Source organism: Dermacentor albipictus, chromosome 1 (genome assembly GCF_038994185.2).
Source record: "Dermacentor albipictus isolate Rhodes 1998 colony chromosome 1, USDA_Dalb.pri_finalv2, whole genome shotgun sequence".
NCBI lineage: Eukaryota > Metazoa > Arthropoda > Arachnida > Ixodida > Ixodidae > Dermacentor > Dermacentor albipictus.
The window spans coordinates 66647652-66936009 of record NC_091821.1 but is presented as its reverse complement, the minus strand read 5'-3'; the positions used below and the strand labels follow the sequence as shown (position 1 = coordinate 66936009).

Genomic DNA, 288358 nt, shown 5'->3' with positions numbered 1-288358 from the left:
AACGCGTCGACCGGGTGATACGGCAGGCACATCCGACTTTTTCGGCCTACCTGCGAGGCAGTCGGTTCCGTGATTTAGAGGAACTGGCCGCCGAGGCGAAGCGCATACAGGGGGACATTCTCTCCACTCGTGCGTACCGCCCGCCACCGCCGGTCAGCGAGGCCCTTGAGCCGCGCTGTGCGTGGGGTGGAGCCATGCTCTTTGCCCCCCGGCGCCCCGCTGAGGCTGCCTGTGCAGCAACAAGCGGGACGAACAACTGGGAGCTGAGCGAACGAGCTCTGGACCCGTTCTCCTATGAGAGGCGCGTGGCTTTGACTACGCCGTCGCTCGAAACGCGCGTAAAGGGACGTCATCCGTCTTATCGCGCTGGGGAGCCTCAAAACAGAGAGCCCCGCGGCAATCCGTCGAACCAACCCGGGAGGAGAGCAGCTGATCCAGCCCGTGATCGAGATCGGGCTGGAATGCGCTGTTTCCGCTGTTCGCAGCGGGGTCACATGGCAAGGGAGTGCACCGTTGACAGGCCTCCGGCGAGGCAGGGAAACGGAAACCGCGGTCGCTCGTGAGCGCACGATCGGCCGAAACCTTGTCAGCTCCCTGTGCGTACCGGGCAAGCTGTAATGCTGGTGCGCACGCGCCGTTTATTCCGATCACCATTGCTGGTCGTGAATTTGCGGCGCTACTGGACACGGGCGCTAGCGCCTCGTTGTTCGGGGATGAGGCTTTCTCCCATATGAGCAAGCACGCAGTGCGCTTGAGAGACAGCCGAACGACTTTCAACCTTGCGAAAGGCGTGGCCCATTCGGCAGGCGCCGCAAGGCTGACCGTCAGATGGGGGAACGACTGAGACGCACGCGTTTCATTCACCTCCCAGGGCTCAGTGTTCCTGTGATTCTCGGACGGGACTTTCTCCTGAAAACCGGGATCGTAGTGGACATTGCTAATGGTGGCTATCGCGACGGACCTTTTTCCTCGCTTAAGCCGTTCATCAGCCCGCCGGCGCCGACTCTTGCCCGTGCAGAAGAGGCGTTCGGACCGTGCCGCGCGCAAAGTTCGGGGGCAAGCCCCTGCGCTATGCGCTCGCCTGCTCCTAGCCCCCATTGGCATAAAGCGGCACGGCACGTTAAGGCACTACACCCGTTGGTCGCCAGTGCGGTTCACTTGGGTGGTGCACAGAAGGCTCGGTTGTCGTCACTATTACGCCAATACGATGAGCTATTCACCGATCTACCTGGCTGTACCGATCTAGTGAGCCACAAGATCGAAACCGGTGATGCGCTTCCACTGAAGTGCAACCCTAGGCCTGTCAGTCTGGCCAAGAGGCAGGTGATTGACGGTTTGCTGGATGAGATGCTAGCGACGGACATTATCCGACGCTCTTCCAGTGCCTGGGCGTCTCCAATTGTGTTGGTGCCTAAGAAAGATGGCAGTCAGCGCCTTTGCGTAGACTACCGCCGTCTGAACGGAGTTACTCGAAAGGATGCCTACCCGCTCCCGACGATTAGCTCCATTGTAGGAAACCTGGGCAGTGCGAGGTACTTTACTACGCTAGATGCCTCCAAAGGTTACCTACAGGTCCGGATGGATGATCGTGACCGGTGCAAGACCGCGTTCACGTGCCACAGAGGGTTGTTCGAGTTTACTCGTATGCCCTTTGGCCTCTGTAATGGTCCGGCGACCTTTCAAAGGCTGATGGACCGCGTTCTCGGGGAAGCCAAGTGGTCACACTGCTTATGCTACCTCGACGACATCGTGATCTATTCACGAACCTTCGAAGAGCACTTGACCCATGTTGCCGATGTGCTCGAGAGGGTGTGGGCTGCCGGGATGACTTTGAACCCGGCGAAAGCCCAAATCGCGCAAACTCGAGTTCAATTACTCGGGTTTACGCTGGGCAGCGGGTCCATTGAGCCGGACGGGGAGAAACTTCGAGCCATACTCGATTTCCCCGTGCCAAAGGACGTACGCGGCCTGCGCCGCTTTCTGGGAATGGCCAACTACTACAGGTCGTTCATTCCGTCCTGTGCCCGAGTGCAGGCACCCTTGACCAAGCTATTGGGAAAGTCTGTCGAGTGGCATTGGGGACCTGAGCAGCAAGAGGCGTTTCGCCGTCTTTCTAGCGCCATTGCGGAGACAGCGCAGCTCCGGCTCCCCGACCTGACCAGAGAGTTCGTTGTCCAGACTGACGCGAGCGATTTGGGATTAGGAGCCGTCCTCCTACAGGTATTTGATGGCGTGTTGCAACCGCTGGCCTTTGCCAGCCGCTCCTTAACACCCTCGGAGAGGAATTATTCCGTGACCGAGAAGGAATGCCTCGCCATCGTGTTTGCACTACGTAAGTTCGATGTCTACCTTGACGGGACGAAATTTGTCGTGCAAACAGACCACAGTGCGCTAAGCTGGCTGATGCGGCTCCGCGAGCCTGCGGGCCGGCTCGCGCGCTGGGCCCTCCTGATACAGCATTATGACTTGTCAGTGCAATATCGAAAGGGGAGCACCAACGTGGTAGCTGACGCGCTATCTCGTGCTCCATTGTCCACCGGGAGCCTTCCTCTAGGTGCGACAGTCGATGGCGGCGCCTTTGCGCCAGCAAGTATCAGGGGCGAAACGGTGGCCGAGCCGCCGAGCGGTGAGAAGGGAGAGCCCGCAAACGGGCACACCCGTGCCGCTATCCAGGCAAGCAGCGTGCCGCAAAGCAGGCGAGAGGGGGAGCTTCTTGAAAGCGAACCCACGACGCCGACGCGGGCGGTAGGGATGGCTGCAGTCCTGAGTGGGGACGAGACCAGGCCCGCCTGCGTGGGTACTGGAATCGCATTCAGCCGGAAAGAGCTACTGACGGCCCAGCAAAATGACCCGTTTTGTCGCGTTTTGAGCGACGGTCTCCGGGAGACAGAGCGCCGAGACGCTGCTTGTACTGCAGCGGGCGCGGTGGAGGCGAAGCCAGCGTGTGTCGCTGTGGCCTCTGGGGATTCATATTTGCTGGATCATGATGGGCTCGTGCTGAAGTACATAGCCACCGATGATGAGTCCGTAGACGCCTTTAAGGTGGTTATCCCCAAGAGTCTGAGAGGCGCACTGTTGCGATTCTCTCACGACGAACCCTTGGCCGGTCATATGGGTGGCTCCAAAGTTTTTGCAAAACTGAGCCAAACTGTGACCTGGCCGGGCATGAGGCGGGATATACTCCGTTATTGCCGTTCCTGTCATGTCTGTCAAATGGTGAAATCACGAGGAGGCAAGCCACCTGGATTGATGAAACCAATTGACAGTGTGCGTCCGTGGCAGATAGCCACCTGCGATCTAATGGGGCCTTTCCCCAGGAGTAAGCAGGGGTATAGCTACTTGTTGGTAGTTGCTGATCATTTTTCGAAATGGGTTGAACTGTTTCCTCTTCGGAAAGTGACAGCACGGGCGGTGCTAGGAAAGATCCTAGAAGTGTTCAATCGGTTCGGCTACCCGGAAAGGCTGATCACGGACAATGCGTCCTATTTCACCGCTCGGGTGTTTGGTGCGACGTGCCGTTCCTTTGGAATTGATCACCGCACTACTTCGCCCTACCATCCCCAGTCCAACCTGACAGAGCGAATGAACAGAACGCTCAAACCCATGCTCTGTGCCTTTGCCGAGCGCCAGAAGGATTGGGCTGACCACTTGAACGAGCTCGCGTTCGCCATCCGAACCTCTGAAAATCGTTCAACTGGTTTCTCTCCTGCCTTCCTCAATTTTGGAAGGGAGCTGGCGAATCCTATGACCAGGATAATTCGCCGCCAGCACGAGGATGAGAAGGCGCAGGCAGACCGCTCTGCTTACGCATCGAAGCTACGGGACCGTCTTTGTCAGGCTCTCAGCAGAGCAAGGCAGAGCTTGACGAAGGCCAGAGCCCAGCAAAAGGCTCAGTACGATCGCAAGCACCGCCACCTTTCATTTAAGGCGGGTGATCTGGTCCTGAAGCGGAACCACGCGCTTAGCGATGCTAGTAAGGGGTTCTCAGCCTCGCTGGCACCTAAGTGGCTTGGTCCGTACCGAGTGCAGAGAGTTTGCTCTCCGCTCGTGTACTTGTTGAAGGGTCCCCCTTCGGGGAAACTAAGTCGTGCCCATGTCGCAGACCTGAAAGCCTATGTCGCTCGGGCTGGCGATGTCACGCCCGAGCCCGTTCGCACAAGGCGCCAGCGACAGGGCACACCCGTAGTGGCCAACCACAAACGGTACAGTCTGAGGAAGCGATCACCTGTGTGATATCGCGCCGGAAGGCGGACCCTCTCCGCCACCGAAGGCCCTCAGGCAACGCGCAGCCTCAGTAAGCAAACTTCTTTCTCGACGGGCGTTCCCCGAAAAGAGGTCTTGCCGCAGCCCATGCTAAGTAATTTTGCTCTAAGTGCATGCTCATTTCAGTGTGTATATGCTATTGCGTGTTGCCCCTGCGTAAATACTTATTTTTGTTGCATGTGAGTGCTCTTAATTTCAAAAGCATGTGTGCGTCCTTGTTTTGCTTTGTTGTAAATAGCGGCGAACCGCAGTTTTCCGCGTAGTTAACTGGCCGCCAGTGCTGTGTCGCGGGTTTTCTTCGCTGGCCCATTCGGGGCGGTAGCCGTCGCGGGAACGCGGCGGGGACTCGCGGTTTTTGTTTTGTATGTGTTTTTTTGGGGGGGAGGCCAGTTTGCACGTCGGCTACAGCTTCCCCTCGAGAGGGAAGCTGCGGTCGCCTGGCTGTTGCTTCCGGATGTGCGCATGCGGGAGGACAGTCGTAACGGTGTTGCGGGGTTGTGGGGACGACTGCCGAAGGGGCGCGCAAGACGCTTGTTGTTCTTTTGTCGGGCTCTGTGACTTGGCCGCAGCCGCTTTGTGTACGCGCGTCTGGCGGCATTCCTGTGAACATGTTGCGTGGGGGTGGTGTGTGCGTGTGTGAGTGCGCCCGTGCCCGGGGCGAGTGTGCGTGCGCGCTTCTTTGGACGCCCTAGGTCGCCAGTGGCATCCCCGACCTTGTGCCCCTACTCGCACCTCCCCGAGGAAGGGCGAGCGAAAACCACTGCCGCCCGCGACGCGAGACCCACCTCGCTTCCCCCGGCTGACGGAGGGGATGTTTTATGGCATAGAGTAACGGGATAGGGTTGCGCCGGCGGTCCTGGCCCACTTCCTGGAGCGCAACTTTGAACCGCCGTTTTTGTGTGTGTATGTGCATTGGTGGCCGCCTCGGTGGGGGTCGAGACGGACGGGCGAATGGGGAGGCTTCCCGCGTTTTTCCGGGTGCCACCGGAACTCTTGCGCGTTGTGCGCGGGCACTTGTCTCCCTGACCTCAAGGCGCAAGGTGACCATCGATGGCTGCGCAGTCCTCCACAAACGGCGACCGTCGCGGCGACTCCGAGCTGCAGCATCCAGGGCCATTCGCAAAAGAAAGGCTTGGCTCCCAACGGGACCTGGTTGAGGCTGGCCCGGCCCCTCAGCGGAGCCGGACATCCAATAGGAACCGCCGGCCGCGTCAGACGAGTGCTCGGCGGCAGGACCGGGCTGCGAGGAGTGTGGCCACCTGGACGTGCCAGCAGGATGGGGCGCCGCCCCTGACCTTCTGCAGCAGCGCCCCATGGAAAGCGCAGAGGCGGGTTCGCCGAGATAGGCAGGTGAGCCTGGCGCCCCATCCATTCCGCGGGCACACGGTGGCCGAAACGAGCGGCTCGGCCGCAGCGCAGTTCCCTCTTCCGGACGGCGTCCGCTGTTGCCGGCTATGTGCCACGCCGGTCTACTCGCAGACCCATTTCCGAGGGTCTCTGCACCGGGCTCGAGAACGGGCCCTTTTCGAGGCTGGTGCTGGCGACCGCAATCCGGCACCAAGCGGCCCGAAGATTGCGGACTCGGATTTGGCGGCCCTGTGCCAGCAACGCCTGCGAGACAACCCCGGCTTCGCGGCAGTGGTCGGTGCGGTGACCCCGACGGCGGCTATCGAGAATACGGCACCGGGCGTCGAGACCAAGGTGACCGGCGGCGGAGCTTCCCCCACACCCCCGCGTCATACTGACGAACTGATCCACGAACTGGGGGGGCTTTCGTGGCCGTGACCGGGCGTTGCGCAGGGGAGCGTGGGCACGAACATAGCGCTGTGGGACTCCCCGTGAGTGCCAGTTTCCTTGTTCGGGCCGCCATTATTATTATCATTTTGTTTTGTTATGTTATCATTTCGTCTTTTGTACAATATACTACTTTTACTTTTACTTTACTTTTACTTTTAATATACTTTTAATACTTTTTTTTGCTTAATACTTTTTTACTTAATATACTTTTACTACAATATACGCGTTTCTTTGTGTAACTGTCAATAATCTTCGTTGGGTGGAACATTATTTTCGTTTCTTCCCCCCCGCTCCTGTATTGCTGTTTTTGTTTTGTTTTTGTTTGTTTATTTGCGTGTGTGTGTTGCCTTTTGTATATGCCGTGACTTATAATGATATTATACTGGTTTTTCTTTTGTAGCTATAAGTAATTATTTTTTTTATTTCATGGTTATTTTTGTGTAGTCATGCATGGCACTGGTTAAGAGCAATTATAGAAATTTGTTTGGGCTGAGCTGAGGTTTGCGCGCGCCCCGCTAGTCTGACCACGTCAGACCGGTGGGAGGGCGATTTAGGAGGGGAGAGTGTGGGGACTGCGTAGCCCATTTCGTTGCAGCGCCATAGCACAGCGCGTTTTGGGCATAGGAACCGAGCGCGGCGAGCTCGCTTTTGAACTTCGCGCGCGCGGTCCACCGCTTTCCCCTCTCTTATTCCTCCGAGGGCGCCGAACGGCACTTGTTGCCGTCCGCCCCCGAACGGTCCAGGGGCTCACCCGATTGGTCTGTTTGGGCGGGAACCCGCGTTCCCTCTCTCCTGGCGACTCAAGTCGACCGAGGAGCGGCAACGCGGGGAGAAGCTCTCGGACAGCGAAACGGTGCGTACTGACTTCCCATTCTCCCGGTCATCCCTTTGGTTGGCCGGTCTCGCCGAAGGTCCTCGACCCGAGGCGGTTGCGTACCTATTCGCTGCTCCTGTTCTGAAGGCTACGCCAAAGAGACGCGGCTCACTTGACGTGCGCGGTCGTACTGCGCCGAGTCGCCCTCGGAGGCTACCCCGAGCTGAAAGAACGTTGCCCTGGTAGCACGGTCGTTGGGAACCATCCTCCCGTATAGCGGCGTGCTACCGCGTTTTGAGATAGCTGAGTGTCACCCCTTGACTTGCGGGAGCTTCGGCTCATGAGCCCCGCGCCGAAACGGGTGTGTACAGATATCCTGAACGCCAAGGTGGTCGTACAATAAACGCCTTCCTTGTACTCTGGGCCTTCTCCTTGCGGCGCTCTATTTCGCTCCCATAGGAGACCGAACGAGCGTCCGCTTCGGGCACACGCTACACACGCGGCTGAGCTGATCGTCCTCCTGAGGGGCTCGGATCCTCGGACCTGCGCGGTGGTCTAGGTGACTCCCGGCGGAGCACCGCTATATAGGCGGAGACCACAAACTCTACGAGTGGGTACAACTACTATTACCGGGCCGTCTAGCGGGCGGGTCTTTTCTCGCTGTGGTGCTCACCCTATGCAGATACTGACCATCTTAATCGTCACATCTTCGGAAGTAGCGGCCGGTGCCAAGGGTAAACATTCTCGGCGGTCAAACAACTGTGGTGAAGCAAATATCTGTCTAAACATTTGGCACAGACGACACTTCCTCAAAAGCCCTTATACGGAACACATGCACAATATTTAATCGCAGGAAATGTCTTCAAGTTGCGCTGACTCTACTGCGGCACTTGTTTAATCCGTCAGTGAACGGCAGCCTATGGCCTCTTCATCAGCTTTAATTGGCAACAGGTCATTGACTGAGAACGAGCGGCTGGACCCTTGGTCTACCAACAAAGCGAGCCACATTCTTGCAATCCTTGAATTTCGGAGTAACGCTTGCTTATATTCAAGACTATGAATGGCCCTCCAGACACCAGTGTGCACAGCTGCATGTTTTCATCAACCCTTCGAATACACGTTCTTTCATCCTCTACCCCCTCCCACATAGTATATAAAGTGTAGCAGGGCAACCTCTCTTTGCTATTCTAATAAATTTATCTGTCTCTTAACTCTCTAAGGGGCGAAAACGCTGAATATTAGTACTACACTTAGAACCGTCACCGCGTTTCTTTAGCGTAGTCTGTAGAGCTCTTATACGTTCCGTTGTTCTTGTTTACGCCACCGCAAACGCACACATCTGGCATGAGTGCTCAGCGGCCAAAGGTTGCGGCGGTAAGAGAAGCAATGATGAGCCTCGACGAAGCTTCGAAGTACGAGCAAGTATACCTGCACGCTGAATCAGCCACAGCGCTTCGAGAGTGAACGATGGGTAGAAACGCGAATGACGGCCAAAATGAAACGCGCCCCTAAGCGTCGTATAATGGGGTTTCTGCGGCGAACGCGCACATATATATATAAATATATATACACACACACACATGCCACTACCACTGCTCCGGAGCGAAGGCCAGAACGCCCGACTCTCTTCGTGTTTATCTTTCCCATTGCCCAACTGGAATTCCTCTGCGCGACAGGCGCGCGGAGGCACGCGCCCCGGACTACTCTCGCGGGGCGTAATTGCGCGTATACGTGTACATGGCGCGCGCAGCTCACTAGGGACCCACCCCCACTTCGCCCCGTCTCCTCTCTTACTCCCGTAAGTGTGCGCGCTGGGGCTGCGAGTCTGGCCGATGGTGCCACTTAATTTGGCCAGCGGGAGTCCCTAACACGATTTGCCGTTTCTCTTCCTTCCACTGACGAGCCACACGAACAAATATACTTCGTGTTACTCTTAAAAGAAAACGCGAATTGGGCCATCTTTTTATTCCTGCGTTTGACTTTTTCTTGTTGCATCGTGGCTAATGATCACGGAGTCAAGTAATGGAAGGCTAGGCTTAATGAAATGGCGCGAGCCGAGGACGCTGCAGTGTTTGGCGGGAAATTGCGCTGTGCGGGAAGGCGAAAGTAGTTTCTGCAAGTTAACCTGACCTCATTACAACGACCAGCACAAGTGCTTGCATTGTTTTCATCGTCTGTGTTTTTTTTTGTTACTTTTTGTTTTTTGATACTACACAATTTGGTGAGGTTAATACGGCGACGTTAGTCTTGCGCTGTGAGTCAGTGTCCTTCCTACTTGGTAGATACGAACAAAACCAATAGAGTCAACCTGATTTTGGTTTTTGATTCCATTACCAAGTCACCAGTAACGGCACTCGTTATCTTTTCAAGCAATGCTTGTAGTGATAGACAACCAGCAAAATGCTTAATTCGCAAGTAATTTCTTTTGTTTCTATATTTCTCTCGTCTTCTTTTCTTCTTTTTTTTTTCGTGTTTCTGTATACGCATGGCTGGCGCCTTCCCTTTCATGGAACCTCAGTTATTCTCTTTTGAAGTCGTAGACCCTTATGTTTCTATACTATCTCGTGCGGCACTGTGAGCGGCGCCATTTTTGGAGCCATCTTTTAGTCTGCGAGTAACTCATATTAAGGCATACGTACCAATGCTAAAGAATCCTAACTCGTTGAAACAACGCTTTATAGAGAGCAATTAAGCGACGTCCGCTCCTTCCTACATTCCTACACGTGCACATGCGCATGTCGAGAAAAAAAGGAAAAAGAGAAACGAGCAGCCAACCTTCGCTCTAGAAGCCGAACATCTAAACAATACAGTAGATATTAACTTCGTTTTTTGTTTCTTACCTATGGTTACTTTCATAAAAGATCGAAGGATAGATAGATTTCAATGCGGCTATCAGTTATGGAAATGGCTGTGCGCTATTATGCGGCAACCGAAGTCGACATAGACGACAGATGCCCCCGTAACACAAACAAGCCTACAGCGCGCGCTTTCGCTCTCGCACGCATCCCGCCGCCTTAACTTGCTGTAAAAACCGGCGAGGTGGTATAGTGCCATCGGATAACATCTAAATGGACGTTCCACTACTGGCTGCAAAAACGTACGCTTCCTTCGGGCACCATCGATCGTCGTGGACGCGAGAAACTACGCGCTCTGTACCATCGGACTATACTGAGCCGCGTCCACCACAATCTTTCCGTAAGGCGACAGGATGTTGGACCTCGTCTGATAACAGGTTCGTCCCGTTCTTTTATACGCTGCCCTGCAATCAGCAGGAAGGGAAGGCGTATAGAAACCAGGTATGCAGCTAAGACTCGTGGCCCTGCCTCTTTACCGGCAGCCGCGAAGCTGTGGCGAGTCACGTCCAAGATGGAAGTAAATGGAGCGCCACTGTGCAGGCCAATAGCAAACCCATCTAAGGTAGGGTAACAAGGCTCGGTGCCGCTGTAGAGATGCGCGCCTTGCTTTTTGACATCGCTCTGAAGACAAAGACGTGTGTCTCTGTCTAGTGACCACGTATTGACCTATATATAAACATATACTTGACTCTGGTAAGTCAGGCCGGCGTGCAATACTCTCACTGATATGGGGTCGCAGTAAGATTTTGAAACAAGGTAAATATTGTTCATTGGGCCACTCGCCATCCTGATCAAGATGCATGAAGTTGTTTCATTCTGGTGCTTCACCGCAAAGATCCACAGTTTGTAACAGTAATTGCGAATGTGGGCGAGCTAAAGATGGTGAGCCCCTAAAAAGCCGTGCGAAAGGGTGAGCGTATATAGTATTGCCGGAAGTTTGCAGAAGGCTGACGCCCACTGTCATGAGTATATAAGATGTGAGTATGCCCACTGTCATGAGTATATATAAGAGAAACCAACGATAAATTTTGCTAGAGGGAACGAGAAATCCAGTATACGAGATGTGAATACTACACATACCTACTATAAACAAGCGGAGAAACGGTTATCATGGTGGTATACCTAGGTAGCTTGCTTCCTCGAAAAAGAAAATGAAATAGGAAACACAGAATAAAGGGGTCTCACCCATTTTCGAGAGAATGGAACCTCCATCCTCCGGCGAGAAAAATTTTCCTTGGTGTGGGTCATCATAACAAGCGTTGCAACGCCTAGAACAGGACGAGAGTTCGCCTGCGCCGGTTCCCTTTCCTGATCGGGCACCCCGAGAAATGGCCCTTATCGTGCGACCGTTTCGGTCTGAGGCGTGCATTTGTATGCCAAGTGCAATTATCGCCTGCCCACTGCCGCTCCGGTTAAAAACAAACGTGGCGCGCATCATCTGGAGAACAGGAGTGATGCAGCGAACACACAGTGCCCATCGTTTTGATTAGCAAGATAAAGAGGTGAAACACCCTACCGCTCCAATATTCATGGCATCGCTCCAGCTGTGTAGGACTGGCAGCACCTCGTTCGAAAGCGGCAATGGCGAGGTGTCGACCGCGCACTCGCGATAATTTTGAGAGCCTGCCTCAGCGCCCTATCGTTCGCGTGCGCGACGGTAAAGCGCGCCGCACGGCGCCCGCTCTGCGGAAAGTATGCGCGTATCACAGACGCCAGCCTAGGCACAGCATGGCAGAGGACGAGCGAGCTGCACACAACCACCGCACGCCAAGGGTCGCGCTTACTTGTCTTTGTTGTATTAGCCTTAATATCATTACTCGGGAAATTCCATTCCACTCAGAATGTCCCGCAGCCAGAAAACGAAACGTCGCGTCTCTGGTAACGAAGGCCACCGAGCAGGCCAGTGGCGGAGCGAGAAAGCCTTCGCAGGCACCATTTTGCTGCTGCTTACAAGCGACGTACCATTGCAAATAACTGCATTCAGAATAGAGTGACCTCTCCGAGCTGTTGAATAACATGAAATGTTAGGTAAGAGACTAGAGTGAAAACCGCAAAACGATACTCGGTGAGTCATCGGTTGTAGCTCCTCCTCAGACGAAGTGTATACTATTAGTCGTCGCATGAAAACTGCGCGGCTGGCAGACGCCGCTACCGAGAGGCATTAAATTAAGTGAGAGAGCGTTGGTTTCATAATTCGCCGACTTCGAAGCGGACTGTAATCAATGCCGTTGCTCAATTATAAAGCGCCGCTCAAGGCACGCTGATTGCCTCCGCGAACATTTTGCTTTCGTTTGCTGTTCGCGTCCCCCATATATAATTACACATGCGACGTAACTCGGCCCTTTAGCAACGCTCAGGCGCGGTTTTTTACGTACGTACACGTGATATTTTGTCAATCCCAACGCCTCAGCATGCGGTAACGCCGGGGGGGTGTAGCCCAGCACGCAGCGCGCCAGCCTGGCAAGAGAGCGGCAGGAGAGGTAAAAATAAATAAAAAATAAAGCAGAGTACGGGCGTGCTTCAAGGCCAAGGTCAAGCTACACGCAGCGCGCCCCACAGACGTACGCGTGGGCGGTCGCGTGGAACGGTCGGTTTATTTTGCGTATGCGCGCTTCCTGCATGCCATCTGAACTGGCAGCGATAGCGGCTGCTGTCCGCGTCGTCAAACGAAGGGGACAAACTCTATATAAGTACACCCGGAGTAAAATATCACGCGTCGGGCGCCCTGCAGTGCCTAAAACGATACCCAAAACGTTCGCGTTATGGGACAGCGTGCTACGAGCGAATGAGGAGCGGCACATTTTACGCCCTGTTTGCGAAACTCGGCGCAGACTAGGTGCCGCACGGGACTATATAGGAGGGGCATCAACACGGCTCGCGCGCTCGAAATGTGCCGCTGAACAGGATGCACAGTGCGTGCGAACTTCCCGAGACCGCGCGCCCTGAACCGGAGTGGAAACCGAATAGGCGAGAGTGAATTACCGCGCTTGCGGCTATATAGAAGCTGTTCGGATGACATCTGAAGGGATAGGAAGTCGACACACGGTCCCGAGACAAGGGAACGGGGAACAGCGTAGTGCGGGCCCTACGGCCTAACGGGCTGTCTGTCTCACGTGGCGAACTTCGGTCGCCTTCTGGATTTCGGAAGCTAGTCAGCGACCAACTTTAGAGGACGAAAAAAAAAAAAAACAGCTTCTAAACAAAGCTGCCTCCATGGAGAAATGGAACAGGGAGTGAGCAGCGTCCTTTCTCGGTGGCATCGCTATACGGTGACGAACTTCCGGGTGAATATACAGCTGTACTTGTTCGGGAGCTGCGGAGGCAGTTTGCCTCTGCGGTATAACATGGACAGTCTTAACTGAGCAAAGGTAACGTGCGTGGCCGCGTGCAGGTGGGCCTTTAGCTGCATCTAAATTAAGCGTGCGCGCGTGCAGTGCGTGTTTCTGCTTTTCGACCACGTCAACTCCGGGAACCGTTGATCTTGCGATGTGTGTAAGCCTTCAATGCGAGTGCATACAGCGCTTCGAAGGCGTACTTTCTCTTCGAAAAACTCAGCCGCAGGAATCCCGGCAGTCCAAGGAACAAGAGGTAAAAGAAAGATAGATGTGTTTCGAAGGACGCCGCCCTATACACAATATTAATCTCAAAATGAATCACAGGGCACAGGAAGCACTATTGTCGAGACACTCCAAATGAAAACTCACCTTGACCTCAGTCTAGGGGAGTTTCATCTGGACCGCCTCTACAAAGCTATAGTACCATTCAAGACGCGATGATATTCGGTTTCACGGTGAGCACACAATGTTCAAGAGGAGCTCGTATGTTCCGACACGCCAAGAACTTACATTTCTTCCAGGTCAAGTAGCTCCTGCCAGGGATGGGATGCCTGGGTTTCGGGGAAAACGCCGTGTCACTACGCGTTCCATCGACAAGTGCTGCCTTTAGTGCACAGCAAAAGGCAGCGTTCATGAGTATAGAGCTGTGCATCGATTAGCATCATTATTCGGTTGACTGGTACGCCTCGCTGAATTCGCTAAAGCGAGTGGTGAAAAATCAATTAGAATTGAAGCACAAAATCATCGGGTGGATGTATTGTTAAATGAATACCCGTTAAAATAAAATGAAATACACATTATTTACGCCATCATGGCGCCATACGATATATTACTTTGCCAAATTTATGTTCACTTGGCGTGCATATTGATGGACGCCTTGAGGTGAAGGATTCAGTGGGAAAACTGAGGGCAAGAAGATTTGTGACCTCACCGCGCAGTGACGATTATATGACCAGGTAATTTTTTTGTTTTACTTGAACTGTGTCAGTCCACGCGCCACTCTAATTTATCTCGTTCAGGTCCACGGCAATCGTCTTGCGCGAAATGCTAATGCTATTCTGCACAGCACGAGACTCCACAGTTTTCGTAGCCTGCAGAAACATGGTTAGGAGCAGACGTCGAAATAATAGCCTCTGAGGTAATCGCAATGTTTAAGAAAGTTTGTATGTTCAAGTGCCTCTTATCCACTGCTATTAAATGCCGAAAATCAAAGGGAAAAAAAAAGAAAGACGTGGTACGCTGAAAAATGAGGTTAGCCCACTGATTCCACTTCAGTATCTGAAAGCAATAAGGACTCATGGTGTGGTACGTTGAACAATGGCCACCTGGTCGCGACTATACTTTTAATCCTTCCATCCTCTTATCCCAGTACAGCGTAGCCAACCGGAATCCGTTAAACCCTCCACGCTTTTTCTTAACTTCCGCATCCTCAGGCGTAAACTCTAATTTCGGGCAGATTAAGCGATTAACAAGTCAAAGTCCGCTGAATAGATTAGTCCAACTGATCGGTAGCTTAACCGAATCGGTCCCCTATTTGAGAGCAGCTTCGCCTGAAAATGTTGAACAAATTATGCAAACTGCGCACAGCCCGAACATGTATTGCGAGCAACGCATATTACAACCTCCATAATCTCGTGAACATGTGACTTCGCGTGGAGTCAAAACACAGCCATCTCTGTGAGTGAGGGTCCTGTTAGCATAGAGGACCGATAACGAAAAAGCTGCGTTGCAGTTTCTCCACGGAATGTGTCGCATATTAGAGCGGTAAATAATCGCTGGTACTACGAAGCATCTTTATTTTGATCCGGGTGGTCAACAATGTATAGTAAGAGGTACGAGAAAAGCAGCAACAAAAAATATGGAAGGCTCTTCTCGCTAGGGGTTCAGTGCGTGACGTGTACCGCTGTGTTCAGCTCAGTTCCCGTAGTGTGGAGTGGCTTTGTGGCTTCTGGACACGGCGCCGTTGCCTGCTGTCTGACTGGCTTATACACGATCGTTATGTGAACTGTAACGAAATAAAAGAACGAGAAAGAAGGAGAAAAGAAAATCAACATGAAAAAGGAACCAGGACTACGCTCTGGCAGTAAAACACCGTAGGAGGCGTTTATAACTTATTTACATTTTCGTTGCTATAGTATCTACTCGATATTTCTTTTTTTGAATTCCTGATAATTCCAACGAAATTCAATATTTACCAGGTACTCCAATCTAGCGCTATGGTTTTACAGCAACTTCTTTTATCTTCATCCCTCTCCCTTTTCATTATTCTTATAGGGCTTTTTCACGCAGCGTTTTCTGCCCAAACGTTCTGCCGATGAAGTCTCATCGGTGAAATCGGATTGAAGAGAGTCCAAATGCCCCACAATATGCTCAGCGAAGTGTTGCTATGACATAAATCTGTCCGGTAGCGACTGTGGCCTTATAGACCAGGTAAGCTGACTTGCTGAGAAAAAAGAAATAAAAAGCAGATAAGTCACGAATTGAACCCTAAAGTGTTACAACCACCCCTCGCCCCCCCCCCCCCCCCCAAAAAAAAAAACGTATGTATTGTCTCTGCCATGACAGCGCGATCACAATCTTTTCGCGCGGCGTACAGCCAGGGACACATCGACACCCACGAGAACCCATAATGAGTGTCTGTGATATATATATATATATATATATATATATATATATAAAGTAAGTTAAGTTCAGTCACACTGTAAAAGTAAGAACCACAGTAACCTCGCGGGCATGTCTGTGCATGCTTTTCAGTTTCGTGTCCTTGCGGCCGGTCGCGTCAACAAGTTTCGCTTTGATCGACGCTCTGCTACGGGCTACGCGTGCTTCGGTCCTCGACTGAGGAGCCACGAACAACATTTCGTCAGACACTGCCCCGAGTGAGACACTGCACGGAGCGAAACTTGCGCACGAATGGTCGACGCTCGTCTCGTTGCGAGCCAATGTCCTTCGAAAGACGACTCGCCTTGAGTGCACGCCCATTTCTCAGCCACCGACATTAAAAAAAGAGGAAAAATATGGGATAGAGCATTGCGCAAGATAACTGAAGCCAATAAAAGGCGGCCCACCGAGTGATTATGTCGCGGTAAGTGTTTCAGTGTCTTCCAGCGGCCGTCAGTGCACACTATTCCGAAAAGATAACGGGTGCAAGAGAAACGCACGGCTGCCCCACTCGCACGTCGCAGCGAAGACGATAAGCGTATACAAGGTGTCCCAACTAACTTTAACCAGACTTTAAAAATATGCAAATGCCACCTAGCTGGACAGAACAAAGGTAATACTGTATGTCGTCGCTTGGAGATACACCAATTATTTTTTGCATTCTGACTAATTACATAATCAGTATTAATTATTTAATAAACTTCTCAAATATTATAGTTAGATGAAAAGTGTCAATGAGAAGATTGTAGAGCGACGTGGAAAACTCCCGATACAGCTTTCCGTTGCTCAACACGTGCTGCATAAACGTGTTTTTCTGAGCAGCCCGCGAATACACGCAAAGCGCCTCGAGCGGCCAGTCGCGCGGCAATTTTGCGTGTATTCGGGGGCTTCTTTCACGCTCGGAAAAAAACACGTTTATGTAACACGTATTGAGCAACGGAAAGCTGTATCGGGAGTTTTTCACGTCGCTCTACAATCTTGTCATTGACACTTCTCATCTAACTACAATATTTGAGAAGTTGACTAATTAATTAAGGCTGATTATGTAATTAGTCAGAATGCAAAAAAATAATTGGAGTATCTCCAAGCGACGGCATACAGCATTACCTTTGTTCTGTCCAGCTAGGTGGCATTTGCATACTATTAAAGTCTGGCTAAAGTTAGCTGGGACACCCTGTATACGTTGCCATAAACGAGCTAAGCTGCACAAGCGCATCGGGAGATTATGTGCGCAGATCGGTTGGCAAAGCACCCGAACCAGTGTGCGTCGACTAAAACCTACCGGGAACCAAGTACAACGGGCTCAGTCCGCAGAGCGCAGGGTAACGCGTTGGACGGACCTTTCGAGACGAAAGGCGAAGGGGTGGCTTCACGGAGAGTTGGCTGGCTAAGGCTGGCTGCATGACGTAATGCCCAGACCTAGTTTGTTTTCTTCCTTCATGAGCCTGGCGCGCGTCCGGTTATATTTGACGAAAGGAGGTCTGTCGAAGCCAGATAGGTAAGATTCACGAGAGAGAGAAAGAGAGAGAGAGAGAGAGAGGAGCATCCTTCCAGACTGCAGCACGATGCCTTTCTGGTGCACACCAACCTACTCCCTTTTCGCTCCGGGTATAGGACACGCGACGGATCGACTCCCTAAGTACGCGGGTCGATCCCCGGTCAGGTCTGGCGTTTGCGTGCGGCGGCTACACGACAAGGATCGATCTTCCCTTCGCAGACAGACATGAGGGAGCACTGCACCCAATGGCGCTGCGGAATCGAACAATAATGCTAATCTCGTCCGTTTGAAACAACTGCACGTGACGGCAGGCGTTAAAAAAAGAAAGAGAGAAGTACGCGCAGCAAAAGACATATCTCGGCTCCGGCGTTACACGGTAAGGACACAATGCTAGAATTTCGAGCACCACCTATACGGCGTTCAAGTAAATGGTGCAGCCATATATAATGCATCTATAGCGAGAGAGCGCGTTACAGCTTAGACGGATTCGCGAGCGGGTGGCGCAGCTGCCTCAAACGAGGGCGGAAAAGAAAAGGCGCGTTGCCGAATATTTTGCTACCAGTCGTCGCTGCCTTAGCGGGGCTATGACCATGGCATCTATGTCACTGCGACATTAAAAGAATAGTGATGTCAACAGACACGTTATCGAGCGCTTACACGCGTCTTAATGAGCCTATACTAGGTGACTTGCAGTGACGTCATCCTAAGCACAATATTAGAGAACCATTACGGTGAGAAGATGCGTCCAGTGACGTCACGTTCAAGCTATATATACGTGTTTCTCGCTGCGTCTTCCAACGGCGATAGAGGGCATATACGCTTTAGCCAGAAATACGGGCTCACCACTTACAGTAGACAGGTTATTGGCGTACACGCTTTATAATGATATGACGTGCAGAAGTGTGTGCTGAGTGGTAAGTACCGCATCGTGTCGTAGGTTAGCTGACTGAAACAAACCTCTTACGTGATGCGAGTAAAGTTACGATCTTGCTCCAGAAGCTTCGATATTGATGCTAATAATAACAATGAAATACCAAGAAAGAAAGAAAGAAGGAAGGAAAGAAAGAAAGAAAGAAAGAAAGAAAGAAAGAAAGAAAGAAAGAAAGAACACTGCGTTCAATTATAAACACCGGTGACCTTAGCACTAAACAAAGGACGGACCATTGCGTTTACCAAGCGCTGCTGTACGGATGTCATTGGACTCAGAAGCGTCGCACATGCATCCTGTTTAGTGTGACAGGCGAGTGACGGAATTGACTGCTTTAGTGGAGCACGGAGAGGCGAGCCTTACTAGAAGGGCTTGCAAGTTTGAATGGGGATGACTAAAATGAAAGCATAAAAAAAAAGCAAGAGGTAGTACTTTTTTTGAGCAACATAGGGTACCCACCATACACGCGCCTTTAAAAAGCTAAATATGTTATGCATTAGTTCTGAACAACATAAAGGGCACAACAACAGCACCTGGAACGGTTATTCGCCCGGCAGCATCACAAAGCACAAAAGGCATTCCGAGCCGTATTGTAAACTTTTGAAAATTGACCCCCCCTCCAGCTGCCGGCGCGAACACGACTGACTCATCCCAAAGTATACGGACGTTGAGCTTTGTGGGCTCAAAGATGCTGTGGCGTGAAGTTGGAATGGGATTTGCAGGATCTACGCTTTGTTTGCTCCTCTTTTGTTCCCGACGCCGCACTCTCGGCGAAAGTGCGCGCGCCAGCTGATGCAATTATTATAAAAGACGAAAGGTTCACGCGCCTGGCTGCGTGCTCTTCAGGCATTCCATGCAAGCGCGCGGGCGAGCGACGAACTAGTTCCCGCCAGCTGGGCGAACGTACAGCGAACTCCACGCATTTTCGGCAAGCGTACGCAGCACGCGGGCGGCAAGCGCCAGTGAGCGCCCGAACAAATGCGAAGCCTGGCGTCGCGACACGGCGGCGCCTGCTGGCATCGCGGCGCCGCGCAACCTAGACTCCGCTCTCCCCTCTCCTTAAAGCTTAAACGCCTTACAAGAGCCCTTCGCCCACACGCCTCCCTTCTTTCTTCCCTTGCGCGAGGTTCGGTGCGGTAGACGCTCGGTTCGTCTGGAGCGCGAGGGTTTCGCGCAACTGGAGACACTTTGGCAAGGCGCATCCGGAGTGTTTTCTTATTCATTTGCTTTCTCCTTTCGTAAAAGCAAAAGTGAGCTTTGGCGTCACCGGTGCTTCGACGCCCAGCGGCGTTTCCTTCTCCGCAGTTTCTTTCTTTCTTTTTTTTTTCTCTCTCCTCGAAGTACGTTGGCGGTGTCAGAGACCGACAGCTGGCTGATGGACGACGCGAAGCACTAAAGCCGAAAGCGCTGTGGTCGCGGGCAGACAGACTCCAGCTTGGCGTGCGCACCACGCGCGCAGCGCCCAGTGCATGCGATACCGACCACGGGCTTGTTTGTACTGCTTGCGTTCTGCTCCGTCAGCCACTGCGTTTTCCAACCGCTTCATGACTATGCCCCAGAGCCGCATCAACTTTTCGACAGTGCGCTAGTGGAAGCCAGGGGTCGCAAAGCCCCATGCGTTGCGTGATTCTGCTCGTTCGAGAGGACATAAACGGAAAGTAACAGTTTGTTTACAGCTAAACAATAATTGCCAAAATAAACCTGAAATATAGAGTAACGAAACAGCATCGAAAATAGCAAAAAAGGTTATTTCTCTTTTGAATTTGCGAAATAAATGAAAATGAGAAAGGAAGGTCACTGAGTGATGTCAACGCTGCCTACATCTTAATTCACTTAGAGGCACGGAGAACATTATCATATCATTCAGCTCAGTTCCGGTTTAGATTCTGGGGGAAATGGTGGATATTAAAATTGGAGTGCGGTGTTTCCATCGGCGTTCGACACCCCACTATGGGCAGGTTGCAAGTGCATAGGCGGCGCCCTGTCTTTCCGACCCCTAGAGCCATCTGACGAATAGTTGCGCGAATGTGGTAGGATAACTCACGGCGTCAGCAGCCCGCGCTGCGTGTTTGGCGTCTTGCCAAACGGTAGCGATGGCGCTAAACAGCGTGCCGATATTAATTTTAACCGGGTTTCGGGAATTACAAGATCTTCATAGCTTTTTTCGTGAAAAGAATTTAGAGAAAGGAAGTCGTCTATTTGAAGTGGGGCACGTCTACGACGTGAGGGAAGTGTTGAACTCGCACTAATCGGAAGTGACTGCTATAGGTTTATTCCGCAAACGAAAAATAATGCACCAGCAAGATGCGTGAAGCTCAGCGTAAGTTACTTCGTTATCTACGGTGTGGACGCATGAAATTATAGGCGACATTGATTCTTGAAGATCGGCGACAGCAGACAAATCTTAGCGGGGAGCTGCGATTGCCGTGCTGGCATCGCAGGGAAGTGCAAGGACGCCGCGGTAGTTTCCCTGTACATACAGGACGGCAAATACGAATCCAAAACATCTCATCCAGGAACGTGGAGCGTACGAACGACTCGTAAGACCTACCAGAGGTATTCTAACGTTGCTCTCCCCAAACACAGAAAAAAGGGGATGAACTTACCAGTTGTGTTAGACTACGCTGGGAAAATATTTTCGCCCAAGTTACTGGAAGTGCGATACTCTTATGTTGCGATTTTTTTAGTGCGTGCGAAGGGTGTTCCAATAAACCACGTTGTCAAAAATTTTGGTTATCTCAACTGCCCCTTCGTTGATAATATGCTGGGCGCAGAAGGGCGTATGCCAGCTCAGCCGGCTGCAACCCCTCCTCAAATCTCTCAGCAAGCCCTAGCGCTGTTTGAATGGGAGAGGATTGGGAAAGAGTTCCACAGCTTTACTGCAGTACAGTGTGGGAACAAACTACTTTGTTTGCTGCATATCCTGGTACGCACTGCAGGCAGTGGCGTAGCAACGGGGGGGGGGGGGGAGGGGGCGTGGGCCCCGTGTCCAAGGGGCCTGTGTGGGGGTGTCATATACGTCTGGAGACACACGGAAATTGTTGATAACCTCACCTTCCTCGAATAAACCCGGGGGAGGGGGGGAGGGGACCGAAGACCTATGGGCCCCGGGTGTCAGACGACCTAGCTACGCCACTGACTGCAGGTGTCCCGTTGCTGCCATCATTGCTGTAAAAGCAAAGAATTCAGCGTTATAACGCACTTGACATAACGCCGGAACATAAAACAGCTTATGCCGTCTGACGAGCGCTATCCAGTGTTGACGCCGTTCTGCTTCATACGGTCGGCTTGGAAACCTGTAAAACTTTGTTCCTCGTGAGTTGGTGTACGTGCTGTTGCAGCCCACTACTACTCAACAGCTCGGGTTGCACTTCGGCATTGCTCAGAAAAGGCAACAGCTACGCCCGAAACAGTCCACATACAGGCTTTCCGAACGCAAGCGGGCCGGTCGTATCCTGCCGGTTCCGCGCTCGCCGCCGCGAGGGGCGCCCTAGTAGGCGCGGGAACTACGTTCGCAACCTGCCTATGGGCCGTCCACACCCGCCTCGATAGCTTTCCAATTTCTCTCGGCAAAGGCGCTCTTCGCGTGCAAACGGCAGGTCGATCGGCAGAGCTATTTTGGGGCTGCACGTTGTTTTAGCCGCGGCATGGATCCGACGAGGCGGCGAGACAAGCCACGCTGGCGCAGCAGTTGACACCATGGGGCCCGCCCGGAAAGGAGTCCCAGAGTTGTATGTAAGGGATCATTTAAAAAAATGAAAAAAAGGGACAGATTGTAAATAAATCTTTAAAAAAACGTATCATGCAAAAACGGAGGCTCCACTGTGCGCTCCTAGTAACGAGAACACTGTATACGATATGCGCATACGATATGCGTATATTTCTCAGAGCCTCGCGTTAACTGCGCAGGGGTAACACGTTGGCGAACAGAACGCTTTTGGAGAAGCGCAATGTGCTGACCCGATCGAATAATGGCAAGCGGCATGCGACAACTGCGTGCGGGCCTGCACCTTCGACCATTCCTAGGCGCAGTGCATCACGGAACGCACCAGTAGACCTATTCTCGGACGACCACTTTCGGAGATATCACTTTGCGGGCGCGCTGATTGGCGGGTTGAGCAAGACCGCTCGAATCATCCAGCCCAACGTGTATTAGAGGTCACGCGAAAGTGATATTGTCGCCGAAAGTGATCGTCCAACAATACCGGCCCAGTTGCATCAAGTTTTCATCATCAAGATCATCATCACTCGCCACGGCATGGAATGCAGCAATTATACTGCCTCATCAGCTCACCAGACTATTCACGCACTACTATATACAGTGTGTCCCAGCTAAATTTAGCCAGAGTTTAAACATATGCGAATGCTATGTAGCTGGACAGAACCAAGGTAATGTTTGCCGTCGTTTGGAGATACTCAGATAAACTTTTTGTCAGTCCACCTAATTAGACAATTAGACCTAATCGATTAATCAACTTTTCAAATATTATATTTAGATGAAGTGTGGCAATGAGAAAACTGTCGTAGAGCAACATGAAAAACTCCCGATACAGATAGATAGATAGAATAAACTTTAATGTCCAACGGAAAAAAGGTGATCTACCCACCCCCCGACGCACAGGTCAGGGGGCGAGTGCCGCCGCCTCAGATGCAGGCTGGGAGGTCTTGGGTCCCAGCAGCCTCTTCGGCCAGTTGGACGAGCCGGAGCTGGAGCTCAGGGTCCGAGCTGCGCAGCAGGGTCTCCCAGGTGTCTCTACTATCTATTTTGTGCGTTCCCCCGGGAGAGTACGGACATTCCCATATTATGTGGTCGAGGGTCCCTCTCGCCCCACAAAGATTACATTTATCGCTCCTGGCCTCGGGGAACATGCGGTTCGCCATAACCGGGTGCGGATATGTATAAGTTTGTAGTCGTCTCCACGCGACTGCTTGTCTGTTGTTTAATTTTGGGTCTGGCGGGGATACCAGTCTACGAGCCAATCTATAATGCTGCGTGATCTCCCCATATTTTAGCATGCGCTCTCCGCTCCCTCGGTCATCGAGGGGCCCCGTAGCGGCTCGGCGGTAGAGATCTCGAGCCAGCTCGTGGGCCGCTTCGTTGCCGGGGACGGCTTCATGCGCCGGAGTCCAAATTATTTGAATTTTTCTATCTAGCTTTCTCTGGCCTAGGATTCTGGCCGCTAAGGGCGAGATCCTTCCCTTGCTAAAATTTTGTATGGCAGTTTTGCTGTCACTGATCACAAATTTCGCGTCCGTTCCAGCGCAAGCTAATGCGATCGCAATTTCCTCGGCAACTTCCATGTTGCGCCCGCGCAGAGTGACAGCAGTCACGGGAATACCCCGGCCGCTGACGGCCGTTGCCACCGTAAAACTGCCGCTACCTCCCGCCGCGTCTACATAGGCCACCTCATGCTCCGAGATACAACTTTCTCTTGCTGAATACGTGCTACATAAAAGCGTTTTTCCGAGCGTGAAAACCAGCGAATAATTGCAAAGTGCCTAGAGAGGCCAGTCGCGCGGCAATTTTGCGTGTATTCGGGGGCTTCTCTCACGCTCGGAAAAACATTTTTATGTAGCACGTATTGAGCAACACAGAGCTGTACCGGGACTTTTTCATGTTGATCTACAATTTTCTCATTGAAACTTTTCATCTTATTATAATATTTGAGAAGTTCATTAACTAATTAAGAATAATGATCTAATTAGGCGGGATGAAAAAATATTTCAGTACCTCCAAGCGACGGCAAACAACACTACCTTGGTTCTGTCCAGCTACGTGGCATTCGCATATTTTTAAAACTCTGGCTAAAGTTAGCTGGGACACCCTGTGTAGTACAATCACCCAATAACGAGCACTGAGGAAGGCGGCGAGTTGAAGCTGGCGATTACGACACCGTACTCTTCGTCGTTCTTGAACGCAAGCCAACCAACCCAAATTTGCACTCTCGTCAAGTCTCATCGTTCATAAAGAAATCACCGGAAAAGGCGATCGCCGCTTAAATGTGCGTGCACAGGTTCCGCGAGTAAACGCCGCAACATACGTTAGGGAGCGATTCACCACGTGCCACACAGGCGCGCAGCACGGCCAGAAGTGGCGCGCGCCTGTGCAGTAAGTGGAGCCGACAAAACCTTGGCCGCGGCAGATCCGCGCGCCCGTCTCCCACTGCTCACTCAGGGCAACCACACGGAGCGCATTACCCAAGTACTTCGGGCGCGCAGTGACGTCACCCGGCGTCATGTTGCGCTGCGCGCACGTAAATACACGCGGTTAGCTTCTTCGCGCTGCAATCGTAAACTGCGCGGGAATTACTTTGGCTGGCACTATAACCTCGTCGCGCAGCGCGAAGCGGGCGCTCCGACAAGGCGCCGTAATACGACGGATATGCGTCTCATGTAGTTGCCACATGTCACGCGGTGATTGGCGAACATTCATTTTCGTGACACTATAGAGGTCTCTGCTAGTGTAGGCGCGGCCCCGCGCGCACTGGCACACACTGTGCTGGGCGCGTCGAGAGGGCGAGGCTGCTATGCACCGAGCTAGCTCACTGTGCCAACGTTCGTCGACTTTGCCGACCGATCGTTAAACTGGTAAATGCAGGCTTTGCCGCACTAACGCCGGCCACGAGTTCTAGCACTAGTTGGGCTACTTGGTAATTCATTACGTAAGTGCAGTATAGCGCAACTGCTGCACGAATGACGGATAGAAAGCGGCGAAGGACACAGCGCGTGCGTCACCTTCGTCACAATTACGTCCGCCAAGCGTGCTGGCCTATACTTCACTCGTTCTGCGCCGAACGTGCCGGACCCAAGGATGGAGAAATTATGCCATTTAGTTCGCTACATGCAACATGTAATTCTGGGAGTCCAAGGTACTGATTCGTTATAATTTTATCGGGCATGTGGGAGTTTCCTAAACAAGTGATCGTAAAAATAAAAATAAATAAGAAATACAAATCACAGACGAATGTGTCGAAAACGCCACACCATTTGTACTACAGTTACATATACTAGAAAGAAGACAACACAACAATCACAGAACAACATTTGGCATCAAAGGACTAGATGGCCGTCAGCTCTCGCAGAAACACATTCTGCATTCACGGCTTCAACAATTTTCCGTGCCCAGCAGAAAACAACACCGCACCGTCACGGGTTACACCATACTCTGCGGATATCACTGAGTGTACCGTGGGACGTGCATCACCTCGAAGGTAATGACTCTTTCTGTACTTCCTCCCTATTTTCTTTTTGAACGATAGCAAACAGGAGATACCCAAGGCGTCACTGTCGGCTTCCACTTAGTCGGAATCAAAAGAAGATTACACATATAAGTCGAGCGGGCGTAGAAAAAGTGCGAACGGATGCGTGTGCAGCAAGTTCTCTTTTGTCACACGACTTCACGACAACAAAGAGAGCATCTTACGCGAACAACTGACGCAGCGGGCCAGAACGTCCGGCATCTGACCTTCTGCCCCACTGAGCCCTTTATTTTATTCATCCATTTTCTCGTACACAGTGCAGCTCACATGGCGCTGTCGTAGAAGTATACCGAAGGAGCGGCTAAAATACAGAAAGGTAAAGGCGGGAGCAGCAACAACAGATCGTCGATGCAGCAATCGGAGATGACACGGAAATACTACAAGCACAAAACAACGCACAACCACAGGGAACAACAAAACGTATAGGCAAGAGAACAAATCTAGAAAGGAGCAGAAAACGAAAACAGAGAAAGATAATGTTAACGCAAATGCACAGCAGGGCGCGATGTTCGGCTGCTTACTGAAACAAGCGTCCAGTACGAGAAGGCGGTCGAATAAAGAGAGCTTGAGAAGAGGGACACGAAAGTGCTTTAAGCCAAGGCAAGAACTCCTGAATCTATAACAGAATTACTAAGCAGACGCGTTTTCTCTGAAAGTGTCCTAGCAAATATTAAAAGATATTTTCGATCGGGTGAACGACACGGTGCGCGAGCTCCAACTAACCGACGAGTAAACACACAGAAAACAAAGTTAGGTTCGAAGGAACGAAGGCACAAAATACATCGTGCTTTGTGGTCATAGCAAGTGACAAAATAAACAGGCCACGTTTATTTCCGTATAGTTATGTGAACCTGCACGGGTTGTCAGCATTTCGAGGGCATAGTTACAAGTCGTGGCCTCGTATATATGCATATTTTAACGGCACAATAATAAAAGCATCCTCGGGGCGCTTGTGCGTCTTTCGGCTCTAGTTCAAGGAATAATGAACATTTGTAGTGCTATAAATTTTATGTCGCGTGACAAGCCGAATGTATTAGGTAGCTGTGCCTTCCAACTCGATGCTTTGTAAGTGTTCGAGGATGTGGACATATTGAATAACGAATAGTAGTAATAGTTGGTTCGACGTGAGGTTTCTTTGAGACTCGCACGAAAAAAAAAACGAGAAAAAAGAAAAGGAGAGGCGACAGTGAAAAGGCGAAGTACGGAAAGCGAGAGACGGAACAAGATTTTAGCGAGACCAGCACCAGAAAACAGGAAACAAATGGGAAATATGGCTTTTATTCATTATTTAAAATAAACAACTGCGGGTATACACGTGAGCAACACTATACTAGGCAAGTTCTCTCTTGCTTCTCTTTCTCTCTCACTTTTTTTTTCTCGCGACAACGTCTTTCATTCTCTATTTTTTTGTTCACTCGCGAAACACGTTGTATATATATGTATAGGTAACTTACGCAGCACATACGTAGAATAGGCCACCAACGTCAACCAGACACACCAGCAGCAGTATACACAACACGACCATTCCTTTTGGCTACACACACGGTGCCCATATAGCGTGACTTCGTATTGCTTTCGGCGTGGCCAGTGATTAGAACTCGTGCACCTTTATAAACAAACGAATCGCGTATTTCGTTTAGTTATGCAGACGCCAATTACCATCACGTGGCACCAATCGTTGCGACCTCTGATGGCGACTCCACACAAAAGCGCCTTCTGTCTGCTCATTCAACGCGTAGTACAAATACGCTGAAACGGATCTGTGGCCACGCCGAAAGCTATAGCCAGCACACACACATACACACACTACGCTAATAACAGCATCGGGTGCGGCCGAAACGAATAGCGTCATTTACAGGAACATACAGACACAACAGCCAGAAGATAGAAACGGCAAACAAAAACAAAACATCAACAACATGACGGAACAGCTCGTTAACAGCAGACAACAGGAGAAGGTCGAGTCACTGTCCTTAGCCCACATCGTCTCATTCCCTTCTCCTGCCGTCAGCCGCCAAGTCGCAGCAGGATCAGCACTTCGCAGAAATGTGAACAGTAACGAGAAAACGAGAACGACGAAACAGAAAGAGAGAAAAAAAAAGAAAGAATGAAACGTACAACGCGGTCGCAACACAAACAGCAGAAAAGCGCGCGAGTGCTAAGTGCTCGCCGCCCGTTCTTTTTTTTTTTTTCACCTGCATCAATCGTCGCCTGTTCAAGTGGATGGTCCGCTTGAACAGACAACGGCTATAATTCGTCCGTTCGCTGCTTCTGCGAAGCCATGCAATAGCCCTTGTGGTCACAGAGCTAACGTAAACACGACGCGGACGACGACGAAGATACGACGTCTGCGGCGGGGCAGAAAAGGAAATAAGAGCCAGCGTAGGATGGGCGAGCGCAGACGAAATACGAATAAGTAGTAGTACAAGGGAGAAGCCCCTTCCCACCATTAATGCGCCGCCAACGCAGACGTCTTAAGCATGCAACGCACGCAAGTGTATACAAGGCGATAATGGCGTCGAGAGTGTTTGTCTTCGGTACGGGAGGAGGTTCGCGTGGAATACGTCATCCTTACCCTACTTACTTCTTGTTCCTTTATGAAAAAAAAAAATCTTGTTCCTGCAAGGAAGAGCGGAGTAGCTAAACGGAGGGGCATAAGGCTGAATAGGCTTCGCAAGAACTAAGTCAATAATTGCGACACGGTCGAAGGTTGACTTCCGGTAACATTTCCGGAGATAAAGCACCTTGATAAAAAGCACGCGTGTTCAGACGTATCCGATATAGACGGCTTGTCTATGCAAATATATGTATAAACAGCATATGCATGTACAAATGTATAAACAGGCTGCCTCTTTCAGAACAGTAAGAAAACGACCTGACTCGCCTTTACGAATTTTTTTTAATGTCGTACACAGATGGATAGAACCTAACGGCGTCAGAAAAAGCCGCGCGAGTTCATGACACTCGCAAAAAAGATGAGAAAAGAAAAAAAAAAGGAAAAAGAAAGAAAGGAAGAAGAAAGACCCAAGCCACTCCGTGTAATGAAAACGCAATCTCGAAACGCAATCTTAGGCTTGCCGAAGCCCAGTTACGACAGCAAGGACAAAAGAACGAAAAGATACATCAAGATCGTGATAAGAGGTGATAATGAGTAAAAACTCCGCAAGAAAAGCACGCGAGGCGCAGACATAAGTTACAGGCAATGAGTTCTCTCAGTGCCCCAAATGCAGTTAGTTGCATTTTGCGCATCTGACGACAATACAAGAAAGAAGGGAATGAAAGCTAATCACGTTACGAGAAACAATAAGACTCAATTTCGAACTTACGTAAGCAATCATGGCCGCAGGTTTAAGGAACGCAAAAAAAAGCAGCGCAGAACGCAACGCCGCACAATGCACTTTATTATATACATATATATGCATGTATAAAGAAGGAAGCTTTTTTTTTGAGGTTTGCCTTTTAAGATCCACAAAAATAAACGTCCTCGTTCGCGTTTACACTCCCTTTCTTTAGCCTCAAGTGCCTCGTAGCGTTCGCACGCACAAACCGTTAATGGTAGGAGCGCATCCTTGCAGTGCACTGCAGGCTATCGAAAGGAACAACGTTCTAAAAGGCAACGATTATCGACGTTGGCCAGAAGCCGGCATCATATAACGTAACATCAATAAGAAATGCTTACAGCTGTACTTTTGGTGTTTGCGCCTTGCAGAAAAAGGCGCCCGCTGTCTTGCGCCCGCCCGGTTCAGCCAGGAACACCGCCTAACTCAGTGACACCCCCCACCAACACCAGTAAGAGTGTTGCGTCTTGGGGTCGAGGTGGGGAGAGGGAGGATGAGAGCGGGGGAGGGGGACCATCTCGCTTATATGTAAAACGACCGCACAGCGTAATACGCATCCCATCAGGGTGTCACGTTCAATACAGTGAGACTGCCTTAGAGCGGGCCTTCCAAAAAGTAGCGGTAGGACAAGCTACGGGGAAAGTCTTCAATCAACGCCGTTGCTCATTTAAGGCTCCAAGACGGGGAGTGGCTACGCTAGTGGTTCGACGCTACTTAGCCAAAATGGAGCCACACGCGATGAACGAGCGTGACCATCAATCAGTAGTCGTTGGTCTCAAAAGTTACTACACCACGGCAAATTGCGAAGAGGCGTCCGCGACGCTGTTGTGCTGCGGCTGACACGCTGGTCAAGCCTACGACGCAGGAAGCATGCATGATGTGAGTGAGGGCAGACATCGAGAAGGAAAAACGGGAAGAAGAAGCGCGGAGTGGGTAAAGTGTTATGTAAGGCAAAAGAGGCAGCCGCTTCCAATGGCGTCCACTGTCACGTGAATGACCTCGAGTGCTCCTCACCACTGGGTGAACTATAACCTTCATAAAACACGCGTATCGAAACACAGCAGTAACTGTTTTGATTACGTCCCGAAACCTGTCACTGCGGTTCGTCCTCAACCTGTGCCTCGAATTACGGCGTAAAAGGGCGGCCTTACTAATTATACTTTCATCTTCCCTGTTTAAAAAAAAATATATATGCAAGAGCATGAGGCAGTTGGGGTGGAGAAAGGCCTGGAGTGGATGCTTGTGTTTCACGCCGTCGGCAATCGTCCGGCGAAGGGCGAGAGAACGAAGGGCGAAGTATGCGGCCTTATATATATATATGCGACCCTGGAATTCCTGGGGGTTGTAAAGACGCGAGATAAAGTTGTAGAAAAAAAGTAGATGCGCCGTACAAACACGAAGCTGTTCTACTACTACTGCTACTACTGCCCCGGAAAATTCACGAGAACAATGAAGGCAATGTGGCAGGGGAAAAAAAAAAAAAACGCTACATTCAGCACGGCAAAGGAGGAGCGCTGCTGAAACATCAGTGGTGACGGCCATGACGCTATTGTATACTGTATATGCGTCTATATGTATCTACATATACCTGTTTTGCGTGGAACAAAACGGTTGTGTCTTGGCTCTTTCTTATATGGAACAATCTCTCACTGCGTATACGTGAAAAAACACGTTCAACAAACGTATAGAGTACAGGTAGCTATATAACTTGTCTAAGCGTCTAAAGTAAACTTTCCTGCATCTTACTTTACCGTACTTTACCTTATACACTAGGAACAGAAGCAGAATACGAAAAAAAAAAACATAAAGAAGAGGTGGCACAGGCAGGCTGATAGGTGAAGGCGATCCGTACGCTTCAATAAATTATGCGTTATAGGCAGAAGCAGGACAGCTGTGTTCAGTATGTACACGAAAGTACGGGGGACAAAAGCCATAACTGAGATTCTTTGGCAGGCGCGAAACAGCGACAGTGCGTTATATAGGAGACATGGCAGCCACCCAGATCTGAGACAAGGTAGCAATGACAGGTGGCAGTACAGGAAAAAAAAAAAAGGAAGTTTATATATAAAACGATTGGCGCGAGAAGTAGCGCGCCAGAACGCAGAGCCGCCCCTGAATATTGGGAGTAACGCTACATTATGGCGGCTTCTTTCCTCGTTCAGGAGAAACGCCTAAACAATGCTCATTCACTTTCACCTCCGTCGTTTCTTCGCTCTGCGTTCACTCGCTTTGAAACTACCGAAACATTTCGTTCCGCGGCGTTTCCGGTGGCGCCATGCCCCTATGTAGCTATTAACAGCAATAATGTATACTCCCATGCAGCAAGGTGTACTTAAGGTCCTGTCGCAGATGCGCGAAAGCCATTTACGTAGCCTATACACGCTACGTTCGCGGTGGTCTGACCGAACTCTTCAGTTGCAGAATGGGAGCGCCTTATCAGAAATGTGTCAATACGGCGAATGATACCACCAGACGTTAGAAGGGCAACTGGAGGGACGCTTATATGGGCTTGCGGACCTCCACGAACCGATACACATTTCTTACATTGCGAACAGGCACAGGTTGAGACGTCAGAGGAACAATTGCACCCTTTGCTCAGCGGCGAAACGAAGAACAAGCGACGGCCGGTAGAAGATAGCGCAGCATTCGCAATCCCTCGCGCAAGCGCGCCGCTCTGCCTGGCATCGGCGTTCGGAAGCTTACCGAGCGTTGATATTGGAAGTAGGGCAGCCCTGATCAGAGGTTTCGCGGCTAGAAAGGTCGCCGCCACTATCGTCGCGCTCCGCAGATGAGTCACGCCGGGATTGTAGCAACAGGTGTCACACTATGAGAGCACGTCGTTGCCGAAAGAACGCGACGGTTTTGCGGCAAGCCTTGCACCCGATAGGCGTTCGCGAGCCTTATAATCGTTTCACAGTCTGCTGCCCATTACTTGTGCACATTTAAACCATGGCCTAAATACTACGCAGTGTGCACGGGCAGCAGTCACATGCAGATTATGAGATTTATTTAACTGAAATAAACACTGCACTTTAGCATACTTTCACAGGGTACAGATAGAACCTCACATAGCACAACTGTACAGTCGTCAATGACAAAGACGCCATAATGCGACAACGTGACCTTCCAGCACAGGCTGCGGCGCGGTGAAACGTATGCCTGATTCTAGAGACCATAAGGAAACACCGCAGTTGCACACTGCCTGATCCCACTTGTCACATTAAAGCTCTCCAGCCCACCAAATGGTGGGCGCAGAATATACTGAAGGTCGCGCGCTCGCATTGTTGCGCCCCATTCTTTGATGAGCTGTAGTACATTTTTTTCTCCCAATTACGGTCAAAATCATCGAACATGGCATCAAACATGGCTCTCAGAATGTAACACCCAGCAGAAGCGTGAAACCCCTTCAAGCCGGACACTCTCAGCTGGATAGTGGCGCCGGAATGATCAGTTATACTGCAAGTCAACAAAACTGTTGTATGGCAGATGTCCAGCTGCAACACATGATGGCACGGATCCAGTAACACCTGCGGAGGAGTTCAGACCCCTCTACAGACGGTTCTGCATCGAACCATCATTTTGCTTTCGGGAAAAAATTTTTGTCGACGCTGCGCCACTTGGAGCAAACCACGAATGGTCGCATGAAAGAAGCGATATCTCACTCAAAGTGAAAGAAAGACCTAGGTAAAAATTTTGAAACAAGCAATCAAACGGTGTGAGAGGTACGGCTTTAAGAGGTTTCGTCAGCGCGCTATTCCGGCGGAATGCGAAGCCCAATGCAGATACAAGCTGCGTGCTGGGATTGGAAATAGTCTCGGGCAAATTTCAATACAAACTCAACGGCCAAAAAGCATCATAAACCCGATAAATCTGCATACTCTATGACAATTTCGATAGTGACGGCGAGTGTGTGTAACCGTCGCACCATGCCATACGAGCGTCTCACGAGGCCCGGATAGCATAGCGCGCGGGAGAGGACACGAGAGCCCGGGGCGTGGCGTCGCCGCTCACAGCGTGATGCCGACACTGCGACCGTACTCACCGAGCGCGGGCGCGGCGGGTGACTGAGCGGCCACCACAGAAGATGTCGACACCGGTTTGGAGCCCACGAAAGAAGACTCCATCCACACGGCGGGCCTGGCGGCACCGTTCGAAGACGCGGACGTAGACGGCACACCGATGTCACTGATCACCGAAGGGCAGACGGCCTCCGAATCGTCCTCGCGTTCCACGTTCCAACCACCACCGTCCCCGTAGATGCCTTGAACGTATGAGTAGCGGTCCCGAGGAATGCACGGTGACGCTGACTGCTGCTGCTGTTGCTGCTGTCGGTGCTCTTGCTGTTCTTGCAGCTGTTGATGGTAGTGCTGTTGCTGGTGATGTTGCTGTTGCTGCTGGTTGTAATCGAAAGCCGACGGCGTAGTCCAACCGCCTCCAGGAGACACGGGTCGGCTGCCCGCGGAAGACAAAGGAGTCGTGGTACCGGTGCTGGGAGCGGCACGCCAGCCGAGGTACGGCTGCCGCATGGATCTGTAGGACCAGGCTGCTGCAGGGGCACTGCTGACGCTGCCCCAGCGGCTGAGCGAACCGCCTCCGTCGTGCGATCCGGGGCTGGACGTGAGGGACTCGCGCGACGCATGCCAGCATCGCCAGTCTGGCGCTGTCACTCGTTTGGGGATGACCAGGTTGCGGCTGTCTGGAGTGTTGGCGGCCAGGCTCGCGGTCGAAGGCGTGCGGCTGCCTAGCCCTTGCCAGCCGGATCGGCCGGTGGACGAGACGGAGTCGCGCCGCGCCCGCAGGATGCCCGTCTCGGCCGGCTTGCCGCGCCGCGTGTACCATTCGGGCAGCTCGAGCTTCTGGAGCGATCGCTCGATGCGGAGCTCGTGTTCGGATTTGGTTCGCTGTTCGTCGCCCAGCAGCGGGCAGCCCACGGTGCCGTCCTCGAGGAATCGGTCCATGCTGCGGGTGCGGTTCAAGTAAGCGTCGTCTGCTTCGTCGCTGTTCTGGGCGGTGTCTTCTTCAGCACCTTCGGCAGCGGAAATGGAAGCTTTCACCTGGCGACAACACAGCGTGTCCACGTCGGTCTCGAGGTAGCCCAGGCTCCTGCTACGGCGGCGTTCATCGTGCGCGGGCTGTCCGCAGCGACGTCGTGCGTAGCGGCTGCGCGTCTGTTCGACGAGCCGGTTGAACTTGTCTGGATGCACGGCCGGCGCCGGGCTCCGGGGCGGCAGCACTGCGGCGGTGCCGATCGGTTCGGTTCCTGTAGCCTGCTGCTGCCGCGGTGCATGCTGCGGCTCCGTCGAAGGAGGCGGCCATCGATCGTGCAGCCTGCGGCTGCGCCAAGCATCCGCCTCGAGCGCCGCCAGATCCGGCGAGCTCTTGGCCAGACTCTCGCGCGCCGCCTGCGCGCTAGCGCGGAATCCAAGCAGCCGCTCCGCCGACTCTTCGGCTGTTGTGCCTGGAGCAGCGGATGCGTCGTTCGGGCGCTTCTGCTGCTCCTGCTGCCGCTGAAGGTTCTCGAAGAACCTACGCCGCGACGATACAAGGCGGCCGGTAGCTGGCGACATGTGCGGTTCGGGCAGTTGGACTTGCGGTTTGGGTAGCGTCTGAGCCAGCCGCCGCGCGGTCGCGTAGCCCGTGATGCGTTCGAGATGCTCGGCTGGATCGAGTGGAGACCGGGATCGGGGCGGGGGCACTGGCTTGGGCGGCCGGAGAAGAAGCGGCTGCGATGCTTGCTGCTGCTGTTTTTGCTGCTGAGGGACAGGCGGCGGCTTGCGATGGCAGACTGGTCCCGTTCCTCCGTTGACGGGAAGAGTAGCTGGCCTTTTGTTGCTGCAATGTCCATTGCTGACTTTCGGTGTGCTTGTGATGGGCGGGCCATCGCAGTCGTCAGAGTCGGGAATGTTGTCTACGATGACAGCGTTGCTCTTGACAGGAGTTTGTAGCACACGAACACGATCTTCAAGAAGCACAGGAGACGGCGTCGAACTTGTCGGGGGCGAAGTGTCCGCTCGTGTTGGCAAAACGTCCGAGTGAACATGAAAAGAACGTTGCTCGCAAGGCAGCGGCTCACGTTCCAAGAAAGGTGACACGTCGCCTTCTTTGTGATGACCGTTCACGTGTTCCCTGCTGCCGCCGGATTTCTTGAGGTGCAGCGACGAAAACTCTTTGTAGCGCAGGGGAGTGGGCAGCCGGACGTCGGAGCGGGCCGATGAGGAACTGGCTTTGTACACCGGTGACGACGAGACGGAGACGATGTCATCCGCAGGCTGACTTCGCGCGTGCCTGGCCCGGTCGACGGCATCTTCTGAGCCGCCGACCGAGCAGGCCGTGCGCACTACGACGTCCAGATCTGGTGGCGGAGCGAACTGCTTGCACCCAGCGTAGATTTCGCGCGACGCCTCAGCACTCGCCGTGGTTGCTGCTTTTGCTGTGGCGACGGCCAGCGCGAGGAACGGATCGCGCGACTGCGCCCGCACCGATGCCAGGGCGGACGCGCGGCTGGGCTCTGTCGTGCTGCCCCCGCGGGATCGCGCGACGGCGCGCGATGTTGCTGTCGCGCTCACTGTTCCCGCTCTCTGTTTGTGGTGGCGCGCGGCCGGCGGGCTTTCCAAGTGAAAACTCACATCTTCCTCCTCGAAAAGTTGACTTTCAGCGCTGTCTTCCTCTTCGTCGTCTTCCAAGTCGCAGGAGGTGCCTTCGTCGTCGTACGCGGCAACGGGATGCTGCGGCGTCTTCTGCTGCCTCCAGCGATGATACTCGCGCTGCTGACAGGCGTCGTTGGCCGCACTGGAGACGACGGCTGCTTTCACGCTGCCGCCGACATTCCTTACTCCACCGCCGCCGGCGCTCTCTTTCTTCTGCTTCCCACTTTCCCGCGTTGCCGATTGGCGCCTCTGAGTCCCCACTTCCGGTTGACGCTTACGCGCTCCATCCACAGAGGGCAGCACCCGACGCGTTGGCTGGGGCGGAGTGCTTGTCTTGGCTGCATCATCGGCTTGGCTACACCGCGGTTTCGGCTGCGGTGTCGTCTGCTCTCGAAACACAGTCTTCTCGACATCGGTGCGCTTCCCTAGGGGCGTGCATCGCTCCGTAGTTTCGGTGCTACTCGTTTCACTCCAAGAGGTCTGATTGACGTTGTTGAGCTTAGCAATGCGCGTTCCGTTCCGGTAGTACTCGTAGCTGTCCTCGCGTCTCACGCTCTGTGACACGCAAATCTCTGTCTGCACAAAGCTCAACGTCGAGTTATCGTCGCTGTCGCGGTGCATGCCGTTCATGCTTTTGGTCCGGCGCTCTTCAGCCACTCCTGCGCGGCTTTCACATCGAGGCCCGGGAGGTGAATGCGTGCCGTTTTTGTCGCCACCACCGCCGCTGTCGACGAAGCATTGCTGGTCCGCCGAGCGGCCGTGGCTCTTGCGCGAGCTCGAGCTATCGATCGCCGACTCCCAGCTCAGACTGCTGGGGGGCGAGATGTCGCTCGAACTCGAAGTGCTGTCCCCGTCCAAGTAACCAGAGTCATCCAGGTCAGCCTCGACGTTCTGTTGATCGTCCCCATGGTAACTTGCCGAGTTTCGATTTCGGCCCTGCCCGCTCGAGTAGTCATCGTCGTCGCTACCAGATGACGCTGAGAGGTCTTTGAATGTGACATGCCGCACAATAGATGGCGCGCTGTGTCGAGTCTCTGTCGCGAGCGCGCTTTTGCGGATCGCGGCGGCTCGGCCGCTGTTTACGACCTTGCCCGCCGGTTTCGGAAGCGCGTGGCTGCCGGTGTTCACCTGGTTGTTGCAGTGGTCAGCTGTTGGCGATCCTTCGCCACCGGGGAAGGAGGCGCGTTGCGCCGGCGGTTCAAACGGCTGATATTCGGTGTTCGCTCCATGCTCGGCGCTTCCGTGATTATTGACGTCGTAATCCTGCGCGTTGTCGTCACTCACACTTCGCGAACGTCCATTGACACACCGTGATTTGACAGGCCGATCTGGTGACGGAGGCAAAATCACTGCACCTCCGTGAGGATTACCTCCGGGACCTTTTCTGCTGGCGTCGCTGTAGATGACCGCAGTTGCAACAACGGCGTCAACGGGAATCGCCGATGAAGTGGCAAAATATTTCGAAAGCGTCGTCGGTGAGCAGTTGCTAGGTGGCAGTTCAGAATGATCGTGGTGCTTGTTGCCGGCGAAACCGCTGGTGACTCCAGCCACGGCTCTGTTGAGCTCGACCACAGAGCCACACTCAGACGGGTAAGACCACCAGCTTCCCGAGTCGGAGTCCTCTTCGCCGATGGAAGAGGCCGACTCCAGCCTGGTGGTGTCGCTGCTGCAACTGCCGCCTGCGCTGCCGCCGCTGTACTCTTCCTCCAGCGCTGGTGCAGCAATGCCGACGGCGCCGGGGGCGCACAGAACGTGCGACTCCCAGCGCGGTACGTCCTGCTGCGTCATGACGTCGCTGTTGACGACGCCGCGCACCGGAGCATCACGGGAGAACTGCCGTTTCGGTGAGCGGCAGCTGCTGCAGTGTCGTCGCGCGTGCTGATCCGGCCTTCACCTTGTTTTTTCGCGACACTTGGGCGACGACGAACGACGGCGGCCCAGCCGGCCGCGCAGCTGCGTTGTTGGTAGAGGCTCCGACGCAGGCGAACGCACGCGCGAGCCACGCGCGCGCCGGCGCTTCTGCGCCGCAACTGCTGCACTGCTGCGTGCCGCCGTCCCCTCTCAGCCGGTGGGAAGAACCGGCAGCGGCAAGCCGAGAGGAGCGACCGTCCGCTACCAACGCCGGCCTGCGTCGCTCTGTCCGTGCGGGAGAACAGCCGGGCGGCGAGTCGCCGACTCATGCGGCGAAGCCGGCTTCCGGAAAGGGTCTGCTGCTCCGCTTTTCTTCTCAGTGGCTGGCTAGCCGCTGCTTCCCGCTCGCCTCATTGTGCGTTGTTCTTGTACGCGCTCGCCCCCCTCGCCCCGCTGCCAGCTGCCCCTTTCGGCGCCCTCTCGGCCAGGCCCGACGGCTGCTAGTCGATTCGAACCCCGAGCCGTCCTTTTCTGTGTGTGTACGTGCTTTTTATACATTCTATTTGTCCTTCGCTTTCCGAACACCCAACCCGATTTTTCTGCGAGGGAAAGGACTCCAACTCCGATGAATTGGAGCTGGGGTTCTCACCCCGAGCCAGCTGGGAGGTGGGCTGAAACCACTGCCAAGGCTGAAGCGTGTCCCACGACTTGACAATCTCCCCCAACCACCTTTTGGTGTTTGTTTGGTCGTATATTATCGTCTGCTGCCGCGTGCCGCGATGTCAGGCGGATGTAGGGATGGGGAAGCTTTTGTGCCTGTGTCCTGGCCACAGAAACCCTCGTAACTCGTGATGCTTCTTTCGCCGAAGGCCCCGTTCTCTTGTTTTTCGCATTTTCACAGCGACCCCTGTTCGGCCGCTGCGAGACGTGCATGCAAACCACTATATAACTTGTACGAGTGCATTTCAGTAGCGAGAGCTGGCTTTTCCGCGCGAGCACAAGCCTTTCTCGTTGTAAACGTCCTCGTCTAAACCTCGGTGTGATGAACCCAAGTGGACAGCGGCGTGTACTGTCGCGTCTGTGTTTCCGAGCTAGAACAACGGTCTGCGAATTAACGGTGGCCGTCCACCGGTCCACCGAGGCATGGCTGCCGACGATGCCTGCACCGAAGTTCACGCGATTCCCGAGCTCATTCTTCCCATTCCCTAACTCTGTTATTTTTCACTTAGCCGCTGTTCAGGGGTGTTCGAATGGTGAAATATACGAATGGAATCCAATGCGAGTATTCGAGAAAAGCGATCTTCGATTATGTAATGGAATACCGGATATTTTCTCGTTTCAAAACGAAGAAATATAAAAGCTTGTGCGGAGTCTGTTAAAAAGAAGAGAGAGATAGCGAGAGAAAAAAGAAAGAAAAAGGGCTTATTTACATTATTTGATGCGCCCATGTAATGTCGTTCGCAACTTGAATATTTGGTAAACTGAGGCGTTTGTAAATTATAAACTTGTTTCAGTTGTCTGATACACCATGAAAGTGAGAGTAATCGAAAAAGATAACTGAATGTACCACATACACACAGTGTGTTGTGTTCGTTGAAGTAGCCAAATATACAACAGTACTATTACATGGCACGTCAGTTTAACGAGATGCAAACGGGATGAGATTGGCCAGGTAAAGTATTACTGTGCCTAAATCAGGACAACTTCATAGATTCTCTAAAGGTGAAGCATACTTATTGAATGAGTGTTATTTATTGCACACAAGTCGGCTGCTGAATGCCTTCGCTGAGGAGCTGGAACCTCTCTGCAGCATTCAGGAGAGTCATTCGGAACAATCCCCGGCGCTTGGGTCAGTTGTTCTTCCTGGGACACCAAGAGGTTTTATCCCTTATACTCGAAGCTATGCATATCGATATAACTCCGAACAGATGAATACCAGTTCGAGTGCGGATTCTAACCAAGCCGAGATGTCATAGAACTACTTGGCAAAGCTCCTAAAAGAATGAAAGACAAAATAAATAACCAGAGAAATACCAGCTGGTCGGTTTGAGTGCCAAATAGACACCTGTGAAAGTATGATTTCTTTCGAAACGCGTATCAAGTACGTCTGCAGTTCGCTTCGTACCACGATTATATTACATAGCCGCTGCGGTGTGCAACTAAGGAGTAGAACGCTCTAAATTCAGCTTTAATCTTCCTCAGCTATGAACTTTGGTGCAGCTGCTCACTCCCTGACTCCCCCTTTTTTTTAATGTGAAGCATTCATTGCCTCACAAGACGCGCTTTGTGGTATAGGTAGGTAGGTAGTTCCTCTCTCGCCTCGTTTCTGGCCTCTTCAATAATAATAATAATAATAATAATAATAATAATAATAATAATAATAATAATAATAATAATAATAATAATAATAATAATAATAATAATACACTTGTCAGATGCTGGGATCACAACAGGGTTTCCCCCACTTGAAGAGCCCGGTGCTCTACCCATTAGGCTACAGATGCCTTTTCTTTCTTTCGGCTTCTTAACATGCTACAAACATCAGTTAAACATTCTTGTTACCTTAGAACAAAAATAGAAAGCAGAGTAAAGGCCCACCCCATGACTGACCTCGTCATTTTTTTTTTTTATTTCCTTCAGGTCCATACCAGGGGCTCCAGCCTAGGCGGCTAATCAGGAACACACTCTCGCCTTTTAAGTACTCCCATGTAACATTGCCTGGTATTAGGCTAGGCACCTGACACGTGCTCGATAGATGCCTGCAGAAAATAGCGCCTCTTCCTCACCAAATTACTCTCTCTCTCTAATGGTAGCGTATACAGACGCATAGATACTTCATTCGTGCCAACTGTCGCTTTGAGATGATTGGCGCGCGCGTCACGTCGCATGTAGCAACGATTCGTTTTAAACAGCAAGAACACGTTCGCGCGCGGTGTGCAGACACAGGAATGGGACGCGCGAATAATTGTGCGCGCGTCATGTCGCATATTGTACCGCGTTCGGGACCGGTCCAGATCGTAAAGGAACATGCTCTAATGTTTCTTCGCGAGGGTACAATGAATGACACGTCATGCCGTCGGCATCACCGTTGTACTATCGCCGTCACGTGGCTGTTGGTCCATCTGGTAATGCTTTGCAGGACCGCACAACGATGACCGATAGCTGGCCACCATCAAAATGCTTCCCATAACACCAGTTCTTGCAGTGCAGGAGATGCGCATAATTTCTTCTTTCTTACTTTCTTTCTTTCTGCTTTTTTTGTTTTTGTTTTTACTCACGTTCTTGTTCCAGTTTTTAAGTTGTCATCTACTGTAGAGAACATCTATACACTCGCAAGTCGTTATGGTCGTCACTGCTCTTTTTCACCTTTAATGTTATGGACCCAGGTTTGCGTATGTACTCAGCAGCGCAGCGAGAAATTCATTTTGGGAAAACTGGAGAGCTCAAACATACCCCACTCTTCGCTTTCGTTGAACGGTGTAAGGGACTTGGAACTCTTTCTGTGACTGGCTGACTACGCGTATTGATTGATGAGGAAGGACACGGTCTAGCTCCTCGAGAAAAAGACGCTGAGGTGTGCCGGTCACTCGAGAGAATCACGTGCAGTTTCCCATTTATTCTGGTTGCATAGATTAGGTGCAGAGTAGCAGGTTATAAGGCACACAAGCTCGGTAGCCGACCTCTGCGCCTTTCTATACATACATTATACTGCTACTTATTGAAATCCCGGTTTCCGGACGGCTGATTCCTCGTTCGCTCAGTTGGCAGCTCTGCCTCGGCGAGGCGGTGGTGCAAGGGGTTCGATTCGCCCGACCGGGGCAATTTTTTTTCCCGCTCAGCTGTAAGGTTTTCTTTATGAGGAACGCCAACTATATGCATAGCTCCGTGCTATATATACTCTCATGTGGACAGAAATGTCTTTCCTTTCATCAAGCTTCCTGCACATAGCTTATTTCAGCGGGATTTGTTTCATTAGTCTGTTTTATGCGTAGTATAGGGCGGTGGGTGTAATTGCGCCTATAAAGAAAACAAAAAAGCCATTATTATTATTATTATTATTATTATTATTATTATTAGTAGTAGTAGTAGTAGTAGTAGTAGTAGTAGTAGTAGTAGTAGTACTCTGTTTGCAGTTCTCTAGCCGCATTCGTGCCACTTGATATTCTAAGCACAGTCGCATTCGACGCATTGAACCGTAGTTTCTCTCTTCGAACACGAAGGGCCATGCCCTATTAGACAATTTACCCGAAGTTACCCCTCTCTTCACATTAAAAGCTCCAAGACGCCGTCGCATAGCGCGCGTCATGGACTTCACGATAGCTTCGCGGCAGCGAGCTGTGCACGCCCGCTCCCGCGGTGGTGGGAAACACACCCGTACGTCTAGACCGTGGTTGAGACAGCTGGTGGTCAGCAGCCACGTTGCTCAGTGGCGTTCTAATGTCCCAGAGCCGTGGAAGATCGCATACTCGATTACACCCTCACGTGTCGGGCGCACTTCGTGCGATAGAACGAAGTCTTTCTGGCGCAAGAGTTGCTAGTCGTTCCACGCGGCAGATTTCTATCAGAACCATAAGGGCCAGCTATAAGCCAGCTGTAAGCCAGCTCCGGCATATTCCCATTTTACAGGGCTGTAGTGTTGCCGACACTGCTGGTTTCAGAGTGTGGATATCTTCGGGCCTTTCTAATGTCCTGCGTATACAGTAAGTCACCTCGTATCCAGCCAGCGCAGCGTTTTCACGGGGCCTAACGTCCGGTCGGTGTGCAAGTGCGTTGTATGATTCACAATTTTCGCGATATATGGTACGTATAAAAGGCTAGTTAGTGAGAAGGCTTTTCCAAGAATGACAAGGTAGTTTACTTCAATCGAAAGAATTGCAAATACGCAGGACGTAATCTAGACAGCATTTTGAAAGCATTTTCGTCATTGTTGACCCCTCTTTCACGATTACTATCGCGCCCCCTCTTTCTCTCCCTTCCCGCTGAAACGTCTCTCACTTCTGCCTTTTCATTTTTTTTTCTTTTTGCCCTGGCTAAGAAATAAATACGTGCGGAGGCCTCTTTATGAGGAGGAGGTAAGGGGCGATGGGGACAAAGCTTTCCTGCACTTCCATCCTCGTCCCAGCGCACACACCAAATTGTCGCTCTTTCTCGCGTCGTGGAACCGTATGGCGTTCTTGTCGCGTTTCGCCGATGGCGAACGAGCGCGCCCACGGCGAGCCGCCCGCTTTCTCTCGAACGGCCGCCGTCGGTATGCGCGGTGGAGGAGAGCACCGGAGCCGGCATCCAACCGGACGTGCGGTATACGCGATGCGGGTGCACATCGGCGCCGTGCGTTACGGCGACGATAGCGCGCGCGCGCGCGCGCGGCGCAAATAGAACGCGTCCTGCGGTGCGGCGGCACGCGGATTCGCGTTACGCCCCGCCGGGCGCGCTTCCTATATGCGCCCACGAAGCACGCGTCGCATCTCCGCACCGAGAGCGCTTCAAGGGTGCCTATCGCCGCCGGCACGGCGGACGCGGCAGCCTTGTTACATACGCTTACGACGCGCGGCAGAGCCGGTGCGAGCGCCGCATGGACGTCACCGCCGAAGCTATTGCGAGAGCGATGGCTGGGAACGCAGAGAACGATGCGTGCCACTGGGCGATGTTGATTCCCCGTATGCTTCCGAAGATTCAAAGTATAGGCCCTTTTTTCTCCGCGTTGCGACAGCCAGAGTGCCTGTGTACCCAGAAAACTTCCGGTCGCATGTTGTTGGCACCCAACTTTGCCATGTTGGCGAAAGCACTTGGTCACGTAGTCGACTGTATGTATTTGTTCTCGATGCGTTCGAAAATATAAGCGCGCCTTGCGCGTCGAGCTCATAAAGCGTATGTAGCTTTCTTGTTCACGTCAAAGGAAAATTCGGTTATCAATATGCGTTTTATCTGTTTAGCGAAATTGGTGCCAGCTTGAGGGTCCCATATATTTGCAGGCTGTCATGCAGTCGACTATAGGCACTTGCTTCTAGAAGCGATCAAATATAAGAAACACGCCTCGTGCTTCGAGCCCATGTATTATAGTGTACGTAGCTGTCTAGTGCCATTCCAATGTGAAATTCCTTTATCAATCTGAGTTTTATATGTTTAGCAAAATCGGTGCCAGATTGCGGGTCCCATTTATTTGCAGGATTTTGCAACTTGGTATGCTTTTAAAGAAAAGCATGATATTTAGTGGGCTGTTGCAAAGGGTACGTGTGTAAACATTAAAGGGGTTTATATATACACATATATAGTCGAGACAGTGCCTGAATCGTAGTTGATATCCAGTGATGTGTCGTCATGGAATTCAACGGGAAAAACGCTGAGTGCGCTGTATTCAACATGTGAGGAGCATAGTAATACGTAACGCTACACGACGTCAGCACCTACTGTACATGATGTTGAGACATCTTGTGTGCCGTTAGGTCCATCTGACGGATATCATTATTATTGGATACCAACACCATTCTTCCTTTCTGATAGCCTGCAATATTTGATAAGGGCACTAAATTGTGGAAGCTCTAGCTGTTAATTGTGGAAGCTGTAGCATCACAAGCGACGCACTAAGATAGAACCCACAGAAATCAGAAGAGAGCAATTTGTAGTACCTGCATCGACTGCATCGCCCTTCCACGCACCTCGACTTCTGCACGCCAGTGACTGTTTCACCGAAAGTTATGGCGGCCTTACTTCCACGTACTCACCGAGGCTCTTCGATACACTGCTGTGTAGGTGTTAGTTTGTGAATTAGCTGTTGTAAGTTCACGCTCAAGTCGTGTTTGATACTGAGCACAGTGTGCGACTATCTCTGAAGAAATGAGCAGCCAATGTGGGTTCATATGTAGCGGCATCGTGGCACCTGCACAGAACATATTGGACGTGCGACAGTGACTGTTTCGCTTCGATGAGCTCTCGCTGGCGACGTTCTTGTTAGCTTCCCATTGCGCCACGTGAAGCAAATAACCCCCTATATGAAGGTGAGATTCTTTAGCCGGCTTCAGAGATAGTATTCCTATTGCTTTCGTATTTTTTGTTATCGGCGGTGGTTGCGACGAAGCGTCTCCGTGGCGCGTAAATAATGTCCGCAGATGCAATGCTGCACGTATGAAGCGAGTAATTAGATATCCTCTGCTTTTAAAATCCCTCTACCACGTTGATAGACACCGCAGCCTTAGTTTCAACCTCATTATAAAAGCGACAAAAACGTGAGTTCATTGAACAGTCTTTTTTTCCTTCGTGTTCCTTTTAAGATACCCGCAACGACGCAAACGATGACGCACATAGCATACGACCATCCGAAGAAAGCTGCCACCAGCCCAGAGCTTGAGCTCTCGCAGTCGAGCGCAAACAAAGGCTACACGACTGACTCATTCCCTGTGCGGCTGGATTGAGAGGCCAAGGAACGACGCCGTCGGGTCATCGTCCGCGGTATAGCACTTATAGCGCTGTACAGTTCTCAACGTCAGCTCGTGCGTCAATTCGATTTCATCATTTTGGAGCTCAAAGAAAAGGAACGTTTTGAGGAAAAAGGTGCGGCTTGATGCGAGTACGGAGAACGCTGCCGAGCAGCTCAGCTGCCTCGGCCAGCGACAAGTGCAACACGTGTGCGCAGCTGTGCATGAAACGGAGTCCTTGGGCGTGCCGCAGCACATGAGGCCAACTCTGTCTGCAGCCAAGCAAGCACAGCTGCAGCGCGTCCGCGCGCGTTCACCATATGCTGCTTCCTGCCGCGGCTACGATGTGGAAAGGCTTTCGAAAAGTGTGCACCGCGCAACCCCTAAAAGATGGGTGCGAATCTAAAACCGCTATCGACTACAACGCACACCGGTGGGACTTAATTAAAGACGGTGCCGTATCGCGTTTATAACGTGCTGCGTGTAGTATAATTATTGTGCACGAGCCGTGTGCATGAGCTTTGTGCATGAGTTTTGTTGCTGTTTCCTTTAAAAATGGCACGTACATCCGCGAGCGGGGATGGACCACGTTTTGAGGCTTTGTTTTTTCCGCATTGTGTACTCTCTACTTGTTTTTTTCTCGCGTCCTCTAAATGCACACAGCCTTTCCTCGACACATACTTATCGGGGCCCGATGCACCGCATCCCACGCACGCGAAAGGCAAGTTATTAATTACCCTTCGATATAAAAGAGGAACCAGGACGCCGTTGTCTTCAGAAATTCTACATTCACCCGTGCAAGGAAGTGACGTGATAAACGATTTCGACCTTATGTTATGTAAGTCCAGCAATTAGAGTTATAAATGAGCCTCACATAACAGGTTATAGGAACGCGGCAAGCGTGCCCACATTTTTCTGCGACCGTTTAGATTATTTTCACTCTCCTCTTTAAAGCGCTGTGTTGTTGTTAAGGTAGAGGCTGTGAACTCTGCGAACATTACAAATTGGCCTTTGTTTTACTAGGAAACAATATACAACGAATGATCCGAGCTCTCTTGTATCGTAGCAGGCGGTTTCATCCGCGATGCATGCTGCTGCCGCTAGACGGGCTAAATGAAGCAAAGACTCAACCTAGGAAGTTTTGTAAACTTCTTCTGTAAACTGTTGTACATCGGACGCCAAAACGGCGTCCGATGTACAACAAAATCTTATAATCGTGTCGTAAGAATGTTTTCATTTATACAGCCGCTAAAATGTTACGCTGCGCTCATACTGGTTTCGCAAAAAGATATTTCTAGAAGTCAAACGAGCCTGTAGTATACGATGGGAAAACGATGCGGGATTTTCTAGGTAAGCCAAGAAGGTAAACCAAGAGGTAAATCAGTACGTTAAAAATAAGTAAATAAAACGGTACAAGTACTGCGCAATAATCGAAAGATATGAGAGTATCTATCTCGCTGAAAGTGCTGACTCATACTACCTTCGGCATTTCTCTTCTTTTGCAGCCATTGGCGTCGAAGCGCTTTGTTCCTTTTGTTCCACTACTCATGTTGCGTGACACTCGGGGAAAGCAACAGCCGCGCACTGCAGGATTGCAGTCGCTGTACCGCTCGCTCTCATCTAGCACTATGGGTGTTTCCGCCGCAACTGGACCTCGGCGGAAAACACTTTGGCCGCAGAGGCGCCAGCTAGGCGCAAGACGGCGGCCACATCAGCGCAGCCATTTCAAGTGGTCGAGGATATCCGAGAATGTGGATTTCACGGCCCGCATCTCGTGGGAACAGTAAATAACGGCGCGCCGAAATGGCAGATATACTATGTGCACTTCTATACCGTGTTTGCCAGCAAACAACAACAACAACTATAATAAAAGAACCACGACCCTTTTAGAGCAGTTGAAACCACCTGTATGTTAGAATGCAACCTCCGAAAGAAGTTTAGTGTTCTTTGTCTTCTTATAACTTGTGGTATTGAACGCGCGAAGGCACCTATACAGATCCGCACGTATTTATAGTGATTATACTTCATAATTATTAACTTTAGGGCCATAGTGTTAATAAAGTATTGTGCAGATCCCACACACTGTGCAACTCGACGTTATGTGAAGCATTCTGCACACAGCTGGCTATGCAGCATTTTGGGGGGTTCCGAAAAACGTTACCAGATTGACCACTGTATTTGTGTAAACCCAGTATTTGCGCGTGGCACAAGAGTATACAGTGAACTAGAGTTAACGCCAGAATGCGTGTGCATGGCAACCGCAGCAAGACAACGATGACGGTAACGACGATTTCATGATTTCTACGAACAATCGAATTGATGTGAACGAGCGGCACAGAGGTGCGAGATGGAAAAGAAGCGCAGATACTAAGTGCTCACTGACCGCACTACGTGGTATCCCTTGGAGGACACGAACAGGTGACTTGACGGCGAAACCGTAGCCTAACCTGGAGCCCGTGTCCTTTTATAGCCATTCGCAAGAGTGGCGTGGTGCAGCTGCCCGCCTTGGCCTAGCCGTGATGACGCTGCCATGGTGGAATTCGATGCAGCGTTGTCGTATACTCGGTCTTGTGAAAGTCCGGCACGAGTTTTGGGAGGAACAAGGAGGCTGCGCGTTACTGTCCGGCGCTCGGAAATGAACGCTCGTGGGAAACTTGCTTTTCAGTCGCTGTTTGAACAGGTGCAGCCACCATCAGCTGTCGAGAGATGCCGGGATCTTCTTACGCGTGCCACCTGGCTCGAGCGCAGACGGCGCGCGGAAATCAGCGGCGAGAGTCCGATTACGAAGCTGGAATGACGATGCAACTGCACCATCACGGCATCACGAACACGTTGGTTGACATGTGAGTTGACAACTTCGTCCCCTCCATTGACAAAAGTTCTTTTCGTGGTAATGTCACGCCTTGCACGCGTGCATGTCATGAATGCGTCTCATTCTTGTGACGTATCTCATGACATTCGTGGGAATCATGTCATGGCTTCACAGACGGACCACGCCATTTATTCCAATCAATTTGCGAGATACATGGCATGACGTGTCATTAACGTCACACATGCACCTCCTGACATGCATATACGGAATATATCTTCTTGAAGAAATGCATGAGATGTCATTCAATCCATTATAGCCATTTCACTTGTGACATTCATGTCATTTCCATTTTCTAAAGGAAAGTTGTATACAAGGATATCCATGACATAAATGAAATGACATGTCATGACGTGATTGTCATGAATGACATGTGACACGAGGTGATTGGCGTCGCGGTCATTTCTTTAACTGGATACGTATCATGATATGTGTGGCGAGAAACACGTGCATGGCATGGCAAGAATGACACGGAATGACATGGAATGACCTCCTCATGCGTATCTTGTCATTAATGTCATGTCCTTCACGTCAGGTACACATTGTACCGTTCGGATGCGGGCCATCTTTCTGGAGCTTGCGTGGCTTCGTGTTAAATTTGGGCAAATAAGTATGGCTGGAGAAAAAAAAAAAAAAGCCCTCGTGTATGGAGATGCGAAGACGAAGAGCGTTTATTCTAGTTTTCTACCGTCACAAAATGTGATGCATCACGTTTAGAGCGCACGACGCTCGACAACCAGAGCGCGCAGCGTGTCACGAACGATGCAGTATGATTGTGATGCGTGGCCTCAGCAAACAGTCCGTTCTCTGGGGGGCGAGCACGCAGTGCTGGAATCGCGCATATAGTGCCACGCCTCCATCATATCCGCAGGTTTCAACTCGTGCGCCGTGATCAGCGTCTTGTATTCGCACGGATTCCGGACCATGCGGCAACACACGAAGCACTCGGAGTGGATCTTATCAACGCCGACCTGATATAAAAAGAGAGATAAAAAAAAAAAGAGAACAGGGGTTTACAGTGCTGATCCGTACAAACAAATTTCCTGCCCGTAAGAAAAAGAAAATATGGGATTTAACAGCCCAAATCGACGCAAAAGGAAATCAACACAATTTAGATCATCCGGGGCTTCTTAAACGTGATCCGAAGCACGGTACACAAGTGTTTCTTTCTTTCTTTTCTTATCTTTCTTCTTTTTTTTTTTTGCATTCCGCGAACATGGGAACGCGACCACCACGGCCCCAAATGAAACTCGCGGCCGTGCGCTTAGGAGGAGAACCTTCATAGCCGTCGCCTCGGCGCGTCATCAGAAAAACGCACACTTGCATAAAAGTTTTTAATGTAGCTGGCGGATGCATTTATTCTTCGCTTCTTTCCGGGTTATCTAGAAGTCTTTGACACAAAGTGCACCTCCAGCAACTTGGCGACAAATATAAATGTTGCCCGTTGTTGATCGAGGAATCTCGGGTCGGTAGGATTTGTCTTTATCACACCACTATCAATCACACCCACCACTCCACGAGTCGGCGTCAGTCAGCAGGGCCAGCCATTTCTTTCGGCTATACGGCCTAATTAACAGCGTCGCCATCACAACTTTCTGACGTCACACGTTTGAGCTTGCACGCAGACATATAGGAGATCGTGACCTCACGGGAATGCGAGCTAGGGAGAAAGGCAAGAAGACAGATGTTTTCTTAAGATCGCTTGGTAATCGCACCGTCCGCGCAGCAGCCATGCCTCCTGGATCAGAAAGTACGAGAGAGTACATTTTCACACAGTTAACAGAAATAATATCTATAGGCATTTATCACTGAGTTGGCGGATACTTGAAGTGGCTATAAGCAGCCACCATTTTCGTGGGTCTTTACTACCGCATAGTTCCAGAAATCGCAGCACACCGTAAACAAATATTTGCCGCCAATAGGGAAGGACAAGATAGCTTTATATTAGTAATTCGACTTTGAAGCTTCCAATATTCCCTTAGTCCAACGATTAGAGTTTTCTTTTTCTCGGCTAAAGGAAGTGCAGCACAGTTGGCAGACGCAAACTAGAAATAATCTGCCAACGAGACAAACGGTTGGCGTACAGCCCTGTATGGCCTGTTGGGCCTTCTCTGTGCGCAGTGGCACGCCATAGTTCCATACGTATAGCCGCGCTTTTGCTAATAAACGCGAAGGACGCCTCTAGACGTGACCTTCATTTCTCTCGGTGCCGCCGTCAGGGCCACTACAATGCGGAAGCTCCAACACTAGTTGTACAGTCTAACGTGTGCAAAATATTGTGACGACCAATCTGCTCTGCATGCAACACACAGGCGTCGCGTAAGTGAATGGGTGCTTTAGTTGGGAGACGTCACCTCGAGTAACAGCGAAAAGTGTTCACATCATGTTCTCGGTGTGATCGGAATATGGCAGTGCTCGGTGAAACACACGTCAGCACTGTCTGCCTATTTCGTCATAATTTCATCGTTTTACATGATGTGTAAGCAAATAACAAACAAGATTTCCCGTTCGCTTATGAATCCCAATAGTTTAATAAAGGCGATTTGCACCACGTTTGCTGCTAACATTTTTTGTTTCTTTCTAACGCTCTCACTAATTACGGAAAATTTAGCACAACCTTCGGAACGATCAAATTGTGGAATAGCGTTCCGTCAACTTTAGAGACTATTTCTTTATTAACATTATACAAAAATTGTCTGAAAAACGTATTATTAAATTCATAAGTTCATGCCTCCGTATTGTTATATTATCGTATCGATGTACTGTCGGCTTGATTAATTCGCCTCTTCTTATATGAATATATTTTCACGTTGCTTGCGCTTTAGCAACTTTACCGTCTTGGTTGCTGTATTGCTACTTAAATTATTATTATTCTGTTACTTTCATCGATGGTCCCCGTACAGTCATTGAATATGGGTCGCTCCTCTGTTTATATGTATGTACGAATTTTCCTTGAAACGTAATAATAAACGTTCATTTATTGATTGATTCGTCGCAGACAACGAAGCCCGCACCCGCCGTGGTTGCTCAGTGGCTATGGTGTTGGGCTGCTGAGCACGAGGTCGCGGGATCGAATCCCGGCCACGGCGGCCGCATTTCGATGGGGGCGAAATGCGAAAACACCCGTGTGCTTAGATTTAGGTGCACGTTAAAGAACCCCAGGTAGTCAAAATTTCCGGAGTCGTCCACTACGGCGTGCCTCATAATCAGAAAGTGGTTTTGGCACGTAAAACCCCAAATATTATTATTATTAACGAAGCCCGAATAAAAGAAAAGTATACCGCCGCTCGACTGCTTGTCATTTCTTGCGGATACCGTTTTCGTTTCCCTTCTACGTTCATCATTGTTTTTCTCCATCATTCAATTCTGCCGAAAGAAGTTACGAGAACATAAACGTTATAATTATTATATGAACGATGTAGAAGGGGATTACGACACACTGGCACGTAGGTGCTGCTAACGTATCCACCACACCACATCACACCAATCGCGCGAGCATGTCCAAGCTTTGACATCACTTTCGAAATATGTCTTTGATCGGTGGTAAGAGTTCTCACAGTTAATCTTCTCTATTGCCTCGGGATGGGATGACCAGTTCCCCTTACTACAAACAGATTTGTACCGGTCGGTTTCGAAGAGTAGCTCGTGAAATTCTTAAGTCGCTTTACTGGTTTGTTTATTTTTAACTTTGTTTCTTTTATGAACTTGTTTGCCTACGAGATTTTTTTTTTCACTTATTTTTTTTTCTCTTTTAAAGCCCAGCTGCATGGTATACTTATGTGTAGTTCAACACCAGTGAGTCATTTATGATGGCCATATCTTCGGTCAGCTTGGACTGGCTCATTCGCTGAGATCCGTAATCTTTATCGGAGTCGAGGAGACAAACCCAAAATTATGATCGTTGGTTATTTCCGTTGCTTCATGCGAAGAAATGCTGGGACGAAAGATGAGCGCTCCGCTTTTTGATTGTTCTCAATAAATGAGTCCTTCTAAGACACGCACAGAAATATGTGATAGAGTTTGTAAATGAAATGAGCCACATTAAAACATGTTTTAAAATGAAATGTTCAAGTTGTTTCGGGCTATGTGCACCCTGCAATATTTCTACATCCCTCGGAAGTTGTCTTGTCCCCCAAAAATAGCCGCCATCTGTATTGCGTGCACTTCTTTTACTTAGCACGAAGTTCATGACCTGAAAGTACCAGAAACCCGAAACATTAAAAGGAAGAAAAAAAAAGATAATAAAAGGAATATGCACTCAACCTAGACGACGATTATTCTGGGAACAAGGTAAGCCCCATAGGGTGCAAATTTCTCTGAGAATGTATTTTTTTTTTTTTTTGGCCGAGGAGCGCCGCTTATTCTGATTTGATTTCATAGGAATGTCCGCTTGTTTGTTTGTTCGGTCTTCAAGCTTCTAAACAACACCGCCTGGAAACATTGAAGTCAGAAGCGGAGGCACTAGTCATAGTGTTTAATATTTAGTCTACAGGGCCTGCACTCTAGCTCTTTAGTGTCTATACGGGAGCTGCAACTATGGCGGTCAAGCCAGCATTGGATTAATGAGAATAGTACGTGGATTTGCCTAAACGCTGCCATTTCTGGCTTGAAACTGCTTTGTGGATTTGCAGATTTATCGTTTTTGGCACAATATTGCGTTATAGATGCAGCGATTCGTGATTATGGCGCATGTGTGCAGAGACTATAGTACAGTTACCCTGTTGTGTTTAAAATATGCTTACAAGATGAACGCTTGTGAATGAAAAAAAAAGATAAAGCGTAGTGATGAAAGCCTCAAGAACATCTGAAATCCGTCTTCTAACCATAGTTCCCATGGTAGCTGAACGATTGTAGCGCGCAGTGTAGTAGTTTTCGCTGGAAACGCTGAGTCACTAGTGATATTTGTCTCGTGAGACATGCGGCTCGCTTAGCTCCGAGCAAATTTCATACCGTGCGCGCGCTGAATCGCGTGGACATAATTTTGCCACGTGTACGGCTCCTCTTTATTGCAACTCCCCCCCTCGCGTCTCGCGGTCACGAATGTAGATTTCCGGAACTACGTGGAAGTGAAGAACGACAAAGCCACCCGCGGTGACGTTCATGCGCCAGTTCGTACAAGGAGCAAACCCTTGCCACGTGCGTACAAGCTAAGGGTTGTATTATCGCATGCATGGAATGAAGAATACTATAATTAGTTAAAATAGTAGGGTTTAATGTCCTGGAATTGAAAAGTGGGTTATCAAGGAGGCTGTACGGGGGGGGATCTCCGGTATAATTTTGACCACCTGAAGTTCGTTAACGTGCGCCCAGTGCACAGAACACGAGCGTTTTTGCATTCCACCCGATCGGAATGCGACCTCGAGCTCAGCAGCGCAGCGCCATAACCACTAGGCTACGAAGCACACTTTGCTATTATAACGAGCTTAATATACGGATGCACTAGGCCGGCGAAAACCGTATAGAAAAGCTGCAGTTGCGTAACTGAAGGTGCGAGGTGATGTCTGAAAATTTTCGTGGTAGGACATTATTAAAAAAAATTAAAAATAAAGGAAGAAAAAAACTAACTCCCGGCAGTGCAGGAGCCACAGATAATGAAGAAAAAAAGAAGCTTAGGGGAAATTAACCAATTTTATATATAATTTAAATGTAGATGATAATTTAATCTCCTGCATTATTATTTGTACAGTTCAACTAAAGAAACAACTAATTTTTATTGAACTATTTCCCTGCCTCCGTTGTGTGTTGGCTTCATATGGTCGTGTATGAAAAATTGAGCCCCTCGGTTTCACTGATTATTCGCTTTCACGCCATGCTATAGTATGTATCGCTTAAATATTTGTCATATATCCTAAGACTTACGCCAGCGTCTCCAAATTTTCTAGCGTTACCCTCTGCAGCGTCTCACGCCAAAAGGCAGGCGCGATAATGGCGCAGGTGAATGGCGTTGACTTCTGTTCACAAGCTTTTCTTTTTTGTTCTTGACACGAGTTAGAAAAGTGCAACAAAAACGCAGAATAAGCTAGTTGGTTCGCACAATGGTGCGCCGATTACACCTGCAATTAGAAAAGCGTCTGGTGCGGCGACGCTGTAGGAAACATTCTTCGACTGACGCATGCGCGGTCGCGCCTGGGCGCACTACCTTTTGGGCCACGAGTCCAGTGATGAAGACGTCTTCGATGTAGAGGAACGGCGTCACCAGGGCCTCCGTGAAGAGGGGTCGCACGGCGTCGCACGACATGACGTAGGCGGTGCCGGAAGCGTACAGAGGCAGGTTGTCGTTGGCGAACACCGACTGGGGCAGGTAGTTCTTGTGCGCCAAGTCGCGTTCGGCGGTTCTGTTCCGTCTCATGTAACTGACCACGAAGGGCCTGCGGAACGTGTCCGGCGGCGCGTTTAGGGCCGATTTACGCTCGAGCCGTCCATCGCCGCAAGCCGCACCGCACGCGTGCGGTCGCGCGAAAGATTGCACGTATCAAACACTTGTGCACAAATTTCCGTTTACAATGTGTGAGGTACACATTGTGCACACAGTGTAAATAGCAATTTGCGCACAAGTGCTGGATACGTGAAACTTCTCGCGCGACCGCACGCGTGCGGTGCGGCTTGCGGCGATGGATGGCTCGAGCGTAAATCGGCCCTTAGACGCCGTGAAAGCCGCAGTGCGGAATCGCTATAGCTGCATGCGCCGACACCAAGCAACGCCTGTTTGTTGCTCCGAGAAAAGCTATTTCGAAGCTGAGGTCCGATCCGGATAAATCAGGTTACGGTATTATGCAGATCACCCATAACGCCCCAGTCGAACTTGGTTTAACTCCGTTTTTCCTAGTCGGCTTCCCGCTGAGTCTCTCAAGTTCGTTTGGCACAGCCGAACTGTCGTTTGGCACAACCGCTATCGTGCGCTGTCGAAATAACGCCCTCTCACTTTGAACCCGCTGGTGTCGGAGCTGATTTCGCTGTGTGGAATCAGCTCAGAAATTGTGTTCAGTGAACAAAAGAAGTCCAAAGGGCCTCTTGTAACGGATTCGACGCGCACTCAGATTGCGAAGAGTGAGAACGTAAAGTCGAGAAAGACAAACCTGTTGCAGTTGCCATTATTCCCAAATATGCATGACCTAACCCCTACAGTCTCTGGACATTTCGATGAAACGGGCGCCTGAGATCAATGTTCGAAACAACTGGGAAGCCTGAATGCAAGAAAGCGGTGCATACATTCACGTATAAGAGAGGGATGCCTAGAGGGCATATCACAAACGGATGTTCGCGAGTCGGGGTGAATGACTTGTGGTACGCCGACCCACCGTTATAAGCTGCTGCCAACGACTTCACGAATGCCGCACTACAATCTACTTCTTCAGAGAATGCCCGGTAGTGACTGTGATCAAGACATCGACCAACAGTTTGTCGACATGTCTTGACTCATTTTTCTTGAGGGAGCCTCGACGAAAATTGATTTTGACGAGTTCGCGCAGTTATCTCAATGAAATTTATATACAGGGTGTTTCAGGGAACACGTTAAAAAAGTTCTTAAAGGTTGCCTGTGACAGATAGCACAATTCTAGTTCATGAGCTGGTCTACTCGAAGAGGCGGACACTACTTGCACAAAAAATTCTTATGCATAATCAACTAATTACGAGAAATTCACTAATTAAGTTTTTAACCAATGACCTTATGGTCCATATTGAAATTTATAAATTATAGCCGTGGAGTTCGCAAGGCGGATCCACTTGGGATGAATTCTCAGGATGACACCATTGACGAGAAATGCGCCGTCAAACTTGCGGTAAAAATGCACTGCCATTGAACTTTCTTAACAAAACGTCGTTTTATGCATTGAAACACAAAACTAACTGGAACGCCAATGCATTTCTTCGCAAAATTCGGGAATTAATCTCTCGAAACTGGTGTCGTCCTGAGAATTCGTTCCAAGTGGATCCGCCTTGCGAATTGTACAGGGCTAGAATTTGTAAATTGCAATATGAGCCATAACTTAATTAGTTAAGAACTTAATTAGTAATATTTGATAATTAGTTAGTTATGCATTTAAATTTTTTTGCAAGTAATGTCCACCTCTTCGAGTAGACCAGCTCATGAACTAGGATTGTGCTATCTGTCACAGGCAACCTTTAAAAAAAATTCAGTGTTCGCTGAAACGCCCGTTATAGCTAGTAAAGCGCCTGCAAAAATAGTGTTTACGGACAATTTTCTTTTTTCGCTTACTGACTCTTTACTGCGGGCCGACTATCAAAAAGACAACAACAACAACAACAACAACAACAACATATTTCCGCCCGAAAGTCCGTCTGGCGCCATTTGCAAATACTTAACAATATAAAAAGAGAACAAGAGAAGCCTTGGTTACCCTAACCTTGGAGGGGGAAAATCAGCCCCGCAGAACTTACACAGTATGCGTGCTATGATCAATCAATCCAGTGCGACATTTGTTCTTTTCGCAGTTTACTTACACCGTTCGACTTTAAAGCGAGCCACGCAGTCATTTAAGGCAAGCTTGCGACTTCGTAGTGTATACGCGCATATGACAACGTAGACAGCAGTTGTGAACTGCGGACAGCTCAGTTTTGCAAGCCAAGACCTAATCGCAAGCGCATCTCGCAGTATTATACGCGAGGAAATTGTGGAGAGAACGAGCGCTGCTTGCCCTGTTCGGCGCTTTCCGTTTCGCAGTGCCAGTAGGAAGCGCACGAGGTTGTCCACGTTGACGAACACGTCGTCGTCAGCCTTCAAGAGGAATTGAGCCCGCGAGCAGTACATGAAGGCCCACTTCAGCAGGAACATGGACTTGAGCGTCAGGTTCCGGTACGTGTCGCGAAAGTTCGCTTGAATGATGTCACCGTAGCGGGCACTCTCGTTGGCCACGCGCTCTTGCAGGATCATTCCGCTGGGCTGCGCGGGTGCTGCCATGAGTGTCGAATGGTGGTCGTATAAGCGTACGAGAATATACGCACGGAGGTTGTTATTTGCTCACGGCGTTTTTCGTCAATTCCTTCGAATTAGTGCCAAATTTTAGCAAACCCTTAGACAATGTTGAAATTAGTGTTCACCATAGCGAGCCGTTAATCGCAAACCGTAAGAGCGTGCATTTAAAAAAAAAAAAAAAGAAGAGAGAGAGAGAGAGAGAGAGAGAGAGAGAGAGAGAGAGAGAGAGAGAGAGAGAGAGAGAGAGAGAGAGAGAGAGAGAGAGATGAGTTCACCCTGGAGCAGCGTTCGAAGCTTTAGTGCGTCGATATCTTTTTTTTTCAGGTAATATCTTTTTCATCATTTCAGGTAATATCTTTTTTTTTTCATCAGGTAACCAGACGCAATGTGATCGTAGCCGAGCTCCCAGCGCTTCTGTCAATCGATCGTAAGAACTGTTTGCCATTGGTTAAGCCGACAGGTTCTGCGAAAATGCACGAGGTCTTTCATGAAAGGAAAAAGTAATCAACTCGGAAGCAGAGCACGAATCCTCTATAAAGGAAATCCATACAAGTTGCTCAGAAAGAAAGGTTTGTATTTGAAGAAAAATTCTTCCTTCTCGGGGATAATGAACCTGATGTTAAATAATAATAAGTCCGCGGATTTCGCGAAGGAACTAGATCATTTTCTTTTCCATTCGTAGTCCTTGTATTCAAGTGATGACATTGTTGTACCATTTTTGTGTGTGTAATCACTGTCCTGCTTGGATTCCATTATTTTGTACTGTAGCCCCTTCTGCATGGGCCTGCTTGGCCTGCAGTATTCCCTAAATAAGTAAATAATAATAATAATAATAATAATAATAATAATAATAATAATAATAATAATAATAATAATAATAATAATAATAATAATAATAGAGCCCTACAATGTTACATGAACAAAGGTTATTTCATTTTTTTATGCAGGCCTCCCTGCTGTACCCGATTAGTGCTCGCTATGATGGACACTAATTTCAACATGAGAGAACTTCAATATATATTATGAAGAAAGAAGGAAGTCCGGAAATTCTCATTATTCGCTTTCTTTTCTCTTTGAGGCGAACAATGTGCAGAGTTGTAAAACCAAAATTCGTGCCTGAAAGCGTTGTTGTAGGCACGAAGATTACAGCTAATTGTACATGCTATAAGCACGTCTTCGCCTGAAATTACTCCCATGCATGTCTGGCAACCACTAATCATTTAACCCATAAGACCTAGCGGAGTAGTCGTTATACTCAAACCTGAATTAATATTATGCAATCTATCTCCTAAATATGCGATATCAGCTAAATGTTGCCAAACGGAAACGTTTGGATGTGGTCTTATTTAGAGAGGCAGAGAGAGTGCCGTATTGATTCGTCATCTAGAAGACTGCAGGCTGACCGGGCACTCACAGCGAATCCTCAATGGCGACCTTGGTTTGAAAGCAAACAATATGGCAGTTTACAGACGCTAAAGATGGGAACCTGCCGGAGAACTTAAGTTAAGGTGGTCGATTATTACCACAAAAACTGTTAAATGCTGTTAGTAGTAGCTTTATAGGAGACGAGAGCCTCGCGATGGGAAGAACTCAAGCTGCTCTATGCGACGATACACTTTAAGGGAAAAGACGGGGAATGCGGGAGATGGAAATTCAAGACGATGAGCAAAACGTGAACAAGGTGAATGCAGGAGCCAACGTTTCGACAAGTGGACTTGTCTTCTTCAAGGTCTTGAAGAAGACAAGTCCACTTGTCGAAACGTTGGCTCCTGCATTCACCTTGTTCACGTTTTGCTCATACACTTTAAGGTGACTTAGCGTACCTGTGCGCTCACTTCACGTTCCTACGTCATCGAGAAACTTGAAAGTTCGAGCGCAACTGTGACCCGGAATGTGGGGCTCATTTTCAATGTTCAGGAGAGGTTGGCCACCGTCGTAATTGGACCTGTTGCTGGTGGAGTTCATCTGAAACTTCAATCTGTCTCGGGCGAAAATCACGGGCTTCCGGTGCTGAAAGAACTGTCAAAGGCTCTGATCGGCGAATACCTTGCAAATGTAGAGAGCATTGGATCATCGAGTTAACTTTTCGAAATATGCGCCACTAATTTCAGCCGATGTTAAGCTTTCCTTTTCTGCATACAAACTGAGCGTATAAAGGTGCGCCATGATACCCGAAAATCTTGAAATATTGCTCGTTTGTCAGTGCTTTAAGAACTTTTGCCGCAATGTCTAGTCGCTCCAGATTTCAGACAAATCTTGTCACATACGCAACTTGTGTCGTTCCATGTTATTGAGAAAATAAAATGAATTTCACAATACAGGTACTCAGTAGGCTGTGTTCCTTAAAAAAATTATAATTGATCCTCTAATTCACAGCCAAAGCTGTTTTTAATTGAGCCTATATAGATGCCTAACGGGAAGTACTTGGTGCCTATATACAGGGTGTTTTACGTACCTTGAGCCAAACATTAAAGATATGCGAATGCCACGCGTAGCTGAACATAAACTAAGGTAATGCTGTTTGCCGTCTCTTGGAGGTACTCACATTATCGCTCCTATATCATTGACACATGCGCTGCAACGAATACAAGGACGCGCATCGTGGTACACTGTGTTATAGTCGCGGCAGATAACTTTCCATGGCAATGAAAGGTAAGCTATAGTACGGAGGCAAACCACATGCAAGTAAGAGCTCTATTAAAAAAAAAGTCCTCCCGTGCTCATCCGCATCAGCTTAAGCTGCAGAAAAAAAGAAGAACGAAACAATTTATTTACATCAAGAAAATAAAACAAAATACACCATCGAGTGTTAATTGTGATTCATATTTTCTGCTTTTCCCTACCGCGTATGGGCAAATGCGAAACCATCACGCGTAGAAGCTACGATGATTCAGTATCATTTCAAAGAAACCAAAAGCAGTGCGAAGTGCGGCCGCTATACTTGGCGCAGTAAGACATATGTGCCCACGTTGTACCGCTGTAGCTTTCCCTTCATCACCACAGGAAGTTGTCCGTGGCTTTATATCCTTCACCTCCTAAAACGAGGCGAGGTTACCGTTGTTAAGTTTTACGGAAATCTTAAAAATTGCCTGCGGCAGGTCGCATAATTCTTGTCCTTGAGCTGTAACATTCGAAGAGGCGGACATTATACTAGCACGAGAAATCGAAACACATATTCAACTAATTAATGAAATCTCGCTCATTATAACCTCCTAATTGTTACTTTACGGCACATATTGCTATTTACGAATCGTAGCCGGTGAGTTTGCAAGGCGTATCCACTTGGAAGGAATTTCCAGAATGACATCAGTTTCGAGATATCATTTCCCCAAGTTTGGGAGGAGATACGTGGGCGTTCCAGTTGATTTCGTGCTTCAATGCATAAAAGAGCGTTTCCTCAAAAAAAGTAAGTGTACCAACAGTTACTATTTAAAGCTAGTGTGATGGCGAATATCTCCAAACTGGTGCCATTCTGCAAATTCATTCCAAGCGGCTACTCGTTGCAAACTCACCGGCTACAATTCCTAAATTGCTATGCCTGCCGTAAAATGAATAATCAAGAAGTTAATTAGTGAATATATGTTAATTAGTTGACCAAGTGTTTCGATTTCTTGTGCAAGTAATAATCCAGCTCAAGGACTAGAATTATGTTATGTGCAATAAGAAAGTTTAGAAAATTCCATAAAACTTAAAAATGATCACGCCTGGAAAGAGGGCGCGACCGACGAAGATGGATCCTGCTATATAGCATTGGCGCTGCTACAGGTTCTCCCTCGGTCTCTTCAGTGTGATTAATCACCGGTCTCCTCACTCCTCCTCCGAGCGCATGCACGTACACACATTCCACCTCAATGCAAACGCTCTTAAGCTCAGTTGTTTGCTCCGGAATCAAGGAACACTGCCAAACAGGCTGCCTAGCGCGGTCGGAGACAGGGCGAGTGCACCGACCGTGTTGTCGTCAAAGCCGATGATGAAGAAGACGCTCGACCCCCTGGCCGCGGCATCGCGGGCCCACGTGTCACGCACAGCGGCGCGCTGCTCGAAGTGATCTACGGCGCTGCACACGACGATGGCCAGGAAGTCGGGACAGCCGGGGCGCGGCAGCGCGGAAAACCGGCCGGGCCCCACCACGATGCGCGTCTCGTCGCGCTGCATGGCGTGCCAGCGCATGTCGCTCACGCAATATCGCACCAGCGCGTAGTTCGCCACGCATACGGCCAGCAGGAACCAAACGGAGGCGACGGTGCGCCTGACGAACCGTTGTACGGGTCGCGACACGGCGCAGGTCATCTGCGCGGACAGCGTCACAGATGTAAGGGTCCCGGAAAAGGAAAACCTTGTTAAGCCCTCGGGCGCCCGCACGTGCAACTTTCCGCTGTTTCTATACTGTAGAGTCATACCTGCGTTTTTGGTTGAGACTATACCGCAAGCGAGTAAAGAACCGGCGCACTGCGGCCCTTCTTGCGCTTTCGAGCGTTCTCACTGGCCAGCGCACGGTTTGGCGACGCTCAGAGCGCGACTCCAGTGAGAGGTTTGTAGCCTTAGCAATTAATACCGGGCACCTTAGGCAGCGCTTCTCAAGGGCCGAATGCACAAATTCATTCATACGAAGGAGGTAGATAGATTCGAACATTGCATTTTGCCCTTGCTGTTAACAGTCGAGATAGTTGACGAAGTCCAACCAGTAAAATTTTTCTCACGTGGCGACAAATTTGTCGCAATGACAGCGTTTACCGTGAGATACATTAAAGGATCTCGCGATAGGCCATATACGATGTGGTAGACGATATGCTTTGCGTTGCTCGGAAAGATGGCATCAAAGGGAGTGTGATGGAGCTCTTGCTCACAGCACTTGGTCGCGCACTTAACAGATGCACTCACTGAAGAAAATAATCTGACATGTATGCAACTGAAGCTAGGTAACCCCCAATAAAAGCCAGGCAAAGGAAAAAACGCAGTCTACTACACCTTACCGCCGGGTGTACCGTCGTCTTTCTCTTCTTCTCACGAGCTTGCCGCTACTTCTTGAGTGACTGCGTTCACATGAGTGGCTCCATATCACCGGGTAGAAGCCCAGCTTCGAGGTTCCTTTTAAGTAGTTGGCGAAAATAATAATAATAAAGAAAGCGAAATATGCTAGGAAACTCGGAGGAGAGAGTTAAAAAGTATCGGCTACCAGGAGCCAGTCTACACGCGCATTCGTGAAGTCGTTCATCATCAACCCAGAAAGCTACACGCTCTCTAATGGTTTTCTAAAATCAACGTGCCTAAAAAGACGCTTACAGACGTCTACTAAGCTCTGCGCGGTGTAGGGGTTGAATGACGGACTTCGGGATGAAAACCAAACTTGGGAGGGTTTATTTTACATTATATACAGGGAGGTGAGACGTCAGGTAACAGTTGTACAGTCATTACGGGCCGGCAGCAACTCGGACGCTGCGGCCCGCGGCAAGAAGTTCGAGAGAGGTCAATCAGGGAATCAGGGAATGCTCCGGTCTCTCTGGAATCCTTCTTTTAAACCCTTCAAGGACTGGAAGTCGCGTCATGTTTGGCCAATGGGAGAGTCCGCTCAGATGACGCCATTTTCAGCCAATGGTAGGCGCCCGTGCGATGGTGTCATACCCGGCGAAGAGAGTCGGCGCTTGGTCCTCCTCTCCTGATCACTTGATCCCCCTGCGATCTTGCTCGCAGACTGGCAATGCGCTTCTTCCAAGGAGGAGAAGGGGAGGGGGGTGCTCATGCTCCATTGTCCTAGGACCCACCTGCTCCCGGTGCTACGGCCGCGCAGCGGTAGCAAATGTCTTCTTCAAAGGCGAAGGGGGACGATTGGGCTCTATTGTCCGAGGACCCCTTCTAATCCCGGCGGCGTACGACCTTGTTGGCACGTGAACTTGTTGGCTCGTGCGCTCCTCTGGAATGTGCTTTCCTGCTTCTGCACTGTGCTGCGATTCGAAGTGGTTTGGGGAACTTGAAGTAGCCTCAGGAAATGGCGCCATATCTAACAGCGGGTGCTCTCTCTCTCCTTTTGCCTTCTCCTTCTATTAATCTCTCATGCCCTCTCTGGTCTGGTTAACACCCGTGTCTTTACTTGCATCTCTTTCGCTCTCTCAGTGAAGTTGTATATAGGCAGTAAGTGAGACAGCGAGGCTCCTTAGTTGGCAAGCTCAGGGCAGCCAGGTATGTATAAAGTTTAAACTTACATGCTTGAAACGAAAGGGCACCCTGGACGAACGCAGTAAAACCTCTCTTGCTGACATAGCGCCTTGCATATCGCTGAAGAGTATAAGCAACCACACTTTATCCGCTATTCGTGTAGAAGATGCAACTTTCATTTCATGCTTTCATGCTTTCAGTCGTCTTGTCTTGGCTAGACAAGGCGGCTAGGTCTTGCCAAACTTGCAATACACAAAAGCGTGATCTTCAAAGTCGGCTTCTGATACCCAAGGGATCAGTTTCCAGGTTGCCAATTTATTTCGTCGCCACTCAGTATTGCCAGGCGGCTCTACGGTTCAACTGCGATATAAAAAAAAAATGCCTGTTTGCTTTGGGACGTGTGCTGCGCAAGATGCAATGCGTAATTCAAGCTCTAAAATTTGGTGACATGACCCCTTTAAGGTTCGAGTAATGAGGTCAAGCTTTTTATGCCCATTTGTTCTCCTTCCATACCTTGACAGCTTGACTTTACCTATTCCAGAGTATACGGAGGGAGATGATGATGGTGGTATGCATATACAGTATGTAGCACTTTTACTGCTTCAGGGCATTTGGTTTGGGAGAGAATTGTGAACCCCTTCCCATCTTTCCTTGCCCTGTGCTTGCGAAGAGCCAGGCGAGCTACAGGAGGCACTGCGGCATGCAAAGTTTGGAAGAAGACGACGAGAACATGGTTGTCTGGCGACTCAAGTCCGAGTCGTCCCCGCCTGTGGAGGTGGAGCTCAGCGGCACGGTCTGGAGACATACGATGTCTCTCGACGTAGTACGTCAGCTCTTGATACTTACTGCACATGGAAACTGGTTTATTGCAATATCACGATAATGGCCGAGCAGAATCGTTCATTGTGAAAAGGTTTCAATCTTTATTTGGGAAAGCTATATATATATATATATATATATATATATATATATATATATATATATATATATATATATATATATATATATATATATATATATATATATATATATATATATATATATATATATATATATATATATATATATATATATATATATATATATATATATATACACACACACTGCAATGCGGCCCTTGGAGGCGCCGAGGAAAATGGCATGCATAAAATGAATGAAGCTGTAAGAAGAAAAAAAGAATGCAACGGTGCGTTACCACGGTGCGTTACGGTGCGTGTCTGTTCGGGCCTCACTGACATCTGACTTGATAGCCCAGAGTCAGCCAAAGTGCCCGTTGCCAAGTGGCGCGACTGACAGCTGCTTCTCTCGATTTCATTGTGTTCAGAAACAGCAGTGCGTTGAAATATAGGTGATCGGATATACGAGATTCGGGATGCCTTCCAGTGTCAACTGATGGGAACGTAGCAAACATTTTCCCCTCATTTTATGGCATTCTAAGAGAAAAGAGAGCACGCCTGTGAGTTGCCGCTCACCCTTTCATTCTCTGCTCCGTTCATACACACGCTTCCTTTCTCCACCTAACGGACGGCAGCTATAGACGTCGGTTAAAGTCACTAATGCGGTGCCGTAATAGCGACTCGAGAAACGCGTTTTCCTTCTGAAAGCGCGTGTAGGAGCACGCCACCAAGCTATCGTCAGCTGGTGGACACTGGTCGTCGGCGTCGTGAACGATCTGCCACGCGAGCCGCAGGTTATCGAGTTCCGGCTCGTGGGTCGAGATGAAATTCCGATAGTCGCAAGGATGCCTGGCAGCGTAGGGGATGAAGCAGCGCGAGTTTGTCAGCTCGATGCCCACCTGCACAGCGGAGAAAGCCATCGCAAAGGGAGACCATATAATTAACGACGTCAAGCACCGAAGCCGTCAGCATGCACGCGAGCGTTGTCTCACAGGTATTGGGGAAAAAAAATACTGCTAGAGGTGTATGCCAGTCCGCACGACAACTTATACATCAAAGACAGCGAAGCTGCATATGCGAATTCTCACAAACTTTGGAAATATTAGGGGTCTGTTTGCTGTCTGACAGCCTCGCTGGAACGCTGTTATACGTTCGAGCGCGGTCATGGCTGGCTGTTCGGCTAGCAGAACCACGTGCTCAGTTTTCGCCGCCAGAGCCGTACGAGAGCGGATCCCCAACGTGGAGCCAGTCAAACTGGAGGTGAAAAACAACAATTACAAACTACTAGTTAAAAAAAACTAAAACTGCCGAATAATATGTCGTTATTTCGAATGATATATACACCAGGTAACGTTAATTTGATATTCACTTGCTGCGTTTATGTCGCAGCTTTTTTCCCGCATTCCACACCACACATTGTATTTTTGCCTCATGTATGATCATGTAAAAATTGAATCATTGTGGTGAAATAAACTCCAACTCCAACTCCAACTCCAACTTATAAATACGTTTCAAAGCAAGAATATTGGACTACAGTTGTTCTCTAAAAAAGCTGTGGAACATCTTTTAACAGCTAAGTTGCAAAACGACGCGGGACAGCAAGATGTGGATTAACCTTCTTTTTCTATGCGTCATGCTTGCTCTGCATACCCCTATAGCAATCAACATAGCCGTCAACGTTATAGCGCCGTCCGCGATGAAAGGGACGACCAGCTTGGTGCGCCCCCCTCTACCCTCCCAGCAATGGACGCAACTGGAAAAATGAAAAAGAAAGAAAGAAAAGAAAGTTGTTGGCCTGGGATTGTGCTTAAGAGTCAGCCAATTATGTTGCTCGGCATATTAGTAGCGAAAGTGACCAGCCAATGGCAAACAGCCCTTTCGAATGAAAAACTTTGCGAATTCGCGGTCCATGGTGCGTAAAAAACATGTAAAAAAATGAGGCCGAAACTTCCATTACGGGTATTGTCGTGACGAGATGCATTACATAACGGCTCCTTATTTGCTGGTTTGCGATCTAGCCGTTCTTGCTTCTTATCTTCCGTTGAATTAGGGTAGCGCTGCCGATCCCTGGCTGTTCTGGCGCATGAAGTAGAAGCGCGCGCAACTTCTTTGGTCGAGTCATGTTTGCTGTCCTAACAAGAACAGAAGCAGCAGAAGCTCACAATGAAGATGGTTTACTAGCATCCCTTCGAAACGGGGCGGTGACAAATAGTCACCTAGCCTGCTTGAGCTAATCAGGTATGCTATCACGCTTTTTTTTTTATCACGCATTTGCATCACGCATACTATCACGCATTTTTGTATGCATCTCCTTAATACGTTTTCTCTTCCTCGAAACTACCCCGTACCGTTGCCTATGCCTGTAACGGGCCCGGTCATATAAACCTCTTCCCTGCTTTTTTTCCAGCAATATTCTAAAGGTCTTTTACTTATATCGACTGCGGACCGGTTGATGCTTCCGCCCACTTTAAATCCTAGCACTCCTGGAAGGTGTACGTTACGTATAGGTCTCACTAGATGAATTCCTTCGCGTTCCATTAGGATGTTCTGAGTTGTCTGCGGACTTTTGCTGCAGCAGACACATATTTGCAGGCATACTTGCTCCGGTATGTTCTTGTGCTTGAGCAGCCAGCTGGAGCCTCAGATGGCGAGACACTGCTTTTTGCGTTATGCAGAGTTGTGGAGAGTGGCGAGCGGCGCCCGCTGTTCAATCGTTGCCCCGATGAGCGCGCGCCTCCGCGCCAGACAGTTACTGCGCTGCACTTCATCCCATCATTTCATCCCCCTTCTATAAGAATCTCCTCGCGTCAGGTGTGCGCCAGTTGAGCGGTAGCTGAGCGCTTTAAGGGGACGCGGAGCTTCAGACTTAGTTGCGGGTGATGTGGCCTACGTGCCCATACGACCCAGGTCCTCCACTTTATCCTATGGTCACGCTTCTCACCTTCAGCGAGATCTTACTACACAGATAGATAATTATATTGCCTATTTTCAGACTCCTGAGTTAGCTCATCACTTTACACTCCTTTAAAAAAATGGAAGAAATTGAGGATTATTTTAAATTTAACTAATTACCTACTGCACATATCATCAGTGTTACTGCAGTATCGTCAGTAATACTGCAGTTTTTGAGTGTTATAGACGTTATTATGTCTGGTTTAAGATTATAGCTTTATTCTGCTGGATTTGTATAAACGGAATTATTTTTTTTAAAGTGAACTGAGAAACTGAAAATTACCTTGCGTGACGCTGATGTGATACCTATATAATGCTTTGCATTAAAAAAAAAAGAAAGGGTGTAAATGCGTGTGTACGAGCACATGACACCAGTAGCAAGGCGCACCAAAAACTCAGTGCGCATGAATGCAGCACAACGCAAGCCCACCGCCTTGACACTGCCTCTTCTTGTGCTCTCACCTCGTGCACTGATACGAAAAACAAATGGGGAACATTGGTTCAAGTGCTCGGAGGATCTTCTAGGTGCAAACACAGACGACTTCCAAAGCGTGGCAATCGCTCATGCCAAGTGCAACTTAGACGTTCATATTACTGTCAGAACATGGTGACTTTATGAAAGTGGCTCGAAATCATACGAATGTACCGTTATTCTTGAGGCAGCCGGTGGTTGCACAGTAAGACCAAGCGCATTCAGTATATTTCGCTAATGTCGATGACGCCAGCATATTTCAGTGGTCAAGTAATTCTTAAGAGCAGTACGGTACAAACAAACAAGTTGATCTTCCGGCAGTATATTATTTGGTCCTGCAGACAAAGATAAATTGCGTGATAATCGTTTGTTGCATCATTAATTTACCTTAATATTCGCCGACGAACTTTTCAGCCAATCACATTCAATCGCATCACTTGCGGAATTCAATGCAGTCGATGCTCAAGACATTTGCAAGGCATTTTGGTACTATAGTACATGTGTTTTTATATTTCGCCACCGATTCCTGCCAGCAAACATAGACGTTACACATGGTTTCGTCCTGCCACGTGTCACATGAGAAGCTTTTTTCTTTCTTCTTTTAAATAAATCCCAGCTTCGGTGGCCGCATATTTATGGGGGCGAAATGCAAAAACGCTCGTGTACCGTGCATTAGGTGCACGTTGAAGAACCACAGGTGGTCAAAATTAGTCCGGAGTCCCCCACTACGGCATGCCTCGTAATCATATCATGGTTTTGGCACCTAAGACCCCAAAATGTTTTTTTTTTCGGAAAACGCATACACGAAATGGCATTGACATCGCAATATTGCTTAGGGACGGTTATCTCAGAACTGGTCTCGGGATGCCTAGCAAATGGAAATGTGCTGATCGGCTTCTATTCCGCAATTGCAATTACCCTACTGAAATTGAACGAAACATTTCTGAATATTTGATAATTCGTTTATTCACCAGTGATGGTTACAAATTTTTCATGTTTGCCGGTGCGAGTAATGTGTTGCATAAAGAAAAAAAAGCTGAACTTTTGTGTTTTGTTAATTATTGGAGGGGTTTCACGTGATAAGACCACGATCTGATTATGAGGAACGCCGTATAGTGGGGGACAACTTATTAACGTTTACCGCCTGGGGTTCTTTAACGTGCACCTCAGTCTAAGCACCCGAGCGTTTTAATGCGATTCGCATTCGTTGGGAAGTTGCTCTAGTATGCCTCTATTAATATGTATGTCCATGCCTAACGTCTTTTGCCATCTTGGGTCACTGGGTAGTCCATGGCGAAATGGCTAGATCAACGGGATGCAGCTCTCAGGGACCCGGGTTCAAAACCAACCGTCGAATCAACTTGGATCACTTGGTATCTAATACTAGGTATGCAACGTTGTTCAATGAACCTCTTTGACGCCAACTTGGGCCACTGGGTATGTGTCACTGCGCAGGTGCCGCTTTTCATAATAATCATCACATAAATTTTATAAACAATTACGACCCAATCCTAAGATAGTTTGCTAATCACATTAAATTCTTCAGTCGTCTCTCAAGGATGGATGAATGGCGAATTTTTCGCCTTTCGCCCTATCGAATTGCAGCCGCCGCAGCAGGGAATGAACCCGTGAACTCGGGCTCAGCAGAGCACCGCCATATAGCCATTGGGCCACCACGGTGGGGGTAGTGCCAAAGGGACGCACACTAAAGAGGAATGACGCGGAAAAATTTGACATCCACCCGACAAGAGCAAGAAGATACAAAGGAAACCCATACGGGTTTGTCGGAAAGAAGACGTGGAGTTGAAGAAAAATTCGTCCTGACCCGGAGACGAATTTTTCGTCTTTCGTCATTTCTAGGCGGTCGCTCTACCATCTCAGAGGGTACCGTCAAGGTCATTGGTATAAAATGACAAATGGTAGAGCGACCGCCTAGGAAAGCTGTTCGTTTGGGGGTTGATTCCCGGAACCCGCCTTTTCTCTTTTTTAGACAGCTTTTGAATAATGTACGAAAACAAACGCAAATGCCTAACGCACGGAAAGGAAGGAATTTCGCGGCGCAAGCTCCGTATGCTAGTTTCTGCGACATGCGCATGAGGGCGTTCGTAATCATGGGGGAATTACGTGACCCCTTCTTCCTTCTTTCAATCTCTATCGCTCTCTATTTTTGACGCTAACGTTACCGTACGTTAAACTAATGGCATCTTCGGATGGTCGCTGCGATCCTCCGGATACGAGCTGACAGATCCCGGAGGCATTCTGTGTTCAAGTAAGAGATAACTTGCTTGATGGAACATGGCTATAACGGCGCGTTTTGAGGACAGGACACTGAAAGAATGCACATAAGTCAGTCGTCGAAATTTAACTCAGGTTTACTGCGCAAAAATTACATGCGCAGCAGTTGCTGCACAGAAACATTATCAACAAGATTGCCACAACGCACTTTGTCGGCACAAAAGCAGTTCATCATGTCTCACTTCACTTCTGAAAGTCCTGATCTGCGCAAGATTAAAGACACATTTCTTACCACGCTATAACACCTTCTACGATCTTCATATCTGCGGACTTCGATATTTATTGCTCAAATATATCGCTTCTTTTCTTGATAGATTGATTGAGAAGAAGAAGGTGTTTTTTTATACAAAATGCCTCAAACAATTCCCTCTCTTTCTGAGCCTTGACATTTCCGAGTATACGCCATTATGACCATGTTCCATCAAGCCAGCAACCAACTAGCCCATGTAAGTCTGTTAACAAATAACTTGCACCGAAAAGTCGACTGCTCTTCAGAGCGTTGGAGGAAGGGGGAGGGGGAAAACGGTAGCTAAGGGGTGCTTACGATAACGCTGCCAGTGCCGCAATCGCATACCGACTGCGTTTGGATGTGAAACATGGCGGCGATGGCAGTAGAGTGGCAAGTTGGGCTAGTTGGTGGAATTTTATCTTGTGACACTGGGGTTACTGCGCTAAGGCACACGGACAACAGAAGTAGAAAACGTACGCTGGCGATGGCAGCCAGCGTACGTAGATGACAATAGTCGTTGCTGTGAAAGTCGATGCGCAACCATGAGAATGAGTGGGGTCGCGTGACCAGAAATCGACCATATTTCTTGGCTGCTCCGACAGCGATACTGGGAGCGCCTCTCCACGGCTCTGATTCGGAGTCGGACGATCGGAAAGGAGCATAGAAATATAGCCGGCGGGCCCATTTTCGACCATCCAAACAAGTTTCGGGAGCGCTTGAAAGCGCTCGAAAACGACCATTCGAATGTTTCATAAAATACATCAAGTCACCGCGCACCATTACGTCCCACAAACTGTTCGCGTTTAACGCAGGCAAGGCCCAGTTCACAATCCCAAAACATTCTTGTTTCCCGCCAAATGAATGCAAATATGCTTTTGAGTGAACGCGCTTTTCTTCTTTTTTGCAAGTATACATTGAGTTTAAGCGTTCCTTTGAAGAATTACTGGGAGAGCCTTGCTCTAACAGTCGCTTTAGTGTTTCCCATGGCACCCGCCGTGATCCGTTATCCCCTGGCATGCGCGACGCGTTAATGCTAGATGCACCCCATCGCGTCTCTGTTTTGCCGTGGCACTCTCTCTTCTTCGCGCATGCGTACTTCCTGCACTCAATTTGTCTGTCACTGCGTAAGATGGCACTGTTACAAAACAATATGTCAAAATTACAGCTCCAAGGCCGGAACGATTTCGCGCTACATGTAGAAGATAATTCAGGTGCTTTCTCGCCCTACTCGTCTATATACCTTGCTTGTTGCGATCGGATAGTTGTAACTTCGAACAGAGGAGCCCTGCATGGAAGTGGTCCTCGACAAAATCGCAACATCACAGTGAACCGCGATTGCAATCCAATCATGTATTTTACGGGGACAACCTGTCGCTGCGTTAGGCTATTGCGCGAAGAAATTGATTTTAGAACAGTTCTGACACAAGCAGAACGCGAAATGCACGTGGCTGAACGCGCTTGAAAAGAGTTTACCATCTAGGCCCAATGGTAAAGGAGTTGCGTTTTATCCACATCTTTCTAATCCTCGCATAATATTTCTTCGGATTCGTTTTGTTTGCTCCTTCAAGACAAGATTTCATTAAATTGTGCACTTGCTAAAAAGGCAGCAAAATACCTTGCTACGCAAAAGAAAAACAAACTGAACACGCTCTAGCTTTAGGAAGTTGCGAGTCACATGCATGATTGAGCGGACAGCATGGGGAGTTTCTCGAGTGAATTATAATCCCTGTGCTTCAGTGACTGGCTTTGGCAATAGTTGAGCTAGAAATTCGTAATCAGACACCTTCATCGCCCACCGAAGGACTCTGCAGTGGAGGGGTGTTTCTCGAGCCACACATTAATAGGAGTATGCGTACTCGCCCAGGAGCGCGCTATCTAAGCGCAGCGACCGCTCCAGGCGGAGGGCGGAGCGGCTAGAGCGTTTGTGAATATAATACTCTGCGGGAGTCAGCTTGCGTTGTGGAAGCTGAGCATATACGGAACGCACGCCAGCACGCGGCGCCTTCCGATTTCCTTTGCGACACGGCGGTGCCGATGCCCATCGCTTGAGGGCGGCAAAAACGTGTCGAAAGTAAGCCCCGTGAATAGTCGACCGTTACTGGAACGGAGAGTCGAACGATATTCGGGGCACGAAGAACAAGATCGCTTAGCGTGGTGCTCACGCGGGTCCGTTGTAATGTACGCGGGTGTTCACATATATAGGAAAGGTAAGTGCGGATCAAGGCCCGAGTTCGCAAAGCTTTTCACTCGTAAGTGCTGTTTGCCATTGGCTGGCTCCTCACGCTAATGAAATGTCCAGCATCAGGATTTTCTGGAATTTTTCTTCACGAATGATTCTAGCGCAAGATATTGTTGCGAATATGGGCCCAGGGCCTGCATTAAAACAATAATTATAGTGAAGACATCTTAAGCCATGAATCTTTGTAAGACGAGCTGCCTTTAAATAGTGATGTTGGACATATAATTAGCAAAGGTGATTAGCCAATGGCAAAGAGCACTTACGAACAAAACACACACGAAAAAAAAAGAGCCTTTCGAATTCGGCCCCGCATTAATTTGTTGCGCAGGGGCCCTATAAAGTTAAGCTATTCCAATCCGACTTTGTTCCAATCTCCTGAGGTCAAACTTATGTAACCGCCCACGTATGCATCGGGTGGTGACCTGCAGCGTTGTCTGAACCACCCAATCAAACGCTCTCCTTGTTTAGGGTAGGTTGACTTTCCTTTCAAAGCGAATAGCATTGCCTTCCTTGACGGTTTTTGGCTGAAATGAGGCGAGGAGCGCGCAGCAGTGGAGAGAGATTCGGTGGGGCCGAACTAGGGCAGTAAAAGTAGAGAACTGGATGAGGCTGGTGGTACCAGAACCTGCGACTGGCCCCCTTCCCTTTGCTTAGCTTGCGGTAGCTAGTCAGAAATCGCGGCCGTCTGCAACGGAAGGTTAAAAATACCACCAAGACGGATTCTCAGCGAAGAAGAGTTGCCAGAGCGAAACGTTTGGGCTCCACAAAGCTCTCGCACGACAGCACGTGCTTCTGAAAGGTATGGTCAGCTTCCAGCGACGAACGGCGCCCCGCAGTTTTACAGCGTAGTTGTGCAAGAGCTTGTGCGCCCTTCGTATCGGCAGGGAAATTCTGAGGCGCCAAACATGTGAATGAAAACCTAATATAATCAAACGGTGGAATGCGCAGACTCGACAAACTGCAGCTCCTTACTCGTTAGCGAAACAGACGGAGTGCTAACCGCTATGAGTTCGTCCCTCTTCTTGTCGGCAGTCTATACTATCAGCCGTGCGGTTGTAGCATTGTGTGTGACTTTTAAGGGAAGGAAGTTGAAGAGAAACATGGAGTGCTGTATTTGTCTCTCGCTGTGAAGACACCTGATACAGCACTGCACAGGGGAGAGGTGAGGCGAATAAAAGAAGAGACGAGAAAGGAGGCCTCCCCAGTCGAGCGGAAAGGACGACCGCCCGAAGAGGACCCAGACGTGCAGGCAAGTCCGGGTCGAGATACAACACCACGGTATTATCGAAGTATGGACGGCATTCGCATTTGGCAGTGAGCCGCCAAATTACCATCTGCACATTCCATAAACAGTGTATGCCTCGCAATAAAACTTCCGTTAAAAGCAGCGCCTGTCTTGTATCCCTTGTTCCGTCCTCTAATGCGATATCCGAAGCCGCGTATATTGCAACTAGCCACATCAGGGTTGGAGAAAGTTAAAAATAATGGGATTTTATGTGCCAAAACCACGATTTGATTGTGAGGAACGCCGCAGTGGGGGACTCCGGAATAATTTGGTCCAAATGGGGTTCTTTAACGTGCACCTAAATCTAAGTACACGGGTGTTTTCGTATTTCGCCCCTATAGAAATGCGGCCGCCGTGGCCGTGTCCTCGTGCCTAGCAGCCCGACCTGCCCAACACCATAGCCACGTACACCTAAACCACGGCATTTTCACCATGTGTAGATGGCAAGCAAATCTGGTATGCTGTATAGTATAGAGCTACAGTCTATAGCTCGCAGCTTTCACAAGTTTTTCTTTGCAGGTGATTACAAATTTACAAATGAATTTTGTGGCACCTTATATATAAAATTGTTATTGTTTATGCTTGAGCGATGGTACGGATTTCTTTCTTTTGATATCACAAAAGAGGCGTTTCGTACATTGAGCCAACCTGAAACATGCTTGTTTCTTTGGCGTAGTAATATTTTTGGGGGGAATCGGACACCAGAAGGAAGTCTAGAAATAAATATGGCAAATTTAAATGCCTGCAAAATCAAATTTCGCACTTCTTTGATTGGCCTCATTAAAGATGTTTAGTTAGAAGTACCCATTGCAAGCAAAATTACTTAATATTGCTATTAGTGCTGCACGGTTTCGTTGGTTTGTTGAAGAGATAGTCAATCGAATCTCGGCCAACATCCTTGAGCCACCATGGTAGTTTTGTATGTCGCAGTTAGTGCTACTATAGCGCGGTCGTGATGACACCAATAGTGTTAATCTGACATCTTACTGTGTCTGTTTCAAAGGTTTTGGCAAGTTAGTAGCGAAGCTCGCAAAGAAATCTTTTCAAAGCGATTGGAAAATAAAGTAAAAAAGAAGGATTTGGCAGTGACACATAAGACTGCTTACGTGTGGGAATGCGAAAGCATTGTAGTCGTTTTGGGGATATGTTTTCACTTTGTATTCATCTATACGAATGTCGTTGTGCACGTTGTAAAGTTGCACGGCATTACTTTTCGTGTTTCCTTGCTTCGTCTTCTACGGCGTGCTTCCTTGGGCGACCACGTTTCACAGGTCCCACTGAGGTAGACGCTTCGGAGCTCATCCCAGTAAACACAGCGCCGATGAAACCCGAAGAGTAAGTGACGCGCGGGAGGCAGCCACGTGACGTGTGCAATGACGCATGCACTAGGCACACCTCGTTTTGTGCGCTCGTGATTTGGCGTCGAGGGTGCATCGCAGTCGACAGTAGACACAACTTTAGTCAGCCATAACCGTGGAGCCATCGTGGCGTCGGGGCACCGTGCGCATCTCGCACTCACCCAGGCCAAAATGTACCAAATTTGCCAAATGTACCAAATCTGCCTGACAAATTTGACGCCAATCCGAGCATTTTAGACGTGTTTTTACTTGTCGCAATGTCGGCCATTTTCGGTACCATCTTTCGGTCCCGCCGCCGACGACATCGCCGGATTTTGCCGGATCTCCGAAGTATGTCTCACTCTACGCATTCATTTCGTTCTATGTAGTTAAATACATTACTTAAGCAAAATTAAATGTTTATAATAAATGACGGGATGTGAATGTACTCGACCGAAATATCAAAGCAATCAAAACAAGCAGTTTTGCCAAATATGTTTCAAATTTTGCGACACAGGTACGTTTTCAAGCCGTATTTTATAGATAAAATTGAACCTTTAAAGAATGCGCTGCAATGTCGCCTAAGATGATGTTTTGAATATTGTAATAAAAGAATAAAAATGAATATTTTAGTATGGTAACAAAGGACTGGACCCAAAGGAGATTTCTTAGCACATGATTCGTCAACGCAATAACGAACATGAACAGACAATGAAAGCGAAACTATCTGTTTTATTTCTTTTGAAAACATGACCAAGTGTCCGTTCAGTACATTTCCTTTCGATGTAGTTCATTATATCCTTCTTCGACGTGCATATTTACACAGTTTCCGGCTAGTCGCTGCTAAGGCTTATTTTATTGCGAGCACGGTGTTCAGGTTTTTAACTCCAATTGTACTGGGCTTGTTTGTTTTGACATCAGCCATACTAGAGCAGATCTTTTCAGTATCTGCGTAAGCGCATGGCAAAGATAATGTGAGCTGAGTCAATTCCGATATATGCTCGAATTCTTGGGTGCCCTGATATGTTTTTCTCTCCCATTTCTGGCCCAGAATGACGCGATAGACCTTTTTTCTAGGCTGTCTTTCACGTGGCAAATAAAGTAGGAAGGGAGAGTTTTCTACTCCTGTTCAATTCTTCCAGGGTCAGGCAGAAAATTAGCATAAAGCTTCTGTAGTCCATACAGCATTTGCATCTCCACTCTGCATGGCCTCCGCACTGAAAATATAGGCTGGCGGTGTGAACTTGACCGCGTTAAAGAAAATGGGCCAGAGACCGGAAGTTTTTTCTGGACCTCGCGGAGAGTTATCTGATAAAACTTCTGCGAGTGAACTTGAATGTCGTTTGCTTGCCTGCTTCAACGCCGCGTAACTATGCAGCACTTGTAGTCTTTGCTGACTTCTAACGGCAGCAAAATTTGTGGGTTCATGTGGATGATATCGCTGATTTCTATTGTGTTGGTTGGACCATGTTCTGCAAGAAGACACTCGCTTTCTGTTCGGAGCTCTGCTACGAGATTCTCACGGTGCTGTATAACATGAATCTTAAATAGGCTTCAGCGAAGCAGTTCATGTCAGTCAGGATTTTCTCGTCCTCTCTCTCTCTATCGCGCACGCACGCACGCACGCACGCACGCACGCACGCACGCACGCACACCTGAGACTGAGTGGCAGTTCAGATCGGATAACTGTGAGTCGTTGGGTCGCGCTAAGCGTTGTCTTGCGACATCTTGCAATTGTCTCCCGATTCCACAGTGGCAATGAATGCAGACTTCCAGATACAACGGCTTTTCCTGACGTGGCGGCATTTGGTCCACTTCAGGCCGACCTCGTAGCCGTTCCTAACCCGTTTGCACCCTTTAGGGTGTGTGAACATGTTGCAAACTTTCGCTACGCTTCATCTCACCTCGGCAGCAAGTGCAGCCGTTATTTCGGTGCTCTTCTCCAAATTCGTTTTCTATATCTAATGGTGAATACCTAATTTACGACCACACACAGGGAGCTTGCGACGTCACTACAGAAGACCGGAGGTGCCATCTGTCACCGCTAAGAAAAAAAAAAGGAAAGAAAAAGAAACACGGTGAGACACACCGGGGTGTGTGCCTCTGTTCAGTTGCCGAAAAACAGCTCTACTTTGAGTCGACAGGCACTAGCCGTTGCCTTTGGTTGACGTTACATCAGACAGCGTACGCCAGCATACATGCTAACCTAGCGCCTGAATCAACGCTCGGACGCGTCAAACCAGTTTTATAAAGATTTAACGAATCCTTACCACATCACATACATGCCTGAGCTTCTCGTGGCTAAACTTTCTGCTTCAGTGACGTGTGCGACAACCCTGCATGCCTCCGTCAGGAGTCATGGCGGCATCGACGGCAAGGAATTCAACAGAGCGCTCTAGGCTGCACCACTAGAGAAAGGGACGATGGCCATCAAAACGAGAAAGGGACGATGGGGCCCGGCTAATTGCTGAAGCGATTTAGATTTAGTAAACATATTTAAAGCGCTAACACACATTTCATTGCTCAACGACCATAGTGGGTGCTGACAGATAATTTTATACATTGTCTTCTTTTCTCCTCGTCTTTTCTGCCCTCACTCTATCACCCTGTGCAGAGTAGCCAACAGGACAATTAATCTGGTTAACCTCTCTCTCTTTCACCTCTTGTTCTCTCTCTCTCTTTACATGCAAGTTTATTTGTGACTGCTTGTACTGTTCCTGTGGCACTGAGCAGTCGCAGCTACTGCGGTAACCTACTTTGGTTCAGAAAAGAAAGTAGTCCTAAATTTTTTCAACAGCCATCTTCCTAGATTTTCTTACTACCCAGATGGCAGAGTCCAGCGCCTTGATGGTGATCTAAATAAATAAATAAATAAATAAATAAATAAATAAATAAATAAACAAACAAACAAACAAAGAAACAAACAAATAAATAAATAAATAAATAAATAAATAAATAAATAAATAAATAAATAAATAAATAAATAAATAAATAAATAAAATAAATAAATAAATAAATAAATAAATAAATAAATAAATAAATAAATAAATAAATAAATAAATGTCGAGTAATAGTTTCTCAAAAAGACGCAAAACTTTCTTTTCTCCGTTGGAGCTGTAATACCTGAAAATCGGTCAGCTGAGCGCGTCGCTTGCTGCTATGGCTGAAGTAACCGGCAAGTAACCCCTGCACCCATACATAGCCGCTCAGCTGGATAAAAGCACAATTATAATCTCCAAAGTCGAAAAACAAAGGAACAAGGAATAAAAAGCCATATATCGTACAACCACCACACCCTATAAACCGCGGTATTATCCTTTCGGATTCGAAAAAAAGCCCATCTTATTATATCAGATTATTGGTTGTGGGAGTTACATGAGGCAGGTGGGTTTTCCTAATCTGGTAGTGCAAGTTATTTTCTTGTCTTCTAGATTGTTTTCTTGTCGTAGAATTAAGCGCGCAAAAGCTACCAGGAACGCACGTACCGAAGCGCTGCCCGTGTGTTTCCTTTCTAGCGCGCGTTTCTGAGCGCTGAATTTCTCGAGAAAATGAATGCGCATAGCAACTCGCCCAACTTTCCATTTTACAGAGATTTTAGGAAAAGTACTCCGCAGAGGGTTGGTGTCCGAATAAAGCCCGTTGGAGTATACTGTCAACTTCAATAACCGGCACTAATCGGGGAAACAGCCACGTCTGCAGGGTGCCAAGCGTGCACAGCGTGCAGCGCCATGGTCCGAGAAATGACCCGTCATGATGAGCGAAAGCTCTGGCGTTCGCCAGCTGCGTGATAGCCACAGGAACTTCACAGCCTCAAGGGCATTCGTGTGGCGCACACTGTCACAGCCCAGAACGCGACGCTTGCACCAGCGAGCAATCTCGCGCACCTTCTGCGCCACGATGCCCGTGAGGAAGACGTCCTCCACGTAGAGGAAGGGCGTCGACAGCGCCTCGGTGAAGAGGGGCCGCACTGCCTCGCGCGACATGACGTAGCCGCTGCCGTAGACGTACGAGGGCAGCCAGTCCGGCTCGTACACGGACAGCGGTAGGTACCACTTGGACCCGGCTTGGCGCACCGTCTTCCGGCCCTGCAGCACGTGGCCTGCCAGGAAGGGCCTGCGGGCGTCGTGCGCCGCGACGCCTAATGGTCAGACGAGGCATCAGACCAGCCGCATGAGTGCTATCGGTGCGACGAGGCAGCACGATCAAGGAGCCACACGAGTGCCTATCTCCGCGTGCGTAGGATAACTACTTCCCCGGAACCACGGCGTTATGCTTCCGCCGTAGGTGGAAGGGCGCGACGTTACAACACTTACGAGCTAGTGGAGTGGCATTCTAGTGGCCCAGCGGTTGTGGCACCGTGTTGTTGAACGTGATATCGGGGGTTCAATTCTCAGCCACGGCGGCCGCATTTCGGTGGGGACAGAATGCAAAAAGCTTGGAAGGCCTTCAAGCTTTGCATTTAAGAGTGGAACGTGATAGCGTTATCGGGAACCCGTTGACGCCGACACTAAATATTCCGCGACATGGGGCCCGATAGTCAGCAATGGTGGGCCGAATCCGGCGGCAGTGCAGGGCAGAGCTCATATCCCCGTAAGGCAGACGCTACAAGTAGACGCCCGTAAGCAAGAAAACAGGGGCTTGTGTTTGAGTTTCCGTGTAACAGAATTATGTTTTCTCATATATTCAAATTATTTCTCGTATATTCAAATTACAGTACGACGCTCTCATGTCTGTAGGTTGTGTGTAAGCCGGACTTAACAAATTTTCTGACTCATTTTAGTTTGAGGAATTCAATTAGGTCACTAGCGCCTCTGCGTCACGCCGAGGGCCTGTGTCGTTGTGGTTCGGGCAGATTTTCTTTCTTTTTCGGGGGGTATGGACAACGCCGCCGACACCGGATTTTCTGCAACGCGAGGCCCTTAACGCTGTAGCGTTAAATGTACTGCTCTATTTGTGAGATACGCGGCATAAGCGCATGTGACCAAAATTAGTGCTGAGCCTTCTACTACGGAACTTATACTTCGCTGCTTTGGCAGGTTAATCAATCAATCGAAAAATTATGATTCCACGCGCACAACTTTACGGGGCTCTGGACAGTGTTCTTGATAATATTGGTTCATTCACTGGAACTTAGTTCTACCTATCTATTGTTGTGTGAATTTAGAAAGTAATATGTCGAAACATATGGAACACCGTTTCTTAAAGTTTGTGATCGTATCTGAAACGCGGTTCCATTACAGTAAATGTAAAATATTTCCAAAACTTTTCCTCCTCATACTATTTCTGGCACATAGGCGGAACGAGATTAAGAGTGCACGAATTGGTGGCGGGCAGTCGTGACAGTGGGTGAGATGATATCAAAAGCTTCGAAGAAGCACATATTCCGAAAGAAAAAAGGCCTGCGAATCCAACGCCGAAGTGCTCGATCTCTATGTGTAACGTCTGTAGATTGCAATGCCCGTTACCGCGCCCGGTTTCCGCCGTACGCCTTGAGGAAGCTTAGCAGCCTTTCCACGTTCACGAACATGTCGTCGTCCGCCTTCAGCACGAATCGGGTGCTCGAGCAGTTCACGTAGGCCCATTTAAGCAGGAACAGGGTCTTGAGGGTCAGGTTGCGGTATGTGTCGCGGAAGTCCGCCTGGATGATGTCATTGTGGCGGGCACTCTCGTTAATCAACCTGTTCTGGATGCCTTGACCTCTAGGCTGCAATAAAACAGGGAGAAAGAGAGAGCGGTAATTCGGCTAATGTATGGTCCTGTATAAATTGGAATGGTATGCACAAGAACAGAACCATGTTCAAAAGCCAAGGCGCCTTCCCGTGCTTCTGAGTTCCGCACTTCGACTGCCAAAAGGGAGACGGAGCACCTTTTGTATATCGCCACCGCCATGACGACCATCGTCGAAGTAACTGTTAGCAAATTTATTACCAAAGAAATGTGATCATCGGATGATCGTTAGGGAGGTCAACTAAGTATTTAGGACTGCGTCAATGTTAATTGTTGTTTAAAACTTGTATAACTGATTGATTCCTGCCGTTTCCCTTTGTAACGAAAATTACCGGTGATAAATAAACAGAAAAAGATGGAGGAATGCATCGCATATATTATTATTATTATTATTATTTTTATTATTATTATTATTATTATTATTATTATTATTATTATTATTATTATTATTATTATTATTATTATTATTATTATTATTATTATTATTATTATTATTATTATTATTATTATTATTATTATTTCTCAAGCGGAGATTACGTGGGTCTTTACCACTATCTTAATATTGCCGACGGGTCTTCAGTAGTAGAACTAAGACATGGTAATGACCAAGTCACGGCATTCACAAATGTTATTCACGATGGAATGAAGAATTTTGTACCACTAAAAGGTGCTAAACACTCCAAACTTCCCCAGTGGTTTTCCGTTGAACTGAAAACAGCTTTAAAGCTGTTTCCAGACCGTGCTCACAGGAATGCACAGCGTACAAATCATGAACACTGGCATATATATTTTAAAATGTACAGGGCACTCAATAAATGTCTTTGCAAGCGTGATGATTCCATCTATATAGCACATCGGGAAGCTACTACTTCTAAAAATTCAGACTTTTTCGAGACACGTTGGTGAACAGTCGTCCAACTATACGAAGCAAGATATCTCTCTACATATATCGGCGACAGCCAACATGTTCCAGATGTCGCGGGCACCTTCGCCCTACACTTCGGGTCTGTGTACGGTGAAGGGTGTAGTGACGGAGTTAGTGAGCTTTCCAATCACCCTTCCCTGGATTCAAGTCTATCGCTTTCAGAAGAACTTGTCTTTAAAAGCATCAAACGCTTAAAACCGTCTTTTTCGTGTGGTCCTCATGACATTCCACCTGCTTTGATTAAGACGTATACGGGCCCTTGCTTGTTCCAGTGCTTACTTGCATTTTTAATTCTGCTTTAAAGACGAACACATTAGCAAAGGCTTGGAAAACAGTGCGGGTCGTTCCTGTCTTTAAGTCAGGGGTACACACTGCTGCGAGTAACTACAGGCGTATTTCTCTCTTATGCGCAGCATCTAAATTATTCGAGTCAACTCTGCACGCAATAATTTCATCCTCTATTCAAAATACTATCATTCCTCAGCAGCATGGATTCAAATGGGACGCTCCACAACTACCAACATCGCTCGCTTCATGGTGCATGCCTCTCAAGCAGTGTGTAAGAAAGAACAGCTGGATGTCATTTATTCTGACCTCAGTAAGGCGTTTGAATACTCCTTCAAAAGTTGACAAAACTTGATTTGCACCACTCTCTTAAAATGTTGATAAGAAGCTACCTAAGCAACCGGTAGTGCTACGTTAGCGTAAATGGTCAGTCGTCAGAACATTATGCGGTTACGAGTGGAGTTCCTCAAGGGTCTGTCCTGAGCCCTCTTCTTTTCTCGCTGTTTATTAACGACGTTTCGGCAGTCATTCAAAACTCTTCAATCTTATTTTATGCTGATGACGTGAACCATTTCAAAGAGCTAAAAAATGTTAATGATTGCGTGGCTCTTCAGAAGGACATTACGAATTTTGCGTCATGGTGCGATAGAAAGAAGCTCGTCATAAATGCATCAAAAACGAAAGTTGTAATCTTCACGCGGAAGACTAACAGGACTTCATTTCCATATAGCGTTAAAGATGTTCTCCTGCCAAGAGCTTAGGGAACGAAGGACCTTGGAGTGTATGCACTTCGATAGCTCTCTGAATTTCTCGCCTCACGCTAAACAGACGAAGCAAAGTGCACTTCGAACGCTCGGCACAGTATTTCGGGTGACGGGAGACTTCAAACAACCTGGGCCATTAGTAACTTTATATAAGAGCGACTGCCTTCCATTTCTTGAGTACGCCTCCGTGGCGTAGGGTTGCACTTGTAGGTCAAATTGTGAACTTCTCGAAAATGAGCAAAAAAACATTTACATCTATATTTAAACAGGGATTCTCTCGAAAGCCTTTCATCTCCATAAAGCTAACACAGACACTCACGTTACCTACCCTCACCTGTAGACACAACAAATCGGATGTGCTCTTCTCCACAACTTAATACATGGAAAAACCTGCTGCTCGCCCTTGCTTTCTAATGTGCGCTTTTACATTCCGCATAAAGGCACAAGGAAAAAGCACGCCTTTCAGCCTTCGTATTTTTGTGGCCCTCTGTCTAGAGTGCAGGCGACATATAACGCCCATTCCGAGTGCGTGGATATCGTCATGCCTAATTTTAATATTTTCCTGAAAGGAGTTGCACAGGAATTTCAATAACTGAACAAAAACTCTGATATCTGTTATGTGTTCCGTCATTCTGTAATCCTTTTTCTGTTTGGATAGAAGTGGACAAACATTAATAAAGGTCCTGCAGGACGCACGTCAGCGCGCCGTGGGCGTCTCCCACGCCCATTGTTTCACCACTTTTGTTTTCTATCCCCTTCGCGTACGCATTTTATGCTGTTAAAATCTGTATTCGCGAAATTATTATTGTTTTTTATGTGCGCGCGCGTGTGCATGTGTGTGTGGGCGTCCACTGTTTTTTTCTGTGCACTGTTTTGTCGAGTGCACCAGCACCAAGACCTTGGAGGTTGTTCCTGGGCATTTAATAAACACATTTGATTGATTGATTGATTGATTGATTGATTGATTGATTGATTGATTGATTGATTGATTGATTGATTGATAGTGGTGCACCGTTGCTGTATGGCATGTGTACTCTTTGTTCTTATTCGTTGGTGTGTATGTCCACCTTTTTACTTGTGAAGGTTACCGCGTGCTTGTTGACCAGACATCTAGAAATCTTGGTAGATTGATTTTTGTCTATGTTATGTGCTACGTTTTATTGTGTAATGCTATCTTGCGCATCTTATGTTCTGTTGTGCTGTATTGTGTGTCATTACGTATTTGTTATATTGGAAACCGCATTTGTATGTAAATTAAGCTTCCTGTTCATGTTGATATATATATATATATATATATATATATATATATATATATATATATATATATATATATATATATATATATATATCTGTGTGCCTTTGTTATACCATTTCTCACGCGCGCCAGTACCAAGGCCACCGGTTTGTTCCCGGGCACCTTAATAAAATTGATTAATTATGTGTACTGCTATGTCGCTCTTCAGATCCTGTTTTCTGTAATTATCCTTGTAACCTGATTGAACTCGTTTTTTATCATCATCATCCGCCCGCGCTCAGTGGCCGATTTGGCTATAGAGTGGAATCGTTTTCCTGCGAGCCAATGACGAAGTGGAAGTAGAATAAAATGAAAATAATCTTTACAAAACACGACCGAAAGGCTCCAAATAATGCAGAAGTTCACAGGAAAGTGAAATCTGAAATTATTAACAGTGATGGAAGAAAAAATGCTGCTGAAGCTAACTGCATTTTTTGTTGGACCAATGTTGATCCCAAGGGCTGTGTTTTAATGGGACTTGCGTAAAACACGCATAACGAGATGTGAATCCTGTTCGCCTGCCACTGGCAGCTGGTTTGACTGTAGTGAATGCCGGCGCACATCTAGACTTTGAGTACGTGCGTCCAATGTATGTATTTCGAACGGAAGGGAATCGCGAGGAGTGCGGTGCCTTTAGATTTGGTGACGAATTACATGCAGGCACACCTGCACATGAACAAGCGCGCTGCCATTTGTGTACATTCACGAAACACGTCACCGAACGGTCGGTACGACGCGCAATGACGCAGCTATGGACCCTCGAAGCATGACGCTGTCCATTCGACGCCTTCAATGTTGTGCGTAAGAAGTGTACGCGCTCCGACTGCAAAATGCCTATCGAGCAGTTATCGCGTTCAGACAGAGGATATACAAAGCGGAGTGCCACTTCATCGCGAACACTTTTCTGGCAACTAGCGATCGCAGCTAGTACAGTCGTACCTGTCGTAATGTGCATCATATTGTTTCGTGATATCCTTCTGTGCCGGCGCGTACAAGCGAACGCCGGCGGCGCTGAACAGCGGCGACTAGCTGATTACGCTATCTGCGTTTCGCAAGCTCTGCTCGCGTGCTTTCCGTTTATGGAGCTAAACAGCGCGCCAAGGCGGCGAGCCACTGCAATTTCCTGTTTATCTTCTCCTGTGGCTGGATTGCACGGCTATGCGTGCCTCCCGAAAAATAAACCTTAGTCCTGTATGAATCACACACTGTGGTTTATATTTGCCGAAATGCAAGCGAGTAAACTTCGTAGAGTTCATCAGGCCCGCGTTTGACTTTAAAGAGAGGGACATAGACGTTTAATCATGCTGAAGAAATAAACAAAAGGCGATCCGTGAGAAGCTTAAGTGGGATGTACCGATTAAGTTGATTATTTAGCTCGTATACGCAGGTATAGCAGCAAGCTGTCGTAGGTAGTTTTTCGATGGAGCTCGGTGGACATCGGCATATCGACGGCAGGGCCAGATGTGAATGTGCTGCGGACAGCAGGCCTGTATAACTTTCACTGCTTCGGCTGTGAACCACACTAGTGGCTTTATAATATAAAGCTATTACTATCTATTTCCTATTCCACTTTGGTCACTAGCCCTCTACAAGTGCTAAAAATATTTTCAGTCCACCACCGCTGCGCCTGTCTGCAACGCGATATCGCGAAAAATGCGAAAACGTCTCCCATGGCGTGTGCACACTGATTATGCATGATTAAGCCGAACAAAAGAAAAAATAATCGGTTTCGATTCTACGCCGTTTTAGCTATTACCTTGCCGCTATCTGTCAAAAATTTTCAGGCCGCGCCCACTTTCCTTGTCTGTCACACAACATCACAAAACCACGAAAACTCACCACGTCAAAGTGACGTGTACGTTCTGAAGATGGATTAATATGCCGAACAAACCCAAAATTTGTTTTGGATGGCCCGAGACTGGGGGGCCCCATTCCAAAAGAAATAAAGGTTGGCTGCCCGCCGATCGCTCTGGCACTTGCTAGTTGTAGCTGCAAGGGAAAATGAATTTCTCTGCGTATAATTTTTGCATGGGAATATAACGTTTTCTAGGTAAATCGGCCCGTATACGGCATCACTCTGACAACTCTTGTTCGCTGAGAATCGGTTTTAGTAACTTATTTAGCCTTGCATTGCACGCCACAGTGATTTTCGACCAGCCACCGCAAGCTAAGCAAAAGGGAAGCCCAGCAATTGCGTACGCAGGCCCCGCCCTCCTCATCCGGTTACCCATACATTCAATGCGCTAGGTCGGACCCATCGAACCCCTCTCCACTTCGGCGAGCTCCTCGCCTCTAGTCAGCCAAATACGAGGGTGAATCAAAAAAACTTTGCTCCCATTTTTTATTAGCCAAAATAAGGTACATACACGTAATTACAGATTTGCGTACTATTCCACCTACCTTACACTATTTTTCCACCTAGTCCCCACACCACTTAAGTTATTGGTCACATCGCAGCACTAAATTTGAGATGCCTCTGTGCCTTGTCGTCGTCAGTCAGCGACGCACGCGGCCTCCCCAAACGCTCATTGTCATGCAAGTCTTCACGGCCTTTTGCGAACTCACAGCACCACCATCTCACACTACTCAAAGCTGGGCGCCTGTCCCCACACGTGGGCTGCATTTCCCTGTATATTTCGATGGGCGTTCATCCCTTGCTCCACAGAAAACGAATCTCCCTTCGTTGCTCAAATGCCGTGGAGGTGTTGAAGCACAACCGCCATCTTCAGCAACTGACACCAGCGCCATGTCGCGGAGCTCCCGGCAGGTAAGGCCGCGCCAGTCCAAGAAATGTACACCGCTGGGAATGGATATGTTGATTTCGCAGTTACAGCCGTAACTTAGCGAAAAATAGGGTGCAGAAACTTTCTGATTCCCCCTCGTTGATCTGAAAAATCTATCATGCTAGGTAATGCAATTCGTCAAAAAAAAAAGAAAAAGAAAAAAAGGACCTCCTATAAACGCGTAGAGCGTTTGATTGGGCTGGTAAAACAACGCTACGCGTCACCGCTCGATGATTGTTTCGGCGGTTGCGTAAATTTGACGTCAGGAGATTGGAATAAAACCCACAGGAACAGTTTTATGTTATATGGCCCTTGAACCCGTACTTCTCATCATTTTTGCCTCTACGTCATCAGATCGTATATGAGGCCACGCCTCCGCTGTCTCAGCAATAGGCCACTGGCCGCGACAAACGACAACAAATACGCGGCCCATGGATAAAATACACATAAGACGCGTGTACGTGTGTATGCGTGACAGTATACAGCGTGGCGCATTCATAATAAGTATTTTCTAGTTCGCGATCGCTCATTCAAAGAGGGATAATTCGTGTTGAAGGCGCACCAAAACGGATTAATGTACCACACGGTGGTGTACAACTTTCGGAGCAAAAGCCGCTTGGGGCGAGTTCATGTGAAGGGAGCTTACACGAGCTCGTGTTTCGCGTAAGTATAGATCGAAGCGCCTACAGTATTTCGTGAGGCCTGGTGCGCCGCATACGGCGGATCGAATTTATGGAATGCCTGCGCTAGAAAGCGCAGTACGTTATTCTCACATGCACGCAACCCTTACAAAAATGACTTTAGACTGTCTATAGAAAGTCTATAGACATCTTATAGACGACCTTTCCTTTCTATAGATTTGGCCTTTTGTTGATACAAAATCTGTAGACTGTCTATAGACGAAAGTCGATAAAGTTTCTATTTCTTTTTGTCTATACGCAGTCTATAGACGGTCTATAGAAAAAAGTCGATAAGGTGTTTGCTCTTTTTTGCCTACTTCCCCTCTATGGACTACCTATAGACAAAAGTCGATACAGCTTCTATCTATTTTTGTCCATACTTTGTCTATAGACTTTCTATAGACGAAAGTCGATAAGGCTTCTATTTCTTTTGTCTACTCGCAGTCTATAGACAGTTTATAGAAAAAAGTCGATAAGGAGTATGTTTCTTTATTGTATCCTTCCCCTCTATGGACTACCTATAGACAAAAGTGGATTACGGTCTCTATCTATTTTTGTCCATATTCTGTCTATAGACTCTCTATATTAGACAGTTAATAATAATAGTCGGCTAAGGTTTCTATTTCTTTTTCTCTCCTGGTGTATTGAATGTCTATATAAGAAAGTCGATAATATGTAATGCCGAGTTCCCATACTCCCCGCCCTCTGCGAAGGCGATGATATGGCACTGGTTCATGCGCGACCGGCACCGCGTGCAACCCCGGCGCGGCGGGCAAACCGTGCAGACTGCTAGTCGTCATTCAGTGCAGCTGCACCGAACGAGGATCGCGGCGGAACAGGCAACGTCCGAGTCACAAAGGTCTTCCAGGCACCCGAAGGCCCTAATCCTGGCTGCTTCCCGGACGTACACTTCGCGAGACCAGCTGGTGAAGGTCAGATGGTGATGATGTGGCAAAGGTGGTGAATAAGTCGCGAAAGCCGGCAGACCAGGTGGTGAATTCACCACCTGGTCTGCCTCTGAGTTGTCGTGGTATTGCATGTCTATAGATTAACAATAGACAAACATCGTTAATCTGGGCCCAACCCGTGTACGCTGTAACCAAGCGCAGGTACCGGTGGATAATACGTAGCTGCGTTTGATATAAGCTACTGAAGTTGTATACTGCTGAGATTGCTGTAGAGCCTATTTGTAGACATTAGTATACACATAGTGTATACCTCCGCATTTGTTGACCACATGATATGATCTACGTAGTCGGTCTCGGCAATCCCAAGACAGTCTTCACAGTTGTCGCATCACTTTTGCGGCAGTAGAATAAAGCAAGCAAAACGCCGATCCAATTGTTATAATAGTAGTTATGAACGCCAGCTTCAGCTACAAGTGGATTCCAAACAGGCATCGAGCTAATAGCAAGGACACTCGTAATGTTTGTAGCTGACAACGCGGACTTTGTGAATGTGCGATGAACCGATGTCGCGCATGTGGTGTTCGCGTTGTGTGTCGTCCGATTCTCGGATACTTTTCACATTTTCTTCATACCTCGGCTGCGTCACTAACATAGGGCGGTTTTTTGTTGACTGATATCCTGCACTATAAACCCATCAAAGTTTCTCATTTACTTAAAATAGGTGCCAAATTATCAGAGCCCACCCAGTATTTCGCCGGCGGTATGCCTGGGCAGCCACGCATATGAGTACCTCAATGCTGTACTGATTGCTTTGACCTATCACCAGAACAGAAAATTAGCACTAACATACGTGCGGGCATCACATTTGGTGGTACGCTGGAAGATATGCTACAAGTACGCTGTATTACTAATCGACGCTGGCAATAATGCGTCTGAAACGTTTGAAGGGCCCTGTAATGGCTTTTACAAACAGCGCATTCAAGTTAGCGTTCCAGTCTCATACGATAGCCCACAGCGTTTGTCGTACAACCTGCCAGCGCATTTCCTTCGTCCACGAAAAAAGATGAATAATGGTGATAAAGATGAATAAGCCACCCGTTCCGGCGCGCATGGCGCGCCGAGAGAGAGCGAAAAAAAAAAAATGAAGGAGGAAAAGGCGCTCGCACTCCTCCGAGCGCGCGCGCTCGCGCGCGCGGAGCTCCTGCGCATGCGCGGAGATCTTGCGCATGCGCGGCGGTGCGCCATCTCAACGAGTGCGCCAGGCACGTATACGGTTGTACCGGTGTGCGGTGTCCGCCTGAGCGTTGGTGTCTGTGTATGCGTGTCATCTTTGTGGCATCACACGTCAACTACACTGAACGGTAAGCTTTAGCAAAGATGTTTTGCGTCAATAGCTCATGATTATGTGAGCGCATTTCGTAGCGCGAAGCGGCTGCATGTAGCGCAGGCGACTCGGGTATAGTGTCGGTTTGTCGTTGACATAGTTTCATAACGCGCTCTTGTTCTCGCTTCTACTATACGGAATGTTTTACGGCGAGCGATCGCTCGGGCTTGTTGATTTTCGCATAATAGCTTAGGTGCGTAAAGAAGGAAGCTACACCATGTATTAACTTGATATTGAGCTACCACTAAGCGGATTGTGTATGTTGGGCAGCCAGTGTGGTAGATCTCATTTCGTGGCGCTTGATCCGGCCGCGATGAATGCTGCGCCGCATGTGTAGTGAAATTCTCGTGACACGCTTTACGTATATATCTCGAAATTGTGTTAGCATCGAGAATGTTCTGACAGACACGTATAGTTAAATAACTGCTAACGTACTCGGATGAAAGGCCGTGTTTGCGGGGCATGCATCAGCAGTGTGTGCACTGCCGTTTTCGCATTGTTTTTAAGGTAGCAGTATTTTTAAGGTTTCTGGCAACCAATCTAAATAATTTTGGGAAGTTACAGCAAGCAAAACACGAGACTTGAAGAAATGTCGAGCGAAAATCTCTAGATTCACCCAATCTATTTATATGCAACCACAAACTCTTTTCGAGCATGAAACCTGCGATAAGCTCAGTCACTCGCAGCTTCGCAACTTAGCCGAAAAAATTGGAGCACAATAAATTAGTCGCTCCGGGAAGCACCTTTACACGTTTCAGACTGAAGGCATTGCGTTTGACGGTAGTTGGAAGATTTGTTTTTTGTCTCTTTTTTAAACAGTTTAGCAGCAGAAGTTATCTTTCGAGCTATATGAAAAGCGTTAAGCGCCTTTCGATGCTTCGGGGTTATGCAGTTTACGTGCTCTTAATCTCTAGGCAGCTGCTGGTGCAGATTCGCATTGTGCCAGTCGTGCACGGTATGAAGCCCTTGTCGTGCGCAATAAGTGTTCCGGTTTTCATTACTGTTGCATGTAGTGCCGTCATCTTGGACAGACTGCATACTATATGCGCTGTACAAAAGAATAAAGAGCCAGATTATCAATTTGGTGGTCTTTTCTTAGTAGATAACGCACAGATTATTCAAATAATTCAGTGGACATTGCATTTGTTCTACCCTTATTAACACACCTAAGAGATCGTAACATGTTTTAGTTGATAAGTGACCTGATCAGTACGCCCCCATTCATGCGCATTCTACTGAAAGTGTGGCAAATGTATTCATCTCGAAGTATGAGAAAAGAGACAATGCAGACTGTTCTAAGCGGAAATAAATTGCAAATGTTAACGTGATTGTTCAAAACTGCAGTCAGTATGCTGAGCATGTTCGATCGGCACGGGCACATTGCTTTAACACCTGAAAAATGTGCACAGTCCAGCAGGGTATCTTTGTTTCAACAATTATTATTATAGGAATCGTTTGGGATTCTCACATTTCTTTCATTTTTATGAGTACACTGTGTGTCACATGAACCTGTCTTGAAACGAAGCGTACCGTTGCTAACACCGGCTACCATTATGGTTGTCTAACTGCTTATCATACTATAATATAACGAAACATCATAATGGTACTGATTAATATTGCCATGTAGTCTTTAGTCATAGGTAAACAAAGTTAACTAGAGGCATAAGTGGTGAGAGCAAATTATATAGAAAACTACTATTGAACCGTAAAAATAACTCATTGTATAAGTTTTCCCTCAAATTGTTGCATTTGTTTTACGCGTGTCTCTGTGTCTTCCGTGCGGTACTCGTGTGGCCATCAATTACGAACTTGCCGAAGCCCTTGTCAGCTTTATTAAACAAGGGATTCAAGTCAGTTGCATCTAATACTACATGTTAAGTGACTGACGTGTTATTCGTTTTATCTAAATATTATGGACTGGCACTACTTGGCAAGCATTAAACCATAGTATTTTTTATTGCACTTAAGCTGCAGGCGTCATAGATTGCCAGAAAATTTTCATGAAAACAGCCAGGAAAGGCTTGGAAAAAGATCGGGAAACTTTAAATTGGCCACATAGGTATGCTGTCTTGTTACATGTCAATGTTTCCAGAAAGTCTCTGTGTTAAATATATTTTTAAAACGTTTCACTTCATAAAAATTGAAGGAAATTGGTTCTATTTATTGAAGAAAAAGAAAGTTAAGCAGACTGAAAAGGCATTTCTTACTCAATACGTTTTTTTTTGCGTTAACTAAACGTCCTGAACCTCGATAGCCTAGAAAAAATTTTCATCTTTCAAAGCACCTTAAATAATTTACTGTGATAGAATTCATTCGAACTATACTATCAGTTCTGTTTCCTAGGAGGTGCATATCTGTCGTGCCATGACACAAAGTGCTCGTGTGGTATTTCGGGTGCTCATGTGGTATACCTAACTTGGAAACCTGTTAGCATGCCCAAGAGGCCTCATTACCTGCAAGAAATTAAGGTACCATATCAATACAATCAACCCATCCGCCATCTGTTGAAGTTATGGCCAATGACCCATTCATTTAAAAGTATGAGAAATACATTTCAATGTGTACTAAGCAAAATAAATTACAATCTTAGGCATGACACTGGGAATATTCCAGTCACGTCTCCTGAAAACATCCCTCTGCACGGGCATACTTAACTACCAGCCAAAAAAACTGTACAGACAGCCCAACTGGGTAACGTTTCCGCAATAAATATAGGGACCATTTGGGATAAGTACATTAATGCATCATATATGAACTTGTCATAAAAGGGAACATACTGTTGCTGACACGAGCAGCAGTTGTGACTGTTTAATTGTTCCCCATACCATGCAATAGAACATTGCATAAAGGTACTGATTTGTATTGACAAGCAGCCATTAGTCATAGTTAAACCGCATTAAGTATTGGCTTAGATGGTTTGAGTAAATATATTCAGCTGCTTAATGAACACACAAAGAATACACATCTGTTATTTTTGCCTCATATTGCTGCATGTACTTATTTGCAGCATACACCTGCAGCACCTTTGGGACTAATGACACAAAGGTCAAGGCCAGCCTGGCGACCATGCTTGCCAAGGAGTAGTGTAAATATTTAATCTGTTTCCATAATAGCATAAGACAAGAATTTAAGGAATTCATGTATTATATCGAGCAATAAAAACGGTTAATGTATTGCCGGTGCATTTGTTTTATTTTTTGCACTGCATGATTCAGCACTATATAAATTCTTTCTGTTTATGCAACATATATGAAAGTACAGCTGGTTCAGGAGCTTTATTAATCTACTAACGGTAATGCATAAGTGCAGATGAAAAGGAACAGGTGCACATGCATAATATCTGCATTCTATGCATTTCATATCTATAAAATGAAATGAAATGCATTCAATACGTTTTGCTACCGCATGTAATGAAAAATGTAAACTAACTTGTAGATAGCCGCTATGGAGTTATGGCCTTATACACTCTTTGTAGACTTGTCTATAAAATGTCTGTGTCTAGAGTGTCTATAAATTAATGAAAATGCATGTTTGTTGGCAAGTGTATGCAGAATGTCATAGAAAAAAGTGTATCGGATTATAAAGTTCTGTTTTTGTAGACTGAAGTCTATAGAATGTCTATAGTATATATACATTTGTCTGTAGACATTCCATAGACTTCAGTCTACAAAAGTAGAACTGTAAGCCTATACACTTGCCCATAGACATTATGCAGACAACTGTCTACAAACATGAATTTTAATTAATCCATTGCTTAAATGATATTGCGCGACATAAAAAACGACACGGACGTGAAAGAAGACGACACACCAAGCGCAAACTTTCAACTAAGTTTATTGTGCCACTGCGTCATTTTATACATGGCATGCACGTAAGTCGCGCATGCGCTTACACGGAAATGAAGTGCGAAATCATGTAACATGGTTACGTGTCGTGTGATGCCGCGTCCAAGTAACGTAATTCTTTTTCTGTGAGAGCTAGAGACGGGAAGCTGACGCACGCATCACCCAATTTCGCGATCATCTGTGCTTCAGATATCTCACGGATGAGCTGCGTGCTGCCACGGGAAACAATCGTACATTGATCCTCAAGAGGTTTGCACCCATGATCGCGACAGTGGATCGCAAAGAACTCAGAATCTGTGATTGAATTTTTGAAGTCACATTCTGACCGTGGTCTTCAGGCGTTTTCCATTGATGTAAAGGATCTTTATTATTCCTTGCCGCATAGAAGCGTACTGTCCTGTGTTGAGCAATGTATAGATAAGTATGGTGCTGTTTCCTTCCAGAATGAGGCCGGCATGTCTTGCAGTCAATTTTTAGAACTTTTACAGATTTATCTTAATTCCACCTTTATCACTTGGGATAACCAATGTTTTTTGCAGAAGAGCGGAGTTTGTATTGGCTCTTGCATTGCTCCCATTCTTAGTGACTTGTTTTTATCCTGTTTAGACCATGACATTTCTTTACAAGTGCAAGGCACTGCAGTTTTTAAAACATTTAGATACGTTGATGACTTTTTAATTTTCATTGACTGCTCTTCTGATGCCTTCATTCTGGAAGCTAAGAAAGCGTTAGAAACGTTTCAGAAGTGCTTAGCCCCCCTTCAAACTACTCATGAGATGCCGGCAGATAGGTCTCTTCGTTTTCTTGATCTTCGCCTGAATTTTCAGGACTGCCACACGTGTTGGTCGTACGAGCCGCGAGCCAACAAACCACTTCTGCCGTATACGTCCGCACATTCTAAGCTTGTTAAGCGGGCCATTGTCAGTTTGTGCTTCAAGAATGCCCTTAGCAAGTCTTGCTGCCATGTTGTGGACGTAAGCTTAGAAGCGCAAACTTTACGGTTGTCCTTGGCTGGATATCCCAGGGTGGTGCTAGTGTCTGTCGCGGAACGCATCTTAAGAGAAGCGCGATCCAGTACGCAAAAGTCAGTTGCCAATGCCCCTCCTGGCACACGCCCTAAAGTTAGTGTCATACCTTACATGCACGGGATTTCCCACAACTTGAAAAAGATTGCCCAAAGAGCGAATGTAAGAGTTGTTTTTTCTGCTCCCGACAAGCTCGGCAGGCTTTGCAGGCTGAAGGATCCAAATGCCGTCCCTTCCGATAAATGCAGAAAGCATCACCGAAAAAAGTTTGTCGAGTGTGTACACCGGGTGGTGTACAGCTTTCCGCTTTCTTGTGGCAAGAAATACATAGGACAAACTGGGCGTTGCCTCAATGATAGGGTCCGTGAGCACAGCAACAATGTTAAAAACGGCTCTGGCGGTTTCTTGGCGATCCACTGTCGCGATCATGGGTGCAAACCTCTTGAGGATCAATGTACGATTGTTTCCCGTGGCAGCACGCAGCTCATCCGTGAGATATCTGAAGCACAGATGATCGCGAAATTGGGTGATGCGTGTGTCAGCTTCCCGTCTCTAGCTCTCACAGAAAAAGAATTACGTTACTTGGACGCGGCATCACACGACACGTAACCATGTTACATGATTTCGCACTTCATTTCCGTGTAAGCGCATGCGCGATTTACGTGCATGCCATGTATAAAATGACGCAGTGGCACAATAAACTTAGTTGAAAGTTTGCGCTTGGTGTGTCGTCTTCTTTCACGTCCGTGTCGTTTTTTATGTCGCGCAATATCATTTAAGCAATGGATTACCAACTTGCCCGGAATGCTGCTCTCATTAATTAATCCATAGACACTCTAGACTCAGACTTTTTATAGACTAGTCCATAAAAAGTGTATGGCCATAAGTCTATAGGCAGTCTATAGACAGTCTATAGACTTAGACTTTTTATAGACTAGTCTATAAAAAGTGTGCGGCCATAAGTCTATAGACTGTCTATAGACTAGTCTAAAGTAATGTCTATAGACAGTCTATAAACTCAGACTTTTTATAGACCAGTCTATAAAAAGTGTGCGGCCATAAATCTATAGACTGTCTATAGACCAGTCTAAAGAAATGACTATAGGCAGTCTATAGACTTCTTAGACAAATGTCTATGGACTGTCGATGGACTTTGTATAAAAATTTTTGTAAGGGAACACGCCTAATAACAGGCGCGACCGTTTTGTTCGAACTCTCCTGACGTCAAGCCCGAACCCGGATCGGTCACACACACTCACGTGTTAGACAGAGTGCCAGAAGAGTTTCTGCAGAGTCGCTAAATGTCTATGCCCAACTGAAGATAGAGCCATTCTCTCCTTTGTGTTTGGTTCTCTTTCTAAGCCGTCGCTAAGCCTATAAGGTCTGTACTGTAGACTAATCACTGCGGTACCCTAAACTAACTATCGATCAGCTTTGGAAAGACAGGGGGGAAGCGGAGAACGCTCGGCAATGTGAAAAAGGCCGCGGCAGCACGAAAGAACGGCTCCTTGGACTTCCCTTGAACTGCCGGCCGATAAGGCCGTGCATGAATTCGCAACACCGGCACAATGCGGAAGTGCAGTGCCGCAGTTTTTCTGTAATCTTCGGGTGGTGAGAGCGAGCAAACAAGCCTGCTCGAGATCTATAGCGCGCACACTCCAGTGCAGGGCAAGATGCAAAACAGTCTCGTCAATCCATTGCAATATTTAGCAAAGCTGCACTGCAGAAATTAGTGGTGTCGGATCAGCATACTATTTTGGTGCGGTGGCAAAAAAGAAAATGAAAAGAAATAGCATATACAGTGTACATATAGAAATCTATGTGGGCGAAACTTTCATGAAGCGTGTAATTAAGTGATATATCCGACTGCTATATCTTCTGCCCACGTCTGGCAGGAAAGCGATGACCTTCCTGCGAGACAAGACGGCCGGACGCGAAGAGCGTACACCTTGCGACCTGCGTGACACCGGATTACACTGTCTTCGGGATTGGATACTTTGCTAAGACAATGAGGCTCCGACTGGGGCTAGTTTCTTTCACCTGTTTATTGTTTGCAGGCGCACGTCAAATGTAGAGTGTTCTTTTAGCTGCAATAAAAATGCAAAAAATTGCATGTTGCATATAGCACAATTCTAACCCATGAACTCGATAAGGCAGCCGAGAAATCGAAATGCTTAATTGAATATTTAACATAATTTCACTAATTAACGTTTTAAATAATTAAGTTACAGCACATATTTCAATGTACCAATCATAGCTATAGTTAGTTTGCAAGGCATATAGTCTTGGAACGAATTCTGAGGATGACACCGGTTTGAGATTTGCGCCGTCAAACTTGCGGTAAAATTTCACTATTGTTACGCTTATTTTTCTGAGTAAACACTGTTTTATGCATTTAACTTTATAAATCGGAATCCCAAATAGCTTGCTTACCTGGCTTGAACACTTCTTAAAAGGGCGCACACAGTTTACCTCTGCAAATAACCATAATTCATCTCTTAGCAGCGGAACATCGGGTGTGCCACAGGGCACTGGTTTATCGCCTCGAGACGACGAAGTGTGGCGACGGGTCGGATGGGCTCCACATCTGCTCCGCACAGAAGCTACATTTTCGGCGAAATCACCTCCGCATCCAGATTCTACGTAATCATCGTGTGCCTGAAGTCAGCCCGAGCACGTCAACACCAAACTTGAGGGTGTAAGTGCTATATTTTGCATTTTACGGCCACATCAAGTTTCGAAGCGGGGCCGCCCCGCTAAACCTACTTCGCTAGTGGCGAGGCCTAGCAAAGGCTTCGGCCGCCGCACCGCTGCAGATGGCGAACGCGCTGCTCAATGCCGACGCCGACAAAGCCCACCAATCGTCTACCGGGGCCCCGGAGGACGAGGACATGGAAATTCGCGAATCCCAAGGACTTCTTCCGGCCGCTGAGGAGAACAAAGAAGACAATGAGCCTTGGATCAATGTTACCAGTCGTGCCCGTCGCCGTCGGCTGCAGACACGCTCGACCACGCCCCAACTTTCCCGAACGCCACCGAAGCCCGTTCTCCGCCACAGCCGACCGGCGATGCGCAAGCCCCGACAACCCCCCCTTCCTGCCGATGATTACAAGTTGGCGGTTCGTCCACGGAACGGCCTGCAGCTCAACAAGGTGAGCCCAGGGAAGTTGGTGGACGCCATCACAAATGCCGCAAAGCTACAAATCGGCTCCACCGGATTCAAAGTACGCATCGACGAAGACCAAAACATCCTTGTTCTTAGCACTGCCTCAGAAGCTACGGCCTCGGCACTAAGCAAGATGCAAAAAATTACAATTGATGCAATAACATATGATATTGCATCATACGGACTTTCCCCCGATAACTCTTGCAAAGGGGTAATACACAACATCGATCACGACACCACGCCCGAAATGTTACTTAAACGGATTGAATCTCCCGGATACGAGGCGCTAACATGTAGAAGACTGGGAAACACAACCACCATGGTGATCACATTCTTGGGAAAAACAGTGCCATATTACATCGAATTTTCCGGCCTTTTTCTGCGGTGCTACCTCTACAAGAGAACCGTGCCACATTGCCGAACCTGCAACGAGACAGGCCACAGAGAGGACGTCTGCCCGCGGCCCCCCGCCACACCCAAGTGCAGAGAGTGCGGCACTTCGCTAGCAACGGAGCAGCACGAGTGCCACCCTCGATGCTCTCTGTGCGGCGGGGATCACCCGACAGCAGCGAAAGCCTGCCCCAACAGGTTCCTGCCGCCCGTCAACCGCCGGAAACCGCAGCAGACCCCGAGAGCAGGCTCCTCGTCTCCGAGGCCGCGTGGCGAGCACTCAGCATCCCGCAAGTCGCGGTCCCCGAAACGACGCGGAGCTGTCCAGGGGAGGAGCAGTTCCAGGCCGCGTTCCGGTTCCAGGCGTAGGAGCTCATCGCGACGACGGACGCCATCCCATGGCAGGACCTCGAGCCGTGGTCGTTCCGCAAGCGGCAGGAGGGGAAGCAAGGGAGCAGCGCAGGTCACGCAGCAGGTGAGCTGGGCACAGGTTGTTTCTCCCAAAGCTCGTCCCCCCCCTGTTGACACAGAGCTGGCACAGGCACATGCCCAGATTAGGCGTCTCACTGAAGAAAACGCAAAACTCAAATCAGAAATCACTAGCGTACACGCAGAATTCGTAGCACTTAAAGATGAATTACTTGGAAGAAATAGCACTACCCACACACAAAACACTTCAACCCCACCCCCGGAGAAGCGGAAACGGGAAGAACAGCCAGCTCACAAAGTCACTTCAAACCCGACACCGCAACGAGCAACCGCGCAGCCCACTGCACCGCAGGGAGTCATACCCGTCCAATATGCCACTCTCCAGAAGGTAGAAGAGGTAGTAGCAAAAGCTATTCAGAGCCTTCAGACATCCCTACAAGCTACCATGCAGCAACAACTCACAGCTATACAACAGTCAGCGGCACAACAACAACAATACGCAACTCAACAACAACACTCTAACACTCAGTTGGCGGAACGCATCATGAGGCTAGAGGAACGCATACTAGCACTGGAAGCTCGTCAGAGCCGGCGCCCCAAGAAAACAGCTCATCAGACCCTACCAGAATTGCCAGATTCTCTGGGCTCCCCAGAACCCCATCTTGTGCACGCATCACCACCCCTTGATATCCAAGATGGCTCCGCCTCAACATATATGCAGTAAGCGCGGGGGCTCCTCAGGCGAAACCACGGTGTGGCAGTGGAATTGCCGGGGCTACAAGAACAAGTATGGATCACTGATACAATACATCGCTACATCAACAAGACCACCCGAAATCATCGCACTGCAAGAAACGAACACACACGTCCGCCTACCCGGATACGTCACTTATGGCACCGATACAGGCAGCAGCCTTCACACCCTGGTCAGTAAGAAGCTAGTGGCCGTTCAACACCATCTCCAGCAATCCGACCCGCTTGCCATTCTGCTCGAAATTATCCCACAGGCAACAAAGAAGAAGAGTCCCATGTTTGTTCTAAACGTCTACTGTCGGCCGAAAAGCGCGCCATCGGTCCTCAAACTGGTTTTGGAGCAAGCCACGCACGCAGCACGCAACCATCCGCTTCTAATTGTGGGCGACTTCAATGCAGCCCACCCCCTCTGGGGTTATACGTACACCAACCCCAGGGGAAACATGCTTCACAAAGTTATTGAGGACATGGATCTCACACTCGTCACCGATCCAAAGAATAGCACGAGGCTCGGCACAAGTGTTCAAAGAGACACGAACCCCGACTTAACCCTCACCAGAAATATCCCCCAAGCTTGCTGGACCAATCTGGAGGAGTACCTAGGCAGCGACCACGCGCTGCTAGCCACCACTCTCCATGGGCTCGAATACAAAGCCAGGATAGGCACGGCTCGCCTCACGGATTGGACCTAGCTGCGGGAGATAAGAGAAGAAAGAGCTGCGAACGAACAGAGCCAACAGCTTCAGTCAATTAAGGACTGGATCACTCAGCTTCAGAAGGATGTGAAGGCGCACACCAAAATGCTTGAAACATCCACCACCACTCCAAGCATCGACGCTCGCTTGCTCCACATGTGGGAAGCCCGGCGTAGCCTGCTGAAGCGTTGGAAAAGGCAAAGATTAAATCGCAAGCTCAAGAGGCGAATAGCACTACTCACACAAGAGGCTGCGGAATACGCTACCACACTATGCCGAGAGAACTGGCTATCCCTCTGCGACAGCTTGAGAGGAAGACTGAGTACTTCCAAGACGTGGAAGTTATTGAGGTATTTAATCAACCCGGCCAGCAGCAAAACGGAATCCCACCACAATATGGCCCGAGTAATTCACCAATTTCCTGGAAATGAGGCGGACCTCCTTTTGGCTCTCAAAGCCCAGTACTTCCCCACACAGCCATCGGAGCCTCTGCCACCCTACACCGGCACCCCTAACGAGCTCCTAGATGAGGACATTCATCTACATGAGGTAACAGCGGCGATAATGGGCTTGAGACGCCACACAGCCCCGGGAATGGACCAAATTACCAATAAGGCACTCGTAAATCTTGACAGCCCCTCGCTACTAGAGCTTACCGCTCATCTTAATGAAGTATGGAGGAAAGGAAACCTTCCCGAGGACTGGAAAATAGCCGAGGTTCGTCTGATACCGAAGCCAGGCAAGCCACCAGCCATTGAGAACCTACGACCGATCTCCCTCACTTCGTGTGTAGGAAAGCTCCTAGAGCACATCGTTCTCAATCGGTTACAACCATTCCTGGAGGACTCGGGGAAACTTCCAACAACGATGATAGGATTCCGTCCACACCTCTCAACTCAAGACATCCTACTTCAGCTGAAAGAGGAGGTGATTGTACCAGCGACACGCAACTCCCCCACGGCTATCCTCGCCTTAGATCTTAAAGGGGCGTTCGATAACGTCAAGCACACAGCAATCTTACAGAGGCTAAACGCGCTGGGCTGTGGGGCCAGGACGTACTCCTATATCAGAGATTTCCTCTCAGATAGAAAAGCCATCCTAAAGGTCGGGGACAAAGCCACAAACCCCTTCCTACTGGGCGGGCGCGGCACACCACAGGGCGCAGTGTTATCCCCTCTCCTTTTCAATATCGCCCTAATAGGCCTACCGCCGCTCCTCGATAACATCCCAGGGATCCGGCATGGCCTATATGCTGACGACATTACCATCTGGTCGTCCACAGGGTCCATCGGGGAAATGGAGAACCGCTTGCAGGAAGCTGCAGACGTGGTGAGCGACTATGCTAAGTCATGCGGGCTCAGCTGCGCCCCCCAAAAGTCGGAGCTACTCCTGGTCTCACCGCGAAAGAAGCACAGATGCGACTCGCCCACTATCAACATACAGCTGGAGGGACACACCATCATTCCGTCTCGGAGCGTAAAAATATTGGGAATGGTTTTCCAGTCGGATCGCACCAATACAATATTAATTCAAAAGCTTAAGACTACAACAGCCCAAGTTACGCACATGATCCGGCGAATAACAACCAAGACAAGAGGCATGGGGGAGGCGGACACGCTTCGGCTTGTCCAAGCCTTCGTCGTGTCTCGAATAACTTACGCTATTCCGTACGCACTACTCAACGAGACGGAACTCAAGAAAATCAACACAATGATCAGAAAGGCATATAAGCAGGCGATGGGTCTGCCAATCAGTACGTCCACAGAACGCCTACTACGACTAGGTGTGCACAACACGGCCGAGGAGCTGATCGAGGCACATTTATCCAGTCAGCGAACAAGGCTGGCGATTACGGAAGCAGGGAGGTCCATTCTCTTACGCCTGGGGCTCTCTGCCCCTATGAGCCATCCGCCGCCTCAGACTGTGAGCTTACCCCATGCCATCCGGAGAAAAATCACCGTACGTCCTCTGCCTCGCAACATGCACCCAGTGCACCACGCAGAGCGAAGGGAGGCCCGCGCCCTGGCCATACACAAGCGATACGGAACTTTACCCTCTACAGCCTACACTGACGCGGCTTCTTACTCCAGACGCGCAGCCACAACAGCCACCGTAGTCGTCAACACAGAACATCGGAGCAGCATTTCGCTCACACGAAACAATCCCCTCCAAGCCGAGGAAGCGGCCATAGCCCTCGCTCTCTCCCAAACAGAGGTTGAAGTCATAGTGACCGACTCCCAACAGGCGTGCCGCAACTTTGCTAGCGGCAGAATTCATGCCACTACACTCCGGATCATCAATCAAAAGCCGCCAACGAGATCAGTCATGATCATCTGGGCGCCAGCTCATCAAGGCATTCCTGGCAACGAGGTCGCCAACCACGTGGCTCGAGATCTGACCCACCGAGCCGACGCCGAGGAATCTGAACCCGAGCGCATGCACCCTCTAGTCTCTTACCAAGACATCACACAACACTACAAGCTAACCCGCAGAACATATGCACCCCCACACAAGTCACTACCTAGAGAGCAGGAGCGATTCCTCCGGGCTCTACAGGTCAATACATTCCCCCACCCAACCAGAAATCACCTCATAGACCCTACAAAATTCTCTCCGCAATGCCGCTTCTGCGCAGAGCCCGGGTCCCTCAGGCACATAGTAGGAGGTTGCAGAGCGGCACCATTAAATCATCCGAACCCTTACCCCACTAACGAGCTTTGGGAGAGAGCCTTGGCCAGCTCCGACCTCGAGGATCAGCAACGGCTGATTGCGAGGGCCCAGGACGCGGCCCGAGCTCAAGGCATTCTGGACTGAGGACGCCTCTCCCTAGCTGCTTCACCTAATAAAAATGTTTATTCTCTCTCTATCGCCTCTACTTTTCCTCGTCTACATCAATGACTTACCTGGGGCCCTATAACGTAAAACTATTCCAATATGTTTCTATTCCAATCTCCTGACGTCAAATTTGCGTAACCACCGACGCAAGCACCGGGCGGTCACCTGCAGGGTTGTCTGAACAGACCAATCAAACGCTCTCCTCGTTCATAGGCGGTCACTTTTGTTTGCTTGAAAAACGAATGACATTGCCTACACTGAGCGGCTTGTCGTATATAATTGGCTAACAAGAGGCGAGGAGAACGCTGAAGTGGAGAGGAATTCACTGGGGCAGAGCCAGTGCACTGAAAATCGATAACCGGATGAAGAGGGTGGTGCCGGCGTCTGCGATTGGTCGGCTTTCCCTTACTTAGCTTGTGGTGGCTGGTCGAAAATCACGGCGGCATGCAACGGAAGCTTAAGAATGACGCTAAAACTGACCTTCAGCAAAGAAGAGTTGGCAGAATGAGGTGGTAAACGTGTCGAAAGGGCTCGAAAACGTTACACGGCCACGCAAAAAGCTTTATTATACGCAAATACACCCATGCTCTCCGGCAGGTGCGAGTAGCCAGCGTCTCAGCGATCGGCGGCAGCCATCTTTTGTTACTTTCGGAACGGGGCAGCCTGCGGCTATTCCGAAGAAAATTCAGTTTTGTTCGGCATATTAATGCCTCTTTATCGCGTACACGTCACTTTGACGCGGTGAGTTTGTGCGGTTTTGTGACGTAGCGTGACAGGCAGGTGAAGTGGCTGCAACCTGAAAACTTTTTACCAATAGCCGAGGGCTAATGGCGAAAAGGGGTCAAATCAGAAATAGGTTTTTTTTCTTTTTTCTGTCAAATCATGCATAATCAGTGTGTACACATCATATCAGATGGGGAGGTATTGCGGTTTTCGTGACGACGCGTGACAGACAGTTGAAGTGGGCGTGGTCGAAAAAAGTTTTTGACCAATCGTGGAGGGCTGATAGCAGAATTGGAATAGAAAAGCTTGGAATAGTTTTACGTTATAGCGCCCCTGCTAACATTAAGAATAAATTACGTCTTTTCGCGGATGACTGTGTCTTATATTTCCCAATTAAAGGCTCGAATGAAATCACCGCACTACAACAGGATCTCGATTCCATCGCAGTATGGTGCGAGAAATGGTACATGCCGCTTAACCTTACTAAATGCAAAGCTTTGTCTTTCACCCGCAAACCACAGCTTAACCAGTCACACCTACACAATAAATTCAGCTCCTATCAATCATGCCCCGTCTTACAAATATCTCGGCGTTCACATGACATCGACACTATCATGGGCAACTCATATTGACACCATCTGTTCTAATGCTTCACGCACCCTTGGATATTTAAAACGCAACCTGAAAGCCGCATCACCAGAAATAAAAAAGCTAGCATATCTAACATTCGTACGTCCGCAGTTAGAATATGCGTCATCTATCTGGCACCCTTCCCCATCATATCTAACCTATGACATAGAAGCAATACAAAATCGCGCTGCTCGGTTTATAACTTCCAATTACTCTCGTGATACCAGCATAACCGCACTAAAACGTACACTTGAACTACCATCACTTGCTTCCCGCCGGATCATCTCTCGTCTCTGCTTGCTTCACACCTTTTATTACAATCCACACTCCAGGCATTCCCTGTTAAATCCACCCTTACGTACATCCTCTCTCTTAAGCCACAGTCGTCCCATAGCAAACATTAACACCCGATCATCTGCCATGAACACTTCACTCTTCCCCGACGCTATAACCCATTGGAACGATCTCCCAGAAGATATCGTGTCATGCACTGACCGTAAAACTTTCCGCGAAATGTTAAATAACCACGCTGCTTAATTACCGATCCGACCTACCCTTACTCTAACACGATGTTCCTTTTTTTTCGCAATTGTCCCTGGCTTGTATTTGTGTATTGTTATTTCTTTACTGTTCTGTACATTTGTTTTAACATTGTTACAAGGATTAAAGCCCTCCCTTATGTAATGCCTCCGGGCCTTTAAGGTGAAAATAAATGAAAAAAAATGAAATTAGAATTACAATGCATGCATTTCGACGGACACTTCGACAATTGATATCTGGAAATCGGTGTAGTACTGAGAATTCGTTTCAAGTGTATATGTCCTGCAAACTCATTGGATACAATTCGTAGAATAACATATGTGGAAAATATAATTAATACGAATGTTAATTAGAGTAATTATGTTAATTATTAAAATATGCAGTTTGATTTCTAGTAGAAGTAATGGCCGCCTCATCGAGCAATTTAGCTGAAGAGTTAGAATTGTGCTACATCTGCCACAGGCGTTTAATAAATATGTGATGCAGCTTCACACACCTGGTGTATACAGCAAGACATGGTGACAGAAAGTGAACATAGAACATGAAATGAAAGATGAAAATGAAAGTCGGTTAAGCACATCTGATTTCACAACAATATGAACAGCTTCATCTAGTGCTCGTCCATGAATTCAGAAGCTGTTTCTCCCAGTGCCACAGAAGGCGTGCTGACGTGATTTACAGAGTCATTTTTAACACAAAATAACTTTCCGGTATATCACGGGCTGTTTTGGAGCTGCAGCAAGCCAAAACCTTGGTTTCGTTGAAGATAGGCTTGCAGCCGCACGGTGTGCTATGACATTGTGGTCTCCAGGGTGGAAGCCCACTTTACAGTTGCATTATCGCGAGGATTGGCCCACTTTATTCGGCGGAAAGCCGACTATGCAGACACACCGATCTCTGGGAAAGAAGGCGTAGAAATCTCCGCGTTAATAAAGAAGTTATGCATTCGAAGGCGATATTTGTTGCACTAAAGATATTTTGACGCTGTTTCTTGTTTTGCTGCGTGATTTCGCAGAGAACAGAGGCCGGCACAGGAGTAGTATACAGAGAAGGGGCTAGACATACGCCGATTCGTTATACAAGTGCTGTCGAGTGTGTAAGCTATTCGGCAAGACGGCGATGACAGCAGCAGCAGCAGCACCAGTAGTTAGCAATGTCTGGGAGGCTTCGTTAAGAAAGCTTCACTTAAATAAGTGATGGTGTGTCAGCCGCGGGCAAAAGACTCGTATAGTTATCACAGTTTTTTTTTTATTGCGATAGCAATTTCATGGACACTCCAGGCGCAATTCCAACGTCTCCGTGATGTTCTGTATAACGTGTCCGTGCGCCGTGTGCTGTGTGTGCGAGTGAAAGCGTGTGAGGGTGAGCCGAGGACGGAGGTTCCATCTCGCGCGTGCAAGGCAGGAAGATGGGTATGATGGGTAGATGTGTACGCCAGGCGCACCTTCCCACAGGGCCAGGCACGGCTGTGAAAATCCGGAACATGATGGGGGAGGGAAGACGGCGCGTCTTCCCTCACGAGCAAGGCTTCGGGGAGGGCACTCTGCTAAAGCCGAGACCACACGTACGCTTACAGACGCGCGCAAGCTCACGTCTCAGCGCATAGCGCCTGCCGCGCCTCGCGAGGAATGGCGATTTGCATCCACAAAGATGCGCGACAGCACGCGCTTATACTGGGCTCACTCACAGACGCCTTGGCAGGCGCCGCTTCGTACTTTGTTATCGACAGTGTTTCAAAATGCTTCAATATTTGTCAACATAATCGTTATATTTAATAATATAACTGTTATAATATAATATAATATATTATATTAATAATATAATAATATAATTGTTATAGCTGTTAGATCAGCGCAAAAAGAAAAGAAGATGTAATTTCTTGCATGATACAAATCTGCTTCACTGAGAGTTGAATGTTCCACGCCGTAGCTGTGTAGCCAGGAGGGCATCTAGACGCGAGGCAGCCTGGGCAGCCCAAGCGCCGATAATAGAGAGGAGCTGTTCCCCGAGATCGCGCCGCGTGTTGACGCGTACGAGCCATACCGCACCGTCTGCGCATGCGTGGTCGCGCGGACCCGAGCTTGCGCGTGTCCGCAAGCGTACGTGCGGTCTGGGCTTAATGCGGCGGCTGCATATGGCGCGGTTGAGCACGGCCGCGCGGGCTCCATCTTGAAAGCGATCTACGATAGGGACCGCGTCTAGGTGTGCCGAGGGTTGACAGCTTCGTGTGCGCTGTGTTCTCGCCGCTTAGTTCGCGTCGAAGCGAAAGGCAGCACGAAGGTCAATTCGCTCGCTGCTGCTGCCGCGCTTCCTCACGCCAGCGTTTTGACAGTGAGTGTCCGCGGTCATCGAATGAGATGTGTTCATCTTTGCCTCTGCGAGAGTGACACCATGCATGCTTGTTAATTTTGTCAATAATAATAATATTTGGGGGTTTTACGTGCCAAAACCACTTTCTGGTTGTGAGGCACGCCGTAGTGGAGAACTCCGGAAATTTTGACCGCCTGGGGTTCTTTAACGTGCACGCAAATCTAAGCACACGGGTGTTTTCGCATTTCGCCCCCATCGAAATGCGGCCGCCGTGGCCGGTATTCGATCCCGCGACCTCGTGCTCAGCAGCCCAACACCATAGCCACTGAGCAACCACAGCGGGTAATTTTGTCAATAAGCGAATGTTTACTAGTATATCAGGCCGATGAAAGTGCTGTCCTTATTTCGTATAGCTGTCTAATAATGTGCTGTCGGAATCGATGCTTCGGCTTTCGGGCGAAACTGCGAATTCTTTTAATGGCACCGGATGACCTGGCTCACAGATCTCGCCAAAAGCAACAAGGTGGGAAGCTTGCAAGGTGCGTCGTGCTCGTATTGATGGAAAGAAAGTAAACGCGCTTGGCGCCGCATACCGTGGCATCGGGCTTGCCGACGAGGAAGAACACGCCGGTACCCTTGTCGTCGCCTACGTCGCGGCCCCATGAGGTGCGTATCGCGGCCCGGTGTTCGAACCTGTCCACGGCGCTGCAAACCACGACAGCCAGGTATCGCGGGCAGGCGACGCCCGGCAGCACGGGGAACCCGCGGGTGCCCACCACACGCGGGATGATGTCAAGCTGCCGAGCGTGCCAACGCATGTCGCTGACACACATTCGCAGAAAGGCGTAGTTGAGAGTGAACAGGAGCGCCAGGGTCCACATGCCGAACACAGCAAACTTGAGGCGAACCATCATGTGCCTCCCTTCCCACAGGGCCAGGCACGGCTGTGAAAATCCGGAAACGGTCGCGTGCGACATTCAGTGCGAAATAAACACATGAACCGCAACACACAATCAAATCAAGCGAAGCATAGGGGATGTTAACTTGTTTCTAAAATTGAAATGTGGAATAACGAAAACGCAAATGAAAGTGGACGATAACGTGCCGCCAGTAGGAGCCGTGTCCAGGGAAGTGGACGAGGGAACAAGACCACCGCATATTTGCAGGATATACGTATATTATGCGCAGGTTGTATGTTCAGCTTGCACCGATGCCACGTTTTCTTTTCGTTCGCCTTTCATTATATATGCTCTGTCTTATTAATTTTACATTTATATGAGCTAAAAACTATTTTCCCGTGTGCTTTGCTTGGCTTTGTTGGCTTCATTTATGATTCTTGCTAAAAAAAAAAAAAAAAACCCGAGTCCCTTGGTTTTGATTATTCAGTGCGAAAGTCGGCATGCTCGGCGTGTGCGTCACTGAGGCGCATCCCTTGTTCTCAAAGTTTAATCCTTGGACCGCGGCGCTGATCTTGCGGTCAAATATACACAACATTAAGGCGGATCGTGAGGTGTCATTGAAATGAAACATTCGCGCCGACTTGTCATGGTGTGGTTTCTTTTCTTCATGCAGTGAAGCTTTCACGTCTTAATCTATGGTTTCAGTGGATAAGAAGGGAGAAAACCCTGTCAGCATTTTGGCTGTCGCCCAAGAGATCTGAAATGCTATAGCGTTTAACGGTGTCCCTTTTCTCAGGTATGCACTCGATCTCTTTAGCAACTCCCCTTCCCCCATCCCCCTATACCCTCACCTTTCGCCAAAGGTGCCGTTGTGTGTAGCCCATGTATTCGGGAAAGACACGGTTGCCGCTAAATGAACACACGCAGAAAAAAAAAGAAAACAACACACGTACACACACGCACACACTAAAAGAACACAGTAATTTGCCATAGGCGAAGTGTCTAGAAGTTTTCAACTTTCATTCAGCTAACCAGCTAGACCATTCGCGGAACACTTAGTCCACTGCCAAGAATTGAGATGAAAATTTCGCGCTACACATTAGAACGGTCAATATCGCGCGGGCGTTCAACGTGCCCCTCGACGATGCCACACAGTCAAAGGGGGCACTGGTGTTTCATGGTGCCAGCCATTTCCTCCCATTAAAGACGACGCATCTGGCTCAACAGGTTGTGGAAACGATGAGACTAATGAACACGTCGACACCAAGGTAATGTATCCAGAAAAGACACGCAAGGAGGAGATCGGAGTGAGCGAAAATTTCGCTGGGAAAGAACTATGTTACCTTAACTTCTATGTGTGTCTCTGTGGGTGCAGTCGTATCCATCAACTAGAGAAAATAGACGAGTAGCAAGTTCCCTTGAACAGCACGTATACGAGTGGCTACATACGGCGTTTATACGAGTGAATCGAAAGTTTCGCCGATATATAGGTTAAGTTCAGTCGTACGGCCTACACAATATGTCTCCATTTCGTTAGTCTATTCATACTTCTTATACTTATGACTAAGTTGATTCTTACCTCAGTAAAAGTTTTTAAGAGTCCAATTTCCTTTTCTTTATTCTTTTAACTTCTTGAACTTGTTGACGGACCCTTTCACATGCCTTTTACTCTCCTTTTCCAGATAGGACTGAAAATGTCAACGTAACACTGCTCGTTATCATTTGGGCTGCCTGCCCGTCCGAAATGTTGGCGGTATGCCCGCTGTGCTGACGTCATGACTTGCGTTCCCAACGGCGCGAGTAATTCACTCAGTGCGCTGCATACATTTGTGACGGAAATGAGAAATATATGGTATGCGTCCTTCGTATGTACATTTCAGGGCGCTCAGACCCATTTGCGTGTGTGTGTGTGTGCGCGTGTGTGTGTGTGTGTGTGCGTGTGTGTGTGCGTGTGTATGTGTGTGTGCGTGTGTGCGTGTGTGCGTGTGTGCATGTGTGCGTGTGTGTGCGTGTGTGTGTGTGTGTGTGTGTGTGTGTGTGTGTGTGTGTGTGTGTGTGTGTGTGCGTGTGTGTGTGTGTGTGTGTGTCAAACCTCTATATACAGTACGCGGAGGTTGGACGACGAAACATGCTCTACGCACGATAAAGACACCGAAGCATGTGTGCAGTGCGAGCCGAAATGAACGTCTTACAGGAGGAACCACGGATGCGTCGCGTGAGACTATCAGCCTAATAGCCCTTACTCACGTGCTGCATTGCGTTATCGCCCAGCAGATGCGCAAAACACATACCTCGAGATAAGGCTGCCGGAGAAGTCTCCTGCCCGCCATGTTATTGTTCTTTTTCTTTTCTTCTACTGAAAGGTGTTCGATTCTGACGCGGTCTGGCGAAGATGATGATTCCACGCACATGCTCACAAAGGACGATCGGTAAAGAAGCAAGTGGTAGAACGATAAGAAAAGATAGAGGGAAATGGTAGTAGCAGTAATAATAAGCATACAAAACCTAACAAAATGTAAAAAAGAGAACAGCCTGGGAAAAAAAAGCGAAGACACAAGAAAGAAACACACACCCCACCACTGTGCTCGTGGTGTGGTGTGTGTTTCTTTCTTGTGTCCTCGTTTTCTTTCTTTCGCGCAGTCAAAAGAAACATTTAAAGCTATGAACCAACTAGCCCGCCAAGACTTCCTATTAAAGTAGATTTCTTCTTCTCTGGGCTCTTTTTTATGTGCGCAACCTAAGCAAGAAGCAGCAATTTCATGTGTGAGCCTCATCGCAGTGTCCACTTGCCAGTCCCGCGTCCTGACTTTTTGCCTACTGCGCTCGTGGTGTGGTGTGGTGTGCCTCTTGTGTCCTCTTTTATTTTCTCGCAGTTAAAATAATTGAGCAAATAAGATCAACCCTTTTCAAAGCGGTCTTCTACGCACTACCCAGTAGGCTAATTATTTCATGAATCAATCACGTGAATTCTCCACGTTGAAATAAAAATAACCGACACCAAAATGGGTCAACTAACTGCAACGTCGTATACCTTTTTTTCTATAGAAAGCAATATCGGTGCGCTTAGAAAACTTGCTTAATGCTATGTTATTCGTCATTCCAGGGAGCTGTCCGAAAAAAAAAAGTGGTTTTACGTGCCAAAACGAAGATCTGATTATGCTAATTTTGATCACCTGGTGTCGTTTAGCGTGCGCCCAATGCACGGTGCACTAGCGTTTTTGCATGATCGCCCCCATCGAAATGCGGCCGCTACGACCTCGTGCTTAGCAGCGCAACGCCAAAGTTACTTTAAGCGACCACTACAGGTAGAGCAGCAGGATACCTGCTCAAAGGTGTGTGCAGCACTTTAAGATGCGTTGTCTACAATTATGCGTTAGGGAAAACACCTGTTATTTCAGAATCATACAATTAGTTGAGAGTGTCATTGAGAGTGTCAGGAGAGTGTCATTACACAGCGTGAAGACTGAGGATGACAACACCTGCTGCTTGAGCTAATTTAACATTCACGTCAAATGATGGTCGCTTGTGCTGTCGGTATAATGTGAGCAATTGACGCGAACAGAACGAAAGTATAGTCGCTAACATTTTACGAGATTTTTTTTTCTTATGTGTTTCCCATCTGCTCGCGGCAAACCGCCGTGAACTATAGTTTCGCAGTGTGTGTGTGTGTCTGTAAGCCATTTTGTAATACTAGACTAGCGCTAACAAAACAAGGACACGAGTAGATACACGACAAGAACACCGTGTCTTTGTGTTCGTACGCTCTTCTCCCCGCCTCGTCCTTGTTAGCGCTGCACTGGTATTCCAAGGTAGCAAAATACCGACACCACGACGAGCGTGCGATACGTGCAAAATGGCCCGGACCATCCAACTTTTAAATTGTTTTCGCTTAGCCCTGAAAAACAAGAAAGGAAAAGAGAACGCCGTTTGCCATAGACCTACAAATACGTAGCCGCTACGACCCTCCGCAGACATGTACAGAAACACCGTCACATATCGTCATTTTCTATTGTCGTATAGCGCAGCAGCACGAAGGCAGCAATTGCGCGCGTGGGCCATCAGCAGTGGCGGTCGGTGCCGTTGAGCGGCGTGCAGGCCCCGGCCGTCTGACCACGCGCCAGCGCCCACGCGGTGCGCAGGGTGTCGGGCTTGGCGACTGTGGCGGCCAGCAGCCCGCGGTAAGCGCACGGGTCTGCCAGCTCGTCGCAGCAGGCGAAGCAGGGCGAGTTGAACAGCCTCAGGTGCAGCTTGGACGCGACGATTCCCGTGAGGAAGACGTTCTCGTGGTGCAGGGCGGGCGTCTCCAGCGCCTTCCGCAGCATCGGACCCACGATGGCCCCCGACATCACGTACGCAGCACCGGACAAGTAGACAGGCACCCATGAGCCGGCCGGGCTTCCGTAGTGCCTGTAAGCGCGCGGGAATAGGTGACTAGTGTATTTCGCAGTTGCGGGAGAGCTTTCTTATTTGTTTGTTTAAACGCGAATCCTTCTTTGTCCCAATCCTGCTCTTTACGGAAGTGCTAGTGCACTCAACACAAGTTACAAAGCGCGAGCGCTTTGCCACATGCTTCCGCGTTGAAGCTGAATGGAACGCGAAATCGACTTTTATTGTGTGCAATGGTTCGACGCACGTTTGATGCTTAGTGAAGAACATCACAATGCTTTTAGAGTTGGAGAAATTATTCGTGGGGCACAATGTGAGTGCTTTTGACTTCCTTTTGCGCCGTTAGCAAGCAGAAGACGCCGTGCCACGTTCAGGTGTGCAAGCAACATCAACGTATGGCTCAGCACAGTACGGCTCAGCACAAACAGTCCTTGCTCATCGTTCAGAAGAATTGTTGACCTCACCTGCTTCTCAAAAAGCAGAAAACTGAGCGCAATGTGAAATGCTGGCTTCTTTCTTTGCTACAGTCTAGAAGTGTGAAGTTGTATTTCATGTAAAACTATGCCGATTCGCACTGTCTTCGACACCATAAATCACATGTCACAATTCCTCCACCCCAGTCCTGTGGTAGAAACCTGAAGCAAAACAAAAATTAACTGATTCTGCTGCTGTCAAAGCAACGAGTGTGGAAGCTACGCAGACCTTACGCTGACGGAGGGATTCTCGTTAATTGCCTCTGTCTTCAATATGTATGCATGAAAATTCCCCCGTATCTGTGTAATTAATTCGTCAATTTCAGCCTCCTCTTGATTAAACATGCACATGCACCATACGGACAAGTCGATAGTACTTTGCAGCATATCGCCTTGGGGTAGGACAAAATGGACTGCGCCGAACCGCTTTGCGAACCGGTTCAGGGTTAGGTTTTTATAATTTTTTAATAAATAATAATTTTTATACCCCGAACCGAAACCCAACCGGAAAGAAATCAGAGCTCGTTGAACCCGAACCCGAAACAAATCGTTTTTTTTTCTATTCGACACCCTGCCTTTAGGGCTGATCGTTTTGCTGCCTGCATGTGTTCATGCTTCACCGTCAACGACTTAATGGCGAAAGATGGCGTGACAAGCAATAGGTTAGATACACACCAGGCCACTTGTGGGGGAATACGAAACTATAGAACAAATAGAATAGCGTGAAAAGAACGACAACAGCAATATATATATATATATATATATATATATATATATATATATATATATATATATATATATATATATATATATATATATATATATATACAGGGTGTTTCAGCTAACTTTAGCCTGAGTTTAAAAATATTCCGGTACATTCCAAGACGACGCGAACAAAAGCATGTTGCTCAGTTTTGTATGTAGTGTGTCCCGCTATCTGTTTAATTTTGCCTAATTAGAAAATTAATCGAGATTATTTAACCAACTTCTGAAGCAACGTAGTCGGGCAAAAAATTCCAATTAGAAAGTTGTAGAGCGCTTTGCAAAACGTCCGATCAGACAGCTTATAACTTTCTGTCTGTTAAGTATTAGTGTTTTTCAGCTTACTGCGGATGCCCGTGAAATGCAAAACAAAAATACCACGTGATATACCCGCCTGCGCGCCGTGATTGCAGCGCTCCCAAACTGTCCACGTCCAAACGAACATAGCATCTAGCAGGGCGAGCTGCCGCTTAAAATGCGACAGTGCAGTGACGACGGCGTTGGCTGTGCGATTTACGCCAGCGATTAGCAGACACAGCGACAGCACACGCGGCTAAATGCTATCTTCGGTTGTGCGCGGAACGCTTGGAAGTAGTGCAATCACGATGCGCAAGCGGGCATGTCACGTGGTGTTTTTTGTATTTCGCGGGCATCCGCAGTAAGCTGGAAAACACTAATACTTAATAGAGAGAGAGACAGAAACTGTTTATTTGGACGTTTTGCAAACCGCTCTGCAATGTTCTAATTGGAATTTTCCCCCTAGCCTCGTTGCTTCAGAAGTTGGTTAATGAATGTTGACTAATTATCTAATTAAGCAAAATACGAAAACAGCGTAACACACCACATACAAATGTGAGCAACATGCATTTGGTCGCGTCGTCTTAGAGGGTACCGGAATGTTTTAAAACTCTGGCTAAAGTTAGCTGAAACACCCCGTATAGAGTACTGCATAGTACTAAATAAATAAATAAATAAATAAATAAATAAATAAATAAATGTAAACGAGAAGAAAGGGGGTTAACCGAGGTGCCCGATTTTTATTGGTCATATTATAGGAAGCCAACAAACACTGACACTAAGGACAAAAACATAGGGGAATTACTTGTGCTTAATAAATGAAAAAGAAACGACAAATTAATGGAAATCAAAGTGGATGAAAAAACTAATTGCCGCAGGTGGGGAACGATCCCACAACCTTCGCATGCGAAGCTTGTAGGATTTTTACTTTTGACTAAATTTGTACTTTATGCGCAGCAGACTACATCATTGTCATAGTAAAATCTTTCGTCAGCATTTATAAATAACCTTTTTTTTTAACTGTAAGTGTGGTAGCTAGTGAGACCTACGAATCTGCCGAAAATACCACCTTGTGAGCCACCAATACGTGTTCCTGAGATATCAGTGATTAAGAGAGGAATCACAGCGCTTAAGCATACGGGACAGAAGGCAGGCAGAGACGAGGATGTGCTAATTTGTACTCGCTACCACAACTGTAAGATCACACAAGCCATTGCCCAAGGACGCCAACAATACCTCTAATCAGTTGATTGTTTTGACGCCGTACTCCATTATATCTGATCATCATTTCGAACGCAAACAACATTGAGGGATGACGTGTCTTCATGAGGGTACGAACAGTAACAGGCGAATACATGTACTGCGTCTGTTAATGAAGCTCCCTGAAAACCCGGGCTTAATGTACATGCTACATGCTAGAGAAAGCCTAAGCTATAGCTGTAGCACGACTGCTGCCGCCACACACACCTTCGGCGCTTGCGACCGATCGGCCTGCTCTCGTGTCGCTTGCCGAGCAGGAAGCCAGCGCTGTTGCCGCGCCGCGTGTCGTTCTCGAAGGCGGCCTTCTTCGCCTCCAGTAGCCCGACCAAGCCCGGCAGGTCCACGTAAGCGTCGTCGTCCGCCTTGAGGACGAAGCTGACGCGCGGACAGAACGTGTGCGCCCACTGGAGAAGGAGCAGTGACTTGAGCGTCTGGTTCCTAATGGTATCCTCGAAGTCGGCGCGGATCACGTCTCCGAACACCGAGCTTTCGGGGAGAACCGACGAGTCATCGCTCTGTACCGAGCTGATCGACCTGCATTTAGTTGTTGCCCGAAAAACTAAGCTAACGATACTGTGTGCTCGGGATTTTTTTTCACCTCTGCTGCGCCGCAAGCTCTCTCACGCTTCGTATCTGCTATCAGTGCTTTACTTTCAACTCTTGAGCAAGATGCGGTTGCAACATCAGATTGTTTTGACGTCGCAAGCTTCGTACCTCCTCCTGTGACGGGTCACACAAGGATCGCATGTGTCGCGCAAGGCTCCTTGTGTGAAGGAACCTTGTGTGACACACACACACACACACACACACACACACACACACACACACACACACACACACACACACACACACACACACACACATACACACACACACACGCACGCACGCACGCACAGACACACACACAGACACACATACACACACACGCGCGCACACACACACACACACACGCACACACACACACGCACACACACACACACGCACAGACACACATACACACACACACGCGCACACACACACACACACACACACGCGCGCGCGCGCACGCACACGCACACACAAGCACGCACGCACGCACACACACACACAGACACACACACACGCACACACACACACACACACGCGCGCACACACACGCACACGCGCAGGCATGCACACACACATACGCAAATACACACACAAACGCATGCTCATATGCACACGCACACACATCATTAGCGTAGGCGGCACGCCAATGGCAAAACACACTCACGGACCAATATCTTCGCGAAATCGGCCCAAGGTCTTGATGGTGAGCTGATAAATGTAAATGTCAGGGGCCCAATTCACAAAGATTTTGTTCCAAGTGTCCTTTGCCTATGGCCAACCGAATTCGCTAATAATATATCCAACATCAGGAATAGACGGAATTTTCTGGTACGAACACTTATAGTGTAGAAGTTTTTTTGTGTCTGAATACAGGGTCCCATGAGACCAACACGGTTTGAGCAGTAACATCAGACCAGAAGGCAGAACTCCATGGATTGCTATTGGCAACGCATGTGACGTTCACCCGTATTATCTGAGCTCTCTGCGTTCTAGCTCTATATCTCGCGACACATGCAAGAATGCGTGCAGCCGCTGTGTTTTTCTAGTTCTCTGAGCGCTCAGACGTTGGGCTATCGAGATGGCACCACTTTGCTGAGCTAAAGACACGTACGTGACACTGGGACATTCTTGTTGCTTAATTAAGATAAGCGACTTTGATACAGACGATGCTTTTTAGCCTACTGTTCAAGAGTATTCCGCAAACATTGGGCTGTTATAATGTCCGCGCAGGCCCCTTGCAAGGTCGTGTATAACCGGTGAGCAAGTTCCTTCCAAGAAAAATTTGCGCCTTATCGGGCTTTTCTTGTTCCCTAAAAGTAATCGTCAATAACCTTGGGTTTACTTACTTGCTGTAACGCTGCGCTACCGCTACTTTCAGATCACAAACGGCATACGCATATAAGCGTGACAAAGCTTTCCGGATAGGAAAGCATATAGCAAGCGTAGAGTGTTAAGCAAAGGAAATGTGCCCAAGATTGATGACGAATATTGTTTGGGGACCCCATAAACCGTTAAGGAGATAAACATTTTCTTTAGAGTGTTGCAACAGCAGTAAAATAGAAAGCAGTGATGTCAAGGTTTGGAAATGGCGCCCATATATCACTTCTCAAACGTTTCCCGGAATGAGCTGTTAGTGGACTCAGGAACTCATGAATCTAAGCATCTGAGCTCTAACCACGGGCAGGAAAAGGAACCAAACTCAGTGCGCTTATCAACGTTAGGCAAAAATAGTTGGGGACGGGTGAAAGTCGGAGGCCAGAATAACGAAGAAGTTGATGCGATATAACTCTTCGTACACGAGCAGGCGCCTTCCACTCGGCAGATACCAGGGTAACACTGGAAGGGGTCATTTTGTCCTACGGTGAACTGACAGCGGCGACGAACAGTTTCAACCGTGATTTGACAGCCACCTCTCACGAGCGCTTTTCGCGGTCCCCTGTCCGGCGGCATCCTCGGCGTACCGGCCGAGTAGGAAGTAGACCGCGCTGTGTCCCGGCCGGGCGTCGCGGGCCCACGTATCGCGGATGGCTTGGCGCTCGGGAGCGTGGTCGGGCGCCGAGCACACCACTACGGCCAGGAAGCTCGGGCACGACGCGCGCGGCAGCGTCCCGAAGGCGCCTCCGCTGGCAGACGCCAGGAGCCTGAGATTAGCGGCCGCCGCTGTCGCTGCCGCCGGCGGCGGCTGCGACCAGGTCGTGTCCACGCGGCTCCTGTGAAAAGGCAGCGAAACGTAACACCCCAAATTTTTGCACATTTGTCCTCTACACGTGTTGCGCAAGCGGACACAGGCCCAAGGTCTGTGTCTGTCTCGTGTTTACGTGTCAGTGTCCTCGCGTGTGCCACCTAAGCTGCTCAACTTATGCACCACAAAGTCACGCTCTATCAACTAGTCCCCGTCGAAGTGCTGCTGCTGAACGTTATTTCAAGTAGACATTGAAAGCGGCTCGTGCTTCGCCTCCACTTAATAGAGAATGGAGGCAAAGGCCGTTTGTCGACAGAAGTGGTTATTAACAACGCACTTCGGCGATTCCCGAGCCTAACTTTTGTTTGCAACCAGGAGCCACTTTCAATGTCTACTACGACGGTGGAGGCGGAGGGCGTTTCCAACAGCCGGACGGTGCGCATTTCCGAGTTGAGACGAAACTTCACTTTGACCTGCGGGTGTGGATGCCTGCATTTTCGTGAATGTGCTTTCTGTATAGTTTGCGCCAAAACAGGTACTTGATCGGGTTCATCACACTCTGCTGTCAAGTGCCAGCTTCCGTCTGTTCCGTGAGGGATCCACGGTATATGCGTTAGAATCTTGTGCAGCCGAAGATAATTAAAATCGCTAGGCAAGACCAGTACACCATATAGGGAATAACTAAATACTGCTAAATTGCGGGACTACAAGCGCTCGTTTCTCATGTTCGACAGCAAGATGTTAGTGAGACTTTGCCACCCGAGGGTACAGCGGAGAGCGCATTGAAGTCTGCAGGGCACCGTGACCGGAAGGTCAAAAAGCGGGACCATGGTGCCTTCGCACATGTGAGAGGATGCGATGTCATCAGGATGCCATCAAGTACTGCAAAAGGATGCCATCAAGTGCTTCACATTCTCTCATTGTGGGAATCCTTGATGGACGGACGCTATTTTCAGTTCGTAAATTGAACAGATCTCGTACTCATGTCATATTGGTGTCTCCTGTAGAAATTTATAACCTTCCGCAGAAGGTTCAAACTCAAGGGCAGAAAAACGAAGGAAAGTGAAAGTGAAGGAACGTTGTTAAATTAGGGAGGGCAGCGATACCAGCACAAATTAGTACCTTGTTATTTCTAATACCGCGCAGCGCAATACTCCCTTTAGAACTTGTGCAACTGTCAACGAATGAAACGCGATAACGTGTACATGCGACATTTCGTTGCATTTAGCACCTCGTGTTAAGCGTACTGCGAAACTTTAAAGGCTCATATTTGGATCTCTGAGGGCTAAGAGCGATATTCACGAGCTTTTCGCTGTATTTGCTGAAGCTCGTGCGCATCACCATGCCGCATCATGTACTCGCTGTTAAGCATGCACATTGTTCGATAGTTCAATTGTCTGCGCTTAAAAATAGAATAATGTATTTTGACGCGATACAGGCAATAAACTCAGTTACCAGTTCATGGTCGTCCTGTCGGTGTGTCCTTGTGTGGGTGGGTTTTCGCGCGCAGACAATTTTGGTATCAGATATGCACCAACCAACTCACCAAAATGTGTTAGCACTCGCATTAGCCCATTTCATTCGTTGAAGGCCGCCATACTAGCCCACACAAGTATTCAAAACGTTAGAAAAGTGTAAATACATACATATATATATATATATATATATATATATATATATATATATATATATATATATATATATATATATATATATATATATATATATATATATATATATATATATATATATATATATATATATATATATATATATATATATTCACATTTAAACCGCGCAGCCTCAAATTCGCTGACGCATTCCGCTCTTCAGTGATGAGGTTCATACGCTCTGTTGGGCTTACGCTTAACTACGATGATCGATATGCCTACAAGTATGTTTAGCGGTGCCCTCGTTCCGAAAACTTGGAACTCGTATAGAAACAGATGCGCATGCTCGGGCACAGGTGGGGCCCAACCTCTGCACATCTGTACGCGTCCCCGTACTGTACATGCCATCACGGTTGCACTGTCGCACTCAGTGGCTCGACTCACCTGCGCGCAAGCAGGAAATAAATAAGCAGCGAGGTGAAGCTCAGCCAGACCGCGATGGTGACCCTGCGCAACAGGATGATCAGTAGCTTACTCATCAAGAACGTTGTTTGCTTGTTTGCTCCTCAAATAATGGCACTTACCCACTGCAGGATATTGACCGAGAAAGCGGCGCTAAGTAAGAAAAAAGAAAACAGCGGAAAAAAGAAAGAAGAAAACTATTGTGCAAATAGTACAAATGGTAATAAAAACTAACTAATTAGATATGTGTTGGTTATAGTGAAGTAAGACGCATGGCTGGCACAAAAAGAACTGATTTGCAGGCATTATCCTGACACCTATGCCACTAGTTCTTGCAGGCATTGCAATGACACCGCTAGCCTAGATCATATGCTCTGGCGTTGCCCCTCGTTACGAGGCACTGAACAAATCAATGAAGACCAGTGGCTCTTCGCTATCAAGAGCCCCGATGCCGGGACGCAACTATGGGCTGTCCAGAGGGCCCACGATGCGGCGGTCGGGCATGGCCTGACTGTCCCATCGTGGGAGCGGCCCGCAGCGCACTGAGTCGCGTACCTCAGGCCCTTCATTAAAGTTTTGCATCCATGCATCCATCCATCCACTGACAACGATAACATTTCCGAAGGAACAAATTATAATCTCAGTCAGGATTAACATGATGGTCATCCTGTGCCAAATAAGAAGAAATAAACGGCCATGAAAGCACGTGTGTATCGCTGAAGGCCGAAGCAGAGAGCCCGAAAGAAAACTCGCTACACTTTCACTTTCAGTCATGTATTTACAAGCGAAAATAAATGTTACGAGTGGGCGCTTAGAAATAATGGGCACAACGAAGACATCATGAAAAAAAAAATGAGGATCACGCACATGCATTAAAAAAAAAAGGAAGAAGACAGAGAAACGAGACAGAGGGAGCTCGAGAATTCAAAGAGAAGCGCATGAGATTACGAGTAGCAACACAGAATGTGGACAAGTGCTTACGTCCATACTAACAAAAGTTACCTTACGTTAGTAAGAGAAGTTTCGCTCTCCAGCTGCTCCCAATCGCTTCTCGAGCGTAAGCAGAGTGAAGTTTGCAAGCACAAATTGAATAGCCCAGCAGTCAGCGTTGCTAAAAACTTAAAATACGCGTATGTAAAAGTTCAAGGCGAGTACAGAACATGTGATGCTGCATATATATATATATATATATATATATATATATATATATATATATATATATATATATATATATATATATATATATGTATATTCTACGCGTGCCAGAAATGGAGAGAAAAAGGTTAGCACGAAAAACCAGAAGAAGGTGGGTTTGCTACCCTGCACGGAGGTAATATCTACATATATAATGAACGAGAAGAAAGGGGGTTAACAGAGGGGGCCGATTTTTATTAATCATACCATAACAGGCCAACAAGGACAACGCAGGATAAATTACTTGTACTTACTAATTAAAATAAACAAATTATAAATTAATGGAATTTAAAGTGGATGCAAAGACAACTTGCCGCAGGTGGGGAAAGATCCCACGTCTTCGCATTACGCGTATTATCCTCTACTAATTGAGCTACTGCGGCGCCGTTTTCCCATCGACTTTCCGGGGTATTTGTGTGTTGCTACTAGAACTAACCCTGTGAGCGTTAGCCAGCGCCACCACTCACAAGCCGGATGTGTAACATCCTTTCTGCCGCAGGCGTCATGAGTACGTGATCTTTTTTAAAAATTGCCTGTGACAAACAGCGCAATTCTAATCCTTGATATAACTTACTCGATGAGGCGGTCACAAATCGAATACTTAATTGAATAAATAACATGATTCCGCTAATAAATTTTGAATTAATTTTTACGCACATGTTTTAACCTGCGAATTATAACCAATGATTTCTCAAGGCATATCCACTTAGAACGAATTCTCAGGATCGCACCAGTTTCACGATATTAATTTTTATTGTAGGACGAACTGCATTGGCGTTCCAGTCAGCTTTTAATAAAATGCTATCTTGTGCTCTGGAGCACTGAAGTTCAGCTTCGTCATCTCGGGCTGTCTTTATGCAGTGCTTTGGTACCCTCACTTGACTAGTTCCATTCACCATTATGTTTCCTTCTGTGGCGAAGATGAAAGTACCGTTTTTTTTAACGTTTAATAGACACTCAATAAAACTATTTAGTTCCCTTGTTTCGTAGGCGTTTTTCTGCATTACAAGAACAATAGAGTATTAGAGACCTCACTTCGTTGTCTCGATTCGGACATATTTGTTCCTTAAGCCTGTATTATTAAAATCTGCAACCAAAATGTTTGCTAACGCAGTCCGACGCAGTATCATTGAACCTTATTGATTACTTGGCTAAATTGTATTTATTTATTTGCCTTTTCATTGCTTTTTTAAAGGTTCCCCACATGCTAAGCTCTTTACAACTTTACGACAAAGTCCATTTAACCGTAACTAGGCTGGCTTCAGAGGCAGCAATTGAAGTGGGAGGCAAGGCACCAAGGCAACCAGTAGGCAACCTCTCGCAAGTAACAAAGGACCTAATACAGAAACGACAAAGAATGATAGTGTCGAACTCAAGAGATAAGATAGAATTCACGGAACTGTCAAAACTGATCAACAAGGCGAAAATAAGGGCTATTCGAAATTATAACGGGAGATAGACTGAAGAAGCCTTGAAAAATGGACGCAGCCTGAAATCATTGAGAAGGAAACTTGGCATAGGACAAACCAGGATGTATGCACTGAAAGATAAGCAGGGTAATATTATCAGCAATTTCGAAGGTGCAGTAAAAGGAGCGGAAGAATTAAATACTGACCTGTACAGTACCCAGAGGAGCCACGATACCTCCATTCGAAGCGGTAATGCACAGGTTGCAGAAACTCCTCCTATAACTAGTGATGAGGTTAGAAGGGCTTTTCAAGACATGAAAGGGGGAAAGTGGCAGGAGAAGATGGAATAACAGTCGATTTAATCAAAGATGGAGGAGACATAATTCTTCAAAAATTGGCGGATCTCCTGACTGGAAGCTTGGCATTATCATTGAAAAGGAAGGTGTACAATCAGTGCATTTTACCGGCGCTGACATATGGGGCTGAGACTTGGAGACTGACAAAGAAGCTGGAGAACAAGTTAAGGACCGCGCAAAAAGCGATGGAACGAAGAATGCTAGGCATGACTTTAAGGGACGAAAAGAGAGCGGTTTGGATCCGAGAGCGAACGGGTGTAGCCGATATTCTAATCGACATAAAGAGAAAAAAATGGCGCTGGGCAGGTCATGTAATGCGCAGGTTAGATAACCGTTGGACCATTATGGTTACAGAATGGGTACCAAGAGCAGAGAAGTGCACTCGAGGACGGCAGAAGACAAGGTGGGGCGATGAAATTTGGAAATTCGCGGGCATAATTGGAATCGGTCCGTGCAGGACGGGGGCAGGGTATAAGATAGGCTGCTGTTGCTACAGCTGCTGCTGCTGTGGTTGTTGTTGTTGTTGATGATGTTGATGATGATGATGACAAAGTCCACATCTTTATTTCACTTAACATCTTTTGGCTTTCTGTAACCGCGGAATTCTTGGCTTATTCCGCATTAATCCGCTCTATTCTAATCCCCTTATTCCGCATTATTCCGCTCTAAGCCGGAAGAGGACGTACACGTGGTAGTGCGCCTACTTACACGTGTTTGCATTGTGATGTCCCTCGTGGTGACACGTGACTTCGAGAATTATTCAAGGCAACATCTGTTATTTGCGTAATGCGTTGCTTGGATAGACAACTTAAAGCTTAGAGAAATAATAAGACTAACAAACCAAATGTGTGCAAGTGTTATTTTACTTCGCACCGCAGCAAGAGAGATGTACTTCCGTGTCGTTTGCTTGTTCGCACGTCGTGTAGTCGCGAGCGCAGACACCGAAATTATGTCATTTTCTACCGTGTTCCAGCGCGTGATCATGCTCTGTGATTAGCTTGTGTCTGCCTCAGTGTTCGTGTAGCCCTGAATTATATCGCTAGTCAGTTGTCCTCGTGCATAGCTGGCAAAATTGTGCGCTGTGAGAAACGAGACAATCACAACAGCTCGCGCGCGGCGCCGTCAGCGGAAGCGCATCGCGCCGCAAAAAAAAATGCGAGGAGAAAAAGAAATGAAGGCGTATGCAAGACGTATGCGTTGAGCGATCTTCGAGGTCCTCTACGGGAGAACGCAGGGAAGGAATTTCGCTCGCGGAGGCCTAGACGGGGCAACTGGAGAGAGTGTGTCGTTTGGCAGTGGAGCTCGCCTCTGGGTTCCCGGCACTGAAATATTTCTATCTCGGCTGTTAGTGAGCCGATTTGAAAACTTTTTGTGGCAGAACGCTTCCTAGCGCACAAGTAACAACTTCCAGCGTATAACCGAAATTTGGTATGGGGCCTGGTGAGCGGCCTTTTAAGGTGAACAGCAGCAGCAGCAGCAACCCCGACAGCAGTATCACTGCGTGGGTTAAAATTACCTAAAAGAAGATGTTAGGTTTACCCTGCTGCGGGTGCGAGCCATAAGTGCGGATCCTCCTGTTCCTCATTCTCCTCCTCCTCTTCCTCCTCCTGCTCATCATCATCATCATCATTTTACACAGTGGCCACATGGCCGACTTTTCGAAGCCGCTCACTATTCTGTTCTGTGCCAACGCATAAAGCGTGTCCAAAGCTGCGACCGATGGCGCGCTTTCGGATCCGCGTGCTCCTGCGACTGGTAATGCTAGTGTGGGTCACTTTCGCCTGTCTCCTGGTGAATTACGTCCGGCTCGTCAAGCACAGCGGCACGCCTTCGGCGAACAGTAGCGTGCAGGTGGATGGCGGTGGCAACGTCGGCTCGTCTCGCACCTTTGCCTCGACGGCAGGACTGCGACCTGGCTCGCGGAGCTAAATAGTGCCACTCCGGGTCACTACAGCTTCTATGCTAATGGTCCGGACACCGATCCGAAGTACATCGTTCAGGAGCGAGTCGCGCCAGTTGTTGCCTGTAAGAAAGTGCGCCCAACGTGAAATGTATATAGCGCATGTACGCAGCGCTCGTTTCCGTTATGCTGAACCACGGGCATCGGCCATGTTTGTGAAGTAAGCGAACACCGGCAAGACAGGAAGCAGACTGTGGCTCCCAGGCTCGGTCGTCCAATGAGCAACGGGGCGAATGGTTGCGATGGGACGCTGTTTTCACGGTGCCCGCTGCGTCGAGCTTCGTCAGAGCAGCGAAAATAGTGATGCACCAAGGCACTACCTCATGTTGAAACTTACCTATTTCTTACTTACTTACCTGTTTCTAACTTACTGCGGGAAAACTGTTCAATGAATCCAGCTCTATAGTTACGTTTCACTGCTATACTCTCTAGCCGCTCACACTCTCGAGTATGCTTTTTTGACCAGTTCCTGGCAACCCTGTCCTGTCTGATCAACTCTGAATCATCGTCCCGTTTCGCCGTCCGTGGGCAGAAATAGGACAGAGTGCAGTGTTGAATATACTCTCGAAGCGTCCGCTTTCAGATACACTGTCCACGCACTGGCTCCAGGTTTTGCTCAGACGACCAGGTCTATTCGCTAAGATATCTAAATATTATTAGAACGACTCCTAGAGTCCGGAATCATTGGTCTTTCTAATTTCTGAAATAGCTGCAGTGAAGAGCGCACAGTCGTGCGACTGCCTATACCACACAACTTTACATGCACTTGCCTTGCGTCATAATTCGCACACTATACTAACGCATAGAAAGAGCCCTGTTAAAAAAGCGACTACGCGCGCAGGAAAACCCAGCTTGTTTTGAACGAAGGTGCCAGTGCTGATTGAGTTCCAATGCACCCTGAGCCAGAGAGAACCGATATAGCGAAGAACCGAAGTTAGCAAAAAGACCAGCAGTCGGGCTAAAATCACCGAACTGAGAGTTCGTTCCAGGTTTGTATGTAGGGAGCTTTGTGTTAATGGCGGCGCCGTCCTCGGCACAGGTCGTTAATTTAGCGGCCGGCTGAATTTTTCTGCTAGCGTCTAAGAGACAGACGGGCGATTTTCCAATAATTCATCTAAAACATAATCCTCAACCAACCACTGCTGGCAATGTCAACGCTACGATAGCAACAGCAATTGGAAACTTGTTTTTCTGTCATAATTTTTAACGAAACGTTAAGAAAACACGTCTATATAGAGACTATATAGAGGCACGTGTCATTGAATAGTGATGTTGCTAAACTTACGTTGGATATATATATATATATATATATATATATATATATATATATATATATATATATATATATATATATATATATATATATATGATATGGCACATGATCTGAGTGAGTGAGTGAGTGAGTGAGTGAAGAAACGTTACTGCAGCTCCGGCGAGGACGTGAACTCGTCGCCCAACTGGCTAGTCCCACGTCGGGACCAGCAGGTCTAGCTCGCTGGGCCGGTCGCGGGCACGCCGGACAGCCAGGATTTGCTTTTCTAGAGCGGGGCTACGCAGAAGCGCGTTGCATTCCTCCTTGATGAACTGGGGGTATGTCGACCCACACTCCCAGAGCATGTGAGCTAGAGTGTAGGTCTGCCCGCAGGACGGGCAGGCGTCGTCGCGATACACGTCGGGGTAAGCCTCGTGGAGAACGGAAAGACACGGATATGATCTGACTTTTCCTTTTTGCAGACCATTGTCCGAAACATTTCCTCAGTAGCGTCTCACTCCTGACTGAGTATTAGGAGGTAAATAAGGCGTGGCTGTGGCCAGGTAAATTACAACAATTCGTCAGATGCCGCAACTATAGCGCTGAGTACCGCAGCCATGATTGTATGCGCGTAATTGGTACCGTTTGCTACAGGCGAAGGTGGTTCAGCCTTTGCAACGGCTTCTTTCCTTTCTTAATGTAGACGCGTACCCCTTATCTTCCTTGGTGGAATTTCGGGATGTGTGTTTCTTTCTTTTTTTTCTTTTGTTGCTGTTTTTGAACTCACTGACCTTGGGGTTGGTGTTATGCGTACTACCATGCCCGGAATGAAACGTGGATTGTTACTCCTGTCCTTTATGTGAAACTCCGTGTCTGATAACAGGCCGTTTGCGCGAATGTTTATTAACAAAAATAATCGCGATTTTAATACCGCGTTAATAAAGGCTTCCTAGGAGTGGCCCACTTCGTACCAAGTGGATATTTAATTAAGGTAATATCAGTTGCGCAATTACACTTTGAAAGGTGGCGATAAATTTTGCGTAATTCGTGGGGCAGACTTGTTGAAGCGGACTATTGATTTCGCCGTCTGAAAATTCTTCAGGAAAACACCCTTTGCAGTAAAGAGACTTTGTTGTGAGCTCCTATTGTTTGCTCTTATTTCGACAGGCGCCACGACGCATGGTGAATTTTTCACACTATTATTATCATTTTTGCAAGTACGCGTGACCTATTTGATGCGATGGGTGCATGCGAAATGTTGCTGGGGATGATGGGGAAGAGTTAGCGCAGCCAATGGCCGTCAGTCGTGTTAACATGGCTTCCAGCGTTAGTTCGCCGTGCACAAATCAACAGCAAAGCTTTCAATTAAACGTCAAGTAGATTAGGAAAATTTTGTACGCAATTGCTTTTACCACGACAGACTACGACGAACTAATGAGGTTATGGCTACTTCAGGTGGGGGAGCAAGGCAATATGTAATTGTGGACGGTTCCGGCGTTGTTACAGTATTTTAATTATGCCGGTGTGTTGTTGTGCGAGAACGTGTGGGTGCTTCAGTCAAGAAATTTAGACAAGTCGCCCAGTGTTGCGGCTGTGTAACTATACGCTTACTTGTGCTCCTATTTATATCCTAGCGAAACGAGCTGATGTGGTGGCGTAGTGGCCATGTCCTTGCGCTGCTAAGCCCGAAGGCGCGTGATAAAATCCCGCCCACGGCAGCTGCCTTTCGATGGGGGCGAACTGCAAAAAGTGCCCGGGTACCGTGCATTGGGTGCACGTTAAAGAACCACAGGTGGTGAAAATTAATCTAGAGTCTCCCACTACAGCATGCTTTGTAATCATATCGTGGTTATGGCAGGATTTAATTTAATTTAAAGAAGCTGATAGAGTGAAGGCAACTGCGTCGGTTTCCATTTAAGAGCGTTTTTATGTGGGTATGGACATATCAAAGGTTAACGCAGCATTCGTGCTTGGTCTGCAACCTTTGTCGCCGCTCCGTTAGCCCCTGAAAAAACAAACAAAGTGCACCTTGTCGACTACTGCTTGTAGTGATGAGTTGTGTTTGCACACGGCTGGAGCTAGTCGCTTAAACGTGTCTCGCTGTAAGTGTCAGTACATGGTGAGTATAAAGCAGCTTAGTTATAGGTTCTATGTCATGTTCTACATCAGAAACTTGTAAATATTTTCTTAGGATCGTCAACCTTGCCGCATATTATGTCTGCAATATCAATTTGTGTAAGAAAATTACTGACGAACAGCTATACCACCCCGTATATATACGGCAAACAATTAACTTCTTATTAATCATGTTATCTGCTCTGTCTTTTGCTGCGCAGAGAATCTGACATAGAGAAGGTCATATTTGCGCTATATCTATCAGAAATAGCAGTGTTCAACAATACCCACATAGTGCGAGTATAGCTCCACGCTTGAAATTGCAGTTGTACGAAATAACGTTCAATAAAGCTTCGGCTGGGGCTAGTTGGTATGGCATCGTTCTGCTTGCTGCGCTGTACTGTTCATACGAAGGACAAAAAAGAGACAGACACACATGTGCGCAAACTTTCAACTGTTTATTATTCGCTAGCGCACGTCAAATCTATACACGAAGGGTGACTGCAAATAAAAAGAAAACGAGATGAAAGACGAAAAAGAAGCCAATCTATGCACGTCTGGTTTAACAGTGACAAGTATGGCTTCATCTGACATCCATCTATGAATTTATAAGCTGTTTCTCCCGGCGCCACAGACGATGTGCTAACGTGGTCTCCCGAGTCGTTTTTGAGCGTGAAATACGTTTCCAAAATTTCACGTGCTTTTCCAGGTACGCACCTAGCCACCGCCTTGGCTTCTTTGAAGATAGACTTGCAGCCGCATCGTGCGCAATGCGTCGCCAAATGTCCTTGCGACTGTAGCATTTTTGCCACGTACTTGTGTTCTCTTAACCTAATATCAATACATCTGCCTGTCTGGCCTACGTAGGATTTTCCGCACGTAAAAGGTGTCTTGTACACAAGGTTGTCGGCACAATCCGAAAGCCTGTTTCCCTTCGCGTGCTTTATTTCGCATTTGTTTTTTCAGATTTTGTTTCGTTATTTACTCTTTTACATAAGCCTTTCATCTTTAGAGTAGCTGAAAAAGCCACTTTGGCGCCGTATGAAGTAGTATGAAGCCTTATGCGATCAAGGCTTTGATACCAAATAAGTGCCGTGGGGAAGCCGCACTGACGTGCTGATACTCAATTATCATTCCTCGCTTTGTTAGTTAGCGCTTACTCGAAATCTGCCATCTTTTCACGTGTTGTACATGACTATTTTCAACAGAAGTAGCCAACCTTATCTACTGATCGCTTCTTTTCACGTGAGTTGTAGTGGGTTAACGTAAGGAAAACGTGTTCTCAATGCATATAAAATGTAACTTTATGTTGCAAATAACTGGACCTAAATACAAAAAATAGTAGACAAATGAAAAATCGGTCTAAGAGTAGGGCACACCTACTACATGTGCATGTTTATTGCCAATTTACTGTTCACACTAACCTTTCGACTAATAAACGTACAATTTTATTTTAGTCCTTATAAATGACAGTTCACTTGCTATCACAACACTCGTATACGCGTGCCAGCCCCCAACAAGCAACACACACACACACCTTTGTTTGCTGTAGGTGTCCACCCTTTCTGAAGCATTACAGTCGTGTCGACGGCTGCGTCAAAACAACCAAATCTTAATTTACTTGTGCTGTCCGCTGGAAGCCATGGTGCGCATAGCTTTGAGGTCCGGTGAAGGGGAAAGGTAAACTTGACTGGTGCACACCCTGCACACCCACCTATTCTGCGGAACCATGGACTCGGCATGCGCACTTGCCAGCGAGTGCAAGGGAAATGATTAAACAATTATTTTCCCCGCCACCTCATCGAAAATCTCCGACCAACGCACATGCATCGGGCTTGAGATACCGCACCACTGGTCTTCAAAATGGCGGCATAACTTGTGCAGTCTTCAATTGTAGACACCTGTTCGAGTAAAAGAAGAGGCTTGGGCTTATTCTAAAGGGGGTTCATAACTGTTACACATGGCCACGCAGGCACGGTAATTCCTCACAGGCGGGCGCTCAGTTAAATATGGGTAGGTCTGTGTCACTTCGCATCTCCAGGCAACTGCTTACGTGGGACCCAGACTCCACCAAGGCTTGCTGGCATGCAACATAAAGAGCGTTCCTACAGGGGGTTCCAGTGATCTGCCAACACTGGAAACAACTGTGAGATGGACGAACCTTGCAGCCTAGGTACACAACTTTCAGCATCATATAGGGAACAATGAATAGCGCGCACTATTGAAATCGTGCTCACCTTCATTACTAAACGTTCTCGCAAGCTGCACCAGGTGAAACCCCAGATGAGATGCTAGGTGAAGCCTGGCGTACTAGGCTGGTAATTATCACTCCCGCTATAATCAGGCGACATAAAGCGCTAATGTTGAGCATCGGGAAACGGAATATTGATACCGCGAGCAAACGGCATTGTCATCAACGACGCATCTTTGCCGACCGTCTTTTTGTCGCGTTGTCACCAGGAACAGCCAAACAAACCATTAAAAACCTTTATTAACGTATATCGCGGCTTGTACAAAAGAAAGGCCATAACAGAACAGAAAAACAAGGTTCACTTCATTCGTGCGCATCAGCAATGCTAGACAGAACAGCAAAACAACTTAAAGAACAACCATATGCGCTCGGAGTAAAAACAATGCCCTTTACAAGCACAACTAGACTGAAGTCAAGGGGAAAGGTTTCCGGAGATCAGATACGGCCAAATTTTTAACAACGAGGGCTGCTCGTAATAGAAGCTTCGGTCGCATCAAACACCTGCGGTATAGATTAATTTATCTTGCGTTAGACGTCGTGCAACGCGATTTAGCCTACAGACGCACATGTTTTATTACGCGCCTAAATTTTCTTTAAGGATAAAAATTTTATCGTTGTAGGGAAAGAAAAGGAAGTGGGGGCGGGGTATGCGCGTACCAGCGCGCAACCTTTTTGCGCCGCTTCCATTGCAGCGACTCTGCAACGACACACGATGGTAACATCAGAACTGCTTGCTGTGGCGGTGTCGAGAACAGTCAATGGCGTATTATTGGGTTCGAGACAATTTTTTTTTTTGACATCGCATCCAGGACGTTCTTTCCAAAATATTTTGTCTAAGCATGTGAATGTGCTGTGTAAGACAGGTACGGGTAACACGATGATGCACCGCTGCATCGCAAGAGTCAAGTTCTCTTTTTTGCCTGACGTGCGCTGTTTTGCCTTGTGGTCAGGTGTGTCCTCATTCTTATTTTTTCTACTCTAGTATGGCATTTTCGTACTAAGTGGTTGTTTTTTCTAGACTAATCTGCAAGTAGTTTCTCTCTCTCTCTCTCTCTTTTCAGTTAATATCTTAGTCCTATCTCTCGTAGTCGTGGTCTCATGTCGTAGTCGAAAAAAAAAAAGTGCAGGCTCAGGCACGCAACCATATCAAGGAGGCAACCGCACTGGGGTACGGTTGCAGACGGTGCATGGGCACCATGGTATCAAAATTATGCAACCACATACACAAGTTGCATTTATTCGCGCACTACAGCTTTGATGACGAACTTATGTTTCAGCGAGTGCGTGGTCTAATTTCGCAATTGTTTTCTGCTCGCTCCCTATTCGCAGTGGGACCGTTTGTTTTGCAGAGGGTGTTTGGACACTGTAGGGCAAAGAAATGACTCCCCCCTCCTTCTTTTTTTGCTGGTGGCGGCCGACAGTGCTTTGCGCCGCTCGAGCCCCGCCTACGCAGGCGTGTAGATGGTTGTAGATGGTGTAGATGCTTGCGCCCCCTACGAAGACGGACACGCTCCGCCGTGGTCAAAGGGGTTGAATATAACCCCTTGTCTTGCTGGCCGATCGAGTCTCTTCGCGTCATTTTTTGACCGTATCTACGTGGGGAACGCAGTGGGGGCCATAGACAAATAAGCGTGCAATTTCTGCAACGAATTGCACACTTGTAGATATTGTAACTACTCACGAGGATTAGAATGAGTGTAATAGATTTTACCTACCATGGCGGAGTGAGCTCTTTCAAACACGGCCGTTTCTGCTCGGATGGGCAAACACACTACCGAGCTACATCTCTTTGAACGCACCGCGTGAGGCTAAATTTAGCTCCGATTGCGGTACGAGTGGCACGAAGACAGCCTCACATGAGAATGCAACACATGCATGATTGGGTAATTTTTTTTTTTTTTTGCTCTCTACACAGTGATACCAAAGGAAGAAGAGTGGATATTACCGTTGCAAAGATAGAAGCGATAATGGCACAACATGTTTTAGTTACATGCGGTTTTAGCAAGAGATCCCCTCGGACCGATTTTAAAGACATTTCCCGTCAAAAAAGAGAGAAGCAACTTTCGGTCGGTTTCATGAATCGTTTCGTTTGTGAGAATGCAAACTGCGCGACTGAATGTGTGAACACCATTTGATTTTCTTAAGGTAGTTCAGCACACTCGCAAAGTGCAAAGGTCACTTGGGCGCGGAACCAGTCGGTTGGTGCCGAGTTGCACGAAACCGTATACTGTTCATAGCATTCTCAGGCTTTATACATAATATAGGATCCTTGCTTGAAGTTACATAGGAGTATCGCCGACAAAACGTTATAACGTAACTCCTCCAACGTATGGGGACCGTCTCGCATACAAGGAGCCCTGTGATAAGATAGAGAGGGATATGGTCATCTTATATGTTAGTCTTTGCTAATCTGGCTATGGTTAAAATTGCAAGGATGCGCTTCCCTAAACTTACGCGTCTATTTAGTGACAGGCTGTCTTCGCGGAGGCAGAACCCGGGGAGGAGCGCAGTTGTAAACTTATCCTTGACATAATGTGAAGATTAAATGGGTCGCTTGCTCTGAAGAGCTGAGTGCTTCAAAATAGTCCTTTCAGTACATGCCTCTTGTGCGTGTCAGTCGAGTGTATTTGGTTTATAAATGCATAAATTGAGTCCAGAATCAATCCACCACGTTCTATACATTATGCAATCATCGCAATGCGCGAGATTCTTTCTTAGAAGAACAAGTTCTTTGTGCTTGCTAGTGCTGCTACATCACCTGATGGCGATGTTCATACAATTTTAGGTCACCGTTAATTAAGGCGTTGATTCTTCAAGACCCCATGCATATATCATGGGCGAACAACGTGTTTACAGAAATGCGCTGATGCTATTTAAAGGAACGCATAAGAACAATCCAGCTATGAACGAAGTCATAGGGGCCTATGGTGGTTATAAGCGCACTACGGGTCACTTTTGACAGCGAGACATCTAAGCGACGCACCTAATAGTTCGCGCTAAATGCAGTGTGCCTTACACCATCGTCATACAACAATCAACAACGCAACGGAATGAAAAGATCTCATTGCAGTACTGAATCTACAAAGAGGGGAACCTTCCGGCTCCTATTTCCGTCTACTCTGAGCTGGGGACATGCACTGATATACTCACGATATCGGCGGCTTAATGAAGTTAATTGAACGAATGTTTTGGCGGCAGTTATTAATGATCTACATGAGCCATTTTCAAATTAAGAAACAAGAAACTAGACTTTCTTTAACGATTCCCTTCAACTTCTCGATATAGGTGTATTCCTTAAAGTTGTAATTAAAATGTTAATTGGCGTTTGCTTATTAATTGAATAAATTTATTTCATAATTTTAAATGTTGTTTATCTGCACTGGTAATTCATCCACAGTGATGTGATTCCGGTAAATTTTGTAGGCTTTTTGAAAACAATTCGAAGAAAAAATAAAGCAAAGATCACGCATATATTGTATATCCAAATCCTTAAGCAACTTTCCTTACGTCTTTAAACGAAATATTATACCTCCAACGCATGTGTCTTCTCTTGTGTGTGTCCGTTTATTTGGCGTCTTTATATTTTATAATGAACAGCTACCAACTAGCCCAACAGGAAGTGCTCCAACGCATGGTTCGACTGAGCACTTGTGTTTTTATTCTCCAACACAAATTTTACGCACTAAAGTATGGATAAATGGGCTGCAAATATATCGTTCTACTCTTAACACATTGAATTGTCTGGATATTTTCGTTAGTGGACCTGTAGGCCACATCGCAGAGTAACAGTCTTCCCTTACGAAAACTGAAGGAGCTGTGATTGTGCGGTGCAGCATTAATTGCTACAATGCACCAAGAAGCACTACAAACTAAAGTAGGTGCATATATGGGATAGCGAAAGTCTCCCGCAAAATATAAAATAACACATAAGTCATATTACGACATCGTCACGCATGCACACAGATGTTTTCGTGAAGTGAACGATTAATATAAGAACTTAGGTGTTCTAAGAACGTCACGTAGGGAAAATACGCTACGTTTCAATCAGCACATTGGCGTCCAGAGAAAGCTTTCTTTGGTTTCTTTTATTTTATAGGGAAGAAAAGCTGGGGTATGTACTCGAATGTTTTTTGCAAGTAATTACGCAATTTGCTTACGTGATATTATTGTTGGTGAGCTTTATGTGCAAATTTTGCGAGCTCGTTTCCCTCTGTAACAGGCTACACCTTTATGGTGGGGTTGCGCGCGCGCGCGCGCGCGCTCACACACACACACACACACACACACACACACACACACACACACACACACACACACACACACACACACACACACACACACACACACACACACACACACACACACACACACACACACACACACACACACACACACACTCACACACACACACAAAAGTGTAGCCCCTTGCTTTATAACCTCGAAAGAAGGGGAAAGAAAGGTTGCCAATAGCACAGTGCTTTAGGCTCCCTACCCGCATTTAATACAAATAGGTTCTTACTCTAGAAGTGTTCGCAACAGTGAGTCCAGATATAATATTATCGTAGACAGCCGGTCAATGGTGAGCGCCTCTGATGAACGAAAACCTTTGTTAGTTCGGCCACCTATTCTTAGGTGTATAGGGATGCTGTTGAAAGACGGATGTTCTTGTCGACCAGACCGCCTTATACGACAACTGTCTTCTGAGCCTTTCACAAAGCACAGGGTCTTTGCCCCGATTAGTCGTCGAGAAGCAAATAGCTGACGCAGTTGCAAAAGCTAAAAGCTTTCTTTCTCTGAACTGACAAGTTGAGAGTTTTTCGAAAAGGTATACGCTTTGAGGGGAAGAACTCGTGCGCGTCTTCGCTCCGTCCATGACGTGGGAGTGAGCGCTATATAAGGGTGAACGTATTTCAATAAATTTTGCTGATATAGGTGCGAGACTTTGCGTGTAGGCATAATTCTCGCTTCTTGAAATCGGGAGAAAAAGAAAGCAATGGGACAGGGTATAAACGATTTCGACTATCATGAGCTGTGGTTCTAATCATACGCTCAAAGAGGCAGGCAGCAGTGTTCAGTGTAGGAGACAGATGCCAAGAGCTTAGAATAGTTGTAATATCATATGCAGGAAGCAGGCACATTTTGTGATGAAAACTAATTGGAAGCGCGGCGTCACTCACCGAAAGGAATTGCACGCTTTTCAGGACACTTAATCCTCCCCGAGCAGTCACCAAGCGTTTAGCATACCATATAGCATTTCGCAAGTAGAAATAACTTAGTAAAGAACAGGATATATTGATTTGTCAATCAACCATGCGGTCTACAAACACATTTACTTTCAGTTGGTATGCTATCGTCATTGTTTACGTCGTGAAAAAAAAAAAAAAACGTGACCGTTTATTGTTCGCCATTGATATTACAATACACGACACGACCGGTGAGATCTAGTCAGATAGATCATCGAACTGTTGTGTTAGTTAACGCCAGCGACAAAAGGCGTCTTTTGGCATCTACACTTAATCTTTTTTTTCCTTAACGGATTTTGGCAGCCGTCACGCCACAGGCTCAAGGCAGATGCCAAACACAACCTTAAGCATGTAACTTTTTGCGACATCGACTTGCACCGGAGGTTTGCCCCATCTAACCCATCAAGTCGAAACTTCCCTAGCAAGCGTGTACCACAGCTGTGCGTTTACGTCGGGGCAACGACGTTGCCTGTGTTTCTACAGTGCAGCGCACGCCACGCTTGTCGTAAGTACTGCGCTGCTGTACGTTGCTGTGTGCTTCGGTGCCGTCTGTCGAAGGCAGAGTGAGCCAGGTGTACATTAGCACGCGCTACCAAGCTGATCGTGAGCCTCGCTTTTCATTGATTTAGCTAACTCGATCCATTTAATCAGTGCTTCATCGGCTTCACCTTACGCACCAACCGGGCCTTCGCTATCGCCAGGCAGCGAAATAGCCCAATTTCTCATAGTTGCGGGCAACCAATTGCCCGGCGCTCATGCCGTCATCGTCGCTGGCGAGAAACGCAACTGTCAATGTGGCTCCCCCGTTTGGCAGCGCGTGCTAAGAAACAAAGCTACTCTCGAACTGAGCCTCCGGCGTAGGAGCAGCAAACACGCCAAGAAGCGCACGAGTCGCGCGCTAAAGACATCCGCGACGGAAGCCGTGTACGAGACAAGTAAAAATGACGAAACGCGACATACTTGTCAATATGCGTGAGTATAGTAAAGCAACAAAAGGCGAGCGCTTGAGAAAGTACCAAGCCTTAATGATAAAACCATTAGGCCTTGGAAATATGTTTCAAGTACACTTTTCATAACATAGATGATATACCAACAAAAGAGTATGAACATTATTTCAGTACTGCGGTTTCCAGCGACCAAAATGTAGCGCAACGCTTTCTCTGCAGAAGAGAGGAAACTATAAGCGATACCTCGGAGGGCCCCTTCGTGAACAACAACACACGTAGCGTTGCCACGAGGCCACGTGCGTACCTAGAGAGGCACAATGCTTAACTATATGGGTGCGATTAACACAACGAGGCAGCGTCAATTCCTGTTCTTTTATTTTTCGTCTCCTCTTTTTCTTCTGCGTAAACGCAGTTAGAACTGCAGCGACGGCGTGTAACATGTTTAAAAGGCATTGAGTGCGTAGCCGTACCTGTCACCTGGCCGAGCATCATTCATCACTCCAATGTCTCAGACATCAACGGGGACAATGGTGATCTATGTTCCGAGGTTCAAGGCGCTATACGCTCGCTGCAGTAAAAGCCCTGCAGCGACGCCAATCAGCTGATCTCATCATGCACTCGCGCAGCGGCTTTGAAACTTTTGACAAAGACTGCACCTGGGCGCTGTAAGTCCGCCTCAAATGCATTCGTATTCTTCTGCTCCGTAATGCGCAGCAAAACTAAGGTTTCCATTCACACTTAAGTTGGGCAACCGTGCTCTTTAGCGCTACAAAATACGAAACCTGACAGACAGCAGACAGGCCAAGCCCCTTGTCGTGTCTCCTCTCTGTCAGTTTCCCACGTGAAAGAGCCGAACCTCAATATGTTGACTGTATAGTACACAAACTAGGCCCAGCAGGCAGAGCCATTCAAAGCCGGACACTAGTGGCGCTCCAGTAAGGCCGCTGGAATTCGCTGTACGATAACAAGTATAGGGCATCCCGCAATCAGGGCCGAGGTGCGTGTGCGACTGCATGCCGTGCGAGTGACTGATTCCGGCGAGCATTGTGCAGGGTGGACGATGAATACACGTATAGTCGGTGGGGTGCCAAGGTGCTGGTGACAGGCATCGAGGGCTTTCCGCGACAGTCGATCACCGAACGGCCGCTTGCTGCTGCACCGCGGCGGTCGTCGCGGGCCCCGCGCTGCGCCAGCCCAGGTACGGCGTCCGTAGTGATCGGTACACCCAGGGCCTGACGGCGCTGCGCGACGAGCCCTTGTCGCGGAAGGTGACCCGCTTGGGGATCACCAGATTCCTCCGGTCAGCCGGCAGCGATGTCTCAGCTGTCTGCGAGATGATGAGGGCGAGAGAATGAAACGAATGACACACCGTGCCCACCTGCAGCTGTGCAGATAGGCGCACATACTAGCTTTACTGAGTAATTGACCAAGCAGCCTACTGATGGGTCAGTCAATGGCCACAGTTATGCGAAAACGTCGCATTGTGAGGGTTTAGTAAAAAAATGAGTGTAACGGTAGCTCATCGTGTACCAGCAACGCGGTCCTTCGTGGTTCATGGGCCGAATTTGCAAATTCGTTCGTTAATTGGCTCAGAAACGCTCATCCATCACTATGCAGTACGTATTTTGTGATATCACTTCCGGTAATGTGACCGCTCGGCATTTTTTTCACGAACCGCTACAGCTTACCAACTGCTTCGTAAATACACATAATGGCTTGTCTCAGAAGTGCTCCCGCCAGTCTATCCTATATATATATATATATATCCCTCGCTTTTAGGCGCATTGTCAACAGCCAGCGCGTTCACCATGTCGACTCGTTCGTTACTGGTGAAAGAGCGGCTCAAATTGTAGCGAACTGTTCTCGGATCGTGTGCGAGTCCCGCTTTGACATGTCCGGGATACGAAAATATGTGCAGTCTCGATCTTATAGCGTAGCGCGATACGCGCACGGCGAAGTATGTGGCTGTGGCAGCACGGAAGCATACGAACAGTCTCTCTGCGAGGAAGAAAAAAAAAGTTCTATATCTCGGCTTCTGAGAATAAGGCCATGTCTCACGCTCGGCTGGCTGGATAGCCGGCGAGACTCCGTTCAAGCCGAACGTCGAGCGCCACACACACACAGCAAAAACGGAGCACGTCTTATGGCCGCAACAATGAAAACTACTTTCGAAGTTGATTCGCGTATAAAGACGCAAGACATGGTTCATTTCTCGCGACCAAAGTGCATTGCGGAAGCGCAGCCGCCTTACTTCGGGCAAACTATACCTCGAAACTATTTATTCGTTTTCCAAAGATGGAATGTGTAGCTGGCGAGGCTGTAGACTCGCAAATATCGCACTGAGATTCCACTCGAGCACACCCTTTCTGTACAACGAGCCTTTCAGCAAACACAGTCATTCATTCCTTGTGATCTTTAAATATGCAATCGGTCAAGTTGTATCCCGTGAAGCGTTGAAGAAGTGAGGCTGAAAGAAATTTTACTTGCTGCGCTTTTTTGCCCGCTTAAGAAGGAACGTCAGAATGAGCGATTGATTCCTTCAGTATATGCAGTGTGACTGAATGAATTAGATAAATAAAAGATCGCTCCTTACGTGTGAGTTCGTCGTAACACAAAAGAAGGATTAATGAATAGAAGAAGTAGACTTTGAAAATTATTTCGGCTCTGAACACATTACTGCAGCAGCAGCATTCTTTCACAGTGGAGACCGCCGTCTTATTTGCTTGCTCGTTTGTTCTTTACATAGTGGCGCTCGCCCATAACGCGGGAATGGGCAATAACCAAGCTGCCATAGGGTGGTTTGAAGTGGGGGAGTGGCTGTTGAAGAATAATATAGTATTAAACGTAATTGTGGGCTGACGTACACGGTGGGCCCAGATCTTTTCACCAGTTTACACATTGAAGACTACTCGTTTTTCAGCCTCAGGACTCGGAAGTCACAACTTATTTTACAACTGACGTCCTGAAGCGAAATGATGCCGTGCCACCTACGAGATTTGCCCAAAACAACGGAATTTTTTCCTTTACATTTGCAGTGTCGGTATATCGGGCGCTTTGCCGGTCTGAGCCGCGCGCGCGCGTGCGTGTGTGTCCGTGTGTTAAAAAACAAGCAAAAAAACAACTTCCAAATTTACCCGAATGACGTCACTAAAGATGAATTATTTGCTGAGGCGAACATCATTTGCCCTGGCGGAAACCCTTTGCAAGATCAGTCAAAGCAATATATTAATTCATAAACTAAATACATTATTTAAATTTTTGCTCGCAAACTTTACGCCAGATATGTTTACATTAGAAAGTTGAAGAGAATCGGAATAAAACTACAGTTGTGTGTTTCGACATTTCGAGGTGGCCATGGAGACTGAAACATTTGAAATCAAATTCTTCGTTCAATTCGCGACTGCGAAGCGCTGCTCGCGGTGCAACCCTTCGGTGTTGTTGCGGTGCGATGCAAACTAAAGCTTCGACGTACCGCGCGATAAAGTGGCCTGTCTCGTCCCTGCTGCTGAAGTGACTCCGCATTGTACAGGGAGCTGCGCAATGCTCCAATCTGCACGAGCTATTGGGAAGTATGAAGCGCGAATTTCACGCCAGTCTTCTACGTCGCGTAGGGGTTGGACGGCGGGCCGTGCTTTGCGGTGCCGCGCGCGTAATTAGGCAAATCTAGCGAATCATGTGACGCCAGTTCTTTCGGTCTACGTCACCCTTTCGCAATGTAGAAACCCGAAACTAGACTTTTAGAACGATTCCCATCAACTTTCATATATAAGCATGCGCTGCAAAGTTTGCAATTTAAAAGTCGATTAGTGTAATTAGTTTAATTAGTGTATGAGGTGCTTAGGTTTTTCTTGCAGAGTATGTCCACCTGGTGAGATAACTTTTCTGCAGTTACGTAATTCGGGTAAACTGCCTAGACTGCTCTTACAGAAAAGAAAAGGATGTGTTCAAATTAAAAAGAAATGCGCACTGTATATGAGCTACTACACAGGTTGTCCCACATTACTCGAGTCAAAGTTTTAAAAATTAAAGGCCCTCCGGACGCGAGTTGAACCGAATGCATAATATTGGCACTGGTCTAGAGTTAACCAATCAACTAGCGGATTATTATGTTTAACCAATCATTAACTTTTTAAGCATTGGCTGCAGACTCCAAGTGTGATATTCAAAGTTGTAGAGAACCTTGGGAAACCTCTGAATAAATTGTTTCCAACACGATATATCTCAAGTGGTCCTTTTTTTCGCATGCCAAAGAAAGCCCGCGAAATAGAAAAAGAAACCACGTGACGGGGCGATACCACGTGACAGTTTGCGCTATTACTTTAGCAGGTCAGTGTCCCTTATAGGTACCAAGGAGGCAAATATATACTACGCGGGGATTTATTATTTGATAACGCAGAACAACCATGCGCTATCTGGCATCGCAGTGTATACGTTAAGAGGCTGTTCTACTACAGTACAATCTAGTTCGGTGTGACTTGGATTGCTTGCAGCACGAGCAATGTAGTTGTGCTAGTGAACGAAGTTTTCTTTTTCTTCGCGCTATGCAGATGGTGAGGCAGCCTGACGACGATACCATAACGTCGTCAGTGCAACGGCATGGACGGACGGACGGAGCAAACGCAATTTCAAAGTCGCAGTTGATGTCGCAATAAATTCAGCAGCTTTCAGCGACTCCTGCGCCGCCATGAACTCTATAGCTATGACAGCAGCGGATTATTGCAAGCGGACACGACCAGCTTCGTACGAACAACTTGAACAAGATGGATCTTTTCCCATGCACGAAAATCTTTTTTACAGAAATCACACACTGAAGTGTTACCCGTTAGGTGAAGTGTTAGCGTTGTTTGTTATAACCGAGCCTAATTTTTTGCCCTTGTCTGTTAAACTGCGTTTAGAATTTGTCGGCGTAGCGGGTAGCCCCACCACACACGAAGATACACGAATATAAACGGAAATAAATAGTACGTTCACATGCACACCCGTCGATGCATGCAGCCCAGGCACGCTTATACGCAGACGACTCAGGCAACGGGAACGAACCTGGGAGGGCCGGAGACCTGCCGGCTGCTTGGCGTCTTTGCCCGGAAGCGCGCGCCACTTGGGCCACTGGGCCGCGTCGTCGCCGAGCCAGTGATCCCTTCTGGGAGGCCTGTAGTGCTGCCGGAACCATTCGGGCAGCTCGAGTTTCAGGAGGGCTCGCTGCACGCGCAGACTGGCCTCGGGAGTCGCGGATCCCTGCAACGGCTGCGGGCCGCGGTCGCAACCGCGCGCCGACGCCAGAACGGCGGCCATACCCGGAGCAGCCCGGCGCTCCGCCGCGTCAAGCTGCGCCCGAGGAGGCACGCCGACGACGCGACAGCTGTCGCTGGGCCCCTTGGGTGACGCAGTCGGCATCGGGAGCCGCCGGCCGTACTGCGTCGTCGTCGCCGTGGTCGGAGCGGGCACACCGCGCACCTGCGACGGGGGTTCGCGGGAAGGGGTGCAAAACGCAGCAGCGCCTCGTTAAAATTTTCAGCGCGGATGGCGAAGAACACGCGAAAAAAAAAAAGTGCGAACACGTACCCGCAACAGCCGCCGTTTGCCCAACGTACATACACGCGCGCTCCTTCGGCCCGGATTCTAAAGAGAGGCCAATTTCACCGCCCCCCGGCAGAAGAGCTCGACGCCGAGGCGGCACGAGCCGAGTCGGTCAAAAGGCTCGAGTCCCCTTTTGAACCTTAAGTGTGCCTTGGGATGAATGGCGCCCATTTATGGATTATGATGACTGCGTAGGATGAGAGTGGGCGGAAAAGCATAGGCGAATTTCGCTTGCTCTTTTCTTTTCTTTCCTGTTTTATTGCTTGTTTAGTACATTCACATATCCACCCTGCTGGAAGAAAATCCTTGACTGTCGCTTTTATACAGAACGCTTGCTCTCAGTGGTCACGTACGTGTTTCCTTTCTTGTGCATGTTTCCCCATCAGTTTGTCATTCTCAAGTACAAGTAGCTCTGTATATAAAGGGCTTTCATTAGCATTCGCAAAACGTCGATATAAAGTAAAACAGCTTTTGTTGCGGAATAGAGAACGTAAACCTCTGGGCCCGTATTCAAGAAACGTTCTTTCGCTAAAATTGTTCCTAAGAGAAAATATTCAGCCAGTCGTGATGCTGCACATATTATTAGCTAAGGCGGCTGCCCAATGGCAAAAAGCACTTAAGAACTAAGGGCCTAATTCACAAAGCATTTCGTTCGGAAGTGCTCGCTGCCATTGGCTGGCGGCCTTCGCTAACGGCATGTCCAGCATCAGGATTGGCTGAATTTATTTCTCGCGAATGACTCTAGCGTAAGAGATTTTTGTGAATACGGGCCCAAACGTCTCGTGAATCCGGTCCCCAGCTCTATATCGTTGGACAACCAAATATGGAAAAAAGCCGGCGACGAGAACTGCCAACATTTCCAATATCACCAGGTAATCAATCACGCCCAACTCCTTTTACTGTGCTCGATGTGCGCGTATCAGGGCTCATTACTGCGAAAGTGCACAGACAGCTGCTTCTCTAAACAACGCCATTAGCTCATCATCAATATCTAGCGCGCATAAAGAGCGCAAAGCGCCGCAGCCACGAAAACGACCTTGCACCGCGTGAGCCGGCTTTGTGTGCCGCTGCGGGCTCGCTCACTGGCAGGCCTCTTCCGCTGCGCCGTGTGCGTCGTGATAGAGCAGGGAAGCGCTCATTGTTTTCCTATAGGCCCGACGGTACGAACAAGGTCGACACGGCTCGTAGCGAGCAGCGCAGCTTAAATTCGCATCACTGCTCTCATCGGCGAAGCATTGTTCAGCAGAGGCGCGTTGAGCACATTGCGAACGAGTCGCCGTAACAGGGCAGGGCGCGCTTGTTGATTATTTCTTCCGTAGTGCATAGCGAGCAGTTGTGAACGCAATCCGCTGCTTGTGATGACAGAAATACGACAGTCTTTTGCACTTGGAACTTTTAGAACGATTTTTGTTTTGAAAGTGTAAGCAACGCAACTGATATATATATATATATATATATATTCATATCATCAGAAGCCAACCAACACTGATACCAAGCACAACATAGGGAAAGTTACTTGTGCTTAAGAAATGAAATACCGAAACGATAAATTAGTGGGAATGAAAGTGGATGAAAAAACAACTTGCCGCAGGTGGGGGACGATCCCACAACCTTCGAATTACGCTAAAGTTATGGCACCGCGGTGGTCCAATTGGTAGAGCATCGCATGCGCAATGCAAAGATTGTGGGATCGTTCCCCACCTGCTGCAAGTTGTTTTTTTCTCCACTTTCGTTTCCATTAATTTATCGTTTCTTTATTTCATGTATTAAGCACAACTAATTTACCCTATGTTGTCCATGGTGTCAGTGTTTGTTGGCTTCTGATGACATGACTAATAAAATATCGTACCCCTCGGTTCTTCTCGTTTATTATATAACGAGGGTCTCGAATCCGGCAACATTGATGCCTTCAGATAGCATGTGTGGGTTTATTGACCGGTTGCATTCACCCAAAAAGATCACGTTCCAGTGACGCCTACAGCAGAAAGGATGTTCCACATCCACCGCCAAAGTTTGTGACTGGTGGCGCTGGCTAACACTCCCAGGGTTCTACTAGGAAACATAAAGATATCCAAGAAAAGTGGATGGGGAAACGGCGCCGCGGTAGGCTCAATTGGTAGAGTATCGTAAGCGAAATGCGAAGGTTGTGGGCTCGTTCTCCACTTGCGGTAAGTTGTTTTTTCATCCACTTTAAGTTCCATTAATTTATAATTTGTTTATTTTAATCAGTAAGTACAAGTAATTTCCCCGATCTGTGCTGACAACTTGCGTACCATGCAGATGCATTTGCGAAGGCAGAAAGGTAGACGAGAGCAGCATCGTGCTCGCTAGTGGCGTAGCCAGGGGGTCACACACCGGGCACGTGGCCTCTCGCCCTCCAGAAATTTCTGTCTTAATATGGGGCGTGCCCATATTTCCCTCTTCTCCGCCCCTTCACCCTTCCCGTAACCCTTCAAGTTGATTTCTGGCTGCACCACTGATGCTCGTGCATTGCTGTTGTCGGAAGCACATTTTCTGAATCATCGCTGTTTCGTACTCCGTACCAAGTCTTACTTATTATCGCAGCACCACACAAGCGATAAACACATTGTTCTTTCAAAACGAACCGACTGCATGGACGATTTAGGTTACTTGTGGAGGTGGTGTGCTCATTCCTGTCTGGTCAGCTGTATATAAGTGGTAGTACTGTTTGGGTTTTTCTTGCTACTATGAAAGTGGCGAAAAATTAACGCGGAACTCCGATAAATGCTGTAAGAACGAAATTGAAAAGCACATAACAAAATCTTTTATCGAAACGTCTCATAATGAGTCTCTGCAGCAATAACGTCAAATAAAGAGACCAATGCAATATGACGTCGCCTGTCACTCATACGCAGCGCCTAGCACAAACTACGCGTGCTTCAGGTCTGCTCATCGCACACACGGCAAACGGCTCTCACGAGGAATACGGACGTCCGCTGGTACGCAAGCACGTATAGTCCGCGGCATGCGTTTGCTGCGACCCATGCTGCTCGTAGGTATATCACGTACGGGTACTCGAACTCGCGATTACTCGCACATTAACTGCATATAACGGGCGACAGTACTGTGAAGGGTGGACTTACTGCGATCGGTTTTTTTCCCCTGCCTCGCCATCCTGTACAGCCGCATCATGCTGTCCAAATGGCGATAGTGCACGCTCATACGCATTATTGCGCTGCCACCGCTCTCTCCCTGCTCGGGCCTTGTACACTGTCGCGACCCTGCAACGCGACCACCAGTCATACTTGCGACTCACTAACGCTTCGCCGTCACCACTGTCAAAAATTATCCAAGAAAAAAGAAGTGGCGACAAGAGGAAGCTGTTCGTTGTGCTTTAACTTTCGCCTTCGTGTCGCTTGGTTTTCCTTTTCCGCTTCGTTTTTCGTCTCCTCTCTCCCTGCTTTCTTTTCCTTTCTTCCTATCATTTTTTTTTCGTTAAGTTTCACTACCCCAGCCATTCCCCCCTAGCTGTTCGCTTCCATCTGGAACGAAAAGACACGATCAGCGATGGGGTCGTAGCGTCAGCTTCCGTCAGCGCTGTAGCGGCGCGAGTCTGCTGTCGCCGGGGCTCACCGTTTTTGAAGAGGCTCGTCACAGTCGTCCCCGGCTGTGTCGTATTGCCGGAACAAGAAGAGAGGGGTCCGACCCGCTCGCGGTCCGAAAGCAACGTGCCAACTTGACGGCCGGGCTTCCTTTACCGCGACGACCGTCGAGCGTGAATGCGACGCCGGCCACGGGGTGTATTATACGACGCGCTCTGGCGTATCTCGAGCTCGCGGCCCCGGCCTGCGTACATCCTGTACTCTACGGACGGCGTGCAAATCGACGTAACGCGTGGTGACTCAGCCGTTGCCCTCCTCCTAACACCTTGCTCGTTATTGTACGAGCGGATACGGTCATTCGTCCCATTTCCATCGCTCACCTGCGCCCCTCTCCACCCTTCCACTTTCTTATCTTATTTCATTATCACTGTTTATCATCTTTATCGCATGTGACATTTTATTAAACGAGGAATTCTATCTCGCACATCCGCTGTGTTCCAAGCACTACTCAATAAGGTGGGTCCTGATAAGGGCACTAATCACCATGCCGTGTGCAAGTTGTTCGATATATTGCCCTTTGCGTGTGTTTTATCACCGTACAAATACGAAGCTGGGTATATAGCAGGTGCAAGTTCTCATGAATGCCATTCATGTTCTCCGAAGCGTTCGATATCGACATTGGGCTCAAAGCGTTGCCAAGCGCTGCCTGCAGTCAACACATTATAGGCCGAAAACAGCCCTAGAAACGAAGCTGTCACTACGTCACTGCCGCAAGGAGCAGTGAATATCGTATCACTCTGATATTAAGTTACTGCCTGTATAAAAAAAGAAAGAAAAAACCATAAAATAAAATAAAAGGAAAGAAAGAAAAAAAAAAGCATTTGGTATACGAAGTCGCCGGATAATTAAAGCAAGGAGTGGCTGCTCAATCACGCGCTTTCGTGTCCCGTTTTCGTCATTTGAATTTGTGGAACTTTAATGCCAATAGTAACGCATTTCACCTACGCCGCCTGATTGTTCGGCAATCTCTCTTTTCGGGTATGTGCCATTGTCCTTGAGACATCAGCATCAGCATCATCATCATCATTACCACTACCAACCGCACCGCATTCATCATTATCAGCCCCATTCGTCTTTATGCAAGGAGTGAGGAGGATAATAAGGAATAGAAGAATTGAGAACAGCCGCAGCCAGATGAGGGCGTAATTTCAAGGCTTACGCAAAAACCATCGGGGACATCTTCGGCTTGGCGTGGTCGAATCCGCGTAGAGTCATTCAAAAGCCGGGTATAGAAGTCGCTGCCTCCTTTTTCCTACCCCTGCGCCGCCAACAGCTGCCGAAATTTTGTAAAGCGGGGCCAATTCCTTGACACGCCAAACAGCTGCGCGTGGAAAACCAAATAAACAGGCTACACTTTCAGCGTCGTCTCCGTGGCCTCCATGGACTCTTAACCATACGCGCACGTTCGGAACGTATAGTGATGTACTGTATCATTTAAATAATTCAGCCTTGTATGGCTACAACGAGCGTTGATTGCACGTTATGCACATGGGCTCCGGCGGCTGCAGTCCTGCCGATCATAGGCGCTCGAATTCGCACATATATCAGTGTTACTAATGACATTCTAATGACTGTTACTAATGAAACAGGCCTGGAGTGTGGCCTGATCCCGGTGACCAGAACCGGTAACGCACTCCCTCACCAGAGCAGGATTGGCCACCCTGGTGCAGTACTTGGCCACAACCTCCTATATGAACAACACAATCAAACCCCGGCCCTCAGTCCCCAGCAGCTGTGAAGCAACTGACCACGGCGGCGGCCAGACCTACGACGCAGCAGAGGGTGCTAAGAATCACTGGCTTCGGGCAGGCCGCCATTGGAATATGAACCTGGCAACGTTTAACGCTAGAACGTTATCTAGTGAGGGGAGTCTAGCAGTACTATTGGAGGAATTAGAGGGCAGTAAATGGGACATAATAGGGCTCAGTGAAGTTAGGAGGCCAAAAGAGGCATATACAGTCCTAAAAAGCGAGCACGTCCTGTGCTACCGAGGCTTAGCGGAGAGAAGAGAACTAGGCGTCGGATTCCTGATTAATAAGAATATAGCTGGTAACATACAGGAATTCTATAGCATTAACGAGAGGGTGGCAGGTCTTGTTGTGAAACTTAATAAGAGGTACAAAATGAAGTATGTGCAGGTCTACGCCCCTAGATCCAGTCATGATGACCAGGAAGTCGAAAGCTTCTGTGAAGACGTGGAATCGGCGATGGGTAGAGTGAAAACTAAATACACTATACTAATGGGCGACTTCAATGCCAAGATAGGCAAGAAGCAGGCTGGAGACAAGGCAGTGGGGGAATATGGCATAGACACTAGGAATAATATGAGGATAATGAACAGAATAAGAACAGAATAATATGAGGATAATGAATACATTCTTCCGCAAGCGGGATAGCCGAAAGTGGACGTGGAGGAGCCCGAACGGCGAGACTAGAAATTAAATAGACTTCATACTCTGCGCTAACCCTGGCATCATACAAGATGTGGACGTGCTCGGCAAGGTGCGCTGCAGTGACCACAGGATGGTAAGAACTCGAATTAGCCTAGACCTGAGAAGGGAACGGAAGAAACTAGTACATAAGAAGCCGATCAATGAGTTAGCGGTAAGAGGCAAAATAGAGGAATTCCAGATCAAGCTACAGAACAGGTATTCGGCTTTAACTCAGGACGAGGACCTTAGTGTTGAATCAATGAACGACAATCTTGTGGGCATCATTAAGGAGTGTGCAATGGAAGTCGGTGGTAGCTCCGTTAGGCAGGATACCAGTAAACTATCGCAGGAGACGAAAGATCTGATCAAGAAACGGCAATGTATGAAAGCCTCTAACCCTACAGCTAGAATAGAACTGGCAGAACTTTCGAAGTTAATCAACAAGCGTAAGACAGCTGACATAAGTAAGTATAATATGGATAGAATTGAACATGCTCTCAGGAATGGAGGAAGCCTAAAAACAGTGAAGAAGAAACTAGGAATTGGCAAGAATCACATGTATGCGTTAAGAGACAAAGCCGGTAATACCATTACTAATATGGATGAGATAGTTCAAGTGGCTGAGGAGTTCTATAGAGATTTATACAGTACCAGTGACACCCACGACGATAATGGAAGAGAAAATAGTCTAGAGGAATTCGAAATCCCACAGGTAACGCCGGAAGAAGTAAACAAAGCCTTGGGAGATATGCAAAGAGGGAAGGCAGCTGGGGAGGATCAGGTAACAGCAGATTTGTTGAAGGATGGTGGGCAGATTGTTCTAGAGAAACTGGCCACCCTGTATACGCAATGCCTCATAACGTCGAGCGTACCGGAATCTTGGAAAAACGCTAACATAATCCTAATCCATAAGAAAGGGGACCCCAAAGACTTGAAAAATTATAGACCGATCAGCTTACTGTCCGTAGCCTACAAACTATTTACTAAGGTAATCGCAAATAGAATCAGGAACACCTTAGACTTCTGTCAAGCAAAGGACCAGGCAGGATTCCGTAAAGGCTACTCAACAATAGATCATATTCACACTATCAATCAGGTGATAGAGAAATGTGCGGAATATAATCAACCCTTATATATAGCTTTCATTGATTACGAGAAAGCATTTGATTCTGTCGAAACCTGAGCAGTCATGGAGGCATTACGGAATCAGGGTGTAGACGAGCCGTATGTAAAAATACTGAAAGATATCTATAACGGCTCCACAGCCACCGTAGTCCTCCATAAAGAAAGCAACAAAGTCCCAATAAAGAAAGGCGTCATGCAGGGAGATACGATCTCTCCAATGCTATTCACAGCGTGTTTACAGGAGGTATTCAGAGACCTGGATTGGGAAGAAATGGGGATAAGACTTAATGGAGAATACCTTAGTAACTTGCGATTCGCTGATGATATTGCCTTCCTTAGTAACTCAGGGGACCAACTGCAATGCATGCTCACTGACCTGGAGAGGCAAAGCAGAAGAGTGGATATAAAAATTAATCTGCAGAAAACTAAAGTAATGTTTAACAGTCTCGGAAGAGAACAGCAGTTTACAATCGGTAGTGAGGCACTGGAAGTGGTAAGGGAATACATCTACTTAGGGCAGGTAGTGACTGCGGATCCGGATCATGAGACTGAAATAATCAGAAGAATAAGAATGGGCTGGGGTGCGTTTGGCAGGCATTCTCAGATCATGAACAGCAGATTGCCATTATCCCTCAAGAGAAAAGTTTATAACAGCTGTGTCTTACCAGTACTCACGTACGGGGCAGAAACCTGGAGGCTTACGAAAAGGGTTCTACTTAATTTGAGGACGACGCAACGAGCTATGGAAGGAAGAATGATAGGTGTAACGTTAAGGGATAAGAAAAGAGCAGATTGGGTGAGAGAACAAACGCGAGTCAATGACATCTTAGTTAAAATCAAGAAAAAGAAATGGGCATGGGCAGGACATGTAATGAGGAGGGAAGATAACCGATCGTCATTACGGGTTACGGACTGGATTCCAAGGGAAGGGAAGCGTAGCAGGGGGCGGCAGAAAGTTAGGTGGGCGGATGAGATTAAGAAGTTTGCAGTGACGGCATGGCCACAATTAGTTCATGACCGGGGTTGTTGGAGAAATATGGGAGAGGCCTTTGCCCTGCAGTGGGTGTAACCAGGCTGATGATGATGAATGACATTCACGAAATTATACCAAGGATGGATTTGTGGTGCCATCGAGCGCTCTGTGCATAATGTGTCCGTAGAGATTAATAAGCATAACGCTGCATTTTCTGTTTCTTTCTTTCTACGTTTTTCTTGGTTTTCTTGTGTGTACTGTTCCTATAACACTTATCTATGCGCATTTGCGCTGTCAAAAGTCCTGGACACATCATCATAAGAAAATGTAGAGAAAGAACAGGTTCAACACACATGTTGGAATATACGTGAAGCGAAGCTTTATAGTGAAGCGGTTAATTATGTGCTATGCAATTAATTGCGATGCGTCGAATTATGTTTACTTTCCTGTGCAAAGTGTAATCTCGTGGAATGTTTATGTTTGGGCTCCACAAAGCTGACAACTTTAACCTCATGCAATTTTTATGCTTATGCACTACACCACTGACAAGCCACGCCGAAATGCAAATACGAAATCTGGAGGACGCAGACTGTGTGAGACGTCTACACAGCGATGTCACGAGGACGAAGGCTGTGACTGATGCTTCTCTAATAAATATAATCATAACAGGTGTGCGCAATGAGAAGTACAACAGACATATCTAGCTACATCTAAGGATTCTGCGTGTCTTGTGTAACAGTGGCACACATATCCATCCTGGATAATTAGTCAATAAAGGGCGCACCCAGTAGGGGGGGGGGGGTACATATGGAATGGCTGAATCAAGGAAAGTGAAGCAAATCATGGAATCCGTTTAATATGATGGGCGCTGTTACATTATCATTGTCGGTGTGCTTTTTGCCTATGAGCCGACATTGTATGTACAGGCTTTATGTCTACGAATACATTTTTTTTTTCATTGCGCGAAGCAGAGGTGCGCTTTCCGGCACTACTTTGTCGGTCAGTATACAAGGCTTATATAAACCTGTTTACTTACACTTGCATTCAGACGCTCATATAACTTTATATTACAGGGTGTCCAAGCTAACGTTAACCAAGCTGTTCAAAGAAAAAAAAAAAGATTTAGAAAGCACGGTGCAATATATACGATCGTAAGACGTACGGTGTTCGGTCCTCAACCCCCTGAGTACAGTCGATGAGGGTAGCTATATAGGGGCTTGTTGGTATACGGCATATCTCAGTATACAGAACACCGTACGTCATGTAACTGTAAGTTGCACTCTGTTTTTTTTTTCATCTTTTTGTTTTCCTTGAACACCTTGACTAATGCTAGCAGGGACACACGGTTTATCCGCCAAGATACCGACCAACCCTTGCAGCATAGAGCGGCCAGCAGCAGCAGCAGCAGCCACGCCAAACCAGGGGGAGCAGGAAAATAAATCTTCGCTTTAAAAGTGCTTGCAGTGGATACTCGTGGTAAGGGCATACGCCACCCAATCGTGTTATTGGACATGCCACTATAGCGAAGGCGGCCGGCCAATGACAAAGAGCAGTTACGAATGAAAAGCTGGGCACCTGGAGTCCCTTGCCAGCTTCAATTCTACGAGTTACGACAGGACACACCAGACGCTGCTAATCAGGACCCGCGTTAACAAAAAAAAAACAATAATAATCCTTACACAGGAGGGTTCCTCACTGGCCAGCGTTCAGGGGCCCGCCACTCAAATAGAGATCAGTATGATATCAATGTTACCGCAGCGGTGGTGGCCAATCGTTAATAGTAGCACTTAGAAAAGCTTTGTGAATATGGGCACCAATTTCTGCAACATGCCTGACATGTGATCGGAAACCTCTCTTAATTCATTATACACAAGCCAATCATTTAAATTTAACCAGTTTGTAACTATGTATCGTCAGCTTCAATACTTTCCAATACTTTCGTGATTCTTTTATCTAGATACCAATACGGTGTTTGGTTTTGTTGTATGCTGTTTTGTATAGCATATCTCTTTCTTGCTTTTGCCTTTAATTTTGTGAATTATTCCTGTAATTTCTTCCCCACCTCCCCGCTTTTTATGTATCATATCCCTTGCCTGTTACAAGATTAAATGACCATGATAATGATCAGTAGCAGCCAGCTTGTCACAGCGTCAGCCTTTTCATCAGCACACATAAATATTTCCCTTGACCCCAGCGATAAGGCCCGTTTCCGTGGCTCAGTAGCTATGGCGTTCTACTTCTCAGCACACGGTCGCGGGTTCGTTACCCAGCCGTTACGGCCGCTTTCGTAATGTGGGGCGAAAGGCAAACAAGCTCGTATTTGGCTCTATCGGTGTGCGTTAAAATACCCCACGTGGTCACGATTAATCGGGAGCCCTGTATCATTTTGGGCCGTTAAACGCGCTGGAACAACGCACCCAACCATGCATCTATACGGCTACCCAGTGTTGCACAATGCCTTCGCAGTCGACGCGCGGACTACACTCTCCCTAGCTGCTGCAGTCGATTTCCAGCTTATACGAAGAGAAAACTAAATGAAAAATAAATTCAAGGATGAAAAGGCGCATGGAATGCTGCGGAGGACGTACTGCGTCGAGTGTGCTTTTGTATAAACGGGCAATGACGTACGCTTACGGACTCGACGCGAGACAGCGGGTACAAAAGGTGTCGCATGGCTTAGTCAGTGCCGTCGATGGCTGCAGGCCAAGCAAGGCAAGATATATGCCGTACATACGCCGCGCCCAGGTGCGAGATTAACGCACAACAAGGGCGACGAAGCGGTGTTGTCATGGGGGCGCGGTGGCTGATGGAGCGTTTTCTTTATTTCGGTCAACAATGCAGGCTTGCCTGATGGACACAAAGGAACGTCACGTGAGTGTATGCGTACGTCCAGCCGCATAGTCGAGCTCGTCATCCGAAGCGCACTTAGGTAAGCGGCCAAATATCTTGGCGCAAATTCGCATATTCGTTCAAATTCGAGAGACGGGGCCCCCGCCTGACAATCGCGCTACGGTAGGTATTAGCCGACGACAAGCGGTGTTTACCATCTACGCGGTTTTTGCGAGTCCTAGGCCGAATTCCCAAATCTCTTTGTTCGTAAGTGCTGTTCTTCATCGGCCGATCGCATTCACTAATAATGTGTCCTACATCAGTACTGGCTGGCACGAACGCGTTTAGCGTATATGAACGTTTTGTGAAACGGGTCCTCGCACATAAGTGTTCCTTGCCCCATTAGCCGGCCGCTTTCATTTAATACGTCCAGCATCAGGATTGAAGGGAATTTCGCCCAACAAACAATTCTAGCATAAGCGCTCTTTGTGAATACGGGTCCTAGCCCTCGGATATCCTTGCCGGCCAGAGGAAAAAGACGGAGTGATTAAGAAAATAGAAAAAGCTAAGGTAGTTCACTGGTAGGAAAGCACCGTTACTGTGCGCGCTTCGCTTACGTTCGCCAGACAGCTTCGCGTGTGTTTCTGATGGAATTAATGTTTTCCGAATCGGCCAATACACAAATATATTTCTCGGTCGGCTTTATTATTTAAATGTCTCCGCATTGTTTACGTTTAGTGCGTTTATTTCATTCTGATTCTTGTTGATGTTGTATTTCTTTTGTGCAACTTAAGAGTAATGTGAAATTCTGCAACGTACACACAAGGCTCGAAATTGCCGAATGACGTATACGTGCCTCGAAGCAGCTGTTTCTGCTTGGCAGAACCGGCGAACCCTGCAGATACCCCTAAACGGCGTTTGGAAAGTTGCCCCCACAAGTGCACGAACGTAAGCTCTCCTGAACAAGTAAAAAAAAGAAAAAAGAAAAAGAACCAAGAAATTATACGAGAAGATAAACGAGCTGTCACAGGACAACCTCATACGCGAACTTAACCCCGGCGAAGAGCTGGATGCATACACGTGTTTCGCAGGGGCAGGTCTCGTTTGGGATTAAGGCAGCAATTATACAGCGTATATATATATAAAGGGGTGAATGTCCGTGCATAGAGTGCTGAGACTGGTGCGTTACATTTCACACGGCGAGCAAATACAGTTCTACAAAGCCAGCAGTAGCAGCACAGGTGCGTAGAGGTGCCCGCTTTCGCTTCTCGGCCCCTGTGCTGTGCTCTCTCTTTAGTACAATGGCAAGCATGCAGGGTGTGCGCAGGGATCACCAACGTGCACAGTACAATGCTTTTTGCTATGAGGTCCCTCTGTAGCGAGCACTATACATAAACGAGCGCCCGGGCCCAACGTTGTGCCCCACTTTGTCATTCTCAGTTTCCCATGGCGTGGGCGCGTAAGCATGCCGGTGAGAATTAGAGTAGTGAGAATCCAAATGAAGAGAAAGAAATAATAATGAAGAAAACATGGAAATAAGTAAGAGTGAACTATTCAGCGAAAAGAAGCTCGCGCTGCCTTTTTGCGGAGGTTTCCTGCTCCGGCTCCCTTCTTCGGCAAGACCCGCGTCAGCTTCGCCGTTCTGATGCTGTTACGCGCATGTCATGTCTGGTGAACAAGCGGCTACATGAACGAGAAGGACAGATAGCTGGAGCGGTAACATTGTTATGTGTCGCAGGCTGCGCAGTGACGTCGGAAAGTTTGCTTAACTAACTATATGTACGACATCACGGTTGGCGGGCACATATACTCTTACGACGTGTTCTACGTTATCATTCTTAGTCATGTAAAGATATACAAAAATCAACAAGAGCAAGAAAAGCTCGCTAGGAATTGCCTCCTAAGCGAGACACGCAAGGATCTGAAAAACGCTAAATATTAATGAGGCAAGGTATAGCCAGCGAGGCATTCGTAAGCCAACATCACCCTTTCCTATCGTGTCAATAAAACATAAAAATAATAATAAAAAACACAGAATCATTAATAGGGGTTCTGGTTGTGGGCGGGGCAAAGCTATGTAATTGGCGGGGTGAGCAGCAATTAGTCGGTAAAGATCCAAAGAAAATAAAAAGAACAAGCACTGTGCGTGCATGCGCCAAACCAGCCATACTAGTTTAAAATGTATCAATTCTCAACAGTCCGGGGGACTATTCCTAGATACTTTTCTACACGAAGTGTTCCCTATCTTCCCACGATCGAGGAATTAACCATCAATCAGTCAACTCCGCCAGAGTGCAGAAATTTCTGCACACTTTCGCCGCGGTTACCCGCCGATAGGCAAGAAGGGCTGCGCTGTCGGCTCTCTCGATCATGCGGCGCGTTTTCTTCCTCATGACGGCCACTGAAAGATCGCGGGACTCCACAGCAGGCATTGTGCTTGCCAAGTGTATGCCAGCGTTGTTTACGCAACCTAACGAAGCAGATCACGTTGTTATGCGCTACGCTTTGCAATCCCGCACTGGTCTGACGCAACGTGATGCGGCTCTCCGCTGCCCGCGTGACGGGGCGGCATTAACCGCGCGTTAGACCCAACTGGGCGCGCTGTCGGTTGCGTTTTATGGTGTGCGCCACGTCATGGAAAATTAACTTTGGCGAAAGCCATCAGAAGAAAGGAAACTCGCGTTTCGGCATCGCGATTACAGTCGAGACTGAAACGACAAGAAGAAAGTAATGATAGTGGCGGGCAAGAGTGGAAGTCTATTTTCGCTGGCGCTGGCAAGTTGGAAGGGATTTTAGTGCTGATCTTGTCACACAGCTGGGGACGCGTGGATAGGAGTAAGCTATGCGGAGAAAGAGCCAAGGTCCAGCGTCAGCGTCGCGCAAGAAAGATGATGAGCAGCGCACGGCGGCCACACTCTGAACATTTTTACACCTCTATGAGCGTATAAAGGGTGTTCAGTTGTCCCAGGGCTAACACCCTCACGTTTAAACGGTAAGATCAAAGTGCTGGTGGGAACCAATGATGGTGTGTTGTTTTTCGACTTTTTTTTTTTTGCAAGTAAAAATGAAGGCAACCGTGACAGGCGACATAAGAAGTGCATCAAACAAAATTTCAAATCTATCGTTGTCAAATACTCCTGCCGAGTATTTCTGTACGCCCAAGGCTGTCAGAATGATTACATAACTTTCGACTACGTCTTTTATCATGGCAGGTCTAGTTTGAGCTCCGCTGTCGTCCTCAATAAATTTTAAAGGCCCTAACGGTAGGGGTGTTACTCATGGGACAATGCATCGGCAAAAGGTCCCAGCGGAGAGGACCAAGCGCAATGCACTCGAGAAACAAAAGCTGTGAGAAAGAAAAGAGAATGCCCAGCCTATCATCAACAAGGAACTTAGGCTAGCGCACAATACGACTGAGGCACTGCAGAGATCTTGCACAACGTATTCGCCGAGTTTAATGTTAAATTATTGAACACAGGCAGATATTCAATATCTAATATTGCAACAGGTATACCGAGGGACACACGGACGGACAGACGCCATGGAGCCGTCACCTAGCATAATAGCGGACGAGTGTACTGATATATCGTGTGGGTCGCGGACTTCGAAACGCCACCAACGCGTACGGTGAACATATTGCCCAGCAGATGTGGAGAGAACTTCAAGTGTTTCGACTATGCTTAGGGGATGCCCCAGGAATTAAATAACTGCGAGAATTACAATGTTATACAAAGTTATAATGTCATACAAAGGGCCTAAAACCCTACTGCACAGCATTTGTGTCCACACCGTATACGGTGTGTGTATATGATACATTTCCAGCCAAATGTGTGTTTAGTAAGGGTGTTAGTAAAGGTGAAACATGTGCCGAGGTGGCATATGGTGGCTCTGGCGCTGCGCTGCTGAGCCCGAGAATGCGTTTCGCTCAAGAATGATTGTCCCTGCGGTAACAACCGCGGCTATCCTGCAGCAGAATCAAACAAACAAAAAGTTTTCACATCGATCACTCCGTCACACTCGCGACTCCAGCAAGTGTCTTTATTTGTTATATATTCCAGAGAAATGAATATTCAACACCTTCGAACAGTGAAATCTCGAATCGAAAGGGAATTGAATAGCGCATACTATTCGACTTGTGTTATAAATTTCCAATATTCACACACCCCTAGTAGTTAGAAATCATTGACATCTAATGCCAGCTCTGACAAATGTCGTTCACTTTCACGCTGCCCAATAAAAAAGAAAAGAAACAACAATGCTGAAATTTGCACACTGTATAGCACAGAAGCTACACGTACACATTGCTTTTTGTGCTGCGTGGTGTATTGTACATGTTTGAAACATATGCGATCTGTCTGGGAGCATGTGCGTGTTAACGGTCTACCTATAGGGTGTTGTGCAACGCACGCGTTTCAGACTTCCGGGAGCGCATTATTAGCGCTCGGACGAGTTCGTGCAGCGCCGCGGCTAAAGTGCTACACGACACCGCCACGGTGCCGAACAGATGAACTCGAACGCCTTCAGTTCCTGTTCCACCACGGTTCGTGTGCCGTTTTGGTGAGCGTGATGCTTAGCTTTGCAGTTTCTCTAATTTATGCGTGCAAGATCTCTTCGGACGTGACTACTAAGGGCAGAAATGCCGACGGCAAGAGTGAGCTGCCGGTCAGGCCTGCCGAGAACACAGCACGTTTGGGGGGGCGCTCACCCGTTTGCAAGAGCTGCCGCCTGCAGCCGAGAGTGGGAGAAGCGGGCAAGCATGGATACACCGTTGGAGCGTGGGAGGACGTCTCAGAATAGAACAATTTTTATTCTTTAATTTCTGGAAATGAAAGGAAACAACAAGGATGATGATGAGAAATGAAGTAAAGCGCCAGCAGGTTAATGAAAGAGGAGCAACGCGGACGAGAGGCGTAAATAATTGGAACGAGATGAAAACGCGCAAGGGAAAGCGCGCGAGTCCTGGGAAAGAGGAAGAAAACGAAATTGTGCTAGGAGGGAGAAAACAAAAGGGCCGACACAGAAAAGAAAAAGAGAAGCGAACAGAGAAAAAAATGCAGCCGCTGAATCTTGGCAAAAGAAGGGTCGAATGAATGCGACGACAACCACAGCGCAAGAAAACAGAAAACAAAGAAGGATAAATCTTTGCGCGAGCGTTAATCAACTGACCAACCCGTTACGCTAGCGTGTCGCACTGCGAAAAACCTCCGCAACAAGCTGTCTCGTCTCTCTTTTGCGAGTGCTATGCGAACGCGGACGGGCGAAGATTCGCAGCGCCAGGAATTTCCTGGCGCAGTTCTTTTGTACGCGCCGCGCCAACCGAGGCGAGACAGGGCGTTGTGTGTGAAGAGCGCGCGCGCAGAGAAAGAGAGAGAGGGGGGGGGGCGCAGAAAGGACGGACGGATGGACAGACGGCGTCGGCACCGCGTCCAGGTTGGCGCGTTGTTTGACCACCGCCGCAGATGAGAAGGGGGTTCTTTGAGGGGCCCGCGTGGATCCGCGGGTAGAAAACAAGCTAGAGACTATAGGGGCATAAAAAAAAACATAATAAGGAAGAAAACAGACGCGCAACGCAACGACGCTAGCAGCGCGACGCGCGCAGCTAGCACGCGCTGCTCGCGCGCGCGCGCGTGTGTGAAGAACCACGCGCGTCAGGAGCAACGACCCGAGAGGTGCACCACAAGTGGCGTCGTCCGAACTGTGCTCCACTTTTGTTCCATGCGCTCGCGGTTATAATAAGACCGTTGCTTTTTGAAGAGGTGGATTGCAACAGGGCATGCACGGGGGACGGCATGACTGGGAGATGTCCGTCTGCACGGATGGTAGCGTGCTCAACTCCAATTAAACGGAGGCCTCAAATGGAGCCGTTGAAACCACCGACGTTGGCCACCTATAGCTCCCGTCTCCTCCTCGTTAGTTCTTTGTTGGCTCCGGAGAACTCTTTATTTATTTTGCTTTCTTTCTTGCCTTGAGCACAGTGCATACCCGGTATCGTGTCTGTGACGAAGGTGCGCTCGCCAGAAAGCAACTGCTACACATTGTTATCGATCGTCGCCGTGTAGGAAAAAACAAAACAAAATAAACCTGGGTCTTTACGTGCCAAAACCACAATATGATTATGAGGCACGACGTAATGGTAGACTACGTGTTTATTTTGACCGCCTGGGGTTCTTCAGAGTGCACCCAGTGCACGGTACACGGACGTTTTGACGTCTCGCACCCATGGAAATGCGGTCGCCGCGTCCGAGATTTGATCCAGCGCCTTCGGGCTTAGCAGCGCAACATCGAAGCCACTACGCCACCACGGCGGGTGATCGTCGCTGTGGACAGCAGAGAAAGAGCAGGCATAAAGGGGGATAATGTGGACGAATCGGAGTTTTCGACAGCCTGCGCTGCAAAAAAATGGTACTTACAGCAAGTCTCCCGCGGACATGTTTTCACTGATCGATGATGTGCGTGAACGTAAATATCATGATGGATATGGCAGCGCAATCCTGGTGGTGGTATATACAGCATGTAGCCGACTTCATTCAGTCGATCGCACTTTGCAGGCTGACGTCAACGCCATGCTAATAAAATTGGGGCTGTACTCGCAAAAAGCCCTTATACGTTAGAACGATTCGTAAAAGCAAATTCCAGCCTATCCTGATAATGGACATGCTAATTACTGAAAACGGTCAGCCAATGGCAAAGAGCACTTGCGAACGAAAAACTTTGTGAATTCGGCCTCTGAAATCATGAAAACCGATTCGACAACGCTTGTTACGCACAGTAATGTGAGTGCGACTTTGTAGCCGTTGTGTTGCAGCGCTCTAGTCGTTCGAGCTTCTGAAGAGACGGGCAAAGGATATGCCACTGAAGCAAACGCATGGAGTTTCGCCCCATCCACAGAGCTCGCACAATTGCACGCGGCATAAGCACATGCGTTAGGACAAATCGGTGCTTCTCCAATGCCAAAATACAAGTTCACCGACTGCTTATCACCACCCCAACTCTCGCACCAATTGGTTTGGTCGACACACCGCGCTAACTACGAAATATTTCAATGGTGAGCAGAGTAGAGCCGGCTGAAGATGGAAAGTAATGACAACGCTGCAAGAGAAGTATTTTTATTTTTACTTTATCTGTGTTTTTTTCTAATACGCGGTGCAGACACAGATCAATGTAGCGGCGCCTGTTTGCGATGTGTTGTGCTGGCGCCGACGGCCCGTACAGCGCCGTCGTAAAGCGTGTTTGCGCGCTCATAATTAGCATGCCAATTTATTTGTTTTCTTATTTTTCTCCGTGAAGTCTCGCAAAACACAGATCCGTTAGCAAAGCCAGGTAGTGGTTCTATTATAATGTCATCGTGACGCTGAGAAGTGCATCTTGTTCCTCTTTCTTTCTTTCTTTTTAAAGTTCTTCGCTTTCCTCCTGCAGAAAGCTGTAACTGCGAATGCGAGAAAACGCGCGTGCGTAATATTTTACGCCTCAATTGACAAAAATGCTTCATAAGTGTAAGAGCTACTTCAACGGCCATCTTGTGACCCTACGACAGACAGAAAACAAAAGGCGGAGCGCAGGAAACTTGAGCCTTCTAGCGGTGGCAAGATGCCGGAGGCCGGAGAATGTGTTACGACAACGTGCTCCCATGCAAGCTTATTTAAATAAAGAAGGAAAAGCAACGGCACTGGTTTTCGGCCACCAAGTGAGAAGTGGTACTATGCCCCCCCCCCCCCCCATTCCCATCCCATTTTCCTAACTCGATTCCCTAACTCCTAACACGAAGTTTTCGCTATTTGTCATCGTGGTTGTAAATTGAACGGACTATGGGGCCCTTTGGAAGAGAGTGCAGGAGGGCAAACACGCAGTCAAATAACGAAGGTGCAGTTTTCAACAAGACACCTTCGCACGCACATCATGAATTCTCTGCAGGACCTCTGTCGCACCGGCCCAGGGGACACTAAGTGACAACGATACTAAATGAGTTGACTAGAAAAGTATCCATTATCAACCTCCTTTCCTTCGTTTGGAGGCTGGGGGCGGGGAAAGTTGATTATTACTGGAGAAAAAAAAAACATCTTCGAAATTCTCTTTTTTTGAATTTCTCGTCAAGCTCAGCGCTACCACGTCTGCATGGCATCGCGATTTTCAATGTATATGTTTTTTTTTGTCCTACTCAGATAGGGCGCAGGAAAGGCTCACGAAATTTGCCCTGCCGAGCTTCTGCACCCATTAGATTGCAGCGAAAGCGTTCTTTACCGATGAACCATTAACTACACCCGAGTAGAGACTGTCATAATCCCTGACGCCACGGTGATTATTAGTGCACAGGAACTTCAGGGCAACGTAACCCCCCATCTTTAGTCTTTTTTTTTCTTTTCCCCTCTGTTTTATGATTGTCATCATATCTCCTCTCATGCGGGAGCAGTGGCCGTTTTACTGTTGTAGATATATACTTATACAGTACAACTTAGCATTCCTATTTTTCGTCCATATACAAGCTATAGCGAATATACATGTTGTATCGTGTCGCATTATTAAGTTGTACCGCATAAAGTTGTACAGTATAAAATTGGCTTAGTAATGAAGGCAGCTCATATAGAATTTAAAAAAAAAGTACTTGTTAAAGAGAATAAACGACTGAAAAGAGAGAGGGGTGTTAACCGGACCAGCGTGCAAACGCTGTTCTAATGGGGAGCTGTTAAGATTAATTTTGTTACCCCCCCCCCCCCCCGAAGTGTCAGCTCTCTAATGGGCAAATCAGGCTACGAGGTAGCGCGCCTCTTCCGTGAGAACAATGATTAATTTGCGTTCTGTCGAGAAGTCCCGAGAGCCTGCCGGAATTCGCCTTCCGCCTCAATGGCACAGCGCGGAAGATGCGACAAAAAAAAAAAAAAAAACACGCTGCGTATATACCCCGAAACAAAGGGCACCGATAAACCTAGAGCGCATTGTTACACGGGGAATCGTAACGAGGTTGCGCAGTTTACGTTTGCTCGCTTGCCGTTGGGATGAGGGCCATTCTGGAGCCGAGCTAAACGGTAGAACATATTATAGCCGGTCGCTGAGCTCGAGTAGTAGTATACATATATACGACCTGGGGGGGGGGGGGGGGGGCGCTTCGTAACAGCCAGACCCGACGGCTCATTGCGTCCGTCCTTCTTCGCTGTTCATCCTCCTCCTCGTAAAACGATCGGCCGCTCGATCGCTCAGTCGCGGCGTGCGCGCGAGACGGGGTGGTGGGGGGGGGGGGGGGGGGGGCAAGAAATCGTGACCGCGAGGCTCGGCAGCCCGGCCTCGCCCCGCCACTCGATCCCATTCTTTTCCGCGCACTTATCGAGAGCCAGTAGCACGGAAAACGGGCAGAAGAAGAGGAGCGTGTTTTGCATAGAACGTCTCCGAGCAAGCAAACATCCCAAGACGCCATTGTGATCGGAGCGTGCACTGCGCGGGAGACTGGCCTTGAAACGCCAGCGAAGTAGTGAAAACAAAAAAAAAAACGAAGCGAGAACGACTGAGGCTGATCGTCGTTGGGTGGTAAACAAACGAGGAAAGTAAGAGAAGAAAATAAACACGACTGTCTTTTTCTTTTTTTTGGCACTTTGGGGCGCCACCGAAATGGCGCGTGCACTCCGCCCCTTAACTCCCGCCCATCCTTGCCTCTGCAGGATAGTCGTTGCATCTATCCTATCTCTCCTTCCTATTTTTTTTCTTTTCTTTTGTTTTGTTTCGCTTTCGCACCTAACTTATGTTTCTTCACATTCTTTTTTTTTTCCCCTCTGGCAAACGCTCACTCGGTGGAACGCTTATGTATAGGTGTATTGAAGCGCGCGCGATCGCTATCATTGTATCCCCCTTTCCCAAGGAATGCATCCGCGACGTCTTTCTTTGCGCTGCTGCCTCAACCAGCGGTCCTTTCTTTCGGCGCCGCCGAAAGAGGCTGGCCATCGCACCTTGTTTGAGCAACGATGATGGTCACGCCGGCCGCCGCGCCGACATAGCTCGCGGCCCGCCCGGATCGGGCGATCGGCAAAGAGTGAAGATTTGGCCCCGACATTGCGGACCTACCCCGGCCGCGCTGAAGCAGCGGCCGCCGAATCGTGCGAGCGGAGCATACGTTGGCGAAAGGAAGGATTCGGCTCGAACAGACGCGGCCCTTTTATGTTATTCGCACTCTCCGCGAAAGGAGATCGTACAAAGAGGAGTCAGAGAAGCGATCGGCTTCGCACAAAATAACTCAGTGGTACGGCGCCATGAAATCTCCCTCTCTCCAAAGGTGCCGTAACCAAATAAAAAACTGTAACAAGACAGCCTTATGTATACATGATTGCGTAACGTCCCGGCCGTCCGGTCTTGGCGGCAACAAAAAAGTTTGCCAAGTTGCGTTTTTCTCTCCTCTTTATAAATGTTTCACCTTTTGCTCTCTCTGCGCCGAGCTGCCGAAAAACTGTAGATCGCGTCAACCACAAGAAACGGCATCACATTCTTACAAGGAAAGGCCAGTTTTCAAGGTAACTCGGTAACCACCACACAAGCGCTATGCGGTCTGAGCTGCTCTGAAACGTTGTATAACTACGCAAACGTCTTTGAAAGCGGATTTCTCTTTGAACTATAGCCGCGGCTAGTAACGTTGAGCCGCGGTGCGCCCAAGAAAATGTTTTACTCCTCTTTGCCACTTTTTAAGCTTCTCATTTTTTCGTGAGTGAACGAAAAGAAAGGGAACCGAGGGGCGCGATGTTTTGCTAGACACCATCACATGAATTCAACGGACAATGAAGCCAAGTAAAGCACAGGGTAAACTACCCGGGGTTTTAATCGCAGTGTAGGAATGAAAAGATAAAGGGGAATGAAAGTGGACGGAAAAAAGCAACTTGCCGGCAGTGGGAGCGGACGGGGGTGATGCTCTCTATTGAGCTACGGCGATGGCTGTCCTTCCGTCCACTTTCTTCGATGTTTGTGTAACCTGTACCAGATATTATCCTGACAGTGTTAGCCAGCGCCCGTCAATGCCATGGCGTCGGATATAGATCATAACTTTAACCACACGCGTGCCGCGGTGCGTGAATTGAAAAGCAGGCAAACTCGCCAATGAACCCTGTATGCTAACTGAAGGCATCAAGGCTGCCAGAGTCGAGATCATCGCTTTTCAATGAACGAGAAGGGGACTTTTGGTAAGTTAAATACGACGTCGAAAGACAGGAGGACGAGGAGGTTACAATAGCGGTGAGGGTAGTAGTAGCCAGTAGTAGTAGTAGTAGCCAGTAGTAGTAGTAGTAGTAGTAGTAGTAGTAGTAGTAGTAGTAGTAGTAGTAGTAGTAGTAGTAGTAGTAGTAGTAGTAGTAGTAGTAGTAAGCCGAGATAATTCACTCATGGAGATCGGTCAAGAATCGGATGCCCCAAATGCGGGTAATTAAGCAATATGTAACCCGCCGTGGTTGCTTAGTGGCTATGGTGTTGGGCTGGTAAGCACGAGGTCGCGGGATCGAGTCCTGGCCACAGTGGCCACATTTCGATGAGGGCAAAATGCGAAAACACCCGTGTACTTAGGTTTAGGTGCACGTTAAGAAACACCAGGTGGTCCAAATAATTCTGGAGGGCCCTACTACGGTGTGCTTCATAATCAGATCGTGGTTCTGGCACGCAAAACCTCAGAATTTGTAAAAGAAATCTGTAAACAAAAATAAGTTCAAGAAAAGTGGAGTACACAAAAGCTGGCCTCAGTTAAAATTAAAGAAAGCGGAGAATTCACGCTTCTGAAAAAAAAAAACGAGAAGACGCAAACTGGACTTAACAAGGTGACCACATGGAAGCTTGAGGGACATCCTGAACAGCTGAAGCAACATTCCTATCGTTGAGCCCAAGGGCCGAGGAACAAGAGGAGAGCAGAATGGGCACTAATGTGAAGTTTGTTTCTTTCTTTGCTTATTTCTTTCCACTTTCGTTTTCAAGTTTCACCAGTGCGATTGTTCATCTTTGCAGTCGCTTTTTTGTTTGCGTGCAGTCTCATGCTAGTCTCTCGTTTAAGTCCAGAAGCGTGTTGTCTATTCCACCACCACCCCATCATCACTTCCAACGCCACAGTAACCTCCGCTGCCCCCACCACCTCAACCAACAGGGTCTTCTACAATCGACAGGTTGTTGAGATATCTTACGCCGATCATTTTACCCCTAATCAATGCCAATCTAGCTCGTTGAATACTTCGTGCTATCAAATAGGGAGCAACGTTGGAGAAAAATGCACTTCGCTGCCTGACGCCCATCTTAACCGTTATATTTCCGCTTTTCGTGTAAAAAGTTATAGTGTGGAAGCTCAGTAGATATGGTTTAGCGTAATTACGTATGCGGTATCTATACTTCTTGGACAATTGTATGCCTCGATGCATAACTGTAGGGACTTACACTAAGTAAATAAATAAATAAATAAATATGTAGCAGTCTTTGGCTAGCTTGAACAGCACAGCTTTGTCCTGAACAGTTATCTTTTTGCCTTGACCAGACCTCGTAAAGGCTACAGTGAAATTCCTGCATGAACGAGAGGGCAATAAATTCGAGGGAGCGTCATGGTCGCGCTGTACCTGCCATGAAGCTTCCCCAACTAGCCCAATTTTCCATCTTATTGAAAGAGCGAGCAGCATTTGCTCGACATGCATGCTACCTTCAAGCCACCGCACTTGTCCCAATCGTAATCACTTTTTTATGGCCTTTAGCTCCACTTTGCCGTTTTTCAGTGCCGAATGGGTAGCCAGAACTTTCATTACCGCCTACCGTTTCCTTCATTATGGTGCATTACGCTGATGCGGTGGTCCACCAGGTAACTCAAAGCAGTTTGTCATTTACGGGCCTCTCAGTTGACAGCATGTCCAGTTGTGTGAACGGCATTATATGCATGTGTCGAATGATGTAAATCATCAATTTTTTTACCAAACTCTAGTAAGGCGAACGTTATATTTCGCCTTGCTTAGGAATGAGAAACTATTTGGTTTTCGATGGAAGGTCGTTTGCTCGAATATTCGTATTCGATTTCAAAATTTCGCTATTCAAACCCCCACACCTTTTTTTTTTTAACATGCAGGTGAGTTCATGCAGAGAGTATAGCTTTTTCGTGAACAACGAGCGATGGCTGTCTTTGTATAAGCAAAGTAAAATACGCATCATGATTCGACCACGGACGAAAACAGAACAATTTTTAACAAGAGGAGAAAGAAACACCCGGGTTTGCAAACTCACGAACGATGGAATCTCAGCGTGCTGTCTGACTCAAAACATCAACGAGAACCAGACCGCATATCCTTTTTTTTTTTGCTTGTCGTTCGGACCATTATTAAACGACCGCAGTCGGCGGGCGCCCGCCTGCATGTATAGTAGGCGCGAACTCGTGCGTTCGTTAGATCATACTCTCGCGCTCCGTTACTTGCCTTCCACAAACGAAGCCATTTCCTCAAGTCTATATACGCGGAAAGATGCTCAAGGAAGGGGGGGGGGGGGGAGGGGGTCATGCCGAAATCCGCACGGTTAGCCTTTGTTTTGACTATATGGGTAATGGGCTTCTTTCGCCGTAGATGTAGAGGACGCACACCTTTATTGGCGCAGAATGGAGCAAAAGGGCAGCAAGAAAGAATATCGGGCCACGCGGACAGAGCAAATGATTGTCGGCTCTTTATAACAATCGAAAAGCGGGGTTATACGTAGCAGAGTCGTTCTCCAAACGTACTCATTTTTGGTCCCTTTGGATACATCGCTGACATTAAGCGTCCGAGTCCATCCCCGTGTTCCTTCCAGTTTCCTTTTGCCTGCTCTCCGTATGCCATCTTCCCGGGTGTATTATAGCCCATTCGCACGTCCGAGCTCGCGAGACAGTTATAGGTCCTCCGCAGGATGGTCTTTCTCTAGAGGCACCCAGGGGCGGAAGTTTCTCATTCTGTCCTTTCTTAACTTTTAGTTCGTCTTTCGGCGGCGAGACAGGGTAACTAACAGAGAGGAAGGAAAATAAAGAAAAAAAAAGAAGACAGGGAAACGACAGAACGATGGAACGAAACACAGAGGGAACGCTGGCCGCTGGCGACCATTAACCCCCGCCGGCGGTTCGTCCGTTCGCCTGAGAGAGAAGGGTCAGCGCGCAGAGCTACATACACACGCGCACACACACACACACACACACACACACACACACACACACACACACACACACACACACACACACACACACACACACACACACACACACACACACGCACGCACGCACGCACGCACGCACACACGCACACACGCACACACGCACGCACGCGAGCGCAGAGCGCCCGGACCGTCACCGTTTGCGTGGCTTATTCGTTCGTCGTCGGGAAGGACGAATTCGCCGAGTGTGTATACGCGAGCCTGCGTGCGGCTGTTTAAAGAATGAGGAGGCCGGGGCGTGGAGCGAGGCGGAGGAAGAACTCGGCGCCGCGATTCAGCGAGGAAGATGGAGGTGATTTTGGCGGGGCGAAGCGTTTTAGCGTTTCGGGGGAATGGCGAAGCCATTGTTGTCTGCAGGCGACGACATCATCTCGTCGCTCGCCCCTCCACCACTACGAGCACACGACGACCCCGCACCACCTCCTTTTTAACGTCGTGCCAAGGCGCAATGTAAGGGTCAACGCGACGAGGCCTCGTGCTTGGGGCTTGGTTAAGTCCGCCGGGCCGAGACCTCGCTCGCCGCTCCACAGTGCGCGGGACCTTCGTGAACTTTAGGCTGCGTAGCGGTCCCGCCAAAAGCGTTTCTCTGATTCCTCGTTCCCCTTCCTTTCTTGCTTTTAATTTTTCGCTTTTCATTCTCGGGTGAGAGAAGCATCTAAGAGGTGGGTCGCAAGGGGCGCGCGCGCATTCTGCGCTTTTATTTCCCATCCGTTTGGTGCTCGGCGTCGCATGCTTCCTCCTCCCTCCGTTCCGGTTGCTGCGGAGTGCTGTCACCTCTGCCGGGGTTAAAAGGTGATGGACAAAGTGGTGGCAAGGAGCGCGGTCGGATAAATGTAGGGGGGGGGGGGGGGCACGTTGCAGGGCGGAGTGCACTGGGCGCAAGCGCGACATTAGTGGAGTCGACAACCGCATGCAGTCACGCTTTGGCGTCACCTGTAGCTCAGACGCGCCCGCAAAAAAAGCTCTCCGAAAGCAAGTTCTGACGAAGCGCCGATAACCTGCCACTTTGCATCGTCCTCCTTTATCCTGTAGACCCGCGCAGCAACTCGTACCGATGCCCTGAACTCGATGTGGCGGGTGCGACGCTGCAGTGGGATGGTGCCACGCATATGGAGGGGGGGGGGGGCTATACGTGAGAGCATATATATAGAGCTGATAGCTGAAAGCTCGTCTGTTACGGAGCAGCTGGCGCCAAGTAATCCTTTAAGTGGCGAGAAGCAACGAGGCAGCACGTGAGAAAATATTTAATAGAGACGCATGCGCTTGGACGCGTGTGCCGTTAGTAGCTATAGACCAGGCAGCACTATTAAAGCACACTGCGAAACTATACCGGCCCATGCCGCACCATTAAACTCGTCAATGTGCGAGCGCGTTTATATACGTGCTTATATATAGCTCGGTCAGTAGCGGCCGGACCTATCGTTATCATGCGCTCGGCCAGGTATACTTTGTTGTTTACTCACTGGAGGAGAGCGGCGTGATTTATTAGCGGGGCGTCGCAGACGACGATGAGTGCTGGCGCGATTAACTAGGCTTCATATGGCAACTGGGCGAACAAAGAGCTATAAGGACGCACTCCGCGCACGCGTGTGTTCACGTGCTTACGTAACGAGGGCAGCATCAGAAAGGAGACGCAAGGCGATCGTGCATCGGCGCAGCCAGGGAGACAAAAGAGTTGCTTGCTCCACTTGTAGCGCAGCACTGGGCTCGAAAACAGAAGGCCGCGCGCGCGCGCGCGCAGGTGGCAAAGGTTGCACGTGCCAGCTATAGCATTGCCGGTGCGGTCACTTGGCTAGCACGTGACCCGCGGGCGGGAACGCGCGGAAGCGTGAAGTGAGTGAGCGAGCACGCGCCGGCTTTATTGTCTCGTCGCTGCGGTGCAACCCCTTTTGTCCGAGCAGGTTACAAGAGCGCCGGGCTGTTATTGTCGTCACAAGGCGCGCGATCGCGAGTAACCCTTTGGAAAGGTGTGCACCCGAGGTGTATACGAGAGATAAGTGCGCTCGCAAGCTGCTGGGTCGCGTGGTTGCCTCCGTCGCTTGGCCACGCAATCACGAAAGGGCACGGCCCCGTGATGGCGCCGTCCGAGCTGTGAGTGAGGTGCGAACGCATCTGAAGACTGCAGCTCGTCTGGCTACACGTTGACAGGAGATCCATTACCCCTGGAAGGCCAATCGCAAAATCTCCCCGCGCTGGCGCCGCCCATACTTTTTATCAACAACAAAGCTGCCGAATACGCAATGTCTCAGAACTGCTTTTGCTTTCGTAACAACGATGTTCAGGGGTGCGAGAGATAACCACGCTCTATAAGCGGCTGCTGCTCAGGGTGGCGTTTTCTCCTCCGCTGCTTGGCCACAGACGGATCCAGTGCACCTAGCGCCATAAAATTAGGTAATCAAACAGTTCATCGTTAGACGTGGATCGATTGAATTTCCGAGTATGCGAATCGTCGGATATACTTTAATTGGAAATAATTTTACAGCGAAACTGCTAAGCGGTGTTCCACAGCCGTTTTCGTATGACGTCAAAATCCGGCGTGAGATGGCGTGGGCGATATCAAATATTAATGTAAGGACAGCCATATTCCCAAATTTTCGCTTAGAAACCTGCTTATCAGCGATTATAAGATGAAGTTGCCTTACGTATACTTCCCTCGAACAGACCGCAACTTATTTGAGCGGTTCCTTTGCCAGTAATTCGTAATTCATGTTTCTCACGTCGTTCTTTACCGGTTCAACGTTAGAGGTTATCGTGAACGTTGTATGGCTGCAGCGGTAGAAGGTGATCCTTCGCATTACAACGTGTGTGTGTGTGAGTGATTTTAAGGAAGGGTGAAGAGATAAGTGCAGCGCCGTAACTGACGCTCAGGCGAGCTTGCCGCGTTGCTGCTGCGTGGCTAGCTGTTGGTATTAAGCCATCATTGTGACTCAAAATGTTCGCATTGCTTTTTGTTGACGTCATCTTGTTCTAAACCGCCGTTCTTAGCTCGCACGTAGACTACGGTGCATGCTGCTTCGTACGAGCGCCGTCATGTCCGGCTGTTCTCTGTGACGGCTCCGACGCAAGCTATGCAGTGAAAGCTGACGGCGTGGTGCTGCAACGCAGCCTGTGCCCTGGAAGCCGTCTCGCAACGCAGCCAGAAAGCAGACACCCCTAGAACTTCCGAAGGTTGTGAGAAATAGCTTGTAAAGCTTCGAATGTCATTGATGTATCACCTCTCAATTGGCATAGATCTGGGAAGGATTTTTTTTTAAATACAGGTTTAATGTATTCCAGAAGAGTTGATTGTTCGGCTAGTTGGTATCCATACTTGAATTAGTAACTTAGCGCAATGAAAACCACCGACACAAGAAAGATGGGCAAACACAAGCGCTACTCACAACTGTTTAATGGAAGGATAGAACTGTAAATCCTCTTGTCACGCATGCGCATAGCGAGCAACACTAACAGTTACATGCACATGAAAGGCGGTTGCGCAAGAAATCAAATTCAGCATCGAGCAATGAGATAGAAAGCTCACTTATACAGCTACCTGTGTTCTTCTTGATATAGAAGGCCTCAACTGCAAGCCTAGAAGAGGCGTTGCCGCTCCTGCCCAGAATGGTAGTCTCAGAAAATCGAGTGTCACACCTACACGCGGAAACATGAGCCGCCATATGTGCGCCCTTATCCTCCTTTTTCTTTATGTTTTCCGCATGTTCCCTTAAACGGTCATTCTCGTAACGCCCGGTTTGACCAATGGACAACTGCCCACAAGGGTGCAAGAGGATGGCATATACAACTCCTCTGAAGCACTTAACAAACGGCTTCTCATACCTAGGGCGGCCGCCCTGGCTGCTCTCACAGCAAACTCGACAGCACAGCTTCGAAAACTTGTTGGACGCAGAAAAAACAAGAGGAATTCCATGACGGTTAACAACCTTTTTAAGGTTGTGTGACACATTGTACACGTAGGGTATAGCCTCCGGCCTCACCTTCGGTCGTTGGACCTTTGCTCTTGCCCTCCAAGCTTTTTTTTTTTTTTTTTACAGTAGAGACTCTGCTATAGTGATGACGACCGTCAAAGGGAAATCAGCTGCCAAAATGTGCCCAACTTGTTTTGAAGTTGGACGCCAAGTTAGAACCAAGTTGGGCACATTTTAGCAGCTGATTTCTCTTTGACGGTCGTCAACGCTATAGCAGAGTCTCTACTCTAAAAAATAAAAAAAATTAAAAAAAAATTAAAGCTTGAAGCACGGAGGGCAAGAGCATAGGTCCAACGACCGAAGGTGAGGCCGGAGGTTATACCCTACGTGCACAACGTGTCACACAACCTTAAAAAGGTTGTTAACCGTCATGGCATTCCTCTTGTTTTTTCTGCGTCCAATAAGCTTTCGAAGCTGTGCTGTCGAGTTTGCTGTGAGAGCAGCCGGGGCTGCCGCCCTAGGTATGAGAAGCCGTTTGTTAAGTGCTTCAGAGGAGTTGTATATGCCATCCTCTTGCACCCTTGTGGGCAGTTGTCCATTGGTCAAACCGGGCGTTACGTGAATGACCGTTTAAGGGAACATGCGGAAAACAAAGAAAAAGGAGGATAAGGGCGCACATATGGCGGCTCATGTTTCCGCGTGTAGGTGTGACGATCGATTTTCTGAGACTACCATTCTGGGCAGGAGCGGCATTGCCTCTTCTAGGCTTGCACTTGATGTCTTCGTTATCAAGAAGAACAGCGACAGGTGTATAAGTGAGCCTAATTCTCTCTCATTGCTTGATGGTGAATTTGACTTCTTGCGCAACTGGCTTTGATGTGACTGTGCCTGTTCTTATTGCTCGCTATGCGCATGCGTGACAAGAGGATATACATGTACAATTCTATCCTTTCATTAAATAGTTGTGAGTAGCGCTTGTGTTTGTCCGTCTTTATTGTGTCGTGGTTTTCATTGCGCTAAGTTACTAGTTCAATCCGGTTTAATCAGGAAACTATACATCGGCCCATTCAGAAAGGAATGCGCACCTAAATTATTTGTGCAGAATTTGGCAGATCGACCACAGAGATGGCTACAACGAAGGCTTAGTGGCAGAGTACCCGCCTATAGGGAAGGCGGCGCTCGTTGCGAAACCCGGCGTCGTCAAGAACGCGCTGGTGTTTTTTTTTTTTTCGTTTATACGAGTCCATCGGGTCAGCTGTTTATGGTGGATCGCATCTCATTTTCTGGTTTTGGTTTCTGGCGGTCCCTTATTCATGCACAGAAGGCCCTGTAGTAGCGCATCCACAGCTGTTTCTGTAGAAAAACTAGAGCATTCCACTGAGAACTAAACCGATAAAATTTATGCAAGCGCGCCTCCGGCCACGGGCTCGGAGCCACTACGCGCGGGTTCGATCACGTACCAACCAAGGCGGCCGCATTCCGGTGTTGACGGAATGCAAACATGCTTCGCACTACCATTTCGGTGAACATTAAAGAAGCCCAGGTAGCCGAAAACTTACGCGGAGCCCTCGAAAACGGCATCTCTCTAATAACCCCTTCTGTTCCTTTTGTATGTTATACACATTAGTAAATCAAGTCGGCATTAGGGGGACATCAGTGCTCAGAAAAGGGGTGGGGGAAGGGGGCGTCTCCAAGCTGAGGGAATCCCCGACTAATGGGCACACGGACGCCCACATGAGAAATTGATGACGTGGAATCGGAGGACCCAAGTTCTTTTTACTTTTTTTTAGCTTTTGCCCCGTCTTTTGCTTTTGATGTGCGTATATTATAGCGCTGAAATAACGTCAGAGGTAAAGGTAATATAGATACGAAGCATGCGCGAGTTTCAAACAGCCTATGTTCTAGATATTGCTCTTTTTCAGATGTCTTGCTTTGGAATCAACGTAATGGATCAATCAGTCGTTCGAGGTTGATGAATACCAGATGAAAAATGACACAGATGGGGACGACTTTGCCATTCGTATGTCAGTTAGTACGTATTGCAGTTAAAGGCAAAACAATGACGACATGACACAAATGACTATTATGTCGGGGCGGCGTCACGATTTTGACGACCTGAGAACAACAATGTCGATGACGTCGACAAGGTGGTATGGCGAGAAAAGACACCACGATGACGACTTTTTGTCGAATGACATCTAATGCGGCGAAGTCATTGCGAAAGTAATACTGGGAATGGCTGCTGCGCTGAAATTCACACTTCGAATGAACGCGCTTCACTCAGCCTTGCATACCATTCTGGCAATTAGTTATGCTTTTGCTAAATGCTACACGACATTCAAATACTGGGAGCGTCCTCTTCACTTCTTCGAGCCTCTTCAGGCCCATTATTATGCAGGTAATTCTTGCAGGTAGCTTATCATAACTATTTAAATGACGCAGCTTGAGTTATAAGTTATGAATTCTAAAATTCGGTTCCTTATAGGTCATTAGTGCTGTGCGTGGCAGAATTGAATTGATGCCCAGCGCTAGCAGTCGCTCATTATTATGCAATTTCCGGTGTCAAGTAAGGTGAATAGTCTCTCTCTCTCTCTTTCAAAAAGAATGAAGTTAGGGTAGAAATTCCCCTCTGGGGAATTGTCATATAGTGCGTAGCATTCTTTGTAATCATTGCTTATGAAGCCTATACTGTACCCTTGAAACGAAGACTGCCGTATTTTAAGACATAATAATAATATTTGGGGTTTTACGTGCCAAAACCACTTTCTGATTATGAGGCACGCCGTAGTGGAGGACTCCGGAAATTTTGACCACCTGGGGTTCTTTAACGTGCACCTAAATCTAAGCACACGGGTGTTTTCGCATTTCGCCCCCATCGAAATGCGGCCGCCGTGGCCGGGATTCGATCCCGCGACCTCGTGCTCAGCAGCCCAACACCATAGCCACTGAGCAACCACGGCGGGTTATTTTAAGACATAAGGAACTGCAAAGAATACCACGCACACTTTGACGATCTCCCCAGTAAACTTATTTTTACTACGCATCCTGTGCTTGGTAAATAAAATTAATGTTACTGTAGTGCTTTTTCTCTCGCTTAATTTGCCTGCCGATGCGCTCGCCTTCGTTTCAACGCGTTCTCTTCAGAAGCTTCTTTCTCCCTGTGGTCGCAAACGCAATTCTCTGGTTGATTGCATCATCCGCGTCTTCTTTGTCCGCACAAGCTCTCGCCTGCGCTCAACACTGCGCCTCGATGAAACGCGCCAAGCGTCTTAAAGCGCTCGCTTGCTCGCCAGGAACACTGGACGACTTGCAGAATGGTGCGCGTCCTCTTACGTGCAGCGGCAGCACTACAAAATTTGGTCGGAAAACGAGGCCTAAGTTCGACCCCTTCTCTGCGAATTAAGTTCGAGCGCTTGCACAGGTCAAGTGCTTTTGCTTCGTTTATATAAATACTAGGGTTCTTATAAAATAAAAGCTACGTGTTCCAGACAAAGGTGTTATCTATGGGGGAGTGTTGATGACGTGATCTACAATAAAATTCGCTAGGACGTTCAGAGTTCATCCTAAAACCAGTAACACAAAGGCACACGTCGACCACGTATCTGGGAGTCAAAATCAGCCGTCTTAAGCAGCTTTGGTTGGTAAATACCTTTCTTGCTCATGCGCAGTACATTTCTGCAAATGGCTCATTCACACGGGTGTTTCATGCTGTTTGTCGATGCGTGTGTCCAAGGCGTAATGGTTTCGATGCCGGGCTTTTCTACTATAGACGTCGTGTAGTAGAATCCTGCGTCGGAGAACTTTAATTGCATTTATTTATTTATAAAACCACTTTGTTTAAAGTGATGAGCTTACAAAGTCACAACGCCGTTTGAAGCCAGAAGAACGAAGTTTAGGCACTAACCACCACTCTCATGCTGGCTGACTAAATATCGCGTCGGAGGTTCGGGCGACAAGTAGGTGGTGGTAAGCGTACAGAAGTTTGAATATTCACAGAAATTCACCTATACAAGCCTAGATGGTGGTACGGGTCTTTTGGGACAAGAAGCGGAAGAACTAACGGAACGAAGCAGAAAATGACCACGGGCACCTGGCGAAAGAATACTACGTATTAGAAGTACAGCAACAAGAAAACAAGAAAAAGCAAAACAACTTTAACCCTGACTGCAAAAAAGAAAGCACATTTCAGAAACACCTCCGCCTCTGAATCAATTCATTTACTGCGACAGCTGCAGGCCCCCAAAGCATCATTCTCGAGAGCAACTTCTTTGCAATGTACACAATGTCGTCCTCGTCGTCTACGGTGTTGCTCACTGTGGCCTTCGACATACATGCACACATTCCACTGCTCTCAAATCCTGTGTGGAGGCGCAAAAGAGCGCTCACACTACCCCAGACTCTGAAGCTGCGTGATAACGGCATGGTTAGAACGTACAGCTCAAAAATGCAAATTGCCCCCCCCCCCCCCCCCCCCACCGGAGCATCAATGCCAATCGCAGTGGCGGTGGTAGTCTTCAACTTATCTTCGCCTTCGCACTGCAGTTAGGTGGCGATGACTGCGTTCATTGAATTCACCATTTCATCAGTGGACCATAACCCAAAGAGATAGAGGGAGGGTGCGGTGTTAGTGATGCCTGCAAAAAATGTGCTGGCATTACTAGCATTCTTGTGACTTGTGATAGTATGTGTGTAGTGTGGGTTATTATGATTATCTTGATTTCACTTAATTTAGACCCCTATTTTGAGTACACACTAAACATTTTTACACCCTTATGGGTGTTAATAGGGGTGCTTTCGGCATTTACACCCGTGCCCACACCCTTCTAGCACCCTTTTGGCCAAAGCACCCTATCACAAGGGTGGATACCACACATAAGGTGTGACTTTGCTCAAAGAAGGGTGTTAAATCGACGCCTGAAGGGTGTTGAACGTATTGATGCATAAATCTGAGTAACGTATACACGTCCACGCATTGAGCAATGTGTGTATGTATTGCATTTTTAATGCGAAAGCGTTTCGTGGCCTTTCAGGTAGGAAAGGTGGCGTTCTCCGCAACAACAATCCATACGGGACCCTGCTCATGCCAATCTTGTCATTTCCCTTGAAAGCATTCAGAAAGCATTCAGAACCGCGCCGCCCGTTTTATTCTCTCAAATTATTCACTTCATTCTAGCGTCACGTCCATGAAAAGAACACTAGGTGAACCTGACCTTTGGTTACGTCGCAAATACTTTCGTCTCTGTCTTTTTCATAGAATATGCTAATTTAACCCTTCTCGTAAAGAAAATATTTTCACACACCAAGTTCTCGTCTCGCATCGACCATCAACACAAAATTGATGTGCCATTCTTCCTTTTTGCCAAGAACAGCCACTGAATGCAACCGCCTTCCCGCCTCCACAGTCTCAATTTGTGACACCACTAATTCAAGGTCGCCGTGCAAATTATATTATGGTTTGATTTTCTATTTTTGCGCTGCATTGCAATTATTGCATATTTTCACCACTTTCTGTTGTGCCTACTAGGCCTTGAATGTATATAATAAATAAATAAATGTGAATCATCACCGTCTTGTATGACGTCAGTAGTGATACAGAAGGTAGTAAATACAACAACGTTAAGTATGAGCAATTATGGGTAAATAATGTGAAATAATGTGAATAAGGGTGGAATAAATTGCATTAAGGTTCGTACAAACTATAGCACGGTGGATTACGGGAGATTAAGGTAGCATTGTGAAGAACACGTGACAATGTATGAACTAAGGTATCATGGTCACGTGACAATTGCAAGTGTAGATGCGTGAAGCGATTAAGTTTTCCCATTCCTAAGTGACTGTCGATATTTCTTCAAGGATTCTGATGTTACTGGCATGACGGCCACTCCAAAATGTATCATCCAGAAAAAGAACGCCCTTTCACTTACAATTCAATTATCATTATTTTTCGTGCTCACAGGAATATTAACATGCAATTAAACACTTCTAGAAAAACTGCAGTAGCAGAGCGAAAACACGAGAGCAACTTGCGCAATTCTGCACTAATATTTCGGTGCCCTTAATAGCCCAACAAAAAGTGGTGAAATGGAAGAAGCTGTTTGGATACATTGCTGAACAAACAGGGACGTGCTGTTGGACGAGCCTCTGCTGTACAATGGCATTAACGTATAATTTGCATGGTGAATCCATAAAGAAGACTTATAGAGGCGAGATCCCGTTGGAAGTTCTCAAACCCGAATTTCCACGTACCTTGCCTAATTCATTCAGAGGTTTACTAAGCTACTGATCTGCTTTCTAAGTGCTTTCTAAGTCCTCAAATACAGCTTGTAAGGCTGAGCCTATATATTAAGGGCTGGTGTCGTCAAAGCTGTAATTTCTTATCCAGAGCATACGCACTTGCAAACGCAGTCTTCAGTCTCCTCATGAATGTTTACGCGTCGCTGTCGCACGACCAAGATGTGAGCGTCTTTATCGAGCCATGATATCGCTGAAACTACGCTGTGACCTCGCAAAGGTGCTTCGTTCGGACGCAGCGAATAATCTAATCGCACCAGCAGAAGCGCGCCGATCGTCTCGCTCACGGTCCCGATTTGTGTACTGTACCCTCAGTGATGCAGCACAGGCTGCGCCCCCCACCCCAAAATAAAAAGCCCGGCACGAAACATAGTAGCAACTACCCGCCTCACCGCTCTAGTTAGAGACCACAACGAAGCAGCAGCAAACAGGCGGCCATGCGAGCAAGCAAACCTGTCAGAATAAACGTTCAATTTGCGCGGCTGCGCCATGCCCAATGAGAAGCGACCGGAAGTGACGGCCGACGCTGTACCATCACTTCGGCGCGCGGCAGGACGGGAAGGCGGAAGCTGCGCCATCATGCTCGTTTTCGCGTGCGTTAGCGTCGCGCGCTGTGCGAAGTAATTTTAAACGTGTGATTAGTTTTGCGCGCGGGGTAGAAAAAGACGTGGCTCATGCTTTGTGTATTACTCGTGCCCCACTTCAAAGCAAAGCGTTCGTACGCACTGGAAGATGGATCCACGAAGGCTGAAACGAGAAGTTGCAACGTGCCCGGTCGGTAGTACTGGCATGATGGAAACTTTCAGGCAAGTGCCCGTTTATTTGGTATTTGTTTTGTTCGCTTTAGAAATATCGCACTGTGATCTCGTAACATAATTCATAATTCGCTAATGTAAGAGCAAGAGCAGCTGCACTCCTACTAGGGCAAGTTAACTACCTCTATCGCGTCCCGTGTGACTAATGTTTGTCAAATCTACATCGGGCGTGGTGCGCCTGCATAGTTACGCTTTGTTTCTCAGCGCTTGAACGTTCATTGATGTGATTCTCTTGTGCGTTCAGCGCGGTTGCTTGTAATACGGTCGTTCGCACTTCAGTTAAATGTGGTCGACCACTTTTGCGTCGCGTAGAAAAAGGACTGGCTTAGCCACCTTTCGAAGGAACCGGCGCGGTATTGGTTCTCCCTGATGCGGTCGCGTGCTGCTGTTGCTGCTTGCCGGACGCCTTCAGCATTTTTTCGGCTCGCTTTGTCTGTGCGTGTGCGCGTGCGCGTGCTCGCGCTCGGCTTGATTTGTGTGTGCGTGCGTGCGTGTGTGCGCTCAGCTCGCTTTGTGTGTGTGTGCGTGCGTGCGCTCGGCTCGCTGTGTGTGTGTGTGTGCGTGCGTGCGTGCGTTCAGTACATGCCGGTTTGTATGGGCCGGCGTGTTTGCGCGTGTCTAGTGCGTACGTGTTTTGTGAGTGTGTTGTCTGTGGGTCGCTGTGTGTGCGTGCACGTGTTAGCGTGTCTGCCTGCATTCATGTATGTGTGCTTGTTTGTGTTCATCAATGTGCGCGTGCGCCCTTTTGTGTCTGCGCTTTGAGAGTACGTATACTTGTGTGTGCGTGTGGGTGCGGTTTGTGTGCGTGCGTATGTATTGCATGAGGCCGGTAGAGTTTTACTCGCAATAAAACTCTTCCGATTTGGTGCAGCGAGTGTTCCCGCCTGAAAGCCGAGTTTGGTTTCAAGCCACCCTGGACAACTGCTGTATGAGGCGCCGTTTCTCGGGAGGACCAGGGAAGGCGCCAAGTATACGCTTCGTCCTTTTTCCTCCCATGCCCTGATGAATCGATATCCTTGTTTTTTATTGTGAAAGGAACGTTACATCCAGAGCATAAATAAATGATTAAGAAATCTGGTAGTGTGTTTCGCCATTACAATAATTCCGATCTTAAAGACAAGGATTTCCCATTAGCCCACATTTCTTTTGATGCAGACAACCGCTGAAATTGTTAGCGGCAGGTTATTCGAGACGTTCTACGTATATAGCAATTGTATTCAGGAGCTTTAATGAATTTTGAAAATTTGAAATGTTGTGCTTTAGAGGTATCATATACAAGCTTTAGGTCTCCGGGTAATTTGCATGCCTTTCGAGAGCTGTCGCCTATAGCCCTATTGAAATTCGTAACTACAGTTTGGAGCACTGGGGAAGCTAGAAGGCTTGTCCTGGCTCTCGAGAAAGTGTTTAAGCTGGAGGTGTAGGTTGAGGAGTTTGGGGTTGGTAACACTAAGGATTTTTTATGCCTTAGCAGTAGGAGTGACACAGGATAAAAAAAAAATGTATGTTTGTCAAGCACAGGAAGCTGCTCATGTGGTAGAAGCATGTGTGTGCGTGTGTGTGTGCGCGCCCATGCATGCGTGCGTGTGTGTGAATTCTCTCCTCAAAAGGGAGTATGTGTGTAAGTGAGCTATTTCATTGCTGGTCTGTTTGCTAAGAATTGGCAAGAAAACACAATAATCAATTTAACGTGAAATAATAAACTTCAAAGCATACTGGCGTACTGGCGACAGCAGCATACAAGCATGCAGCTGTGTGACAATCTTAATGCATGACTGCAACATCTGAAAGGAGGCTTGCTTCTTCAGTAAGCAGCACAAAGTCCATATTCTTCGCTTTTCTCGTGCAAATCAAAACGAGGCTCGTTGCCAATGATCTTGTCTTTTGCTCTAATAGCATTTGTTTATCTTGTACTTAGAGCGTCGTTTCTCGCAGGTCATGCAGATGGCAGCAGCAATTTCACAATGCCCAGCCTTGGCGCCCCCCATCAAGAGCAAGCCACTTGCGTTCGCCTTCAGACAGATGGTTAATGTCTTCTTGAAAGCGGTTGAGAAGACAACATTGTAAGTAGATATAGTTGTGTAGGTAATATAATAAGTCAAGTTATAATTTAAAACTCAGGCTCCTTGGCCGCCTTAGCTTGATATGATGTGCAGTTGTCTGTGGTTGTAAATATTGCCGATGGTACAGTGCATACTGCAGGTATGACTGCTGATCCAAAGTATACATTTGCATTTTCTTGATAGTCTTTCATAATGAGGATTTTCTTTGTGCAAGAATATTCACAGAATGCCAGGGCATTGTAGCATCATATTCTTTATTGTGCATTCACTGCTAATTTCGTATGACCTTCCTGCTACCAATTTATTTGCAGGAAAGGAATATTTGTTTACTCTCTGCAATGAGCTTGTTATTTGCTCATTGCATTACACTCTTCTACCTTTAATTTATTCCCATATAATTATTAAAACCTTAAAATTTCAGCTGTTTTTATTTTGAATACAATATCAAAATCAAAATGCACCGGATTGCAATCTAGACTGCAAGGGATTTGAAGAAATTACAAGAAACCAGGACCTCTCGGGAGCGTTAAAAAACGTTTCCGCAGGTAATCTGCCTAATTGTACTGAGCTAGCTGCTCACGAAAATTGCAAGCATACTTCATTTCACATAGTTTTGCAGGATATAGCAGGCATATCATAGTCTCTGAGCACAACCTTACCTCATTTGCATCATGAAAATGTCTCATGCTTAATTTGGGACAAGTTTTGAAAAATGAATGTATCATAATTTTGAAACTACACAAAGTATTGGTTGAGGCTAGACAGTTTTCAAACAACTTGACCATGTTGAACTTAGCCATTACAGGACGGAAAAAAAACATGCACAGGAGCACTCATTCAATGAAATGTGATGCTTGTGGTTATTTTCCACATGCAAAATGTACTTTTAAGCGAGAGAGGGCAGGTAGCCAATTTACAGCCATTGTGACTCATGCGGGTAGTAGCAACACAGGATGAGAAATGGTTGTGTCTCTGAGGTTCATTGAATATGTGATAACTCATATACAGTACCCCCCCCCCCCTATGAGGGGTAACCGTGCAATATGTGTTGGGCAAGAAAGACGATTGTACTAGGAGACAAGAAATTTCAGGCTCTAGTTGAGAGGCTACAGAAAGAAGCACCATGTAAATAGTCACAGATTAACATAAACTGCATTGGAGTGGCATCACAGTTTAGAGCATGAAGTGGGAGCATGAGGAAGGATCATAAGTTTAAATAAGGGAATACTACTTGTCAGTGCATTGCCAAGCTAACCCATTGAAAGAAGGGGGCGTGCTCTAAGAAAAATAGTTGACAACACATGCTAAATTTTCGAGGAAAGTATGCCAAAATGCCCATTCTTACTAGATTAGTAAATAAGAAATACACGATAAATTTTAGGATGCAGAAAGTGTCTAATAAACTGCGTTGGAGGGTTGGATATTGTTGGGCTGGATGCATGTATTGCAGGGCAAATGAGAATGCCAGTGGGGATTCCCTCATTTTCATTTTGTGTGCACTCTCTGTAAAACAGTTCTCTTTGTCTCCTAGTGTAATAATGTTGTGTAAAAACAGTCATTTTTTAATGCCTTGTGCATTTCACTCTTAATGTGCCATATCCCGTAAGCTTCGCACCTGCAGTACTTATAAAGTGTAATGCAGATATATTGCAGATTTCATAATATCAATTTTGTATTAAGGTCACATACACACTCTTGGACAAATGTCTGTTGTTGAGAAATGTCATTGGTAGTCTTTAAACTTTATTCACTCTTATTTTCTATGGTGAAAAGGCTACTGTAAATTTATGTTTTTGCTGCTGTATGTGCCTTGTGTTCACAATGACATAGTGGTTTAGCATTCACAGTAACATGCAATTCCTTAATTTGCAAAATAGAAACTTCTCCTACCTTTCACTTGTCTCGCCCAGTTGCCTGAGTGGTGCATTCTGCCCAGTCACATTAATCAAGTTCGTTACTTTGAGGAGCTTGTTGCTTTATCACATTTTCCGCAAAGTACATGTGTAATTGCACGGACGGAATTCTCATGATTCTCTTCTTATTTTGCTAATGCAGGATGCAAGATTCCAGCAATGCCATGCGCTGCATTTATTGGTCAAGATGCTCAGAGACTGGAGTCCCTGCACCTCGCGGTTAACCGTGAACATTTCTTTTTCTTTTGGAAAGCTAAAGGCCATTTGCTGCATCTTTGCATTTTTGCAGCTCAGATGTGTACTATATTTTTCTAATTTTGAATCAATATTGGCTGTTCAGTATAAAAAATGACGTACAGCGTGAAGGACAAGGACTGCGAGAGACACACTCCACTGACTTTCAACAATATTTTATTGCGTTGCCACATCGTGTGTGTATACACAGAGGGGTCATGCGCAGAAAATGAAAGCCAGTCACAAGGGGTGTTCTAACAGCAAGTCATTGTAAAAAGAACATGGTCACTTGAAAAAAAAACATCACAATTTCTATCTGTTTAGATACAAAATTTCACTAGGGGTGAGCGTGATGGAGGGGGCACTAACGCACAAAGTACCCAGTTTTCTGGTGAAATCAGCATCAATAATTTACTGGGTGAGCTGTGTCTCGCTAAAACTTCCGTATCTTAAAGAGGGGCATGCAGCCGCAGTCCCGGCACTGAATGCCCAAGTGGCCTTGAACAGTTATTGACGTTGTTATAGTGCTCTCTTAAACGATCATTTAGGAGCCTGCCTATCTGTCCAATATATTTACTGCCTCAAAATGGGAATTTGCGAAACCACATTCGTTGCACGCATCGCAAAACGTTTTCTGTGCCCGGCAGAGCAACAACTCTGACATGATTTAGGCGCGTTACACACTTACAGAGCCTTGCCAGCTTTTCCGGGGCTGAGAAAAGGACTGATTTCTGCAGGTTCTCTAATCCTTTTTTAGCCTATGGGAGACATCATGAACATACGGTAGCACTGCAAACCTGTGTCTTTCAACCGGCTGGTTCCTTGACCGATCGCGCTCATCATGTTTTGTGCACTTCAGAAGCTGTTCCGCTATGGCTGAAATTAAGGCCAAAGGGTAGGCAACCCAAGAAAGGCAATCAGCCTGTGCAGCAACGCTATGTTGCATCTCGTGTGAGCAAGATTTATTGAGGCTGTTAAGGAGGCAAAGCTTTACAATATCGCATTTGACTTTGTTGGACAGACAGGCAGGCGCCTAAACAATCATTTAGGAGAGCACGATAACAACGTCCATAACACTGTTCAAGGCCACTTCGGCATCCATTGATGGGACTGCGGCTGCGTGCCCCTCTTTGAAGGTACGGAAGCTTTAGCGAGACACAGGTCATCCGGGAAACTATAGAAGCAGATTTCACTAGAAAACTGGTTAGTGTGTGCGTTAGTGACACTTCTATCGTGCTGACCCCTAGTGAAGTCTTGTATCTCAACAGATAGAAATTCTAATGTTTATTTTTTTCAAAGGACGATGTTCTTAGTACAGTCACTTGCTGTTAGACACCCCTTGTGACTCATATTCTGCGCATGCCCGCTTTTGTACAAATACACATGATGTGGCAACGTAATCAAATATTGTTGGAAGTCAGCGCAGTCTGTCATCTCTCGCTGTTCTTGTCATTCAAGCTGTACGTAATTTTATCTCATTAATTGCAAACTATCCCAAGAAACTACCCTTGTTCAGTATAATTATAATGTTTGATACGACCATTTGCTGGCAAATGTTAACAGTGTGATATTTAACTTGAACTTTTGCATGACTGCCTATGCCTGTGTTCTTTTAGTAACCAGAGTATGGCTAATTTATTAAACCATATTTGCTAATTTGCATGCTCACATGCTATAGCATGCCTTAATCTTGAATTACTGCATCTAAGTGCAAATAATTTAGAAATTTACTATGTATTTTAAAACACTGTCCACATTTTGTGCTCGGCAATATCGTTTAATCAACAGTGGTTTGTTTTTATCAGGCCTCCTACTGCACTTAGCACCCAGGCACTAGTAGATGTGGAATATGCACTCTTTTGATTTATAGTAAGAAAAGAACCTATTTTCAAACTACATATTGTATATGTACCAGTGCCTTAGAGTTACAAAACAAAAATTTATAGAAACTGGTATTGTAGTTAGAAAAACCGCTACACAGCACCTTTAGCCCAGAGAACTCTCGTTTCACAAAAGAGGACAAACTATGTAGGCACTAAAAAATTCTGCGTATTTTTTGTGCTCAAGTAATCTTGTTGGAAATAGAAAATTAGCAATAAGGCTCCTGGCATAAACCTCACTTAAAGCATGTCTATGCTTGGAAAGTATTGTTTCAGTCTGAAAAATGTTGGCCAGTTATGCTTTCCATCGACTTTCCAAACTTTTCATAATGCTTTGCGATTACATTAGTGTACAAAATAACAGGTGTCTTTCTTGTGCGTTTGCTCCGCATTTCAATTGCTTCCCTAATTCACCTTTGCAATATGCCTTTTTTTAAGGCATCAAAACTTGAATTTTCGTTCATTGGAGTCTAATACTAAAAATTTAGTCCTTTATGTGGCCCAAAACACTGCGAATCAACCCAGGCTCTTTCAGTGCCGCTATACATAGTTTCTTCTCTAAGAACAGATTTGATCAATACATATATTTTAGGTACCTTTGTGGGGAATGTACATGTTCTTGTACTTACCGTTGTGTTTGGTGATTGTGCATGTTTATATTTCATGTGATTTATGTACATGTTGTACTCTGTATTGCAGCATGCAATAAATATATTTGCGTTTTCTTGAAAATGCAGCATATATCTTACCAGTCTGTGTTGCATGTTATTTGGATATGGAATACGTGATAACCTTGGTGTTGATATACATGCTCAAAAGTGTCAGGTTTGCTAGGTTGTATTTGTGCAGCGAAGACAGGTTTTCCACTATACACCATGAATTACTAATATGTAATGTGATCCACACGTATAGGTGTTGTGTATGCCCATCGAAGCTTCAAGGCTGGCTGTTCGACAGTGCGTTTGGTAGCCGAACTTGAACCTTCTGGCACACGCAATAGTTGTGCGTGGATCGCTGTACATAGTAGTAATTGAAGGCGTGTACTGCCGAATCTGCCTTCCATACACGCTAGAAATAAAAGGGTGTACACCCTTCCAACACCCACACAGATGGGTGTTAATTTGGACGAGCACCTTTACACCCTAAATTTATTTTGCTGGACACCCTTCCTTTAGGGTGCTATAGTGGCACCCCAACTGTAGGGTGTAGACAACAGCACCCTTAGGGTGTTCGTCTGGCGACAAACTGATTTACACCCTTAAGGGTGTTAAAATGTTTAGTGTGTAGTTTATTTGAGATCTTGGGATAATTGGTCCTAAAGCGGCCTGCCTTCCCAATTTCGTAAATTTAATAAAAAGAAAGAGAGAGAGAAAGGGAAGTAATAAAAGGCAGCAAGTTTTATGAAACTTCCGGCCATTTTGCTACCACACACCGGCGAGTCATTGCAGTGAGTGAAATGAATGGAGCTCGTACAACGAACAGAAAGACCATCGATACCAGGGTCTTTGGGAAAGCACACGTCTACTGCGAGTTTTAACCTGCTACTCCGTGCCCCCTCCTTCCTGCAGCCCTTTTCGTGGCTACAGCAAACTACTAATATGCCAATAATTTTTTTAGGAGATGCCTGCAGATATATGACAATTATATATATATATATATATATATATATATATATATATATATATATATATATATATATATATATATATATATATATATCTGTGTGTGTGTGTGTGTGTGTGTGTGTGTGTGACGCAGGAGACATGTGTGAAGCTCTACGTTTATTCGACACCTCGCCTTCCTCTTTCATCAATATTGCACCAAATCGTCCTTGTGCAGTTCGTCGAGCATATATATATATATATATATATATATATATATATATATATATATATATATATATATATATCTGATGCGAAGCCAACAAACTAAGATACCAAGGAATACATAGGGGAAATTACTTATACTTAGTAATTAAATTGAAGAAAATGATAAATTGATGGCAATGAAAGTGGATGAAAAGCTTGCCGCAGGTGGGGAACGATCCCAGGTCTTCGCATTACGTGTGCGATGCTCTAACCAATTTTGAGCTACCGGTGTTTTCATTTGGCTTCTCATGATATTGTCACTTCGTAGATGTCACGTGGTAGTGACGGTGAAGAAAGCAGCTAAACTGGGAAAGACGAAACTAGCGTTTTATTGGGCGAACCTGTGCCCAGAAAAAACAGGCTACACTCAATGCTCAGCGAAAACGGCGAACACTGTCGGCGATCGGCGAAAATCTTATCTGCGGGTCAAGCACGTCGGCTTTTATACATCAGTCGTCGAACGTTCCAGAGTAATCGCTGTGCCCTCCACAAAGATCTACATTATTCGCGTCGCGCACAAATGCAATCAGATTGCACAAGGTTCGGTCACAGACAGCGGATGGAAGCAGCGATAACATTCTAGAAACTTCCGATACATGCAGGCGCGTCCTGCGCTGTGCGATAACAGTTGTTAGGCAGTGAAACGTGTCGCCCAATAATGACAAACAAGTACACGTGTCCATATGATGAATAAAAATCGGACCCCTCGGTTAACCCCCTTTCTTCTAGTTCATATATATATATATATATATATATATATATAAGGGGTGTTTTATTGTATAGTTCACAGTTTTCAATCTTTAAAAACCACCCGGGAAATACGTAGCAAAATTTTACTTTTCAGCTAGATTGCTCTCAGAGAGAGATTATTTGCATACAGAATAAAAGTGAATGTCTGACAAATTACATGTTTTTGCTGATTAACTTTTAAGCAAATTACCTGACGCAGTGTATTGCAATTTCCAAATGGATGGTAGCCGGTGATTATTCAGGTCATATCCACGTGGAAGGAACTCTATGGATGACACAAGTTTCGAGATAAGCGTTCCCAAAACATGCGATGAAATGCATTGGCGTTCCAGTAACTTTTGAGCTTCAGGGCATAAAAAAGCGTTTTGTTAAAGAAGTAAATGGAACATATCTTTTTTTAATTATGGAGTTTTACGTGCCCCAACCGTGATCTGATTATGAGGCACGCCGTAGTGAAGGACTCCGGAGATTTGAACTCCCTGGGGTTCTTTAACGTGCACCTAAATCTAAGCACACGGGTGCTTTCGCATTTGGCCGCCATCGAAATGCGGCAGCCGTGGCCGGGATTCGGTCCCGCGACCTCGTGCTGAGCAGCCCAACACCATAGCCACTAATCAACCACGGCGGGTAAGTGGAACAATTTATTTTGGCGGCAAATTTGACCGCGCTTACCTCAAAACTGGTGCTATTTTCAAAATGAGCTCCAAGTGGATGTTCCTTGTGGAATCACTGGCTTATGTTAACGTATTGTAATTCGTGTGCTAAGGTTAATTAGTGAAATTTTGTTACTTAATCGATTATGCGCAGTGATTTTCACTGCAGGTAACGTATACCTCTTCGAGTATTACAGCTCAATATGTAGATTTGTGTTCAGTACTACAGGCGATTAAAAAAAAATGCAAAGCGCACACGTCATATGTATCGTGCTACGAAATGTTATCCGATGCGGTGTCCATGCTTTCTCCGTAACGTACCAAATGCAAGGTCCAAAACTTGGTTCCACAGTTAAAACTAGGCGGTGAAAGTTTTCTTATTGTACTATTTTCTTTCGCTTTTCTTTTTTGCACGAACTTACACGTATTCTCGCTGTACTATAACGGTCAGAAGAACATAGGATAACAAAAAGAAATAACAAAGATTAGAGTAATCTGGGGCGCTACAACGTAAAACTATTTCAAACTTTTCTATTCCAATTCTGCAATCAGCCCTCCGCGAGTGGTAAAAACGTTTTTTTGGGCCAGCCTCCTTCCCCTGTCTGTCACGCGACGTCACGAAAACCGCGATAGCTCACCATCTGATATGACGTGAACACAATGATTATGCATGATTTCACTGAATAAATAAAAAATAGTTACTTCTGCTTCGACGCCTTTTCGACATTAGCCCTCGGCTATTGGTCAAACGTTTTTCGGGCTGCACCCACATGACCTGCCTGTCACGCGACGTCACAAAAGTGCGAAAACTCAGCGCGTCAAAGTGACGTGTACGCATTAAAGGTGCATTAATATGCCGAACAAAACTGAATTTTTCTTCTGAATAGCCACAGGCTGCCCCGTTCCGAAAGAAATAAAAGATGGCTGCCGCCGATCGCTGATGCACTGGCTACTCGCACCCGTCGGAAAGCATGGGTTTATTTGCGTATAATAAAACTTTTTTGCATGGCCGTGTAACATTTTGGAGCACTTTCGGAAGGTTTGCGACCGCGTTCTGCCAACTCTTCTTTGCTGAGGATCCGTTTTAGTGTCATTTTTAAGCTTCCGTTGCATGCCGCCGTGATTTTCGACCAGCCACCGCCAGCTAAGTAAGGGAACGCGGACCAATCGCAGACACCGGCACCACCCTCTTCAACCTGTTATCGATACACAGTGCAGTGGCTCGGCCCCATCTACACCCTCTCCACTTGAGCGTGCTCCTCACCTCTTGTCAGCCAATTAGACAAGACAAGCTGCTCAGTGTAGGCAACTTTATTCGTTATTCAAGCAAAGAAAAGTGACCTCCTATGAACAAGGAAAGCGTTTGATTGGTCTGTTCAGACAACACTGCGGGTGACCGCCCGATGCTTGCGTCGGCGGTTACGCAAATTTGACCTCAGGAGATTGGAATAAAAACACATTTGAATATTTTTACGTTATAGGAACCCTGGGCTGGTATTAAGAGAAAACATTTACGCTAGAATCGTTCAAAAGAACAAGTTTCAGCAAATCCTAATGATGAACATATTATCAGCAAAGGCGAATGGCCAATGGCAAGAAGCACTTACGAACAATAAGCTTTGTGAACTCAGCCAATGAAATTTGCGGCCGGATATCTTGGCAAGCGTCTGAGGATTCACTACGTGTAGATATATGCCATGACGACGCGAAGAAGAGAACGGATTGACACGAAAAATCACCCCTACAATTTTCCTCCTAAACACCTAACTGGACTGGAAAACTTTATTGTGGTCCTGCAGTCCTAAACGCCCAAAGAAAAAAGAAAATAGCTGTGACTGCACCAGATGCGGTAAAGCAAAAAGCGAAACACAGGTATCTCACCAAAACATCCGGGCCCGATTTAGCAGGCGTATCTGCGACCGGCGGAAAAGCATCGTCCGCGCAAGGATCGTTAAGTTATCACATAGACTACGGCGAAGACGACGCGTAGTACACTGTGCTCTATATGTATGCAATGCGCAACGTGCGTGAACGTATACCCCATACCGAGTGGATCGGTTCTGGTTTGCGAGGCAAGAATAAAATAAAGACAAACACGCCCCAGAAGAAAACCACACGCAAAGATCAATGAAAACGAACCGGCACATCAATAACAAGGGGGCGCAGAAAAAAAAAAGAACGCAGAGAGAGAGAGAGAGAGATAGAGAGAGAGAGACGGCGTATCGCGTTCACGCGCTAACCATTTACGATCTCCTTCAGTCGTTCAAAGATCGCGATCATCGAGCGCGGCGATCCTCGCGGAGAAGGGACGCGTGGGGCTATTAACGGGTTCCCGCAGCCAAGCGTGACTGTACTCCTACAGGTAGGCGCTCGCTGGCGCGCGCGCAGTCCGCAAAGCAGTTCACGCTTGCAGCGTTTAGTCGGCCCTCTTGCCAGCCGGTCGCCTCCCTCTTTGCTCTGCAGCTCCGCTACGCTTTACAACTGCGCCGCTTCGCACAGCATTCGCTCGGCAGGGCCCCTGATTCACTCGCCGCCACCCCGCCCTTGGACACAGCGGATGATTCATTGTTCCGATTGCGCGATCGCTCTCTTCAAACAGCGAACGCGCCGCGACTGGCAACAATTGCGAAGTGCCGCCCCCCCCCCCCCCCCGCCTCCGCCTCGAACCCGCGCGCACGCAAACCCCTATCTTCTCAATTGCCAGACCATGCTTAGAACGGTCCCTCCGCCGAGGCCGCGACTTCTATGAAAAGTCGCTTCATAAATAACAATAATAATAATAATAATAATAATAATAATAATAATAATAATAATAATAATAATAATAATAATAATAAAAGAAAGTCGCGACCGCCGTCGCACATGAGGTCGTTTCTCCGTCGCCATTCTCTCATCGGGCAGAGACGTTGCAAATGCGTTTCGGTCCCCTTTTGTCTCGTCTCCATTTCCTTCGCGCGAGCTCGATAAACGGCGCGCCCTTTTCGATCACTCCACTATACTACACTGACAGGCACGCGAAGTAGTGGCGCGCTCGAGGTGACTGCGAGTGATTCCGGCTGAGCGCAGCCACGTGATCCTGCACTGTATATGAGCGGCGGGCGTCGTTTGTCCGGAGACCTGACTGAAATGACGCCGTGCGTCTGTGTGCCCGTGCGTGGCTGCCTTCGAGCATGCATTGATAGAACAGTGCGCGCGGGTGACCTCGTCGCGGGCGGGGCACTGCAGACCCGTTATGCGTGGAACCGAAGAAGCTGCGGACCCTTCTAAAGCTTACCTCGAAATCAATACTGATGTTGGCAGCCGCGATAAGAGCGACGGGAACATCAAGGCGGAGATCAACGTCCACGGAATTATTCACTCATTTTACATTTTGTGACATTCCTTCCGATAAGGGAGACATAGTGGTCGGTTACTGCGTTTATGTATTATTCTTATCTTCTATTGCCCCTTCTGTCGTACAAGTGATGGCAGCTGCTGATTGGTGGCTATAAATTACACGACCTCCGTTGTGACCCATACACAGTGCATCAGGGACTAATGGACAAAGCGATAACGGTGCCTGCACCTTCCGCGGCAACACAACAGCGACGCATTTATCAGAAAACATGCAATTAACTGGGAGGCCTATACATGAGAGATATTTATCATTTGTCCTGTTCGCCTGATAATCACCCTCAGCCGTCAGCACTTGTAGTGGTGCTAGGTGGTGTTTGCTAAATCTTTTGGGCGCTTAAACTTCTGAGCTAGAAGCTTTACTTCAAGCACGTGAGCAGTCAGTTTACATGTGCTGCTGACTCGATCGAACGCAAAAGCAGAAAACAATATGCAAGTTTAATGCTATTAAGTAAGAAGACTACTGCTATTTTGTTTAAGGCCACTTTTAAGTACGGATATGCTTCGTAGATATCTATACTTGAAAAAAAAGAAAAACAGAAATAAGTGCTACAACAAATAAGTGTGCCGACCCATGTGCGTTTTATGGGGGCGCGAATTGGAAACCGAATAGAGAGAAAGAGAAACAACTTCATTTATTGTCCAGCGATTTCGGGGGACAACTGTCCGACTGAATGGCGCCCAGTAGCCCTAGGGCCCTGGCGGCGTCCTCGGCAACCTGGACAGGAAACCGAATAAGAAAAAAAAAATTACGGACGAGAACGATACTCCCCAATGCAAAATTTGACCGGGTCAAATGCAAATTTGACGTGTTTTCATTTTGCGGGTAAATATTTTGTATTATGATTATATAGGTACACAGTTCGTATTATAAAGAGAACGCTGTGAGTAACGTGGCTGGCGCGGACAATCTGTCTCGTGTGGCTCATTGCAAACGAAGGGAAGTTTGATGCAACTGCCTCGCGCTGCCTCTAGATCGCTAGAGGCAGCGCGTGGATGATGCGTGGAAGCGATTCACAGTAGCCGCCGCAGACAAGACTTTTGTTCGTGCCGCGTTTTCTTTCCGTAGAGACGACGCGCGCTACGCTGGCGCCATATCGTAGCCATTGTCGCCGCACAGCCCGTCTTGCGCGGCACTATACTTTCCTTCTCACGCTTTCGTTCCACCAACGACAAGAGTGGTCCTTACTCGTGAGGAAACCATGCCACCAGTGTCAGCGGCTACAACACTCAAGGGAGCGTCACATCGAGCCTTATTCGTAGCCGCTCGCCATCGCCCCTTGCAGGAGCAGTGATCCCCGTCAGACACGCTGGTAGCGCGGACTGACCTCAGCAGTTGACGCCGCGGACGAGCGTAGCCCTCCCCACCTCATGCCATCCTGACTCCCCCTCGAAAGCCCAGCTGAGATCGGCCACGCGGCTGCGGAAGCCATGGACGCCGGCAACTCGGCGCATGCGCAAGTGGCTTCCCCTCCGCTCCTCCTCCACTTTCCGCCATATGCTTTCATTGTTGCCTCCTCATCCGCTTTCTTCCTCGTGCTCTCTACTTTTATCTCCCGCTGCGCTCAGCGTTCGCTTTCATCTTTCGCTGTGCTCGTTCACTCGGTATCGTGGTACGGCGACGAGGCACGCCGACGCTCAACGCAGGAACGGGCGCCTAAGAGCTGCGCTCTAAAATTAAGAGCTGTCAGCTTGAAGTCGAATCTTCAACATGTGACACGGGCAGTTCCTATCGTTCCACGCACGTCAGAAGTCACGATCTGTCACTTTAGAAAAATTAGCGAGCCCAGTCATAGCAGAGCCACTGTAAATCAACAGGGGCCGATCGTCATTTCTCTCTCTCTCTCTGTCTATCTTTACCTAAGTGCGCTCACGTGCCAATTCCAGGTGAAATTCATGAGATGAAGCGTGCTTATGAGCAGGTCACATCAGAGGCATGACTGCGCACAAGCTCAGCGTCATTGACCTGACCGGCGCGGAGGCTTAGAGGTTGCGGCGTTGCGCTGCTTAAGCACGAGGTGACGGGTATGATTGCCGGCCGCGGAGGCCACATTTCGATTTGGGAGAAATGCTAAATACACTCGTGTAGCCCTACTTAGATTTAGGTGCACGTTCAAGCAACCCAGGCGGTCAAGATTAACACGGACATGCACTACGGCGTGGTTCGAGGGGCAACTAACTCCTGAGAATGTGTGTGTGTGTGTGTGTGTGTGTGTGTGTGTGTGTGTGTGTGTGTGTGTGTGTGTGTGTGTGTGTGTGTGTGTGTGTGTGTGTGTGTGTGTGTGTGTGTGTGTGTGTGTGTGTGTGTGTGTGTGTGTGTGTGTTTTAGCGTCGTCGATATCATGAAATGGAATAACGCAGTTTTCCACGAATGGAACTCGATACTGCATGGGCGCAGAAAGTTCCTGCCATCTGCAGCATGCTGACGTGTTCGAAAAGTTTCCCCTCATGGTTGCAGCTTTTTGAGGCGACAGGTCTGGCGTGATGAACGGGCACTTGTGCGTACATGTTGCCTTTGTTTCTCGATTACACTTGACTTGCACATGTCGTCTTTTCTCATTATTTCCTACTGCCTACAAAAAGAAATGAAAAGAGGGAGAGAGGGAAACAAGTTAATGTAATATAAAGGAACACGAGACGAGCTAGCAGACTTCACTCTGAAGGTGTAGTGCGTCACCCCTAAATGTCGCAGGCTTCGTTACTATAGCACGAAATCGAGAGTTGGACGAAAACTCGTCTGGCCGGGATTGCTCATATAGTAAAAGGTAAAAAAGTAAAAGGTATAGTAAAAGAAAACGAGGCGCTTCGGCACCCGTACGGGGTCCTATATAGTTCACAACCACGGACAACGATTGTGAACAAGGCCTCCGTACGGGAGCCGAGACGTCTTGTTTATTGTTTTTTATGTTTTTGGTCGGCGTCCATTTTACCTTTGACTGCTATATAGTATCAGCGCCGACGGGGCGGCACGATGGCACGATGGTCACAACGCGTGCGGGGGGTGTGGCCTTTCGCAGGCTGCGTATATATTATAATACTGGACACGCTCTTTCTTCGCACGGGTAATTCTCGAAATGCCATCATCGCGAAGCTCTCCCCACGGTATGGGCGAGTGCACTGCCGCCCCAGTCACAGCTACAGGGTATATGGCACAACGTATACCGTTCCCGTGTGTACACACAGTGCCCTTTGTCCGTGATGTTATCTCGCTTTTACGCGAAGTCGAGCGGTGGCAGCGAGGCAGGCGCCGCCGTTTCGCAATCGGACACCGTGATCAAAGGCGTGCGCGCATCTTTCTTCGCCTCCGCCTTGCTCCTATAGCACACGTACACGCAGCAGCCGGCGGGCGCCGATTGCGGTGCCGTCGTGTAGCGGGCACGCGCGGGTGCACGGCGCGGCCCTTTAAAAGGCTGCTGTGCCTGGTGGGCTGCTGCGGGCCTCCTCCTGCTCATACTTTTCGGTAGCCAAGGGGGGGCATCCCCGAAACAGGTTTCGATTGCTATCGCCGCCATTGTTAACCCTTCGCGGAGCGCGCACCTCGGCTGGGGCCGGGCCGCAGCCGATCTATCAGCGGCCGCGCTAAAAGGGCGGCCCCGCGACCGGACGAGGGTTCGCGGGTCTCTCCGTATGCGGGTATGCGCGCTTGTGCGTATACGCAAGTGATCGCGCCTCGCATTCGGCTCCGTCCGCCATCTGACTGCCTTTCGAAGCAACGAAGCGTCGGTATGTGTACAGATGCGGTCGGCGATTGCGTTTCGAACCGCAAACTTGGGCGGCCTCGCGTTTTCGACAAGATAACGGCAGTTTGGGAGAGGGGGAGGAGGCAGCCGTTCCGGATTAATTTAAACCGCAGCGGGGGGTTCCTCAAGGCGCTGCGAAATGTATGAGCTCCGGCGAAGGCCGTCGCGTTTCGTTGGTGCAGTAACGATCGCGAAAAAAACTGAACGACAGTCGAGATCGGGTACACACATAGCCTCCGGCACTAGGCGCCCCGGTCCTGTTAGCCATTGCGGTGACACTGAGGTATTGTTATATCCAGGGAACCAATGCAGTCCAGTAAACTATACGTGTGGAAGATGGTCACACGCGATTACAGTTAGGGTGTACATGCCAAAGTACTAATTTTATTTCTTCTTTTCTTGTATGTTGACTTGCGGTCGGTACAAAATTATGGCGTACTCAGGTGGTGCGATGGACATAAGGAAGCTGCTGTACACACAACACACAACACACAATATGCTTTCTATTAAACACGGCAAGATATATTAATTAATTCCAACAAAGGTCTCCATGAGAGCTTCGCGCAATCTCTTTTGGTTGAAATGCACAGATATAGGCAGTATTTTGCAATTATTTAGAGAAAACATTCTGCCACGCCAGTGCAGAAAGAAAAACGCAAGTTATTCACTTGAACTGGTATAGACATGTCTGTTCTGATGTTAACTATTGCGTTACTGATAACTAAGAAGCAGAAGAAATAGACTGGCAACTTATTGGAAACAAGGATGAAGTAAATGTGCATGGCGATTGGCAAAACGAAGAAGGTATTAGAGGGAAGGGCGTCAGTGGCCCGAGTTCTGAGCGTATAGCTGCAACTGTTTCTTCTCCACGCAACGTTTTATGATCGCAAGATCTGCTGCAGCGAAACCAGCGACAAATGATTTTTCAGCAGGGAATGAATGAATGAATGAATGAATGAATGAATGAATGAATGAATGAATGAATGAATGAATGAATTCCTTGTTAGCCCTTGATGAACAAGTCTATACCTGTCTAAATGCCGAAACCGAAGCTTTGACGATGACCGCCATCTTGTCTGTTTTGGCAGCCGGCTCCCCTTGCAGGAGCAGTGCGATGTCGCTCGCAGTCTCAACTAGACAGAACTCTTCCGCAAATTCGAGTGTACGCGCTCGCACCGCTGCGCTATTTGCGGAATATGTCACGCACCACCACTTCCCTACAAGGGTGGCTTCTCGTGAACGCGCGCTGGTCCTGTGGTCTCTTTGTGAGAAGAAACCTCCAGGAGGACGGCTATACAGGGTGGGAAAATGTCATTCACACGCACGCAATTAAGTCCACAGAGGAAGTGCTTTGAAATGCTACTCATAATTGGTCGTTTAAGCATGTTGGTTCTTAAAGTGGAATTGCATTGTGTAAACACGGAAGTGCGTTCCGAGAGTAGCCCCGACAAGTAGCTCCGTTTTGATTTACTGCATCAATGCCGTGCTGAGTCAAGCTCGGGATGGCAATTGACATGACGGGGGCTTTCGTATCTCGACCGGCACCGTGTTTGTGAGGGAATCTGACCGAGCGATATGTTATTATCAAGTTATTGCTTTCTCGGTGATGTTATCTGAAAGTATTGTTTGCTAGCCTGCAGGCGGTGCCAATTATTCACACTACTGTTGCCACGTACAAAGGGATGTACGCTTTCTTTTTTTTTTTCACAGTATATGCTCTTAGTTGTGCCGTTACACGGTATAGGAAAATTGCTCACGACCCTGAAAGATATAACTGTAGGACCCAAAGCACCAAACCGGAGAAGTAACAAAATATTTTCTTTGCATTAACGGCTTTCGCTCTTCATTTTTATCAATGCAAGCGCATTGAATCAGCGACACCTAGGCAGCGCAAGGACTGGAAGCTCGAAACCGTGACGACATGTCGTGGCAACTACACAGCTTGCAAACTATAGTTGGCCAATTTCTACGACGTAGCGACCCTGTAGAAACGTTTCACAAGCACCTGATTATTGTAGTATGAATTCCATGAAATTAATACAAGAATTATGCGGAAAGTCAAGCTAAGTGATCAATAACTCTTTAACAAGACAGGAAAATTATGGAACAGTGGCAGAGGGCATAAAGTGTTTGCCATTGGACTGCGTCTTTGGCTAATAATGTGTCCAAAATCCCAATTGGCTGCCACCTGCTGTTGCAGAAAGTTCGCGCGCAAGCACTTTTTCATGATTACGGGCCTATACAGATTTATTTCTGTCGCATAGAGTTACTCCGATTTTGTTGATCAATGTTAAGCAGACGCAGCCAGCAGCAACAATATTGATTCCTTTTTCTATTCCCCTTTCCCCCACCCCCAGTGTAGGGTAGCAAACCGGATGCTGTTCTGGTTGACCTCCGTTCATTACCTACCGTTGCTTTCTCTCTCTCTCTCTCTTGATCACGCACCCACTTTCCCACGTGTTTGTCACGCAACGCGATCAAATATTAGACCACCATTTCCCGGTGTCGTTGTCTTTTCACAAGAAAGAGAGAGAGAGGACGCCATCTGTGTGGCAGGCGACGCTAGCCTTGCAAAGGTTTGGTTCGCATTTCACCTGCATCAGCTCGCAGAAAAGGAAAATAAAGCACGTAAATTTGTGTGATATGCGAGTGGCGGCCCCCGGCCAAATGCAACAGGTGGGGCTCCGCATGACGCGATCGACGTAGCGTGAATAAAGAGAGCAAGCTGCGTGTAGATCCAACAAAGCGGTATAGAAAATCGTAACACAGCGACCGACTAGGCTTAGCCGACGTCGTAAATTCCAGTTAAGCGGTCCTATACAAAATGAGCAACCGCTACCATCCGCACGGCCGGCGTACATGACCGTTCATTATTATGCCAGTCTCAGCACTTACGCAATAAATATTTCTCTCGCGCGGTATCTGAGATTAGAATACGATGAAAAGTTGCTGGCTATAAAACATGCCGCCCTTGCCGTCAAAGAGTGCAGAAAATTGTTGTAGTCGCTTTGCTGAGAAGCCGCTACGTTAAAACCTGAAAAATAAATAAAGAAGCAGAAAACAAAAGTTCAAACGATTTGCTTTTCACGCGCGCGCGTGTGTACAAGAGAGCCTAAAAACGAAACAAAAAAAGAAAATGTGTTACGTGCGGAGATATCGCATTAGTCATTTTTGTGATGCCCTGAGATGCCGAGCATGTCTTATCTTCGCCTCACGAGCAACCTCCGTGACTTTCGACACAAAAAGCGTCGAAAGAAGTATACAGAAGAAAATTCCGCGGGATCAGACGTGACCACATTAGGAAACTCGCAGTGGCGTCGCGCCGAACGTGAAGAAACGATAGGGCCTTTAATTAAGCCAGATTAAAGCAGAGCCTCGAGCGGACTCGCCGAGCCACAAACATGCCCGTCACGTCGGGTAAAGAAAACGGCCGGAGCTGCCGAGGAAGCGACCTCATGTAGCGGAAGCGGGCCTGAAGCTAGCCCGCCCCGGCGAGATGCTTCTTCTGCCGTTATTATCCTTCTGAGGACCTCGCCCCCCTCCGCAGACCCTTCCCATCCTTCGCTGCACCCTGCCTTTTGCCGTTATTCTGAAGAGCGACGGGTCCACGACACGTTCTCTTGCGGTCGGGCTGCGTGAGCGCGCGTATGCCCATTCCCGCGCGCTCATCGCTGCCCCGCGGAAGATTGTGAACCCTATTAAATCGCGCCCTTGTGGCGAGATTGCGGCAAGAGACCACCGCTCGGCTGCAGCCGAAGCCTCCCCTCGCCCTCGCCTGTCGACCCCCGACTGCGCAGACGACGACCAATTAGCCGAGCGCCCGAGAAGATCCCGGTGTTCGCATGCGCGAGAGAACGAACGGCCGCCGCAGCCGCAGGCTAGCCGAGGAACAGCGAAACAAGAGCCGGTCGCTCCTCTAATTGAATCGGTCAGAAGAACAACGTGACTGCGCGACTAATAGTTGCCTCTTCGCACAGGTCCCCGCCGAACGGCACGCATTTATACGATGGTAGTAATGTTAGGGACGCTTCTGCGCCCGAAAGCAACACTCTGGGAAGCTGTATGCAGAGGCACCGCGTAGTGGCGAGAGAGAGAGAGAGAGGAAGAAGAGAGGGCAAAGACAGGGAGGTTAGCCAGTGTATAGACTGGCTAGATGCCTGTGATGGGATAAGGGGGTAAAGGGAATTAAACATGATAAGAGAGACGAACTCGAATAAAACAAAACAAGAAGAAAGAAAACTGTATAAGCGCGATTTAGCACGCGACAGTTAGCAGTCAATGCACATATGTTCTCAAGAAGTAAAGGGTACATTTGTGTGTGCCACTTGAATTTGGTCCTGAACGATAAGCGCGCGCGCTTGGCGTTCATCTCTCTATGGCGACGCGTAGCAGGGCTTTGGCGCTAAAGGGGGTGCTGTCCATTATAAAGATTTGTTTGGTTCGTTCCAACATTTAACGGATGGATTCGAACGAATGACCTAATGAGCCTGCTCAGTGCACGGCTCGACATTGTTCAAGTGTGAAAAAAGATAAATAAAGAAATTATCCCTCTTCGGACAATCTATGCACTGCAAATTACTGGTTACAACTTTGTAAAACTTTTAAGTATCCCGGTAATGAATGAAGTTGATTTGCCTTGTGTATGATGTTCGATTTACACAAATGTCTCCCTTTTGAATATTATTACTGTGCTTGACAGATTTGTGACAATTTGTGCTTTCCAAAGATGAATCTTTCTTTTCTTTCGCACTTCTTATCTACCATTCGTTTTGTACTGAATGCTTGTAATAAATGTTGCCCTTTAAATTATTTCAAAGTACGTGCCTACGTAGAAAAAAATGTTTTTGCTAGTAAGTATGAAATGCGCGTATGCAATGCCTTTCCCCAGTATTATATGACGCATGCATCCGCAATGCCAATCGGTTTAAATTGATTATTTTCTTTGTTATCTGTCTCTTTCGACACTTATGCTTCCTGTCCGTGTCATCGTGTACAGGGATCAGGGCTCGTCAAGTTGTGCATTAACTTTTTCTTTCCCGATTCTTTCCGTACGTATAAGTTTATGGAAAATAAACAAACTCTATATACAGTGCCGAAGAAGGCCCAGCCGTTTTGTACGCTTGGCATTTCCTCCGGCGTGCTTGCAAAGGCCATGCTCGGCTCCATCTATGCATCTTGCCTGTCATGTGAGGTCCATACAAACATGAGCCATCAGCTTTTCATGCGCCCAAGCCAACGAGGTTATACATTTAGTAATAGCCTCCTTCGCCCAAGCTAACCGTAGCGGATGCAATGCAACATGACAGGCGCCAAAAGAAGGAACAGAATGATAGAAAGGAAAAGAAGGAAGAGAGAGGAGAATTTAACTGTTTTAGTGCGGAGAGTGATCACACGAACGAACGTCGCTTCCGCTAAGGTTCCAGATGACAGTCTGAAATTTTCATTCAGCCAGCAATAGATGCAAATGGGACATGTGGTCACCGAAAGGAAAGCACCATCCTAAACAGCAGCAGCTGGTCGGCTCGCTAGCTGGCTGGCTGGCTGGTTGGTTGTGGGGGTCAATGACGCAAAACAACTGTCCACCTATGAGGGACGCCGTAGTACACTGTTACGGATTAATTTTGAATCACGGGGGATACCGTAATGTGCACGCGAACGCTTTTGCATTACGCCTCCACTGGTCGGTAATCGAGCTATCTCGTGCTCAGTAGCGCCGCGGCGGGTCAGCGGCAGGTGCTGAACGACGACAGCGATGGCAACCGACAACAATCGTGATGACACAGTGACGTGTTAGTCTGTTGAAGCGACGTAAAACACTTCGTAGGTAAAAAGAATGGTCACCAGTCACTGCACTATAGTCGGTGACAACCTAAAAAATTACGAACAAGCTCCACCCACAAAGATGCAGTGGGTCTATCCTTCACATCTGGAAGAGAGCCGAGCCAGCGGAAGTCCCCCCACAATTATACACAAATTATATACAACCATAGGGTTTGATTATTTCCCTGAGGCTGTATTTTTTCTTCGTGTATATCTGTCTTCGTGTCACTGGTTTCAGGACCACACATGAATGTCTAGGGCAAATTTCATGGGTGATCCTGATATCGCGGCTCAGGCAAAGATAAGCTTGAAACAACGAGCTTTTATTCTCCACTTAGCCAGCATTTATACTAACCAAGCCAAGTCATTAGGCTGCACGCGTACTACAGCTGGATCGGCTCTCTTCCAGAGGCGAAGGATAGGTGTACGGTGTTTTTGTGGGTGGAGCTCGTTTGTAATTTCTGGGTTGTCAACGACTACAGAGACAGATAAATTAGGAAAGAAATCACATGGGAATCGGAGGAAAATATTCCTTACAAAATACTGTCACAAAGCTGTCAAATCTAGTTTGTCAAAACCGTGCAGAAACTTTCATGCAAAAGCGTGAGTGATATTCTTTGTCCATTAGTTCTGCTTTTTTTTATTACTGCAATGACGAGCGGAAGCGCACTTCTGGCAATGCGCAACCAAGTTTTGTTCGTCTCTAAAAATTATGGGGTTTTACGTGCCAAAAATGCGATCTGATTATGAGGCACGCCGTAGTGTGGGACTAGGGATTAATTTTGACCATCTGGGGTTCTTTAACGTGCAACCTAAATCTATGTACACGGGCATTTTTTTTTTTGCGTTTTCCCCTATTGAAATGTGGCCGTCGTGTCTGGGATTAGGTTCCGCGACCTCGTGCTTAGCAGCGCAACACCAAAGCCACTAAGCAACCACGGCGGGTTTGGTTCGTCTCTTTACCACAGACATGCGTGATCCGTTGACCACGTTCTTCCCAAACTCATTTATAGGAACTGGATTGTTAATCACACTGTAACGATGCTTTTATTAAAAAAACAACCTACTTTTGCCACAGGTTCTACCTAAGTATGGCGTTCAGTGAGCAGGTTTTTACTTGTAAATTAAGCTGAGGAATATTTTTACCCAATGAGAGAGTAAGACTAAGTCATTGCTTTAATCATTCAAACAAACTCTGAAGTCATACCTTTCTACCTTTGCAGTTGATAATTTGTAATTAGCATAACACAATCGTGTATAGCATAATCATGCAATACATTACACTTACGTTCCGTTTTTTATTCTGAATAATCTATATATAGTGGCGTTTTGGCTTTATTTTTAACTTAGTTATACATGTTTACGTCTTACCAGATTTTTTCTTTGTGTAAATAATTCAGGAGTCTCAATTCAATCAATTCACATTTACTGTGTATACTAGATTGCCAGATGTGTTCTTTCATCGTACACGATGAATAAAATTCAAGTTCAAAGCAACCTTTATTCAGAGAACATGTGCACAAATCTTGCAGATCCAGCATAGCTCGAAGCTGCACCCTAGTATTAAAAGCCCTCTTTGCGTGGGACAAAATACATTCGCATCACAACCATTTTCGACTGCTCTGAAAGGAAGCTAGCCTTTTATTTATCTATCTATCTATCTATCTATCTATCTATCTATCTATCTATCTATCTATCTATCTATCTATCTATCTATCTATCTATCTATCTATCTATCTATCTATCTATCTATCTATCTATCTATCTATCTATCTATCTATCTATCTATCTATCTATCTATCTATCTATCTATCTATCTATCTATCTATCTATCTATCTATCTATCTATCTATCTATCTATCTATCTATCTATCTATCTATCTATCTATCTATCTATCTATCTATCTATCTATCTATTTGTTTATTTATTTATTTATTTAGTAATTTATTTATTTAAAGCGATAGCTTTCTGGAGCTACTTTGTCCACTTTGGATGGACATCGGCCGACCTCGCACAATGAAAACAGGGATGAGAGTCAACTTGGGGCCACAGGGTATGGGCCCGAATAGACCCGAACTTGCTAGCTGCTGTCTGACCTATTATGTGCCAGTGGGTACGTGTGCGAGCAGAGAACTTCGGCTGTGTGTACGTGATAATGGTATGTGTCAATTCTTGGCCAATCCCCCAGGGGAGCAAGGGACGCGCGCTGGCGATGTCACGCACTCGAGTTGCAGAAGGTGAGGACGACGCGTGCCAGCTGCGAACACCTCATCGGCAATACACACCTTCGAGGCCGCTTGATGGATAACCATTGCAACGAAGTTTCAGCCAATATAGGGCTAGTGTGGTAACTACGGATTTTCAACTGGGGTGCTGTGATTACTGCGAGATACACTGTTTTGGTACCATTTGGCTATGTGGTTGGCAGCGAGATTGCCACTTCGTATCTATGCTCATGCGCCCATAAGGTTTTGTAGTTTACGGATGACAGGGAGATATGCAGTAGGTTTCACACGAAAGTCATCGTTGCCAGACAATCATCTTTGATGGCTTATGCCTCCGTACTTTGTATTCTTTTCTTTAGCCTTGACCATAAATATATATATTTTTGTCCAGTCACAGGATGTCGCGACAAGCAACCTTCTTGAAACATTAGGCTGTGTCATAATAGATCGTGCGCATCGCAAGCAAAACAGTACGATAGGTCATTTTGACACTCTGACGTTTTCAGGAATGACGCGATTTCTGAAACTGCTGAAAGGCATGGTGCGATGAAAGTGACGCGCGCGGTAGAACCTAGCGCTGAGCGTTGCACCACTATCCAATGCGACTACTTCACGTTGGCAGGGGCCAAAATATGTGGTGATCTCGTAAGGAGGGTCACTCGAATCAAGTGCGAGAAACACTGCTAGAAGAATCGCGCTATTCACAGCATCAGAACCATGCCTTATGGCAAAGGATAAGGTATAAGGCGATTACAAGAGAGAGAGAGAGAGAGAGCAAATGATAAATGAAAGGTAGGGAGGTTAACCAGGACTGAGCCCGGTTGGCTACCCTACACTGGGGAAAGGGAAACGGGGACGGAAAGATTAAAGAAAGAAGAGAAAGTCCACCGGGGATATCGTTCAGTCACTCAGTCCGGATTACAGACTGAATCCTGTATCTTTCATATATCGCAGCAGCGCTTTTGTGGCCTTTTGTAGCTGCGATATGCGAGGCCATGGTCCCAAGATCTTGTTCAAGGTGAACGGTTTTCTAACTGGTTGAGAGCTGTGCAGAGATCTTGTCTTTCATTTTCAAATGATGGGCAGTAGCACAGTAGATGGTCTATTACAATCCTTTCATAGCCGGTGTACAGCTGGTTCCAAAATTGTTCCAGCGAAACTATGGCGCGACGACTTGCAAACAGATCACGTGGAAGGGAAGCTATAGCGTAAGAATAGATTAAGAAACACAACAGAACAGTCTGCAGCGAACGCCTCCGAAACAGGTGATTAGTGAGCAACTGTAAAAAGGTCAGCCTATAATTTCCTATATCGTGTAATCACCAAGCTTTGTTTAACTTTGGCAATTCCTATATTTTCGGGAGTCTACGCTCGGCCCGGGAACCTGCATTTTGCAATGAACAACAAACAACAACAACGACGACGACGGCAATCACAGTTGAAAACAGAGGTAATTTATGGGAAATAGCAGAGTGTGGGTGCAGGCCAGTTGTTTATTCATGATTTTGGGAAGTTACCGCATTGCAAGAAAACACGGCGACTTGAAGAAAGGGACAACACGAAGCGGTTGTTGTCCCTTTCTTCAAGCCCTGTGTTTTCTTGCGGTGACTTCCCAAAATCATGAGTAATTTATGGCTCAAGAACACCGTTAATGGGGACACATTTCTCGGAAGAACGGCTGTAAAGTGACACTTGTAAAGCTACACGTAGAACTACTTTGTCGTTCCGCTAAGGCAGTGTTGGTTACTATTAAATAACAAGGGAAAGTACTATGCCAAACTGCGCCAATACACGCGTTTTTAATAGGCAACCGTGGACCCTTCTAGGTGCGGGCAACAAAAATCCGGAGTGCCAAAGCGACCTACCACGTCGCGAACGAGTTCCGATCGTGCTCTTCAGCGCCCGACTCCTCTTCGTTTGTTTCTCGGGCCACACGTATATAGTATATGAATATTCCTGTATTTACATCGGTTTATCGAAGCGAACCGTTACGAACGTTATCGGCGCGGCCTCCCACGAGGATGTCATGACACTGCAAGGCACTAGAACGGCACGAATACGCCAGTTCGATTGGGCTAGGCAGAACCGGTTTAGAGTTGAACGCCAGGGACGGACAAAGAATAACGCACGGAGCGGAGGATGCTCTCCCGATAACCTTTTCATAGAACGTAGCAGATTCAAAAAAGGACGTTGCTGCATGCACGCTTTTTTTTTTCTATCCAGAACTCCATGTGGAGCCTTTGCATACGCATTCGTTTCTGTGTATGCACGGTCGGTGGCATACACTATCAATACATCACCCCTGTCGACTCCTACGAATATTCGCATGCTTGCCTCCTTACTACCTGTATAAAGAGTAGGGTTACCGGCTATGGAACTTCTGTTTTTATTTCGTTGTGTTATCGTTGCAACCTGAAACCACGTGGATGACCCCCATCTTTCCGGATTCACTAACTTTTCCTTCATTTTCGTATTTGACTTGCAATATGAGGCGGCTGTGTAGGCAACGGTGTCACAACGAGTTCCCCGCTTCGTTATTGATGGCACTTCTGCGGATACTCTGTAGGCTGTTCTGTTTCTATATTTTTCTCTTTTTCACAGTCCAGTAAATTATAACCTTGTCATTACTTTAAGGTTACCATTGCACTATATCATCTTTGCTTTTCACGAGGTCCGATTGAAAGTTTCTCTGCTATCAGGACAGCATTTTTTTTTTCGCCTTATCTACCAGGACCTTCATCGCTGATGAAGAGGTAGAGTGCTTGAAACGGTCGAACCGAATCACCTGGGAAAAACGTGATTTGAATAATACTGCCTGCAACATCGCTATAACCAAAAATCATGGGTGAACTGGGCCGGGATTTTGTTAGCTCTGCCTTGCACGGAGCCCTTATACAAAGCTGTCAGCGAATTCCACTGCAGCACTGGAACTCAAAGAACATGCGGACATTTTAGCAAAACTGCATATTGCCCGTAAGGAAATCCTTGTTGAAGAAAGTGTGTCGTGCGTATTTATTACATCACTACATAGACAGGAAAACATGTATTGAACCTTAGTGAGCCTTATTCCTGTTGTCTTCGTTTTTTTTGTCTTTGTTGAAATGTCCGTTAGTGAACAGATAGATTAAAGATCAATATAATATTTCTTGTGAAATTGCGCTAGAATGGTCGGTAAATTCATCAAGAGAAAGAGCGAGCGAGCGAAAGAGCGAGAAATAAGGATAAATGAAAGGCAGGGAGGTAACCAGGGGTGAGCCCGGTTGGCTATCGCGCACTGGGTGAAAGGGAAAATGGAGAAAAAAAGATTATGCGAAAGACAGAAGGTTCAGTGCTGATGTCACTCTGTATCACACGGTCGCTCAGTCCGGTAGCCTTTAGAGATTGCAGATGTTGCAAAAGGCCTACGGAAAGGCGTTCTTAAAGGGGTTGAGACACCAAATTTTGAGGCTACAAAAAGTATGTTGTAGGTCACTTCTGTATGCGAGGACACCCACAACGAAGTAGTGGACGCTGCAAACATGTGAAAAAAAATCTTACTTCAGCTCCAAAAAGTCATTAAAAGCTCCTTCTCGTGGTTGAGACCCATCGCTAGCGCAGCTCCTATGACGTGATAACGGAGGAACGAAAATATTGACGTCATAGCACACTAGCACAAAAACGTGACGTATGATAAGTAGCGATGAAATGCCGATTACGGAGTCTGCTGAACCGAGTGACCGAGCATAGCCTCCACGATGACCGAGCGACAGGCATATAGAAATCCTTTCTCTATGCTACAGGCTTCTAGAACACTGTAACCTAGCTAACGCAGCCTGGGGCCCCTGGCTAACCGAGACATGCACAGCGCTGTAGCGAAGATCATTTGACGTAGCACCTGCGAGTGGCATAGTTCGGCAGCTCGGAGCGGTCTCTCGTTCGCTTGGCGTTTCACAACGTGAAAAGGCCCGTCCACGTTACCGGCGCGGCAACTCGCCGCACGCCGTTTGCCGTTCGCGGGCCACCGTGTGACGGCGGTTTTGCTCGCTAACGGCGAGATTTCCTTGCCGTAGAGCGAATGGGTCCGGGACCCATTTGTGCGGCAGCCGTACGGCGAAGTGGCCAATCAGCGACTGAGTAGTGGTCACTCGGGCACCGATGGCAGCCTCACCGCCGCTGATCGTTCGGCGGCGCCGATATCGTCGCTAGGCCTCCTCAGGCTTATTTCAAGGCTAAAGCTGACGGCGCTTCGGAATGAATCACCGACGCTCGCAAGCCGCAATATTTTCTTACCGTTGTTATCGCTCTTCGCAATAATTATAATAATCACGACATCCATTTCGAGTCGCCAGTTGTTTACCTCTGCCGGCAGAGCACGCGTATGCGCGAGCAGACGACGCAGCATAGTTTTACGTAACTATTTTTTCTGACCCACGTGACCAAGCCGTGTTGCGTTTCCTCTCGTACGACGTCATAGCATCACCCGGAGCACAGAAACCGAAACCGAAATCGCTCGGTATAAGAATGCTATTATTAAATTATTTATCGGGTATATATGAATCCCGCGTTGTGTATCGTGCTTCCTGAAGCAGTACGCAACGCTTGAATCAAGGAACGCATGAACTAAAATCTTCATGTATCCAAACCCTTAAAGGAAAACACTGTCTTCAAGTGGGTTCAGCGTTTTCAGGAAGGCCGTGAAGCTCGGAAGGGCGATGCAACATCAAGAGACGCCGCCTCCTCGTGCGAAGATAGAAACAAATATCGCGCGTTCTTGTGCGCTCAATGAATGCCGAATGATTGTTAGAAATATATCAGAATCACTTGGTTTGGGATAGTCTTCGGTTCACCAGATTTTGACCGAAAATTTTGAAATGAAAAAAGGCTTGCGCCAGGATGGTGCCTAAGCTGCTGACTTCGGAGCAAAACTTGCGACGAAAAGAATTCTTCGTTGATTGGAATACTTCAGACAACAGCGATGAATTCTTGAAAATGGTCCTCACTGTCAACAAAACTTGTATATACAAATACGACATTGGGTTGAAGTTCAAAAGCAAGGAGTGGAAAAAGAAAGTCGAACCAAGGCAAAAGAAAAAAGGAAGAAAGAAAGCGCCGAAGAATAAACCAAGATCGGTCATAGTGACCCTGTTTTTGACTGTCATGGACTTGTGCATCACGAATCTGTAAATCAAGGTCAAACTGTCAATACAGCTTTCTACACTGAGGTCCTAGAGCCTCTGAGAGATTGCCTGCGCCACGTGCGACCAAATTTGTCAAAACAGTCGATTCGTCAGTGTAAACCTCAGCGTAGAAAACTGAGTCGAAACTTGTAGATTCTCAGTCGAAACCTCAGTTTAGAAAACTGCATCGACAGTTTTACCTTCAGTTACACATTCGTGATGCACAATTCCATAGCAGTCAAAAAACAGGATCAATATCACTGATTTTGGTTTATTCTACCGAGCTTCCTTTTCCGCGCAGGTCAGTGGGACGGTTTCAAACTATCATTTAAAATTTAAAGGCGACTTCGACTGCTACACTAAAATCATTATGTATATGTTTGAATGTACGGTATGCAAAAAGACAGTACATTGGGCAAACAGAAGGATCTTTCAGATTGCACATTCACAATCGTAAAGCCCGCGCTGACACGTTGCCGAACTTGCCCATCTCAAAAGACGTATACTTGCCTGTCACTAATTTGATAAACTGAAGATCACGTCGCTTGAATCTGGGTTCGGTTCGAATTCTTACAGAGAAGCCCGTAAATCTTTTCATATCTATAAAGTTGATACCATCGCTTATGGTTTGAATGAAAGAGCGGGACAATTGAGTTGCCTAATTTTGTAACTTATCGCTTCTTAGCACGTTATTTTTTCTTTCTATTGTTCATAGGATGTCTTTCTGTTATTTTGTTTTACTGGATGGAATGGAACGTCCCTTATCACGTGTATGCGTTAACTTTCGATTGCCTGTAAGCGGCCTGGAAATTCCCATTACCACGTAATTTTTACGGACTACAAAGATTGAGTCGCACGTTACCAAGCACACTTAATACGCATGTGTATCAAGGTATCAAAACTGAACACTAAACACTGTCAGTGTAATTTAAATGGTCTTGTAATCGCGAGAGCTATATCTATTGTGTTGTTTAGTACATTTCTTTTCAGTCTGCTTGGAACAACGATGCTAGTTATCTTCACTCTATTATGTATGAGTGTGGTGTGTTATCTATCAGTTTGCTTTATTATGTATCAGTATATTTCATTTATTTCTTCTCACTTGTTCTTCTTAACGTTTTTACACTCTCTTCCCGCTGTCATTGCTCTTACTGTGTGAATGGCGCTTGGTCAAGTTGCAATATTTGCAGCTTTTTCGCAGTCTCACTTTTTCACTTATGTATTTCACCGATGTATATATTTGGACAATTGATTGATTGATTGATTGATTGATTGATTGATTGATTGATTGATTGATTGATTGATTGATTGATTGATTGTGTGGGCCAACGGCAATCTTTGTAGCGCAAGAGCATTTCTGTAGAAGCTGCAGAAAAATTGAATTACACAGCGTTGTGATGTTGTAAAACCGAATGGACGTTGCGAAAAAAATACCGCAGACACACCGGAGCTGCCACCACAACGTATACGACGGGAAATCTCCAATAAAAGTGATAACTGCCTGCTTTTTTACGCCTCCCCAAAGGCTATGAAGGACGGGGCATGAGGGACGGCGCAGTTAGGGTCCCGGATTAACTTTGAACCCCTGTGGCTTCTTTCACGTGGCCCTAAAGGAACGCGGCCATTTACGCAATACCACCCTTATTAGAACGCAGCACCATGGCAAGCGTTCGCTCCCGCGACCTCGCACTCGACAGTAACTAAGCCATGCAATGGGCCACCGTGCGGCGAGTCGAACGTCGCGAACAAAGCGCCCTATGCCTCAAGAAGGCGGGAGGTTAACTACATTGTGTGAATGGCACCCGTTTTTACTTTGCGAAAGGGCAGCATCTTGGCGGGGTCTGATGTCGACAACCTCGTCGGCTCGCTCGCACGTCCATCTGTACGGGAAGAGCGATGCTGCACGCCGTTTCGTGAGCACACAGTGCATGCGCAGGCATGGGAGAATTGCGGCTGCGGGTCGCAGTCTTTGGCGACGACGAGACCCTGCGCTGCGGTGCTCGAAAGGTAAGTAGACCCCCGCAGGCGAGCTTTCTTTGCCACAGAAACTGATCTGCATGCACGCGTAGTCATCTGCATTGCTGATTGCTAAAGCTGCTGAATCAACGAGCTTCACCTTACTGACCCCAGACGTTGCACACATTCACAAGGTTCAGGTCGCACCATCCAGCAGGGAGAAAATGTTGAAAAATAAGGACGCAGACACGGTTTAGAAAAGAGCGGTAGGAAGGTACAGCGAGGAGCGTGAGTGGGAGGGAGGTGAGGAAACAGAAATAGGTGCCCGGCCGCGCTTTCACCCATGAGCCCCGTCTGCTTCCTTTTTCTCGCCCTCTGCGCGATCATCGGCAAAAGCACTAGGGCGGGAAGCCGCGCCGAGTAATGAGGCATCGCTGTGGGCCACTCACGCAATTCGTTCCGGCAGTTACATGCACCACCGTGAAAGCCACAGCAGAGTTCGTTGTTGCGAGAACAGGAGAGCCTTCGCAAGACGACATGCTCCGTGCAGTCATTACCCTCCCCCCCATTCCCCTCCTTTTTTTTCTTTTTTAAAGAGTCTAAATCACGGCTGTTACGCAAGGAGCCATGCCACTATGAGAGCTGTGCAGTTACCTATGCAGAATTCATGCCACTTTTAGTGAGTTCCTGACTAAGTGGTTTGTAACTGAACCCTCCAGGTGATGACGGCGTGGAGCATTTTGCTGACCCGCTGGCGCATATTTTCGAGCAGCTAAAGCAAAGAAAAAACCTCCACAATGTCTCCCTAACATAAGAGACTAAGTGTACGATGTGAAATAATGCTTAGTTTTACCGTGAAAAAAAAAAAAAGCACACACACACTTCGGAATTTTGGCCACTCGGCAGGAAACTCTTAATTGGGTCACCGATCGCACGCGTTAACTTTGGAGAATTCCGCAGCATTCTGTTCCTGCAGGAAATGTTCATAGCATTTCCTTGGAGTCCCTCTTGTTTCAGGGCAACACTGCGCACGATCCTCTATAAAGTTGGTAAGAACACCACCCGTTTGCTGCGTTAGGCGCAATTAATAAATCGCGGAATAGTACGGGATGCATTTTTACTATATACGAATACGCGTAGCCTGAGAACACTTTTATTCTTTTACAATGGAACCCGTATGTTCTGTTGATAATATCTTGCTGTAATTTGCGTAAACACATCGTAAGAGCAATCTATAACAGCCGGCTACTGGTAGTGTAATTAAGTGGAACTCGCTCGTTGAAAATTGTCCCTGGCAAGTTACTTTAGCAGCTTCTTCTGGCGTGTGTTTTCACGTTTCTACTTTTGTACGCTGTCGTAACAAATTTGGCTGATATCATGTTATCTTTGAAACCAACGACATTGGGCTATGAGAGATGCTGCTGTGGAAGCATCTGGTTGACTTTGGCCATCAGCGATTTTTTACCGCGCATTGTCATGAGGCCACGATAGACGGGTGTGTGTATGCTATTATATTTAATTATACATGTACATGAGATAATTGTGCCTGTTAGAAGCGCCGGCTGCTTCTCCCTTCCAATGTGCAAAAAAAAACCCCACAAATAAAGAACGCCCTCGACAAAGAATAAATCGAGCGCGGAACACAAAAAAAGCGCAAGAGCTCGTGTGATCACTGCATAACCATTCGCGGTCATAAAATTAGTTCAGAAATAGTTGTCGGATTCTCGCACTGAAAAGACAAGTTCGTGGTGACCAGGCTGGAGGGCAACCGCCACTTCCGGCAATCGATCCCGCGACCTCGTGCTCTGAAAATTAAGAGCTTACGGCCATTGAACCGTTGAGGTGGTCCGTAAGACGATCGTCACTTTGTCATTTAGCAGAGACAGCATATGACAGGCAGCCGTACTGTCGATGTTATTTTGGTTATCACACGTCGTTTTCTCGTGCAGTCATCAACGACCTACTGAAACAGGTGGAGAAAATACCCAATTCGTACCTTCGTATATCGACGATACAGTTGGGTATCGGCAAGCTGCTGCTCATGACGCCAGAGATGGCAGTCACTCTCAAATCATTCTGGATAACAGCACCTTACCGGTAGCCTTCAAAGGAGAAGTCTGTAATCAGTGAGAGAGAGAAAGAGAAGAGGGAAGCAAAGGTAGCGAGGTCAAGCAGGCGCACGTCCTGTTTGCTACCCTATATGCAGGAAAAGGGTGTTAAGGAATGAAAAGACAGACAGACAGACAGACAGACAGACAGACAGACAGACAGACAGACAGACAGACAGACAGACAGACAGACAGACAGACAGACAGACAGACAGACAGACAGACAGACAGACAGACAGACAGACAGACAGACAGACAGACAGACAGACAGACAGACAGACAGACAGACAGACAGACAGACAGACAGACAGACAGACAGACAGACAGACAGACAGACAGACAGACAGACAGACAGACAGACAGACAGACAGACAGACAGACAGACAGACAGACAGACAGACAGACAGACAGACAGACAGACAGACAGACAGACAGACAGACAGACAGACAGACAGACAGACAGACAGACAGACAGACAGACAGACAGACAGACAGACAGACAGACAGACAGACAGACAGACAGACAGACAGACAGACAGACAGACAGACAGACAGACAGACAGACAGACAGACAGACAGACAGACAGACAGACAGACAGACAGACAGACAGACAGACAGACAGACAGACAGACAGACAGACAGACAGACAGACAGACAGACAGACAGACAGACAGACAGACAGACAGACAGACAGACAGACAGACAGACAGACAGACAGACAGACAGACAGACAGACAGACAGACAGACAGACAGACAGACAGACAGACAGACAGACAGACAGACAGACAGACAGACAGACAGACAGACAGACAGACAGACAGACAGACAGACAGACAGACAGACAGACAGACAGACAGACAGACAGACAGACAGACAGACAGACAGACAGACAGACAGACAGACAGACAGACAGACAGACAGACAGACAGACAGACAGACAGACAGACAGACAGACAGACAGACAGACAGACAGACAGACAGACAGACAGACAGACAGACAGACAGACAGACAGACAGACAGACAGACAGACAGACAGACAGACAGACAGACAGACAGACAGACAGACAGACAGACAGACAGACAGACAGACAGACAGACAGACAGACAGACAGACAGACAGACAGACAGACAGACAGACAGACAGACAGACAGACAGACAGACAGACAGACAGACAGACAGACAGACAGACAGACAGACAGACAGACAGACAGACAGACAGACAGACAGACAGACAGACAGACAGACAGACAGACAGACAGACAGACAGACAGACAGACAGACAGACAGACAGACAGACAGACAGACAGACAGACAGACAGACAGACAGACAGACAGACAGACAGACAGACAGACAGACAGACAGACAGACAGACAGACAGACAGACAGACAGACAGACAGACAGACAGACAGACAGACAGACAGACAGACAGACAGACAGACAGACAGACAGACAGACAGACAGACAGACAGACAGACAGACAGACAGACAGACAGACAGACAGACAGACAGACAGACAGACAGACAGACAGACAGACAGACAGACAGACAGACAGACAGACAGACAGACAGACAGACAGACAGACAGACAGACAGACAGACAGACAGACAGACAGACAGACAGACAGACAGACAGCACCGAAGGTGCGCTCATCCGGAGGTGCACACAGATACTACAGACTCTATGTACGACACACGTGTACAGCAATACGTGCGTTGCTCAAGTTCCTGAACTCGACAGATCTCAGTTGAGTTAATCAGTTCATTCTGTCGGTGTCTATGGGGCCGACACTTGGAGGACAACAAATAAATTTCCGAAGAAGCTATGGGCCGCGGAATGGGGGATCCCACCACTGTGGGAAACTAAAAGTGAAGCTTTCTGTGCTGTTTGCGTTGATTGACGATAATTAGCCTTGATGTTGACGTCGAAAGTCTAATTTCTTGAGCGTGTAGTGTAATATGAGAGCGGTGAGTTGATACTAAACGTTATCTTGCGTGTACTTCTGCTCTTTGTCTGCATAGTACACAGAACACACAGCGAGACATGTTTGCTTGAGACGCTGTTGTGCGACAGTGTGTATAGCTTCCGACAAGGTTAGCATTGTCATTACCTCGCACTGAGTGTCACATCGTGGCAGAGGTGTTAAGCTTTAATTGAATTAGGGGGTCTTTTGACCACCTCAGGTTATTTAACGTGCACCTGAATCTAAGTACACAGAGTGCTGTGCATTTGGGCGCCATCCAAATACGGCCGTCGCTTGTTGGGATCAAACCTATATTACCGCAAGCAATGGCATAGCCATTAAGCTACCGCGACGGGCACAGAAGTGTTGATTTGCACAGCGGCTGGTTGCGTAGTGTTGTCTTGACGCTGCGGTGCTTTTGAGACTGCACGCCCAGCGTCAGTTGCCCGCTAAAAAAAATTTACATGTTTTTTTTTTCAAGAATAGCAGAAACCCACCGTAGTTTTTCATGCCGTACCTTGAATTTACAATCATCCAGTTTGAGCGCAACTTTTGACATGTCTGTGGTAGAGTTTCCTTTAGTGAAGGGATGCCAAACGAGGCATGGTTTTTGATTTCGGCTTTTCCCTCTTCCGCGCCCCCATATACGCGAGCTGTCACTAGCGAAGAATGGGGAGGTTGCTATTCTCTCGTTTCGCGACTGCCGTCGGCTCTGCTTATTTTCTACCTCCTCTCGCTACCTCCTCCCAAGCATTTTGTCTACATTCCTTCTGAACTGTCGCGAGAGTACAAAAGCTAAGTCGCGCGAGTACAAAGGTAAGCGCTGCAGCTTCTGTGGTGCTTTTGCGGAGGGCTTGCGCTCAATTACGGTAGTCTGAATGGTATTGTGGTGATGCATTGGAAAGGTCTAGTAGAGAGGGAAGTTATTAGTTATGAGAAAGGAAAAGTTGGCGCTATCTTCTGCAGCTCTTGAGGGAGCACGGCTCAGCGCAAGCCAGTATACCCCAAACGAGTTTCTGACGCCGCCTTACCCCTGTGCTGCACTTATACCATGCATATACGCACTATCAACCACCCCGCGACGCGGTATGCCAGACAAGCAGTAACAGCAGTGGAAAATAAAAATGAAGATGCAAAAGAAAGCTTCGCTTTAAAATGGTAGCCGTAACGTAACGTTGACAGACAGGAATGTTGCAATATGGGTTAGACAGCAAATACGGGTAGACGATAATTGTAGTTGAGATAAAAAGAAAGAAGCGGAGTTGGGCAACTCGTGTTATGCGAGATCAGATAACTGGTGGTCTATTAGCATAACAGAATCGGCTGGAAGGGAAGGGAAACGCAGGGGTGAAGTGCTAGGGTGAGATTAGAAATTTAGCAGGCATAAGATTGAGTCAGTTGGTGCAAGACAGGGCTTGGTGATAGCTGTGCTAGAGGACTTCATCCTGTACTGGACATAAATGGACTGATGGTGAAGATGACTCGTATTGACCGCGTTAGCCAGATGGACAGCATGGAGCAACAGCGCCTCTGGCGAATTTTTTTGACGCTTCTAACACTGATGCATGTGATGCAAGCTTTGATGTAGGACTGTTCTGCGACAAAGCTGATTAAAAATCCAGTTCCGGACACTTTCACTCAAGGAAGGCTCGCAAAATCTCTCCACCAGCACTGCAGTCTACGCCTGTAACGTGTTACGGTAATTGAGAAAAGGAAACACACATACGTGTGACTAAACTTCTCAATCACTAATACTTTCTCGCTATCGCGCTTGCGGACGATAAAACGGCGCACTCGGTGTTGGACCCGTACTGCCGCACCAAAATGAAACGCGAGCACGAGAAAACGAACTATAGAAGGCAAATTTCCTTTTACAATTTCACCTCCGTGTATGTCACTGGGGTGATTCACCGAGCGGCATAATTTTGGTGCCACAGCGCCTTTAGCACACGGCTGCGCCACCATCGCAGATGTCGTTCTGAAGTAATCGGGTGAAAGTTGTGTAATTTCTTCTTGCTTGGGCGATTCATTCCAGCGTGGCGACTAGTAGTAGTACTAATAGTACGTACAACTACACTGATGCTATCTAATTGACACTAAAGTGTTGTCTCTTGCTGCACACTGAAGGAGTTTCCACTTTATGAGTCAGATATTGGGCCGGTCGTGGGACGTTAATCAAAACCACATATGGATCGCTACACGTCTTATCGAAAACGACAGGCTGTGAGGTATATGCGGCCGGGTTGCTTCGCGTAAGCCGTTTTGCTTTCAGCAGCGCCGCATGCACTACATGTGTGCGATCGCGCTGCACAGAACGAGTGCTTAGAAGCGACGTTTAAGCGAGCGCGCGTGCTCAGAAGCCGATCGGCGCCCGCAGCAGGCCGGCTGTTCACGATTCATGCGCTTTCTCGCTGCATCGTGATCGAGTTCGAAGGTCGCTGCGCACGAGGCCAATGAGCGTCGTCTCCCGCGGAGTTCGCAGGCAAACGGGGTTCCACGCAGGCCTGCCGCCGTTCCTGTCGCCGCCGCCGAAGCCATGATGGCAGCCGCGCGATATTACATAGGTATACACCGCATTCGAAAGCAGGCTCTATCCCCCGAGCGTGACCCAATCTCTCCGCAATACGACGCCCTTTGGTTGTATAGTACGCGCAGAGCGGTTCCGCTGGCGCTGTATGGTAACCCAGTCCTCGTAACGCCAAATTGTCGGTAAACTAGTCTCGCTCTGTTCTGTGTGCGCACACAATCTAGCGCAAGTCGGGGACCGCGCATACGTGGCCGTAGGGGAATCGAAAGTGTTATTGGGGGCGAGGGGGGGACATAGCTCTTGGTACTGGTTGTGGCCGTTGCTTGTGTCCTTATTGTGGAATAGTGTGGAACATGCGCGTGCCATGCGGAAATGATTATCGGTAAGACAAAGAAAGAAAGAAAGAAAGAAAGAAAGAAAGAAAGAAAGAAAGAAAGAAAGAAAGAAAGAAAGAAAGAAAGAAAGAAAGAAAGAAAGAAAGAAAGAAAGAAAACTGCCTGATTTGCAATGTCAAACATGACTAAATTACTCACAGATCCCATTGCCTAAGGTAAGAAATGATTCACAAGCCGCTCAGGCAGTAGCAAATGAGCAACAGACCAGGTGGCCGAATGAAACGATTCCCGCTGAGCTCAAAGCCCGATGTCAAGCAAACTATGTCATGGCTACAGATATTCCTAAAAGCTGTTTTCAGTGGCATCAGAGTCTACCTACTTTCTTACTTTCGCCGAACGGAAGTGTTCCTGAAGAAAACGTTCCTGCACTTTTGTATTTTCCTTTATCGCTGGCTTTCCAATGCCACGCAATATTTTGCTTCTAACTTTCCAAATGGTCACAGACAGTGAAGTACGTACACAGAAAGGAAGGTCGATGGTACAGCTTTAGTTATTTTCCAGCCAAACATGCCACCAGAAATGGACGATAGCCCGTGGTCTATACTTCGCATTTCATAAACATGAGCACACTAAAATCTCTAGTCAAGACCGTGAGCCGCCTTGTATTGTTTGTTACAAGTAGAGAGCTCCTATCAGCTCGTAGAAATATTCAGTTAAGTGGCGAAATACCGCGCGATTACACGGAAAGTCCCGCACGTCGACCAGATACAACAAATGTGCTTATGCTATACGCTTATGGGTGATTAGCTGGCGCAAGACAGGATAAGTTGGAGATTAATGGGAGAGGCCTTCGTGACTGTCGTGGCTTTCAATTTTGCAACTTGTAGCGTATGCACCAGAGCGTCGACAAACAGCGTGGTGTTGCTATGGCTCGAGTTCCCTCGGCGCTATATGCAGTGCGCGCTGTGTGCCATGAGCCATTGCAATGAACATAACCATCTACTAAACTGTGCAACATGCGCGACGTCTTCATCAGAGAGCGAAGAGCAAAACTCTCGGTGCTGCTGCCTCCTGCATATGTAGCGTGCGCAAAGCAGGATCGCTACCAAGACTATATGGCGCTACAAAGCGGCCTCGAGGCGCCTCGAGCATGCCTTCCCTTCTTTCCTTCTTTCTTCCTCGTGGCCAAGCTGCGGCGTCAATGGGCGAGAGGGGAGGCCAGATGATCACGACTTTCCTTCAAGAAGCGCCGCCGTCGCTGCATGATCGACTTAACGCGCGCCGCTTTTCCGAGGTCTGCGCGGTACACAATCCGCGCGCGCCCGTTGACTCGAGACCCGTGCGTGCGCACCAGGAAGGCGCAGCGTGGTGGGCAAATGATCGGCGCCCCGGCGTCCATCTTTTGTAGCTGCGTCGGCGGCGCGGAAGGTTTTGCGCTAATTGCCCAAGTATTTCCCGCTCGCGGACGCATATATACGTGCGCGAGACCCGGCCGCGCCGCAAGGTTCGCGCATGGCCGAAGCCGCGGCACTCGAGAGCTTCGGGACGCAATCGACGATACACGCTTGCGCGGTGATAAGCCTCCCGCCGCTGCCAGATGCCGTTTGGTCGCCCAATTTCGGATTCATATCTGCACGTCGCGCTGGGTGGTGCACCAAAACCAGTCGGCCTTCGAGTAGACGTATAGAAAGGAAAAAGGTGGCGAGGTTTCGCTTGCCGCTGGGGCTTCTATAGTTAACCTAAGCTGGTATAGTAATGTCTTCAAGTTAACCTTGTTGCGTGGTATATATATATATATATATATATATATATATATATATATATATATATATATATATATATATATATATATATATATATATATATATTCACAGTGAAGTAGACGCGCGTATGAAGCGGTTTATTGACGTTTCGGCCGGGGTCCGGCCTTCACCCCGGCCGAAACGTCAATAAACCGCTTCATACGCGCGTCTACTTCACTGAATATTTACCCGGACCCAGAACTGCTTTTTTTCTGGTATATATATATATATATATACATATATATATATATATATATATATATATATATATATATATATATATATATATATATATATATATATATATATATATATATATATATATATATATATATATATTGTCACGTGGTAGTGACGGTGAAGAAAGAAGCAGTACGGTGGGATACAAAACTAGCTTTTATTGGGCGAACCTGTGCCCACAAAACAGGCTACACTTATAGCACAACGAAAGCGGCGAACACGCTCGGCGATCGTCGAAAATCTGATCAGCGGGTCAAGCGCGTCTGCTTTTATAGATCAGTCGTCGAATGTTCCAGATTAACTGATGGGACCCGCGTGTCTTCCACAAAGTTCTACACCATTCGTGTCACGCGATGAAATCTGATAACACAAGGTTCGGCGACAACAGACACGCGGATAGAAGCGTCGATAACTTTCCAGAAACGTCGGATAGATGCAGGCGCGTCCCTCGCTCTGCGATTACAGTTGTTAAGCGGCGAAACGTGGTTGCGCGATAAAGATAAGTACACGTGTCAATATATATATGCTGAAGCAGGAAACGTCTCGATTGGAGCGCTTCCTTCTTTCCGATTCCAAAATAAAGACAAACGGATGGTGGCTTTTATTTTGCTTAAACAACGTATCAAATCAAGATCTTCGCCAATGACATCTTTAGGCTACACTAACGTTGTGCGTTCGGTGCACCCGGCAGTCTCGACTGAGTTCGTCTCATTTCGCCTTTGGTGCCACGGCGCACTTTACTGCGCCTCTGCTTATTGTTTTATCCTATAAGCTGTCTCCCGCGCAATCGACATTTGCGGCAAACGCGCCTGATAAAATTGTGTGCGCCAGTGTTGCATGGTACCTATGCTGCTAGCACAAATGCATTTAGTTCAGGCAACTTTCACAAATAAGTATATACATAGCAATAGTTCAGCTTTGTATCCCCCCACCCTTTTTTTTTCTTTTTCGACCTAAACGAGAAAAATGTTACAGATTATTTTGATCTTTTTTCCCCTCATCATCAACCTTTTCTGGCTGCATACCGAACGTACCACCTGCTTTAGCATGTCTGCTTCTGATCTCGCGTTCATAGCTGATAGCTGAACGCTCATAGCTGACTGCTGTCTAAGCTACAGTACATGCATGCTCACTCATTCAAGGCACCGCAAATAATTGCCCTTGGGAATTCTACGCCTGTCTTGGGGCGCAACGCTGTTTCCCCCCGTACTAGGTGATTTAAAGGTCTCATGAAGTCGAAACCCCGTGTCACAAAGCAATGCAGCCATTGGCCGTAACAATGCGCGTCGGCAGCTTCAGTCTTTCCTCATAAATAACCTGTGGTTATAAGCGCAGTACGCCTGCTCTGGCTTCACGACGTTGTCTCTTCTGCGCGCACGTGCATGTTGATCGAGTTTCTCTCTCTCTCTTTCTCTCTCTCTCTGCCGCATGTATCTTAGCCTCGCGCCACCGGAGGGCCGGCAGCCAACAGAACGCTCTTCTGGTTAGCCTCCATGCCAACCCGTTCCTCTTCATAGGTCAGGAATGAAATGGAACCGAAAACTTGTCTTCTGTGACCCTCTAAGCAATATTGTCTCTCCCATAAGTCTGTCTCTCTACGAAGCCCGAAATATATCTTTGCACTGGGTTTGTTGCAAATGCGTTGGCCAACTCAAAAATTGTCTTCTCTAGTCGGCGACAATCTAAGCATGGAAAAGTTCCCCGGCGATTACGATACTCCCTAAAGCGAGTTTTGAGAGCAGCTGTTGTTTTCAATTCGCGATATATTGCGGCAAAGAATTTGATCGTGAACGACAGGGTTCTCTCGGCGGCGGCGTTGAGCCTCTGCTCGGGCAGCTCGTTTAGCAGCTGCGGCAGACGAAGCATTTCCACCGGTTGCGTCGCTCATTGTTCAGGAAGAAATGGCTGACACTGCTTTGTATTATGTTTATATTGTCACGTGGTAGTGACAGGGAAGAACGACGCAGTGTCGAAACTGTGAGTTGCAAAGTTAACTCTTTATTGGGCTAACTCTTTATTAAGTTAACTCTTTATTATATATCTTCGCAAACCGGATTCCCAAGCTTCTTATTTGCTCATCCAACATTCCTACTCCTACAAGCTGTCAGGGTACAAATCATTCGCCTCATCGACAGGTGAGGAGGGCAGCAACGTAGTTGCATATATTAAATGCTCGAAGAGTCGCAACAACCTCGGCCATCCATGGCTCAGTTTTTTTTTCCATGGCGAAAGAACCATACAGCGCCATGTGGTCTTATAAGTCAGGCACGTACCCAGCGCCCCCCCCTCGAAATTAAGCAGTATACCCCCCTCCCCCCCTCCCGCCGACGCCACAACTCCTCACATACATTCCTCAAGCACCGCCAAATCAATCTTCAGACTTGACGGCTATTCGGGGGTCAACATTTTGCTGCCTTTTCCCTCCTTTTGGATGGCGGTATAGTTATCGGCATCTCCTGGGGTGTGAAGGGCAGTTTTCTCATCGATTTGCTTCCTGCGCGATTAACTGGAGCTGCGTTCAATTGTCACCATCTATTGCAACGGTCACGCGCATCTCTGTTGCTTTGTTAGTTCAACCTTATTTGTTTAGACTGATCCAGGGACCAGGACAAGAACTCACCTCGTAGTCAGCTGGTCTGTATACTCGTGGAAGGAGCTGCGGCCGGAGAAAACGTCACTTGGGTTCAACTTTTCATTTTGTTTTATTATTTGCTTGAGTGACAGCTGGCCGGGACGCTGGCGGATCCTCGGAACCATATACCCACGATATGGGTTAGATAAGGTGGAAAAATAAAATAATGCGAAACAGCGTCCATCATCAAAGCCTGCAATAACCGTTAAACCCATCAGCAATATGGATGTCACTCGTTAACTCGTCTGGTTTTTCCCTAATTGTACAGCACTTTTCGTGAAAAGTTGGCAACTGGAAACAAGAGTCGCAAGGAGTTCAGAAATTAAGCGATATCCTAAGGGAGAGAGCCGAGGCAACAGCCAAACAGGAAGAAAAAGCGAAAACTAACAAATTTAAACGTTGTTTCTGAAATTATTTATGCATCAACATACTTTCATTTGAAAAAGTAGAGAAAACGCCGCCAGAAGTGGAGAACGATTCCGTGTGTTTTGAATGACGTTTCTACAGTTATCAGTCGAGCCGCCTGACGTAGCCACTTCTCTGCTGTGGTTATGTGGGTGTTTTTCTAACCTTTCGCGGTGGGCGCAGTACGTCTAGAACTGAAGCGTCTTGCACTCTACGCAGTTGGATAGGACTGGCGGCCGTGCATCGTTATGCAACTTCCCAAATAACAATACGAGTCGGTTTTGGCACTTGGTATAGAGCAGTAAACGAGGGATCCAAAAGAACTGTGATTGTTCCGCAAATATGCATTTCTATATAATTCTTCCAGAGGTAATAAAAAAAACGCTACTATTTACACTTTCGCTTGTTTACTTCTTGGCAGTGTTCTTCCTGCGCTTCTTTCCTGCGCGGGTCCATTTGATGAGGTCTCTTGCCGGTTTAGTAAAGGAGAGGTGTATCTGACAGGCGTACCTGTGAGATACACCTTATTTCACTTTTCTTTTGCGGGTTTACGCGTCTTTATGGCAAACGGTGGGTATTATTCACATTTTTACTAGTAGAGGTTCCCCCCCCCCCCTCCGCTTATTTTGCACAAAAAAGTCGCCTGGGGTTGCCCCCCCCTCGAATAAAAGAAATCCTGGGTACGTGCATGTTATAAGTATTGCTTCACGTCCACTGATTTATTTATTTTGATGATATTCTAAATGTTGACAGCCTGTGCCGCTGGCTTTCCCATGACATTAGATTGCCGCAGGATGAAACAAGAATGCCATGAGACATGAAAAAATTCAGCAGACACGCTTAGAACTGCTCACGTGTGGGAATGCGAAATCATTATAATCGCTTAGGTGAAATCTTTTCGACTGATGTTTTCGACATGCATTAAACTTCTTTCTACTGAATCGGTGTGTGTGTGTCTGTGTGTGTGTGTTTACGTATACGTTGGCCCCAGGTTGGGAAGACTCGGATCATTTTGCTGCAGAACGGTGAACTTTATTCTATGCCTAATGGTAGGTCTGCCCTGACTACGTCGTTTTCTTTTGCGTTCCCTTGCTTCGTCTTCTGAGGCGTGCTTCCGTGAGTGACCACGTTTCATAGCTGCCGCTGAGGTAGATGCTTCGGAGTGCATCGCAGTAGACACAACGCCGATGAAATCCGAAGAGCAAGCGACGCGCGGGAGGCAGCGACGTGACGTATGCAATGACGCACGCACGAGGCACACTTCATTTTGTACAGTGATGATTTGGCGTCGAGAGTGCATCGTAGCAGACACAGCACCGATGAAGTCCAAAGAGCAAGTGACGTGTGGGAGGCAGTGACGTGACGTGTGCAATGATCCGCGCACCAGGCACAACTTTAGTCAGCCGTAATACCGAAGGCGCCGTGGCGTCGCGGTAGCGTACTCGATTCGCACACAGACAAAAATTTACCTAATTTTTTTTTCGAAGGAATTAATTTGCTTTGTTCACAGACACCTGCCTGAAAATTTGACGTCAATCCGAGTATTTTTACATGTTCTTGCTCTTCGCTCCGGCGGCCATTTTTGGCACTATCTTTCAGTCACGCGGCCGACGAAAACGCCGGATTTTCGCGTAATGGGGCATATAGCTCATTACGGCTGATAGTCTGCGTATCATCATCCTCGATGACGTCATCCTGGCTCCTCCAATCGTCGGCAAGTCTGGCATGGTGACTTCTCCAGCAGAACATACAAAAACGTCGTCGACAGCTGCCTTCTTCAGTGGGCGATTTCACAGCAGTGCTAGCGGGATGCTGAATCGCTTTCTGCTTTTTACGAGGTTACCTGAAAAATGTTAAGTGCGTTCGTTCAGATAATCGCTTTCTGCTGCAGTTTTCTCGCCCACACAGTTCCATATGTGGTTATAGTTTTGTGTCCCTGTACTCTGACCTTATTTAGTGCGTGAGCAGTCTCCTATTGAGCGGTGATGTGGAACTGAATCCGGGGCCTCCTAAGCCCAGCAAGGATAAAGATTGCCCGGTGGCTGATACTCGTTTGGGAAGGTCGTCCGCTGCCGATGAAGCGGGTACCACGGATGGTAAGGATGTTGATTTGTCTTCAGTGACTCAAATGCTTGCCGTATTAATTAAGGCTCACAAACGTATATCACAAGAAATCGCAGACATCAGGGGCTTCCATCACGCTGTTAATTCAAGGTTTGATGCCTTAGAGACGCGGGTCTCCACATTGGAATCTCCCCGAGACACACTTCCTTCTACCACAAGCAATGGTAACATGAATAGCGAATTTTAGCAACTACAAATGAAAATGAACCAACTTGCCTTGCGTAATGACGATTTAGAAAATCGATCTCGCCGTAACAACTTGCTGCTGCATGGCTTCACTTCGACCCCTGCTGAAACCCGTGATCTGCTTTCCGCGTGGTTCAAAGAAAAACTTCAAATCGATTGCCCGAGTATTGAAAGGTGCCACAGGATTGGTCGAAGGCATGCCGATCGCCTACGCCCCATTATCATGAAACTGCTTTACTATTGCAAAAAGATAAACGTCCTTAAAAACTATCACAAACTTAAAGGTTCTGACTTCCGTATATCTGAGCATTTTTTAATGCTCAAAAGACAAAAGATATGGGAGCATCTAAGCCCTTTCGGGATAATGGTTCCATCGTTCACTTAAGCTTTGACAACGCATTTATTGATAGCATCTAAGCCCTTTCGGGATAATGGCTCCAACATTCACTTAAGGTTTGACCACGCATTTATGGATAAAGTTAGGTACAAATTGGGAAGATGATACTAACACCCTCAGTAAGGTTCTTTCTCACCCAACAAAACCTCTTTCCATCGTCTCCACTATTACCCCCTGACGCCTCAGCAACCAACCAAAAGAACCCGTACGCACCTTAAATGTTAATGCCAGAAGGTTAATTAACAAGTTGCCAAGTTTTCTTCCCCTGATATCCGCCCACTCGCCACTTGTTGCTGGTGTAACATAAACATGGTTGCATGATAGCATATACGACTGCCAAATAACACCTCCAGGTTTTACAGTTGTTAGAATTGATAGACGTCGTGGAAGAGGAGGTGGCGTTGCAATATTTTTGCGGTCTTACATTAAATTTTTGATAGTCCCCAGCCCACCTGATACCGAATCAGTTTGGTGTAAGGTCTTTTTCGGAAGTATTTCTAGAATTTGCTGTTATATACCGGACGCCGTCATCGAACATAGCTCAGCTGCTCGTTTTAACGGCGTTTATTTCACGAGCGTATCTCGCCTTCTTCAAGATTGAACTGTCTTAGTGATTTTAACGCCCCCAATATTTTATGGCCATCTTTACGCTCACCGGCTATTATGTGGAAATAAGCAAAGCGCTTTTAAATTTTTTGTTATATTTTGGTTTAAAGCAAATTGTTGAATCTAGCAAAGAGGCGCTGCAGTTTTAGACTTAGTTTTTGTTAGTCCCCGCCTTTTAGATAATGGTTTCTAATGTGAAGTTGCACATGGTATTTCAGACCACAAGGCCGCTCTCGTATCTATTTCCGTTCCGGTTGGTAACAATCCTTTTGTTTATTCCACTTTCCCTGATTTTTCACACGCCAACGATGCATCTAATATTGATCTTTTATGTGATTCTTTTGAAGATTTCGAACGTCTCGGCGAATACAATGACGTGAACTTCTTGGTGGCTTTTTTCGAAAAGATTGTGGCAAGCTGCATACAACGCTTCGTCCCTCGGAAAACAAAAAAGAAAAAGCCTAATCTTTCCTGGATTTCGCGTGAGATACTTCACCTGTCGCGTCACGTTGCTAGGTTAAGGCGCTTAAAACGAAATGGTGACGCCCTCAAAATAGCCGAATTTAACGTAACCAAAGCGGAACGTCGACTCAAAATTAATTCATGAATTCATTCGATTAATAAAACATCCGCCTTTATGCTGAGGACTGTATGCTGTATACCGTAACTAAAATACACCTTTCACTTAAGTTACGCTGCGTATGTTCAGAGCAGCCGCATGTTGGACATCAACCACCAGTAGATTTTTCCGAGTGTTGACTGGAATGTCCGATATTTCATTTGGCACCAGGGCTTCCAGTGACATCGACACAGATTGCCTGTTGAGTAGCTTCATGTTGACGGTGGGAAGCAAGGGCACAAATATGATGGTATTGGCGTCCGGCCTCTGCATGTGTCTTACTGTTTGCGGGCTTGACGATGAGGACATCCTGGTGTTTCTTCTCTTCGCTCTGCGGCTCTGCACCAGCTGGAAGTCGTCATCGGAAGTGTCCTCACTGCTGAGAGAGTAGACATGGGTGTCCTCGCTGTCGCTGTCGCTCTGCTGACCGTTCCGCTTCCTGGAGGCGGCCGCCGCTGACGCCGCCGTCGCCGGCAGACGTGCGGGGTCGTCCACTTCCATCACGACCGAGCAGGGAGCGAGGACCAGCGGATGAAATTAGATTTTCACAGAAATAAACTGGAGCAAGGAAGAACAACTCTGTGTCAAAAACACTTCGTCGTCGTCAGCCACCATGCTCTGGAAAGAGGGCACACCATTACATTTCAATGGATTCCTGCTCACTGCGGCATTGTCGGCAACAACCTAGCAGACAAGGCTGCCCGGTCTGCCCACGCAGATACCCAGACGCGTTCCATACCTTTGGCGAGGTCTGACGCTGCCAGGGAACTTCGCCTACACGCACGCAAAAAGTCGCAAGATCTCTGGAGCTCAGGCGCCTTCAACTGCCGATTATATACACTGGACCCCACGCTACGGCTACAAGTGCCATCTAGCCTTTCCCGCGGTGAAGCAACCTTGCTGTACCGCTTGTGGCTGGGAGTAGCATTCACAAACTCATATTCCTTTCGTTTGGGAATGGCCGAGAGCCCGATGTGCGATTCCTGTGGGTGTGAGGAGACCATCGAGCACCTATTGTGTACCTGCCCCCGCTACGATGTACAACGCCTCTCTCTGCAGGAAACTTTGCACCGACTAGACTTACGACCTTTCACCGAGTCAAAGATACTCGGACCGTGGCCACACCCGTCATTGGCACGAAAAGCGAATCATGCATTACTGCAATACTTGAGGTACACCGGTTTAAGAGACCGTTTATAGTGTCCCTGTGCGTAGTGTCCCTCCCAGACGTACTCTGTGCTTACTCTCTCCCTTTTTTCTTCTTTCTATTCCCCTTTCTCCCACCCCCAGTGTAGGGTAGCAAACCGGATACTCTTCTGGTTGACCTCCCTGCCTTTCCTGTCCTTGCTTTCTCTCTCTCTCTCTCACTTAAGCATTCTTTTACACAATTTTGCAGGTGGTACGACAAATAGCAAATGAATATAAACTTTGTAGAAACAGTCACTTTATGTTCGAGTAAGCGTACTTCTGTTTCTTTGTTTGCCTATTCGTTTAATGGCTCTTCCCTTGAACGGGTGTCTGAATACAAGTACCTTGGCCTCATCTTCACACCTAAGAAGTCACGGTCAAGGTATATCGAATACACATGCAATAATGCACTGAAGAAAATAGGCTATCTAAATCGTACATTGCAAAAAGCCCCGCGTGAAACAAAATGGCTGCCACACAAATCGCTCGTGCGACCCATTCTCGAAGATGGTTGCCCCATCTGGAACCCTTATAAAGTATCTGACATTAACACCCTCGAATCAGTTCAAAAGAAAGCAATCCGTTTCATATACCGCCGTTATGACTGGGACTTCTCACCCTCATCTCACATTGTTGCACTACGTCTAAAACCTATGTCCGAGCGGCGTCATCGTAAATGCCTTAAATTGTTGCACAATCTCATTAACACCCCACGCTGCTCATTGAAGAACAACTATCTGTCTCCTGATAAATTGAAACCTACTAGGAATAGCCACAAACTTGACCTTGCACCATTTCAACCGCGTACTAATCTATTTAAGTATAGCTTCTTTCCTCGTACAATTGAAAAATGGAACTTACTGCCAGCTGAAACTAGGTTGAAACGAGTTGAAACTAGGCCTTTAGACGAATTTTGTATAAGTTAACTTGATTCATGCTGTGTTTATTATTACTCATTGTATGTTTTCTTTTGAAGTTATCATGATTCCTATGGTGTCTAAGTTGATTTGTGCAGAAGAACGTTTTCTTATATGCAATGTACAAACCCACTCCTGCGATAGTCCAATTGGGCTGCAGTATGTGTAAATAAATAAGTAAATAAATAAATAAATAAATAAATAAATAAATAAATAAATAAATGCTTTCGCATTAATAAAGTGCTTAGTGAAGGGTCATTTAGGCACTGACATTACAAACTAACTGTAGCAGTAACTGTAAACGAAACATTTCACCTTAAGCACGTGGCTTAGAACACAACACAAACAAATACAGCTAGCAACAGCATTTACTCAATCCCGGCGCCTTAACAATTTATCATTACCTTTTCACGTAGCATAAAAAAGAATCGGCCCGAAAGATGAACGGTTCAGTTACAACAACTCGCCGTAGATTAGCGAGAACGACAAGCCGTTATCGCTATTTACGGCGTCACAGATTCCTCACAACAGATGAAAACGATTAGTTGTGTTATTTATATTACGCCCCATCGCACGCGATGGTACCTTCATCAGATCACACATTCAGTCTTTAACTGCACCATCTCTCTCACCTACGCTGCTGCATCACGTTACCGTACCGATACTCCTGGCCCCCTTGTAGCTCCTGCTGCTCTTCCAAGGCTGCAAATCAGGTTCCCACGCGCTGTTCTCCGTATAGCCATAGCGGGACTCTGAGGATCCGTTTCCTATACCGAATGCGTAGCTTTCGAACTGCGTCCAGGGGCGCCAACGAGCGAAAAAGAACAGTTTTCGGATCTCATCTTGGCAGCGTGAGAGAGCAGCAGCACGAAATTGGCCTCCGTCCGACCCATAGGAAAAAAAAAAAAGGAAGAAAAATGAAGAACCGATCTGGGTGACGGCGGTAGCGCAGGCCGGGCGCGGAAGCTGTTGTGCGATCCATTACGGCTTTACGACCAATTAGGCGCTTTTCTGCCCGCGGGACGACGACGTCGCGTCTGCTGCGCTCGATCGCGACGCGCCGCACCACCCCTTGGAGAGCGGCGCTCGTGCGCGTGAGTGCGCGCGTATGCATACTACGCTGACGGAGAACCAGAACTCGGGCGAGCCGACAAATTGCTTCTGGACATTGCGTGGCGGAGGCCGAGCCACCGGCGCGGTTGTTCAGACTGCAGCTTCCGCCGCGCTGCAGCCAGGCCCGGCCTTGACCCGGCTCCGCTGAGGCGATCCGGGACGCGGGATTAATTCCTCCCCGATGGGCGGCAATGTGATCGGTCGCCTCCGTTGTGCGCGCGCATGCAGAATGTATACTCACGCCCCGGCATTGTACGGCCGCGGGCGATGTGTGGCGCCCCTCTTCCTCCGCAATTTCCTTGCCTGTATAAGCAGGTGGGATTCGAGAGCGCGCCGTTATGACGGAGTTGCCGCTGCTTCCTGGCTCGGATTGCGCGTACACCGCGCTCGATGATGATGGGAGGTTTTTTTTACGTGCTCGGACTCGTCGCTCCTCTTAACGCGAGCGCAGCTCGGAGAGGTGTCGTCGAGACGGCGCCGAGACAGCGAACGGCCGGGGGCTAAATTGGGCAGCGCTTCGCCGGCCGAACAACCCTTTTCCCGCGAAACTGCGTCCTCTCACGGCGTCGCGCCCTTAAACCTTGCAAGCACTTGCGCAGTAATTGAGCGTGCGACGCCGTAAGTCGTTGCTACGCACATTTCTTGACGCACTATAGTATATGACCCAGCATAGCGCATGCATGGACCTTTCGTTAAATTAATTAATTAAATTGTGGGGTTTACGTCCGAAAACCAAAATATGATTATGAGGCACGCCGTATAGTGGGGGACTCCGGAAATCTGGACCACCTGGGGTTCTTTAACGTGCACCTAAATCTAAGTACACGGGTGTTTTCGTATTTCGCCCCCATCGAAGTGCGGCCGTCGTGGCTGGGATTCGATACCATGACCTCGTGCTTAGCAGCCCAACACACCATAGCTGCTAAACAACCACGGCGCGTCGGACCTTTTGTTGAGGCGCATGTTTCACCGTAAGTGGTCGGTAACTGCCCTAACTTTAATACACGAGGGGAAAGAATGATTTGCATAAACATGCTGAACATTGTTACTGAACGAAGAAAGGAGAACGTCAAACGTTGTAGCCGCGTCGTGAATGACACAATATTGCGCAAACCGGTGGCAACGTTGAATCACACTCCAACGGAAGTATGAAATATTACGTTGTGCTCATATCAAGAGAGGAACGCGAGATACAGCGTGGGTGAACCGAAAGCTGCTATAGCGGACTTTAGTGAACTGCAATTCTGCAGCTAGTCGGGAAGAAGAGTTTTTCTGCTGTTAAAGCACTAATTTCTTGTCAATAACCTGCCGCTTTCATCAAAAGCGAAATGCTATTTCACAATACAGAAAACATTCGAAAGTAATTAACTTTGTTTTTTCATAACTTACCCTGCATTGACGTCTGTCAAGTTAAACACCAACCAGTGTTTCTCGCATTGGTACTTGCGCAGTGTGCCAAGTATAAATGCGAGAAACGGCGTCCTTTCATAATCGCGTAGTCAAAACACGTAAGTTGCTTTCCGCATAAAAGTGGCGCTAATTAGGGGTAAAAGCCAAAGAGAACTCATAGTTCGTTGTAGCGTGCATTAATTAAGCAACTCGCTCCCTGTGGTTACATTAAAGGAAAACTTCATTCACTGGCCACACAGAACAGCCTTCTCCTATGGGCAGTGGCTGTGACACACGCAGAATCATGGGTGATGGCCCACTTCATAGAACTCAATTGAAACACCCGTCTTATTTTCACATTATCGCTCTGTCAACACTTTTTTGAAAGAAGTCGTACAATGACAGCGTACCTTATCATCAGTAGTTGTAATAAGGCCGAAAAAAAAAAAAGGAGGTTACAACTAACTGCACGTTGCCGCAGCGGTTGGCAGTTGTGCGAGTTCGATCTCCTTTCCGGTGGGCAAAGTTGCACATGCTGCTGCTGCTGATTGCTAATGGCATTCCTTTTAAATCTGTGTGGTGATAAGCAGAAACCTAGCATTTGTAAGCTACTTACGAGCTACTCTATCGATATCTAGCACCTCGCCTATCAGCTTTATCTCGTAATGTTACCCGTGCCCTGTGACGATCGCGCCCCATCTCTTCTGTGGCTTTTTTTTTTCACCCAAACTCCAAACGTCTCTTGGTTATCTCGACTGCTGACCCCTTAACGCTCCCATCAGCTTTGAACCCCAGCGTTTCTGGAAGGTCGACGTTCCCTACGGTTCTGGCTGAGTGAATATCTTGATATTTGATTGCTACGTGCTGAGGAATCTCCGTATTCTTTTTTGTTATGTAGCAGACAAATGCCTCACCCTGCTGCGAATATTTGCTCTTGCATGTAGTTGTCCTCATGCAGTGAGCCTGCTCATTTCTCTCAAAAACAAGACACTGCTATCGTAAAAATTTTTCTTTCTTGATTTTCTTTCTCACCTAAGGTGTTTCGATAGCAGCGCCGCCATTCACGCTGGTTCACTCTTTGAGCAGCCCGCGCCACTGTGTACCACAATGGCGTCCCAGACAATGATCGGCGTGTCTCCTTGTGTCACTGGTTTTAGGATGAAACTTAAACATCTTGGCAAATAGCCAAGATGTCTACATTATTATTAATTAATAATTAATTATTGTTATTAATATTATATCTACCAGATATAATAACTTAGCCCGGAACAACGAGCTTTTATTTTTCGATAAGCCTAAAACTTAATTTCACATACTAAAGGCCGTTCAACTGTGACCGGCTTCCTGCTAGCGTGGCACTCATTCAAGGGTCAAATATAGAGGCAATTCCACCTTCCATTTAACCGCAAGGGCGCGGCTATGCGGCGGGTGTACCTTGGGTGGATACGACAATGGCGAACGTGTCACCACCCTAAAAAGTGAGAAGCAGTGCTATCGAGACAGCCTATTGTGATGTTGATTTCTTACAATCCCCTTTGAAACGGGCCAGTGACCAATAGTCACCTAGCCTGCTTGAGTCATAGCTAGAGCTTGAGCTACACAAGCTTTTTTTCATTCTGGGCTTTTTGCATACATCTCTTTAATCTTTTTTTCTCTTCCTCAGAACTTCCCTATCTACCTTGTGCCACTCTACGCCTGTAACGGATCCGCTCGTACCACTGGCTTTCCCGCTTCTTTTTTTTACACCAATACTCTAAGGGCCAAACAATGAAATTTTCCTTACCTCAGTAAGGAAGCCTTCATTGCGGTGAGACCACCTCATGTCACTCTGAAAGCTTCCTTACTGAGGGGCCCTCGCTGAAGGCTTCCTTGGTGCTTCCTCAGCGTAAGGTTGCTCCGAAGCTACCTTCATGCGTCCTCACGCCGCTCCTGGTCCTGAACGGACGCTTCACCTCACTGCTTAGCTACGTGACGCTTACTTGCGCATGCGCGCTGTTGCCCACCTGCGGAGAAGCGCGAGCTCGGTATGTCGTGCCAAGCATCTTCGTTTCAGTTGCGCGTGTGGCATGATAGCGCTGCTAGGCGTTGCTAGGCGTTGCACGACGCCGGCGTGCCAGCGTTGCTGGAGCACATCAAGTTTTGCACTGTGATCTGGTACTTTTTTGCGTTTCGTGAACAAAACTAGAAGAAAGCGTCCACGCATCTCTATATTAGCTCTTCAATTTAAAAATTGTGCGACGATACAACATTTCTTTATCGAATGATGGTGTTAGCGTAAAGCTTTTAAGCGATAATCTCGAACCCAGGCATGCGGCAACCGCTCCTTACGTGAGGACGGGCGAAGGGAGCTTTCAGAGTACGCTTGCTTTCTCCATCGGTCCTTCGCTGTAAGGAGGCCTCACGTAAGGTTAGGAAGCGCTCGAAGGAAAGGAACGTTTCATTGTTTGGGCCTAATTGTCTCTCGCTTATTTCGACTGCTGAGTGGTTGGTACTTCCATCCACTTTAAGTCCGAGCGCTTCAGACAGGTGTTCGTTACCTACCTACGGGTTTCACTGGGTGAATCCGTTCGCATTCCGTTAGGATGTGCTGACTTGTATCCAGATTTTTGCTGCAGTATACACGTGCCTCATCTAGTTGCGAATATTTGCGCGACTCTTCGCAACTGAACCGCCCCATAGCGGCTCCTCCATGGAAGCTCTCTGGTGCCACCACGGTCGCGCAATGTTTTCAAGCATTGGGTCAACTTTCGCCGGTTATATCGGGCCGCACCTTGCGATGAGGTCTTACACCCAGCACGAGCTGTTACGTATTCTGCGTCCTTGCGGTGATTTGCGTGTTTTCTGCAAGCTTTCCTTTGAGCATACTATAAGTCTTTACTAGCCGTGTTTATATGAATGCGACAGTGGCACATCGCGTCGCACTTCTAGCGCATCGCACCATGTACACAGTGGCAATGCGCTAGGAAGACGAATTTCATTTCACTTCATTTCATTTTATTACCCTAAAGACCCACGAGGGGTATTACATAAAGGGTGGGCACATATATTTTGGTGAGCAAATGTTAACACAACGAAACATGACTGGTAACATTACTGGCAAAGTTGGATGAGCACGTGATGGCTGCGATGTCGTTGGGTAGGTCGCCTCAGTCTGCTGCAGTACGGGAAAAATGATGCGGCAAAGGTGGTAGTTCGGGCACGAGGTCGGGAAACTTGAAGCGGATGGCGAGTGCGATGAGATATGCGGGCTGGAGGGACGATGAAAGGTGCGCGGCCTAGTGAACTATGGAAAAATTTATGAAACAAGCAAAGGCTGGCAATGCGGCGGCGAAGTGATAAGGGCAAAAGTCGGATTGATCTTTCAAAGCTGACGCACTGATGTCATAAGAATATGATGAATGGATGAATCTGGCTGCTCTGTTTTGGACTTATTCGAGTGCATTTATAAGGTAAGCTTGGTGCGGGTTCCAAATGGGTGAGGCAGATTCTAATTTTGACCATTTCGTCCACGAATCGCAGTAATGCTCCAGAAGACGGTAGACTGAAACGAGTGACTCAAGTGGTGTATACATAGGCTGGTGTATCGAAGGGGGTTAAAGAAGAACTGATGGAGTGGAAATGACATCCCGAAGGTGACGCCGCACAGTAGGGGCACGATAAAACTATAAATAAACGATAAAGAATGGTGAAGAAGCGCTTTTCACACACTCCCACGAGTTAATCAACCTCCTTGGTTAATCACGGCTTGTATTACCAGACAGACACTTACCTACGTGCATCTCTGTGTCTTGGTGTGAAATCTGAATATCCTGGCATATTATATTGGGAAGAACGTCATCAATATTCGGAAAAAAATGTTATTTTCGTTGGAAACAACCAGCTTCTATTTACTAATCAGCCTAGCATTAAAATAAAAGAGCCAGATCACTTAATCTTTAAGCGGAGATCACCTAACAAGGCGCTATTTCAGGTGAAGGAGGGGCCAGCATTGGCTTCACCTTTCCTGATAAGAAGCTACGGGAGCTTCCACTTCAGAGTAGTTTTTCTTTAACGTCCTCTGGTGTGTCACATATCGGTGGAAAGAGGGAGAATGAAACGGCTGCCGAGTACGCCCCCCCCCCCCCCCCCTCCTCCGCTCCCGAAGATCTTTAACTCTCGAGCGCCAGTGGTAGTCGTCCTAGCTGTTCGTGCCATCATCACCAAAGACGGGTCCTACTCGCCCAGGACACTGCTTTCTTTTTTTTTTTATCTCGACGGAAACTAAGCACGCTCGTCAGTCTATTTCAGGGAATGCGAGTTGAGCTTGGGCATTAAAGCTTCGTATTCCATGTTAACATTAATTTTGCTAGTATGCATTAAGACAGGATTAATTGGTGGGTATATAAGTTGGGAGGGAAAGCCTTGTTCTCAATGCAAGCCTTCTTCTTTAATGTTACACGAGAATATAAATAGTTGTATCACACAGGACTTTCTTTGTAAAGTAGATCGGCAAAAAAAAAGGAAAAAAAAGGAGGGGGGAAGAAATTGCGTGCACTTTTTTTTCTCGCAATGAATCCCAGAATTAAAGGGTTAAAGCAAGAGTGCAAAACAATCCTCCCCTCCTCCTCCCCCCGATCCTATCATAATTCAACGTATTTTTCCCACCTCGTTCACACTCGGGCAAAAATACGCTAACCGCACCACAGAAGCGGGAAAAACATTAAGCACTCAGGCGGTCGGCGCTATTCGTTCAGCGCACGGCTATTTCTGCCGTTGCTTTTTCTTCGCCAGGAAACGCGGCAGAAGTTGCACGGAGGAGCGGCCCGCGCGTTCGCGCACGAAACACCGTAGAAGCGCCGACCGAGTGATGCGCCGTTCTTGCAGCGAAAGCGTGAGCTGTGCCACGCATTCTGGCGAGCTGCGCGTCGACGTGGGGGCGGCAGGAAATGTGAACGACGCAGTCCGCCGGCTTTGGACGATGGGGAGCCTCTCGAGCGCGCATAGCGCTTGCCGTTGGAACCACGCGCCGAGCTCTTACTCGCAATAGAAAGTCAAAGGAAACGGAAAAGTCAACCACGGCCATTTGCGCAGCAGAACGCCTCGCATTATTCGGCAGTTGTCACTCCCATTAACGCCCGAGGGATGATCACCGCGACGAACTAAACACACTGAACAAGATTGGTCGGCAAGGCGCCGGTAACTCCTTCCCCCTTTTTCACTCGTGCGTACTGAGAGTAGTCTATTATAATTTTTGTTCTTCCTGCCTGGGAGACCCTTTTGTTATCGTAATTATTTAGTACTTGAAAAGGAATGAAAGAAAACGCTCAATGACCTTGGCGTTGTTTTCTTCGTTCACTGCTGCTGAAATATCACGTCCTCTCTTCCACGTCCGTCATGCGCGTAAGTTTACTCATTATAAGCCGTCAATAAATAACCCTCGTGGCTGCTAGTTTCCAAAGCAGTTGTCGCTGCGCGTATGGGTTTACTCGTGTGTCTTCATGTATATTTTGTTAGCATCATTCGTCTCCGAATAACCCCGGAAAATGACCGCGGGCGCAAGACACTTGTGAAGGGCTCGGCGGGCGCTTAAAAGCGGCCCATTTCCGATATGCTCTCAGGGGCTGTGCGCTGCACGGCAATTTCGGTGGATGACAAAAAAGAAAAAGAAAACGTAAACACATGAAGCGACGGAAGTTTCGGTGAGGATCCTTATCGACCGGATCAGTTTTCTCCATGTATGAAAGCAAGCAAGCCCGGAAAAAGATGTGCGTCCATGATGATGAACTATAGGTGCAGCGCCCGGTGAGTCAGATCACGCAATTAATTTGCTGTTTTCTACACTTAACCCCCCTCCCCCCTTCACCTCTCTCATTACGCTTTGTGCGCATTACCGTAAACATCGTTTCCATCGCGTGAGAAAAAAGAAAATGAGGCGAAATAAAGAATAAAGCGTTGGTGACACAAAAGAAAGGCAAACTTTAGAAAGAACAAAGTTGGTCTTTTTTCGAGATCGCCAGGCGTTCTTATTGCGCGCGGCAGTCTCCTTTCAGGGGCCGGTCAGCGTCTTATTACGATGCTGAATTGGGCGTCCATAATCGACTGCTATTATGCAGAACAGTGGCATTACACCACGTTATGAAAACGAGGTTTGTGTGTATTAGTGTAACGCTGACTCCACTAGCAGCGGCCCGAACTGAAACCGGAAGCTGCTGCGTCGGCGCGCAGCACTTGGGATAAGTACGCCTGGTCGCCTAATTAAAGGCCCATTTGAACACACGTTCTGTCAGTTGAATTGGCGTTTAGGGCTACCTCTAAATGCTTGTGTTGTTACAGATATTATATATATATACCAACCTTGCGTATAGTGCTTTCATGGTTTTGCTTTTCGGCATACCTGAGCGTTTAGTACACGCGCTATCGAGAATGCATCACGCGTTAGTGAGAATTTAATTTTATTCACCTGGTAGCACTGGATGGCTACCTGTGCTAAAATCTGTATAGACAGCTTGAAAGCGGCCCAGGTAGCCGTTACACGGGAGATACAGTAACGAAGCAAGAAGCAAATGCAAGAAGCCCATATAGAAACGCAAATGTGCTGCTGACAGAGTCAGCACCAGTAAAAGACGAAATGAACCAAGGAACTATATGAAACGGAAGGACAAGAAACAGATACAATTATAAGCGACATATATCAAACAGCTATCATAGCTTTTTAAGAAAAGGTTCTCGCAGTTGAGGTTTCGACGTGTGCTGTGTTTGTTTGATTTTGGATTGAAGGAGTGAACATCGGTGGCTGCAGCATTCGTAGTTTGTAGTGCGTAGGAAACGTGATAGACACCACATGTCCACGCTGCGCGTATATATAACAGGCATATGTTCATGTAAGGCCACGGTTCTTTCTAAAGACTGCCTAAATATTTGATTTAAATAATAAAAAGACGATAGAACACGATAGTCATACATGGTTTTTATGCTAATCACGTTAAATATTACAAAATCGTTAAAAGTACATACATGACATTCAAGCCTATCTTGAATAACATTGTTTACATTATTGGAACATTTTGTATGTTTGATTTAGTTGTTGTTAGCTAAACTAAGCTACAATAATTAATTCGAGAGACGGACAATGCAGTGAATCACGACAATATATTTGAAGTTTAACTTTTAAAGGAAAAATACCCATGGCACCACGACATTGCACCACTGGCTGACGCCAGACTTATACAGAGCTGTGAAATATGTGAATCCCATGTAATGTTTAAAGAAAATGTTACACCGAGCAATTTATGTTTACGAAGCCTTTCAGTTACATCCTCCCCACATATAATGACATGTTCTGTCCTCACTGCCTTGTTTCTGCCTTGAAAAAAAAATACATAACCTTAGTTTTTAAGGGTTAAATTTTAAGTGAGTTCAGCAGGCACCAGTTAACAAGTTTATTAAATATCTGGTTACATTCAGTTGCGAGTTTGTTTCCGTCAGGATTAGAAAGAAGCATTGTGCAGTCATCTGCATGTATGACGAACTTTACCATTGAATAAATATTTACAATGCTCTTTATACATGTATAAACCGGTCACTAAAGGTCATTACAGGGTTAAAATAATGCACGCAAAGAATACAAAAAGCATAACACGTTGCCTGTCAGCCTGGACTGAAGCATTTTGCCATAAAAGTAGGAGGTTCACGCCACACTGAATGAAGCACAAAAACAGAACTTCAGCTTTGGCTGTTAAGTTCTTTTTGTTGTTAATAGTGTTGTATAAGCCTGTGGAGTTTCAGCACGAGGCTTTTGATCACCATCTTCGAAAAGAGAGAAAAAAAAGAAAAGAAATAAAGCTCATATTTCGATAACACAATATTCATCCATGGAAAAAATAATTAGTTGTACAACGAGAAAAAAAAAAACATAGCCCGCACTCCACACATAGGTACAAGAAGCTGTCATTCAGGGGTCTAACACAATACATGCATTTATTTGCTATCTTGTTTTCCCTAAAAGAAATATAAACAATAACATCTTATGAGCTTCCTTCCCAAATGTCCTGAATCGCGCTCTGAGTTGTCGATAGGTTTGGTTTAGTACGCACATAGAGAGAGAGGGGGGGCGAGGGCGCTTAATTTTGATCAGAAAAAAAAAATTATGGGGTTTAATGTGCCAAAACCACTTTCTGATTATGAGGCACGCCGTAGTGGAGGACTCCGGAAATTTCGACCACCTGGGGTTCTTTAACGGGCACCTAAATCTAAGCACACTGGTGTTTTCGCCCCCATCGAAATGCGGCCGCCGTGGCCGGGATTCGATCCCGCGACCTCGTGCTCAGCAGCCCAACACCATAGCCACTGAGCAACCACGGCGGGTAATTTTGATCAGTGCAACGGGAGCGGATTGGAACAGGAGTTTAACGTGTTCCACCGTCAGAAATAATTAAACAGCATTAAGCTTCTTATTTTACCTCTACATGAGGCAAAATAACAAGCCAATAGAATGCTTTCAGGGTATCCTTTAAGCATGGAAGCTACCCTTACCCCAGCGATTACCGTTAAGTTTGACTTTAGTGCACCTGTGTTCAATGCCCTAGTATTCTACACTTTCATGAGTCAGCGTTGATATACTTTCTCGTAGTCGAAATTGCACCTTGCTCGATTTTATATCAAAGACATATTTCCCCACGTTTTCAGTAAGCGCCCTAACCAAATGTAAAAAAACAAAAACAAAGGGGTCGGGGTCGGGGAAGAAAGGTAAAAACGTATCCTATGTCCACGTTCGTCACCCTCCACTCCAGACAGTTTCTTGTAATCACAATGTACAGCATGAAGCTCGACCAACAGTTTCGCTAAGAAGCCTTTATCAGTAGATTCAGACACGGCCGTTGCTCCTATCAATGACAATTGAAGAAGAGAGAAAGAGACGGAGAGAGAGAGAGAGAGAGAGAAACGGAGAGAAGTGAAATGGGAAAGGCAGTTATGTTAACTGGAAGATAAGCTTCTGTGTTTGCTACCCTATAGTGGGGGAAAGGTATAGGAGGAATATGAAAAGAATAGTGCAGAACGAAATCAAAAGCAGGAAAAAAATTAAGATAACGAGAGAGCATTATTTCGCGTGTTTTCGCGCGAACGGCGTCAGAAACCCTCTCCAAATGTAATAGCAGTCGGAGAAATTCAGTTTATAGTTACCGCAAACCAATGATTTACAGCTGCATTCCACGATTGTGTGTTGCCGCAATCCGCTGTTTGTGCGGGCGTCACACGCGCATGCACAGCCACAACGAGAAAATGCTCGCGTCATCACGCACTACGACGCCCATTCGCGCTACCGTCACTCGTTTGCCAGTATCTCGCGTGCACAAGACTCCCTTTCACAACGCAGTTGCCCGCGGCAGTAAGTTTGACATTTGCAGGTTCCTTATCCATTGCTCAGTTTATTTTTATTTTCAGGAGTGTGATTTCTCTCTTCTTTCTCTCTAAATGTTAGCATTGCGGTATCGACGCTAGCTTTGTTTGGTCTTACAACTATGCTGCCTTTCTCCCTATCAGTACACGTCCACTGAGCTAGCTTACGCGCATGCCAGCGCACAGCGCCTAAACTAGCTCGGCGTGTAGAACGTAAACTGGTATCAGCGTACGCTGCGAAGGAGGCTCGCCCAAGCACTGGCATTTAAGCCATGACAGAGCGCTATCATTGCATGCGCATGTGCGCGTGAAATCAGTATGTTGCTGAAAGCAGCTAAGGCTATATCGGTTATATACACTGCTACCGGCTACGACGTCGCCAACGTCAAGCTACTGAGCCATTCATTGCCGCGCATGCCCTTCCTCCTACCGGCGACGTCACAAATGGCACTACGCAAAAGTGCGCTCTTCTACGCAGTGTTTGGAGGGTGCGCTCAGACGCCTCCAAAATGGAAACGGGGAAGGAGGAGGGGGTGTTCCGGCGGGAGAGAAGCGCCTATGGTGGTGCAGGGAGGCTTACTTCTGCGTCAGGTACCGCCGCCTGCCAGCGGCTGTGGCTTCCGGGGCCCGAGTGGTTTCTGTGGCGAAATGCACGGCGGCTGAACGCATCACGAGAGCTCAGGTAGCAGTATTCTTGGCGTTCCTGACGTTCCGGTGGCGGCTGGTGGCTGTGCTTGAAGTCGTCGCTCGGCGAACTCCAGTAGACGCCGGCACAACTTCTGACACCGACGCAGGAAGGGCCACGTTCCGCGCCGCCATGGCTGCTGCCGCATGCCTGTATCATGCTCGCCCGACGTGCAGGGGGTACTCGGCGCCGACGAAGGTCGAAAACTTGGCGTCGCAAGCTCCGCGCCGCGCGGTTATTGACACAGGGCGCTCAGAGGGCACCAAGAAACGCAGGCGCCGTGAAATGTGCGAGCGCTTACTCGCTTGCGCGCTTTTGACTCGCGACGCAGCGTCCAGGCGCCACTCGCGCGCGACGAACGCCGAAACACGCAAAACGTGTAGGCGTGACGCGTACGAACTCCACTACACTATACACACGCGCACGTACACTGGCGCGCCAGCGTTGCCGCGTTTGGCGCGCAGAGTTTCGCTGTAGTAGTGCTCGCGCTGGTTAACCTGACGCGCACCGCAGAGAAAGGCACGCGTTCGCCGGCGTAGTCGCGTGATCGCGGCGTTGTTCTGCACCGGCTCGCCACTGGCGCGCGCGTCACGGCCGAGGCAACAGCGGGCGGCCACGCGGCAGAGCGACAGGCGGCGGCAGCCTTGCGGGCGGCGTCGCTGCGGGTCCTGCAAGGGAGCGAGGAAGGACGCAAGATACAAGCAGAAAGGAAACGAGCGACAATAACAAAGTGCGGCGAATGAAGGAATAGGAGAGCGCCGGCGGGCCGCTAACGCCGACACAATGCGTCCGGCAACAGCTGTGAGCGTGTTCGAGGGCCGCTGCAGTCACGGTCGTGGAGCGCGTGCGTGTTTTTGCGACGTAGGGGGCAATTTTTTTCTTCTTGCGCACAACATGACAATTGACGGGGAAAAGCAATGCGTCTCTCACCCTCTGCCCCATCTTTCCATATAACGGTTGTTTACCGCTCCCGCGGCCATAGTGGTGTCGGTGCGAGACCGACGTATGTACTGTGGTCGTAGAATAAATATTTCTTAAAGTTAACTGCTCCCCTTGCTTAGGTGCTTTTCTTTAAAATACATTTTCCACAGGGCTCCTAGGGACAGTTAGTGGCTACCTGTGAGCGTAAAGCGTCGATTGCCTCAATGTCCTTGATCCGGATGATTGGTGGTACAGCTTCACAGCTGCCGCACCCACGCAGTTCTGTGTACTCCGGAATTCTGTGTGTCGTACTTTATTTTTTGGTCGTGTGCGTATAGCGCTATGGTCAAAACAAAAGCCTCCTGGGGATATATCTACTGACGGGGCTTTTGCCTGTTATAACAACAACAGTTTTTGCCTGTTGGACAGACAAGCGTTCGTCATCGAGCTGAATATCGCGCAGCTGTTTGGACAGAGAGAAAGAGAGAAGCGGGGGCTGCACATATGGCTGCACATTGCGCTGAAGACCTATACTCATAAGTGAAGAAGCGAAATAGTTCAGCATTAGGTGGTAGTTCGGTGCTTTGTTGTTGAATTGACACCATAGCGTGAACTCGTGTGTGGTTGTTTTCTCCAACTGTTAGTATACTTGACCGCCTATTAACGTTAATGTTGCACGCGATAAGGCTTCACGCAATTTTGTGTGTACGTTGATAACATCGTTTTTCAGAAGGTATAGGATACAAGGAGTAAACGGAAACTGCCTGCTTTCAGACATCCACAATGGCTGACCCACGCAGCTCTGCCTATCTGCAAGGGGCTGCTTCCAGGTGGTGGTGGTGATAAACTTTATTGAAAGGGGGAAGGGTAAAGAGGGACGTGGCTGAGCGTTAGGGCTCAAGTAAGGCCCTGGGCCTGCTTGGCCTTTTCCGCCCAGTCCACCAGTTCCAATTGTCGGTCGACGTCCCCGGAACTGAGCCAGGCTGTCCAGTCAGTCTCGCTGCTGACGGGGGGATGAGAGAACGGGAGCGAGGTGCATTCCCACATTATGTGTGTGAGTGTTCCTGTTTCTGAACAGAGCCTACATTTGTCGCTTTCCCTGCCCCCTGTGATTTTGTTAATGTATTTTGGGTGTGGGTATGTATTTGTCTGAAGTCGCCGAAACGCGACCGCTTGCGTTTTGTCGAGTTGCTTGGCCGGTGGTGGGAGCGCGCGACGCCTCAAGCGATACCGATGGGCTATTTCATAATAAGTCTCGCAGGGTTCCTCGTGTGTCTCCTCCTCATTCACGCCGTCCGCATCCGCGGACGAGGCTCGGCGCGCGAGATCTCGAGCCAAACTGTGAGCCGACGCGTTGCCGGGCACAGCCGCGTGAGCGGGGGTCCACACGAGGGTTTTCAAGCCGCTTAGGGGGCGTCGTGTGAGGACATGGTACGCCTGTTTGCAAATTCTACCACGGACGAAATTGCCGATGGCCTGCTTGCTGTCGCTGATGACGGTATTTGCGTCCGCATGCATGGCCATGGCAATCGCGGTTTCCTCCGCTTCCACCACTCGGCCAGCCGTGATTGTTGTATGTTCTAGCAGTCCTCCGTTGTGATCAGCTACCATCGCAGTCATGAGGTCGCCGCGAGGGTGTCTGGCTGCGTCTGTGTAGACCACTCCATCTTGCGAGCCATAGCGTCGCCAAATGGCTTCACTACGGGCCTGCCGACGGCCCTGATGGAACTCGGGGTCCATGTTGCGGGGTAGAGGTGGGGCATAAATATGCCCCCTCACCTTTCGCGGAATCGTAACGTACTCTGTAATTTCGGGGATAGCCTCGAGACTGAGCTTCCGGAGGACTGTGCGGCCAGCCGGGGTTAGCGAGAGACGACGGACTTGGGCTGTGTGGTGAGCGTCCAAGAGCTCCTCGATCGTGTTATGCATGCCTAAAGCCTCTAGCCTTGCGGTGGCCGCGTGGTCCGGAAGGCCCAAGGCTGCCTTTGTGCTTCGTCGGATCATGGTGTTTAATTTGGCTAAATCTGTGACTGCGAGTTTGACATATGGTGTCGAGTACATGGTTCTGCTGGTTATGTATGCCTGCACAAGTCGAAGCAGATCGCCCTCGCCCATGCCGTGGTGCCGATTAGCCACCCGGCGAATGAGCTGTAGTGTGTAGTTGGTCGCCCTCTGGAGTTTCTTTAACATGAGCCCGCAGCGCAGCGTGTTCTGAAAGTCTAGCCCCAATATTTTGATACTGGGGCGCTCCGGGATGGTAAGTTCTCCGACTTTAAGCTCAAGGAAGCGCCTTCTCCGTGGTAATCCCCTGGGACAGCTACTCCTGCTGGGCTTGATCAGGAGGTATTCGGATTTTTCCGGTGAGCACGTCAGGCCCCTTGACTCCGCATAAGCTTGTACGACGTCGATGCCGCGTTGCATGATCTCTTGAAGAGCTTGTGGATCATCCGCCGCTGCCCATAACGTCACGTCGTCAGCGTAAAGGCTGTGGTGAAGCCCAGGGATAGAGCACAGCAGTTCCGGGAGCCCGCGCATCGCCGCGTTAAAGAGAAAAGGGGAGATGACTGATCCCTGCGGCGTGCCTCGACTCCCCAGCTCTATAAATTCAGTTTCATGTTCGCCGACTTTGATCCGGCACTTCCGGTCGGTGAGAAAGTCTCGGACGTATTGGTACGCACGGTTTCCGACACCCAGTTGGGTCAGGCCCTCGAGCACCGCTGCGTGGGCGACATTGTCGAAGGCCTTCTTCAGGTCGAGGCCCAGGAGGCACCGGAATCGGCGAGCGTCCGCCGGACTTTCGGGTTGCATCACCTGCCTTTTTACCTGAAGGAGCACATCTTGGGAGGACAGGTGTGGCCTGAAACCAAACATAGAGTGGGGTAACTCGTCCCCATCTTCTACGTGTTCATTGAGACGGTCTAGGACCACGTGCTCCATCAGTTTGCCGACGCTTCCAATAACTCTGTAATCGCAGTACAACAGCAACAACAACAACAACAACAACAACAACAACAACAACAACAACGACGACGACGACGACGACGACGCTGATGATGATGGTGATTATGATGATGATGATGATGATGATGATGATGATTAGGAAGCTCTTCTGCTTTATATTCCCTCACAAACATCGCTGGGAAGTGAACTTTAAAGTTTACACCAGCCGTAAAGGAAGACAAAGAAACGAACGAACGAACAAAAAGAAAATGTGACAGACGAGTCTCGCGCATCCATTTGCCCTTTTCAATTACTGCTTACCAAATACCAGAAAAAAAATACAGCAGTTCATGTTCGCCTAGAAGTAGCGGGCAAAGACCTGAGCAACAACGGAAACATAGAGCAGCATTTGCAAGTTAGATTCGACCTGTTCCGTGACAGCGCTGACAGTATTCTTGACAGCCCCTCACGTGTTGCTGCCGTAGTTGCTGTTGGTTCCCTGCTATAATATTCATTTAAAGAACTCACGTCGCTTTGGTTACAGGCCGACGTTCGAGCGCCAATGAACTCTTCCTGTTGTCAGGCCCATACGGACAAAGAAAGTTAAATAAACGCAGGTAAATAAGAATTGCCTTAGTTAAAAATACAGTTAGTATAGGGAGCGGCCAAATATAGCGACCTTTTGAGCAGAGAAGAAACTCAAGAGAAAGGGCGCGAGCGACTTTTCCATGTCTTTTTCTCTTGTTCGCAGTAAATGTACCTTCGCGGAGAGCTTGAACGCGATGTTTGACGGCTAACGCAAATGAAAGTTCCACAGGTGGATGTGTCATAGAAACAAAAAGGCCCTCTAAGCCCATGACGTATATTAAAAAAAGAAAAGAAAGAACGGAACGCATAATTGGTCCGACTAAGCTTCTCCTCGACCTATTTTTGAGCCGTTTTTTTTTTCTTTATTTGCACTGCGTTGCTTTGTGCTCGAATTTTATCTGCGGCACCACACCATCAAGGATTTGGAATAAAAACTTTTTTAACGACATTAAAGTTGCACAGGAACTTAAATAGTATATGCTTGAGTGTGGTTGCACTCGCCACCAGCCCGTTTCAAAGGGGAATTCAATCATTACCATCATTACCATCCTAAGAAACTCAGTATTCACAAGCAACGTCGCTGCAATAATAGTGAGCCTGCATGGGCTGATCTGTGTAGACCATTTCGCTAGCATGGGAGATTGGCAGAGCCCGAAACAGGGAATATTGTAGGGAATATATCAAGCAGGAAGATTGCGGAGGGCACCCGAAAATCACGAAAAGCTTTCTTCCTGCGCCACGTATACTTCGTGTGCTTGCGCCTATTGAAAGTTAAAAAAAGGGGGGCGGGGGAATACATGGATCACGCTTTCTGCAACCGAGATAATATTAAATACTGTATGCTAAAAATAGCATAAATAAAATAAATCTAATATTTTGTTTTATTTAAATGTACACATTATCGCAAAGAACTAAAAGCCAGGCAGCGGTTTGCCGACATTTGCTTTTATGCGCTGGGTTATGCATGTAACAAGATGCAGACTTCCTTGAGCGACGCTGCTACTTCATTTTAGAACGAAGCTGTAATGGTTAGCCGATTCGTTCGTCCTGCTGTCCGTCTGTCGTCTGTATGCCGAATACTCCTCCGGCGCAAACCCATGCGCATGTGCGGAAACAAAGAGAAAGAGAGGCGCCCGATTGGCTGCGCCAGTCGTGACGTCGTTGCTCTCCGTCGCAGCCGAGCGCGTGTGCAGCAGTATATCTCCCCGCCCCGAAATTGGTAGGCCACGCGTCATACGTACTCCAGAGTAGCAGGGAGCTTTCGATCAGCAACACTGCGAGCAGAATTAGGAACGAGCTAGTCTACTCCGCGCCGATGCTGCAGCCCGGGCACAAGAACAGGCTCGTGTGGCTGAGTGCATGCAGCAACTGCGTACCGAGGATCCGGCAGCGTACCAAGCCGTCGTTTGATGAACCGTCGGAATTAACCCAGTGATAAACACATGGACCGCACGTTTCAACTTCACCGGTTCACTATCTGTACGGAGTGCTTGAGCGGTGATTTTTGTTTCTTGCTTTGCTCGTTGTAATACCCTGACCTTGGCAAATGACAGGTTGGGGACACGAAGAGGAAGGTGCAGTGACTAAGTACTGCGTGCCTGTGGATCAGCCAGGCTGGCGAAGGAAACCTGCTTTCAGATATGAAACTGGTATAATTACGTCTTGGTTGGCTCGTCCTCTAGCAAACATTCTTTCCTACCCTTCGTCTTTGTTTTAACGTCGACGTAATTCTCACCTGAGCGCCAGCCTGAAACTCGTTAGCTTTAGTCCTGGTAATTTTATTTATCATCATCATTTATTTATTGTCTCTTAAGGGCCCCAGGTTTGGGCATTACTTAAGGGAATGGTACCGAAAGAAACATATATGCGCAGTCATTTTATTAATTAATGAAATGCAAATATCAATATTAGCGAGAAAGTCGCTAAATTGGGCGAGTTCTTAGTGCCCTTAACGACAACTTTGCCGTCTTGTAGTCTCATCGACTTCAATAGTGACGTATATAGCCAGTAAATTGGCCTGGTAAAATTTCTCATGGGACTTCAGCTAAGTTGAATGCACCACGTGCCCCCCATTTTATCCCAAGTTGAATATATGCGCCTTCACATGTCGCTACTTCTGAATACTTATTAGGGATTAGCTTATTAGTGATCCGCCTGGTTGGCTTCAAAGCGGCTTCTTTGCGCAAAGCACGAAGAGATCAAGCACCGTTGAAAAAAAATTACGAGCTCTTTTTTGTTTTCTCATTCCGACCGTTGACTCGCTACTGTGAGGGATAATTTCAATCTATGGTTTAAAAGGTAACGAAGTTATCTAATAGAATGGGGGGGGGGGGCAGTAACGATAAAAGAAAATGAAAAAAAGGAAGAAAGTCACGCAAGTCATCATCCTCACGACATGGCAACTTTTCGCTAAATATGAAGTGTTTTGGGCCTCGACCTGGCTACATTTTAAAAAAAGAAGAAGAATTTACAGGCACTGGTTAGAATCTTCGGTCCTACGCCCGTTTGTACATGTTAGCTTCTAGCTCAACAACGACGAAAACACTTCGCGCTGCGTCGCCGTCGTCACCGTCACCTTCGGAGGTGCGTATGTTGCGCTGAAGCTAACATGTATACAACTCGCACCAACTCGACCAACAACACGTACTGATATACTCCGCTCCCCGCTGCCTTTCAAGCAGTTATGGTCGGTCTGGCACACACACCATACACGATGCACGAAACGTAGCATCGCAGTTACATACGAGGTTGAACAACTGAGGTGCCCGAGAGGCCCCATGGCCCCACGTTTGCGCGAATGCCGCGTGTCTCTTCATAAAAGCGATGTTCGTCGCGGTATGTCGGCCGAGAAAATCGGAAACAGATCGCTCTTTCGCCACAGGCAACGCGTTGGGTGACGCTCGAAAGCACGGCCGTCGCAGTCTGCCGTAAACAATCCTATCCAATGACCGCAAGTCACCGCGCGATGCGTCCGTTTTGCGAGCCCCGCGACAGCGGGTGGCCATCCGACACCGCAGGCATGTCGAACCACGGAGTTCCGTTGGTTGCACGTACGTGTAGCAGCGTAAGCTGGCTTTCCTTTTTGTGTGTTTGTGAATATTCTCTGCCTATTTGTTCACTCGTTTCGTAGTTCTTGTTTTTCTCTTTTTTTCCGTCTTTCTGGGAATGCATATACTATAGCGCGTCGTCGACGTTATTGCACTGCACACACTCGTTGGAGTGTACGGTCACATCCGGGACGCTGCGTGCTTGGCGTGCCTTTCTCTCTCGCGTACGGGCTGCGCACATTTCCCCGCACAACTCGAGGAGCACATTTTCCTTTTGTTTTTTTTTCTTTAACGCGCGACGAACACACGCCGCTGCGGCGAAAGCGACACGCGCCTCTCGATCCGCGACTCGTCCTTCCGCTGTTTACACTTCAACAACGCCGAAGACCCAAGTTTTCTCTGTTCCTTTCTGGGATACCCGACAGTCGCCTGCGCGAGGGATTTCTGGGCCGCTGTCACGCCGTGTTCACAGCAGTTATTCCCAACACGCGCTTGCGACAGCGCCATGTGTCAACTGCGGCAGCCACGGAAGAAGTGGGACGGGCTCTTTGAGGCCCTCTTTGCTTTCGCTGGCCTAGTTCACCCTGTATTCTGGGCTGTTCATTCTTTCGAACCAACATTCCAGTCAACCTTGTTGGCTCAAACATTGAGATAGCCGAAAATTCATTCATTCATTCATTCATTCATTCATTCATTCATTCATTCATTCATTCATTCATTCATTCATTCATTCATTATAGGCTTAACGCCACGATAGTAACATTCTCGGTTACTCGAGTAGAATTATGCTTCCAATATTAAGGTCCTTATCGTATAAAGAACAAAGAGAAATTCGGAAGCAGGCTTTTCCGCACATTACCTCTTATTGCGGAGATGCCAACTTTGGTGAACGCGCCTTAGCTAAAGCTGTGCAGACACCTCTGAAGCCGAGTTTTAAGGTTATGTAGAGGTTATGTAGAGGTTTTAAGGTTATGTAAATATTGTCATAGCAAACATTGATGCCTCAAAGTGGTGAGTTGGGCCATAATATAGCTCTACACTAACACAACTACAGAGAAATTCGGCACCGCAATCGTTCGGACACCTTTGAATTGTAGGTAGGACATGCATTTTTCTATACAAGTTGGATTGGATTCATTGAGAAAGCACACTGCGGTGTCTTCTATTGCAATTTGGGCGTCGATTGTGTTGTTCGGTAACATCTCAACGTTTCTTAAATCATACAAGTAATGTACACGTTCACTCATTTGCTCGATTACATAATTTCATAGTCATTTATTATACAAGCATCTCATCACGTTGTCGTATATTACAATACCCTCCCCCCCCCCCCCATCTGTCACCATGTACATAAGCGTGTTTTCTAAAAGCATTAAACAAGGTGTTAGTTTGGGCCACGTACGTCCACTTTTTTTTTCTTTTATGGGCGTTCTATAGTCTGTACATCAGTGTAATACTAAGCGCAATGCAATGATGAACGTCCACCAACTAGCCGCGTTCATTGCTTTACTGAAAGCATGGGAAGGCAAGCTGCGTCAGTGCCGGCTATCCCAAAATTTGAAATTCGTTATATGACGCATCAATAAAATAAGAATTAAATAAGACTAAGCAATACAAGGAACAAAAAGGAAATGAATGAAGAAAATGTTTATGTGAGAGATCTATCTTACAATACTCCTAGTGATGTGTCACCCACAGACAGAGCTCGTATATAGAGTGTTATTTTTTTTTTTAGCTGCACCAGATGTCTAAAAATTGCCTGTGGCAGATAGCACAATTCTAACCCTTGATCTAAATTACTCGATGAGGCCGCCGTTACTTCTAAGTAATATCGAATTGTTCAATTGAATGGTTACCATAATTACGCTAATTAACGTTTAATTTATTGTTTTCCGACACATATTTCAATCTACGAAATGTAGGTAGTGAGTATACAAAGCATATCGACTTAACCAATTATGAGGATGGCACCGATTTCCAGATATGCGCCATCAAACTTGCGGTAAAAATGCACTGTTGTCCCACTTACTTTGTAAAGAACGCGCTGTTTTACGCATTTAAGCACAAACGTAACTGGAACGGACACTTTGAAAATCAATATCTCGAAGCTGGCTTCGTCTTGAGAATTCGTTCCAAGTCTATATGCTTTGCATACTCACTAGCTACAATTCATAGATTGAAATATGTGCCGTAAAGTAAAAGTAAAAACTGAATTATCGCAATTATGTTAATCATTCAATAATGCATTTTTATTTCGCACAGAAGTAATGACCACCTCACCGAGTGATCTTGATCAAGGGTTATAATCGTGCTATCTGCCACAGGCAATATTTAAATATTTTAGTGCAGCTAAAAAAAAGCACCCTGCATAGGTCTCCTTCCTGATGCGACCTGCTTTAATGTCCCAGCACCAGGCTGGAGGACATCTGTACGCATTAGCGGTGGATGGCCGCACGGCCGCAGCTTACCACGTGCTGCGGCAAGTGCTCAATCCATAGCCGAATGTGATATAGAGGCGGATAAGGCTCCCAGGAGAGATTGCCCCCAAGCATTGAGGACTGCGAAGGCTGGGCACCTAGCCAGGAGCACTGCTCCTACATATTTTACCTGTAAGGTGCCCGGCAACAATGATTTACCACATTACTTCGCCTTCCACGTCATGGGGCATGTCCTGCAGTTAATCCACCTGTAATTTGAACGGGATTAGTGCCCAGAGACCCGGAAGGAAACGTGCGATACTTTCGCCAAAGCCACAATATAGACTCCATTCGAGAGGAGGACACCCTCGAACACAGCCGAGCACCAGGCACGGGACACCTCTATCCCTTAGTACTCTAATATGTTTATTTTGAAACCGTATGAGTACGGTGAGTTGCTTCACAACCAATAAAAAGAAGGAAGGGGGCGCGGAGTGGACGGGGAAAGGGGACTATCAAACTTGCAAACCGGATAACAAGCCTTGCCCAACAGCTTCACGTCCTTTCTCGCCTGCCCGCCCCGATGTCAGCAAGCACGCAGCTGTTTGTGGAACTCGCTCGTGCAAAGGAGCACGCAGTGGAACGGCGCAAGCTGGCGTTCCAAGCGGAGTGTATGGAAAGCATCTGCATCTCTCAGACGCACGAAGAACAAAGTGCCCTGAACAAATTCGCCTCCAAATTTCGCTCAAATTTCCGCACCTCAAAAAATCGCTGGAGCTGCCGCCCTTTAAATGACAAGATGAACTCATCAGCGTCACTTGTTTGTGAATCGAGGCAACAGCGTGAAAACGTGCAAATCACGTCGCTGTGGCGGCCGCATTTACGCTCGCGATGACTAGCCTCCATGAAATGTCGTGAGACAAGGACTCGTAACGGTGCTGGTTATTCACGGCAGCTTGTCTTCAATGGTGCCGTGTATGATGCCGTGTATGAGAGTGGCTCTGGGAAAATATTGTATACACTCTTGCTACCTTTACGAGTGCAATCTTAACAAGCCAGTTGGACCACATTCCGGGCGAAGAAAGCACAGTAGCGCTATATAGTTTAACAAAGCAAGCAGCACCTTGTAATGAGGCGCAAGCTCGCGACGGCAATAAAAGAGGCTGTGCCGACTCGCACTCTGAATGCGTGGGGAGGCGCTGCCGCATGAAATTAGGTATGCGTTCCTGAGCGCGTGCAAGACAATGGTTGGTACCCGGGCGGACGGCTTGCTTATACGTGTCGCCGCAAGTCCTTTGGCGCGTTCTTACACTGTGCGGCGCTGCTCCTGCGTTCTGCCGTGCAGTATGCGCTCGGCGATCCTAGCGTGCGCGTATGCGTGAGGCAAGAAGAATGCCTTTGTCCTGCGCTCGCGCCTGCGTCTGGGGCCCTGCGGCGAGCGCGTCGATGGCTTTTTCCGAGAACTGCAAGCGCGCGTTCAAGCGAGAACATGCGAGCGCGCGCGCTCCCCGGTTCTGCCGCTAACGAAGTGCCAGGCGGAAAAGAAAAGCAATCGCAGCCCACGCTTCGTTAACATCATGCCTCACAACGCAACCAGCGCGGCGCTGCTGTCTCGCTGATCTGCAGGTCACCCGTTGAAACGAAGAGCGCTGTTACGCAATGCAATCTCTCAGTAACTCACAGCGTTAGCGGGGCATGGCGATGGCAGCTTTAAGACGGCGACCACGGCACGACAACTACACACTGTTGGCTGATATCTAAGACAGCGAAAAGTTGTCTTCCGAGGAGAAGCGCTGATAATGGCTGTTGCGCTGAAAGCTCCGCTGCTAACGACCGTGCTTCACTTGACCTTGGATTGGCTTAGTTTAATGGCATTATCGACATTACAAATGGGACTTCGCGCAATTCTTTCCATCAGTGGCTTGGTCAGTCATCACAAGATGTCACTGAGTATAAAAGATATCCTTGTTGTGAGCCAGGTGCTGTAACCACCGCATCACGGCAGTTTCATTGAAGGGCCGAAATAGGGGAAACGTGTTATGCAACTCAACACACATGCGCTTAGGCAGTCACATGTGCCAATTAGCACGTGCTTCGCGGTAGGCTAGCCTGCCATTGCAAGCGCTGCGAATTTTTGAGCGATAAGGAAAAAGCCGGCTTTTTATCTGTAGCCCGGTTTCTCGTTCGATGAAAAGTCTGAAGCAGCTGTCAGAGGCAACGTCAGTGAATAAGCACTCTACACAGCGTAATGTGGTGTAAGCGCATCGCAAGTAAAAAAACGCGCTGTGAACGTCTCGCGTAAATGCATTTATCAGAGGTAACGTGGGTTTTTCTCAGCTATATCTACGTTAAATCTCGTTCGCTCTCAACAACGAGCATTTTTTAGCAGTATATGTCTCTGTGAATTGCACTACAACCTTGAAAATCAGTTATTTGTCTGCTTCTACACCCAATGTTATCTACATGTATCTCCTAGCTTCCACTAGAACACCTCCACCCCATGCTCTGGTGGCTCCTCGTGCAGCACATTTAGCCCATTCAGCAAATTTTCCTGCCCGAAAGCTAACACCTGATGTGTTACCAGCAAGGACGGCTCGGACGATGAGCCGTTTGGACAATAAAGTTCATATTTCCGTCTCTTTCGTTCTTAGCTTATCCATGACTACAATTTACAGTGCTGCACTTTGAGCGTTACACTACAGACTGGCATTACGGACACTCAAACTTGGTCGTTAAGGGCATCACTGCTTTGCGCTGTAAGATTGCTGTTCCACCTTAAAGTAGGAAGTGTGAGCGATAGTAGCCGCTTTATGGCCACATCTGTCGCAGAAAGCAGTCGAAGTGGTGCGCGAACAATCTATGAAGCAATGCCCGCACGAAATCGGGCTTTGATGCACGTATCCTGCCTGTCAGATTTGATAGTAGCTCGAAGCTGCCGGCGAGGATTGATTTCTTTGCGCATAATAACAATTTTTCGTGGCAGTATAACGTTGCCGAGCCCTTTCGGCACGTATGCACCATCCCTCTGCCAAATCATATTCACTGAGCATCCGTCCTGGTTGGCATTTTTTAACACCCCGTTGCACGCCGCCGCCATCGCCGACGAGCCGCTGCAAGCTAAGCAAGCGGAAACGGACCAATCGGATACGCCTGCACCACTCTCCTCACCCGGTTATTTACTTTCATTGCGCTAGCTTGGCCCCACAGAAACCCTCCCCGATTCTCCGCGCTCCATACCTCTTGTCAGCCAATTAGATCAGAAAAACTGGTCGGTAGACAATACTATTCGCTTTGCCATCAAACAAAATTCACTCCCTATAAACGAGAAGAGCGTTTGATTGCGCTGTTGAAACAACCTTGCGGGTCACCGCCCGTGGTTGTCTCGGTGGCTACGCAAATCTTGCCTCAGGAGAACGGAATTATGTCAGAAGGAAATTACGTTATATATCCTCGCTGGATACAGAACGACAGGACAGCGACGTTCATCTGCGACATCAGCACTTCAAAGCAGCCTCCATTCGCCTTCACCACGATGGGGTCTATGGATCGGGGAAATCTTTTGTATTTCGTTCAGGCCAGCAAGAATGAACATGCGCTGATAGCGACGGTCGTATGCAACTAAAGAAGCTTCTTTGGAAGCGTCACTCTCCGCGCGTGGAGCTCGTGTTAAACGCCACGCTCCACTCGATACTCGACTTTCTTGCAGTGAGAAGGAAAGCAAAGAGACGATGCCTTGTTTCTCGCTCGTGGCCCAGCGGCAAACTCACTCGACAGGCAGCGTGCACGTGTGGTACGCTCGCTCGAGCAGCGCGCGATAGCGGGGCGCTGACACGGCGAAAATAACCTCCTGCGCGCGCGCGAGATGCCGATATCGGCTCGCGTGCCATGCGACTGCCGTACACCGCGGCGCACTTCGTGCAGAACCTGTCTGCTATCTTTTCACCGACGCTTTCGTGCGGGGCTTCTATCTACAACCGGTGTTCAAGTTGTCAACCGTGAAACAAGGCCGATTTGGTATTGGTGACCTTGCACCCTTTGCGCTGCACGCTAGCGTATTTATAAGCGCGGCCAAAAATAGCAGGCGCTGTCGCATCTCGGTGTCCCATTTTAGCGAAGAAAGCGCCAAATAAAAAAGTATCGCGGCGAAACTTTTGATAAGAGGGTGACAAAAATTGTTTGCCTTGATGCGTATACTATATAGCAGAAGTGCAAGGCTGCTCCGCGCATGTTTCGTACACCTTTCCTTCAGTGGTTCTAGCCAGAGTCACTGTTATGCCATATTCGACCGGTAACATTTCTAATCCCTCTCGCTTGTCGATGCATCTATTCGGCTGGTCGAAATGGAGCGTTGCTAATACATTCGGCTTGTCCTTTTCGAGCGCTCGCATTGGGTTCAGAGCGCACTGAAGCACTTCGACATACTCTGACATATATTGTCGAAGCGGTTAACGGGCTCACGTACGGTCATGTGACCACGTCTTGGGTTGCTGCGCTGCTCACATCGTTTCCCTTTTGACAGCTATCTTGCGATCTCGGCGCCTTTCATGCCACTGCTTGACTTCGCCCTGATGTGTGTCGCTTGTGCGTTACGCCAGACACGCTCCACACACCCCGCTCCAGAAAGAAAGAAAGAAAGAAAGAAAGAAAGAAAGAAAGAAAGAAAGAAAGAAAGAAAGAAAGAAAGAAAGAAAGAAAGAAAAAGGCTGTTGGAGTGCATTGGTTTCGCCCGCGCTTCTGTTGTCTTCAGCCAGCTCCAGCCAGCAGCCCCGCCGGTTGCTTGCATTGTCTTCTAAGCGGCTTTGGCACAAAACCGGAAGTATCTCGCAACTCTGCTTCATTTGATTGGCGGCTCTGAGATTGCGGAGCAAGTTCAGCTTGCCTGTTTGTCCTCTGGCTCGGATTCTCAGCGATTGCGGGACATGCAGACTGCAATACGGAGGAGGAAGGTGACCAGCCAAATTTACCATTAGATTGGAGTTTCTGCTCCTACGAAGTGAGTCTAACAGCGCACTTCCCATCTCAAGGAACATTATATACAGTTAAGACGGTTGCCTGTGGACTTAAAAGCTATGTTGAATTCCTTATACGGCATTGCGAGTTAAAAGATGCCAATCGAATACGAACAGTAAGTACTGAATATAGAATCGGATATCGAATAGTCAAATGCTGACGCATGTTTTTTACAGCGGGTATACTTATTTCGGCATACATAGGTACCACGCTTGTAAGGACTATAGTGTAAAAAAAGCCAGCTAACCATCAGGGACGAAGGACCAGTTTTAAACGCAAGATCACCAATTGTCAGGCAAAGAACTGCACCAATAAGCTCTCTACAACTCTAGAGCTTGACTCCAAACAAGCTTTCTTAAGAAGAATGGCTGTTGTGTGACTAGCTTTCGAAAAATGCTAAATATGTGGTCGCAGAACAAGGCCAAAAGCATAGGTCGACGCAGTAACTGGATGCTCCCTCACACTCAACCACCAGTATTTTTTTTATTCATCTATGCACTCACTCACACTCCTGTGTTCTCTCACTCATCGGCCCTCACTCAAGCTCCCACTCACGCCCACACATACTCGCTAACGCTCACTCGCGTTCATATTCGCTTTCATTCAGTTAATGGCGTCCACTAATGCTCGCGTCCACTCACACTCACCAACACTTACGTACGTATACAGACGTTCACTCCCTCCCGTTCATGCTCAAGTCCACTGAAACTCACCGGCACTGACTGCCGTTGATACTCGCGTTCAATCACAGTTGTTGTCACTCAGTGGCACTCTTATCTCGTCTGCTGAATCGGCGCAGAGCGACTATAAGTCAATGAGCTCATGAGTGAGCATGCCGACCTATATATGGTCAGAAGTCGAGTAAAAAATAAGTATGCCGAAGGATATGGAGGCCCGTAAACACATGTAAAACGGTCCATTGCAAAAAAAAAAAGTCATAAGTCGTAGGATAAAATATATAACTGCTACATGACTAGCCTACAAAAGCATTAAATAGCAAAAGTCACGGATTGTCATGTAGGCTTGCGCTGGTAAACCGAAAACAAAGCTTGCACTATCCATTTTGTTTCTGCATTGCTTCGAAAACTTTGTTGTCTCACTTCGGGCAATCTGTTGGGGTGTGCGAATATTCGAAACTTCTTGAATAACGAATCGAAAAAAAATTAATTATGGGGGTTTTACGTGCCAAAACCACTTTCTGATTATGAGGCACGCCGTAGTGAAGGACTCCGGAAATTTTGACTACCTGGGGTTCTTTAACGTCCACCTAAATCTAAGCACACGTGTGTTTTCGCCCCCATCGAAATGCGGCCGCCGTGGCCGGGATTCGATCCCGCGACCTCGTGCTCAGCAGCCCAACAACATAGCCACTGAGCAACTACGGCGGGTAATAACGAATCGAATAGTGTCCTATTCCATTCGGTCTTCGAATCAAATAGACACTATTCGGTAATGCGAATACTTTTCGAATATTTACAAACGTCAACTGCGCCCAGATAAACATAAAATTGGAGCAAAAGTATGGTAAATTTTGCAACCCCCCCCCCCTCTCCCCGGGCCTATAGCATTGACATAAAACATCAGAGCTTGCGTAGTGTAGCAGGCTACGTCATTTAGGTAGCCATACTTTACAGACTGTACAGCGATCATTCGCACTTTCTGAAGAGCCTTCTGCATGCGAAGAAACTACTTGTTTGCTGCTGATGCTCCATTCCTGTTTTTAATAAACAACGTACTATGTAATGAAAGAAACTTGCTAATTTTAAGAATACTGGAATGTGGACATCGTTTTATATCAATTGTGATAACGGCTATTCATTATTCAAAAATTATTCGAAGGGTATTTGATATTAGATTCAAATGGATTTGCTCCTGGCACTATTCGATACGTATTCGGTTCGGTCTCAAAAATCACTGTTTGCAAACCCCTAATAATCTTTGATACTTTGTTCAGCAAACGTACAAAATAACCAAGACTTCACCATTCCGCTGTCGCGAAATATTCATGTAGTCTTTAATATTCGAATACGAATATTCAGTGTGTAGTTTTCTATTCGTATTCGAAACGTCGAATATTCGCCCATCTCTAGTTTTAAACTATAGGGCAGAATTCGCAAAGCGTTTCATTCGTAAGTGCTCTTTGCCATACGCTGACCGCCTTCACTAAATTCGTGATGTCCAGTAACAGGATTGGTTGAAATTTGCTCTTACGAACTAGTCTGGTGTATGAACGAATTCCAGTCGATCTTAATGGTTGGCATATTTTTAGCGAAAACACCCGGCCAATGACAAAGAGCACTTACGAACGAAAAGCTGTTGGTAATTTCGGCTCTTGTTGTGTGAGTGAATCCTATAGGGGATGAAATCAAAGGCGTGGGCGAGCCGATTCTGATAACGCTATCAGATTACAATCGTTCAGCATAAACACCTAGCTTCATTGTCTCTTTCTCCGGGTTAGGCGTCGCTGTCTTGCCGAGTAGACTCAGCGGGGGGTCACTCACCCAGTTGTTGCGCTCGCGTTAGAGTGGCGTGGAGTGAGAAAAACTTGCGTCGCCGCGGGCTTGAACGAAGCACAGATGTGACGTTAACGTGGATTAGTCTGGAGAGGAAGCATTTGAGTAGTGACGCTGGTTAATATGCCACAAATGGTGTTCGTATAGTTCAGTGCGGCCGCTAAGGACATCTACGAACGTAACACTCGGGAAGTACAATTGATCATGTATTTGCAAGATGTGTAAGCGCGTTGCAAGATGTGGAGACGTCAGGCATACGATTGGTACCTCTCTGAACATATACGCCCCTACTTATATTTCTATATGTTCCACGAGGCCAACATCATCTCGGTATTTAGAGCTTGAGGCAAGCCATCGCCGGTATAAATAGGCTGGAATATGAAGCAGCGGCGATTGCTCACTTCGTTTAAGAAATATAGAAGTCAACTTAATTCAGCCTCGTGTGTTGCTTCAGCCCAAGCAATGCCATCCCGTGCAGGATATCATCATAACATCGACATAAAGTAACATATTATGTACATTGATGTAGTGTTACATACCATCAACACATTTAGCATAAGCACATACATGTACCTCCAAGAAGCTTCGCCTCCAATGATTCAAACCTCAGCATACTTTTTTTTCTCCCTCAAGCCAAATGACTTTTTGTCATGCACCTCGATACCTCCGAAGTCGGCTAAATCACTGTGAGGAACGTAAGCAGTTTACGTGGGGTAAGTAATTCAGGCGAGCGTTTTCTCGCTCCCCGGAAACATTACTCCCTTCGCGAAACAGTGCCACTATACGCGCCGCTCGCCGACAAGACTGAGGAGTCGCGTTAGTTCTCCCCTCTTCCCAATACACACTCGCAATGCGCATGACCTCACAGCGCGCGCTCGATGACGTCTCATCCTTGTGCTCGCATCCTCAACTCGCACCGACATTGCAGGCGATTCCGTTCCCATTCCCAACCTTCCACGGGCCTCGCTGATTGAGTCACAGCTTTCTTAGCCTTCATCGCATACATAGCGACCCACCCAAGGTACTGCGAGCCGACGCGTCAACACGGACGACCGACGCCACCTGTAAACACAGTCGGCCACCGGCGCTACCCTTCTCGTTCTAATAATGTGCAAAAATCCACCGCCGCACCGACAACGGGAGGCGCGCGCATGCATATTGCGCGCGCGCGTTGCAGCTTTCGCTCAGGCAGTCGGTTCACGCAGCGCCTCCCCCCCCCCCACCCCCCCGGTCCCGCAGAGCTAAGTGAGCGAGCGCTTGCGCTCGAACGGCCGACGCCCACATTTCCTCCTCTTCAATATATATGCAAAGCGCCGAGACCGCATTCACTATTTCGCAGCCCGCGCGGCCGGAGCCTGACAGCGGAAAGTTGTTCGCGCGCTCTTTATGCCATGATCCCCCGCTGCTAATGGCTTCAGACTGAACAGAGACGACGCCCGCGGAGTCGATGGATGCCATGGGTACCCGCTCGCTTGGCGGCATACTACATGGACGCATACGCACTATATGGTATAGAACAAGCGGGCACGTGTTCTGCACGCGATGATGCGAGGCAACGAAGCTGTCTGGATTCCCCTCTCAGGAAGCTGGGACGCGGCTCGAGATATTCCTCAGCATAAGTGAATATATCGGAGAGACAACGACGACGCCCATGCGCAGCACTTTACGCCGGTGACTAGCGCTTATGAGGTCAAGGAACTCGGCGCGATGAGAAACGGAACGGGCTAGCGCGAGAGAAAGCAGTACGGATTGATGTGTTCCGCATTGCAGATTTTCATCTTTTCTTTTTTTTTTCGCGCACTCTCGTTTATCCCGTGCGCGTGCTCGCGTTTTCTTATCCGCTTCTATCTCTGTTGTTCTCTCTTCACTTTCTGTCATAACTTCAGAGTGAATTTGCTTAGGTAGCGGACACGCTATTCCATAAGCCAGTTTTTTTTTTTTTTTTGCACGGAGCTCACGTGCATCAGTGGCATGTATACGGAAAGCTTATTACTTATGCGCGCGTGCGTTGTGACGCATTCCCCCATTTTATATTAACAATACCTTGACATGCCCTGTATACATGTGTATGGCCTACGGGGAGCCCTTTTTCGCCTGTAATTGGATGTAACGAAACCAGCGCGGCACTCTTGGCCAGTAGCAAATCGTGTCAACAATGGAGATACACGCGTGCCAAGACAGACGTAAGACGGCCACACTTCGAGCGACTTTTGGTTTCTCCTGCATTGACAGCTCGAGCGTTCTGATTAATAACCATGCTAGTTGTAGCCCTCGCTTTATTCTCAAAGCCTTCAGTTCTTTTACTTTGCAACCGGCGTCTGCAGTCCGATAGAATAGTGTGTATTGGTATCGAATATGCAGCATATGGGACGTCCGCTGGATATGTGTGCGGCCTCCTCAGTGTAGAATTGGCAGACAATAAACCATTTTTGGCGCCTCTTTGCTGCACACCTCCTACGCTAACTGAGAACTCACCGGTTCACTGCCGCGTTTTCTTCGCAGTGACGACAAGCCCGTCCGTTATATGCATAGATGTAAGGTACAGTCTCAGGGGCCGAGGGATTATTGTAAGAAAGGTAAACAGAGTCGTCTTCAGGGACGCGCATGCGCCTACCTGTTACTTTACGTTGGACGTATGTTAATGGGGAAAAGACAGAAAGGCGAACGCGAGAAAAGGGGGGAAGCAAATGGAGCGGAGTCGTATGGCGAAGATGATGGTGACGGAGCTGCGCTATCCAGCCACAAGCGTCACAGTGTGCTCTGGTGGGCAGAGGTCAACGCATGGCTGACAAAGTTCATGCGACGTGAGTGTTTTGCGCAGTTCACAACGCCAGAGGCAATTGTTGAGCGTTATCTACATGCTTGAGAATGACCTTCATTATGGATTCTGAAGCTTAGTCCTCAGGGTACCTTCATTGTTTTGATTGACCCCCGATGCGGCAATCCCAGAGCGGCAAACAAGGTAATGTATTCAAATCCACTATTGCTCTGTGCAGTCGGAGCAGTGTGTCCGGGCAGAATTCGCAGCTCTTAAAGTACTATTTGCCCGTGGCCGGTCATCTTCTCTTCTCCAGCATCAGGATTGGCTGGAATTTTCTCTTATACGAACAATTCTAGCGTAAGAGTGTTTTGTGGCTACAAGCACTGAAGCGTGATCTGCAACAGTTTGCACTATGTCAAGGTGAATCAGCGTCACTGAAAGCCAAGTCCATTGCTCGGAAATTTAAAGGGTACTAACGGGAAACGGGAAATTAGCTTAGACTGGCAACCTGTATACTTTTATTAAATGCTTGAATGCTCTTTTTCGCTTAGCGAAACAACAAATAGCACGGACAGACTCGCGATTTTGGAGCCTGTGTACGTAAATAAAGGTCAGGTGGCGGACAGAGTACATGTGTCTGTGGTACTACGAACAAAACATCACACTGCATCGCTAATATTCTTCCGAAAACCTCTTTTCATGTGTTCGGCGGGAAATGCAGAGTAATATGCGGAAGAAATTAAATCATTTCTTCAATTTCGCGTCCACACAGTGGTACCGAGGACGTCAATGTGACGCCGTAGGTTACATTCTATTCTCGGGCAGCATAACGTTTCCAGATGTTCCGAGGTCGGGTCTTTTTGTACTCGGAAATTTAATGTCGTCCTTATTTTTCGACAAACGTTTAAATGTACCATCGTGCAGACGCCGCCAAGACATACGGTGTCAAAGGAATCTCGTGCGAGAATTTCTATATAAGTGGCTTCTCCTCTCAGCTCTCGTGTTCGTGTCCAACTCTTGCCCACAGACTGAGATATTTGATATTCCAGAGGTGCAATATGGAAATATAACTCAACCTGAATTTTATTTGGTGTCTCTTTGAAACTTCCTTCCCCTACGGTGCGAGCAGCTCCTTTGGCGGAAAGTTGGGGCACTGAGTGCATGTATAGTAAAGGGGTGTTGATGTCATGGTATATATGCGCGAGGTCGGCGATGTATTTAATGTGCGCCTGAAGGACGAGCTACGTCGTCGAGGTGGAAGAGGGAAAAATGAGCGCCGAAAAATGGCGCCCTTCTTAGTAAGTGGAGCGCGAAACGTTTTTACGTCAATGCATAGCCTTATACTCTCACATGCCCGGCAGAAATGTTATAAGTGGCTATAACCGCAGACATGTAAACCTTGCAAAACAAGGCATTGCGGTTGTCTAATGGTATGCGAACTACGTTCGAAAAGTTTATTACGCCCTCGTATCAAATCTCTGCAGTCTCCATAGAGTTCGAATCTCACCGGTACCTACCGAGAAACTTAATGTTGTGGTTAATATCGGTAAAATTCACAAATAGTGCCCGAAAATCGGTTTTACTCTCCATAGGCGTAAAAGCAGGTAGAAAGTGAGTGAGTGAGTGAGTGAGTGAGTGAGTGAGTGAGTGAGTGAGTGAGTGAGTGAGTGAGTGAGTGAGTGAGTGAGTGAGTGAGTGAGTGAGTGAGTGAGTGAGTGAGTGAGTGAGTGAGTGAGTGAGTGAGTGAGTGAGTGAGTGAGTGAGTGAGTGAGTGAGTGAGTGAGTGAGTGAGTGAGTGAGTGAGTGAGTGAGTGAGTGAGTGAGTGAGTGAGTGAGTGAGTGAGTGAGTGAGTGAGTGATGTCTCCCGATGAGCTTTGGTTTCAATTTACGTAAGATTTCAGCTTCGACCAGGCGCATTTGCCTTGAAATCTTGCTGGAAACAACGCCTTAAGACGTCAAAGAAAGAGAATACAGTTACATTAGTACCCTATGCTCTTCTCCTTGTGCGTACAGGATGATGGTGTAGAGGGACGAGTGAACAGATGATGCATGAGCCTGCGAACTTGGAAATACCCACTGCAGTCGTTCGGGCTGCATCAAGGGACCGCAACAAGACTCTCAGAACCAACTAAACCCGATTCTCAAATTCTCAAAGAGGGCCGTCTATTGTTTAATCAAGTTAACCTAGTCCCGTGACAAAAGCGTCCAGTCGTCGAGACTGCATGGCAGAAGAAATTTTTTATATGGCTACTTGAATGGAACTGATGCAGACAGGGCCCATCGGGAAAACCTGGCCACCGTGACTTCTTTCCATTCTTTGTTTCTTGATCTCTCTCGCCTTTTTTTTTTTCGGCTGAGCTGTCAGAGAAGGGTTTGTCTCTGATGTTTTAGCCATAGTGCCGCATTTCATCTCGCACTTGCCACTAACTAGAAAGAACCAAACAGGCGACTGCAGTCCCGATACAACGCCACTGACTGGAAGGAAGCAGAATGCGCGTATGTGCGCGCGCGTGTTTGTGTGTGTGAGTGAGTGTGTGTGCGTGTGTGCGTGTGTGAGTGTGTGTGTGTGTGCATGTGTGTACGTGTGTGCGTGTGTGTTCGTGTGTGTGAGTGAGTGTGTGTGTGTGCGTGTGTGTGTGTATGTGCATGTGTGCGTGTGTGAGTGTGCGTGTGTGTTCGTGTGTTCGTGTGTGTGTGTGTGTGTGTGTGTGTGTGTGCGTGCGTGCGTGCGTGCGTGCGTGCACGTGTCCACCGATACGGCAGATGATTTATACATCATCGTTTCCTAAAACGGGTCTTAATGATCAGACCTGCTGACTTTTTTTTTCCGCTACAGCAGCCGGTACGACCCACTGGAACAACCACAACAACAACAAAAAAAGGTGAGTTTCGTGCTTCCTGTGCTCTGCTCGCAGCGCCGCATAGCGCTGCCCATCACGGGCATAACAACGGCACACGCATTGTCCATACTTCCGGTGGCAGCACTGCGGCAGTGACATGATGATTAAGTTCTGATAGGGCACCATTGAATGATTCCCGAATAGATACAGACAGGAGCGACCGCGATTAGATGTCGATGGTCGGACTCTCACAATACAGAAGTCTAGCTTCGCCGCTTCCGCCATTACCTTAAATGAGACTCCGACTGTGCCAACGATGCAGCATCGTATAAAACCACGGCCCCCATCCGTTAGCTGTCCGCTGGCCCGCGGATATCGATCTTGATGCCTGCGGCCTCTTCAGCTCCAACGTCAGCCATATACCCGCAGGATCTCCTCTAGTTTTCCAGGATAGAATCGTGTCCATCTACACCACGGTGACGCCACTGATCGTTCATATATAAGAGACTGATGCCGCACGTCCAAGAACGAGGGCGGCCGATGTTGCGGCACGACGCTGATCGACGTTCACCGCGTTTGATTCCGCGAGCGACCCGCGACTGAGGCGCCGTGCACAGCCCGCAAATTACGCGGGCACGCGTCGTGACTTACGCGTGCTTGTTTTCTCTTCCGCGCACTGTGCACATAAGCGCACGGAACACGACAACGCCGTTCCTTGAGCGAAACGACAGAAAAGAAGAGATCGTAAAAAAAAATATAAAAAAATGCGAGTGGCGTTCCATGCATACGACGTCCGCTAGTGCGCACCCACACAACCGGGCGCGATGGTCCGGAGCACTATAATCGAGCGCCGACGAAATAAATCATTTTCTCATCAAGCCCGCGTCGCTTCAACCCGTTATTACAGCGGCCGCGCCGGACACCGCTCATCCGCCGGCATGTAGCGGTGCGCACCGCGCCGCTTGAGTTCTATTTCTCGCTCGCCCTCTCGTCGCTCATCGTGGGCCGCATGCCGAGAGAGTCGGCACGCGGCGAAACGCTTCAAGCGTTTCGCGAGCTCGCGCGCGCCTCGTCCGGTCACTGGCAAAGAAGAGTGACGCGCGCGGCCCGCGGCGCATTCTATACATCGCCGCGGCCACATATCACGACGCCGGCCGCGGGTTGACGAGTTCGGGTCATGGCACGGGGCGTCAGAAACGGCCCGCGCATCACGAGCCTTCCCTCCTCCCCCGACCAGCGCGCTGATGCCCCGAGAGGACTCGGTCCCGCCGCGTGCAGGCGCACGTAAGCTCGTATCTTCGCACTTAGCCCCAATCTGTCTTCCGCGCGCGCCACACAACACCGCGAAGGAGGGAACAGTCGAAACAACGACACGTTCAGGCTCCCTGCTCATAGGAACGAGATCAAAGGCTATCCCCGCCCGCTAAAAACAGTGGCGAATGATTAGCGGTTGCCTTGTTTTGCTTCCAGGAAACAAGCAAACACAGCGCGAGGACAGAAAGAAGTCTGCGGGCGGCGATTCAGGCGCGGGCTATAGCACTGCGTGACCGCCCCAGTTCGGACGCTGCGGCTTTTGTGCCGTCGTTTTGACAGAAAGGAATCGACATCGATAACACGAGCGGATTGACGAAGCATGTGGGGACGTAGGGGCACTGGCCGTGTATACGAGGCATATACCTGGCCTTTTGACCGCGGATGGGAAAGGCCGGGTTGAAGGATGGTGCGACACCGCAGTAAGTGCCCGGCGCTCCACATGAATCAACTTGGCGGATGGGACAGCTATTGCGTGCCAGAACGTCGAAAGACTAGAAATAGCTTGCGTTTGGCCTTCTATTCTGGCTGCATGGTGCTGCCCCGCGAGACCAAATGCGATATCCAGTTCATGCTTCACATAGTTGATTTTCCCATACTTCAGATTTATTTCTGAAAGCGAATGTAATCCGCGTGTTTAAACTTTGTAATTATAAGCTAAGTCTGGCGTTCAAACGCGAGGTAAAAGAAAAATTAAAGGTCCTTCACAAGTTATCTAAGCTCGATAAAAAACGAATTTATACGCCACTCATTATACAGAACAGTGGAAGGTGGTCACTGCGCAGGCAAATTATTCCATGAAAAAAATGTCACCCACACTGTCAACCCTTTTAAACTTATTTCATAAATCAGATAATGAGTTACAAACAACTTCAGTACGAACACTACGCGAACATTTCACCAATCCTTGCTCACATGATAAATAAAGAGTATCATCTTGCTTTTTTTTTAATTTTTAACTTCTGCGACTGTTTCATGTGAAAGTGCATTAATTTTGAATCTTTTGTATTCTGAATATGTGTGCTATAGCTGCCTGCTTTGTAGAGGTGGCTGCAGGATTCAGTCAGGTTGCTTGTTTCTCAAGTGACTTTTACTCGCAGTCTCCTTCATCGTCGATGGAAATAAACAAGTTAGCACCACCGCCACCACCATTATTATTATTATTATTATTATTATTATTATTATTATTATTATTATTATTATTATTATTATTATTATTATTATTATTATTATTATTATTATTATTATTAGTAGTAGTAGTAGTAGTAGTAGTAGTAGTAGTAGTAGTAGTAGTAGTAGTAGTAGTAGTAGTAGTATATGTGCATATAGGCGAACGAACACCTTTGGACACAATGACCACTTGACCCCGAGTCTGAAGTGTCGTGGACATGACGAGGACGAGGCCTTCGGCGTGCAAGCTGCAGCTTACGTATTATTTGGCAGGAACGGTTCACCGAAAGGCCATGGCATCTTAACGCTTGAATTGAAAGCGAATGATGGCGCTGGAAGGTAAAATACGCTTCTTTTTAAAGCGAAGCTTTCTTTGCCTCTGCAGCGCACTTCTCCGTTGCTGGCTGCTGCTGTCCTGCACATTTGACCGGTACCGGACATAGTGGAAAGCCGGCACCAATATACAGTTGCGTTTATTTTTATTTTATTACTTATAGCATTAAAAACTGAAGAAAATCAAAATTTACTCGAATTATATCACTACAGATGAGTTGTCTAACCACGCGGACATTACTTGCAAGAGAAACCAAAGCAATCTACTCCCAGATTAAATTAAATTATCCGTGAAATCCGTTAGTCATTCGTCGTCCGTAAAAGGAGTGGGTTGGCAAAGCCACGCAGCGAAGTTGGGGTGCACGAAAGAACGGGCACCCACTTGCACAAGTCTTGCCACGATGTCCTCGTCTCGAGTGCCTTACTCGCGACCACCTTCGGGAGCCTTGTCTGCGCCGAGACTATGCGACCCAACTCCAGTTAAATTCGATGTGAGGGACTCCACCGAGGCGTCACCTTCAAAAGCGCGCAAATGAGTCCTCCTGCCAAACAATGGCGCTTCTTCGTTGCAGCCTGCCCGTTCGAACCCTCGCTGCATCTGGATAGGTCTTCTGCTCTGCTTGCTTGTCGCTTTCCTAGCGCGAGTCCAATCCGTGGAGTAAGCTTACTTTTTTTTTCTGTGTCACGCATTAAATATACCACGGTATAGGCGAAATACTTGTCCCGAGCATCTAGCGAAAGCTCCGAGGAACCGGCGCGTTTGTCGAGCCCCGCCTGCAGAGCGATGTCGTGCCACTCGCGCTCGGGAAGCTTGCGACCGCCGTGCCCCGTCCGAAGCTACTTCCGCTGGCGAAGGGCGCACTATAGGGAGCCGTGCGCGTTGGCCGCAAGTGGAAACGAGTGGCTTCGTGCGAGGGTTCGCCAGCAGACTCTCACGCGCAAGAAGCGGTGGCATGCGGAACAAAATAACATTGAATAACCTAAGGCACAATCTAGAAATTACGCGTACGCAGCCGAACGCCGGGTTTTGGGCCAGAAGCATACAAACGCAGTCATCCCGACGATTCGCGCGAATCTGAACTATCCGTCGCCCTACAGCGGGGCACACGCCGCACGCACACGCACTTCCCACGGCAGTCCGCAGCAGTCTCCCTCCAGAGCCCGTCTCCGCAGGTTGTTTATAACGCTTCAGGCAGCGCGCAATCGTTGTACGTTCGAGATACTTGCAGCCGGCGGATGGCACATGCTCGCAGGCATATCGCCATGCCGCGATCTCGGCGATCCCAGCAATATTTAATTAACGTCTCGCTACAGATTTCACCGCAGATGTTAACATTATAAAATTGAAGGATATAGTCATAAAAGTCTAGCTGCGGCTTTCTACATTTCAAAATGTCGATGTAGACCGAGATAACTGGCGGCAAATTATTCGTGCAATTTACCCGATTACGCACGCGGCATCGCGAAGCGCGGCTCTCCGTACAATATTTCTGCGACGTTAAAGTGCGGCGTAAAGTGAAGCCGGCGTCTCACTCCCCTCTACCCACGAGCTTGTTCCGACTGGCACTTGGTGCAACTCCCGACTGGACGCATAGTCACTTCGGCAGCAGGGACGAGGCAGACGGCTTTATCGCGCGGTATGGCGATGCTTTACTTTACGCCGCCGTACACTACGTCACAGACGATTTGGTCAATTGTGGTCATTGGTTCTTTGCCGTGCCGTCGTCATCAGACCACCGTCGTCGCTATCGTTTTGCCGTCATCACAATGCTGTCATCCTTCCGTAGTCATCGTTGGTCGTCGCCATTCCTTCGTTCATCGCGTCGTCATTGTCACGCGCCGTCATAATCATTCCGGAGTCGTCGTACCATTGCCTTCGCTCCAGGGTCGCCATCCCCTTGTCGTCGTGCCATCGTCAGCATCCTTTGGTCGCCATGCGTGTGATTCGCACGTTCAAGCACCACAAATGTATGCTGAACCAGGCGTTTCCCGGCGAAAACGTAAAAATCACGGTAAAAATGTTTACGCACTTCAGGGTGTTTTCTTGTCGTACTGGCAAACACCTTTAGCGTTAGGCCCTTACAAAAGTCTATAGAGGCCGACAACGGAGCTCTAACGACGTGCGACGACAAAAAAACGTAGTTGAAAAGTGTGCAATCATTCTGACAGCCTTGGGGGCACAGAAATGTGCGACAAGAGAATTTCACTGGTGATATGAAGCACTCCCGTCAGATATTTCTGTGCGCTTGAGGCTGTCAGAGTGATGACATAATTCTCAACTACGTCTTTTGTCATCGCACGTCTAGTTAGAGCTCCGTTGTCGGCCTCTATAAATTTTTGGTAAGGCCCTAACGCTAAGGGTGTTACCCCCTTAGCGTTAGGGCTTAGAGGAAGCTTTAGCTCGGGACCAAGTCCAACGTGGTCTATTCAAATACATGTAAAACGCAAAAAAAACGCTTTCCTGAGATAACCTCTGGACTGATTTTATTAAAATATGTTGCATTTGAGAGATAAAGTTAAATTCTAGTGAATGCTGGAAGTGAAATGTCGATTTAGGGCCTGAATGTTGTGAAAAGAATTTTCAAAAATTCGAAAATTCGAGAAAGATAGACGCACGAAGTTTATAAATTAATGGCTTTGCATTAAGAATAGATATCGCGGTTCTGTAAACCGCACACATTAGATCATTAAAATCGGATAAATTCCATATGTCAATTTATATTCTACGTGAATTTGTTACGTTGTGTACAAGGGTTTTGCAAAAGCTGTATTTCCATATTACAGAATTTCTTAAAAATTTATCTGTACCATGTGAATTTGGTCCGCTTTAGATGTACTATAAGATGCAATTCATAGAACTGTGATGTCGTTTTTCATAGCTGAGTTATACAGTTGTAAACTTGATAGTTTCGTTTTCTAAAAACGGTCGATTTTTGTCAATTTTTCATAAACATTGACGATCTAAATCGAAAATTCGAAACAAACTGTCACTAGATTTTAAGTTTCTGTTTTAAATCCGACAAGCCTCGTCAAATTCAAAATTTGGTGCAGTGGTTGCCGAGAAAAACGAATTCCTTTTATACATGTATTCAGGTAGGAACACCCGAGGTAAAACGTCCTCTTAAGGGCATAAACATTTTTTACAGTGCAGGCACGGTCACCTTGTGCGATCCCTGTACAAGCTATGGCCACCACGCGAAATTGTGTATACGATAGGCTAACGTTCTACCACTCCTTTAATAGGCATCAGCCAGCTGTGAGCCTGGACGAATAAATCCATTTGATGTGCACATATGGCACGGAGCGGTATAGCCCGAAGGCACCTTCAGCCCCTTCCTTCGTTTCAACAGTCTTGCGGAAGATTCGCTCGAAGAAGGCTCAATTTTCAGTGCCAGTACTGCGACACAGCTCGACCTTTCCGGTCGCAATTAGAATTGTTTCTTAATGGTGCACGAGCCTCAACTCTCCCGTGTTAATTGGTAGAAAGCTGCGCGGAAGTGACCCGATCGCCCAATTCTTAGGACGTGCGAATCTGCTGGGTTAGGGCGTAAATGTGTGTCCGTACAGCACTGCACGGGTCTTTGGATCCTGTACGAATGAAAGCTGCTGCTGCTGCTGCTGCTGCGTCTGGTGCGGCACGTGACCTTCGATGACGGCGATCAAGGCAGAGCAGAGAGCGGCCCGCGCGTCGCAGCTCACCGCCGGCGGAGCGCTGCGGGTTGATGGACGCTCACGACGCGTCTTGCTCGAACGTCGTGCCTTTGACGTGGTCGGAAAGCCGGGCGGCGAGCTCAGCGTGAGGTGAACACACGTGGAATGAGCTCCAGCACAGCCGCTTTAAAAAGAAAGAAAAAAGAAAAGGGCGAATATGTTGTTGGAAGGGAAGCAAGAAGAAGGGGGGGGGGGCGATACGTACAACGGCATCGCCATTTTAAAACGTAATGTACAAAGCACTGAAAAAAAAAAAGAAACTCCGCGGGCGGGCATGCGCGCGCGCACGCACGCACGCAATTCGAGGCACGACGGCCATCGCTAGCTTACGCGGAAGAGCAAAAGCATTCCGAGTGATCCCAGTATACCAACCGCCTCGCGTCCTTTGATTCCTCGCAGAACATCCAGTGATTGGAAGTTGTTTTTCTTGTTCTTGCTGTTTGCACACTCCTATAGCGCTCTTCTTTCCTCGTAGCATTTTTGCCGCTGAACGTCCTTTAATTACATGAGCCACACTCTTCTGAAGCGTTCGTCGCCTGTTGCATTTTTTAAATCTTTTGGTGTTGGTGGTTTGCATTGGCTCGCTGCACCTGCCTTCGCCGTTGTAGTTGAGTTGTGACCTTTGTCTTTCTTTTTGTTTTTCTTCTTTTTTCACATTTGCTTGTTTGAACTTTACCCTAATAGCGTCAGCGCGCTCGCGTCCATTACCCCTTGGAGTACGCAGCGCTCCCTTTGTCGTTTCGTTTCGGGTTCATTTCCCTTCGCTCTGCCAGCGGTCAATAACGTCGGCCGTTCGAGGGTCACCGACTCACAGTCGCCCTCGACAAAACCGTCCTTTCAATTATGGCTGCACTTGCTGCCTCGTTATCGCGCGAGATTCCAGTTGGATGTTCTTCATTGTACATCATCACTTCGTCTTGCCTCACTCGATTATTTCTTACCGTGCTCGACTGTTTCATGTATTAAATACACACATTCGCACCCTCGCGTTCCTCTTTTCTTATTGATTGTTTGCTAATTTAGTTTAGCGTAGACTCTCAAGAGCCTTCCGCTGCTGACTCGATTTTGCAAACGGTTCGCTGCCGTCTAGATTCGTTATGATAATCGTTGAAGCATTTTTTGCATACGTTTCCTGGATACATGCCAAGCGTTATAGTTTATGTAGGTTTTCCTGGAGCACATCTTTCTCGGCGACAGTTTTAGGACGACTTACTGGAGCTGAAGTGGCGGAAGTAATGTATAAGTAAAACGAGGGTCGCCATGCAGGAAACTGCGAGGCATTCGCGGGCTTATATATGTTAACCCGCGTGAGCCATTAGTTTAAGAAGCGTGCGGCACCATCACGATCTCGGTCGGTCCTATAATCACGTGCATGGCGTGTAGCCTGAATGTTTCTGCGAAAAGTTGGAGCCCCTTAACTGCTTGCTTCAAAACCAGCGGATTGCGTTGATCACCGTCTATAGCGCTTTCAAGCGCTTTCGGGAAAATACATTTGAACCAGAAGTGCTGGGTGGGAAGAAGCAAGTGGGGTACAGTCAGAAAAAAAAAAAGATCTCCCACTGGTCGAACAGTTCATGGTGCAAACAACCTTTGCGCATTCTTTTTGAAACTGAATATTTAAAAAAGAATATCGTGGTAGAAGTCATCGCAGATTATTGTCAAAGTCAACGATAGTTGCATTGTGTAACTTGCTAACTTGCATGATGGCTGTCGACGGTAATGCGTTTAGCAGCGAGTGAGTATATCCACACAACGTATTGCCACCGCCGAAATGGCTTTCGGTGGTGGCAATACGATGAACCAAGGGGACAATTTTTATTAGTCATATCATAAGAAGTCAGCAAACACTGACACAAGGACATCAGAGGGTAAATTACTTGTGCTTAATAAATGAAATAAAGAAACGATAAATTAATGGAAATGAAAGTTGTTTTTTCATGCACTTTCATTTCCATTAAGTTATCGTTTATTTTATACCATATAATATAATATTCTCCGTGTGTAGACTCTTTTTTCAATACAGATTATTAATTCCCTCACATTTTCTCTGCCAAGTGTCGGGACACATTAAGGCTCTCTAAAATGACAGGCATACGTCAATGTATTTCTACGAAACGAACAAATAAATAGTTTCGCGTGAAGGCCAAACTACGGCGAACAAAGCCTTCTGCTTCCTTTAAGCTATATTTTACTAAAAATATCAAATAGTAGTTTCGTAGTACATGATTTGTTTGCATTTTGTGCGCAATTTTGTTGTAGATCGTCTATTTTCCATTGTCCAGTATTTCAAATTACCTCTTGTGTTTTTAGAAATGTTATTGTGCCATTGCCTTCTGGAATAAATTGTGCCTGCGTGCCGTCGCTGCAAATTATATGCCTGTATTTGTTTTCTGGACCACAGACGTCTTCAAGCCAGTTTTTTTGCAGTTCATTTTGTTTGCTGTCCATTTCCTAATTGACTTTGATGCCCAAAACACTCATTAATTGGTTAATTCATCTTTGCGCAACACCACTTTGATCATCACCAACTTAATCTACTCAGCGCTTTCTTTTTTTCAGACGTAACATCTCCTATTTGTTAAATACCTTTAAAAAATACGTCACAAAACTCTGAACGTGCTTAACAGATTTTGGGAGAGTTTATGGTAAGATAGGTAAAGGACGAAAAGCCTTTGGCACTAAGGGTGCTAAGCAGGAGAACTTTATTATAATTTATAAGCACACATTTTCTAAACGACCTGTTTAGGGAGTAAAAACATTGCAGGATCAGCGTTTTATACGCGGTTTTAACGCATCAATAATTTTTATTTATTTATTTATTTATTTATTTATTTATTTATTGGTTCTGTGAAACGCCTTATCTACGTTTTCTCCATGGCCGCGCAGTCAATATTCGCCAGGCTATCCATATACTCACCGCATGCAGCTTTATGTAGGATTGGGGAGGAATTTCCTGCGCTGTGCTTATGCATAAACGTTGCGTGCGACTTTATATTGCAAAGGATGAAAATAAACACAATTGTACATATCACATTTGGTTGCGTAGGATTCAGTTACCCACTTGACGAAAGCTTCATTTCACATAGATTCCAGTATGTGCGTTAGATCTGCATAATGTTTTGCCTTAGTTCTGTTTATGACATTTCCACTGCATGGCTGATACAAAAAAAGATACATCCGCAATTAATAGCCCAGTAGGTACATGGTGGAACCGTTGGGCTTATGCTAAAATCATCGATGTGGTGACAATGTTTTTTGTTAAATAAAAAGAAGAACATTAAAGTAAAAAATTACTGCTCACCGCACTGTAACTGTCTAACGACGTCTGCTGACATTTAACGGCGGTCCACAGTGGGAGTGAAGTTGATAGACTGAGGAATTAGGACAGGAGGAGGGGACAGTCTAGGATTAATGATATTATAAATAAATAAATAAATAAATAAATAAATAAATAAATAAATAAATAAATAAATAAATAAATAAATAAATCGAAGCGACTACGTCATCATGAAAGCACCACCAGTTTGTTAGTGCTGACTCTTCGGGGAAGTGTTTCTTAACCCGTGCCCGCACAGCGGCACTACTTGGTTTATGTGAAGCAGCCAGGATGCGAGGCCAGACTTTTCTCGAAAGTCGCAGAGTGTTTTTTGAGCCACCTCCCGCGCGCAAGGTGGGCTGCGTGGCCACAGGTGAATCTCGGCGCTGTTGGAAGGAAGGTGCAGTATAGTTGTCTGGCAACACGGGTATCACTACATGCGGAGGTGCTGTGAACGACTAGGGCCTACAACCGAACTAGAACCGTGACAGAAGCGAAACCGCCTTTATGTTTATGTCAATGCAAGAGAACACACACAAGAAAAGAAGCATGGACAAACGAGCTGTCAGGCATTATAATATTAAATCTGATGGGTGGAGGAGGTATTCAGTGAGGGTCCATTTAGTGAACATATTCGAAATGTCTGCTGCACAAGTGCTGATTGACTGTGGACGCCTGTCTCCTCACGCATACCCCAGCCCAGCCAATCGTAAGTCTAGCAGCAGACGAAGTGGACATGTCCACTACAGGAGAAAACTTACAAAATACCCCCCCCCCCCGCGTTCAATTTTGTTTTCTGGTAGAAAAGAAAAAAAAATCAAAAGTCGCGACATTTGGCCATCTCGACTGGGTCAAGTCGGGACACGGGAAATTTACTCAAAATTTGGGTCTGGCCCACTAAATTCAGGGCTAAGTGGAATAAGTGGAAGTGGAAGCGCACTTTAAGAAGTAGTGCAAGCTAAAATTAGAAATTAGAAAGCTTACATATCAGAACAGAGTAGACTATGAAACCGGCAGACCTGCACTGTTACTGCAGGGAAGCAGCGCTTTATTAGTTTATTTGTCGATATATGCGGATGGATAAAGAAAAAGAAAGAAAAACGAAAATATCCATCCATCGTATGGGCTGCCTATACAGTGAAGAAATGTCGCCACTTGCCATATGCCCGAAAATATTCTCGAAAGTAGTGAGACGAAAATGCCGTTAAATATATATGAATGTTCCTCTAATACCATGCATGCGTTCGAAGTTAAAGGCAAGATTTTGTTTACCCTTTAATACACTTACATTCTGCTCTAAAGAAATAAAAGAAACATCTGGCGCTTAAAAACCACCGCCAAGTGAACTTTCTGGAAGTTCACTTGGCGGTGAACTTGTATGGCGGGACTATCGCCTACGAAGCGATGAAACACGCGATTTCGCTTATGGGATGTCGAGTTATAGTGGCACTGCACCGTTTGGGATTCGCATTGTTCTTCATACGCTGTCATGCTGTGCAAAGGGTTGGTCACACACCGAAGCAGCAAACGCTTTTACACACGACTACAACGTGCAGTCTAACAAATGTCATTGCTTCAGCGCGAAAGGGCAGCTGTAAAAACGCTGATTGCGGGAAGTGTTGGCCAAGTTCTTTACCAATATGTGACATCGCACTTCAAAGTATAAGCGCAGGGAAAAGGCCTTCATTTAGTTTACTGGTGCCACGTTAGGCTTTGATTAGCGCTTTTCTTTTGTTTAGATGCTTACTTCACGCAAAAAAAAATTCATCGACTGTCCACTAGTAAAACAAATATGGAAAATACTTTACGGCAAATGCGGTTCACGGAAGGAACCCCCAAGTCCAAGGTCCCGGTGTCAAAGATGATACGAAAGTACTGCGGCGGTGTGCCAATCGAGATGTCGCCGTAGTACTGCGCCTATAGGAGAAAACATTGCCAAATTATGTCCCAATTTTCTTATTTGCATCTCATAGTACATCTAAAGCGGACAAAAATGATATGTTACACATGAATCTAAAAAATAGTTATGTGTAAATACAGCTTTTGCAGAACCCATGTACACAACGTAACAAATTCACGTAATGTATAAATTGGCATATCGAATTTGTCCGCTTTGAATAATCTAACGGACGCCGTTTGCAGAATCGCGATATCTGGCCTTGACGGAGAGCTATTGATTTGTAAACTGCGTGCTTCTATATTTTTCGAACTTTCGAATTTTTGAAAAATTATCTTAACAAAATTCAGCTCCTAAATCACATTTCGCTTCCAACAGCCACTTTAATTTAACTTTCTCTCTAAAATGTAACAAATATCATTAGCATTGGTCCAGGGGTTATCTCAGAAAAGGGTTTTTGCGTTTTACATGTATTTGAATAGGCCACGTCGGAGTTGCGCCTGACCTAAAGCCTCCTCTTAAAGTCTTCAAAGCCCCATCTCCTGGCATTCGCACTCTGCACCCTCAGTGAACGAAATACCTACATTTTCCTTTCGTTTCACTTTGATGTCGCACTTTGCCTTTCTTCTTAATCTGCTTTCGTACTGAGACGTAAGCGAGTCGTCTCAACTGAGTGGGGCTAGCGTCGACGCCGCAAGAGTGAGCACCGGAATTAATGTTATTGCCTTTGCATTGATCATCCCTCAAGGGCAGTGCGAAACTCCGCCCACAAGCTGCACGAAGATGGACCGGGTCGACTTTCCGCACAGTTTCGTAGGAGGCAGAGCAGAGCAACACGGGGTGGTATATCCCCATAATCGGCGCTGCCTCATCGGCACCAAACAAAACAAGCGCCTAGCTGTCCCACGTCCTATTAGTCCGAGCATCTCTTGTTACGAGCATCTCTTTTGTGTACGCATATGCACGCAGAGATAAGGATAACAAAAAGTCAAGATAAGAATTTCTTTTGCCCCCTTTTTTTTTTTCTTGGGTATATCCCCGTTCTGCACATTCTTAGATTTACGCCGAAAGTTATGCGTTCGGTTTGGATGTTCGAAAAGTAGACGTGAGCAAGACGGAGACAGATTTTGTAACGCCCTGATTGCGTGCTGAGGGTGAAGTACTGCTTAGGTTTAAAAAAATATGACGTTGGCTTACAAAGGTGCAGTAATTGCTTCGTAAGCTTGTGACGGGTCAGTAATTTTCCTTGTGTCGTTTAAGAACATGTAGAACTTTTTCTTAGGTGGGATCACTTGCTTAACTCGTTTTTTTTCTCGTTTTTTTCAGATTGAATCCACATACCAAGATCGTGTGTTTGAAATGTTAAGTTTTATCTGAATTACTGATAAGATATTAAAATGTCGCCTCCAATTGGATTCCATACAGGTGGCGCTGTACCCATGGGATTTATTTCATGGAGGAGCGGTGAACAAAAATGAGAGAGCGAGAGCGAGAGAGAGAGAGAGAGAGAGAGAGAGAGAGAGAGAGAGAGAGAGAGAGGGGTGATGCGAAAGGTGGGAAGGTTAACCAGAAGACGGACATCCTATTTGCTAGCCTGCACGGGGGAAAGGGTAAAAGAAGACAGAAAGGTGAAAAGGCAAAGCACACGTAGAGGGAGAGAGAAGAAAAACAAATACACAAGTACACTCATAAATAAGTACGCGGTAGTGTTAGAGTCGTTCAACTCAGTCGCTTGAACGGAGTAACCTCACTAGCGCCTTTATCGACTTCTGGTGCAAGGATCGTATAAACCGATAAGCTGCTGGCACCTCCTTGTGTTTGACTCAACCGCAAGTTCAGCTGTCAGTACCAGGGATTCCTACGAAAGCAGGATTCTCGTCTCCAGCTCTCAAGCATATACCTATGTTCATGCTGCAGGAGACATACAAGGCCCATTTCATGTTTACACTAATGGCTCAACAACTGTGGCCGGATAAGCAGGCGCTGCGATCTTACACGCGCAAGCCGTCACCATTCAGATTAAAACCTCTCACCGGACAACGTCGACTGCCGCAGAGCTTGTTGCACTTCGCAACGCCCTTCGTATATGATTCGTGAAGAACCACTACTGAAATGGAGCGTCGGAAAAGGAGCCCTGCAATGTCTTCTATCTACTCTGCGGCGTAGACAACAAGATCAATTATAGTGTGGGATATATGACAACTATATTGTCAACTAGCAGAGAAAGGACATGGAGTCACTTTTCAGTAGTTTCTAGGCCACTGTGGCACCATGGGCAACAAACATGCCGGTGAAGCTGCTAGGAGTGCTCACAAAGATCGCGAGCAGGAACCCATCCCGCTTTCAAGAAAATGTTCAGCAACAAAGTTTCGCATGCTCGCAAATGATGCCACACGATCCATGTGGAACACGCCAGTTTTCCGGCATACGTGTCTGAACCACCTGGACTCATCTCTTCGACTCCGCATTTCAACTGGACTATACAGAACCAAACTAACTGTTCTCTGCCTACTGTAGCTTGATGTGTCTGTCTTTCACGGATATGTTTACTTGCCGCATCGCAATTACTGGCAGTGCTAACTGTGACGATATCGACAGCGAGGAAACCATCGAATGTGTCCTCTGTTATCGTAATCGCTACGGCACTCCGAGACAGTTGCTCGTGACAGTGCTGGTACGCCTTGACGACCAGCCGCTTTCTGGAAAAAAAGAAAAAAAGAAACGAAAAGTGAAACGAGACTACTGTCTAACGTATTTAGAGTCAGTGGAACCGCCATAGTGTCACTTCCTGATCGCGCACAACCTACTGCAGCACTGAAAGTATGACATAGTTCGCTACAGTTTCCTACATTGTGACGCTTCATGGTAGTTTCGACACCTTTTCCGCGGGAGTTTCGTTATGCCATAGCCGGAAGAAAAACCTGCAATGTCCATTTACGCATCGGCGAGGTCGTCTCAAGATAATGCTTCTAGCTTTGACTTTCTACGGGTGCGCTGAATTATGATCAAAATCTTCGCAGAAGAGGACGTTGCGAACGTAGCAAATGTATCCTGTTCTGCACTTGTTTATTTTGAGCTTGAAACTCAGAAGTCTGTGGAGAAAGACAACACGTGAAATGGAAAGGAACAGACTCCCAATTCGGCTGCTTACAAGACGCCTGCGCCAGAAGACTTCTTCCGGAGTTAAATATGTGCTATTGTGTCGAATATACCAAGCTAAGAAAAGCATCGAACTGTTTCAAAGTGATCGGTGAAACTCACTGCTAGATTACTGGACACGCAACCTTGAAGGATGTTATGTCATTGAGGTCATTTTGTAAGCCAAAATTGGAACACATCGGAATGTCTATCTCAAGAAACAAATTTCTCATTTTTGCCTTTACGATCGCAGCGAGTTACATTAGGTATTGTTACGACTTTGCATCGCTGCACCACTATTACGACTTTGTGGTGGTCCCGTAGCGCTCGTCACCCGTTTCGTGACAGAGCGTTGGTAGCGAAGACTCCGAGTCAGGCGTCGGTGAGAATAACGAAAGGGATTTTATACACTATATACAGGTCATTATACAGGACAGGATTGGATCGGCACTGGGGCCGTGAGCTCACAGCAAACGCGACTGTTCCCGCACGGCGACGTCCGACGAGATAACAACGCGTGACACATCTCACTCCAGTCGAGAGCGGCACTCTGCTCCCGGTGGGTCGGCGGATCCGGTTTTTCCAGGCGGCCGCGTCGCGGCTTTATAATCCCCGAGAACCATTGTCACTCAAACGGCCCAATACAAAGCCAGCACTCGACGGTCGTCCGAGAGGTCCAACCAGCGACCGCGCTGGCCACCCGGTTCAAAGTTCGCGCGCGCGGTGACCTCCAGGCAAAAGGAGGTGCGGCGCCGGGCTGTCTGGCACTCGGTTGCACGTTCGGACATGTTGCCCGCCGATGCTTCTCCGCAGGGCACCGCTGCCTGACGGCTCAGCATCATGACTTGTCAAGGGAGAATTAGGGCGCTCGCAGGATAAATTCTGCATCTTGCAGATTCGAAATCTGTGCTGGTGGTAATGGCACAACAGCATCCCCGCCCTCAGATAAGGCGCCGGGAAGACGAGCTGCCTCCACGTGGCTCGGATGCCAGGCGCGCACGTTCGTCAGGCTCGTCCAAGTTCACGTCCAGTGTCGGGACGCCAGGTAACTTCACGTGCCCAGGTCCGACTCGCCAGGACAGGAGCTCTGCTCACCGCGTTGTCGCCACGGCACCTCGACCAGCTCCGCTCGGGTCGTTCCTAAGCCCTTGCTTCTCGCCACTGGTCCCGGTTGGTCGTTCTGCAGCTTGCAAAACCGACCGGCAAAAGGCAACACCAAACACGAACAAGTGCCCTCTGTCTCCCGTCAAACACCAGACAAGGCCATAATCCAAATCAACCTAACTAAATTGCTATCCCCCTTTTTGCTCCCGCTGCAACAAGAGGCAGGTGTACGATCTGGTACACAAGGATCAAACAACCAGTTTTCAAATTAACAACACACCAAAATAGAAACAATTAATAATCAGCAATAATAATGACAAATAGAATGGTCCCCCTGAAATAACTTGGACCGAAAACATACTACTGAGGAAGCAAATGAGGTCATTCATTTTTCTCGGTGATATTTTCGCGGAATCAGAAGCTGCTTATATTTGCGACCCTGCTTATCCGTGTAGTGGCGGTACAATAAGCCAGATTCCTTGCAAAATGAAACCCTCTTTTTTTTCACTCCCCGTTCGTAGCCTGTGCGTTTTCAAATCATTGAAGACTAACATGGACTTAATAAATAACCATGGCCTGGAAGGGTTCCCGTCCTCGCGTTGATAACAATGTGCTTTCCTATCACGAAAGACACAATAAAGATATGCTCCGACACCGTACAAACGGTGCACCCTGCACTTGCGATTGCAACTTTTTGGTCGGTCCAGCTTTTCATTTTATCCTGCTCGTCAGGCCATTAAATATGTCATCTTTATCTGCTTCTTCTCACTATACATTATTATTCCTTTGTTGCTATGCTATTCATGTGAAGGTTCGTGTGGGCCCAGCGTCTCAGACGTGATACGGAGAATACAATACACACAGAAAACTACTTTATGACAGTGGACAGAACACAAGTATACATGCAGACATATAAATGACAGCGGCAAATACTTAAGCATCATAGTCAACGACCAAAGCGATCCTGTTAAGTTAACACTAACAATCTCCGTTATCTGAAGCACGGCACATCGCGCTCTAGACCCAACGTGCAGTGCTCACGAAGTCATCGACCACTTGCTCATGCCGTTGCGACCAACACAGGCGTCGGGCAACGTGTTGATTTATTCGTCCGCGACTTGCAAGTATAGGCACGTCGTAAGTGCTTGCGATGGAAACTTCTCACGGACTGCTGGCAGAAGTGCGGGGTCATTGCGTCCTCCTTGCGGACCTGGTGGTGCCCGCGCAGTGCGACGGCCCAGCAAACGGGGTCCGAAGCCCCAAGGGCCCGTTTTAACATGATAACGTCGATGATGATGATGCCTTAGTTAATGGCACAAACCCACTGGGGGGGATAGGCCCCGAAACGGGTAGTCTTAATCGAAGATGGAAGTCAATAATCGAAGATGAGGAGGAAACCGATATTAAATGAAAGTAGTGTATAAGTAGTGTAAAAGTAGTGTATAATAAGGTAGTAAGCCTTGCATAGCCAGGAATAGTAACATGAACTTAACATTAAAAATACCTAAAGTAAAAGGTAGACGTAAAGAATGAGTACGCGGTAAATTTTGAATGATAATATCAATAACACTGTTACCATGAATTTGCTTTTTTGCTATTCGAATTTTCTAAACTGATAATATATTGAAGGAGGAATGAATCAGTCATGGAAAATGGGAATTAATAATAACACACATTGTTGTATCAGAGAGGTAACTATAGATGGCTCGGCAAACGTTCCTGTGGCTGTATCCTAATACCGTTGCTCCAAGTAAGAGTAGAACAATACAGTATCAAGGCCACCCTAGATTCCGGTGCGGAATTTCCAAACATCCTTCTCGTTGAGTAGAAAACCGCCGACACAATAGTAAAAAGTGATCGATGGATTCCGGCTCGTTGCAGAGGTAGCGTAAAGGGGATATACCACCGGACCCCATTTGTGCAGGTAAAAATTTAGTGTAATACGGCAACGCAGCCTTGTAAATGATACATCGCTCGAGAAACAGAGACGGCCACCCACACAATTTCTTCTTGTTCCTTCCCTTCAAGTATTCGGTACACATCACTGGCAAAACCGAAACTGAATCATGAAAACTAGCCAAGAACTTGTGTGGGCACCTGAAATCATCTGTGCAAAGGTAAGGACGAGCAGGTGAAAACAAACTAAACCTGAACGTGTCAGCGTACACGTTCACGGGGGTACGCGCGCCGTATGCGTTATTCAAGTTCAGACGCTGAGTCTCCTTTTTCTTCTGCAGCACCGATGGCTTACGCTTGATACAGCGCTCTCAAGTGCAACTCACATAAGAAGCAAGTTTTCTTTTGTTGTACCTGTTGGCTTAAAAATTATTCCTTAGTACAGTTTAAAGGCACTACCACAGCCTGTACGCATCGCCTCAACCGTTTTGGCGCCGATGGCTTTGATTACAGATATGGCACCGACACCTGAGCACTGGTACCACAGTGCGCCAAAACCCACCACCGGCCCACACCTGTGATAAGCATTAGAGGAAGTGGGCATGCCATCGATACGCGTTTCCGGAAAGACCGACTACAAAATGTAAAATGAACGAACCGAACATAGTCGTTCGTACTTTCAATGACTGTGACGGTGCGCGGAGCGGCGCAACACACACCGGTTGTAGTTACATGGCAAGCGCGTTATTGGTGGAATGCTGACGTAGATGGCACTTGAAAAGAAAAAAAAAACAAGCTTAGTGTCCTTCTACTTATGCTCTGCCCATGTCCTTTTCCTCCAATCTCTCAACCCCCCGGCTGGCCGCCGTTAAGGTACCAGCGCTAAACAGTTCGTGCGGTCCACCGCTACTACCCTTCATCTTTCGGTGATTAGAAAAACTTATAAATAAATAAATAAATAAATAAATAAATAAATAAATAAATAAATATACTCGCTACCACTTCAAGTCAATGCTCGCAAAGAGGTCTTACAGTCTTGCTTAGAATTCACACGTTATGAAAGCAGCCTAGTCGAGCCACAAGGTGAGCAGGGGTATGAGAAAAGCGGCGTGCGGCCCGAGAGAATCTGCGCACCTCCCCATGGCTTAATCGAGCGAGCGGTCGCCCCATTCGCGTTACGCTACAGCCACGCACAGTGCGCGTCCGCGTACACATACATATGCCTCCTCTTCCGGCCGGAAGGGGCGCCGGCCACTCAAGGCGGGTCGTTCAACCTCCCGACAGCTGCCGGCGGCGCCATCAGTAGCGCCGCTGTCGTGGTCAGCTGCAGATCGCCGACCCGGCTGCCGCCGCCGGTGCCGCCGTGCTTTCCCACTGAGCGGCTCCAGTCGCGAGGCGTGCGATCGCGTCTCTGCCGCACGCGCGCGCCCGAGCATCGTCCGGCCAGTCGCGGCTGCGGCCGTTCGCCTGGCCAGTTTCGTGGGGCACGGGGGACAGCGGCCGATCGCCGCTTACTCTGCCGCGAGCCATTCGCGCTAAGAACAGTCGACGGCTGTATACACTATTACCGCGGTGGCCCCACTTCGTAATGGCGCACATTCACACGCTCTGTCCCGGTTAGCTTTTGTTGAATCTGAAGCTTATGACGACCGAGGTAATTGTTTAGTGTAGCTCGTGATTTTGCTAAAATGGAAAACCTCCACATTGCAGTAACTCTTTGGTTCCCTAAATGGTATTATTAAAACAGCGCTTATGAGCCATGACTATATACTCGATACGTTTAGTTCCAAGCGAGAATCGAAAGAGCCCCCGGCTCGCCGGCTAACAGCGAAAGAACGTTACTGCAGTCATAGGCAGAAAGTTTTCATTTGCCCAGGCGGGCGGGGGAGAACAGGCTTCCGAAACTTCCGAATATATATATATATATATATATATATATATATATATATATATATATATATATATATATATATAGCATTAGTAACAGTTGCACTTGAACAAACTTCGTGTGACCTCGAAGAATTGTTCTCTGATGTGATGGCCTTATATGAGTATCTACAAGACCTCGTAGTAGGAGACAGTTCAATTTAACAGCCTAAGTCTTCTCGCACCACCAAGATTCTCGCGTCTCTCAGTGATGTAATCTTCCTTCGTGTATTTGTCGTATACTTCCCTATCACTAATAGTGAATGGCCTTTCCCGAGAGACTGCAGGCTCATCTCTCTCTCTCTCTCTCTCTTTCTCTCTCTGTTATTTTTTTACCGAGAGTCTGAGTATAAGCGCTCCTGCGCATGACCGCTGTTGATTCCGATTTCGAGTGAATCCGGCTTGGCGTCATTTCGGTTATTAAGTGAATTATACAGGGTGTCCCAACTAACATGCACTAAGTCTCTAAAGAGGAGCAATTGTGTTACTCGAATGAAACCTAGTGCATATTATTGCCAGTACAGTGAAGTAGCCGTCAGTAATTTTTTCGCGACTGAGGTTTATTTAGGTAATTGTAATGAGTTATCTAACTCGAGAAGTACTTTCCTAGTTATCAAAGTGTCAATGAGGCGTTTGTAGGCACCCCCAAATGACATCCTACTGTGGTGTTTTTAGCAACGCACTAATGGTGTACAAATTTTTTCCGGCTGGTAAAGGAACCCCACGAAATATCAAAAATATCACGTGACTGCGCTCCCACCCGCATCATAAAGCAGCGCCCTCAAATTAGCTGATTGAAAGCAACTGCATTGCCTGTCGCAAACCCGACGAGACAGCACATCACCTTGATAATGGTGCGGAAGGAGCACCAACAGCAGGTTTCGCGGTTTCGCAGCTATTCCATCCTCTCATTTCTACGTCACACTTATTATCCGTCTCTCAAGGTCGACTGATAACATTGATAACAAAAGCCCCTTGATAACGCGGCCGAGCCGCCGCTCTTACCACGCACGAAACGCGAAAAGCAACGGAATAGGCAGAGAGAGAGAGAGAGAGAGAGAGGGAGAACAAGAAAAACACACATTTAATAATGCGAATCAGTGAGAAAGAGTTCTTTCTTCACCCAATTGAGGCGGGTGGCCTCCTCAGTCCGGGTAGCCATTGGTCATATTGCTGCTTCCCTGGCCTGGTTCACCAGCTTTCGCTGGTCCTCCATGTCAGGGCCCCCGGCATGGCCTCCCACTGAACCCAACAACCAAGAAGCTCAATCAAGAACCGAAAACAATAGCACAGAAAACCGCCAAAAACCGTGGAATAGGCATAGAGTGTTTCGAAATCCCGACTCTGCTCGCACCGCATCGAAAGAGTGCGCGCGCAGTTTTATTGCTATGTTTCGCGCCAAAAACTTCTTTCGGACTAAAGCCAAATAAAAATGACGGTTTTATTTTTTATCAGAGTGTACACCTGCTGCAAAAACAAGCTCGTGGCAAAAAATAAAAAGAAATGGACAGACCGGGGAGCGAACCACGTGCAGAGAAAAGGCAAAACCGATGCGTTCAAGAAGGTAAATGTACCACTTTTAAATGAGCTGAATTGGCAGTCAGGACGTTTCTACAAGAAGCAACAGAAAAAGAAAACCATCAGATTTCAGCGTGTTTTTATTGTCGTTGCATTCGTAAGCGCCGTTGATGCCTATTGGACCTGTTTGAATAGGTGTCCTTCTGCAGCTACGTAGTGCGGAGACCGCTTTACCACATCTTCAGTGGCTTTTTTGATGACCGACGCTCGAATTCTGCGCCAGACATCCGTTATACTTGTCTTAAGCTAATCTGACGTGCTTCTCGATCATGTCAGCACGTTCTTTCAGATAAACTCAAAGAAAGAAATCGAGTGGATAGAGGTCAGATTAACTAACCGGCCATGATGTTGCTCGAAAAGTCCGGTGACTCATCGGCTTTTGTGAAAACCCAGTTCAAGAAATCTAGACGATTTTTCAGGTCTCTATCTTCCAATATTGCTACTGGTTAAGGTGGTACGTGTGAAAGGCCGAGTCATTTAGAATCCTCCATACTGATGACTTCGAAATTGGTATCTGGGCGGCCACGTCCCGTATGCTTGCCTGAGGGCTTGAGGCCATACGTGCTAGAACATCCGTGCGTAGGCTAGGACTCAAAGATGGAATCCTCCGCCGCTGTTTCTAGAAGCTGCCGGTTTGTCTCAGGTTTTCCTAATTTCTGATTACAGTCGATGCGTTTGGTCTACCGCCACACTTCCATGACTGATATATATATGTGCGGCCTTCCTCTTGTTGTCATTCGCAGATCCCAAAGCAAGCATCACGTTTACCTGCTGCTTACCAGAGAAAGACATGGCGACTGGGACCAAACAAAACGCACATTTCAACCCTTGCACTGAGGTTGTCAATTCGCTTTTGTGGTGATAGGTTTTGTGGCAAAAGAAAAAAAGAAAAAAAAACATCGGTGCATTTTATCTACACTGAGACAACAGCTATGACAGCTTGTTTCCAACTAACACCAAACGCGATGTGTTACTTCGAGATAAGGCTCGATCACGATCTTTTTCTTTATTTCCATTATTTCGTTCTAACTAAAGAGAGCCTGTTCGAAAGCGTTGCTTTATGATGCGGATGGGAGAGCAGTCACGTGGTATTTTTCATATTTCGCAGCGTTTGTTTATCTGTCGGAAACAAAATTACTACGCAATTAGTACGTCGCTGAAAATGCCGCAGTTAGATGCCCCTTGGATGTGCCTACAAATGCCTCATTTACACTTTAATAATTTGGATAGTACGTCTCGAGTTAGGTAATTATTTACAATTACACCTAAATAAATTTCAGTAATTAAAAAAATATTGGCGGCTTCTCCAATGTACTGGAAACAATATGCACTCGATTTTCCTTGAGTAACGCAATTGCTTTTTTTTCTTTAAACCTTGGTGTATCATAGTTCATTGAGACACCCTGTATATATTTATGACCTCTGCGTGCAAGTGACGGTTTCTAAAATCCCATTTAAAGTTGTAGCTTATTAAAAGAGTTTCTCTTTTTTTTTTGTGAGTCGTTGGCATTGCTTACTGGAAAGAGAAGCAATACTGAAACACATATCATTCACGTGTTTCACACGCCATTGATAAAGACTCTGCCGAAGGGGTCACTGAAGCCTGCAGGCCTTTTTCAGCGTCAAAAAATGTATGCAAAGGAATTTGAAGTGAGGTGAACATACAGCAACCTATTCATTCTCTAGGGACAGGCTATCAATACCTTTAGAAATAATTTTTAATTTGCTACCTCCTCTTTCAAAAATGAATAAATTCTAGCGTTCTACGTGCCAAAACCACGATTTGATTTTGGGGCACCCCTCTTCCAAAAATATAATAAGCTTTGTCCTGTGTATATATTTAGATGTATTGTGTATGTGCAGAGCTTTTAAAGTGGAAATTTGAAACAATGTTGAAGTGAAAAAATACAGATGAAGCAACCGCCATTGATGCTTCTGATGGGCTTGTCATCCTACTGTCAAGATATGAAGAAATAAAGCTAAATGATGAATTAAAAGCCATGCACGTCCGCGCCAATAATGATGCAGTAAGCTATTAGCCCCCCAAAAAATTTTAGGTGAAAAGGTAGCGCCAAGTCAAAAGAAACCTTATGTGATGTGGGTGACAAAACTCTGGTAATGACATTTTAGGTGTGTGTGAGTGGGAGGGGAGGGAGCCTTCGGCATCGCCGGAGGGGGCTTGCCCCGCCCACCCCCGGTAAAATCAGGTGGGGGCTCGGGCCCCGGAGCCCCCCCGTAGTCGGGGCCTATGACTGCAGTTAAAGAAATATTGAAACTCCTAGACAACTCCATAAAGTTCCCCTGCAGTCTGAAGAAATGTGCAACTTGAAACGTATGCAACAGCAGACGCGCGTTGTCCACTGCTCCGTCCATGGAGCAGTGGCATGTCCTGCATTAGAATGCAGGACATGTCCTGCATTATAACATGTAATACAGAATGTCCTGCATTCTAACATGTAACATATAACACGTAATGCAGGACATGTCCTGCATTGCGTGTCCTGCATTAGAATGCAGGACACGCAATGCGCCTCCACTTAGCGAGCCCTCCTCAAGGTGACCTTTAGTGAGTTGGAATTTTTTCTTGCGGTTTCTGTTTTTATTTTCTTGTCATTTCTTTTTTCCTATCTTTTTGCGAATTTGCTTCACGAACCGTCGGATGCCGCATAGAACACGTACAGCGCAGTGCACTCGCCGTGGTAGCTCAATGGATATACGGCGTTGCGCTGCTGAGCTCGAGGTTGCGGGTGCGATGCCGGCAGCGGCGGCCGCATTTCGATGGGGCCTAAATTCAAAGATGCTCATGTGCTTAGACTTACGTGCACGTTAAAGAACCAAGAAACTGCCGATCTTTTTCCGTAGGTCGAACTGAGGATCCCGGGGGGCAGAGAGCACCCCGACGAACCCACTGACAGCCTTCAGAATCCCACAGAGCTGCTGACCCCTTGCCGTGGAGACCGGTGGTATGCAGCTTGAACTTCACCCGCGACGAAAGAGGAAGGCGACGCGGTTGACGTCAACACCTGTTTCGCCTCGTTCCTGCCAAAGAGGTTTAAGGCAGAACCGGCCCATTGCTGGAGAGAGAGAGAGAGACTCGCCACCAGTCGCCCCGGTAGTCTGGTGCACCCTTCGGCACCGCTGCTTGTATGCTATTACCTGCTATATATGTAGATATTGTATGAAGATTTTCGTATCCTCTGCGTCTGCTCCAAGAGTCCGTCTCTCGTCCTGGACCCCGAGTCGCAATAGTAGAGCAAGTTTCCGGCTGCAGTTCGTACTGGCGCATGTAATTATTTTATTCCAGCAAGACCATTTCCAGGGGAAGGTGTCGTCTTAGTTAACAAATAGCACGCATAGCAATATTGGAATGGAAGACTATATGACTAGTTACCTGCTATCAGACGTAATACGTTAGCTTATCTGTTAGCCAGTCGCCTATTTTCTTAAGAGCAATCATATTATCACAACCAATCATAAAATAACAAACACAACTGCTTTACACGTTGGTTTGTTGTATTTGTGTGCCCCAGATCGCATCTGTAACGCCTAAACAAACGCGAAACATTTCCTGCAGTGGCTAGAGTAAATCCATACTACAAGGTTTCAGAATATGCACCACAGGACGTGTGCAGGTGTTCTGGCTCTCTCTTTCTCTATTGTCTTCTTATCTTTCTACGCACACATCTCTTCACTACACACACACACACACTGAACGACTCTAAAAATTTTAATATTTATTTTTTGTCTCATTAACCTTTCATATATCGTTCATTTTTCTGTTTCTCATTCTCCACTGTCGGAAGTAATTTCTGGAAAGTACCTGGGACCGCCAGTATAAAGAGCCAGAGGTAAGCGTTTACGCATTTGGCACCCGCCTATAAAATGCGGTCGCGTGCGT

The 288358-nt window shown here is 47.6% G+C and overlaps 5 protein-coding genes and 2 long non-coding RNA genes across 11 annotated transcripts in view; 2 read left to right on the top strand and 5 right to left on the bottom strand.

Annotated features, from left to right (window-relative positions):
- LOC135906745 (uncharacterized) overlaps positions 1 to 37528 on the bottom strand; it is a 312903-nt gene extending 275375 nt beyond the window's left edge. For 2 of the 3 annotated variants that reach the window (XM_070521817.1, XM_070521818.1), the window contains exon 1: positions 32791 to 37528. In XM_070521817.1, the coding sequence (XP_070377918.1) occupies positions 32791 to 37183 (4393 nt within the window). In that variant the 5' untranslated portion in view covers positions 37184 to 37528. The remainder of the gene's footprint in view (positions 1 to 32790) is intronic. The other variant, XM_070521819.1, reaches the window with a different exon arrangement.
- Positions 37529 to 48179: 10651 nt separating this feature from the next.
- On the bottom strand, positions 48180 to 61462 carry LOC139055210 (beta-1,3-galactosyltransferase 5-like). The gene is made up of 5 exons (XM_070532738.1): positions 61431 to 61462; positions 60411 to 60752; positions 56185 to 56429; positions 53667 to 53895; positions 48180 to 48498 (listed from the first exon to the last, which is right to left on the bottom strand). The coding sequence occupies exons 2-5, from the start codon at positions 60750 to 60752 to the stop codon at positions 48316 to 48318; spliced, it is 999 nt and encodes a 332-aa protein (XP_070388839.1). The 5' UTR covers positions 61431 to 61462; the 3' UTR covers positions 48180 to 48315.
- A 2291-nt stretch (positions 61463 to 63753) lies between these two features.
- LOC139055208 (beta-1,3-galactosyltransferase 5-like) lies at positions 63754 to 109728 on the bottom strand. Its single transcript, XM_070532737.1, has 5 exons — positions 109602 to 109728; positions 107005 to 107355; positions 79786 to 80024; positions 78205 to 78433; positions 63754 to 64410 (listed from the first exon to the last, which is right to left on the bottom strand). The coding sequence occupies exons 1-5, from the start codon at positions 109719 to 109721 to the stop codon at positions 64147 to 64149; spliced, it is 1203 nt and encodes a 400-aa protein (XP_070388838.1). The 5' UTR covers positions 109722 to 109728; the 3' UTR covers positions 63754 to 64146.
- Positions 88952 to 92248, top strand: LOC139055207 (uncharacterized). The gene is made up of 2 exons (XR_011511655.1): positions 88952 to 89047; positions 92078 to 92248. It is a non-coding gene; the product is annotated as an uncharacterized lncRNA (long non-coding RNA).
- A 1571-nt stretch (positions 109729 to 111299) lies between the features above and the next one.
- LOC139055202 (beta-1,3-galactosyltransferase 4-like) lies at positions 111300 to 119445 on the bottom strand. Of its 2 annotated transcripts, none has more exons than XM_070532735.1 (4): positions 119313 to 119445; positions 116987 to 117286; positions 114696 to 115022; positions 111300 to 111717 (listed from the first exon to the last, which is right to left on the bottom strand). In XM_070532735.1, exons 1-4 carry the CDS (start codon positions 119405 to 119407, stop codon positions 111369 to 111371), a joined length of 1071 nt encoding a protein of 356 aa, XP_070388836.1. In that variant the 5' UTR covers positions 119408 to 119445; the 3' UTR covers positions 111300 to 111368. The 2 variants fall into 2 exon arrangements, with proteins under 2 accessions (XP_070388836.1, XP_070388837.1); XM_070532736.1 differs by having other exon boundaries at positions 117038 to 117286.
- Positions 119446 to 130089: 10644 nt separating this feature from the next.
- On the bottom strand, positions 130090 to 240607 carry LOC139047769 (uncharacterized). Of its 2 annotated transcripts, none has more exons than XM_070521813.1 (3): positions 239938 to 240601; positions 141098 to 141511; positions 130090 to 137384 (listed from the first exon to the last, which is right to left on the bottom strand). In XM_070521813.1, exons 1-3 carry the CDS (start codon positions 240199 to 240201, stop codon positions 137190 to 137192), a joined length of 873 nt encoding a protein of 290 aa, XP_070377914.1. In that variant the 5' UTR covers positions 240202 to 240601; the 3' UTR covers positions 130090 to 137189. The 2 variants fall into 2 exon arrangements, with proteins under 2 accessions (XP_070377914.1, XP_070377916.1); XM_070521815.1 differs by having other exon boundaries at positions 137244 to 137380; positions 239938 to 240607.
- On the top strand, positions 177555 to 184594 carry LOC139047768 (uncharacterized). Its single transcript, XR_011507360.1, has 4 exons — positions 177555 to 177769; positions 178650 to 178746; positions 179711 to 179838; positions 181894 to 184594. It is a non-coding gene; the product is annotated as an uncharacterized lncRNA (long non-coding RNA).
- Positions 240608 to 288358: the final 47751 nt, after the last annotated feature.

Bases quoted from the DNA above. Each gene is read 5' to 3' on its own strand.
- LOC139055202 (XM_070532735.1), bottom strand. From the start codon at position 119,407: ATGAGTAAGCTACTGATCATCCTGTTGCGCAGGGTCACCATCGCGGTC. The intron at 115,023-116,986 runs GTGGCTGTCAAA...AACTAAATGCAG, and splicing joins GCGAAAAGCGCTCGTGAGAG to GTCGATCAGCTCGGTACAGA. The intron at 111,718-114,695 runs GTGTGTGTGGCG...GCGCGCTTACAG, and splicing joins ATCGGTCGCAAGCGCCGAAG to GCACTACGGAAGCCCGGCCG.
- LOC139047769 (XM_070521813.1), bottom strand. From the start codon at position 240,201: ATGATACAGGCATGCGGCAGCAGCCATGGCGGCGCGGAACGTGGCCCT. The intron at 141,512-239,937 runs GTAAGCCTCCCT...CCCCCGTCGCAG, and splicing joins CGGCGGTACCTGACGCAGAA to GTGCGCGGTGTGCCCGCTCC. The intron at 137,385-141,097 runs GTTCGTTCCCGT...ATCATCTCGCAG, and splicing joins CAGGTCTCCGGCCCTCCCAG to ACAGCTGAGACATCGCTGCC.
- LOC139055210 (XM_070532738.1), bottom strand. From the start codon at position 60,752: ATGACCTGCGCCGTGTCGCGACCCGTACAACGGTTCGTCAGGCGCACC. The intron at 56,430-60,410 runs GTCGGTGCACTC...GCACCCGCGCAG, and splicing joins TCGGCTTTGACGACAACACG to CCCAGCGGAATGATCCTGCA. The intron at 48,499-53,666 runs GTAGTGCGCCCA...TTTTTATATCAG, and splicing joins CTGGACTCGTGGCCCAAAAG to GTCGGCGTTGATAAGATCCA.
- LOC139055208 (XM_070532737.1), bottom strand. From the start codon at position 109,721: ATGTGCGTGGAATCATCATCTTCGCCAGACCGCGTCAGAATCGAACAC. The intron at 107,356-109,601 runs GTATGTGTTTTG...GGATTTTCACAG, and splicing joins TCCGGCAGCCTTATCTCGAG to CCGTGCCTGGCCCTGTGGGA. The intron at 80,025-107,004 runs GTATGCGGCGCC...GTTTTATTGCAG, and splicing joins TCGGCAAGCCCGATGCCACG to CCTAGAGGTCAAGGCATCCA.